General features: G+C 40.3%; 1 protein-coding gene and 2 long non-coding RNA genes across 4 annotated transcripts in view; 2 read left to right on the top strand and 1 right to left on the bottom strand.

Annotated features, from left to right (window-relative positions):
• The window catches only part of LOC123937474, a 21,555-nt gene extending 4,913 nt beyond the window's left edge, over positions 1–16,642 (bottom strand). Inside the window, exon 1 of the long non-coding RNA XR_006817484.1 lies at positions 16,504–16,642. This is a non-coding gene — a long non-coding RNA (uncharacterized LOC123937474). The remainder of the gene's footprint in view (positions 1–16,503) is intronic.
• Positions 16,643–49,114: 32,472 nt separating this feature from the next.
• STIM2 (stromal interaction molecule 2) lies at positions 49,115–210,236 on the top strand. 2 transcript variants are annotated; one of them, XM_045997239.1, is made up of 13 exons: positions 49,115–49,762; positions 113,360–113,490; positions 144,366–144,480; positions 183,091–183,202; positions 186,947–187,062; positions 189,902–190,079; positions 190,616–190,793; positions 195,583–195,750; positions 196,016–196,039; positions 196,460–196,560; positions 196,784–197,022; positions 203,754–204,027; positions 208,577–210,236. In XM_045997239.1, exons 1-13 carry the CDS (start codon positions 49,351–49,353, stop codon positions 209,052–209,054), a joined length of 2,526 nt encoding a protein of 841 aa, XP_045853195.1. In that variant the 5' UTR covers positions 49,115–49,350; the 3' UTR covers positions 209,055–210,236. The 2 variants fall into 2 exon arrangements, with proteins under 2 accessions (XP_045853195.1, XP_045853196.1); XM_045997240.1 differs by lacking the exon at positions 196,016–196,039.
• A 6,430-nt stretch (positions 210,237–216,666) lies between these two features.
• Positions 216,667–230,607, top strand: LOC123937553. Its single transcript, XR_006817491.1, has 3 exons — positions 216,667–216,761; positions 227,409–227,510; positions 230,500–230,607. It is a non-coding gene; the product is annotated as an uncharacterized LOC123937553 (long non-coding RNA).
• Positions 230,608–288,358: the final 57,751 nt, after the last annotated feature.

Below are 288,358 nucleotides of genomic sequence, written 5' to 3'. Positions count from 1 at the left end.
TGTCTGGCACCCAGTAGGCATTCAGCAAGTTTAGTTCTGTCGGCCTCCCTCTGCCTAAGTAGATTTTCCATGAAATTCCACAGTTAAAGAGAGATAATGTACCCTCCTGACTTAGACCATCTGGGCCGCCATAACAGAATACCATAGATCAGGTACAACAGAAATGTATTGTACACAGGAGGCTGGGGAGTCCGAGATCAAGGTGCCAACAGATTCCAGGTCTAGTGAGAGCCCCCTTCCTCGTTCATAGATGCCTATCTACTCCCTGTGTCCTTGCATGGTGGAAGGGAAAACTCTGGTCTCTGCAACCCCTTAGAAGGGCACTAATCCCACCCTTGAGGGCTCCATCCTCATGACCTAACCACCTCATAATAACACCACACTGGAGGTTAGGATTTCAACACATGAATTTGGTGGGTGGAGGGCACACACAGACCATCTGTAGCACCACCTAGGTCATGTCTAATTTAGGTCAGATCATTATCAAACCAAGAAATTTGATCCTAACTGGGACCTTCTGAGAAGATTGGTTACTGACTGAGTACCAGCTAAGCAATTAAAAGATGTATGGCAAGCATTCAGAGTGCGATCCTTGCTGAGCACCGACAACCTTGACTCCTGGAAGGACATAGTGTACTGGAGCGAATGCTGGACTTTGAAGCTACAGATAAGACTTGGACTCCTGGATCAATAGGGAATGAACACTAACACCTGCTCTGTCCAGCTACCTGGTGGTTTTGAGGCAAAAGAAGTATGGGGTCGGGGCACCTCGGTGGCTCAGTGGGTTAAGTCTCTGTCTTTGGCTCAGGTCATGATCTCAGGGTCCTGGGATCGAGCCCAGCATCAGGCTCTCTGCTCAGCAGGGAGCCTGCTTCCTCCTGTCTCTGCCTACCTCTCTGCCTACTTGTGATCTCTGTCTGCCAAATAAATAAAAATAAAATCTTTAAAAAAAAAAAAAAGAAGCAGTATGGGGTCAATGAAAAGCAGTTTAGATACTGTATTATATTACAAGGAGTTCACAAGTATAAGGTGAGGTCCGATAAAGCGCATTTGCCATGAAAAGAGTTCTTTGGCAGCAGAAATACTAATTGGAATAGTGCAGGTTAAAGGCTGCATCCTGGCGGGAGAGAGGAGTTGGGTCTTCTTGATTTGCCCTCCCTGCTCTGTGCCCTGGGAGATGCTTCTCTTGGGAGGCATCACATTGCTGGAGATCCCCATCCTCCAGCTGGGGTCCGGGCAAGAGAAGGAATGTGATGCTTTTGCCCTCAGCTTGTTGTCTGGCAAACTGTCCCTAGGCAGGGCTTCAGTTTTCTCCATAAGATCACACTCTGTTGGATGACCTCTTTTCCTGCATTCCATCTCTCACCACCTCCCACCGAGAAGGTTAACTGGATGGAATAGGACCAGTTAGGGGAGCGGGGAAGTGGGCCGGGAAAGCGAAAGTGGCCAATACAGGGGACATCCATGTGCTTATGGTGAACATTGGGCTCAGGCCTCTGGAAAACAATGTTGTAGAACAAGCCTCGGGGCTGTCCCGCCTGAGGGGTGAGGAGGCAGTGGTCCCCCTTCAGGCCTCGGAGTTCTGGGACTCCTGGCCACTTACCTTTCCTCGTGGCTGCCTCACCTGCCCACACCTCAAGTCTGCCTTCACCCGACAACTCTCTTCTCTTCCCCCTTGTGTGAGCCATCCTTCTCCTGCCCTGACTCCCAGACCTGCCATGCGTGTCTGGATTACTCCATCTGGATAACCAGACGTATATAGGACATAAGCCATCTACACCGGTGGCTTCCTCCTCAAGCGCCTACAGGTCCTCTCTGACTGAAGGCACCCGTGACCCCTCATGCAGGGTAGGCCACAGTGTTGGGGTGTGGAAGCCCCTGAGAACCGCCTTTGAACAAAGACTGAGGGGAGCCCCAGTGGGTAATACCTTGCCCGTCAAGTGAAATGACTCCAAAACTCATTCTACAGCTTTTTGGAGGCATGAGCAGAGACACTCACAGCGACAACGTGCTTGTCCACGGTCCCTGTGGTGGCCACCTTCCCTTCCCACTTCCCCATACCCCTAACAGTTCTTGGGATCACCTCCCAATTAACCTGCTTGCACCTGAATCTTTGTCTCAGAATCTGCTTCTGTGGGAACTCAACCTGAGATGCCAGATGATCATACCTTGATCTGTGACTTCACCGGATGCCTCATCCCTCCAGGCCACTCAGATGCCACCACGGACTAACCTGAATCCCATAGCAAGGTTGCTAAGACCTTTCAGCATCAGGCGGCTGCTCACTGTCCAGCCTCACCTCTCCTGCCTAACCTCCATATACCAGTTATGCTCGGTGACCTGCAGTTCTTGGAATATAGTTCAATCCTCAGGCCCCTGGCGCCATGCCATGCTCTCTCTGTGCCAGCAACAGCCTTCCCCTTCATTCACTGGTCTATTTCCCACCTGCCTGTGAGGCTTCAGTCTTCCTCTACTGCCCACCACAAGCAGGCACACCAGCTGGGCAGCCTGTCCCTCTTGCACGCTCCCAGACCCCTGTGTTCTCCTACTGCCCACCTTTTCCCACCGGACTGTAAGCTCTGTGATGCAGGAAACTTTTCTCACTTATCTTCAAAGACTGAAGCCAAGCACCCTAGCTACACGGAGGAGGTTTTGAATAAATGCTTGATGAATTAACGGGGAAAAAGTGTAAGTGGACAAAGCTTTTAATTTCAGAAATGGAATAAGACAATTAATTCTTCCAACACTAAGTAAAATAGGGTGAGCATCATGGGAAAAGTCGAAACCACCATGCAGGCTGCCAGAACGGAGAGAAGCGGCCATTCCTTCCCATCAAAGAGGGGAGGTTTGGCTCTGAAGGTCATGAAGGACAGTGATAGCTGGGCAATGGACCTGGGAGGATGAGGAGCAGGGAGAGGAGGCGTTCCAGAACATAATATCCTAAGGTGGGACGTGTCTGAGTCAGCCTGGGAAATGAGAAATGATCTGGGCCAGCAGAGGCCGGGTACCTAGAAGAGTGTTGGGGGGCAGCAAGGAAGGCGCAGATGGGGTTGCTTCCTCTGACCACGTAGACACAGTCCCAAGGCATGTGACTTTGCTTATTGTTTGCTATGCCGCCCCTCCCCCAGCACTGCCATCTTTCCTTCCTTCCTCAGCTTCCTCTGTTCATGGGTGAGGCTTCCTGTTAAGTCGTTCTGAGAACTGTGTCTTTCAGAGCTTCAGAGACCAGGAATGCCTGCCAAAAAAGTTACCACTAAAGATCGCCACTGAGTTCCCTGAAACCGTTCCTAGGGCTGCTAATGTGGGCATTCCAGAGCACGCCGAGTGTCCAAGGGGATAGAGTGGGGGAGATGTTCTCTTCACTGTCAGGGGCCCATCCAGGACATATTACCCAGTGCCACTCAGGAGAAGTAGTGTGTCACTCCACTTCTTGTCGACAAAGCCAAATTGTAAGGAGCAGGGTGCTTGCTATTTAAAGCTGAATTCTGCCGTGAATCATTTCCAGGCCAGAGACTCTTTCGCAAAGGGGATCACCATGTTCTTTTATTTTTAAATTAATATATTTTTAAAAGCCTATATGAGGTAAATTTGCATTTTTTTAATCCCGAAAAATACATACACATAACAAGCTAGCGAAAGAAGGACAATCAGCGTTCATAATAATGACAATAAAATGCCACAAAATCCTAGGGTGATTTCCGAACATTAAACTGCTGGCAATAATCCCTTGTCCACAATTCCAAAATTCATTTGGTAGCAAAAACTAACCTGGGCTAATGAGAAGTTATTTATACTCATTTATCTCACTTAGAGAAAATAGTCATGCCTTTTGCTGCAAGCATACAAATGTGTTTGATGACAGGCAGTGCCCTAGTTTCTGTTTGGGGGCATTATATAATATATAGTTTATGTCACTATTATCTGTCTGGAATACAAAATATTTTGAATCCCAGAATGCATCTGACCCAAGGAGCTTCAGGTAAGGGATAACGGGCCTAAGCCTATATAAATTATGTTCAACCTTATTTTAGAGTAACCGTTTTTTAGGGTATTCCTTTATGGAGTTGGAGTGCTGGCTATTCCCTTTTCATTGCGGGCCTTCCTCCTGTCCCCTCCCAAATCCATACTCCACCATCCTGCCCTCTGCCCAGGGAGGCCACTTAAGCGGATGAGCTCATTCTGGCTGACTCACTTGATGGCTGGTGCAAGGACAGGCTGGAGAACGGAAGGCTGGGGGAGGGAGGCTGGAGCTTTTCTTCCCAGTGCCTCTGGCTTTAGTGTCCATCATTGGGCCCTTCCTGCCCAGCAGCCCAGTTCACATCCACAGCTCCAACGCTGTGCACTGGGGAAGACTATGCCCTCCGCGTCTCCTTCAGCTCCCCAGTCCTGCAGCCATCTGAATGCACCCACTCCATGCTGCTCTCTGCACCTTGCCCACACCTTATAAGGAACCCCTTCATTAGAGTCTCTCCATTTCAACCATCTGGAGTGAACACTGGCTTCCTACTGACAGCGGACCAATACAGTGACAAATCAGAGTCCTCATAAATGCCCTGGGATATGCCCTGATCTGAACTCAAGAGGCCCTGGTTCATGGATTGGCTAATTTGGGACCCTCCCTTCCTTCACTTTTCTGGTCCTTGGTTTTTTCCATCTGCAAAAAAGGGCTGATAATGCCTATTTTAGGGTGTGCTGTGATAATAAAATCAGTCACTGTACGTGAAAACGTCTAGGCAACTCTAAAGAAGTACAGAGTTCCAGAACTCTTAAGAAACTAGAATATTCAGTTATCCTGAAAATTCTACATACCCCCTCCCCCAACTCTTCTGGATAAAAGAGTGTTTGCTTTGTGTCTCAGCTCAGACTGGTATAACAAAAATATCACAGACTGGTTGGCTTAAACAACATTTAATTCTCCCAGTTGTAGAGGCTGGAAAGTTCCGGAGCAAGGTGTTGGCAGATTCAGTATCTGGTGAGGCCCCACTTCTTGGTTAGCAGATGACCCTCATCTTCTCCTTGGATCCTCACATCACAGAGAGAGAGCCTGTGTCTCCTCCTCTTTGTATAAAGGCTTTTGTCCTGGGGAGCCTGGGTGGCTCCGTGGGTTAAAGCTTCTGCCTTTGGCTCAGGTCATGATCCCAGGGTACTGTGATAGAACCAACGCCATATCCGGCTCTCCGCTCAGTGGGGAGCCTGCTTCCTCCTCTCTCTGCCTGCCTCTCTGTCAACTTGTGATCTCTGTGTGTCAAATAAATAAAGTCTTTTAAAAATAAAAATTTAAAAAATAAAGGTTTTAGTCCCATCAAGAGGGCCCCACCTTCATGACCTCATCTAACCTAAGTCCCTCCCACAAAGGCCCCCTCACCTACTACCATCCCCTTGGGGTTAGGCTTTGAAAATAAGAATTTAGAGGGCAGGAACAAATATGCAATCTGTAACAATTTGTTTAGAGCAAAGGACACCTATGCTCTGTGACACCAGAAGTGGCCGCAGACGACTTGGAAAAGGAGAGCCCTCCTTCTTCCACCTCTCTCCTTCCTAGATGTCCATTTCAGGACTCAGCGGTTCTTTGCTGCCTGAGCTTAATTTCTATCATCCACTTCAGTGAGTGTCTTGGGCAGAAGTTCATGTGCTTTAGTCTTACACTAATCAACCCACTTTTCCTTTTCTATCTTCTGCCATTTTGTAATTATTTGGGGTTTCATTTTTATATTCTTCCAAGTCTTCAATATCCTATCCAGTTTTGGAGCTGCTCTGTCTGCTTTAAAGTCTCATGCTTCCCTAGAGCATAAAATAATAATCTTTAGTAAGAACTCTATTAGTCATGAAAATTCTTTTTTTTTTTTTTTTAAGATTTTATCTCTACACCTAGCATGGGGTTCAAACTCAGAACCCCGAGATCAAGAGTCACATGCCCTACCAACTGAGCCAGACAGGTGCCCCTAATACTTTCTTTGCCTACTTTGCCTACTCTCTAGATTGACTACTCTCTTTTGCAAGAATCTTCTATGGATGGTTTCTACCAATAAAAAATTGTTGCTTTGGCTTTAGAAAAATCTAGATTGATTTGTGTGTGTATGTGTGTTTAGACAAAACTCACCAGAAAGATACATAACTCTCTAATCACATAGGCTGGGCCTGATCTTTTCCTGGAGCTGGTCTTTCCAGCACTACATGGCATGGGTGTTCCCCATAATAGGGAACAATCAACAAGATTAAGTTACTTTGAGCTCTTAATTGATTTTCCAGAACTTCCTCTTCCTAGCGCAAAACAGAGCCTTCTGAGCAACACACTCAATTTAGCCTAATCTTGCCTGGAGCTCTAATAAACAAGACACATTCTGGAAATAAAAGTGACTTCACATGTAAATGACTAATTGATACTTTCAACCTCCCAATAACCTTTATTATTTATCTTTACTGAATCTAGTGCCAAAACAGATTCTGTCTTCATGCTACACACTTCTTTTTTTAAAAGATTTATTTATTTATTGAAAGAGAGAGAGAGAGAGCATGGGGTAGGGGGAGGGGCAGAGGGAGAGAAAGAATCTCGGGCAGACTCCCTGCTGAGCATGGACCCTGACTCAGGGCTCCATTTCCTGACCCTGAGATCAGGACCTGAGTGTAAATCTAGAGTCTGTCACTTAACCGACTGAACCACCCAGGGGCCACTTATGTTACACATTTTGAAAGCCGTTCAAATTCTTTTAATCCCTCGAGTTCTGTTGTACCAATGATTTGCTAGAAATAAAGAGGACATTCTTATATGATTTGGCGATACTTTGACATGCAACGATTTGGGCCAGGCTAATCATAGTAATTGTATTTAATCACTATATTTGGTGTAATTTTCTTTCTTGATAATACATAATTATACTTTAAAAGAAAAACAGAGTTAGTTTCTTTTAAGTAAGGCATGACAGGACACCTCTGTAGTATGTATGGTAACCCACATGCGGAAGCCTTATACCTTACCAGGTTCGGGGCAGGAACACCCACTGCTTGCTGTAACCCACCCCTCAGGGCTTTACAGAGCAGACGAGTGCTCCCTACCTATGAGTTAAACAGAACTGAAGTTCAATTCAGAGGAGGCTTCCCCCTTTTATTAGGTGTCAGCAAATATTTTCTATAAGGACCATGGAGTAAATACACTGGGCTTTTCAAGCCACATAGTCTCTGATACAGTCTCTCAGTTCTGCCACTGTGGTGTGAAAGTAGTCGTAGACAATAGGGAAGCAGTTGGGCATGGCTGTGTTCCAATAAAACTTTATTTACAAAATTGGTGTTGGGCTAGCTTTTACCCAGGGTCTTGTAGCTTGCCATGCCCTGCTACATTGTACTGTAATTATCTCTAAATTTTCTCCTCCATAAACCCATGTACTCTTCTACTGAAGATTCTCCACTGTTAAAATATTGAAAAATAAAGTTCAGCCGTGGGAAACCATCATAAAAATGATGCAGGCAAGAATCATCAATGGCTTTTAAAGCAAATGGGAGGGTCTGATGAGAAACGAGATACTTCCATAGTCTCCAAATGTCTCCCTACAATCTATTTATTAATTACAAAGGAGAAAATAGCAAGTTTACAGGGGAGAAACCTGGCAGAAACCCTCCTCCATCAAGTGATCAAAGTTAATATACCTGCTCCTGGGATAAATCAACACCATATGCCTCCCTTTTGTGGGATTCCTGCCAAGGACAAATAACCTGAATCTAATTGTGCGAAAACATCAGACAAACCCATGCTGAGGAACATTTTACGTAATGTTTGGCCTATCCTCTTCACAAATACTAGCCTCACAAAAGACAAAGACTGAGGAACTGGTCCAGATAAAGGAATACAAAGGAAACATGACAAGTGAAGACAATGCATGATCTGGGATTTTCTCTTTTGCAAAAGACTTGATTGGGAAGATTGGTTAAATCTGAAGACTTTGTCAACTGTAGATTGAAGAGGCTTTTGTATCAAAGTTCATTTCCAGATTTTGTTAACCATACAATAGTTAGTTATGTCCTTGTTTTTAGTACATACACGCTGAGGTATTTACAGATAAGTGGGCATCAGGGCTGTAGCTAGGGTGACCAGTTGTCTCAGTTTGCCTGGAACCAAAGGAGGCAGGACTTTCAATGTTAAAATCAGGAAGGTCCTGGGCAAAATGGGAGGAGTTGCTTGCTGCAAAAGACTCTCAAAAAGTTCAGGTAAGAAACGTGCGTGGGTGTATAAAACAAATGTGGTCGATGTTAACACTTGGGGGATATGTGTAACAAAGCTGTGTCATATTCTCGCAACTTTTCTGTGTCTGAAATTATAGCAAATAAAACGTTGAAAGGGGAAAAGCCCAACATGGTTTGAAGAAACATCCTCCAAAATAGATTCAGATGAGTTCTGTGGGTCCCGACAGTGAGTGCTGTGGCCCAGTGTGGAAGTCACACTGATCGGAGTCTCTGGCTTGTCAAGTGCTCCTCAGATGTAGCTCCCTGGGAGCCTGCTGCTGGAAGCAAGGGCAAAACAAATCCCCAACAACTAACTGGTTCCTAAAACAAGAGTAGCTGGAATTTTTTTCTTTCCTGTTTGTGAGCACCTTGCTCTGACCTTGGGCATCTGTCTCCTCTCTCAGGACAGAGGCCCATGAGGGTTCTGGGGACCAGAGATGGTGTGTGGACAGCAAGATGGCTAGGATGAAATCCCTATTATCGGGGATGACTGAAAAGTGTGCCCAGTCTTCTGGGGTCTCCTAAAGCACCTGTCCTAACTCTGTTTTGCTTCTGTGCACCCTGAAGAGAGTGGAGAATGGTGGAGTGAGGAGGGAAGCATCTACACAGACAAAAAAGGTAAGAACTGAACATCTAATCAGATCCGGCCTCTTCAATCCTCCTTATCTGCATCCCACACTCACGCTGGCCCAAGCTGCCCATGTCTCTCACCATGCTGATGGCAGTAGCCCCCGGTCATGCTATAGCGACAGCAGATGCTATGATGAACCCGCTTCTGTGCTTGTCACGTTCAGTCTGTGCCAACACGGTAGCCATGTGGTCCTGTTAATATCTAAATCAGGCCATGCCACTCTGTTGCCTCCAACGCCTCCCCATCTCACTCAAAATAAAGTCCAATCCCCTAACGATGGCTCCAGAGACCCAACCTGGTGCGGTTCTCAGACGGCTCTCCGACCTTATCCAATACTAGTCCCAGCCCCGATGACGCTTCTGTTACTGTGCTGGTCTCTTGCTCTTTCTCAGGCTACCCAAACATTTCAAGCCTCTGGGCACCTGTACTTGCCTTTCCCTCTGCCAGGAATGCTTTTCCCTCACATAGCATCTCAAATTTCATTCTCATCAGTTTCAGTGCTCTGCTCAAATGACACCTTCTCCATGAAGTCCTTTCATGCTGCTCTGTTTAAAACTGCAAACTTCATACGCGTTCTCTGCTTTACTCTTCTCCTTACCACTTACCACCACCTCACACACTATACATTTAACTTATTTGGTGATAGTCCTTGGCCCCATTAGACTGCAAGCTCCATCAGTACAGAGATTTATTTGTTTTCGTGGCTGAATTCTTGGTCTGCAGAACACCTCCTGTAATATACTAGGCACGAAAATATTTGTTGACTCGTTACTAAATGAGTGGGAATGAGTCTACTCAGGTTTGTGCATGCCCTGAGCCCCAAACTGTTGCATTTGGTGTAGGAATGCATGGGCTCTAATATGATCCACAGCCGAGAGCACTTTTGGACATAAGCACACATGTGCAAAGGCATTCAGCAGGTTCCGGATTGTTTGAAGGGCCTTGGAGTACAAACTCTCCTTTCTCTTAAAGGTCCCACCTTAGATCCTAGCAGATAGAGTTAAATGCACCTATCTTCCATTTTAAACATAATTTTGGCTGAGAATTTTTTATTGCATTTTTGCTTTTGAAATCATATGGTAACGAAGCGCTCAGCGAATTTACAATTGGCTCTGAGTTTCATCAGGTCATTGTGTCCACTCAGAAGTTCTTTCAAAGTGAAATCAAATCTAACCTTAAAATGGTTTTCCAATGCAATGACGTTTTTATGACTAATCAATTCAGCAGTTAATGAAATCCGGATAATTCTATGCTCTGTGGGCCTTTACCTGAGCACTGCTGAATTCAGATTTTGAAATGCTCTTTATAAACATTAGAGCTGGTAATTGTTTCTTTGAGGGGACTCAGCCATGATTATGGAATCTCACAGCACCCAAGTCTTGGACCCAGAAAATCCAACAGATAAAATGGTCTTGGCAAGAATCCAGGATTCGAAAGAGGAAGTTTCCTTTCACTGCCTGAGACTCAAGTCTTTGAAGAGCGGTCCACGCGCGGTGGGTGTGGCTGGGAGCCCGGAAGCCAGGGCTGGGCACCCCGTGCTTGTGTTGAAGTCTCTGTCCCCATCTGCCGTTGTGCCCCAGGCTGCGGAGGAGCCGTCCTTACGTGGGCGGGCCTCTGGGACACCCACTTCCCTTCCCTTGGTGACCCCCCCTTCCCCACTTCCATCATCTCCTGGGCCCGGGTAGCAGACATGTTTTCACTGCCATTTTATGACCCTTTAGCAGAATTCCGTTGACTCATGAGAGAGAAGATGGGGGATTTTCGTGCAGCAGCTGCCACGTGGGAAAACAGATCAGTGAGTCACATCATATGCCCAGCCCTGCTGTTGTCTGTGCAGAGCATTTTTTAATCGTGTAACCTTCAAAGCTGTCCCTCATTTGCAGTGACATTAGCCTTGGTGATTTTTTTTTTTCTCGCTCTCTCTTAAGCTGTCAGTTGCTGAGGTCTTCTTGTTGCTTTCTCTGGCAGAGGCACATTTATTTATCACAGGAGAGGTTGGTTCTGAAAGGATTCATGCAAACTTTCTTCTGGGAGATGAAAACATGTCATTCCACCCCTGTGTCATCTTCTGAAAACCCTTCAAAACCCAAAGCTAGTGACTGTCCTGGTGGACAGATGTCATCCCAAGCAGGCAGGGATCATTATGTTTGTTTTTCTCGCTAACCCTGCACGACTTTGAACCCATTCTGTAAATAAAAGAGACAGGAGCACAAAACTCTTTACACTTCCTGCCTTCCTCCCAGTGTGCTGACATTTCAAAGCCCCATATGTTTCCCTCAACAAAATTTCATGAAAATACATATCAAAAATAAAAACAATTTTTCGGTTATTTCAACCCAAGAGAAGAAAGGCTTCCCGGGGCTGTGAAGGGCAGTTTACAGGATGATATAATTTTTTCTCCCCCTTTAAATGACAGCAGGCACATCTGAAAAGCTTAAAATGGAGACATGCCTGAAGATTTGCAACCAATGTATGCTTCTTCATTTAGCCAAGTATGTTAGAAATATTCTGCATGAAGCCACAAGCAGGATATAGTTTTAATAAATATTTCCCATTCAAAAATGAACTAGGTAGAGTTTAAAACAGTTCAGACTCCTAAGGAGTTGGAGTAGACATTTGCCATCTACCTCCCCAGTGTAGATTCTTCCCTTCTTCCCCTCCCCTCCTTTGATTTTCCTTGGGGATACACCGTTCTTCCATTCTCACTGGTGGTCAAGATGGGATTGACCTGGCCCCCTCAGCTCCAGGAATGGACTATAGTTGGCTCAAGCCAATCATGCATCCCATTCTTTACGCCACACAGACTGGTCAGGAATGAGCTCGTGATCCAATTTGGGCCAATTATTCATAGCGCTGAACACTTACATTAGAAACAAAGAGAAAGCTCAAATAAATGACCTAACTTTACACCTCAAGGAACTAGAAGAACAAATGAAGCCCAAAGGTAGCAGAAGGAAGGAAATAACGAAGATCAGAATGGAAATTGTAAATGAGATAGAGTTTTAAAAGACAATAGGGGAAAAAAAATCAGTGAAACTAAGAGCTGCTTTTTTGAAAGGATAAACAAAATCGACATACATTTATCTGGATATACCAAGAAAAAAAGAAAGGACTCAAGAAATAAAATCAGAAATGAAAGAGGAGACATTACAACTAATACCACAGAAATACAAAGAATCATAAGAGACTAAACAATCGTATGCCAGCAATTGGACAATCTTGAAGAAACGGACCAACACCTAAAAGCATACAACCGACCAAGACTGAATCATGAAGAAACAGAAAATCTGAACAGATCTATTACTAGTAAAGAGATTGATTTAGTAATTAAAAACTTACAACAAAGAAAAGTCAGGACAAGGAGGCTTCACTGGTGAATTCTACCAAACATTGGAAGAATTAGTACCAAGCCTTCTTACACACCCTTCCGATTTGGACCAGTGACAGAAGTGACAATCACCTGACCTGTATAGAAAAATGCTACAGCTTCTTTGTCCCTGGATCATGCTGGGGGTGGTGTAAGTTTGTGAGGTGTGGACGGGCTGCAAAAATTTGCTCCCCTGGGGGGAGAAAGCCCAGAGTTGCCAGGAGCCTTTGTGTGGAATCTGGAAGTAAAACTGCTACCACTTTGAAAACTGGAGAGACTGTCCTCTCAGAGCCAGATCCTCAGGTGGCTTAGACTTACCTGAAGCCAGCCCTACCTCTGGACTTCTCAATTATGTAAGTCAATAAATTCTCTGTCTTCGTTAAGCCCTGTCTAATTGGATTCTCTGTCATGTGCAAACACAAGAGACCTAAATGATTCAAGGCTGCTAACGCTATTCCTACCCATGCACCGCCAGTATCTAAAGAAACGGAAATCTAGTCGTGAATGTGTTTTTGTTTCTTTGTTATTGTGGTTTCAGTTCACCAGCATCCTGCACACTCTTCCTTTTCTACGTGGAACTCCACTGTGTCTTAGAAAACCATCCTTCCCCAACTCTCACTCCCTGCCACCCAGGCTGACCCCACCTCCTGGCTCCAGCAGTGGACATGTGACCCGGGCATAACCAATCAGGGCATTCCATTCACGGTAGTGTTTGATTGGATCAAGGATAAGAAAACTGTCTCAATATGGCCAATGAAAATAAGATCAAGGACTTTTATTTTAACTCTTATGAAAAAGGCAGTTGAAGAATTTGCAAGGGGAAGAGGATAGAAACACCTTGGGCATATTTGCACCATCATATTTGCAATGTGAAAGTTTATGGAGGGAGCATTCCTGAAAATGAAGCAATTTAAAAAAGAGAGAAAGAGAGAGAAAGTTTAGGAGATCGTGAGAAAAGGACCAAGTCCTGACAACTTTTCTGGGGCCTGGATTTAGCCATGCCTGAAGCATGAAAAGCAGTAACATTCTTCTTGTCAAGGCAGTTAAGCTGGGTTTCCTGTCACTTGTAGTTTACAATTTTGTATCATATGGGCCAGAATTTTTTTTTCACACTGAAATAAATATTTATTTCCATTTATTATAAGATTCCTATTTTCCCCCAGTGTGGCAGTACAGAAGTACTTAATGCAGAGAGTCTGGAAAACATTAAAAAAAAAAAAAAAGCAAAATTCGCTTTTAGTACTACAACTCTGAAATTATGATTGTTAACCTGTAGTGTATGTTCTTTGAGTCTTTTCATATGCATATTTATGGACTTCTGTAGCATAATTTCCAAATCATGCAGGTGCTTTATGATTTATTTAATTCCTTTTTAACAGGAATAATTTTTTTTTTAAATTTACTATTTACTATCATGAACTTCTGTGTTGATAAATCTTTGCACATATCAATGGTCATTTCCTCAGGATAGATTTATAAGGTCATATGTATAATAAATTCCTTATTAGGTTGTTTCCAAATTTTTATTATAAATAATATTTAAATGAACACATTTATGCATTTCTTTATATGAAATAATTCCTAGAAGTGGAATTACTGGGCAGGAGATGTGCTTGTTTGAGGCTTTTGCTACAAGTGACCAAACTGCCCTGCAGAGGCTGTTTGAGTCTGTTCCTCTGCTATCTCACCACACGATCACACGCACTGGAAATTACTATTGTCCTAATTACAATCAAAATGAACATTTTTTTTCATGTATTGGTTGGCTATTTGTATTGGTGTCTTCTTTTTTTTTTTAATCTGATCCTATGTATTTTTATGGTTTTTTTTTTTAAATTTCAGTATATTTGACACACAGTGTTATATTAGTTTCAGGTGTACAAATTAGTAATTTGACAAGTTTATACATTATGCTATATTCACCAAGAGTGTAGCTCTCCCCATCCCATTACATCAAGATTATGGTATCATGGGCTGTATTCCTTATATTCTGCCTTTTATCCCATGACTTACTCATTCCATTACTGGAGGCCTGTATCTACCTCTCTCCTTAACCCATTTTGCACCACCACCCCCCCAGCAGCCATCAATTTGTTCTCTGTATTTATAGTTCTGATTCTTTTCTTTGTTTATTCTTCTTGTTAGGTTCCTTTTATGAGTGAAATCATATGGTATTTGTCTTTTTTATTTCTCTTAGCATAAAACCCTCTAGTTCCATCCATATTGTCTCAAATGGCATAACCTCATCCTTTTTATGGCTGTGTAATATTCTTGTGTATATGTGTGTGAGTGTGTGTACACCACACTTTCCTTATCCATTTGTCTATTGATGGACGTTTTTGTTGGCTATTGTAAACAACGCTGGATTAAACATTCCTTTCAAGTTAGTGTTTTCATTTTCTCTGGGTAAACACCCAATAGTGTAATTATTGGATCATATGGTGTTTCTATTTTTAATTTTTTGAAGAACCTCCATACTGTTTTCACAATAGCTTCACCGATTTACATTCCTACCAACAGTGCGTAAAATATCCTTTTTTTCCACATCCTTGCCAACGCTTGCTTCTTGTCTTTTCAATTTTAGCCATTCTAACAGATATGAGGTGATAGCTCATTGTGGTTTCTATTTGCATTTTCCTGATGATGAATGATGTTGAGCATCTTTTCATGTGTCTATTGGCCATCTGTATGTCCTCTTGGGAAAAATGTCTGTTCAGTTCCTCTTCCTATTTTTTAATTGGATTGTTTTTTTGTTTTTGGTATTGAGTTGTACAAGTTCTTTACATATTTTGGGGGTGCCTGGGTGGCTCAGTGGGTTAAAGCCTCTGCCTTTGGCTCAGGTCATGATCCCAGGGTCCTGGGATCAAGCCCCGCATAGGGCTCTCTGCTCAGCAGGGAGCCTGCTTCCCTCTCTCTTTCTGCCTGCCTCTCTGCCTACTTGTGATCTCTGTCTGTCAAATAAATAAATAAAATCTTTAAAAAAAAACAAGTTCTTTATATATTTTTTATATTAACCCCTTATTGGATATCATTTGCAGATATGTATCAATATATTCTATATTTTCTTGATTTACCTCTTACCATCTTAAGGTTTGGAATTGTTTTTCTTTTCTTTCAGGAGTAACTGGATAGATAAGGTAATGCCTCATTATCAGACATTCAGTTATTTTTCCAATGACATTTTCTATATGTGCAAAAAATAAAAAATAAAAAACCTCTAGGCCCTAGTGAATGCGTTTTGGTTGGAAACACCCATTGCCCATTGTTTTGAATTTTTCTGACAATTTTCTGTATCATTGAACCACCATGAATTAAGCAGAATGACTTGAGAGGTACTATTGTGTAGTTACACTACTTAATTAAAATGGTTTTACAGCCAGACTTTCTGGGGTCAAAACCCAGTCTTATCACTTAGTATTTGTATGACATTGGATAAACTGCTGAAAATCTCTTTGCATTTTTCTCATCTGTAAAATGGAGATAATAGTACCTATTTAATAGGGGTTTTACAATATCATTAAGATAAGATGAGTAAAGCACTTGTAACAGAACTTCCTCATACAAGGTAAATCCTCAATAAACATTAATGGTTAGTAACAGGATATAATAATAGCTAAGCCATATAAAATGTTTACTGAGCTATAAAGGATATAAACAACCCATTTGATCTTCATCAACTCTCTGAAGCAACTTCTTTTGTTATGCCCATTTTATAAATGAAGAAACTCAGATGCAAAGGGATTAAATAAATCAGCTACCGTGTCCTTGCTCGTATGCCGAACTGGCACTCACACCTGTCTATATTGCCTCTGAGAGAATATAGAGGACAAATTCTTGACATTTTTAAAAAGATTTTTCTTTGAAGACCATATTTCTGTCATAAAAGGAAAATGTCATTCCCATTGTTGGTAGAACTTCACATTCTAAAAGAATCAAAGAATCATTTAAAGCTTGTGCTTTAAGCTTTGATTTAAGCTTTGATTCTAAAAGAATCAAAAGAAGCACTTAAAGCTTATGTCGGAGAAATTTTGTCCAGCAACCTAAAACATAGGTAACGATGACAGCAATAATGAAAAGCAGGATGTTTAAAGCAATTTAAAGCTTATATACACTATTGCCCTTATTGTCTGCCTATAGTGCTTAAAGCTTATTTAGGAAAAAAAAAAAACAAACTATGAATGGCACTACTACTGTGTTTTAAATTCTAGATCAGAAGACTGTTAGGATAACGGGGCTGTTACAATCCTAAATACTTCTTAATGCTCTTCAATACCGCTTAAAAAACACTCACTTTGGAAGTCATCGTTACAGTGGATGTCCACATGGATTTGTCAGGTACGCTTCAGCTGGATATTCAGCCACCATGACAACAAAATCCAGTAAAGCTTGGCATACTGACGTTTCAAGGTTTATAACCCTGTTGGTAGGCAGAAAAGACATTGCTGTTTCTACTTACTGAAGATTAGTGCCCGGTGTTGGGGACATGTTTATAATGGCTCTGGGTGTGGGTGGTGACGTAGATGGAGAGGACAGAGTGGAGAAAGCAGCTCAGAGAGAAATTATATTAACAATAAAAGATAAGCCCTTTGGAGAACTACTAATAGTTATGAAATAGGAATGAACCTCCCAGTAGTGCAGTTCAGCCCCCTTCTGAGAAGGGTGGGGGGTGGTGAGGAAGTCTCGCCCTTTCAAATGGGTTACATAATATTTTTTCCCCCTAGAAGATTTCACAACCTCTTTTATAAACTGTTAATGTGCTTATTCAATTGTATCGTAGGGAACGGTAACTAATTTTTAACTTTAACCAGGATAGCTTGACCTTCCCATCGTAACTCTGGTCAATCAGGACACATAACCGCTCATAAGCACTCTCTCCCCACCACAAGTTCTGTCATAATAAATCACGAACAGAAAAACTGAAAATACCTTATTTGCATTTGATTAAAATAGCTTTATTTTTTTTAAAGATTTTATTTATTTGACACAGAATGAGAGGGAGAGCACAAGCAGGGCGAGTGGCAGGCAGAGGGAGAAGCAGGTTCCCTACTCAGCAGAGAGCCCAATGCTGGACTCCATCCCAGGACCCCAGGATCCTGACCCAAGTGGAAGGCAGACGCTTAACCGACTTAGCCACCCAGGTGCCCCTAAAATACTCAGCTTTAAATGTATTACTATTCAAAAGATCTCTCATCTTAGTGACTAGATCCACCATTTGGGTCAAAAACATGAGGCGGGACACCCACCTACTCACCAGTACCTCCAAGCACATGTTTTTGAGGATCGGACAATGCCCCGTGGACAGAGGCCACTTGACACATATCTGCGGAATTGCTAAAAGAAAGAACTTGAATACAGTTCCTCTGAGACCTGGTTTGGCAGCTAGTTTGGTATCTGCGGGTTTATGGGGTAGGATGGAAACTGCCCGGCGCTGCAAGTCAGAGTTCTTCAGTCCTGGTTCCTACCAGGTAGGTGGCGCCCAGAAGAATTACCATGCACATTCTGAGGCTCTTCCAGAAACGGGGCAAAGAAAATCAGCAGTCTATGTGCGTGAATGCAAGGAGTGCCCATTATGATCACTGCTCCCAAACTGACTTAATATACACCGACCAGGGATATTAATGTTGGCTTCCTAAGCAGTTTGATTTGTGAACTCTGGCTTGGTCTAAAGTAGACGCTTCTGGAAGTTTCTCCAGAAATGCACTATGGGATGAAAAGAAACCACAGAAACACCTGCGGCTGTTCCACACAATTTTGTGCCTGTTGCTTTTTGGCTGAAATCATTGGAATCAAATGGAAATCATTTTGTTATTCCAAATCATCACTGTATTAGCCTTTACTTAGACGCTGAAATACTTGATAGAACGACATTTTAAAAACTCCTCTTATAGAACATTGCTTCTTGAACATACAATGCCCTAGTATAAATCATTACGGTCAAGTAGTTCAAAGTGTGGCTCCTGGAGCCTGACCACCTTCAGATCCTGCTTTTGCCACTTATTAGCAGTATGACCTTGGCCAAGTTCCTTAACCTCTGTGCTTCAGTTTCCTCATTGGTAAATAAGACAAGAAAAGTGCCCACTTTACAGGATTTAGGGAGAATTTGCTTAATTAACAAATGGAAAGGACTTAGAACATTTTAAGTGTTGTGTTTAGCGTTAGCCCTTGGAATAGCTTTTGGCAATTAGGCACTGAGCAAATATTAGCTTTTACATTACTGTTTTAAAGATTTTACTTATTTGAGAGTGTGCATGAGGGAGCAAGCTGGGGAGAGGGGGATATGGAGAAGCAGAGAAACAGACTCCCCGCTGAGTGGGGGGCTTGATGCAGGGCTCAATCCAGGACCTGGAGACTGGGACCTGAGCTGAAGGGGGACGCTTCACTGACTGAGCCACCCAGGTGCCCCTACATTACCGTTTTAAATGGTAGAGGCTGTGATGCGGAAGAGTGGGAAGAAAGAACAGGACAGGGGGGGAGAATAGGACAAATCCAGGTAGTTTATATTCCCTTGGTCATTATACCTACAACTTTTATCAAACCAACTATCTTTCTGGAGAGCTCCAGACTTGGCCTGGGCATCCGTAGATGCCCAGAACTCGAGATTGGAAGGAAACACAAAACTCAAATAACAGGTAATTAGAAGGAGCTCATTTGGAAAAATATGTTTGCTTTTTAATGGAGCTTTAAATGAGCTCCTGGGAAGGTTATTATAAAGTACATGCCCGCACCAAATGCCTTAATGGGAAAAGCCTTATTGCAATTCAGTTGTTTAAACTACACAGGCCATGTCTCTCCTGGGATTCAGTTCCCACTGTGGGAGTTAAAGTTCTTTTGAATGTCCCAAGGTATTCCCAAACTTCACACAATCACATTTTAGAGCAGGAAGTTTCTTTAAAAATCATCTCCTCCTAAGTGATCTTTTTAATGGCTGAAGAAACAATCCCAAGAGGGGTTAAAGGATTTGCCTGAGGCCACTCAGCAACTGGGGAGGTAAAACCAACACCCACTTTCTTAACTCCTAGCCCAGTTCCTTTCAGGTAACACAGCTGCGGTCTCACAGAGAGAGGAAGATTGGTGGTGAGGGCTGGGGGGTTGTGCTATGCGTAGTTGGGAAATTCTCCAATTTCTTCCTCCCTTTCACAGGAAAAAGGATAAACTGATCATTTACCTGCAGAGACAATTCTCATTTAGCAGAGAAATTATCAAGGCTCAGCAGTGACTCACCAAACATTCAAGATAAAGATTTATTAGAAACAGGTATGATTTTCTGTTTATTTTTACGTCATCAGGACTCAACCCTGTTGCTGTGTTGGATCCAGGCGTCACTTGGTGATGCCTGTGGACAAAGGATGTGGCTGATTACCCGGTAGGTGGGGTTTTGCACCCGGGAATTAATCTAGGAAGCAAGGTAGTCTGACATAGGGCCAGCCCAGAGTTTTCCACTGGGACAGGATCTCAGCATGCCTATCGAGAGCTTAGCTTTTGGCGATTCCTTCTGCACTCCTTCCACACTCATCAACACTGCAGGAAGCATCCAGGAGCTGGCTTCGAGGAACAGGGCTTCCGTGATTTGGGCCATTTCATCCAGTAATGGTTTCCCATCCCCACCCTTACCCCTAGCGTAGCCATGGTCCACAAAAGAGATTTTGGTAAGAAGTTGACCCTAAGAGTAACACTTAATCTCACATTTGAATTTGGAGGGAAGATTTACATAACTGTTTATTCCACTTGGCAAGTGCTTGCGAATCCCCCTGCTCTGTTCCACCTAACGAATAAACAATACTTACATGCAAATGATAAACACCCGTGTTTGGCCAGCCCTTTTGAGCATGGTGGGTCAGCGTGCCAGCGGACACTTGGCGGGAAAGTTCTCGGCTCCCGTCTGTAACTTGGCCTGGTTATCCTGTAGTCACTTGAGTTATAGGAAGTGCACGTGACATCTGCCTCGGCAGAACAGATGTTTCTGTAAAACTAACTTCCACTCTACATTTGTCTAATGTGTAGACAAAAACTGAGAGATAAGAGAGAGGTCCTTGCAATGAAGTGTGGGGCCCTCATGGAACTCTCTAAGCTCTGCAGTGTTTGCATATTCCCAGGACGTTTATCTGCTCTGACCTCAGCAGTTGTCTTCTATTCCTGGAGATCCCCTAACCACCAGATGACAGCTTCTGCAATTCAGACATTGCCTCAAGTTTTTGTTTGTATCTGTGACCACACAGAACCAGGACACAGATCTGCATCTGTAGCCTAGACACCCTTTAAACGTTCAGTTTTGAAAAACACAGTGACTGCCTATGAGGTGAGATATTTCACAGCTGCTGAGATCACCCCGATCCCCTCCACAGTCCCCTTCTCAAAGTGGCTGGTGCCTGGAGTTCCATCTGTGGAGACTCATCCTACCATAAAGTAATTCACCTGGATGGTCCAAGGAGGCTTCAGACCCCTGTGAACTCTTGAAATTATACCCAAAGTTTGTGTATATGTGCATCTGTCCATTTCTAACTGTGAAGAAAGGATCTTTAGATGTTTGTTGGTACCCCAAAATGTCAACAACCCCACAAAAGTGTAGGAGTGATTGCTTTTTCTGATAAGATGTTGGAAGTTATTTACCATGAGAGGTGCATGAAAACACATAGACATATGAGCATAAATTTTATATTTCACAAAGAAGGCCAACTGAAAACCTATCCTAAGATGTTTTTGAGGAGAAAAAAAAAAACAAACAATAATTTCATTAACTTTTTTCCTAGTTCTCATTCAAAAAGAAAATATCTCTACTAGTGAGAGAGATTATCACAACACAGATTCTTCCTTTCCATTCTTAGCTTCAAAAATAATGTCTGAGCACAGGACAGATAACGATTCTGAAACTGGTTCTGGAAATGTTGTCTCTTAGAGTAGGAGTGGTCAAACTTTTGTACAGGGTCAAGTAGTAAATATTTTTGGCTTTTCAGGCCACGTGGTCTCTGCCAAACTACACAACTCTGCTCTTGTGTGGAAAGCAGCCATAGACAATATGTAAACAAATGGGAATGGTGGTGTTTCAATAAAACTTTATTGACAGAAACAGGTGGTGGGCCAGATTTGGCCCATGGCAGCGGGTTGCTGTTGCCTGTCTTTAAGTTTCAAGATGCTATGGAATAAAAATGATAAGACTCACATATCCCAGGTACATAATGTATACCAACTTCAAGCTACTTAGCAAAAACAAAGTGTCTGATCTTGTTATTCTGTTGGTCATTTTATTGGAATGAAAGTAATTTCAACAAGTATTTCTACATGCTGGGCAACCCACGGGTGATGTTAAACACCTAACAGTTAAAATCAAGAATTCCACGTGTCAGATTTTTCCAGGGCATAAGACAAAAATAAAACTGGATTATTTAAAATGTGATTTGTCTTTCTGTGCAACTCAAGGAAATCAGATTTTTGGCAAATGACTACGGTAAAATAATCCTTTCACCCTAGGGCCTCACTCTGGGTGGGAAATCCCTCCCTGATCCTCCAAAGGTAGCCTTCTGTTTTTTCTAGAAACCTGATATCTTTTAGAATCACAGGCTTCTGACATTGCAAACACATGCTGGCAGTCCCTGCCAGGCTTCAGGCTGCTGCTTGTCCAACTGGGGAGAATGCTCCAGAAACCTGCGATTGCCTTCATTTCTCAGGCAAAATGGTAGAAATGCTGGTCCTCTTTTTACTTCCCACATTTGAAACAATTAGTCTTTTTATCTTCTTGCTTGATACCTAGTTTCTCATGCTGCCTGGTTAGAACCTTTCGTATCTGTACAGTAGCACATAGAGAGGCTTAAACAAATGAAATAAGAGAAAAGGAAAAGGCCGGATGGGTACCGGAGAAGCCAGAGGGAAGTCAGTCCAAAGGCTATGGATGAGTCCATCAAAACTGAAATCACTTCTCTGGCTTGAAATATGCTCCCTGAACATTGGTGAGTGCTGAGTTACCTGCAGGAAAAACAATCAAAATATAATTACGGAAGTTCTGCCCATCATCCTCGAGGAGCTGAATCATCGTTGCAGACACACAGAGACAAGCAAGGAGAGATTTTCCTTGCTGGCAAACAGATTTTTTTCTCCAATTTTTTAAAAATTTAATTTTGTTTTATTTAAATTCAATTAATTTACAGTAGATTATCAGTTTCAGAGGTAAAATTCAGTGATTCATCAGTTGCATGTAACACCCGGGGTTCACCACATGCCCTCCACCCCCCACATTGCTAGAACTCATACAGGAATCCGCAGAATGGCAGGATATAAAATCAATTCACAGACATCAGTTGCATTTCTATATACTCACAATGAGACAGAAGAAAGAGGAATTAAGGAACAGATGGATTTAAATTGTCACCAGTAATCAATAAGGGTTTCTGGGTGGCTCCCTTGTTTAAGCAGATTTCGGTTCAGATCATGATTTCAGGGTCGTGAGCTTAAGCCCTCCATTGGACTCTGTGCTGGGCATAGAGCCTGTTTAGGATTCTTTCTCCCTCCCAAGAAAGAAACAAAGAAAGAAAAAATTGACGCCAGTAATCAGACTTCCCAAATGCCAACCGAGAAATCGGTGGCACAACCGAGAAATCAGGGAGCAGTGCCCATCAAGATTCAGGAGGGAGGAAAGAGACTCTCTTTTTGTTTACAGTCAGGCTTTTGAAACATAATTTATAAGCAGAAAAAATCTCCTTTGTCCGTGCCAATTTCCGTGAGTTCTGACACATCCAGTCCTATGAAACACCATTTCCATCACCACAAAAAACTCCCTCGTGCCCCTTTGTAGGCCACCTCTGTGGCCACTCCCGGCCCCTGGCAACTGCCAATTTGCTTTCTATCCTTCTAGTTTTGCCTTCTTCAGAATGGCAGATAAGTGAAATCATACAGTGGATGGCAGGGAAAAAAAATGAGATTTTAATCTCAAGTAAGAGGAGCCTTTCGGAGATCAAATGTCTCTAAAGCGCCTTGAGACGGATAGGGCAGTTGGTAAAGGGAGCTAGTGCTGTGAGAGCTGCTGTGGACCATGGGACTTCTGCTTGTAGGTTATCTCCACACAGCTCTCCTTAAAGAATACCTGATCATGTCACATCCTTATTGGAAACCTCCAGTGGTTTCCCATTGCTGCCAGGATAAAGTCCAAACCCTCTAACGTGGCTTTCCAGGCCTTGCAGGATGCGACACCCATTGCCTCCTCCAGTCCCGTCTCTCCCCATCACCCTCTATTTGTCCACCTCACAGTCTGTGCGCTGGCTGCTCTGAGCACCCTCTGGTTCTCCCCCCTGACCTGCCCTGTCTCACCACCAGGACTCTGTACATGCCTTTCCATCAAGACCATTTTCCCCTGACCCCGACCTCTTTGGCTTCCAACTTTGGCTTCCTCTGGAAGCACTCCTTGGCCCTCCCAGTTTGGTTTAAACATCCTTCTTGTGGGCTCCGACTCTCTCGTATCCTGTCTTGGTGCTTAGCAAGCTACATTGTAATTGCCTGTTTCACTGTATGACTCTCCAGCTAGAGTGTAGACTCCGTGAAGCCCCAGGGGAGTGGAAGTCAAGTCTGTGTCACTCACGGTTGTAATTTCAGCACCTAGCCTAGTGCCTGGGACACAGTGGTTCCTCAATGAATATACTTTCAACTGAGCCAAAGAGACCCATACAATTTGGATGAGGACGAGGGAGAGGTTTCTTTTAGCTGGGGTGGGGTGGGGAGCCAGGGAAGAGGCGAAAAGAGAAAAGTCAAGAACGCCTTTGGGAGACACTTGGCGTCAGAATTGGGCCCTTGTCCACCAGGTACTCACCTGTTGCCTCGAAGTCCCACCTGCCCTGCTGTATTGTGCTCTGGAGAGGCAGGGCCAGGTGTCTGAAAACAACATTTCCCAGACTCTCTTGCTGTCTGGGCGCAGAGGGAAATCCACAGGCAACTGAAGAGCCCTGCTTGGGCTCCGGGAGTGAGGAGGTGGGTTTCTGGAGTTGCAGCAGTGGGGAGTGGGAGCGGGATGGGGGTGGGTGGGATTCCAGCAGAGGGGGCCCCAGCAGAACGCCCCATCTCAGCTGCCACAGCCTGGTCCAGGCGGCAGCCCTCTGGCCCATCCAGAACAGATGAGTAGCATAAGCAGCAGGTGTGGATTCAGGGCTTTTAGTCTGAGTGTGCTTAGCTGTGGCTTCTTTTATGCTCCTTCAGCATAAAAGCCCCCTTCCTCCTCCCTTTTGCTCTTCCAACTCTTCTGGCATCTTTGAAACCTATTTCCTGCATGGAATTCCCTTTGTTTGAAACACTTAGAGTGGTCTCCCCCCCTCCTTTTTGTTAAGCTTTTATCCATTTATTTGAGAGAGAGAGAGAGAGAGAGACAGAGCACGAGTGAGAGGGAGGCAAGCAGACTCCTTGCTGAGCATGGAGTGTGACAAGGGGCTTGAACCCAGGACCCCGAGATCACGACCCAAACTGAAGCTGAAGTCAGATGCTTAACCGACCAAGCCACCCAGGTGCTCCCCTAAAGCGGCTTCTATTCTCCTGTCCAAACGCAGACCAATTTTGCCTTGAAATCAAGAAAAGGGGTAAAGACAGAAAGGCATTCTGTAAGGGAGAACTGCCATGAGGAGAAACCCAGAGGTGAGAGAGTTTGCAGGGATATTTGAGAAATCGTGCAGTTTGGCTGGGGCAGGGTGATCAAACAGGAGAGGGGTGAGAAGAAACGCCATGGAGGCATAGTAGGTGTATGTCATGGAAGAACTCAGAGACTGGGTAGAAGAGTCTGCCCTGGTTTTGATTCACAGAGGAGAGTCACTGAGGCCTGCAGCCAGGTGCTGGGACTAGAGCTGTGCTTGAGGAGGCTGTTCTGTTTAGTGGCGAGTGTGATGAGTAGGAAGGAGCGAAACGGTCCAAACCCTCATAGAAATATAGTATTTAGGGGCGCCTGGGTGGCTCAGTGGGTTAAAGCCTCTGCCTTCAGCTCGGGTCATGATCTCAGGGTCCTGGGATCGAGTCCTGCATCAGACTCTCTGCTCAGCAGGGAGCCTGTTTCCTTCTCTTTCTCTCTCTCCCTGCCTCTCTGTCTACTTGTGATCTCTCTCTCTGTCAAATAAATAAATAAAATCTTTAACAAAAAAGATATATACTATTTAGAGGGCTGTGGACTGGGTTGGATGAGATGAATGAGAGGGGAGAAATCAAAGGTTACACCGCAATTCTCCCCACCGTTTCACTGAGAGAAAGGTAGGGGTATGAGGAGAAGTGGGGGAGACAGAATTAAAGAGACTTGGAAGCTGTGGCAGGTAGGAAAGAATCAGCCTCTATCGCACTATGAATCTTCACCTGTCATCTCGTTTGATTTCAATTCCAGTTTCCTAGCTCTTTCCTCCACACTGCTCATTGGCATTGGTCTACAACTTGGCAAAGAATCTAGGTTTATATAACATGATTTGAGAGTCATCTGCATAGAAGAGAGAACCAAAAACATAATACTGGATGAGATAACTAAGGGTGAGAGTAAGGGAAGCCAGGCCCACAAGGATGCCTGTGGGCAGGTGCGTAGGAGGACAAAGTGTTGGAGGTGAGAGAGAGAGGGGGTAGAAAAGTAGCAGGCAAGTAGGTAGCAGGGGGACCAGGAGAGTTCTGAGCCTTCATGAAGACTTTGTGAAAAATGGGACTTGCCACAATAGTCACCTCCTGCAAGGTGTGAAGGAGAATAAATGTTGAAGAAAATTCCCTGGGATTTGCAGACATCAATTTCAATGATACAGTAGGGACAGAATCTAGGTTTCTAATGGCTAAAGAGTAGTTAAAGAATGAGGAAGTAAGAAAGTAAGAATGACCTATTTTTCCATCCTCTTGGCCCTGTTGGCATCCATTTCCTGTGCCTACCACAGAGCCCTTCCCTTCCCACACCCCCAGCGATGTGCCCATGAGCTCCCCACCCCTCTTCATGCAAGTCTAGGACAGACCAGTTGTTGGGGTCATGTGTGCAGAGCTGGCCTCCTGACCTGCAAGCCTGCACTTCATGTAGACCGTATCAGCCTCTTGTGCAGGCTCAAGTTATCGATCAGCGTCAGGGAGTGATGCTTACATTTGTAGATTAAGGGGGTTTACAGTTAGGCTAGGGCTTTTTCCTTAACAATGTCAGTAATTTATTAAATCAAGGCTAGTCGCCTTCCATAACTTCAGTAGAAACAGACAGAAGAATTATACAATCCCCCCTCTTGTTTGTTTGTTTTTTAAAATAAGTGTATCCTGTCTCATGTACTTGACATTCACTTAAAGTCACCAAATCACATCCACGCACACGAGGAAGTGTTGAAAGCGGCGTCTCTCACAAGCCCCCTGTGAACTTTGTAGACCACGCTCTACGTCTGGGCAAGAGTAGGCCACGGAGGGAGCAGGCAGGCTTCCTGTGCTCTGACGGGCTCGCGGAAGCCACGGTGAAAATCTGATGACTTTGCAAGGGTTCCAAACCTTGACCTAAATCGCCTCACAGAAATCCTTTAACAAATCAGAAGAGAGCACCTCTCGTAGCACCAAGCAAGAGGCGCTCAGCTTTCAAAATTCCGGTAAGTTCTGCTTTGGGGATAGGGTATACTTGACCAACTTAGACCTTTCATAAAATACGGAACCCGCTTGGTCTAAGCCTAACTATGTTCCTGATAAAATATCAGCCTTCTCAATTACATACTGTATGAACAAACACGCCTGTGAAACATCCAAACAACGGTGCAGTAGGTGGAAACAGATGTCATCATTTATTTTAAGATTAGTTTATTCAACAATTGAAAGGAGGAATGTTGCTTATTCTACACAACAGCTTAGGAGGTGAACAGTGTACTTGTTATTTAAAAAAATATGGGGCTGTCAAATAGTTTTCTCGATTTCTAAAGGAGCGCCTAAATGTGTAATTCAGTGTCGTTCTGCCATACAAACAGAACGGGTTTTTCCTGAAACTTGCTGTAAAAAATTATGTTGCCCTAAGATAGAATATTCTAAGGAAGCTTAAAAAATAAAACAAAAAAGGGGTGCCAGGGTGGCTCAGTCAGTTACGTGACTGACTTTGGGTCAGGTCGTGATCTCAAGAGCCTGGGATCGAGCCCCACCTCGGGCTTTAGCCCCACCTCGGGCTCCTTGCTCAGCAGGGAGCTGGCTTCTCCCTCTCCTTCTGCTGCTCCCCCTGCTTGTGCTCCCTTGCTCTCTCAAATAAATAAATAAATAAAATCTTTAAAAAAATAAAATAAATCCCTCTGAATTAGTCTGAAACAGCCCAGTTTTGTTTTTCCTAACCCCCAATGCCGACAGCAATAAATACTCATGATTGGGATCTTTGAGTATGATGTGCTAACAGGGACACTAAAATCCCAGTTAATTTCCACTGCTGGTCTTGAACTGTTTTTTTTTTTTTTTTTTTCTTTTTTTTCTAGAATGTAAAAATTTAAACAGAGATCTTCCTCCAAGTCATGTTGCTTTACTTCTCTCTTCAGTTATAAAGCACGTGGGCAGGAGGATGCGGGAGGAACGCGGATGGCGAGGTGGGTTTGAACTGCTTTTCCATCACCCTCCTTTAGGACAAAATAAATCTGAGAAAAACGAGCCTCTCCCCTTGCCGGCTGCACTTCATCACCTCCCATTCACGTCCCAGCCCACTGCCATCTGGCTTCCCTTCCACCGCTTCATTCAGACTGCTTGGATTCAGAGGTTACAGTGTTTCCCTACTTGCCGAAACCAGTGACCTATTTTTAGGCCCCTTGCCCTTGCCCTTTCTGCGGCATTGGACACAGCAGGGCAGATCCCGGTTTCTCGACCTGTGTGCCTACAATAATGGGTAAAACTGGGTCTGGTGCGGCCATACGGGTGGACCTCTGTCACACGGGGGGTGGGGTGGGGCATGTGCCCCTTCTAGGGGACCAGCGGCTGCTCATCTCTGGCTCCATTTTGGCCACGGAGACCTGTAGACCCAGCATGGTTGAAATCTCTCGATTTGTTTTTTTTTAAGCTTCATTTTTGTGAGAATGTTTCCAATTTTTAGATATTGCCTCAGATTTCCGAGATGCTTGTGGGACCAGTAAACGTCTCTGCAGATCTGCCTCCTTGTAGAAGATTCTCTAGTTCTGTCAGCTTCTGGGCCTACCTCTCTCTCTCTCCCACATGTTCATCTCTGCTTTGCATTTGTTCTCCACCCCCCCACCCACCTTTATCATGTTGGGGCTCCCTAGTCTTCCTCCTTGGCCTTCTTCTATCTTCTCAGCCTCTTGGGTGATGTCGTGAGCCGACGGCTGGCTCCATGGGTTTGCAAGCAGTGTGGTTGCCCAGGAGCCCACGCTCAGAAAGCCTCCGTGCTTGGGTTTTAATGCTGTGCAGCTGCTGTCTTGAAGTTCTCAAAATATCTTTGAGTGTGTGGCTTGTGGGTGAAGTCTGATGGGACAACGGAGCATATCCCAGAGGCTTGGCTTCTCAGTTCTGTACCATCTCTCCTTCCTCTGCCTTCCTGGGAAGGGTTCTTGGTCTCCTTCCCTTCGACCTTTTACACCCCTGGGTCCTGCCTTCTCCCTCCCCCACCTTCACCGTGCCTCTCCTACCCCTGCCCAGACTGCTTCTCTTCACCTGACCTGGATCCGAGCAAAGGTGTGAGGAGAGTTGAGGTTAACCCGTGGCATCTCGGGGCGAGGCCCAACAGTGGTGGCTGCCCCACCCCCACCCCCAGTGTTGCCAGCAGCACCACTCCTTCAGGGGACCAGTTGGAGAAGGCCAGCCCCTCACCACTCTTGATCCAAATACCTAGCCCATCCTGGCACAGAGGTTGCGATACTCTTGGGGTTGCCAGTCTGCTGAGGGTTAGGACAGCTGACCTGTAGAAAGGGGAGATGCCTGATTTGACTTCCTGGCTCCCGGCTGAGGTGCGGTACATTGGCTTGGGCACTGGTGCCAGGGGAACATAGCAACAGTTCGGTCCAACTGCTGGATGATTTGCCAGTCCCGGGCTGGGAGCCCTGGCACCTTCTCGGCACTGAAATCACCCTACAAGTATCCCCAAATCCTTTGGGACAACACTGTGCTGCAGGGGAAACTCTTCTTCCTCCTCCTAACTTCTCTGGATCTGGCTTGTGTTCACTTCTTCTGACCAGCTTGAGTCACCTTCCAGGGTGACTCAGTTTCAAGCCAAGAAATTACGTTGTGCAATTGTAGTGATTCCAAGTTAAATGTTCTGATGTTTACATTGAGAACTGGCATTGCACACTATAAAGATTCATGGCAAAATTCATTCCAACAAATTTAAATTTCTATTTATTTATTTATTTATTTATTTATTTTAAAGATTTTATTTATTTATTTGACACACAGAGAGAGATCACAAGTAGGCAGAGAGAGGCAGGCAGAGAGAGAGAGGAGGAACCAGGCTTCCTGCTGAGTAGAGAGCCCGATGCGGGACTCGATCCCAGGACCCTGAGATCATGACCTGAGCCGAAGGCAGCAGCTTAACCCACTGAGCCACCCAGGCGCCCCAAATTTCTATTTATTTAGAACAACATTAAACAGCAAGTAAAAACCTCCATAACATGTTGAGAGACTATAGAAGAAAGGGAAACTCTTGCATTTTAATTCCTTAAGTGTATTCCATGACTTTCATGGCATGCTTTTCCTACTGTTTGAATAACGGGCCCACATTTTAATTTTTCATCGGGCACCATAAATTGTGTGTCTGGGGATGTTTAGGCCCTCTTATGCTGATGGCTCCCACCCCTGTCGGCAGCCTGGACCTGCTCCTCCTCCTACCAGGCACATTTCTGAGGGTACGACAGGCCAGGGAGCTGGAGGCCATGTAGGACACTGGCAGGCAATGTGTTCACATCTGATCTCATCCCCCAAATCAGCTTCTCCCCTTCTGCTTTCCTTTTCACCTCATGAAATTTCATCTCGTCACTCTCTTGTCACAGAGTAGGTGCTAAACTGAATGAATGAATGAAATTTTGGAAACAGTTTCAATTCTCTCCCTTCCCTCAATTTCCCATATCCAATTGGTCACCAAATTCCACCTGTTCTACCAAGCATTCCAGGCCCTCCCCTCTCTCCATGCCTGCGTAGGGTATGTGCTGCCTGAACTACCTGTTTCCTACCTGTTCAAAACCCATATCATATATTACCCCCTCCAAGAAGCCTTTTTGTGATTGGCCAGGCAGAATTAGTCACTCTTTCTCCTGTGAGGCAACAGCCTGTTTTTACAATATTTATTATGCTGTGTTGTAATTGTTTGCTTCTATGTCTGTTTTCTCTCCCCTAGGGTGTGAGCAATTCAAAGATAGAGTATATTTATCTATCTGCACGTTTTTATGCCTAACATAGTATGTTGGAAACTCTCAGTAAATGAATAAACGGTACAGGAAAAATAAGAAAGAATTTACAGGTACCAGAAAAAGCAGATTCTTACAGAGGGGTAACCCTATTTTCTAGGGATATCCAAGGCCGGGGGTGGGGCAGAAAATGAAGGTAGACCCCCATATCTGGGTATCTAGATGTTCATTTCAATCATAGACTTGCCATAAAGAAGAAAAAGGGGATGAGAAGAAGCAGGGAAAAAATTCTTTGCCACTGGCAGACACATGATACAATAGAAATCACTGAATTGTAAAATAATTCCTGTACTAAGTGTTCACGTGACCCTTTTCATTTTAAAAAATGTTTTAACATACAAATAGCTGTCCATGATTATTAGTACATATACCTAGATGGGCTTGGAAATAAGTATATAGCCATGAAATCATCACCATCATTTACACTGTAAACTTATCTATCACTTCCAAAAGTTTGCTCCTGCCCTTTTATGACGCTGCTGCAGCTACTGCTGCTGCTGCTGATGTGATAAAAAAGCTTAACCAAAGGTCTACCTCCTTAGCAAGTCTTTAAGTATATGACACAGTATTGTAAACCACAGCTGCTATGCTGTGCAGGAGATCTCTAGGACTTACTCATCTTGCATAACTGAAACTTCATATCCTTTGACTAATACCTCCCTGCCTACCCCTCCCCCAGCCCGTGGCAACCCCCATTCTACTCTACTCTCTTCTTCTAAGAGTTTGACTATTTTATGCTCATCATGTAAGTGGTATCATGACACTATTTAAAGCTTCATGATTTTTTTTTTAAATACCAATGCCATCTCCAAGTAGATTCCTGTCTCCCCAAAAGTTTTAGTCATGCTATACATTGGGTTGAAACTCCCCTATACTCATTATATGTTTTTCCCAGTGTCTTACGAATAACCTACCCTCCACCAAGGTTTCAGATGTAGGATTAGATAACTTGAGGAGTCAGAGAAAGGAGGGAGGTGTGGTGCAGAAGCACTCTGGTGGAAAAAAACAAAAAAGGAAAAATGTTGTACTGACACCAGAGACCATTAATAACATAGATTACATTGTTATCAACATTAAATATGAAATCTGGGATAAGGTCAATTGTTAACCCAAACTTTAAATATTAGTAATGGCAGAGCAGGACTTCTTTAAGGTTAAAAATGGAATCACAAAAAATTCACTAAAGTCAGGGTAGGTATGGTCCACAACTCCCTTGAAAATGCAGGATGTTGTTTTAGATAGGTTTTCAATTTAAGAAGTGAGGCTATCTACTCTTTTTTTTTTAAGATTTTGTTTATTTATTTGACACACAGAGAGAGAAAGCACAAGCAGAGGGAGCCAAAGACAGAAGGAGAGGGAGAAGCAGCCTCCCTGCTGAGCAGGGAGCCCACAATGGGACTCCATCCCAGGACCTTGGGATCGCGACCTGAACTGAATGCAGATGCTTAACCGACTGAGCCACCCAGGAGCCTTGAGGCTATCTGCCTCTTTTTGGGCCAAGTAACAAACTTTGATATGATCTGAGCTGGAGGCTTAGTAAAATAGAGGATGTTCTAGCAGTTCCTAAATTAAGTCTTTATAGCTTGATTGCACTGTTTCAGAATGTCTGGGGTGTCTATTAAATGTCTGGGGTGTTTCAGACATCTGGGGTGTCTATTAAAAATGCCATTACTTAAGCCCCATTCCAGACCTACTAAATTAGACTCTTTGGAGGAAAGGCTGAGGAAACTACACTTTTAACAAGCCCTCCCTCCCATCCCAAGGGATCAGTAGGTACTCCAGATTTTAGGAAAACCCAATTTGCAATATAAATACAATAATTTTAGATGGTCAAATAAAACTTTTCATCTCTCTTTAACAACATTGGGAAAATGAGTTCTATCTAAGTGAGTTTTCCAGAAGAATTTCTTATCAGTATACCCATATAAGTCCTGGAGCTCTTAATATTTTAAACATTTTAATGAAAATTCTTCTAAACTGTGTTATATAATGCACCATCCTCTCAAAGAGAATACATTACACAAATAGGGCATCATTATTGGTGACTCAGGATCATTATTACAGATATCCGTTATTATAAGAATAACTTTAAAAGTTAGGAAGCCTATTATAAAACTGTCTGATCCTCCTCTAAATGCTCCAGCTGGCTGTGTTTTTATGGTACTGCAATAGGTTTTTCATGTTTTGTTTAAATACTTTTTCTGTTTTCTTCCTTGCTGTCAGGTAGCTTTTAGTAATTGTACCATTACTTTTTTTTACTTTCTGCATCTGTCTTTAATGAGCTTTGGGAAAGCATGAGGAACTCTTTATGAGTGAACTTTTTGTGTGGGTGCAAGGATCAGTTGGGATGCTTTCAGGTGTAATAAAAAGCCACAGTTCAGACTGACTTAAACAATAAGGGAATTCATTATCTCCCATAAAAAAGCATCCTTGTTTTACAAAGTTGAAATCAAACTGTATATACAAGTTTTATCCTGCGTTTTAAACTTATGATGTCAAGCCCCTTCCTATGTCATGAAACTCTTCCTAAATACTCTTACACAAAACATTCCACCACATTAATTAATGCGACTACTACCGGTGCGGTGTTTTTCTCTATAGCAAGCACAGGAAGGTGATGGAGATGAAGTGGGGAGCAGGCTGGTACACAGTGTCTGGGAGCTTCCATTCTAGCAGAAGTTTGTCGTCATTTATGTAACCATTATTCTGTTTCCAAAAAGTTGTTTTGTAATGACAAATAACATTCTGATAAACATGTTGCTTAATTTGGGGTTTATTTCCACAAGAGTAATTTCTTATTTATATATTATTTAAAGCATGAACAGGGGGAGAGGCAGAGGCAGAGGAAGAGAGAAAATCTCAGGCAGACTCCCCAGGGAGCAAGGAGCCCAGTGAAGGGCTTGATCCCATCAACCTGAGATCAGGACCTGAGCCCAAATCAAGAGTTGGATGCCCAACCGACTGAGCCACCCAGGCACCCTGCCACAAGAATAATTTCTTTCTTTTTTTTTTTAAGATTTTATTTATTTATTTGACAGAGAGAGATCACAAGTAGGCAGAGAGGCAGGCAGAGAGAGAGGAGGAAGCAGGTTCCGCACTGAGTAGGAAGACTGATGAGGGGCTTGATCCCAGAACCCTGGGATCATGACCTAATCTGAAGGCAGAGGCTTTAACCCACTGAGCCACCCAGGCACCCCACAAGAGTAATTTCTAAAAGTAAATTATTGGGTCACTGTTAGGCTCTTGTTCTATATATATATATATAGAGAGAGAATATATATATAAATATATATATACTCTCTCCCTCTCTCTCTCTCTCTCTCTATATATATATATATAGAGAGAGAGAGAGAGAGAGAGAGTTTCTTTGTGGTAAGATACACATTACTTAAATCTACCAGTTTGAACTCTTTCGAAGTTTATAATTCAGTGGTATTAGATGCATTCACAATGTTGTGCAAACATCATCACTAACCATCTCCAGAGCTCTTCGTCATCCCAGATGAAATTTTTACCTACGAAACAATAACTTCCCACTTCCCCATCTCCAGACCCTGGCGACTACCATTCTACATTCTTTCTCCATGAGTTTGATTTTTCTAGATACATCATCTAAATGGATTACCCAGTATTTGTCCTCTTGTTTCACACAGCAAAATGTTTTGCAGTTTCACCATGTTGTAGCATGTGTCAAATTTCATTCCTTTTTAAAGGTGAATAATATTCTTTTTACATACATACAGCTTTTTTTTTTTTAAATCTCTTCATCTGTTAATGGACATTTGGATTGTTTCCACCCTTTGGCTCATTGTGACTTATTCTATTTTAATTTATTTTTTATTTTACTTATCTTTCAAGATTTTATTTATTTATTTGAGAGAGAGGGGCAGCAAGCACGCAGAGAAAGAGAGAGAGAGGAAGAAGCTGACTTCACGCTGAGCAGAGTCTGACTTGGGGTTCAATCCCAGGACCCCAAGATCGTGACCTGAGCATAAGGCAGACACTTAACTGACTTAGGCACTCAGGCACTCCATATATTTTTTTAAAAAGGATTTTATATACTTATTTTAGGGAGAGAGAGTGATAGAAGGGAGGAGCAAAGGGAGAGGGTCAAATGGACTCTGCACTGAGTGCATAGCCTGATGCAGGACTCAATCTCATGACCCTGATATCATGATTTGACCAGAAATCAAAAGTTGGGGGGTGCCTGGGTGGCTCAGAGGGTTAAAGCCTTTGCCTTTGGCTCAGGTCATGATCCTGGGGTCCTGGGATCGAGCCCCGCATTGGGCTCTCTGCTCCGCAGGGAGCCTGCTTCCTCCTCTCTCTCTGCCTAGTTGTGACTTCTCTCTGTCAAATAAATAAAATGTTTAAAAAAAAAAAAAGAGTTGGTCCCTTAACCAGCTAAGCCACACAGTTACCCCTTATTCCGTTTCTAAAATGGACTATACCTGGTTAGGTCTACTGACAGTATTTAACTAATGATTTTTCACAGTTTACTTAACATCATTATATTTTTAAACCGTGTTAATAGTTGGAAAATATCTCAGCATTGTTTTAACTGGTATTTATCCATTTATTAGACATGTATACCATTTCCAACTGTTTAAATTTCCATTTTTATGAAATGTCTGTTCATATTTTCATCTTTTTATATATTAGAATCTGAAGATTTTTCTTACAGTATGAGTTTTTTTTTTTAATACAAGGTAATTTTCCTATTGTCAAATTTCCTGCACATATTTTTCCCACTTTGTTTTAGCCTCTTCATTTTGGTTTGGTTTCTTTTTGTATCTAAAGAATATTTTACATTTTAATGGAGTCAAATTTATCAGTATGTTTGTAAATTATATCATTTATTTTAGGCTTAGAAAATTCTTTCCTCTTAAGAGCAAAATTATTTCTCCACTGATGTTTTGCATTCAACACTATATTTGTCTGGAGTTAGGTATATGGTATAAGATGACTGGCAATTTATTTCTTTCTAAATAGCTAAACAATATCTATAAACACTTTTAATTGCTAGTCTTACTTCACCTTTCTGCTATGTTTGACATTGCTAATCATTCCTTTTGAAAGTTCGTCTATCTTTCTGTTGCTCACTCTCTCCTGGTTCTCGTACGTTTTTGTTATTGGTTTTCAGGCCCCTTCACTGCACCACCTCTTTCTCTACCTGTTCCTAAGACTGATTTCAACTCTATTCTCTTCATGTTGCACATTCTCTCTGAGTAATCCACCTCTTGGATCTATATGCAAATGACACCCTGCCATTTAAAAAAAAAAAAAATCTTTGGCAATAGACTCCTACCTGGATTCTAGATCCCTGTGTTCAGTCCTCGATTCATTCAATATTCACCAAATAGTAATTGCACATCTACTCCACCAGGCACTTCTCTGGGCTCAGAAGATAAAAATGCCCACTCTCATGGAATGTACATAGTTGTGGGTAAGACTGACAATATGGCAAGTACATACAATATCTATTCCTTTTTTAGGTAAGATAAGAGCAATGAGGCAAAGGAATGCAGGCAAGGAAGTTAAAAACTGTCTGTGGGCAGATGTGGGGGTTGCAGTTTTAAACTGAGTGGCCAGGGAAAGCCCCACTGAGAAAGGGACCTTTATGCCAAGAGCTGAAGGAAACAGATGGAGCAAACGTGGTTATCTGTTGGAAGAACATTTCAGAAGGAGAAGCAAATGCAAAAGCCTTAAGGCAAGGGTGTATCTGGTTTGTTCCAGGAGGGGGGAGACCCTGGGACTCCTCCAGACTAAAGAAGAAAGAGCAATAAGATATGAGGTCAGAAATGTCATTGGAGTCATTTAACACAGGACCCTGTCGCCATTTTATGGCTTTTACTCCAAGAAAGATGGGCTGTTTGAGAAATACCATAGTCTCTGGCAGATGTTTTGAGAATAGAATTTGGAGGACATGGGCAGATTAGGGAAGACAGTCAAGAGGCAACTGCAGTAACCCAGGCAACTTAACTTGCTTGGCCCACAGCAGTAGATGTAGAGGTAGTGAAAAGTGGTCAGATTATTTTTCTATTTCAAAGGTCAAGAGGATTTGCTGGGGGACTAGATGTGGGGATGAGAGGAAAGGTCTCAGTCATTGACTGAGATGGGGACTATAAAGAGAAACTGGTTTTGGAGAATATATCAGAAGGATCATTTTTGAACATGTGAATTTGAGATGTTAATTAGATATTCAAGTGGAGATGTCAATATGAGTCCAGAGTTTACAAGATAGATCTGAGCTGGGGAAATGAGTTTGGGAGTCATCAAAAGATGTGGCACTGAAAGCCGTGAGAGGCGTGCCTGAGTGGCTCAGCGGGTTTAGCCTCTGCCTGTGGCTCGGGTCATGGTCTCAGGATCCTGGGATCGAGCCCCACAACAGGCTCTGTGCTCAGGAGGGAGCCTGCTTCCCCCTCTCTTTCTGCCTGCCTCTCTGCCTACTTGTGATCTCTCTCTCTCTGTCAAATAAACGAATTAAAAGAAAAAATAAAAAATAAAAAAAGAAAGCCAGATGAAAATACCAGAGAGTCAGTGTAGGTAGAGGAGAGGTCTACATCGTGTGCTCTGGGAGCTCTGTCATACCTTGAAATTATTACTATATTTTTGCACCTGCATGTATCAAGGACCTTTCAAGCTAACTCTATCTCAAATTCAATTGTCTCTCCCCTTTCATTCTCTAGTTCTATGTAGAGAACCACATTTTGATAGAAGAGAGGAATTTGAAAAAGGAAAGGAGAGTAAGCTGTTATATAGGTATAAGTTCCCATATGATTATTAAAATCACACAGCCAATTTCACTTTGAGCTTCCTGGCAACCAAAGAATTAATAGCACTTCTCAAATTCTCAGAAGCCTTGTTGCCATTGTTACTTCTTTCTCTTACTTAAAAATAATATGCTGCTAGCTTTTCTAAAGATCCCTTGCCACCCATTTTTGCTCCTGCGTGTGTACATCACTACGTCTTTTTTCTATCCATCCAACCACATTGCTCATTAGGTAGAAATCTGCTTTTAGGTTTAAATTTTTCAAATTATAATAGGCTATAGTCAGAGCTTTTGAAGTGGTTTGATGTTAAAATGTACACACACACACACACACACACACACACACACACACACACGAGTCTGAGGCCATACAATGCCATGGTCTATTATTCAATTATTTACATGCTATTGTTGAGCAAAATATGGTTGTTCTTCAAAGACTGCTCATTTACTCTTCTTTAAGATTTTACTTTATTCATTTAGTAAAAGTTCAGATGATATTATTTTTATTATGATGACTTTCTCTTCCTCTTTGTCTAGTCTCTTTTTAAAAAGATCATTTATTTATCTATTTGAGAGAGAGCACATGAGCTGGGGGAGGGGAAGCGGGAGAAACCAACTTTCTGCTGAGCAGGGAGCCTCACAGGGAGATCAATCCCAGGACCCTGAGGTCATGACTTGAGCCAAAGGCAGAGGATTAACTGACTGAGCCACCCAGGTGCCCCTCTAGTTAGTCTTAGATTTGGGAACAGCTTCTTGTCCTTGAAATCCATCTCAATTATTATTCCTATAAGGAGTCTTCCCCAGCTCCCTGGCAGGCTGTACTTAAGGAACATTTTATTTTCACCAGTATCATCATATTTTTCTTTAAATCTTTATTCATGTATCTCCATTATTAGATGGAAAGCTGCTTGGGAGCAGGCATTCTCCGTTTTTTAACCTCTGATGCCCTGCAAGTAGCACAGTGTTCAGCATTAGTAATCAATTAATAACTGTGATTGATCAGTTGATTGATTAGTAATCACTTAGTAATTGTGTTATTCGTAACACAAAGTGTGTTACTAATTAATGTCCTTTGCAAACGAAAGAGCTTTAATTAGCACACGGAAAAATTAAGACTCTCTTTTTGTTGGGTGGACTTTTGAATCTGTATCATGTCAACTTTAAGACCTAACTCATTTTCCAGATCTTAGGATCACCTGACACACTTATATCTGCAACTTTTGGTTCGCTCTGAGGCTGACATTTTCATTATTTTTATAACCAATTCATGTCTGGTATCATGTTAACAGAGGGTTCTTTTAGGGATTATACTTAGATCACTATTGCTTTTTATGCCATATTTTCTGCTACTTTACATTTGATTGCCTATCAGGTGCCAGGACTATCTCAGATATTGTATTTACTCGTTTAAACTTCAAGAGAACCTTGAAATTTTGCTTTATTATTTTATTTTATTATTTTTTAAATATTTTGTTTATTTTTTATAAGTAGGCAGAGAGGCAGACAGAGAGAGAGAGAGAGAGAGGAGGAAGCAGGCTTCCTGCTGAGCAGAGAGCCCCATGCGGGCGCAGGACCCTGAGATCATGACCTGAGCTGAAGGCAGAGGCTTTAACCCACTGAGCCAGGCTCCGTTGCGCAATGGATAGCGCATTGGACTTCTTCTAACCCACTGAGCCACCCAGGTGCCCCTAGTTATTTTAATAGGCCTTTTTATGGGCTGAAATTGTGTCCCCCCCACCTTCATAAATTGAAGTCCTAACCCCCAGTACTCCAGAATGTGATCTTATTTGGAGATAGGGTTTTTACAGAGGTAATCAAGTCAAAGTGGGGTTGTTCAATTTGACTGGTGTCCTTTAAAAATGGTGATATTTGGAGACAGACATGCACAAGAGGGAAGACAGGGAAATGATATCCATCTATGAGCCGAGGGGAACAGAGCCTTCTTTCACAGGCCTCAAAAAAAACCAACCCTACTTGACACCTGACCTTGGACTTCTAGCTTCAGAATTGTATGACAAATTTTTGTTGTTTAAGCCACCTGGTCTGTGGTACTTCGTTATGGCAGCCCTAGCAAACCAATATAGGCATATTTGGTTTTTCAAAGGCAAAAAATGTAGACCAATACCAGGGTTGTTGGGTTTCAAAGACTTTTGTTTTTATTTTGAAGTACACTCTGACATCTCAGACTTTGGGTGAGGAGTGCAAAGTGTGTAAACCTGAACTACTGAATTCCCCTTAATAAAGTCACTTTGGATCATCTGATCATCAGTTGAACTACATTCCTTCTTTGGAATTATTTAAATATTTATTTTGTACTACTTCTATGGGTAGTGAAGTCTATAAATTTGTTCCTTGCTGTGATAAGTACTATTCCTTTTATTTGCACCTGTTTAGTGCATGAAGAACAATAGAGGAAGGATACATTTAGAGAACATGTGAATAATCCTGTGGCATTAAATTCAATCTATACATTGGTGGCTCCTAAACTGAAGTCTCCAGCGTGGGTTTTTCCTCCGGACTCCAGGATCGTATACGACACTGCTCACTGATATTTTCACCCAGATGCTTAATGGCATCTCCAGTTGAACCTACCCTAAAATGAGCTTCTAAACCTCTCCCACCACCACTACCTGCCTCCAACACAGTCTCCTCTATGGAAGGTACCCCCATTCTTCCAGTTGCTTCTGGCAAAAATTTCAGCCTTATCCTTCATTTTGCTCTCAACGTTGTACAACATTGTATTTTGTTGGCTTATGAAGCCTGTTGATTCTTCCTTTAAGATTTACCAAGAATTCGGGGTGCCTGGGTGGCTCAGTGGGTTAAGCCTTTGTCTTTGGCTCAGGTCATGATCCCAGGGTCCTGGAATCGAGCTCTGCATCTGGCTTTCTGCTCGGTGGGGAGCCTTCTTCCTCCTCTCTCTCTGCCTGCCTCTCTACCTACTTGTAATCTCTTTCTCTCTCTGTCAAATAAATAATAAAATCTTAAAAAAAAAGATTTACCAAGAATTTCAACCACTTTAAACCATCATTTCTGCCACTATTCTTACCCAAACTTCCACCTGTTGCAGGAGGCTCCTAACTCTTGTTTCTGTTCCCACTATGAAGCAACTAGAGTGATGCTATATAACAAAATATGCCCATGGATGTGGGTGGGGGATGGGCTAAATAGGTGGTGGGATTAAGGAGGGCACTGTGATGAGCACTGGATGTTGCATGGAAGTGTTGAATCACTATATTGTACACCTGAAACTAATATTACACTGTATGGGAACTACCTGGAATTTAAATAAGAAGTTAAAAAACAACAACAAAAAAAGAGCAGAAAAAGGATGTCCGAAGGCATTAACACTATCCAAAAGCTTCCACTGTTTTCTGAACTCATTCTGAAGAAAAAGCTAAAGTTCTTACCATGACCTGTAACAACCTCCATTTTCTGGTCCCCATGACTTCTCTTATAGCTTCTACTATTCTCTCCCTTGGTCTACTCTGGCAATGCTTACCTTCCTTCTATCCTGGAACGAGTCACACACACCATTTCCCTAAAACCTTTCTGCTTGCAGGGGTCCTCTCTCCCCAGATAACCATAGAACTATTTCACTTTGTTCAAGTCTTTACTCAAAAGTCACCTCCACCCTCCTTGCCTTCTTAACCCCTTTAACATTTATCAGTATTTTACACGTGACATATTTTTTTAAAGATTTATTTATTTATTTTTAAATCTTTAAATTTTTAATTTATTTCTTATTTTTCTATAAACATATAATGTATTTTTATCCCCAGGGGTACAGGTCTGTGAATCGCCAGGTTTACACACTTCACAGCACTCACCATAGCACATACCCTCCCCAATGTCCATAACCCCCTCCCCCTCTCCCAACCCCACCTCCCCCAGCAACCCCCAGTTTGTTTTGTGAGATTAAGAGTCACTTATGGTTTGTCTCCCTCCCAATCCCATCTTGTTCACGTGACATATTTTACTTATTTATCTCACATATCATCCACCAACTTCCTCAGTAAGAATGTAATGCCATGGGACATCTTTTCTTTTCTTTTTTTTAAATTGTGGCACGTAATAAAAAGTCTGTCAATTTTGGCTAAATAACACAAATTTGTCTCAGTTAGACAGACAGCTTTAAACTCTCATCATCTTCTTCCTTCTGAGAATGTGCTCCTCCATAATCTGGACCTCCACATTTCCAGGCTTTCTGCTTTTCTTCCCTTTCCATGTCAGAAGACTTGTCCCCACAAACTCTCCTGTAATTATTTCACTTCGTCACTGCAAACATATTTGGGAGCATGTTTGTGTAAATATTAAAATATTTACCAGTTCCTGGCAGGTAAATTATGGGAAGTATAAAATTATTCATAAAGTTACTTGATATTAATGTTTTGAGGCAAGAACTTTTTTTGAAGGATTTTTACATTTTTAAGTAAACACCCAGCATGGGGCTCCAACTCACAACCCTGAGATCAAGAGTCACCCATTCTACTGACTGAGCCGGCCAGGTACCCGTGGTAATAATTTCTTGAAACAAACCTGTTTTCTTAATGATTTAACCACACAGAAGTTATAGAACCCACATTTGTTGGTGACAGAACTTATTAAATAGCAAAGCATGAATAAGTGAATGAAATAAAGGACTACCTTTTTATTACTGTGGTGTGACCGTGAGCTCCTCAGGTCTTGGACGGAGGGATTATTTTGTTTATCTTTCATCATAACACCTATTACAGTATCTGACCCCTAAAATGCCTTTAGTATTTGAAAGCATGAAGGGCTTCTCTTACTTCACAGTGCCTTTTATGCCTCGGGCCTCCCATGTTTCTGCCATTATCACTCTATTGAACCCAGTTTATGTGCCTCCCTGGATTTGCTTTGCATAGTTTTCTGTTGAAAGCTACGATTACCATCTAGAACATTACTGCCCTGCAACAGAATTGTCCTAGATTGCAGAAGGAATATTTCAATCTTCACTGAAGGGAGGCTTATTGAACTCGGCAGCAGCCTTGGTCGTAGTGACCTTGATGTTGTGAGGCTGTTTGCTCCAGGTCACTCACGCTGCTTTGGGATAAGACTTAATAAAGTCTCGCTTAATGCCGTGAATCCCCAACTTTTTTTTTGTCGGGGTGGGGGGTGGTGGTAGTGCAGCGGGGAAGAGAGCTTCCGTGTAGCTCCAGAAGTGGTAGATAAAGCTGAGCTGCAGGTGCACAGTTGGGAAGTGCTACTGGCTCCCATTCACTTGCTAGCTCAGCTCATGCATGGATAATGCTAGTGCTGTTGAGGGATCTGGCTTTCCTGGCAGCTGCCTAGAGTAGCAGGAGGCAGGATTCAAAAGTATGGGGGTGGTGGGGTGGGGGTGGTTCATATCTCCTGCAATAACCTTTGACTGATGGGAAGTAGGAAACTTTGTTCTTCCTCCCTCTGTTCCAAAACACTGTGGTCCCCCAAGTCCTCTATGGAGACATCAGGTCAGATGGAACAGCCACCATTCTCCCTTGCATAGCTGTGACCAGCTCTGTGTTTCTCATCTTCTGGGTTTTTTACTATCTCCTTCCCTACTTCTTTTCCCTTCCCCCCCCCCCTCACTCTTGCTTCCCTGGGGTTATACTCTCTAACGAACTGCTGTCATATAAGACTTTACCTTGGGTCCTGCTTTTTTGGAAACCTGGATTAAAATATCATCACTGACTGCCCCTTCCCCAGAAATATAGCACTGTAAAAATTTTTATGTGCCTAGTTTTGTTGTATGTGCTTTTGTATTTTTTAAAAAGATTTTATTTATTTGACAGAGATCACAAGTAGGCAGAGAGGCAGACAGAGAGAGGAGGAAGCAGGCTCCCTGCTGAGCAGAAAGCCCATGCAGGGCTCAATCCCAGGACCCTGAGATCATGACTGGAGCCAAAAGCAGAGTCTTAACCCGCTGAGCCACTCAGGTGCCCAACTTTTGTATTTTTTTATGTGTTCTTTCCACTTTCCTCTTTTGCACAATATAACTGAAGACAAACTCTGTCCTTAACACACTCAGAGTTCAGATAATAATATCTAACTGTGTACCAGGTACTCTTACAACTGTTTTTAACCTCCCAACAGCCCTGTGTGGGTACGATTATTATTGCCTTTTTATAGAAGGGGAAACTATGGCTAAGATATTCAGTAGCTTGGCCAAAGTCACACAATTGGTAAATGGTTGTGTGTACCAGACTCTTTCTTCTTTTTGGGGGGTGGGGGACAGAGGGAGAGAGAATCCCAAGCAGGCTCCACCCTCAGCACGAAACATGATGCGGGGCTAGATCCCAAAAACCTGAGATCATGACCTGAGCTGAAATCAAGAGTTGGATGTTTAACTGACTGAGCCACCCTGATGGGCCTCCACCACACCTCACCCCCTGCTTCCCCCACAGTCTGTATTCTTTTTTTTTTTTTTTTAAGATTTTTATTTATTTATTTGACAGACAGAGATTACAAGTAGGCAGAGAGGCAGGCAGAGAGAGAGAGGAAGAAGCAGGCTCTCTGCTGAGCAGAGAGCCTGATGCGGGGCTCGATCCCAGAACCCTGAGATCATGACCTGAGCCGAAGGCAGAGGCTTTGACCCACTGAGCCACCCAGGTGCCCCCACAGTCTGTATTCTTAAAGACATCATAACTTAAATAAGCCTCCAGTAAGGACATGGCTTTCCTGGAACCAAGATACAGGAGCTCCTCCTCCCCTCACGAAGGGTTTAAATTCCAAATGGCTGTACTTATGGCCATGTTTATATACATTCAAACTTAGTAAGAGGCTTAACCCACAGTATCTGGATGAAGTTTTCACAAAAAGAGTGAGATAGGTAACCCTTGACAACTTTAAAATAAATCTATTTTTCTCTTCCTTGCTCTTGTATGTTCCATGGCATCTTTTCCAAAAATGGACATGTTTTGTACACTTTGAAGTTGAGGGTAGGTAATTCCCTCTTAGATAATCTCTTCAACTGTTTTAAGAACCCTTTAGCAACTTCATGCCTCATAATTCACATATGTTATAAATATTTGGTTGGTGCTGTGGACCCATGGAACCACACTTTGCCCGAAACACATATTTTACCATTCTAAGCTTTAGTTCTAGAACAAACACTTGGTCTTATGTGACTTAAGATTAGGTAAGTAGGCATCTGACTTAGAAGCATAGTCTCTTGCATCATACTCAGAAGTTTTTCCATTCCATCAATCACTTTTCCAGTCTCTTGCTGTCAAAAGTGTAGGCATATCATGTTTTATCTGTTGCACAATTTGCCTTCCATCTTCAGAATTAATACTATCCAAGGACTCATTTGCGTGCAAATGAGGCAGTGCTCATTTTCTCATCATTTTCCGTTATGAGTCTCTCTACCTTTGTCTTTGTCATAATTCGACTTCTCTTTTTAAGGGAGCATTTGTCACTCCCACTGCGTTAGCACTTATGAGATACTATATGATCAATAGTATTCATGTAACACCTCAAACTAAGCAGTAACAGAGCAAACATCCTTTTAAATAATATAAATGACTTCAGAAGCCTACTGATTAGTTGTGGTGGGCAAAACTGATTTGCTCTGTTGGATGGCTTTTAAAGAACTATGTTAATATTATGTTAATTGGTTTTGTACCCTGGATGCAGGATAGCCTTTAAAAGACTTCCTTCTTCCAAGCAAGAATGCAATGACAAAGCTTACCACCTTCTCCAAACTAGCTGAGGAATATTCCCTGCCTTATTGGCTTTAAGGAGAAAGAATCTTGCTAATGAGTTATTTCCACTGTGTCACTTTTTCTTCTTAGCGCTTCAATCAACAATTTGAGGACCATATTAATTTGAAGAGGCTTCACAGTTCGAATCCTAGGGCCATCATCACATAGTATCACTTTAGAGATGTTTCTAAAGTTCTCAGGACCTCACTTCCCTTGCGAGCCTGGGTGGGGAGTTAGTGGGAAAACATAAGGTGCTCCGCAACAGGACTTCCACCAACGGGACCTCTTTGCATTTCTCGAAGGGGCTTCACCGTAATTAGCAGAAGCGGAGTTACCAATGACTCCCCGTCAGGCGCCGAGATTCTGTGTCTTGGTTCCAGGAAAGCCATGTCCTTACTGGAGGCTTATTTGAGGTATGGTGTCTTTAACTCTTTGTTATGTTACTCTTTTATGGTAATTTGACTCTTTTCAGACTCAAAGCCATGAAAACTGGCACATCTCTCTGTAGGCGAAACGCGGGCCAGAGAAGCTCGTTGGCGGGCGGGACACAGGAGGAAGGCCCCCCTCTCAGTTAACCGCGGACCGGAATTCCCCACTCCCGAACCTCCACCTCAGCTCCGGCTCCACGCCCACCCAAAGCCTGCCGCGCCCGCCCGCGCGGTGACGTCATCCCGCGGCAGCCGGCCGCCCGGACGCACCGCCCACAGAGTGGGAGCCGGAAGCCAAGCTAGCTGCAGCGCGCGGCGTCCCGGAACCGCGGGAGCCTGAGAGCTCGCGCACCTGGGGAAAAGGCGGTGGGAGACAACGGGCATGCGCGAGGTTGCCTGGTGGCGCAGGCGCGCTATTGGCTTCGTTCCCGGGACGAGATCCGGTTCTCCGGGTTGCGGCGGGTGGGGAGCTGTGGGCTGTCTTGGCTCCCCGGGAGAAAGGGGAGAAGAAGATGCGTACCGAGCCCGACGCTTGGGAAGGGCTGGTTTGCTTCTGGGATGGGAGGGGCCGGGTGGACGGATCTTGCGTCTGTGCTGGGCGCGCCCTACGGAGTTAGGGAATTTTTTGTTGGAAGATGAACTGAAGCGACCACGCAGGCAAAGAGTGATGAGCTATCCCTAAATTAGGAACACGCTCAGAACACACACCGGAGCCTGGGGCCAGTTTTCCCTGAGGGATGAAAACGTACCTGTGTGCCAGGCAGCGTGCAAAGGCAGACTTGTTATATTACTCTCTTGCAGCCACCAACAACGCTGTGGGGCGGGCATTGTTACGTGGTCCCTCATTTTCCCCTCCGGAAACCCAGGACAGAGTCCTTTTTTTACGGGTTACACAGCTGAAAAATGGTGGAGTTGCAGTTTCCACCAGGTTTTTCTCATTCTAAAGCTCAGTGGTCCCCATCGGATGCTTGAAGTAGCGAAAGGGTGAAAAGCAGACAATAAGGACATTCTGTAAATTAATGGATAAGGTTTGGACGTTAAGAACTAGGCTGTAGGAAGGCAGGCGGCAAGGAAAGGGGCTTAACGTAGATTTTAAGGGAATTTGGCAAGAGGAAAGAAGAAAGTTTTTTGGAAGCTAGGAAAGGGAAGGCAAAAGCTTGGAGGTGGGACGGGAAGTCAAAAGAAAGGAAGGCGATTACTCTAACGGGAACCTGATGTTTCTTTTCGGCTTGTAAATGGAAGCATCTGTGGTTCTACAGAACCTCTTGCCTTCCAAAGCATTGGACTTTCTCTTTTCTGGACTTAGGTTTATGCTAGATGCACAGTGATGCTATACCTCTCTACAACAAGAGGATGCATTCTGGCCACTGTAATACAAACTTTGGCACTCATGACAGAGATGATATGAGATGGATTTAGGGCTGAACTCTGACCTGCTTGAGACAGGTCTCTTCAATGTTCCCAGGTACCTCCCTATCTCCTTTTGGCTCCAGCAGTGAGAGGCATAAACAGTTAATCATAACCTCAAGTCCAGTGCGCTCTTATTGCCAATATCCTTCTCTTTCAAATAGGGGTGCCTTGCTGGCTCAGTCAGTGGAGCATGGTACTCTTCATCTCAGGTAATGAGTTCAAGTCTCAGATGGGGTGTGGGGCCTATTTAAACGAAAGGGGGGGGGAACCCCATATAATCTTTGTCTAAAGAAGTTTGGCCTCAGTGATTTGATAATTTGTTTGTGGTTTTTATACTGCAATTATTGCTATAATACAGCCTGCTGTACCCAATTTAGCAACTAATTAACTACTACCTTGTTTTTGTCAATTATTTAATGAGTGTAAATTTTATCTCCTAAGCAAGATCCTCATTTCCCAGGCAGGGACTGTGTAGTCTCTCATATCCCTGAGTACTGACTTGACTTTTTTTGTCTCTCTTATTCCTCCCGAATTCCCACTACTCATTACCCTCCCAGGCACACACTAGGCACTCAGTAAATATTGAGTGTATGATATGTTGGAGAGCAGAAAACAAGCCTGTTATTTATATTTTCCTGGTCTTCTAGCAAAGTTCTCTCCTTTTGGTAGATGCTCAGCAAATGTGTGACTTGACTGCTGTGCCTTTCAGCAGGGGAAATATAATCTCCCTGTCGTCCTATTAAGAATTGCCACCTAGAGGCGCCTGGGTGGCTCAGTGGGTCATGATCTTCAGCTCAGGTCATGATCCCAGAGTCCTGGGATAGAGACCCGCATAGGGCTCTCTGCTCAGCAGGGAGCCTGCTTTCTCCTCTCTCTCTCTCTCTCTCTCTGCCCACCTCTCTGGCTACTTATGATCTCTACCTGTCAAATAAATAAATAAAATCTTAAAATTGTTGATAGATTGATTATCTTCAAAGAAATTCTCAATTCTTTCCTGGGTGTGCATCCACTCTTCCACAGTAAATGAGTCATGGTTATGTTGGCCAGATGGACTAAGAAATTCTTTGGGAGACTGTGTAATTTGAGTATCTTCTTGACTTGAGAAAACCCGCCAATACAAACTAAAATCAAACCCCTGACCCAACAACAAAAAACTAATACCAAACAGGATCTTTATGCTCAGGAACCCTATCTGCAAATCTTTTTTTTTTTTTTTTCCCCACCCTATCTGCAAATCTTAAATAACTTTGTGCTCCTGGAAGAGAGAATGCCTCTGCGTGTGCATGGCGCTGGTGCATTGTGCTTCATTCCCTGTAGGTAAAGCCAAATCTGAACCACCATTCTGTAAACTTAAAAAACTGACAGCGAAGAATTCTTTTGCTGGGGTGGTAGCGAGGTGATGAGTTCAGGTAATGTTTGAATATAGGAAAGTTAGGTGGCAGAGCAAATCCATTTCAAATATTTGCATTCAATGTTCCTAAATTTGTCCCTCTCATTTATTAGCTGTGGGACCTGGGGGCAAGTTACTTACCATCTCTGCGCCTTAATTTGCTTATTTGTAAAGTGGGGTTGAATATAGGAAAGTTAGGTGGCAGAGCAAATCCATTTCAAATATTTGCATTCAATGTTCCTAAATTTGTCCCTCTCATTTATTAGCTGTGGGACCTGGGGGCAAGTTACTTACCATCTCTGCGCCTTAATTTGCTTATTTGTAAAGTGGGGATGATAAGCGATACCAATACCTAACATTTAGAATTACAATGTGTAAATTTGTAAAGGCTTTAGAGCAGTGCCTGACACGTGGGCTTGTACCAAGCACTTTAAGTAAATAAAACACTGCTCTCTGCTAACCTCCACTTCCACTTTGCAGGCTTCTTGTAAGCCCCACCTATATTGAAATTCTAGAGACGCCGCTGTTTTTGATTACAAGGTTTTCCTGACCCATGCAATTATTTTTGTTATCGTCTACATGCCTATAACTTGCCCAAACAATTTGGGAAGTCTGTACTCCTTTGTCCCGCCTCTTTGGTCCCCCCACGCTCCAGCTGTCTGGGCGGGTCGTGAATGGGGGAGGGGGACATGTCCGTCTTCCTCCCCGCCTTTCAACTCCGTCGCTGCAGGAGAGCGTTAGCAGCCACCCTACCGGCCTCCAGTCTTCCCGGGAACGCCCTCGGGGGCGGGGTTATGGGGCCACGCAGGCGCAGTGCAGCAAAGGCGCGCTTGCGCCGTGGAGAGGCTGAAGGAGGCGGGGGATTGGTATGCTGCATGCGAGTGTGCGAGGGGAGGAGGCATCGGGGCAGAGCGTGGTACTACGACGGGCGCGGGCCGAAGGGGGCGGGGGGATGCGCCGCGGCGGCGGTGGCGCGGGCGCTGGGGCTGGTGTTCAGAGGCTCCAGAGCAGCGGATCCCGGTCTCGCCGCCGCAGGAGCGCGGGTGTCGCGCGCGGCCTGAAGACGCCGTACCTTTCTGCCCCTCACCTTTTTTTTTTTTTTTAAATAACCGGAACCAATGAACGCAGCCGGGACCCGAGCTCCAGAGGCCGCCGGTGCGGAGAGGACCAGGCTGGCGCCCAGCAGGAGCTCGAGTCCGAGGCGGCGGGGGCCGCCCGAGAAGTCGCCCGCAGCGGCAACGGCTGCAGCGCCTGGCGGAGCGGACGAGTGGCCGGCGGCCGGGTCGCCGCCGCGCTTTCCCTTCGCTCCTCCTCCGCGCCCTCATCCCGCCGCGGCGTCCGGCCCGGCCTCGGGCTGGCTGCGGCGGTGGTGCTGGGCTGCGCTGCTGGTGTTCGGACTGCTGGTGGCCGGAGCGGCGGACGGATGCGAGCTGGTGTCCCGGCCCCTCCGCGGGCGGCGGGCCTCAGGCTCTGCCGCGGCAGCCGTCTCTCCCGCTGCGGCGGCGGGCGACAGTCCGGCGCTCATGACAGGTGAGGGCCCAGGGGGCGGCGGGCGGGGCAAGGCCGGCTTCTGCGGGACTCCCATCCCTGGGAGGGGCCCGTACCCTTGCTGGGTGCCCGCTAGACGACTGCCACGGGCAGTGCGCGATGCGGAGCGGGGCGCCCAGACGCCAGCGCCTTGGCCGCTGCTTGGTCGCGGTCCCCTACAGTCCCGACGCCTTTCTCCTCCCACCCCCACCCCCGACACCCCGCCCTCGACAGAGCCTCTCGACGGCACTCGCTTCTCCGCCCTACAGTCGGGCTCCCCGGTGTTCCTCGCTGAGCAATGCGGTGGTTTCTCTTCCGTGCTGCAGAAGAGGCAGCAGGGTCTGCAGGGTACTGGCTGATTTTTTTTTTTTTTTTTTTTTTTTAAAGCTGCTACAAAAAGTCAGCGCAGCACTGCGGTATTTAGTCTGCCTGTGGTGCTCCTTTTGCAAAGGCAGCTGGCAGCGAGTCTCACAGGTTCAAAGCCTCGCTGAGCACAATTTCCCAGGGGAGGCTGCTAAAGTGGATTCTTTGAGAGCCGTAATACCTAATGGTATTAGTGGTTCCGTATTAGTATGCGGAAACCTCTAAACCTAATGTGTATTTTTGGAGGGTTGGAAGGAAGGTTTTAAAGGATGGGAAGTATTTGCTGCTGGGAGCATCACTGGGGGATAAAGGGTGCAGAAAGCTCTTCAGGTAACCGGAAATGTACCTAAAATTTGTCTGGCGCAGGATATTCGTTTCGGGGCTTGTATTTGAGCAGCACAGTTCTGCTAGAGCGCACCAGCACCTTTGTAGTATAGAACGTTCTCGAAATTATTTAAAACTTGCGAACATGTTTAGTAAGTTTAGGAAGAAAATTGAATCCCTTTAAAGCCTTCCAGTGTCACCACAACTGATATGTGTGGTTTAAGTAATGATGTAGGGATCTTGAAACGATTTCTCTTGGAAAAGTAGTGGAGCCAAAGCTTGTTTTTTTAAATTTTTGTACTGTATCTTTAAAGGTCAGCAGTAGGTTTTCTACACGATTGCAAGACTAAAAAGAAAAAGCAAAGTGGAACAAGATGACCCATCATTGATTTAACCAAAGTGGTAGTCCAGCAGGCCCCTGAAAGTTACTAACAGCTGCTCTGAGAAGTGCCCAGGAGCTAGCTGTGCTCTTTGGAGCAGAGCAGCTTTTCTCTGGGTTCTGTGACAGGGTGCTTACTAGTTTAGAGAGGAGGGTGTTGGTAAAATTTGTCAGGCTCTTTCAAAATTGTGTAGAACATAATGATCACAATCTTTAACTTTACCCTGAAATATATCAAGCTCTTTTAAATGGAACATGAAACATCAAACCTATCACTGGTTAATTTGGATAAAATGATTACAGAATGATGAGTATTAGGAGCATAGTATAATTTGAAAGGTTAGGTGGAATAACTTTAAGCTTGAATAGTCTTTATTCTCCAAATACAACTGTGGCAGATAAAATGAAGAGCAGTGATTATTAGGAAAGTAGTAAGATAAAACTAATTGCAAAGGTTAAGGAAAGTAGCAAGATAAAACTGATTCTGAAGGTTTAATGCCTCATGCAGGAAGTGAGGGAACAAATATTTGGGCTTCTAGAAGATATAGGAGCATGACTCTTGGTTTCTTGAGCAGAAGAGGTCGATTAACAAATAATTGGCTAATGTTTTATCAGTATGTAATTGGTAGGAGGGCATGCGATTTAGAAAATTAAGTACTTTCTAACTGATAACAATACAATGTATAGTATATAGATTATAGCAAGGAAATTACTTCAGGTGGAATTTTATTTTAACTAGCTGTTTATAATCCTTTTTGAAGGTTTAAATTTCTCTTATTTATGGCATCATGAAAAAGGAAAGGTGATTGTTATTAGATAAGAAGTGTGATCACACAAAGTAAGTTTGTACTATAGTGCTTTAAAATATCTTTACAAAAATAATATTAACTCTGGAATTTATTTTGAATGTTCTTATTCTTTCCCTTTGTTGGAATACTAATTTATAACAAGTTAAACATTTCCATTTCAAATTTAAGATAATCTGACTATACAATGTACAAGTTAAATTGTCATTTTACTAAGTTTATGTAAATACAGTCAATAGCACTGATACCTGGGAAGTGGTAAATTGAAGTCTATAATAAAGTTGGAGCATATTGAAAATTTCTTTGAGCTCTCTATATATCTCCACTATATATATCTTTCCCATTCTTCTGATTGTGTGAATAGCGCTTTCTTTAATGGTTTTGACTTGTAAATGTTATACTAAACCCCAAACATAATAAATTATTGCCATTGTACACTTCAGGAAGTAGAACCATAGACTGTACTTAAAAAATACTGCTTTATCATATTCTGGGAAGTGTTAATGGAGAGAAGTGGGGTAGAGAGCATTAGTAATAAAACTAAAATACATGTGAATTTTGAAAGTGGAGAATTCTTCAAAGAATTCTGAGAGAAGAATTGTATTCTGGCTCTGTATTAAAGTTGTCATTTAACTGTGAGTATTCTTTTTTTTTTTTTTAAAGATTTTATTTTATTTATTTGACAGTGAGAGAGAGAGATCATAAGTAGGCAGAGAGGCAGGCAGAGAGAGAGGAGGAAGCAGGCTCCCTGCGGAGCAGAGAGCCCGATGTGGGGCTCGATCCCAGGACCCTGAGATCATGACCTGAGCCGAAGGCAGCGGCTTAATCCACTGAGCCACCCAGGCGCCCCTATTCTTAATAGCTCTGAAATTGATAGCCAAAATCAAATCTTCTCTACTCCTCTATAGAGTGGTATTTTTAATACTTCAGCAACATCGTAAAGAGTTTGCCTCTTACAAATAAAATGTTGAAAGCATTCTTTTCCACTGAATTTTGCCTTCCAAGAGTTTTACTTTTGAGGTTTAGTGTATTTTAAGACTAAATTGCTTTTAAGTCATCTGCCTCATGCTTAGGTTTTTTTTTTTTTTAATTTTATTTATTTATTTGACAGAGGGAGAGAGAGATCACAAGTAGGCAGAGAGGGGGAAGCAGGCTCCCTGCTGAGCAGGGAGCCCGATGCGGGGCTCAATCCCAGGACCCTGAGATCATGACCTGAGCCGAAGGCAGAGGCTTAATCCACTGAGCCACCCAGGCGCCCTACATGCTTAGTTTTTAAGTAAGCAAGTGTTCTTATAAAGAGAGACTGAGAAATCATCAAAAGAAACAGACTTACCATCATATTGAATATTGGTTTATATTTTCCTTTTTTATATTACGTTTCCAGGATTGAGTGTGCAAATGTTTTGATAAAGTGAAACCAGTATTTATAATACTGTGTAGTAAAGGCTTAAATTACATATACATGTATATATCTTTAGGGCTCTTGCTTTGAAAGTGATTGAAATTTAAAGCAATTAGGGCTTGGTGATGAAGTTTGTTGATTACAATCTAAGACAGTGTTTTAATAAGTCAAAACATTATTATTATTATTATTAGTTGCCTGACGGATTTAGAATCAGTGAATTGATCCCAATGAAGAGTGATTGATCTCATCCAGATATGGTCTGGAGAAATAGTTTATGAGAGAGCAAGGGAAGAGCAAAGAATACACATATGCAAATATGTCATGTGTGTATATGTATATATCATAGTTCTTTATTCTGGCAAAGTGTGCACAAAACGGTTGATCATTGAACAATGGGTTTGGGAGTGCTGACCTGTGCAGTTAAAAATCTGAGTATAACTTTGACTCCTCCAAACTTAACTATGAATAGCCTACTAGTGACCAGAAGCCTAAACAGTTAATTGACATATATTTCATATTTGTATTATATACTGTATTCTTAAAGTAAGTTAGAGTAAACAAAGTGTTATTAATAAAGTCATAAGGGAGAGAAAATATATTTATAGTACTGTACTGTATGGAAAAAAATACGTATATAAGTGAACCCACGAAGTTTTAATCCACAGAGTTCAAACAAAGTTCAAGGGTCAACTGTAACTGAAGCATTTAAAACATGTTTTCTTGTAGAAGTTGTTTCAGAATTTTTTTTTTTTTTTAGATTTTATTTATTTATTTGACAGGGAGAGATCACAAGTAGGCAGAGAGGCAGGCAGAGAGAGTGAGAGGGAAGCAGGCTCCCTGCCGAGCAGAGAGCACGATGTGGGACTCGATCCCAGGACCCTGAGATCATGACCTGAGCCGAAGGCAGCGGCTTAACTCACTGAGCCACCCAGGTGCCTTGTTTCAGAATTTTTTTTTTTTAAAGATTTTATTTATTTATTTGACAGATAGAGATCACAAGTAGGGAGAGAGGCAGGCAGAGAGAGAGAGAGAGGAGGAAGCAGGCTCCCTGCCAAGCAGAGAGCCCGATGCGGGACTCGATCCCAGGACCCTGAGATCATGACCTGAGCTGAAGGCAGCAGCTTAAACCACTGAGCCACCCAGGCGCCCCTTGTTTCAGAATTTTTTAAACAAATTTTAGCTTCAGAAATATTTGGTTCTATCTTTTCTTAATAATGAATTAATGCAGCCTTCTTTAGTGCCTCTGTTAAGGTTTACTATAATACTTATCATTAGTATGCTATTAGGAATATAAAACTTTTTTTTAAAAAGATTTTATTTATTTATTTGACAGACAGAGATCACAAGTAGGCAGAAAGGCAGGCAGAGAGAGGAGGAAGCAGGCTCCCTGCTGAGCAGAGAGCCAGATGCAGGGCTCCATCCCAGGACCCTGGAATCATGACCTGAGCCAAAGGCAGAGGCTTTAACCCACTGAGCCACCCAGGCGCCCCTGGAATATAAAACATTTTAAGATGTCTTTTGAAAGTATTAAAATTTCAGTGAAAACTTAAAATATTCTTAATGTGAAGGTATACCATTTAGAAATAGCCACTCATTAGTATTAAACACATGTATGTGGTGGGGGTTTTGTTAATTTAGATGAAAATACTTCACATGAACATGATTATCACTGTAAAAAACCTCAAGGTTCATTTTTAAGCATTTCACCTTGCATACCTAACATTTACCTAGCAAATGTTGTCACTTTTTAAAAAAATTAGTATTGGCTTGAGTGTAGTTACATTTATGTTGCTTTGATGAGTATTTTACAGTGAATTTATAGTGTTGGTGTTTACATTGTGATGATAGGTAAACTTATAGTGTAGTTCACATAGTATTAGAAACCATTGTTTCTCTTTTTGTGAAATTGCTCTTTCTGAGTTTAGCTTCTGATTTCCTGAAGTCACCTTTTGATGGATAGGTCTTGTGCTGTGTTCTCTTTTGGCTTCCCAGGTTAACTAGTACTGGTCCTTTTCTTCATCATTCTTTGGCCATTGTGATAGGGGTTTTTCTTTTTCTTTCCTCTTTCTTTTTTTTGTTTGTTTTGTCTTGTTTTCTTGCTAACTACAGGATTAAGTATCTACTTATATCTGTTTTGATCTAGTCTGTATTGAACATTTTAGAATTATCTTATTGGTCTGGAAACATTGCTTTTCTTGAGAATACCATGATAGAACTGATTGGTGTCTCTTGGGAATCCCCTTGCACAGGAAAACTTAGAGGGCCAGTTGGAAAAATGGGTTACAAATTTGGTTTGACTTTAGCAATAGGAGGATCCATACAAGAATTCTTTACTTAGGGCTTGCTTTTTGGTTGGATACATGCTTATGTTTTCAGATAATTTCAACTTCTGAGTAACTGTGTGTGTTTTGGATATTGGCTTACTCATTGATAATAATGCAGTGTAGAATACTCTTAAGATGATGCTTGAGATCTGTATCTATGTATATGGTAGCCAAAGTATGAACTGGTTGAGCTAATGTTAAGATACGCAGTTAGTAATAAGAGTAATAAGCCATTATTGATATTCACTAGAATTATGACCTTATCTTATTAAGAACTATCAGATTTTATTAGCCAAATCATTATTATTTTTTTAAAAGATTTATTTATTTGAGAGAGAAGGAGAGTGGTAAGACTCCCCGCTTAGTGTGAAGCCCCGCATGGGACTCAGTTTTATGAGCCTGAGATCATGACCTGAGCCGAAATCAAGAGTTGGACCCTTAAGTGACTGAGCCACCCAGGTTCCCCTCAGCCAAACAATTATGAAACATATGCAGAATACTATATGTATAGTAGGAATTGGAAAGAATACAAAAAGGAGTAAGACAATGAGTGTGCCTACTGGGAATAGTATGTATATTTATTAAACTATTACTAGCTGTCAGTATTGTGCTAAGTGCCGTATATACATCACTGTTTTTGATTCTGAGATTAATACTGTTGGCGATAACCCTACTGTAATCTGCATATAAAAGATGAGGAAAGCCATAGAGAATGATCTTAAGTAACTCGCCCAAGGTTATACTTAGTAATTATAGTCAGAGATTGACTTGAGTTTCTCCGCTTACAAAGCTTTGATTCTTAACTGGTATGTTGTATGCATCTTAGACACAACTAAACATAATGAGACAGAGTGATTAGTACCAATAAAATATTGGGGAAGGGAAGACTATTAGGGAATAGGAGGAGGTTAGGGTTTGAGTGGGAGCTTGATGTATAAATAGGGACTTCTTGTGGAGATGAGTGAAAGAGCTTTCTGGGAGAAGGCATAATATGCAAGAATAAGCGGTAAATTAATAATTCTTTTTAGAGTTAAGTATAGGGTGTATATAGAGTAGTGGGAAATGCAAGGAGAAAGAAGGTTCGATCCAAATTATCTAGAACTTTAATATTCCTTAGTTTATATACTTTGTTTTGAAATGTCAACACATCTAACACTGGGGTATCCAGCCATGTGCATGGGAGTATGGGAATTATGATAATTTTCTTGGCATATCCATTTTACTAACTGGGAAACAAACAAGTATTTAATCCATAGTAGTTTAAAACATTTAACGGTACTGAACTTGCATGTGTTATGGAGAATGCAAATTTACTTTTATTGTTAAAGTAAAACAAAAGGCTTAAGGGGGTATTTTGATCTTTAGTAAATCTGTTTTCCTGCTGGGTTGGGAAGCACTGTGGTTTTTGAACATTGAAGTGACATGAGCTCTTTGTTTAAGAAAGTACAGTCTGGGTGGATGGAAATGAGGAGATGATAGAGATACATGAAGAGGCCAGTTAGAAAGCTGTATAGAAGTAAAGGCCTTGACAATTTCAATCATGAAATTCTGGCCATGAAAATGTTTAGAGGAAATTTTATAAAATTTGCTTTATTGTTAGAAAGGAATCTAGAGGAAGTCTAAGAAGCAAAAATTATTGTTTAATTTTAAACACATAACCTTTGTGACTTAGATTGGTGAAAGTCCTTGAAAATATCAAGAGGAAATGTATTTTTAGTATTCCTTATTTTGATTTAATTTTTAAAAAGATTTTATCCATTTATTTAGAGAGAGCGTGCGTGTGTGAGCGAGAGCGAGAATGCAAGTGGGGGGAGAGGCAGAGGGAGAGAGAAGGAGAGAGAGAGAGAGAGAGAGAGAGAGACTCAAGCAGACTTAGCAGAGAGTGCTAAGCTGGACACAAGGCTGGATCCCAGGACCCTGCGACCTTGACTTGAGCTGCAGTCAAGAGCGGGGTGTTCAACCACCTAAGCCACCCAGGTGCCCCCTAGTATTCCGTATTTTAAAGTGCAAATTTATTCCTTAACAAAGGATAACTTTCCAGGTTGATTTAATACTGTATTGCATCAAAGTTGAAGTTTCCCCACTCCCACCCATTCCTTGACCGGCAATGTCTTAGAATACTGGCATATTATTTGTTTCAAAATTAACTTTTGAATTTCACATATGAATTTCAAGCTTGATTCTTAGGTGATAATTTCAAATGACAAATCTAAATGATTTGTTCATTTCCTTATCCTTCCAGAACTTTATATTAGTAGGTATTAGATATTTAGTTCTTCTTGAAGTATCTAATCCTGTCTTCAGTGACTGTTTTCCTTGACTGGTTTTATTTTTGCTAATTTTCAGGTTGGTTTTCTCCTCTGTCCTGAGTCTTGTGTTCCTCTAGCCTAGCTGAACATTTCCTCCTCAGAGAACTTCATTACTAGGAAAGTTCTAAATTGGAGATAGGGAACCCCAAGCCAATGATTGATTTGACTTTTGGCTTTATTTCATTTGGCCCTTGAGGTGATACTGCACAACTATGATGGCTGCGGACCTGAGAGTAATTTCCTTTCTGCTAGGCTGCCTCAGTCATGCAGTGTAAAGTGAAACATCTTTAGGGTAAAGACTAAAATTAGTTGTAGAATGTTAAATAGTGGCTATTCAGTGTTTTCTTTAGATGGTGGTAATTCGCTTTACCCCCAGAACCACAGAATAATACCAGAACAGTTATTTGGACTAATATTCATCTCAGACCCCACGTACCTCTATCTTGTCCCAGTGTTTCTTGCAAAATAAATTTGTCTTTGTGCTTATGGATCTTGGCCTCTGTTTAACTAACCTCTACTTGTTCTCTCTTTCTCTACCTCTCTTTTTGACCTTCCTAAACTTGCCAGTATACAGAACTTTCACACTTCAAAAATGATCTTACTGAGTTAAGTAAAGTAGGTTTTTGACTTAAAAAATAATTGAAGTGAATCTAATTATGTGATTTAAAAACACTAAACAATCTTATCACAAACCCCTAGAGTAACAAAAATGATTTGTAGTTGTTTGTTAAATGATTCTCAGTAAGTAAAAAAGGTTTTTTTAAAAACCCTAACTTGCAATTTTTTATCTGCTATTTAACATATTGGACATTTCACAGGTCTGTGTTATTGTGCTTATGTTTTTTTTTTCCTTTTTAAAAATATCTGATGTTGAGTAAATAGATAATTTTAATCCTTCTTCTCTATTCCTATTCTCCAGCAATAAACCTCTAACTTTTCCATTAATGATAAGTATATAATTTCTCCTATTTCCTTACTTTCATCTTTAGCAATTCTTTCTACTTTGTTACACACATTCAAACTGTGTTAATTCTTGATATTTCTTCTGTGTTTCTGGATACCAAAATTAACAAAAAAACTACTTTAAATCTTTGTTCAACTGGGGGTATAGATACGCTGCTATGTTTTGAGTTTGCTTTTTAAAATAGACCCCTGTGATATCCATCCAGTGTTTGGTTCTAGGTCTGTTGAAATCGATCCTAAAAAGAAGGGTGGAGGGTAAAAGTCAGAAAGTCAGACTTGGTGAGTTTGTGTGTGTCTGTACATAAAGCTTTAAACATTATTAAGGGATTGTTTTGTGCCAGATATGATGCAAGGAACTGGGGATATAAAGATGCTGAAATTGCATTCTTGCAAGAACAATATAAACTTGAAAATTGCCCGAGAGTGGATTGCATAATCCAAAAAAAAGTAATAATATTGTATTTGTTTTTTAAAAGGAATCTACTGTGGGAGCTTATTTCATAGCATTTCTGCATTTACTAAAAATACCTATTAGAATATTTATTAGAAGTTTCTGGTTATATATTTGCAATATTGAAAATGAACCCCCTTCCCCTTCTTTGGAACAAGTGTGGTATTAATAAATATAGTACTTTTTTGTTTACTTTTTGGTATTACTTTTAGTCTTTATTAACAAGCAGACAGGCAAATAAACAAAACACTTAAGTGACTGTATGTGCCAGTCACCAAGTTAGATGTTTGGAATTTTAAGATTAATAAGATACTGATCTTGCTTTGTATTCTAGGAGGAGATACTGCCTTTTAAAGGGTGATGATACATTGTGACAAGAGTGTAAGGGCATAAGGGCTGTATTTAGTAGAATTGCATTTTGATGTGGGGAGGTGGGGTATTTAAAACACGTTTTTTTAAAATTTCATTTTAACTAATTTCTCCACCCAACGTGGGGCTCTAACTCACAACTCTAAGGTCAAGAGTTGCATGCTCCACCAAGTGAGCCAGCCAGGTGCCCAACGTGGGCTTTTTTTTTCCACAGAAGTACTCACTGAGAATGCATAGGAGTTTGTCACATGGAGGGTTGCCTAGGTGGCTTAGTCTGTTAAGCGTCTGACTCTTGGTTTTGGCTCAGATCATGATCTCAGGACATAGCAGAGGGAGAGGGACAAGCAGACTCCAGGCTGGGCGCTCAGCCTGGAGTCTGCTTGTCCCTCTCCCTCTGCTATGTCCCCGCCATGCCTGTCCATGCTCACTCTGTCTTTCTCTCTCACAAATAAATAAACTCTTTAAAAAAATGTTATAAAGAGTTTGTCACATGGGGAAAGGTATAGCAGTGTGAGAGGAAGCTGAGTGGGGAATGACATCATAGTCATTGCCATTTGAGAATGCCAGTGAAGGTTGTGAATTACCGGTATGGCAGAGTCAGTGGTCAACCTGTTTGTAGTGTACCAACATCCGTGTCTGCATGTGGGATTCAAAGTTATGCTAGGCATTTGTATGTTTTATCTTATTTAATCCTTTAGAGTCCTGATGGGTTATTAGCGTATCTGTAGATTACTGTGTATGATGGAGATTTAGGATTGGTCTCAAATAGTTTATAACCTTAAAAGTTTATAACCTTAAAAGTCCTCCTGGGGGGAATGCCTGTGTGGCTCAGTCAGTTAAATGCTTTCAGCTCTGGTCATGATCCCAGGACCCTGGGATTGAGGCCTGCATCAGGCTCCTGCTAAGCAGGGATCTGCTTCTCCCTCTCCCTCTGTGCTAGTGTGTTCTTTCTCTCTCAAGTAAATAAATAAAATCTTAAAAAAAAAAAAAATCCACCAATGCAGAAAATTTTATGATAAATTAAAATTTAAAAAATTAAATTGGTAACCTCAGTAAGTGGGTTATTCCTGTTTGTGATTTGTTTATATGAATATTCCTTAAGAATGGAATGTCAATTTTAAGAAGCAAAGCATTTTATGTCTTGAACTTTTTTCTGGGCCGTAAGTCTGGTCCCACTTTTTGTACAGTGTGATCAGAAGCATAGCCTCTAGATTAGAGTGGAATTTCTTGAGCTTGAGCCCCAGTCTGATAGTGGTTCTGTAATCAGGGGTAGGTGATTTAATTTAATCATGCCTAAAAAGTGTTTCTGGCCCCAATTCCAGTCTGTGTGGGGGAGACTTGCCCATACCAGCAAGCAGTTCTACGACTCCAGCAAAGAGTCTGAGAATTCAGCCCGATTGTGACGTTTTCTACCTGAGATAGAATCAGATCCCACATGTAGAGTGCTCAGTCCCACAAGACGACCCTCCATTTCAGAAGCCATTCACAAACCCTGGTTGTTACCTGTGCTTCTGACTGATCCTTTGTAAATCATAGGTTCCCATGGATCCCCCACCTTGGGTTTGATTAATTTGCTAGAGTGGCTCACAGAACTAAGGAAAACCCATTTACTACCCGTTTATTACGAAGGATGTTAAAAGATACAGATCAGCAGCCAGATGAAAAGTTATATCAGGCAAAATCCCGAACAAAGGAACTTCTGTCCTCCTGGAGTTTGGGGCTCTGCATAATGGCACATGGAAGCTTTCTGGTTCCCCAAGATGGAAGCTCTCTGAATGCCCTCTTTTTGTTTTTTTATGGAGACATTGGGTTTTCATTATATAGGCATGACCGATGAACTCATTGGCCTTGGTGAATAATTCAACCTCTAGCCCCTCTATCCTCCCCAGAAGTTAGGGTGAGACTGAAAGTTTCAGCCCTAGAGTCAAGGTTGGTTCTCCTGGCAACCAGCCCCTATCCCTTAGGTGCTTTGCCCAAGTCACCTTCCTTAACATAAGCCCAGTTGTAGTAGAAAGGGTTTGTTATGAATAATAAGACACTCATTTCACTTTTTTGGCTCTGAAGCTTTTTCAGGAATTGAGTATTAGAGCTCAAATACAACAAAGATGCTCCCTTTGCTCTTACCTCTCAGGAAATTCCGTGGATTTTGGGAGTTGTGAGCCAGGAACTGTGGGTAAAGACCAACCATATATGAGGTTTTTATTTTGCTCATTTCCGTGACCAAATTCATGCATTTCTTATAAATTACAATATTGTAGTGCCTTAATTTCCTTAACTCCAAACTGAGTTTGAAGAATATATGACTTAATCTGTGTAAAGTGCTGAGTATGGAGTCTGGCAAATAGAAGTATTCAGTTGTCGACTTTTTTTTTAATCTGGAGATAAAGATGTAGAATAGTTGTAGAAATGTGCTGTGATGTATTGAGTATCATTGTTAAGATGTTTTACGTTGCATTTAAAAAAAGTGTGAAGACGTAGTTTGAGTCACTTCCATGATCCGAATAATCATTAATGGTCTAAGATTAGTAAAAATTTTGTAGAAATATGAAATTAAGTGAGAAGATTGAGATTGAAGAGTGTTACTGTATTTTTAAAAAGTTGTGTCATTAGCTTAAGTGATTTTGTACCTTTATTATTTTATATGATTAAAAGATTTAAAACATTTTGTAGTTGAGATCCCAGACTTTAAGTTCCCCATGGAGCTTGCATTTCAGTTGCGAGAATAGAAAAAATAAATTGTTTTTAACTTGTGAGAAATACTATCAAGGAACAAAAGAGAGAAAGAAGATAGAAAATAATATGGGGACACCTAATTTAGGTAGCTGGTTAGGAAAGGTTTCTGAGAATGTGACATTTAGCGGGAAATCTAAAGGATCAGGAGCCAAATCTCTGACGAGTTGGGTAATAACATTCCATGTCATGGTAGCAGCATGGGCTAAAGACCATAAGGCAAGAGAGAATTTGAATTATTTGAAGAAGTGAAAGTATCATTTTGACTGAGCATCTTGAGGAAGAGGGAGAGCAACGTTTGATCTGGCTGTGCAAGAGGGAAGGGTCAGACAGTACATAGCCTCATAGACCGTTTTTGGGGTTATTCAGTGGGTGATAGGAAGCAGTTGAAGCATTTTAAGGAGGGTAGTTATATGATTCTTTTTTGGGGGTTGGGGTTTGGTCGAGTGCTTTGGCTTTTTTTTCCCCCCTAAATTACTATGGAAAGAACATGTAACACAAAATTTACCATCTTAACCATTTTTAAGTGTACTATTCAGCAGTGTTAATTATATTCATGTTGTTGTGAAACAGATTTCCAGAATGTTTTCATGTCACAAAACTGAAACTCCAATTTCCAATCAGGTAAAGAAAGGAGGCAAACTGAACAAGAAACAAAGGCCTTTTATTTGGGGTCTCAGAATTGGCAATTCAGGGAATGCTGGTATGAGTAGCAACCAGGAAGGTGTTCCACTAATGTGGGGAAAGCAAGAGGTTTTTATGAGTGAGAAGAGGGTAATCACATGACTTAGATAAGAGAAGAGGGGGAAGAATGTCCATTGGTGCTAACTTGTTGAGCTCCTTTTGATTATTTTCTAATCAACTACTTTATTGGTGCTACCAAACAAAACAGTTCTTGGTATGCATTAGTTAATTGTTCTGTCTTCATAAACTTCATACCGCAGTTTTATGATCCGAATATTAGTTGTTTTTTGAGTTTTACTAGCACCTGCTTGTCAAACAGTTGCCCATTCTGGGTCAGCTTAAGAGTTCATTACTTAGAAAGGAAAATGCAGCTTCAAAATGGAGCCTCTCACTTCAAGCCATTAAACAGCAGCTCCCTGCAACCCCTGGGGACCTCTGCTTTCTGTTTCCATGGATTTAACTACTTTAGATATCTCACTGGAAGTGTACTCATACAGTATTTGTTTTACTGTGGCTAGCTTCTTTGACTTAGCATAATGTCCTCGATGTTCGTTCCTCTGTGTTGTAGCATATGATAGGATTTCCTTCCTTCTTAAGACTGAGTAATATTCCATTGCAGGTATATATCACATTTTTTATATCCTGTTATCTGCCAGTGGAGACTTGGGGTTGGTTCTACCTTTTGGCTATTGTGAATAGTGCTACTATAAAAATGGGTGTGCAAATATCTTTGAGACTCTGCTTTCAGTTCTTTTGTATTTATATATTCGGTGGGAGTGCTGGATCATATGGTAGTTCTATTTTTAATTTTTTGAAGAACCTCATATTGTTTTCCGTGGTGGTTGCCCCCTTTAATTGCCCCACCATCAGAACACAAGGGTTTCAACTGCTCCATGATTTACATTCAAAAAATATCTTTGGCTGCTGTTTGGGGGATGAATTGTTGAGTGCAAGAGTCACCACAGGGAGATTGCACTGGAAAGTAGTTGTTAGTAGTCTCATTTAAAATTAATGGCTTGGACTAGGATGATAGGAGGAGGAAGGGTTAACAAGATACTTTGGAATTAGAATTGATTTGGTTTGGGGATGGATTGGGAAATAGCAGTGAAAGAAACGGAAGAGTCAAGGACAGCTCTTACTTAGATTGTTAACTTCAAGGTCCCTGATCACAATGCTAATGCAGGTAGGAAGGTCTTTCCCTGAAGCCCTTAACATATTTCTTCTCATCTCATGGGTCAGGTCTGGGTTGTTGAACAATGATTTCTGTTTTTAGAACAATTGTGTTTCATTCTAATGGGACTGGGAGAGTGGCCCACCTTCCTGAGCACATTGCTACCCTGTTTGAACAAAATGGAGGTTCTTTTAGGAAAGAAGAGGTGGAATGACAGATTAATTAGCTTTGTCAGCTTTGGGGAAGTATCTTGACTTCTTTTGCCTCATTTGTAAAGTGGGAACTTACGCATTTGAAGTGCTTAGCAAGGAATAAATGCTCAATAAATATCATTTTCTTTATCTGATTCCCTCTCCTCTTTCTTTGATTCTGTATTTCTTTTAGTGGCATCATTGTTTTTCAAATCAATCAAACACAAATCTTGAAGTTACATTTGAGTTTTTTGCCATTCTTTCTGTTTTTACTGCTACCACAATGGTTCCGAACTAAATTATTTGTGCTAGGGGAGGCAATAATCTGGTAACTCACGTTGTACTCTGTTATATACTGCTTTCATTAATAAAGCTGTTACTGTTTTTTATTAATACCAAATTAAATTTCAACTTGTTTTGAAGTTCATAGTGGACTCTCAAACTCCTGATGGTCTTCTGTGTATCATAAATATATTCTAGCAAAATCAGGATACTCCTTGTTCTTTGAACACACTTTATTTTCTCCTTTATTCTATTGCTTGCATATTTCCCTCATACTAGCATGTCCTCTCTGTCTCTAAAGGTCCATTTCAAATATTTGTTCAGTCAGTAAATATTTATTGAGACTATTCTATTTCAGTGCACAGTTGTATGAGTTGAAGATACAGCGGCGGGAAGAAATTGTCATGGGTCCTGCTCTCCGTGTTTCTTTTGTCATAAAGTCTTTACAAAGTTATCTTAGTAAGACATGATTTCTTCCACCTTGGGACCTGCTTAGGAAATTGTTAATACTACCCTTCTTATTACAATTCTTACTGGCAGTAGCTATCTACTTATGTTGTATCACAGTGGTTGTTCTTTCTTTTTGTCCATTTGAGGTATCTGTTATGGTATCTTTCTCAAAAAGGTTGTACCGTTAGCCTTGTAAATACTTTTCAACATGAAGGTTTGTTTTTGATTGTAATCTGTTGTAGTTGATGATACTTATATTTGTGTAGCGATTAATGGTTGACAAGTAGAACTTTGTGTCCACTGTGTCCAGCACCTTAAAATATGTGGGTCATCTGTAATAATATAGTATGATTTAACTGTTGGTGTCTGTTCTTACCTAAGATGTTTTTGTTGCTGTTGAAAAATTTTATGAGTTAAATATTTTTGGAAAAAACTGGAGCACATCTTTATTTGTGACTGTTAATAATTTCTAGTGGAAAAATGTTACAGGATAACTTTCAGTTTTTCACTTATATAAACTGAATAATTATGATGAATGCATTACTCAGTTGGTTTGAGTCATGAACTCCTTAGTTGATTATTTCATATCCTTTTGAAAGAGTTTAGAGAAATTAAAATGATTGTGATTTTTAAAGTGATTATTAAAAAGCCTAGAATTTTATTCAGTTTGTAATCTTATGGACATTACAAAAATTTAAAAAGTGCTGGTTCATGTGAAATTAGGAGTAGTAAAGTCAGTAGTAGTCATAGTCTGTGAGATTGCATTGTGCTTCTTAGTTGGGGAGTACATTTATTTAACAAATGTTTGAGTGCCTACTGCTAGACACTTTTTAGGTGCTGGAGAAGTAGTAGAAACTAAACAAATGAAGTCTCTGCTCTTACAATTTCACTTTTAATGTTCCAGTTATTTGTCCTGCAATAATAATTTTGGTATATATAGTATGTGGTATTTGAACAAATTGGCAGCTTTTTACTCACTCATAAATGAGTAAAAAAACCTTTTTACTCATTAGTTCTACAAGTCATGATAAATCTCTGTAAGTCTTATACAAATCATACTTAAATATGTGTATTTTAAAATGAACTTTAATGTAGTGTGATAGGCCTAGAACTAGAACCCAGATCTATTAACTCATAGTCCTGGGTTGTTTTTGTCATAGGCTCTATAATATTTCTTTATGGGATTTATTTTAAAATGTTACAGAAACATGCAAATGTGTTGGTGCTCTGAATGTAGTCAAATCCAAGAAAATTTATAGTGAGTTGTTTAAACTTGTTTATAAAATTACCATTTACCTTTTATAATGTACTAAAAATTTAGTTTGATGTTTTGAAATCTTAAACTTTTCTCACATAGTTGGCTGGTAGTCATGATACATTTATAAATATATAAACCTTGAGTATTGAACCGTTAATAGTTAGGACTTTTTTTTTCATATTGAGGTTAGTAAAAGAGTAAAAAATGGTTATATTCTAGGGCCTCTGATTTAAAATGAAATAACAAATAAAATCTTAAAAAAAAGGGGGGCACCTGGGTGGCTCAGTGGTTAAAGCCTCTGCCTTCGGCTCAGGTCATGATCTCAGGGTCCTGGGAGCGAGCCCCGCATCGGGCTCCCTGCTCGGTAGGGAGCCTGCTTCCCCCACTCTTCTCTGCCTGCCTCTCTGCCTACTTGTGATCTTTGTCTGTCAAATAAATAAATAAAATCTTAAAAAAAAATGGAATAACATAAGAATAGACTCTTCTTTGAAATTAGAAGATAATAAGTCAGTTTTTTTGTTTTTTGTCTTTGGTCAGTTTTTTAAGATTAGATAAACAGCAGCTGTTTTTAGTTAAGTACAAATCCAAAGCAATGGTATGTTTATAGATAATTTCTTTCTAATCATGATGAAGATGTTTCTGAAAAGTCTTACCGTAGTAGAATTCAAAGTTGAAGAACTAAGATCTTATGGGGAAAATAGGTTTTCCACTGAGGGATCAGTACGGGCGCCTGGTTGGCTCAGTCAGTTAAGTGTCTGACTCTTGATTTTGGCTCAGTCATGATCTCACAGTTGTGAGACTGAGCCTGTGTCAGGCTCCATGCCGAGTGGAACCTGTCTAAGAGTCTTTCCCTTGCTCCCTTGCCCCCATAAGAACACACCTGTGTGCATGCTTTTGTGTGCTTGCACATGTGCACTCTCTCTGTCTCTTCCAAAGGAAAAAAAAGGGATCAATAGCTGTATGACAGTCTTTATTAATATTTATATTTGCTAAAAGAAAATGCCATAGTAAAGGATCATTTGCATGTTGTGAATTAGTAATTTAGAAAAATTAATTTCTATTTATCATCTTTTTATTATAATGAAGCATTCAGAATTTCCACTTGTAGTTTGTGAGATGCTTGAAAACCCATTTCAGGTTTAGTAGACAGTATGTGCACTAAGGAGCGTTATTCATATGCTACTCAGTGTTTAGTCCGTTGGCAAGTTAGATATCCTTTTGCTGTTCCTTGGAATTGTTGATTCATATCTCTTTGTGTCCACTGTGGTTCCAGACATGCTGATTAGCTTTGATGAAAAATGGGAAAAACTTTGGGTAAATTTATTTAAGGATTCTTTGAATATTCTTGCTGCTATGGCTCAGACATCTTCAGTAATTCATTAGGGTATTAGTAAAATTTGAATTCTTCCTGTAGGAACCTTTTATCAGGAGACATGAGTATATTCTGACTTGCCTCTGTTTCCCCACCATTTAAGTGTGTCTTTGGAACTCAGCCCTTTCCTGGCTTTGAGATAACAGAAGGATACTCTAGAGGTAAGGTCGCTTTACCTAGGTCTCCTTAACTCAAGATTGCATTTTAAAAGTCTCAACTCTGGCTCTTCTCTGCTTTATGCTTATCAATCTCTAGATCCCTCCCCCCACCCCAGTCATCTGTAATAAAGATTCTCACAGTAGTGAACATGATAAACCATAATTAAATTTGTAAAAGAGGGATGCCTGGCTGACTCAGATGGTGGCATGCAAACTCTTGTTCTGGAGCCCCACAAGGTTCGGTGTAGAGATTATTTAAAATTCTTTATTATAAAGAATTTAATAAATAAAATTATTTATTTAAATAAATTTATAAAAGAATTCTCACAAAGTAAAATTATCATCCCAGAGGATTTACTAAATTCATACACAATAACTGTTTTTATAGCTCATAACTGAATGCTTTTATTTAATGTAATTGTTGAAAATTAAGGTTTTTTTTTTCAGTCAAAGTGATATATTCTAAATACCTGTATTTGGTGGCTGTTGGAAGGAAACTATAATATATGTTTATTTGATTATACTTTATAATTTAGGTCTTTTTGCCCTTTACCACCTTTTCTTCTGTTTGATCTGTTCCTCTAGTTCTTTTAATGTGGAGATGGAAATAATATGTTACTGTATTTTTATAGATGATAGAGAGTATTTTACAGTATCTGCTAAATACATACTTTCAGTAGTTAATTATTCCAGGCTTTATCTTTTGTTTGAACCCTTTGCTTTAACTTGTTTGATTTAAGGTAATGATAACTTCATAATTTTAAGAGTTTTCTGAGCTTCTTGGATCTGTAGTCTGTTGTCTTCCAGTAATTTTGGATAATCTCAACCATTACTTTTTTGGATGATTCTTTTGTCCTTTTTATTTCAGCTTGGATAAGCCATTGGTCTATTGGTCTGTTTTAAGTGCACTGATAATCCTGTCAAAGGAATTTTCCAACTTCGAAATTGTGGTTTTTTTTTTTAAATTTTAGTGTTACTATTTGGTTCTCTTTTAGAATTTTCATATCTGTTGAGATTCCCCAGCTGTTTATACATATTGTCCAGATCCTTTAACATATTAATTCTTTTCTCTAGATCTTTTAACATTAATCATAATTATTTTAGCCACTTTGGTAGTTCTAACATCTGGGTTATCCTTGTGTTTGGTTCTGTTGTTTGCTCTATCTATTGACTATGAAGATTTTTTTCTTTTTTTCCTTTTCAAAATGTGACTTAATTTTTTTTTAATGGCTCATTATTTCTGATTAAATGATAGCACAGTTGAGACTGAGGTAAATATTGCCTGTGTCCTATAATGGATGTGCTGCTTCTGTCACACTATTACTGTGGTGGGTTGAGTCAGTTTTGTTAATGGTTGAGGTGGGTATGCTTTTGCTGTTACTGTCATCACTTTTAGAGCACCATAGACCAGAAATTTCCCCAGCAGTGGTTTGCTGTTACTTAGTGTTTTGTGTGGCAAGTTAGATATCCTTTTGCTGTTCCTTGGAATTGGTAGTGGTAGAGGTAGTGTTCCTTTTGCATTAGCAGCTATCGGCAGCATGCCTATACTGTGGAGAGACTCTTTCTGTATACTAGGTTTGTGATGGGAGTGGAGGAGTTCCTGGTTTTGATCTACTCTAAGTCTTAGGTAGGGCTTGTGAGCGTGGGCTTTGGGAGTTGAGCTTTTTCATTCTTCTTCCTCTTTCCCCAGCAGCAGGCAAATTCTTTTTAGTATTGCGGGGGGGGGGGGGGGGGGTGTCGGGGGTGGTGGTGAGGGGGTGGGAGAAGTACTTAAGGCGAGAGTTTCCTGTTCTTTGCCCAGTGGTAGCCTGTTTTGTTTGGTGTGGCATCCTGGACCAAGAGGGCTTCTTGTCCCTCTCCTGAAGTGGTGGGCTCTTACTTCTACCTCTTCCCTTGGAGCACTGGATCTTTGCCTGGGCCCTGGGGCTATGAGAGTTTCCTGATGCTCTCCTTGTTTCTCTTGGTCTGTGCTTGTCCCTCAAATTGACTGATCATAGTTTTTAGTATATGTCTCTTTGCCAGTGCTTTCCTTCCAGGCTGTGGATTATGTTCTCTTATGCTTTTACTTGTATTCCCTATCTAGCTCTTGTGTTCCTGTTGATAATTCTTTGCTCCCAGACTTCTACGGTCTAACCAAATTCCTAGTTTTGAGCTCCCTTTGCATTGCTAGGAGGTTGAGTCATCAATCTTATTTATCAAGGTAATTACTGAAAGATCAATACGCTTTTTGATTATTTTGTGATTCAGAAGTTACCAATTATCTAATTTATCTACATGACTATGTATAATACTGAACCCTCTAGATTTTGGGTTGTTGTGTAATTTATGTCAAAAAGTTCAAGGATTTCATAGTTCTTCTTAGTTGATTTCACAATCTTAACGGTTCTTAGGTTTTAAGTCTTTATTGCTCACCTGTGGTGAAGAGTGTATGCTTTTATAAAGATTGAGTCAGATGACCTGGGTATAAATTCCTGCTTCATCATTTCTTTTATCTGCCTATTTATCCGTAAAACATTTGTTGATTGCCTTTTCTATTCTGGTATTAGAGTCATTACTATGACTTCTGGCAGCTTTCATATATTGAGCACAAAGTGTTTTTCATAGGTTCACATTTAATCCCCCCTGCAACTCTGTGAGCGTTGTAGTTATTATTTATAGTAATTATTTGAGGGATTATTGAGTAATTATTTTAGGACACTGGAGGCCTGGATACTTAATATCATATCCATTACCCCATAGATGGTAAGAGATGCAAACCTTTAATAAACATTAGTGATGTTCCATCTGATGGATACTTCGTAATATATTTAACTGTGCCTTAGTATTAGAAACACACTTTAAGTTTTGGTTTTGTAAGTAATGATTCATTTGGATTTCTAGGAGCTATACTTGATTGTTCTGGGTCCTTATCTCCCACATCCTGACCATCTGTCATAAATGCTGTGGGTTCTAACCACCCACATATATTTTAAGTTTCTCTACTTTTCTGTTTTCATTGCCATTATTATAGTACAGGCCAGTGTTACCCCTCACTGGGATTCCTGCAGTGGCTTCCTAACTTCTTGTTAATTGCGCTTAACCTTCTACAGTCTGTTTTCTCAGAAGCCCCGTAAAAATACACATAAGATCATTTCCTTCCCCCTTCAGTGGCTTCCCTTTTTAATTACAATAAAATAGACGTTTCTCCTGGCCTGCAAATCCCTCCATGGTCCGGCCCCTGCTTACCTCTCCAGATTTACCTCTTTTACCATTTTCCCTTACACTGATTTCTTTGCTGCTGCTAGAATATGCCAAACTTTTTCCTTGTTTCTGAATTCTGGCACTTAATGTTTCTTATGTTTTAACTGTTCCTCTGTTTCTTTTTGCCTGGCTGACTTTGGTTTTGTATCTTTCTCAGAAAGACTTATTTTGGTGACCACCTATAGGAGCAATCTCCTTCCTGTCTCTTCCCAAGAAACAGATAAAACACTTCTAACACCTGTATATACTTAAAACTAGAAGTTATATTTTAGTAGATCTATTAACTTGCTACCTGCACTTACCCATAGAAATCTAAGCTCCATAAGAATTGGACCCTGTCTTTCTTGCTCGTATATTAACTAAGATAGTGTCCAGTATGTTATAAAATTAAGGTAAGCCATAAAACTTTTTGGATAGTAAATGTCTTGATTTATGCTTTTTGTGCATAAACCTTTTTCCGTATTTTGGTGTTTTTTTCCCCCCTGAGAGTAAAAAGTCAAAGAATTAAGCTAAGGGAAATGTCTAATGTATTTTTTTAACCATTTATGCTAATTCGAACATTTCAGAAATGATTCCGTTGCTCCCCCCATTTTTTAGATCTTGTGATACTTAAAATGGATGTTGTGCCTTCTTAATTTTCATTCTTCTTTTATGTAAATGGTTCTTATTATGAACTTTGAATATACAGACACATGTAGCAAAGAGAATAAAGCAAATTTCACTCCTCAGCACTACTTTGGTATTGTTCTTCTTTATATCCAGTAAGAATTATTTTATTTAGTTTCAGTCCTCTTTGACGCAGTTTTCATCTTGCTTTTTAAAATCTACATATTCCGAGCTTTTTCTTAACTAGTAAATGAAATAGAAGATAGAAAATGAAATAGAAGATAGTAAATGAAATAGTAGAAATTATTTACTTGTTCTTACTGTTGGAAAGATTCCCATTGTTGAACAGATGTTTGCAGTTTTTGTGTTAAAAATATTGTTACAAACATTTATGCACATTCTGGATTTTAAGGGTACATTCCCAAGAGCATAGTATTAGAGTAAAAGGTATGAGTATTTTAAGGTTAAAAAATAATATATTAGTGACAATATTAATAATTGCATCCTGTAAGGATTATGTTTTTGAATGCCCATTGGTGTTTTAATTGTAAAAGAATCTTTGCTATTTGGGGTGAAATACCATGTTTCATTTCTTTAATTATTAGAGTTTAGTGTATTCAGCATATTGTCCTTGTGATCAAAGGTTGGAATGTTCCTGATGACAGATCTCTTCTCTCAAACTAATGAGAGGATCAAGACTGATTTTTTCTTGATATTCCATTGTGGTGAGTGTTATAAGAATGTGGTATCATTAAAAGGGTTGAGCTTTCCAGTAGGTAAATAATGATTCCTTTTTAATTTTTTTCCCTTTTTTTTTTTTAAGATTTTATTTATTTATTTGATAGACAGAGATCACAAGTAGGCAGAGAGGCAGGCAGAGAGAGAAGAGGGGGGAAGCAGGCTCCCTGCTCAGTAGAGAGCCCGATGTGGGGCTCGATTCCAGGAACCTGAGATCATGACCTGAGCTGAAGGCAGAGGCTTTAACCCACTGAGCCACCCAGGCGCCCCTTCTCAATTTTCTTAATTCTGGTTTAGTTCAGAAGCCTCGTTTCTCAAATTTGTTAATTTGACAACTCAGGTTTCTGAGGAGTAAGTTACCGTGACTATTAAAGATGTTGGTTGCCTTTATTTTCTGTTGCAAGATTTTCTGGAATATTGAGCCTTTTCTGTAAATGGTGAGGTCTGTGAGAGATCCCTGATTGCATAGTGGATCTGAAGTGTGTGTCATTTGTCACTTTAAGGCTAGGACTGTATATCCATGTGTCTCTTCCACTATGGGGACTGGTGACCAGAGAAAACTACAGAGTAAGAAAGAGGTAGTTTCAGAAGGAGAAGAGAGCATGGAATAGAGGAAAACTAGGCAAGATAACGTAAACCTCCATTTTAATTGTATACCATTTACTAACTCCCAAGTTTCTGTGGCTCAGTTTCTCCCTTGGGGGAAAAGGAGCTAAGCTCTCTTAGGTCATAGTAAGGATTAAATTATACACGCCTACACACACGCACACACACACATACCCCTATGGTAGATAGTATATTATTTGGTGTTCAATAAATTAAGAAATTAGGAAATTGTGTTTTTTCTCTAGGGAAATAAAAAAAAAAGATTGTTGCAGTGTCTGGGAATACCATATCGTTAAACACAGGTGTGCGTTGTAATAGTATAAGCTGGGACATTGTCTGAGGTACTGAATGTGTATAAGTTCCATTGTGGTGAGCAAAGCAGTTCAACAGATTCATTCCTTGTGACCAAGCTGTAGTGGAAGTAGTATTGTTTAATTAATATGAAGTATGAAAAGACTCTTTGAAGATTAATTTAAAATGAAAACTTCCTATTACATTTACTAATTTCTTTGAAGTAGACTTAATGATATATCAAATGGTGCTCCTTTTGTAATGGAAGACAAAAGCAGCAAGTTAAGATATTGAAGTGTTATTGTTAGTTCTGAGTGAGGCATGCAGATCTGCAAGATTGTGTCTTTTGATAGGACATTGTTAAGTTAATTTCCTGTTAGATGCCCATTAAAGGGATTCTCAGCATTTATCTTATTCTTGGAAAAATTACTGTTAACAACAGGATTATCAGATTATCACTGGATTAACACCTGGCAAATAGATGAATTTCAGCAAACCAAGAAAATTATCTCAAGTGGGACTGAAATAATGGAATTAGATGCTTGAGTTCTTTATGTTCTTCTGAAGAGAAGGTACTTTCTCTCCAACTCACTCAAATCATTTGGGCTTAAGATTTATTAATTCCCATCTTCATAATGAATTAGTCCATGGCAACCATTCCTGAGTCCCTTCTGTGTGCCAGCTCTGGGAATGGGGAGTTGAAGCATGTATAATCTAATGAGGAAGAGCAGCTATAACTACAAAACATTACAATAAGAATATATAAATAGTTGTGAGAGAATAAGGTAAAGGAAATAAGTGAAATAAAATGAGCTTGGAAGTAAGACGGACATAGGCTGTTTTAGTTAGAGTGAACCCTATTAAATAGGGTTGTTGTGAACAGTAATGGTGAATATAGGAAAATGTTTAGTACAATGTTTGCCACATAATAACTTTTACAAAGGGTTGGCTGTTAGTATTTTACATTCCTATAGTTTTTCTATGGTGATGAGTGCTCTAAATGGTTATTTATTTACTCTTTAAAACATTCAGCACAAAGAATTGAGAAAGAACCAGAGTAGGACTGAAGTGTGATTTATTTTTTTAATTTATTTTTTCAAAAGGTTTCTTTCTTTCTTTCCTTCCTTCCTTCACTCATTCAGAGTGTGTGCTGAGCAGAGGGGAGGCACAGAGGGAGAGGGAGAAAGAATCTGAAGCAGACTCCACATGGAGTGTGGAGCCTGACATGGGGCTTGATCTCACAACCCAGAGATCATGACCTGAGCCGAAATCAAGAGTCAGCCACTTAACTGACTGAGTGACTCAGGCGTCCTTGGAGTGTGATTTATTGCTACTTCAGCAACTACTTTGGGAAATTAAAATTGAAGAAAGCTAATGGTTTGTGATCCTGCTTTGTAGAAAAAGTACAATACAGTGCCCATCTGTCAGTTGGTTATGGTTATTTATTTAGCATCACTGGGAGATTAAATATCCCACGTGAATGAAGAGCCAACATTTGTTGAGCTCTTACTATGTGTCAGGTGCTGTTCTAAATGCTTTACATAAGATAACTCACTTTGTCCTCACAACAGGCTTATGAGGTAGATCTTCATTTTAGATGTGGGGTCGCAGAGGGCCAAAGTTAAGTTCACAGACCTGGCAAGTGATAGACACAGGATGCTATGGACAGGAGTGTTTTTTGGACTCTTGAGTGATTTCAGCTTAATCCTTTGTATTGTGAACTTGTTTTATTTCAAACTTGTTGGAAGCACATTTTTTTTTTAACAGTTTGTACTTCCCTGCTGGTACTGAGTGCAGTTTAACAGGCACAGTGGTTCTATTAGTGTGCAGGTGTGCTTCAGGGCTATTGGTTTGTGTAGAGCTCTTTGTCCTTATCATTCATGGCCTTGAACTGCTGTAATATTTATTTCTTTATCAACTTTTTAAATATGATAGTACAGAGAAGGGCACCAAGTCAGTAGATGGCATATCTTTTTCACAAAGCGAATCCTTACATATTACCAGCACCCAAATCAAGAAACATAACATTATCTTTACCCCTGAGGTTCCTCATGCCCTCTTATAATCACTGCCTGTTTCTGCCAGGCTTAACCACTGTCCTTATGTCCTTATGTTCCAATGTCATAGAATAGATTTCCTGTTTTTATTTTTATTTTTTTAAATAAGGATTTTATTTATTTATTTGACAGAGAGTACACAAGCAGGTGGAGCAGCAGGCAGAGGGAGAAGGAGAAGCAGGCTCCCCGTTAAGCTGAGAGCCCCATGTGGGGCTCAATCCCAGGACCCTGAGATCATGACCTGAGCCAAAGCAGACACTTAACCGACTGAGCCACCCAGGCACCCCTAGCTTTCCTGTTTTTGAATGTAATGTAAATGTGGAGTCATCAACATATATAATTATATCACAGTTTATTTGTTGGCCATCTGTAGTTTAAAAATATTTTTTTTTTTGGTATTGGGGCACCTGTGTGGCTCATTCGGTTGGGCATTTGCCTTCAGCTCAGGTCATGATCCCTGCATCCTGGGGCTGAGCCCCACATTGGGCTTCCTGCTCAGTGGGGAGTCTGCTTCTCCCTCTCACCCCTCACCCTACATGTGCTGTCTCTCTCTCACTCTGTCTCTCTCTCAAAATAAAAAAATGAAATGTTAGGGGCACCTGGGTGGCTCAGTGGGTTAAGCCGCTGCCTTTGGCTCAGGTCATGATCCCAGGGTCCTGGGATGGAGTCCCGCATCGGGCTCTCTGCTCAGCAGGGAGCCTGCTTCCCTCTCTCTCTCTCTCTCTGCCTGCCTCTCTATCTACTTGTGATCTCTCTCTGTCAAATAAATAAATAAAAGAAAATCTTTAAAAAAAAAATGAAATGTTAAAAAAATTTTTTTTTGCTATCTGATACGGCTGGAAAATGGTACCAAAGCTTGAGTTGTTCTAACTCTTGGTAGTGTGAAGGATCCTCCTTTGAGTAAAGCGTGTAGTGTTTTAGTGTGTGATATTTGGGTATCTTTTTCATTTCTGAGGGTTTATTTTTTATTTTTATTTTTTTTAAGGTTTATTGTGTTTTGCTTAGGTCAAGTTAGAAGGAGCATTCAGATAAACTGTTCCCTGTGCTTAGGAGGTTAAAAGAGTTTAGGGGCAGAGAAACTTAAAATGTAAGGTCTAGTGTTACTTGCATTAGGAGAATGAAGCTAAACTTAGCCCCTTAGGCTCTACATGCATGTAATTTATATATGTGTATACATTGTTGATTTATCCTGAGTTTTGAGAAACCTCTTCAGTAAACCTATGGCTTATTGAAAAATTTATACTAAACTTTGCTTCAAATCTGATTTTTAAATCCTAGATTTTTAGAAGCTGATTACCATGGGCTAGTTCCTTTTATTTGACAAATAAAGGAAGTAGGGACTGGAGACTCATAATTTGTGTTTAAGTGGAAAAGAAGAAAAATAGGACAGTTAAAACATTCACTTTTATGTTTATTGTAAAATTAAATCAGGAAGAAGAATAGAAGAACTAGGAAAGTTGATCAGTTTTCCTACTTAAAGCTTTTGCTGTTTAATAGCATATTCACATAATTGAGAGGATTGAAATTTGAACTTAAGGCTAACTATTTACTGTATATATTTATGTATATTATGTATGTATTTACTGAATACTTACAGTGCTCTAGGCACTGGGGTAGTGAATAAAACAATGCAGAACAACAAGCCTACATTTAAATGAGTAAGACAGTAAACAGACAAGGGGCACCTGGATGGCTCAGATGGTTAAGTATCCAACTCTTTTTTTTTTTTTTTTAAGATTTTTTATTTATTTATTTGACAGAGATCACAAGTAGACAGAGAGGCAGGCAGAGAGAGAGGAGGAAGCAGGCTCCCTGCTGAGCAGAGAGTCTGATGTGGGGCTCGATCCCAGGACCCTGGGATCATGACCTGAGCTGAAGGCAGAGGCTTTAACCCACTGAGCCACCCAGGCACCCCAAGTGTCCAACTCTTGATTTCAGCTCAGGGCCTCAGGTCATGATCTCATGAGATCGAGCCCCATGTGGGGCTCTGCACTGAGTGCGGAGCCTGCTTAAGAGTCTCTTCCTCGGGGCACCTGGGTGGCTCAGTGGGATAAGCCACTGCCTTCGGCTCAGGTCATGATCTCAGGGTCCTGGGATTGAGCCCCACATCAGGTTCTCCACTCAGCGGGGAGCCTGCTTCCCCATCTCTCTCTGCCTGCCTTTCTGTCTACTTGTGATCTCTCTCTCTGTGTCAAATAAATAAATAAAAAAAACCTTTAAAAAAAAGTCTCTTTTTCTCCCTTTGCCCCTCCCCCCACCAAGCTCATCTGTGTGCATGAACTCTCTCTGTATGTCTCTCTCTCCTCCCCAAAACAAAACCCCCAAACAAGTAGACAAATGTGTAATACGTCAGGAGGTAATTAGTACTATGGAAGAAAATTATATAGCTGAGGGCAATAGAGAATGTCAGGGCAGAGTGTGTATGCATATTTGCTATTTTGTATACAGTGGTCAGAGAAAGGATAGGTGACATATGAGAAGAGGGAGGAAGGTGACAAAATGATGTGGTATCCATTAGATGGAGGGAACCTGGCCTGGGGCATCATGTACAGCATCATGATAGGGAGCATGCTTGGATTTTGGAGAAACTTAAGGAGACTGCTGGGTTGGTATGGAGTAAGCAGTAGAGAGGGGGAATAGTGGATTAAGTCAGAGAGGTAGCCGCGGCCAGAATGTCCAGGGTCTCATAGACTGATATAAGGACATTGACATTTCTCTGAGTGAGATGTGGAGCCACTGCAGGGTTTTGAGAAAGTTGTGACATCATCTGACTTGCATTTTCAAAGGTCAAGTTAGTTATTTCATTAAGATTGGATTTTGGAAGGGCTGGTCTCAGAGAGGGGATACAAGTTAGGAGGCTTTGTCCATGGGTGGGAGAGTGATAGGGGCTCTGGTGTTCTCTGTGGAGATGGTGGGAGGGGGCATAGGTGATTCTATGCACAGATACCAAACACAGTGAAAGGCTTTCTGTTCTGTTGTCCTGAAAGTTAGGTTTATTGTGATATAAACTTCCCTGTGATGTAAAAACACAAGAGCTTATGCTATATTATGTAATTTAAGGAGTTAAAACATTGGAACAAATTTATTGTAGTTTTCAAATGCTGGGTGTTACAGGTGGCATAAATATCATAACAAATAGTTTGCTTCTCTCCATGTCCCCAGTCCCTTTTAAAACATAGAGTTTATTTTAATTTTTTCTTTTTTCTTACTTTTGGTCGATATTGCCTTCATTTTTCTTAACTTTCTCTGGTTTTTGTTTTTGATTTTGATTTTTAGCCTTCCTCTTATGTGCTGATGTAATCACAAATACCTGATCTGGTTTCTGGCCATACTTTTAATTAATTTTCCTTTAGTATTTTATTAGGTTTTTTTACCTTTTTTCCTGATTTTGTATAATCTGTTGTATAATTCTCAAAGTTACATCATTGTCACTTCAAGGCATTTTGCTTTATTACACAATAAGAGCTTATTTCATTTTGCAGAGTCAGTAGAGAGAGTGAATTATTATCAGTGTCTAGCAGATACTTATCAAATGCTTAATTTTTTTTGCTTTATCCACTTGTATTATTTTCTTGTTACTGTATTCACTTATCTGTTGCAAATTATATTTATTATGTCATATATGCATTAAAAAAATCATACATACGCATATCTCAAGTATTATAGTCTGGTACGTATCCCAGCTTTGCAATCAGACCCATGTGAGTTATCATCTTGGTTCTGCTGCTTATTAGATTAGTAGGGCATTCTAGGGCTCTGTTAGCTTCCTCTAAAGTGGAAAACACAGTGCCTGGCTTTCCAGGTTGTGAAGTGCCTAGTGCATTGTCTGGCAGTAGTAGTACTTGTCCCTCATATGGTGTTTTTCCTTTTTCCCTTACAAGTGATTTCTGAAGGGTTTGGACTGTTAGTAGTCCTGCCTGATTTAGGTTGTTGTAGTTTTTCTGTTGACTTTAATTACAAGACATAGTAGTACTGAGAGTCACTGTAAGAGGTCTCCTGTATTTCAGACTTATCTTTCTTTACTGCCATTGTGTAATGGCATTTCAGTCTCTTGATAATTGGTCCAGTCACATGAGTAAGTAAAGTAGCTCCCTTTGTTTCCCATTGGTGCAGAGGGAGGAAGAGTACAGAGTGGCCGGATGGCAGATTGAACTTGCAGTTCGATGGAAATATTGTGTCTCCCAGTGGAAGCATTCCTTTCTTTGGAAGTAAGACCTCTAGACCACCAGGGTATAATGTCATGGGGGTAGGAAGCAAGCATTTTGCTCTTGGGTTACCAGGGGAATTTCCACCCTTTGATTTCAAGATTTGTGAATTCTAACTAGGGAAGAGACAACACTATTTCTTGGATGCTGCTTTTGAATATATACAGTCTCCTGGAGAACATTGCCTTAGCCCTGCAAGGTTTTGCCATCTTAACTAGCACTGTAAGTGAGTCTTCAAAAGGCCATCCCACTAATCTGTGGGCCTATCCTTTCAGGATGATGGGGAACATAGTAAGACCACTGAATTCCGTGAGCATGCATCCGTGGCCACACCTCCTGTGCCGTGAAGTGAGTTCCTTGATTAGAGGCAGTGCTGTGTAGAATATCATGATGATAGATGAGCATTCTGTAAGTTAACAGATGGAGATTTGGCAGGAATATTGGATGCAGTGAAGGATTCTGGATACTAATCTATATCTAGAAAGTCTGTCCATTAAGAACAAAACTTTTTTCCCCCTTTGATGGAAGTGTTCCAGTGTAATCAGCTTGCTGCCACATGGCTAGCTGATCACCCTGAGTAATGGTGCCATATTGGGACCCCAGTGTTGATTTCCACTGCTGGCATATTAGGCACTCAGCAGTGTCTATAGCCAGGTCAGCCAGAATGGGTAGAAATCCATGGTGCTGAGCCCATGCATAACCTTCCTCCCTCCAATGACCACTTCGTTCAGGAGCCTATTGGGCAGTGGTAGGAGTGGCTGGGGAAAGAGACTGGCATATACAGAACCAGTCATCCTGTCCACTTGTTTATTAAAATTCTCTACTGAGGTGACCCTTTGGTGACCATTGACATGGGACACTGTTTTCACATTTTTTGTCCACTCAGGTATTTCCACATTTTTTTATCTCCCCCCCCCCCCCTTTTTTTGGTCTGTCTGCGTATCCTTGTAACCAGTTTCTCAGTTATGTCCTTCCAAGTTCCTGACCACCTAGAATAAACCACTGGCTACATCCTAATGCAGTGGCACCTCTGGCCATCTCTTCTTCCATGCAAAATCAACAACCAGGTGCACTGCTCAAAGTTCTGTCCTCTGGAAGGATTTCCTTTACTCTATGCTGCCACCACCCACTTATGGGTGGAACCTGCATATGCAGAGAATCATTTGTAAATGAGGCCCAGCATTTCTCATTTGCATTCAGCTGGTGGTAGGGAACTTCCCATGTGGTTGTGAGTGTGGGATGGGAGAGCGAAGATAATGTAACAGGAATGGAGGCCGTGGGCATTTGGGCACTTCTTCATGTATCTTGTGCCTTTAGGGTTTGTGCCATCTCCGTCTGGTATGTACATCTTCCATTTTATGATAGAGTACTGGTGTGCACGTCCGCATTTATGACTTAGTGGGTCGGACAACCGAGGTCATGACAGGCAGCTCAGTTCACATGGTAGCTTGGTAGTCCATCATTAAGCGTCGGTCTCTACTAAGTCCCAGTAGCAAGCCAAAATCTATTCCTTAAGAAGAGAGTATTCACTGCAGAGGATGACTGGCTTTGCTTCAAAATTCTAAGGGTCTGTACTGTGATTAACCAACTTGGGCATACCATAGGCCCCAAGCAGCATCTTTCTCTCTGCTGACACTTCAAGTACCATTGAATGTGCTGCGTTGTATGGCCCAAGTGGCAGAGTAACGTGCTTGGCAGCCTGACTTGATGTAGAGCTTGCTTTTTTTCTGGGTCATCCTAAAGACTAGTAGTTTTTTTTGGATCATTTGGTGTGATAGATAAGTTCTGTGTGTCATTTTGGCTAGGGTGTACTGCCCAGTGGTTTGGTCAAACACTAGTGTGATGCAAAGTTCAGTTCACCTTAGTTAGGTGTAGAAGGTCTGATTATAGTAGCAGAGAAGACCCTGCAGAATTTAGAGGTCCAGTGTCCTCTGCATCATTGAGATCTGCCCACATGTTTCCATTCCGATTTTCAGGATCTCATTTCTTCCTAGCCAGTACCCTTTCTTTAATGGACAGTATTGCATGAAGTTGGGAATTCAGTTTGTGTTGTAATTTGGTCACGCACAGGATGACACTTTGGGTTTGATTTTCAGAAATCTCAGCCCTGAGGGTTTAGTAGATAAAGATTTCAGGGCAGAAAGAGACAGAAGTTTCAGGTCATTTATGTGGAAATTTGAAGCTCTGAGCTTATCTTTTTATTTCCCAATTTATCTAACACAGTAGTGACTACTAATGTCATTTTTTGGTAAATGTTCCAAAGTATCAGTTGCATCTTCATCCAGAACCTTGCTTTTTATAAGTATTTGCTTAGGAGTTACCCAGTGGTTATATTTTATGTATCTCTATTGCTATATCCTCCCATGTACCACCAGTGTTTTCTTTACCTTGTTACTGGAAATGGAGTCGTTAGTGCCTTTTAATCTAATCAGAGTAGAGACCCAATTGCAGAAACCCCAGAACCAATTCAGAAAACTAATCAAGATTCTGATCCTCTAGAACTATTCTTGGTTTTTAAATCATTGTTAGGGTTTTTAAGAGAAACAGAACAAGTATGTATGTGTACACACACACACACACACACACAATTTCTTTTAAGAAATTGCATTATGAGATTGTAGGAACTAGCAAGTCTAAAATTTGTAGGGCAGGCTGAAAGGTCACCTTGATCCACCATCAGGTCAAGAAATAGAATTCCACCAATATTCATAGAGACTTCGTTCTCCCATATCTATTCTAAATTACCACCTCTCCTCCTGCCAAAGATAACATTAAATCTTCTTTGGTAAAGATTTTCTTCCCTTTTGCTTTTACCATTTGTGTATGTATGCTTAAACACTATCATTTATTTTTGTGTCGAACTATATATTAGGTTCATTGTACTTTTTGTCTCTTGCTTTCACTCAGGAAAAGTGGGAGTTTTGTTCATTTTGTTGTATGTAGCTGCAGTTCATTCATTTTACAATAATATTCAAGTTTTAAATACTCCACAGTTTAATCAGTTTTTCTGATGAACGTTTTGTTTCCAGTTTTGGCCTTTTATGAACAATGCTTCTGTGAATGTCCCAGCATTACACATCTGTGTGAGTTTCTCAAGGGTATATAACCAAGAAGGTTGCTGGGTCAGATGGTATCACCTTTACTTAGCAATGCCTAATTATTTGCCAAAGGAGATGTATCAGTTTACTTTCCCCGTATCACCAGCATTGGTATTTGTACACTTAAAAAAAAAATTCTACAGTAGGTATATAGTGGTATCTTCTTGTGAGTTTAATTTGCTCATTACTATTGAAATTGAGCATTGTTTCATATTATTGATCATTTGGATTTCTTCTTTTGGAGATTGTTTATTAAAGTCTTCTGTCCATTTTTGTATGGGGTTGGTTCTTTTTTTTTCTTACAGTGTTATAGAATTCTTTATATTTCTATCCTTTGGTTACAAAATATTTTTGGAATTCTTTGTTTTGCTCCTGTGGTTATAATTGCAACATCTCACCTCAGTTTGACTTGTGTTTTTATTTACTTTATAGTGTATTAACAGAAGTTCTTTTTTTTTTTTTTTAAAGATTTTATTTATTTATTTGGCAGAGAGAGATCACAAGTAGGCAGAGAGGCAGGCAGAGAGAGAGAGAGAGAGAGAGAGAGAGAGAGAGAAGCAGGTTCCCTGCTGAGCAGAGAGCCCGATGCAGGACTCGATCCCAGGACCCTGAGATCATGACCTGAGCCGAAGGCAGTGTCTTAACCCACTGAGCCACCCAGGCGCCCCTTAACAGAAGTTCTTAATGCTAGTATCAAATTAATGAGGCTTTTCCTTTATAATTAAATGCTTTTTATATCTTAGTTAAGAAATTTTTCCCCGCCCTCATGATCTTATCCTTCATTATTTTCTCAAAGCCGTATGGTTTGTATTTCAAATTTAAGTTTTTCATTTGATAGGAACTGAATTTTGTGTGTTTTGTAAGAATCGAGTCTGATTTCCATTTTTTCCCTTAAATGTAGATACTCAGCCAATTCCAGAACCATTTATTTTAACAAGTTACAATTTTCCCACCAATTTGCATTGCTAATTATGTTGTATAGCAAATGTGTGTATATGTTTGGATCTGTTACTGGGCTCTTTATTTCTTCTACTTATTTGTCTGTTGCTTTGACAATACTCACAAAGTTTTTAAGTTACAGATGTCTTCTAAGTCTTGGTATTTGGTATAGTAGATTTTCTTACTATCTTCTTTCTCAAAACTGTCTATTCTTTCCCCTTTGTGTATTCATATACATTTTGCAGTCAACTTGTCCAGCTCTAGGTGAAAAAGCCTATTGGGAATTTGACTGGAATTGCATAGGTTCTTTCATACTGAGTTGGAGACAGTTGACATCTTTATAACATAATCTTCCAATCTAAAAACTTGATAAATCTCTATTTGTTTAAACGTCTTTCAGTGGCTCTAAAAGTTTTATAATTTTTTCCCTAGAATTCATATATACCATTGTATTTATTTCTAGGCACTTTATGTTTTGATCCCCTCTTTAAAAAACTTCAATCATATTTTTAAAAATGGCATTGTGTTCTCACTCTTTAGGATAGCAAGTATTATCATAGATTCATAACTGTCTGAGTTTTTTTGTACCTCAGGAAGCGTGAACTTGTAAAAATTCCCTTCCTTTTCCTGCAGATTTTTAAGGCAAGTGTTTTGAAAACCCAGTGGTAATGAGAAATGTAAAAAAACAGAATTTGACTCTAACCAAATTTCATTAATTTTGTCTTTATCTTGCCCTGTTATTAATGAGTGCCAAACGATCCCCAAACCATGGCACTCTTTAGATAGTTTGTTCTTATGAAACTTTTAGCCAGAATATGAGGTACTAAGGTTTAGACAAATTTTGAATAAGTAGTGGAATCTATTTTTAGTTTTATTTATTACCGCAGAGTCCTTCTCTTTGTAAACATATTTAAGAAATAATCATTAAACTCAGTGCATTAGATATCTGTATTACTACATAGTAAATTATTACAGACTCAGCTGCTTAAAATAATGTATACTTATTATCTTAAGGTTATTGTTGGTCAGGTGTCTTGAGATGACCTAACTGGGTTTTCTGCGCAATCTCATAAGGCTGAAATCAAGGTGTTCGTTGGGCTGCATTCTCATTTGGAGCTTGGAGTGTTCTTCCAAGCTCATTCAGATTATATGACTGTCTGATTTTCATTTAGCATAATGACCTTAACATCCATTCAGATTGTTGAGTGTATCAGTAGTTCCTTTTTTACTGTTGAGTAGTATTCCATTGTATGGATGCACCACAGTTTGTTTAGACATTCACCCATGGAAGGACATTTGGGTGGTTTTCATTGGGCCAACTACAGATACAATTCTTTTTTTTTTTTTTTTTTAAAGATTTTATTTATTTATTTGACAGACAGATATCACAAGTAGACAGAGAGGCAGGCAGAGAGAGATAGAGGGAAGCAGGCTCCCCGCTGAGCAGAGAGCCCGATGCGGGACTCGATCCTAGGACCCTGAGATCATGACCCGAGCCGAAGGCAGTGGCTTAACCCACTGAGCCACCCAGGCACCCTACAGATACAATTCTTACAAACATTCATATTCAGGATTTTGTTTGAACATTTTAACAGTTTCTGTAGAATTAATGCGATGGAACACAATTGATGGACCATATAGTAAGTTAGGGTACATTTAACTTTCTAAGAAACTGCCAGCCTCACTTCCAGAGGGACTGTACCATTTTACATTCTCACCAGCAAAGTATGAGATACGGTTTCTCTTCATCCTTGCCAGTGTTTGGCTGTGTTGGTATTTTTTTCTTTTGCCCATTTTAATAGATAATGTGGTGGTATCTCGTTATTTTAATTTGCATTTTCCTAATGGCTAGCAATGTTGAACATCTTTTTATATATTTATCTGTCTTCTCACGTCCTTGCCCATTCTTGAATTGAATTTTGATTGGTTTTTATGTGGATGTTTGCAAATAAATATAAAAGCTTAGACGGTAGCCTAATGAACCCCTATTATGGAACTTCAGCTGCATATTTAGCCCTTTTTTTCTTTTGAATATTTCAAAGCAAATTAGATACCTAGGTTTCATGACATTTTACTTGTAAGTACTTAATTTGTATAAGAGATGCATTTCTCTTACAAGGATTTTTAAAAACAATAACCCCCAGGACATTATTATACTTAATTTAACAATAATTCCTTAATATCTAATATTAATAACTGGTAGTATTAGCATGTACTTAATATATATCAATAATGATACATATTAGTAACTAGTGCATACTAAATATGTATTAGTAATGGATAATAGATATCTAATGTCTAATAGTGCATATTTGCATTTTTTGTTTCAAAAATGTATTTTTAAAAATGGTATGTTGGAATTAGAATTCAAATAAGATCATTTATATACTCTTTTTTGACAATATCTGCTCCTTTTTTTCCCTCAACAGTTGATTTGTTGGAGAAATTGGGTCTTCTTCTGGAGTAATTTGGATTTGGCTGATTCCTTTTTCTTTGTATCATTTAACTTGTTTTTTCTTTTCTTTCTTTTTTTTTTTAAACATTTTATTTATTTATTTGACATAGAGAGACACAGTGAGAGAGGGAACATAGGCAGGGGGAGTGGAAGAGGGAGAAGCAAGGAGTCCAATGCGGGACTCGATCCCAGGACCTAAGCCAAAGGCAGACGCTTAATGACTGAGCCACCCAGGTGCCCCCATTTAACTTGTTCTACCCCCTTGTTTTATTTCCTAAATTGATAGGTTTAGTGTCTTGGTTAGATTAGGGTTCGGATTTTTAGAACAGAATCTTCACAGGGGTTCCATGTACTCTTTTTTTACATTGCATAAAACATGTAATGTTTGATTGATCCACTTTTCAGACTTCAAGTGAGATCAGTTATTTCAGATATTGTCAGTCCTATCCCTACATTAAAAATTCTCCACTCATTTTTTTACCTAACGGTTATGGCTTCTATTGATGTTTGTTGCCTAGATTCAGATTTTATTTGGGGTTGTAGAATGGTGATTTCTTAGTTATTTACTCTTGCATTTATTTGCTGGACTTTCTTTCTTTTTTTTTTTTTTCCATTTTATTTATTTTTTCAGCGTAACAGTATTCATTCTTTTTGCACAACAACCAGTGCTCCATGCAAAACGTGCCCTCCCCATTACCCACCACCTGTTCCCCCAACCTCCCACCCCTGACCCTTCAAAACCCTCAGGTTGTTTTTCAGAGTCCATAGTCTCTTATGGTTCGCCTCCCCTCCCCACGTCCATAGCCCGCTCCCCCTCTCCCAATCCCACCTCCCCCCAGCAACCCCCAGTTTGTTTTGTGAGATTAAGAGTCATTTATGGTTTGTCTCCCTCCCAATCCCATCTTGTTTCATTTATTCTCCTATCCCCCTACCCCCCATGTTGCTTCTCCATGTTCTCATATCAGGGAGATCATATGATAGTTGTCTTTCTCCGATTGACTTATTTCACTAAGCATGATACGCTCTAGTTCCATCCACGTCGTCACAAATGGCAAGATTTCATTTCTTTTGATGGCTGCATAGTATTCCATTGTGTATATATACCACATCTTCTTTATCCATTCATCTGTTGATGGACATCTAGGTTCTTTCCATAGTTTGGCTATTGTAGACATTGCTGCTATAAACATTCGGGTACACGTGCCTCTTCGGATCACTATGTTTGTATCTTTAGGGTAAATACCCAGTAGTGCGATTGCTGGGTCATAGGGTAGTTCTATTTTCAACATTTTGAGGAACCTCCATGCTGTTTTCCAGAGTGGTTGCACCAGCTTGCATTCCCACCAACAGTGGAGGAGGTTCCCCTTTCTCCGCATCCTCACCAGCATCTGTCATTTCCTGACTTGTTAATTTTAGCCATTCTGACTGGTGTGAGGTGATATCTCATTGTGGTTTTGATTTGTATTTCCCTGATGCCGAGTGACGTGGAGCACTTTTTCATGTGTCTGTTGGCCATCTGGATGTCTTCTTTACAGAAATGTCTGTTCATGTCCTCTGCCCATTTCTTGATTGGATTGTTTGTTCTTTGGGTGTTGAGTTTGCTAAGTTCCTTATAGATTTTGGATACTAGCCCTTTATCTGATATGTCGTTTGCAAATATCTTCTCCCATTCTGTCAGTTCTCTTTTGGTTTTGTTAACTGTTTCCTTTGCTGTGCAAAAGCTTTTGATCTTGATGAAATCCCAATAGTTCATTTTTGCCCTTGCTTCCCTTGCCTTTGCCGTTGTTCCTAGGAAGATGTTGCTACGGCTGAGGTCGAAGAGGTTGCTGCCTGCATTCTCCTCAAGGATTTTGATGGATTCCTTTCTCACATTGAGGTCCTTCATCCATTTGGAGTCTATTTTCATGTGTGGTGTAAGGAAGTGGTCCAATTTCATTTTTCTGCATGTGGCTGTCCAATTTTCCCAGCACCATTTATTGAAGAGGCTGTCTTTTTTCCATTGGACATTCTTTCCTGCTTTGTCGAAGATTAGTTGACCATAGAGTTGAGGGTCGATTTCTGGGCTCTCTATTCTGTTCCACTGATCTATGTGTCTGTTTTTGTGCCAGTACCATGCTGTCTTGATGATGACAGCTTTGTAATAGAGCTTGAAGTCCGGAATTGTGATGCCACCAACTTTGCCTTTCTTTTTCAATATTCCTTTGGCTATTCGAGGTCTTTTCTGGTTCCATATAAATTTTAGGATTATTTGTTCCATTTCTTTGAAAAAAATGGACGGTATTTTGATAGGGATTGCATTAAATGTGTAGATTGCTTTAGGTAGCATGGACATTTTCACAATATTCTTCCAATCCAGGAGCATGGAACATTTTTCCATTTCTTTGTGTCTTCCTCAATTTCTTTCATGAGTACTTTATAATTTTCTGTGTATGGGTTCTTAGCCTCTTTGGTTAGGTTTATTCCTAGGTATCTTATAGTTTTGGGTGCAATTGTAAATGGGATTGACTCCTTAATTTCTCTTTCTTCAGTCTTGTTGTTGGTGTACAGAAATGCAACTGATTTCTGTGCATTGATTTTATATCCTGACACTTTACTGAATTCCTGTACAAGTTCTAGCAGTTTTGGAGTGGAGTCTTTTGGGTTTTCCACATATAGTATCATATCATCTGCGAAGAGTGATAGTTTGACTTCTTCTTTACCAATTTGGATGCCTTTAATTTCTTTTTGTTGTCTGATTGCTGAGGCTAGGACTTCTAGTACTATGTTGAATAGCTGTGGTGATAATGGACATCCCTGCCGTGTTCCTGACCTTAACGGAAAAGCTTTCAGTTTTTCTCCATTGAGAATGATATTTGCAGTGGGTTTTTCATAGATGGCTTTGATAATATTGAGGTATGTGCCCTCTATCCCTACACTTTGAAGAGTTTTGATCAGGAAGGGATGCTGTACTTTGTCATGCTTTTTCAGCATCTATTGAGAGTATCATATGGTTCTTGTTCTTTCTTTTCTTAATGTGTTCTATCACATTGATTGATTTGCAGATGTTGAACCAACCCTGCAGCCCTGGAATAAATCTCACTTGATCGTGGTGGATAATCCTTTTAATGTACTGTTGAATCCTATTGGCTAGTATTTTGGCGAGAATTTTTGCGTCTGTGTTCATCAAGGATATTGGTCGGTAGTTCTCTTTTTTGGTGGGATCCTTGTCTGGTTTTGGGATCAAGGTGATGCTGGCCTCATAAAATGAGTTTGGAAGTTTTCCTTCCATTTCTATTTTTTGGAACAGTTTCAGGAGAATAGGAATGAGTTCTTCTTTAAATGTTTGGTAGAATTCCCCTGGGAAGCCGTCTGGCCCTGGGCTTTTGTTTGTTTGGAGATTTTTGATGACTGTTTCAATCTCCTTACTGGTTATGGGCCTGTTCAGGTTTTCTATTTCTTCCTGGTTCAGTTGTGGTAGTTTATATGTCTCTAGGAATGCATCCATTTCTTCCAGATTGTCCAATTTGTTGGCGTAGAGTTGCTCATAGTATGTTCTTATAATTGTCTGTATTTCTTTGGTGTTAGTTGTGATCTCTCCTCTTTCATTCATGATTTTATTTATTTGGGTCCTTTCTCTTTTCTTTTTGATGAGTCTGGCCAGGGGTTTATCAATCTTATTGATTCTTTCAAAGAACCAGCTCCTAGTTTCATTGATTTTTTTCTGTTGTTTTTTTGGTTTCTATTTCATTGATTTCTGCTCTGATCTTTATGATTTCTCTTCTCCTGCTGGGTTTAGGGTTTCTTTCTTGTTCTTTCTCCAGCTCCTTTACGCGTAGGGTTAGGTTGTGTACTTGAGACCTTTCTTGTTTCTTGAGAAAGGCTTGTACCGCTATATATTTTCCTCTCAGGACTGCCTTTGCTGTGTCCCAGAGATTTTGAACTGTTGTGTTTTCATTATCATTTGTTTCCATGAATTTTTTCAATTCTTCTTTAATTTCCTGGTTAACCCATTCATTCTTTAGAAGGATGCTGTTTAGTCTCCATGTATTTGGGTTCTTTCCAGCTTTCCTCTTGTGATTGAGTTCTAGCTTCAGAGCATTGTGGTCTGAAAATATGCAGGGAATAATCCTAATCTTTTGATACCGGTTGAGACCTGATTTGTGACCCAGGATGTGATCTATTCTGGAGAAGGTTCCATGTGCACTAGAGAAGAATGTGTATTCTGTTGCTTTGGGATGAAATGTTCTGAATATATCTGTGATGTCCATCTGGTCCAGTGTGTCATTTAAGGCCTTTATTTCCTTGTTGATCTTTTGCTTGGATGATCTGTCCATTTCAGTGAGGGGAGTGTTAAAGTCCCCTACTATTATTGTATTATTATTGATGTGTTTCTTTGATTTTGTTATTAATTGGTTGATATAGTTGGCTGCTCCCACGTTAGGGGCATAGATATTTAAAATTGTTAGATCTTCTTGTTGGACAGACCCTTTGAGTAGGATATAGTGTCCTTCCTCATCTCTTATTATAGTCTTTGGCTTAAAATCTAATTGATCTGATATAAGGATTGCCACCCCAGCTTTCTTCCGATGCCCATTAGCATGGTAAATTGTTTTCCACCCCCTCACTTTAAATCTGCAGGTGTCTTCGCGTCTAAAATGAGTTTCTTGTAGGCAACATACTGATGGGTTTTGTTTTTTTATCCATTCTGATACCCTGTGTCTTTTGATTGGGGCATTTAGCCCATTAACATTCAGGGTGACTATTGAGAGATATGAATTTAGTGCCATTATTAGCCTGTAAGGTGACTGTTCCTGTATCTTGTCTCTGTACCTTTCTGATCTACTACTTTTAGGCTCTCTCTTTGCTTAGAGGACCCCTTTCAATATTTCCTGTAGAGCTGGTTTGGTATTTGCAAATTCTTTCAGTTTTTGTTTGTCCTTGAAGCTTTTTATCTCTCCTTCTATTTTCAATGATAGCCTAGCTGGATAGAGTATTCTTGGCTGCATGTTTTTCTCGTTGAGTGCTCTGAATATATCATGCCAGCTCTTTCTGGCCTGCCAGGTCTCTGTGGATAAGTCTGCCGCCAATCTAATATTTTTACCATTTTATGTTACAGACTTCTTTTCTCGGGCTGCTTTCAGGATTTTCTCTTTGTCACTAAGACTTGTCAATTTTACTATTAGGTGACGGGGTGTGGACCTATTCTTGTTGACTTTGAGGGGGGTTCTCTGCATCTCCTGGATTTTAATGCTTGTTCCCTTTGCCATATTAGGGAAATTCTCTCCAATGATTCTCTCCAATAGACCTTCTGCTCCCCTCTCTGTTTCTTCTTCTTCTGGAATCCCAATTATTCTAATGTTGTTTCGTCTTATGGTGTCACTTATCTCTCGAATCCTCCCCTCATGGTCCAGTAGCTGTTTGTCCCTCTTTTGCTCGGCTTCCTTATTCTCTGTCATTTGGTCCTCTATATCACTAATTCTTTCTTCTGCCTCATTTATCCTAGCAGTGAGAGCCTCCATTTTTGATTGCACCTCATTAATAGCTTTTTTGATTTCAACTTGGTTAGATTTTAGTTCTTTAATTTCTCCAGAAAGGGCTTTAATATCTCCAGAGAGGGTTTCTCTAATATCTTCCATGCCTTTTTCGAGCCCGGCTAGAATGTTCAGAATCGTCATTCTGAACTCTTGATCTGACATATTACCAATGTCTGTGTTGATTAGGTCCCTAGCCTTCGGTACTGTCTCTTGTTCTTTTGTTTGTGGTGATTTTTTCCGCCTTGTCATTTTGTCCAGATAAGAGGATATGAAGGAGCAAATAAACTATTAAAAGGGTGGCAAAGACCCCAGAAAAATGCGCTGTAACCAAATCAGAAGAGACCCCAAATTGTGGGGTGGAGAAAGGGGATAAAAACAGGTTCTGAAAAAAAAAAAGAAAAAAAAAAAAAAGAAAAAAATTTAAAAAATAAAATAATTAAAAAATATAAAAAAGAAAGAAAAATATATATATTTAGATGAACTAGTCAAAAAACGTTAAAAAAGAAAAGGGTAAAAGTTTTAAAAAATTTAGCAGAAGAAGAAAAAAGAAAAAAGAAAAAAAAATTGAAAAAAGAAAAAAAATTGAAAAAAGAAAAAAAAATTGAAGTAGCCGCAAGACTAAAGAATCATGGGGAGAAAGCCATGAGTTCCGTGCTTTGCTTTCTCCTCCTCTGGAATTGCTCTGCTGGCTTAGGAATTGAACCTGCTTTCTCCTTGATAGATGAACTTCGTCCTGGCTGGATATTTTGTTGATCTTCTGGGGAGGGGCCTGTTGTAGTGAATCTCAAGTGTCTTTGCCCGAAGTGTGATTGCACCGCCCTTACCGGCGGCCGGACTAAGTAATCGGCTCGGGTTCGCTTTTGGGAGCTTCTGTTCCCTGAACGCTTTCCGTAGAGTTCCGGAGGACGGGAATGAAAATGGCGGCCTCCCAGTCTCCGGCCCGGAGGAGCTGAGAGCCCGGGGCCCCACTCCTCAGTGCGCCCCCAGAGGACAGCACCCAATCACTCCCGCATCCCCAGCCTCTAGCCGCGCTCCGAGCTCACCCAGCCCGCGACCAGTTCAAGGTAACCCCGAGCTGAGAGTTCAGTCCTCGGCTCTGTCTCTGCAGCCGGCTTCTCCGTTCTAATACCTGCGAGCTCTCCGACACTCTGACACCCCCGATCCTTCTGTGACCCTGCGGGGCCTGGGGCCACGCTGACCCCGCATGGGCTTCACCCTGGTTTAGCCTCTGGAGCAATGTCCCTCAGTGGAACAGACTTTTAAAAGTCCTGATTTTGTGCTCCGTTGCTCCGCCGCTTGCCGGGAGCCGGCCCCTCCCCCCGCGGTGTATCTTCCCGTCGTTTTAGATTCACTTCTCCGCCAGTCCTACCTTTCAGAAAGTGGTTGATTTTCTGTTTCTAGAGTTGCTGTTCTTCTTCTCTTCGCTCTCCCGTTGGATTTGTAGGTGTTTGCAATGTTTAGATAAGCTATGGAGCTGATCTCCTACTACCTGATGTAGTCTCAGGCTGCTACTTTTCCAACTTTCTTTCTTTTTATTTGCTGAACTTTTAAGAACATTTATCACCGTTTTGGTTTTCATGAAATGCACTCATACAGGAAAAGCAGGAAAAATGCCCAACTCAGCACTACCCCTCACCTCTTTATCAGTTCTCAGAGCAGTGACTTGGTGCCCAAGCAATCTACTGAAAACACCAGTGAGATGTTTTGTCCTCCATCATTTTCTCTTTGTGTATCATTTTGAATTTGTGGATTTTTAAAAAAGGTATTTGATGCTTCTCAATAACATTTTCTTTAAAACTTCACTTTCTGTTTGTAGGTGTTTAGAAATACAACTGAATTTTGTACATTGATCTTTTAATCCAGCAACCATGCTAAATTCTTGTTCATTTAAATTTATTTTTAGATTTTATCATTTGCAGATGGCAGTTTTTTTACTCTGCTTTTTAAATCTTTATACCTTTTGTTTCTTTTTCTTTCCTTACTCTAATAGTATAGTTCTCCAGTACAATTTTATTAGAAGTGGGATAATGCAACCTGCCTCTTGCCCATTACCTTAGAGGCAACAACACTTCAGTATCTCACTATTAAGACTGTAGTTTGCTACATTCTTATGTAGGTTCTTTATCAGATTAAAGATGGTTCCTTATATGACTATACATTTTATCATGCATTAATGCTAATTTTATGCACAGCTTTTCTGCATCTCTTCCCATGATGATGTGAGTTTTCTACCTTTAATCTGTTAATATGAATTATATTTTTTTTTAAATTTTTTTTTTCCAAAATTTATTTATTTGACAGAGAAAGAAGTCACAAGTAGGCAGAGCAGTAAGCAGAGAGAGAGGGGAAAGCAGGCTCCCTGCTGAGCAAAGAGCCCAATGCGGGGCTCAATCCCAGGACCCTGAGATCATGACCTGAGCCGAAGGCAGAGGCTTTAACCCACTGAGCCACCCAGGCGCCCCTAATATGAATTATATTAATTGATTTTTTTAATGTTAAACCAGTCTTCCATTCCTGGAATAAACTCATCTTTATCATGATGTATTATTATCCTTTTTGTAGGTTATGGAATTTAATTTGCTAATATTTGTGATTTTTACATTTATGTTCACAAGTGAGGCTGGCTTTATAATTTTCTTTCTTTTTTTTTTTTTTAAAGATTTTATTTATTTATTTGACAGAGATCACAAGTAGGCAGAAATGCAGGCAGAGAGAGAGGGAGAAGCAGACTCCCTGCTGAGCAGAGAGCCTGATGCTGGGCTCGATCCCAGGACCCTGGGATCATGACCTGAGCCGAAGGTAGAGGCTTTAACCCACTGAGCCACCCAGGCACCCCGGCTTTATAATTTTCATTTCTGGTACAGTTTTCTTGGTTTTGGTTCTAGTGTTAAACTGTCCTAATAAAACAAGTTTCAGAGACAGGTTTCTTTCTGTTCTCTGTTAAGAGTTTAAGAGTGGAATTCTTTAAAAAAAAAAAAAAAGTGGAATTCTTTTCCCTTGATTATTTCTAGAACTTACTCATAAACCATCTGGGCTGGGAATTTTCTTTGGGGGGAAATTCCCAGGTGGTTTAGTTTTTAGTTCTTTGGAGAATGGTGAGGTAGAAATAATATATTCCTGTGGTAACAGCCTAGTAGTTAAAAGTGAAAAATTCATTACCTGATTAATATTTTTTACTATTTGAGTTAAACTGTTTTGTCTTCAGTTTTTGAGGTATAGCCTATATACTTTTTGTTTGTAAATAATTACATTTATTTTGAATATTATTACATTTTGAAAAATATGTTATATCCTCTATTTCCTTAATACAGTTTAGATTTGTGTTTTAAACTTCTTAAGTTTGTAAGAATTCTGAATAATGAATCTTTGAGGACTCTTTATAGGACTTTCAGCCAGATATCTAAGTTCAGCTTCTGGCTCTGCCAGTTACTATCTTGAGTATATCTCTTACTTTCTGGACCTCAGATCTCTCATTTGTAAAACAAATAGATACTTCACATAGTTTTCATGAGGGTAAACTGAGAAGTGCTTTTATAAACCATAAGCTGTATAAATGAAAGGTTTTGAAGATAGTGAATATAGGTGAAGTGTTCAAACAAAGTTAGAAAGTTGGAGGAACCTTTGAGATCTCTTTAAGTCCCTCCATTTTATAGGAAGTAGAAGTGACAAGTGTATGTCAGAGCTGAGTGCAGAGTTCAGACTTCCTGTTTCCCAGATCACTGAGCTTTTTCTATTTTGTCTTCCTGCAAACTGAAGTAGGTACTTGAGAGAAACTTTGACTTCTTTAGGTACACAGTTGAGTGTATCATTCCTAAGAGGCTGGAGGGAAAAGTACATGTGACATTAGGGAGAAAAAGGAATTTTAAGACTTTAGTTTCTTAAGTTATCCGTAATTAAAAGTGCTGTCAAAGTAGTTATTGATCCCCCCCCCCCCCCCAGAATTTAGACAAAGAGAGCCTTGTTATACTTCTTAGGGATTAAAATTCATCGAATACAGTAAGAAGTAAGGCCCTGTGTGGTTGCCACATAACTTTGTACTTGTAATTCAGTTGAAATTTTACTTTAAAAACTGTTTCTTCAGTGTAATTTTAGTAAAATTTTACCTTACATTTAATGTGAAAACTTTCAAACTAATTGTGTTTGCAAAAGGTGGTTCCTTGAAGTTTAACTTGTCTCTTTGTTTCCTTATTCTCTCTATAGGCTTAAAAAAATAGTTTACTTCAAATTCTTAAGTTGATACTAATAATGAGGAGGTTTGTTATTATTTGAGTTTTGAAAATTCAATATATTATGTAGTATTTGTAGTGTTTAATACCCAGGAGGGGCCTTCTTTCTTCCCTTCTCACTGTGGCAGTGTATTGGAGATACCAGGCTGTACCACACACCTCCCCTCCCCCAGCCCCCCATAAGGTGCAGCACACCTTTCACTTGGTGACCCTTACCTCTATTTCTGCTGTCTGCTCTCATTGAAGAATTTTCTCTTTTCTTCCCTTCTTACTGTTCCTCTTCCAGAAAGTCACTTCCCTGGGAACTAGAGAGACACTAGGGACATATTGAAGGGAGGATCCCAGGTTTGATGAGGGACTTCTACAATCCGAAACATCTTTGTAGAAAATATGTGTCCCATACTTTTGCTGAGTTTTAAAATATTTTATGTAAGTCATTTTGATCACATTTGTATTTTTTTTTTTTTTAGAGGTAATACCATCAAATACTAGATTTGTCAGTAGTTATTTGGAATATTTGAATATTTGAATTGAGGCTGTGTTCTTTTTTTTTTTTTTTTAAAGATTTTATGTATTTATTTGACAGACAGATCACAAGTAGGCAGAGAGACAGGCAAAGAGAGAGGAGGAAGCAGGCTCCCTGATGAGCAGAGAGCCTGATGTAGGGCTCTGTCCCAGGACCCTGAGATCATGACCTGAGCCAAAGGCAGAGGCTTTAACCCATAGAACGACCCAAGAGCCCTGGCTGTGTTCTTTTTGTTTAAATACTAATTTCTATGAGATTCACTATGCATTTATGTAAAACTGATTATAATTTTGTTGTCTTAAAGTTGGAGGTCAGATTTAATGTTAGGTTAGTTGTTACAGGCTTGTGACTTTTTTTCCCCTGAAAAACAGGACATTTTCTTTAAATAAAGCTCCTTACCTATATCCTTATCACAAAGGTAGAACTTAAACCTGACGTTGAGGAGGTTTAGTTCCTTTATGTAATGAATTTCTTTTTTAGGTTTAATAGATGTTAGCTGCACTATGATTCTACAGGTTTTTAGGACTGTGTATCATTCTTTATATTTTTTCATTGCTAGTGATTTAGGGTGAATATTTTATGCTAATTTTGCAGCTGAGGTAGAGAATTGAAGATGTTAGGGGTTTACTAAAGATTATATAGTTAATAAATAGTGGAATCGCGATTTGAGCTTAGGTCTGACTAGAGTTGGTGGTGGTGTGATTAGGGAGAATGCTGGTTGATAGGTAGAGTTACTTGCTGCTGTAATAGTTACACATAAACTACTGTAGGAGTGGAGAATTGGAAATATTGTTAGGAAGGTCAGAAAGGCTTTACAGAGAGGGAGAATCCCTGGTGAAGTGATTCTTCAGAGATCAGATTGTGTCTTGTGTTTCATGCTGTGGAGACTGGGCTTTATTCTTTGGAGGACTGGGAGGTCCTGAAGGATTTCTGCAGGAGGGGTGATATGACCAGTGCACATTCTAAAAAGATATGGTGGCTGTAAAACAGGGCACGTCTGTAGTGTGGTGGTCCTGGAAGTAGAGACACCATTAGAAGAAGGCTGTGGGGAGTGATGACGTTATCTCCGATGGCAGTGGCGTAGAGATGGACAATGGATTGGACAGGGCGACCAGGATTTGAGCTTTTAATAGCCAGACAGTATACAGATGTTGTTCTCACTCATTTCTCTTCCCTGTCAAAAATAATGAGTGAAAAGTCTGTGTTTAGAAGATCAACCCAATACTGGTTTGCAAAGAACTTTGCTCTTGTTAAGATTATAGCCACATTTAGGATAGAAATCATATCTCTTAGTGATAAAATTGTTTCCTTAGATGGAATTTAAATTTATGCCTGGGTTATGGTAATAATGTAAGACTTTGCAGTATAGGATCTACACTGTGACATCATTTCAGGAAGCAAAGCTAGTATTACTTAAAATGATCAGCACCATTTTATGAATGACTTCTTTCATTGCATTCTAGATCATTCTAAATCATTTCTTAGAAATATCTGATTGAGTTCTGTATGCAGAAAGAATGCAGTGATTGTCTATCTTTTTGACAACATGTCCTTATTGGCCAATTTCTACCTATTTGATGCCACCCTGCCTCATGTTTTTTCCTCATATCCTGAGGTGGAAGGGAGCTGTTGCAGTGTTCTAGTCTGTCATGTGGTAGGTGGAGTTTTCTTGGATTATCTATAAGAACAGTCTTCCTGTTGTTAATGAGGCCAATAAATAAATAAACTAAAAGAGCTTATAACAATATGAGTTTAGTTTTCAGTATCTAATCATTTAGAAGTGTATGTATCTGGATGTCTCTCTAAAATTACAAAATACAAAGAAAAAGATCATAGCTACCTTTATGCTTGATAATGAATAAGATCTTTTCCTGTTGATGACATTTCTATTGAATGGAGGCTGCATATTGTGGTGGAGACAGTGGAGAGTTCTAGAAATTAGTAAAATTTACTTTGTAATATTTATGCAATCTGCCGCATTCTCTCTCACCTTATTAGTACAGCCTTACAGTTTAGACCTCATTGCTTGAGATAAAATTACTTGATTCCCTGCCTCTGATCTGCTCTCCTTAAAACCTACTGCAGCTACTGCATATTCTGTACAAAACACAAATCTGACACTGCCCAGCCATGTCTCCCAGAGTCTCTTATTGCTAATGAGTTCTGCTAAATGAGTTGTTACACAAATATAGTGGCTCCTTGAGTATTTACTTTCCACGAGCTTTTGCTAGCTCAGTATTTTACACAGATACACCCCTCACCCCAACACATATGTGTTTGATTTTTGTAAAATATTGCAACGAGTTTATTTCTTAATATGCCTCAAGTACCATTTTACTTTAATTACTTCTAATTAGTATTTATTAAAATACCTGATATAGATAGATGTTAATTGAGACAGGGATATAAAATTATGAAAAGATAGGACATAAGGCATATAAGTGATAATAAATGAGAGTGGTACAGATCTCTGTCAACTGTGTTCATAATTTTGAGGGCCAGATTTCGTTGAGGCTTGTAGAGAGTGCTAGGAAATAATAAAAGGCATTTTGGAATGTTATGTTCAGAGAAAAAAACAAGGCAGCGATTATTTCTGATCCTATAATGGTAACAGTAGAAAGTCTAACTTTTTTTTTTTTTAATATTTTTTATTTATTTGACAGAGAGAAATCACAACTAGGCAGAGAGGCAGGCAGAGAGAGAGGAGGAAGCAGGCTCCCTGCAGAGCAGAGAGCCTGATGTGGGGCTCGATCCCAGGACTCTGGGATCATGACCTGAGCCGAAGGCAGAGGCTTTAACCCACTGAGCCACCCAGGCGCCCCGAAAGTCTAACTTTTCACTACCTATTGGATTCTCTCTTTTGTTAGGAAAATAATTGATTGAAAATGTTAGATATAAGTTATTAACAGAGAATAGAATAAGAGAGGAACTAATTGTTCTCAGTGGCCAGGATATTTTCATTCTAAGGGTTAAAAACAACTAATTATCTTATTTTCATGATCTCTGAGCTGTCATGGAGAATAGGAATGGTATGTGAAAAGTGACAGTTTTTTTTAAACATTTTTTTTGAGCTATAATTGGCATATCATAAATGGTCACCATTTAAAGTGTATACTTTGGTAAGTGTTACCATATATGTATATACCCGTACAACTGTCACCACAGTCTAAGTAACCATATAACCATAATCCCCCACAGTTTCCTCATACCCTTTGAAAGAGAAAGCTGAGAGGCAGCAGTGAATGAGGAGGAAAACAAGAATATTATGTTGTCCTAGAAACTGAATAAAGAAGAGAATGATCCACTGTGGCAGATGACCACAGGAGCAATGAATTGACCATTGGATTTAGTAAGGTAGAGATTACTGGTGATTTTGACCAGGGGATAGTTGTGGAGTGGTGAGTGCTCAAGCCTGATGGGAGTGTATTTTAAGACAGAAAGGGAGGAGAGAGATTGGAGATGGTAAGTTAGCCATATTTTCAGGGAGTTTTTCTGCAAAAGGGATCAAAGAAATGGAGTAGTAATGCAGTGGAGTTGAGAATGTTTTGCCCCCCACCTTTTTTTTAAAGAATGGGGGAGGAAAAAAAAACCTGTTTATATTCTGATGGTAGTGATTCATTGAGAGCAAAATATTAAGTGTGAATTTCTGGAGTAGTGCTCATGAGGGGCCAAATGGGATGAGATTTAGTACATAAATGTAGGGATTGGCATTATGTAGAAACTTGGATAATTCATCTGTGGCTATAGGCAAGAGACCCAGTTTGAGGTATAGGTATTGGGAGGTTGTCCAGTGTGTAATGTGAGTTTACAGAAGTTCTCTTCTGAATGATTTTTCTTTTTCCTTTTCCTTTTCTTTTTCCTTTTTCGTTTTCAGAGTCTTTGCTCTGAATGAGGGTGAGGGGAATTCATTGAGGGTGAGGATCAAGAAGGTGTGAAATAGAGCAGGAGTGTGAATTGACCTGGAAGTTAGAGTGTGATTGTCTGGTCAAGTTAGCGGTGCAGTTGAGACCTGTGATTATGGACTTAAGGCATCAGGCTCAGTCATGTTTAGATGCATGGGTGTAGGGACAGAGTAGGTGGAGAACTAGATTTTTACCATGGTTATGGCGTTGCTAACCAAGTGTAATATAGGAGAAATGGGCCAGGGACTTGCGTGTGTTTGCAGGGGAGTAATTATAATAAGTGACCATGGATTTCACTGTGAAAGGAGGGGAGAGAAGACATTAAAGGATGAGAAACAGTGGTTTCCACAAGAGATGATGGTGTCTCTGAATGGGGCAGAGTCCGGATAATGTTTCCAAGGTAGAACCAACAGATTTTCTGTGGTTGGATATTATGTGTGTGAAGGTTGTATAACTTTAGGGATGTCTGAGTGACTCAGTTGGTTAAACGTTGACCCTTGATTTTGGCTCAAGTCATGATCTCCTGGTGGTGAGATTGAGCCCTGCATTAGGCTGGGCGCTCAGCAGGGAGTCTGCTTGAGATTCTTTCCCTCTGCCCTACCTATACTTGTGCTCTCTGGCACGCAAGTGAACACACACACACACACTCTCCCTCTCTCAAATAAATAGATAAATCTTAAAAAAAAAAAAAAAAAGACCTTAGAGTTTTTGTCTTGAGCGGTTATAAGAATGTCATTATTGCCAGCTGAAGTGCTTGGTACTTTGTCACATTCAGTGGTTTGGTTATTTTTTATTGATTTGATTATTCTATGTAAAAAGGAAAATTTTTAGTTAATTAAGCTAAATATAATAAATATAAATAAATATAAAAAAACTTAATCCATGATCACACATTCAGTTTCTATGTTGATTTACTCATTCAGTAAATACTTGAGTATTTGCTGTTGTTCCCAGGTGGTATTCTAAGTGATGGGAATATGAACAATAAATCAATTGCTTATATTGGTTTTTAGTTAAAATTGAGAAATGAAAATTTGGAAACTTTATGAAATAAAAGGAATGACCATATCTTAATAAATGAAAATTTATATTATCTTTGTACTGAATTGCTAAATATCTCAGTTGACTATATTTAGGCCAGTTTTTTAAATCTTTTAATACTCTTCCTCCAGGAACTTACATTGTCATGCAATTATTTTTTAGGTCACAATTATTTAAGATAATTTAAGGTATTAATGACGTATTCCAAAAAATATAAAGTAGAAGTAAGTTTGAGGGTTAATGAATTGAAATTTGACCATATGAAAAAATCTTTTTCTTTATTGGCACCTGATACATTGGAGCAGAAATGACATTCTTCCACTTGACTGAACAGTTTCCAAAGTTTAAATCTACACTAACTGGAAGAAAGTATCCCATTTTAAAAAATATGCAGAAAACTCTGCACATTCTGTGGGGCTAATTCTTTTAGTTGAGTCATGAGTGCCTTGAATTTTGAACAGTGGCAGCATTGTTGGAAAAAGTGTATATACTTTCCTAAGGGAGAAATCTCAGAATAGGAAGGTCAGTATTAATTTGTGTGCATATATTTTGATATATTGATTAAATAATTTAATTACTTTCAGTGTTATCTTCAATAAACTCTGGTGTTTAGAGAGAACCCCTGAAAGTTGATTTGTTGATGACAACACATCATTACTACTAAAGAGCTGAAGTAAACACTTATAGAGAACAGAGGTTCGTTCCTCTGGGAGTTATTTATGTCTGCCATACTGGTTAGGAACAGTGTTGGGGTACATGTGAGGAATCTCCAGTAACTTCTGTAATTCTGAACTCACTACTTTCTATTTAACATGTTTCTTCTCTTTTCTTTTTTAAGATTTTATTTATTTATTTGAGAGTGAGAAAGAGAGTATGAGAAGGGGGGAGGGCCAGAGGGAGAAGCCGACTTCTTGAGCTAGAGAAGGTACTAGATCGTGGGACTTCAGGATCATGCCCTGAGCCAAAGATAGTCGCTTAACCAACTGAGCCACACAGGCTCCCCTACTTACATATTTCAAAGAAGAAATAGATGTTAGAATTATATGGTAGGAAAAAGCATGTGTAAAGACAGATAGAAAAGACTGTATTGGAGGCCGACATTAATTAATGATCTTTAGAATTAGCTGCCAGTTTGCTCATAAACTAATAAACAGATGCTTTGCCTGATTCTGTTTTTTTGCATGAGGCCCTTTACAAGCTCCTTAACAAATGCTGACATCTCCAGTTTCTCTCTGCTGCTTTTGGATGTCTTTGTGGGAGGGAGGAAGCTTTGGATGTCTTAAAGAGGCTCTTTTGCCTGTGAATATCTTAGCATTAGAAAATAATCAGTGGAGGGGCGCCTGGGTGGCTCAGTGGATTAAGCCGCTGCCTTCGGCTCAGGTCATGATCTCAGGGTCCTGGGATCGAGCCCCGCGTTGGGCTCTCTGCTCTGCAGGGAGCCTGCTTCCTCCTCTCTCTCTGCCTGCCTCTCTGCCTACTTGTGATCTCTCTCTGTCAAATAAAGAAAATAAAATCTTAAAAAAAAAAAAAAAAAGAAAATAATCAGTGGAATTCTTAGGGTATACAAAAGCAGCGAGTGAAATGAAAGGTAAGGGTATGGGCATCTGACCTGAAGGAGGAACAAAAGAAACAAACGTGGAAAGAAACAAGAACAATTTTTCTGATAAAATTGATATCCCTTGGGGCGCCTGGGTGGCTCAGTGGTTTAAGCTGCTGCCTTCGGCTCAGGTCATGATCTCAGGGTCCTGGGATCGAGTCCCACATCGGGCTCTCTGCTCAGCGGTGAGCCTGCTTCCCTCTCACTCTCTCTGTCTGCCTCTCTGCCTACTTATGATCTCTCTCTGTCAAATAAATAAATAAAATCTTTAAAAAAAAAAAATTGATATCCCTTGATGTTGGCCTTTTATTTATTTTTATCTTTTAAAAGATTTTTATTTATTTGGGATAGAGTGAGAGCAGGTGAGAAAGGGACATGAGTGAGGATAGGGGAGGGCCAGAAGAAGAGGGAGAAGCAGGCTCTCCACTGAGCAGGGAGCCCCAGGTGGGGCTCCATCTCAGGCCCCGGGGTTCACAATCTGAGCTGAAGGCAGACACATAACCAACTGAGCCACCCAGGAACCCTAATGTTGGCCTTTTTAATTGAATTATTCATAAGTTAGCTATACGTGTAGATTAGATGATACAGATGTAGATCTCTCTCTCTCTTGGGCTTCAGTGGTGAACCAGGAGAGCTGTTACCTTTGGTCTTACAACTTTCTTGATACCAGGTTTACTTTCTTTTTGAGTTCATACTTAAGATGTTATTATGTACTCAATTATTGTAGAATATCTTTTCACCAATGGGCTTAATCTCCATTTCCATAGTTCATCCATGTAGAACCGACAGTTCTCAGGAATATTACCTGTAACTCTAAGTAGATATGCAGTGTAGGAAAACAGTGGATCTGATCACATGAGTATAAATTTAAAATGCAGACTGTCTTTTGGTGACTATCTCAGTCTCAGTTTGCTTACATTAAAGATATAGATAGTAATAAATATATTTCATTATTAATGCAAAAATTGGAATTAATATGTTAAGAAAAATGATAGAATCTGGTATATGTAGGTGGTCATTATTATTATTTTTTATTTTTTTAAAAATTTTAAAAGATTTTATTTATTTATTTGACAGAGGGAGGAATCACAAGTAGGCAGAACAGTAGTCAGAGAGAGGGGGACGCAGGCTCCCTGCTGAGCAGAGAGCCCGATGTGGGGCTGGATCCCAGAACCCGGAGATCATGACCTGAGCCGAAGGCAGAGGCTTAACCCACTGAGCCACCCAGGAGCCCCAGGTGGTCATTATTTATTAGCAAATAATAATTCACAAAACCTCAGGGAAAAAAAGAGGCTTTAAATAAATTGAGAAGATATTTTCTTCAAAATTCAGAAATACCTTTATAATACTTTCTGCTTTGATGTTTTAATTACCAATAAGGATTTTAATAAGCTCTGTAACTATATGTTTTTACTTTGGAGCGCTGTGTGTTGGAAGCTGAATTTGTAAATCTTTAATGTGTAGAGGATTTTATGAGACTTTGCCTTCCCAAAACAAAACAAAACCAGTGGCTCTCTGTTTTTGGAGGTGATTGAAGGGGTTGGTTGGTGGTTTCTTTCTACATTGTATAGGCATTTCTCAACTTAGAAATATTTATTTACAAATATCCTTGTTAACAAGTCTCTGGTTGTGACCTCATTTATCTCCTGTGACTGCCATCGCAAGTGCACTTCTGCCTGGCGCTCACCTCTTTCATTGAGTGAAATATAACTTTGTAAGTCTTTCTTCCATTATTATGGAACGGTACATGGAAGGGGAATTACCCATTTTTGTTGCTGAGACCGAATTGGTGGGACAGTGAATTCTGCTTCCCAGTTGGAAATGTGAATGTGTTTTCACTTAGAAACAGTAAGAACTTTCAAAAATAATTGTTGGAACAAACTAATCCTGTAAGTACAGAGTAAAACTTGTACCCAAATGAGTGTTTTTCTTTTTCAATATAGTAATCTTCAGAGATTTTATACTTAGAGTAAGTACTGCTTTTAATGAACCTGATTTTAGAATTCTTATTGTGGAATTTACTTTCAGAATACGCTTTTGGGATATTTTTAGAAATAGGAAGTCTTTTTCTTTTGACATATTATGGGAGATGGGGAGAAATAAAGTTCTTTTGAATTTCAACAAAATAGTTAACCCAGCTCTTTGACTTTGGGCACATTGCTTTGCGTATGAGAATTTGGTTTGTTCATCATGGAAAGCAGCATGATCCCAGCATGGCAGGGTTGTTGAGAGAAGTTGAATTAGATAACCACGTAAAGGACCTGGCATATGTTACCCAGTAAATGCTCTATTCCCTCTTTATCTTTTCTACTTGTCTTTTAGGGTCTATTTGATTTTAGAATCAACCAAAAGACATTTAGAGTTAAGTGTAATTTAGAAAAAATGATGTTTTTGATATATGTTACGATAATAGTAATGTAGAAAGACTAGACTTAGATTGCAGGAGACTTGGTGTTGTGCTGTTGATTAGCAAAGGCCCTCACCTTTCTGGATAATAGTACTGGGTATCTACTGAGTGTTGTCTGCTGAGTTCCATGTGTGCCACACTCTGTGTTAGTTTTATCTATAGATGTCTCCTTTAATTCTAACGTCAGCTTGGCAAAAGTTGCTATCTATTATTCCCATTCTGTAGATCAAGGAGTTAAGGCAAATAAGTTAAGTGACTTTGCTAAGGTTGTGCAGTAATTGGCAGGATTCGGATGAATTTCCTGGGATCTGGTTGGTGCACTTGGTTGAAAGCTTCTGATTCTAGGTTTCTCCTCAGGTCGAATCTCAGTTTCCTGGGTTCCAGCCTTGTGTTGGGTTCTGTGAGCGCCGAGTCTGCTTGAGTTCCTCACCAACTCCCTTTTCTGTCTCTCTCAAATAGATCTCTAAAAAATAAAAGTTCTTTTCCTTCTACAGACTCCTCAACCTTTCTTTCTGTAAATTTGGGATAGTTATTTTTTTGTGGTTATTTTTAAGTTCTTCCTCTGTGAGAGAAGTGAAACAGTGTAAGACAGTATTAATGATCTTTGCTCTCTATACCTTGTGCTTGGCTTTACCTTTCACCTTTTTTTCTTTATTGTGTAAAATATACATATGACATAATGTGTAACCATTTTAAGTACACAATTCAGTGTCATTAGGTACATTCACAGTGTTCTGGTTGTCACATTGAATTACCACATTCCGTCCAAAACAACACAAAATAAATAAAAGTAAGCAAAGTTATTGCACTGTTCTGTTCACATAATGCTGCTAATTCAGATGTTAGTGTTTGTGGTATCCTGGGAGTAAATCAGGGCACTTGTTTACTCTTTTTCCTTTTTTGTGCCTAGTCAAGATATTTTCCCACATATGATAGATGTAGCTAATGTTATAAACAGATACATTATACATTACTGCTTTCTAGGAACTTACAGAACACAGTGGAAATAGGCAGCTGTCAATGAATGCAGAGAGATATACAGCTGCGTAAATACTGCTTACTTATTTAAATACATTGAAGGAACATATTATTTAACCATGAATATAAATACAGATTTTTTTCTGGACGAGGGATGTGTTGGTAAGTGAATTTCGTATTAAGATAGTTTCAAGGCAGAGGCATTCTCTTTTGTCTTCTACTTTTAGAGAGGCTCTTTGAGATTAGCAGGGACTGTTTGAGGTGGCAAGGACAAGATGCTTTTTGTGGGTGGGGGAGTAAGTGGAAGTGAAGTAGTTAGAAGATGGTAAATTGAAAAATGTTCCTAGAAAGTGCAAAGGGACCTAAGTGAGTGAGTTTGTATGGGATGGTCTATTTAAAACATTTGGAGGGTGTAGTTGAATAAGGTACTTTTTTTTTTTTTTAAAGATTTTATTTATTTATTTGACAGAGAGAGAGATCACAAGTAGGCAGAGAGGCAGGCAGAGAGAGAGGAGGAAGCAGGCTCCCTGCGGAGCAGAGAGCCCGATGTGGGGCTCGATCCCAGGACCCTGAGATCATGACCTGAGCCGAAGGCAGCGGCTTAATCCACTGAGCCACCCAGGCGCCCCGAATAAGGTACTTTTTTAAGGGAAATTTTTAGCTAACAATCAGGGGAAACTTCTTTCTTTTTAAAGAGTAAAGACAAAATAATAGATACTTTTTATACAAAGTCAGTGATTAGAGAGATTCAGAGCTCCAAGAGGCAGTCATCAGTCAGGAGGGATTTAAAGTAAAGACCCTTTATTTTCTGTTCAGTTTAACACTTACGGCATAATTAGGTACATCTGCAGTGGTTTCTCAACCCTCTGTTGGTAAGGTTTGTTTCCTTTAACTGGTGAACTTTAATTGTAGGAGTAAGTATCAGAGATTCTAGAGTCTTCCACCTGCATTTTTATAGTGTCCTGGTATAGCATTGTGTAACCAGTTACAACTTTTTCTCTCATTTGTTTTTCTGGCATGTAATATGCTTTTAATAAAGAGCATATTTTGAATATCTACTTTGAATATCTAGCATATTTTGAATATCTACTATGTATAAAATAATATAGTAGATAATGGGTTCCAACTAACTTCTTTCTAAAAATGTATTCAGTGACCTTTATTATTAGATTTTTTGAGAAACATCCATTAATCCTTCTATATGCTAGGTGTTGGTGGTACATTAGACACTGGAAATAGAAGGGGCATGAGAGACTCACCCTAAAGAGGATATCAGAAGAGAGAACACATTATTTTTATTTTGAGTTTGAATCATGTCTTTAGTTTATTGAAAAATGATACCAAGGAATTATCTCTGAAGATCTTAGAGAACATTTATTCTCAAAATATTTAGATTGGAGTATTTAATTTGATAAATGCTTGAACTATTAATGGAAGTACTAAATACAGACAATATTTATTTAAAGAATTTCTCTCAGTGGTGGTAATTAAGAAAATCCTAATCACGAGATGCATAAATAGTTGCCCGTATGGTAAGCCAAGTTCTTGGCAGTATATGATATTGCACTTTGTTAATAGGCTACAGTCATTGGATTGTGATTAAGAGTCGGTTGGCTCCCTTTCTTAGTTCTTTTCTGCATGAAATTTGCTAACCTTAAGGGCATTGTGGCAGGAAAGCTAGCTCTAAAGACTGGATTTACTTTTTCAGCTTCAGTTATTTCTGAAGCTCTTGCTTTCTGGGGTTTCCAAACCGTATTCCCTGCATCTATTGATTGAATGAGATGTCTCCTTTGACTGCATTCAGTTCTTACTTCAGTATGACCTTTTCTTTCTTTCTTCACCGCCATGACTTATATTCTGGTTTATATTCTGTTACTTCCTGCCTGGACTGTTAGAACAGACACTCATTGGTAACAAGCATGTAAACTATAGCTACAGTTTCTTCTCTGTATTAAAATAAAATCGATTATATGGGAAAGCATATTTTGAACTTGAAAGCACTACACAAAATATAAGTTGTAATTTTTCTCTGCTACATTTGTCATTATGTCACAGTCCTACTTAAAAATCATTGGTTGCTTCTTTTAGATGCCTCTTTCAGAGATTCATTGTCTTTCGGTGCTGACAGCTCCAGGCTCTCTTTCCAGATTATATCCTTCATATCCTGCTGCTCCTCCTTCCAGCAGTTGCTAGTGTTTTCTTCCTCTCTTTGGGGAACTGTTGGCATAGCTGAGGACAAGGCTGTTCTCTGTCATGTGGGACTGGACTGAGCTTTCTAGTTGCTTGATTCTTGGGCTCCACACCCTTCCCCTGCATGTCCGTAGCAGCAATGTGGAGACAGGTGAGTGTGAGGGGGATGGGCAGAACGCTGAATGGCACTCTCATGGAGAACCAGTCAGTTAGCCAAACTCCTTTGTCGGTCCCAGAGCTCATGTTCTGTTTGAGTTCTTGCTTTTTTTTTTTTTTTTTCCTAACCCCACTTATTAAAATCCAATTTCTCTTTCCTAATGCCACCAAAAATGTAATTGCTTGCATGTAAAATTCAGGCATCATTTGTATAGCAGTAATATTTATATAATATATATATATATATTGGTAGTAGTATATAGTAATGAAACTGGCTTAATCTTTGGTTTTGAGTAGAGGAAAACAAGTTGGAATTTAACAGTGGTGTTGGTTGCTGGCTTTGGTTAAGTTTTATTCTGTTTCAGCTGATTTCTTCTCAGTAGAAAGTTCTGTTCTTGATTTAGGAAAAAGAAAGGAATGCTCAGTGTATAATGCTAAAAAGACTTACCACATCATATTGCATTTAGTACAAAGTGAGGGCACCAAGCGGAGGAAATTTGCCTTGTTATGTGGATGTCCAGCACCAAGCACAGGGTCTGGCACATTACAGGCACTCCATATCATATTTACTTGAACAAATGAATTCTGTTTAGATATCTGAGAAACATGTTTCTGGCTATGGAAACATGGTATGTGCTGGTGCATTTTGGATAGCTAAAGTAGATGTCAATGAGATGTTGGCAAAGGAGAACCATTTTGTCATTTTAGCAGTTGTATTTGAAACCCTTACACCAGATTCATTATATGCACAGATCTTTTCTAACAGTTTGTGTATTTGAAAAGAAATTTAGGTCCGCTGTTGTGAGTTAAAATGATCATTTGAGCTGAATTAACCTGGAAGGGAAACAGTTGAGAAAGAAATGAAAAAGACTATAGAACAGGTAATGGGGTTCAGAATTCTCAATTATTCTGAGATTTCTAGTCCTTAAGTCACTGTACCAAAGATAAAATTTTATGTGGAGAAATGGATCACTCTTGCCATATCCTCAACTTCTGTTTTTCCTTTTCTTCTGCTGCTCCAGCTTGGCAAAACACCAAATCCTAGAGCAATGTTCATCATTTCCCTCCTCCATTCCTTGGACGCATGGAGTATTGCAAGCCTCTAGGATTACAGTAGCACTTCCTGACAGCTGTGCCTCTCAACCTTGCCTCCATTCTGTTTTCCTCTGTCACCAGACTGATCTTTCTGTAATGGATCTGATTGTGTTGGGCTTCTCCTTGAAAATCCCATATTGTTTTCAGGATAAAAGTCCAAATTCCTTAGTTTGGAAAAATGACTCTTAGAGATCTGGCCCCTTCTTTCCAGTTTCTTACCTGATCTCTCTTCTTTTTTCCATTTATTCTCTGTATTCCAGACATATTAACTAGTGGCATTTCTCTGAATGTTCGTTTTCTTTTCATGCCACTGAACTTATGATGTTTCTTTTTTTTTTTTTTTAAGATTTTATTTATTTATTTGACAGACCGAGATCACAAGTAGGCAGAGAGTCAGGCACAGAGAGGGGGGAAGCAGGCCCCCCTGCTGAACAGAAAGCCCGACAACTCAAGGCTCCATCCCAGAACCCTGGGATCGTGACCTGAGACCAAGGCAGAGGCTTTAACCCACTGAGCCACCCAGACACCCCATTATGATGTTTTTTTGCAGGCATGCGTTTCTCTCCCTCCCTGTAGTCATCAACTATAGGTCATTTAAAACTTCCCAAGGTTACCTCTAGAAAATGTCTGACTTTTCCTTCCCAGTCTGTATTGGTGCCCTTCCTCCATGCTCTCCTCGTACCCGACAAGTAGTGTTTTCAGTAGTCCCTAACCTAATGTAGTAGTCCACATGCTTCCCTTCTCACTAGACTGTGAACTTTTTTCAAGTACAAGATACTCTTATAAGCCCTTTAATTCCTCATCCTTGTCACTGGTTTGCACAGTATAGAAGCCTAGAAGTTTATGGTTTAGTTAGTATATGAAGTTATAGAATTTATCAGAGACACAAAATTGCCTGGCTAAGTCCTGGGTATTATGATTGTGAGAAGCAGAACATGGTTCTTTCCTTGTACATAAACTCATTTGTGTGGGCACAATGACCCATGAAACAGAGATTAATAAAGTACAACATCAAATGAGGACTTAGATTGAATGATTTGAGAAGAAAATATAATCAGATTTCAGATTCTTTGGCATTTCATATCTGTTCTTTATTTTTCTACTTGATAGTTACCACTGCTAACGTGCTCTGCCTTTTACTTATTTATCATGTTACACTTGCCTTCCCCACTATGCTGCAAGTTTCATGAGAAATTTTTAAAATAATTTTTTTATTTTTTAATTAACACATGATGTATTATTAGCCCCAGGGGTACCGGTCTATGAATCGCCAGGTTTACACACTTCAAGCACTCATGAGGAATTTTTATTTCTTTTTTCACTATGGTATTTCCAGTGCCTGACACATGGTAGATACTCAGTTATTTGTTGAATGGACAGAATAGTGTTCAGGAAAGAAACCGATTCCTAAAAGATAGTACGATACAATACAGAAACACTTCCTGGAAATGTTACAACCTGAACCAGACCTTGAAAGGTAGTGTTTTATTAAATTAATTTAATTGAAAAAAATACCAATTTTGCTTTTACATGAATTTTTTTCAGATCATATGTTCCTCCTAATTTTCTTTTAAGGCTTTGAGGTTTATAGATCCCTCATCATTCACTTCTTTTAGAGTTTGACTGTATTGACAACAAAGCCTATTTAATCAGCGACTGATGGTAACTAACCCTTGTGTACTCATTGCAATAACACTTTCACTCCATATATTTATTAGCAAAATAAAATACGTAAAAAAACAGGTTTGCTAGAGGCAATAACATGTATTTGGATCCTCTATATTCCATATGTTAGGATACCTGTTTGCTTATCTTTTACTTCACCTCCATTCAGAATAAGTACAAATGAGTTTGAACTTGTAGGCATGTCAGGGTTCTGGTTGTTTAGTGATGTAGAATCATAATTGATCATTGTGCCTGCAAGTTCTTCGATTTTAGCAAATCTCGATCAGAGTTTTAAATACACACACATGTGTCGCATAACTTAGGATTGCATTGCCCATTGTTACAGTTTTAAACTTTTCTGTTTGCTTCTCTTCCAAGACTAAAGAAATTAAAATTAGATTTTGACTTCAAACTATTAAAAGTGTTAACTCCTCCAAACGAGTTACAACTGGAACATGCATGTATTCCAGATTTGAATTGTTCTGTTACCAAAAGAAAAAAAAATATTATTTGGTTTCCAGAAGTGGCTTCTTGACATTTTTTTTCCTAAGCACAGAATTAGATTATTTCTTAGGCCATTGTAGCTGCAGTAGATCTTAGTAAGTATCTAGACTACTTTATTTTACAGGTGTGGTAACTAAGACACAAGGACAAGTGATTTGTACAAAATCAGACAGTTTATAACAGGGGAAGAATGATAAACTAGATTTTTAACTGTTGTTGAGAAGACCAAAACTGTGGCTAACCCTTCTAACCCTAACCCTTCTATTATGCTAGTAACCACTTTAAACTTTTAAATTCTATTCCATTTCTATTCCATTCTATTCCATTTCTAATTCTAGAAATACATGTGGAACTGACGGTGTTTTAAAAGGGTATTTTAGTGACCTGGCACAATAGTAGAAGTAAGGACTTAAGAGTTTGTCAGTCTGCCAGTCAGCTGGATTGGGTGTAATTGAAGTTTTGGCAGTACAATTTCATTTTAGTGTATAGGCTGTTTACTGTTTGAGTCAACAAGTAACTTTTACTAGTCTGATTTTAAGCTTTGAAAAGCCTTAAATTGTCTCTAAATTGTTAGATTAAATTTACACATTTTCCATCGGAAGAGGTTTAACCAATAAATGTATATTAAAGAAAACATTATATTTTATTATATTATTATTTTAATTATATATATAATATAATTATATTATATATATAATTATATATAAATATATATATTATATATAAATATATATATTATATATATAATATAATATATAATATAATTATATTATATATAACATATATATAATTATATATAATTATAATTATATTATATATAATATAAATTATATTATATATTATATATATAATTATATATAATATAATTAATATATAATTAATATAATTATATTATATTTTATTATATTATATTATGAGGAATAAGATTTTTAAAAGTTCAGGTTTTTTTTTTTTTGTTTCCAGTGTTTCCTTGTTAAATTTAAGAAGTGATGTATTTTAAAAGGTATTAATATGGGTGGGCTTTGATTGTTAAGTAGAAAAGTGAAAAAACCTTTCTAAGTATCGTGTAACTCTTCTATATATCCTTTTCTTGTATTCTCTGCTGTATTTATTTGGATTCACATTTTAATTAAACTGGATTCTTCAAAAATAGCACCTGTGTTCTATGATTTTTAGGTTATTTTTTCTTTTTTTAAAGAAGGAGTTCTATTTTTGTGGGGGGGGAATGATTAGTAAATATAATAGGTTGGATAAGAAAAAAGTAGCTCAAGATGTGGAAGAATATAGACAACCTGAAGTCAGTACTAGAGTTACTCCTGGTGGTAGGTGCCCAAGATCTATTAAATTGACTTATTTATTTTAATGAGTTGTGTTCATATATTACACTTTTGATGACTCTGCTAGACTTTTAAAAACCCATTGGTTTGACTTAGTCTGAAATTTAATGTTTTTAAACATTAAATTAAACATTAAACGTTTTAAAATTTAATGTTTTTCTTTTACATTGTATTCTCTTAACTATTATAGCCTATGTTTTGCTGTGGCAATTTAATGATTGCCCTTCATTCTCTTTCAGATCCCTGCCTATCACTGAGTCCACCATGCTTCACAGAAGAAGATAGATACAGTCTGGAAGCTCTTCAAACAATACATAAACAAATGGATGATGACAAAGATGGTGGAATTGAAGTAGATGAAAGTGATGAAGTAGGTGGAAAGCTTTTCCTGTTATTCTCTTAAATATTCCCATTATTCATCATATATGACTCAGGTTCATCTTCAGTATCTTTAGTTTTTCTCTTTGCATTCTAATTTTACCCTTTGTATTTGCACACTTTTCCTTTTTTCTTTTTCCTCATGCATATACAAGTCTTCCTAGTTTTATAAGAATCCTCAGTCTCATGTTCTTGCATTTCTCAAACATAACGTCCTCTTCTGACTATATCAGTTATTATCTATTGCTGCTTTATAAATCACCACAAAGCTTAGTGGCTTAGGACAGCAGTTTATCATTTCTCCTGATCCTGTGGGTTGACCGGGCTCAGCTGTGTACGTTTTCTCTTCCCTTTGGTATGATCTGAGGTCACTGTGATGCTGTGTGGTTGCATTCTGCTGGGAGCTCTACTGGGCTGAAATGATGACTTCTTAGTCTTCGCAGTCTCTCTTCATGTGGTCTCTCATCATTCATAATCTAGCTCAGGCTTCCTTACACCATGGCAGTTGGCTTCCAGGGAACAGTGTTCCAAGAAAACAAGTTTTCAAGTGAAAGTACTTATCATCCCTTGCTTGCCTTGCCAGTGCCTGTTAATAACAAATTGGCTTAGCGCCTGGGTGGCTCAGTGGGTTAAAGCCTCTGCCTTTGGCTCGGGTCGTGATCCCAGGGTCCTGGGATCGAGCCCTGCATCCGGCTCTCTGCTCAGCGGAGAGCCTGCTTCCACCTCTCTCTTTCTGCCTGCCTCTCTGCCTACTTGTGATCTCTGTCTGTCAAATAAAAAAAATTATAAAAAAAAAAAATCAAATTGGCTTAAAGCAAGTGATCTGGTTCAGCTCACAGTCTGTGTGGGAGAGGATTATACGAGGGCTTGAATACCAGGAGATGTGGTTTATTGGGGTCATTGATGTAATGATCTACTGTACCCACTGTACAAATAAATCATGTTTTATTTCTTGAGCATTATCATCTTCTCCCTGGCATCCCTCCAGCGTCCCTCTTAGTTTCTCCATAGAAGTTGTTTTCTTCAGTTGGAGTCTTACTCTAGCCAAGTCCCCTCGTTGTTTTTCAGGCCTCTTCAATCTCTTAACATTTGTCATGGTTGAGATGCTTCTCTTTTAGTCTATATGATACTAAATTGTGTTTTTTCTACATTATAATCTAATGTTATATAACAGTCACATTCTCTAATGACATTGTTACCTAATAGTTACAGTCTCTAAAGATTAATTCTTGACTTGCTCTGTAACACTTTTACCTTGGGAATGCTCATCCTTTTGTAGGCTACACTTGGTTCCTCCATCTTTCTAAGCCAGTGTAGATTCCTGACCTACATATGTTGCTTTCTGCCTGACATCTTTTGAGGGCTCTTCCTTTTTCTTTCAAGTTAGTTTGTCTAAAACAATATCTCATCTCTCCTCTTTGAAATCTGTGACTATTCAGTGGCCCTTCTGGACCTACTTAGTTTAAAATTTTCCAAATCAGGTGTTGGCAGACTTTTTTTTTGGTAAAGGCCCAAGTTATGGATTGAAATGTGTCCCCACAAAAAAATACATTTTGAACTCTTAAATTCCAGTACCTAAGGATGTGACCTTATTTGGAAGTAGGGTAATTTCAGATGTAATTAGTTATGGTAGGGTATATTGGAGTAGTGTGGGCCCTTAGTCCAGAATGACTGGTATCTGTATAAGAGAGGAGAACAAGTGGTGACACAGTCACTGGGGAAAAGCTGACCCTGACAATGGAAGCAGAGATTGAAGTTATGGAGCCATAAGTCAGGGAATGACAGGATTGCTGGTGACTCTAGAAGCTAAGAGAAAGGCATGGAACAAATTTCTCTGTTTTTATAGAGCTCAGTTTCCTCAATGGTCAGAACTGAAAGTCCTATTGCTCTAATCGCCCAATCTTTCTGCTGACCAGCCCCATCCCAGGGTGATCTAGAGGCACCATTCTAAGTACTCTCTTAGCATGAACTCAGGTTGATCAAAAGGGGCAAAATACACTCTTCTGACTCAGGAAATTCCAAGGGTTTTAAGAGCTCTGAGCCAGGAACCAAGGATAAAGACCAAATATATTTCTTATATCACAATTACAGAAACATTTAAATCTGAAAAGAACAGCAAAAATTCACATGTTTTCAATCATTAAAAGTACCCTCCAAGGAAAGTGCTGTTAAACTTGCATGTAATATATAGACGGGAGGGATTAAGTAAGCTTATGCAGGTATTTGACAGCCTATTTAAATGTATCTGATTGCATAATAGTTCCTCGAATTACAAGTTATTTTAATCTTTTTAACCTCATCATCAGTTATTAAATGCTCAAATGTGTGAAGTGTTATCATTTATCACTGTGCCAAACAAAGTAAGCAGGCATGGCTGTATAATTTATACTTAGGTGGAATTCATCTTGAGTCTTAAATTTCAGTGAAATTCCAAATATTTTGTAATAGAGGTTAGAAGTAAAAACTTTATGTTAAAATGTGAAGCTTATGTTAAAAGAATTTAGAACTCTGTGAGTATGATAGGTGAGCTTTAATGTTTAAAAACAGGAGAGTTATTCTTGGTATTTCTTCTAATATTAATATTCAAAAGCAAATAAGGTATGCCTCTATATTTTATTAGTACCTTACAGAATCTAGAAATCTACTGTCCAGTATGGTAGCTACTAAGCTATGTTTGGCTATTGGGCATTTAAAATCAAGATGTGTTATAAGCGTAAAATGCACTTCAACTTTTGAATATGAGAAAAATAATGTAAAATACTTAAACTTTAAAATATTCATTACCTGTTGGAAATGATAATATTATGGGCATACCAGATTACATAAAATGCGATATGAAACTAATCCCACATGTTTCTTTTTACTTTTTATTGTGACTTCTAGAAAACTTAACATCACATATATAGATCAAATTAATTTGTATTGGAAGCACTGACCTAGAGACTGTGGTGTGTTGTAGGCTTTAAGGAAGTTGTTAATTCTGTGGTTCTTGGACTATTTTGGTGCCTTCTGATCTGCATAACTACATCTTGATTTATATTTCTTGGTGAAGTGTCTCTTTTTTAAAGAAGTGAATGGTAATGTCATTCTGGGTTTCTAGCAGTCATCATTAGGAAACCTCATGAGTTTAATAAACCTTAGTCAAAAAAATTAAAGTACTTAATTTCTTGTGATTTTGGTTTAAAATGTTAACTTTTAAAATTTAGAAAAATATTTAGCATATGAAATGCTACTTGAAAACTTAATTTTTTTCTCTTTAGTGCTTCTGCTTTTTTTTTTTGGTCATATGAGAAAGCATTTGCTCTTTTAATTTGTTCATGCATTTAATATTGAGCTAATATTTGAAGGTCTGTTTACGCCACAAATTCAGATCTTGGAATATATCCTGGACAGAACAGAATCTCACATTAATCTTCAAACCCTTAAGTGGACATTTTGTTGGATGCTTGTAAAAAGGTAGACTAAACAAAAAACAAAATAAGCAGAAAAAAGGGGGATGAGAGCAGGTAGATGGTGGGTAGCTATAATTTTAAATAGGGTGCTCTCGGCAGGCCTCACTGGGAAGGTAACATTTAAAGGGTGGACTGTATGGAATACTGGGACAAGTAAGAGAATAAGTATCTGGCAGTTTTTCAGAGCTATTCTCAAATTGAAAATACAGGACAAGAGTGTTTTAGATTAGGAATGGGTTATAAAGCTTTTGCTTTCCAGGTCATTGTCTTCTGACCCAAGATCAAAAAGATTAAATGTCAGTGTATGCTCAATCTGTGACCTGTTTAGATTGAGGTTTTGATTACAGTCGAGTTTGTCTATTCTGCCAATATTGAAGATAATTTGGAAAGTGTAGGTACTTGATTAAGAAATACTTTTTTTTTTAAATAAGAGAAATGAATGGTTTTGTTGATTTGAACACAGTGTAGGAAGCAATGACAATTGACATTGTTATTGCCTGCTTTGTGGACAAAAACTTTAGTATAGTTTCTAGTGTGCATTAACTTTGTTTTTACTTTTCCTCTTTTTAAAAAAAATTTAAAAATCCTTTTTTCCCTAATTTTTCTTCCTTTATATATCCATGCTTACCTTTTACTGATATCATTTGGAATAAATAATTTTAGAGTTTATGTTATCAGTTCTTGATATTTATAATTAACTTTAAAACCAATTTATGTAAAAAACTGGTTGTACCTGATATTTCAGTTTTTCTTAGATTTAGTAATCTACCTGAATAGCACCTCTGTCATCTTTTATCTGTATACTTCTTAGAAAACTTAGTTAATAGCACAGATGTATGTGTGTCTGAAACAAGGAGTCACTATGAAAGTATGCAAAAGTAGGGTTAGAAAAACCTACTAGAAAATACATTTTAAATAGGATCAGTGAGTTTTGAATTACGTGGAGTACTGTTTCCAAAAAAATAAGTGCATGTGTATTTTTAGTGAAAATTCATGTTAAAATTTTAACTTATGTACTATCTTTTGCTATGTAACAAATTACACCTCCCCGGCTCCCAAATTTGGCAGCTTACAACAGTGTATATTCATCATCTCACAGTTTCTTTGGGTCTGAAATCTAGGTGTAGCTTAGCTGGGTCTTCTGATTGTGGGTCTTTCAATAAGCTGCTATTAAAATGTCAGCTGGTATTGTGGTCCTCTCAAGGCCTGATACATGGTAGATCCACTTCAAGGCCTAATCCTGTGGCTTTTGGCCCCACAGGTCTTCACTGGTTGTTGGTTGGAGATAACAGTCAACTGCCACATGGCTCTCTCCATAGGGCAGCTCATAACATGGCAGTGATCTTCCCTTAGAGAGCGTGGGAGGGAGCTCAGAGAGAGAGCAAGAGAAGGGCAACAATCTGGGAGTTAAAGTCTTTTTGTAAGCTAATCTTGGAATTGGAATCCCTTTACTCTTGCCAAATTTTGTTTGTTAGAAGGGAGTCACTAGGTCCAGCTGAGACTCAAGGGGAGGCTATTTGACAAGGTATGGGTGTGAGAATGTTGGTCATTGGGAGCCATTTTAGAGACTGATTAGCACAGTTTGTTTCTATACTCTGCTCAACTACAGATATTTGATGGGAAATTCTCAAGCCATGGAATTATAAAATATAAAAACGATAAAGTTACACAACTTCCTTCAGAAGGCTTTGTGTTGGAGGGGACCCACAATAAGACTTTTCATGTTGATCTTAGTAATAGAATATTCTAGAATTTTAAAGCATTGATACACCTGATTAAAATTATCTATTAAGTACTATTTTGCTATTAGTAATTATGTGTAACTATATGCATAAATGGACCAGTAAAACTTATTTGATCAAAGGATTACTTGGCATTCAACTGAAAGGAGAAACAGTAAAGGTAAGGTGAGGAGAGATTAGGTGCTAAAGAGTCCTTGCTGTCTGTTAAGTTATAATTATTGAGCCATTTCACTGCATATTGGAATTTTTATAGTTTCATAGTTTAGTTAATGTGTTAGCATAAAAACAGGCTTTAAATCTTTCTGGAAAATAGTAGCAATAAGCATATAAAGAGTAGCAGAGACTGTTACTAGGTATTCAGTTAAAAAAAAAGGGTTAAATGGCCAAAATTGGGAAAAATTGGGAAGTGATCTTTTAATTTTGTTACTATAGGAATTATCGAACTTACGTTTATGGATTTATATGCTAAAGTAATAGAAAATATTGAGTGTTTACTATTTGTTTCACTCTATAAGCACTTCATGTGGACTGTGGTATGGACTCCTCATAGAAGCCCTATGAGCTATGAGTATACTCTCCATCTTATTTGCAGATGGGGAAATAGGCTTAGGGAAGTGAAATAGTCTGCATTTTGTCAGCAGCTTATGAGTGGTATGGGTGGAGTTTGAGTCCAGACTGAATACATGTTCTTTTTTTTTTTTTTTTTTTTTTTTACGATTTTATTTATTTATTTGAGAGAGAGAGCATGAGAGTAAAAAGGTCAGCAGGAGAAGCAGACTCCCTGCTGAGCAGGGAGCCTGATGTGGGACTATATCCAGGGATTCCAGGATCATGACCTGAGGCGGAGGCGGTTGCTTAACCAACTGAGCCACCCAGGTGCCCTGAATCTGTGTTCTTGATTTCCAGCATGTGTTGCTTTCCCATGTTAATGTTTTTCATCAATCTCCATTGTTATGCCCTTCCTAATCTAATTTATAAATAAATAGCTATGTGTACGTGGTATATAGGTATAGTAGATATACCTGTATCTATATACACACACTATTATATTAGACATTTGATATATACATACTATTATACTGTTACGCTTTTTTTTTTAAGATTTTATTTATTTATTTGACAGAGATCACAAGTAGGCAGAGGGGCAGGCAGAGAGAGAGGGGGGAGGAAGCAGGCTCCCTGCTGAGCAGACAGCCCGATGCAGGGCTCGATCCCATGAACCTGGGACCGTGACCTGAGCTGAAGGCAGAGGCTTTAACCCACTGAGCCACCCAGGTGCCCCTATACTGTTATGCTTTTTAAAAAGTATTCACAAATATAAATGAAAGCTGATATAAAATTAAATATAATAGAAGTTCTCGTATTTTCTTGCTCATGAGTGGATTAGATTGTATATCTCTGTGGGGTCTGGGCAACTGAAATTGGAGATGACTACACTAATGAATTATAAAGCAAGATCTGTTGTAAGTCACATAGACTTCATTCCAGTTTTATAAGAACAGGTAACTGAGAAGTTTTTAAAATTCAAGTTCCAGAGGCAGCTGGGTGGCTCATTCAGTTAGACATCTACCTTTGGCTCAGGCCAGGGTTCTAGGGTCCTAGGATCAAGCCCGGCATTGGGCTCTCTACTCAGTGGGGAGCCTGCTGTTCCCCGTTTGTGTTCTCTCTCTCTGTCAAATAAATAAAATATTTTTTAAAAAGGCAAGTTCCAGAGACATTGCTAATGTTACTATTTATTCTTCTTTAATTTTCACTGTTCACTGTATATGGGTCTCTTAACTATATAGCACATCAGTTCCTGATATAGTTACGCTGACCACTCTCCTTTTCAAGATTGAAATTAGCTCTCCTGCCTCTGATACCTGGAAGAAATGGTACTGTAAGAATGAAGCAAAACTTACACATTTATACTAATAAAGAAAAAAAGGCAGGGGATGATTGAGGCAGAACATTTAGATATCATTTTGATAAGGGAAGACATGGTTAAAATCTACATTTTATTTCCTTTGTTTCAAAAATACTTCTATAAATTTGTCAACTCTAACCATTGTAACTACAAATTTTATTTTGAATTTTTATTTGTAGTGTATCTATTGATATGTAGAGATGCTAGAAGAGAAGTAGTGATTATGAACCACCTATAAATAGGAGTCTATGGAAGAAATATTCTTCTGTTATCTGCAAAGAAGTCATCTCTTAGAATATGTGTACAGTTTTTTTATATTCTTCAATGCACCAAAATCTTTTAAGCATCAAATTTTGTTTTGTTGTTTCGCTTACCTCTTCTCTTTAAACATTTTTTTTTTCAATTGCAGTTTTGGCAATTCAAAATAATATGGAGGCTTTCTGTGTGTTTGGAAGCAAGGTAGAAAAAAGGTTGAGACCCTCTTTGCATAAAGCTTAGAACGAAGAAGGAAAGGCAATAAATCCTGAAGACAAAGTGGGTCAGTGCACCCAAATCTTTGGCCTTTAAGGGAAAGTAGTAAATGAAAAGGAGTTGACATATTTCCTAAAGGTTGCTCTAAAAACCAATCATAGTATGTTCCCTGGACAAAGCAGCAACATGTGGAAATGCAAATTTTCAGGACCCATCCCAGACCTACTGAATCAGAAATGTGGAGGGGGGCCAAAAATCTGTATTTTAACAAGTTCTTTGGTAATTCTGATGCCCATGTTATCTTTTAATAAATCTTATGGTTGTTTTTGCAATATATACTTTTGTAACAGTTTTTATAATCTTGGGTACAGTATTTATATTTGGCTACTGTGATGGTCTTGCAAAAGATATTGTTTCCTGAACCTGTACTTTGTGATTTCACTTTTCCCAAGTTCTACCTTAAAATTTTCTTAATATTCTACTGGAAGTCGTAAACATGTGTAACACAGTAATTATTATAGTAATGTATTAATTGTTACTGGAAAGCAGGGTGTGCTTGTATATTGCTGGGGAGAGGATTCTTTGCTTTTGTTAAAGTAAGATGGTTCTGTAACCTAGAATGGTTAAGAACCATTGTATAAATTATTGAGACAGGTCTTAAGAAAGTGTCTTTATTATTTTATAGTTGTATTGAGGGTATTTAAGTTCTAAGTTTGCTATCTTACCTCAGCAATTTTTAGTTGAGTACCCAGGCTTTTTATGTCTTGTCATGACAATTGTAGTACCTCTTTACTGGGCTTCCTTCTCTTTCTCTTGCTTTTCCAGTTAATTTACCAGTTGCTGTTATCTTTCTGTTTATGATATTTGATAAGAACGGATTCTTCCATACTATTTATTTTTATTTTTTATTTTCAAATTTTTTTTAAGTTGACTGCACGCTCTGTGTGGAGCGCAGCGTGGGGCCTGAGCTCACAACCCTGAGATCAAGACCTGAGCTGAGATCAGACCAACTGGGCCATCCAGACACCCCTCTCCTAGACTATTTCTATTCATGTGTCTTCTTATCCCTCAGAGCAACTGCCATAGAAATCAGAAGACTTTTTCTTACCCTACCATTGCTTGCCATCCAGAGAGTCTTGCCTCTCCCCCCTCCGACTCTGATATAGTGTAATGGTTGCCCTCTTTTTTGTGTCCTTAGCTGCCTGTCATTTGAGAAACACCATTGGTACTATCTAGTTAATACATACAGATTAAGTGGGCTTTTGTGCTGCAGTTGGTAGGTAAGTACCAAATATCGTAATAGTTTTTGTGGAAACATGTTTTTCTTTTTCTTTTCTTTTATTTATTTATTTGACAGAGAGATCACAGGTAGGGAGAGAGACAGGCAGGAAGCAGGTTCCCTGCTGAGCAGAGAGTCCGATGTGGGGCTCGATCCCAGGATGCTGAGACCATGACCCAAGCTGAAGGCAGAGGCTTTAACCCACTGAGCCACCCAGGCGCCCCAAGGAAAGATGTTTTTCAAATGACAGATACACTCTTAAATACAACCATTTTGTAAACTGGGAATGAATGGTCTATGGTATGAGATCTGTCTATAAGAGCCAAAAATTTCTGAAATCATTTTATGACCTTGAGACGTTCAATCCACTACCTTTGGCCTCTTTCTAGGATGTTACCACAACCCCTGCTTCAACTAGTAAATCTTTTAGCCCCCTTTCTCCAAATGATTTCCATTTTCTTTAGACAGAATATCTGGCAATTACCTGTTTTCATTAAAGAAATCTTCCCTGGGGCACCTGGGTGGCTCAGTCAGTTAAGCAGCTGCCTTTGGCTCAGGTCATGATCCCAGTGTCTGGAATCGAGCCCCACGTTGGGCTCCTTGCTCACTGGGGAGCCTGCTTCTCCCTCTCCCTCTGCTGCCACTCTGCCTACTTGTGATCTCCTCTCTGGCAAATAAATAAAATCTTTAAAGAAAAAAAAATAAATCTTCCCCATTCCTGTTCCATTAGTCTTTCATTTCCCTTAACAGGACTTTCGTATTAAATACTGTTATACACTAGAAGAGGGCAGAGCAGCAGGGGTGTGAATCAGGATCTGTGTCTGTACTGCTTTAGTTCAGCCTGACTGTATAGCCAGTCCTGCTCTTCTCCCTCCTCCCCCAGGCATTTTCAGGATCATGGCATGGCAATGCATTTATGTAATATATTTTTTTTTTGCGAGTTTAGCACACTTCACATATCTTGTTTTCTAAAACATCTGAGTTTCAGTGTACAAAACCTATTCCTGTTTCACAAGTGAATATTGTACCTCTATGGTAACATTAACTATCGACCTTATAATTTTTGTTGTTATGGATATGGTGACATATAATTCATCATCCAAACTGGAATACTTTTGAGAGTAAAAAATGATACTATTAATAATCACAGCAGGGCGACAGGTGCACATGAGGATTGTCCTAGGCAAATGGGGCCATATAATTAACTCACTATATGTCTTTCCACAGTCTGCTTTCCACTGTAATTACCTTTGTCTGCGTCTTGCTCACTTTACTTAGTTGTTATTAAATTGATCCAAGTATTGTGCCAAGTTTTGTGCTGTTAGTAGAGGTTGGATCTGTTTCAATTCAGTTTATCATACTGTCTTCATGCATGGGCCCCTTGTTTTCTAGTAACATGACAGAGACTTTGACACAATTCTAGTTTTTCCTAGAGCTAAGTGATTTTTTTTTTTTCTTTTTATTCTCTGGAAATAAAGCAATTTAACAGTATTTTCTATATTAACTTAAAAGTCATTGACCCTTTCTTTGATTTCTAGAATTTATTTATTTTTAAAATTTATTTATTTATTTATTTAGAGAGAGACAGGAGTCGGGAGAGAGCAGAGAGGGAGGGAGTGAGAGAATCTCAAGTGGACTCCACGCTGAGCACAGAGCCTGATATGGGGCTCGATCCCACAACCCTGAGATCATGGCCTGAACAGAAATCAAGAGTTGGAGGTTAACTGACTGAGCCACCCAGATCCTGCTATTTTTTTTTTTTCCTTTTGTTGTAAATTTCTGGCTTTCCCGATTATTCATCTGGAGAATTGTATATAATAGTCTAAATTTTCCTATTCACACACCCAGTGTTTGGCCTCCAGAATTTCTCCCAGAAGTAAGTGCTGCAATCACTAACCCCATGGTCTTCAGAAGATTGTTTTGCTCTAGAAAGCTGTTCGTGTGGCCTTAAGGTGATAAGGTGCTATGCTACATCAGGAAGCTATAAGGTAAATTGTTCTTATCCTCCTGATAACCCCACCATATATTGATTATAACATCATGGTTCATAAAGCATTTATGGTGTCTCAGGTTATCTTCAGCAGTGTTGTTTTGGGATAGGCAAGACAGGTGGTATCCCTGTTTTATGGCTGAGACTGCGTCTCTGATTATGTTACTTAGGTCACAGTGCATAGGGGACTGGGCTAGAGCCCAACCATCTCAAGTCCTGTTCACTCTTGAACATGTTTAGGCACAATGCCAATTGTTATTTCTTGAACTTGTGTTCAATTTTGAGCCCTGGACTCTGAAAGAACATCCCTTGCTTACATTCCTGAACTGTCTTTCTATTAATGACTTGAGTTTTAGTTGCAACCTTAGACATTGATGTCAACTCTTTCACTAGGACCTTATACCTGCTTGTTCCCTGTATTTGGTCTAAATCATATTGACTTGTGTCTTGAGTGTTACCTTAAGCATGGCTGAAGAATCTCCTTATGTCACCCTAAAAACTACTTTTCATCCCTGTATTTCCTTTAGGCTTTCTATCTTGGCCTTGCTGGGTCTGGGTTTGGCCTGGCTTGACTTTGCTCACGGCATTGACGAAGACTGGTATTACCAAATGTTGATGACTTGCTTTTTATTACACATAACCCCCCCCCCCCCCCCCGCTGACCTTTTTATAGGGTTATTAGGCCCAGAAAGCTAAAACTATAAGGCTATTGAACTCAGTTGAGAAAGAGAACCTTTTTAAGGTGAAGGAGTATTTTGCCTTGATCCTGAAAATGTTTCAAAAATTTGATAAAAAATATTTGAGAGCCTTTCACTTTAATTGCTAATCCTTGCCCACTGACTCTTATTTTTTGTATCTCCTAAGTTCCTAAAATTTCTGTGAAGTCTTTATTAGGGAAGTATAGGAATTTTTATGGAATTTAAAAGCCTGTTTTTGTAAATTAACTAGTTGCTTTTTTTGTTTTTATTTTTCTTTTATTTTCTTTTACTTTGTTCCTTTAAGGGCTTGGGAAATATGCCTAGGCTCCCGACTAAGGGCATTGTTGAGCATTCACTTAAAAACAGAATGTTTTAAAGTTCCTATTTATATATACAATACTGTACTGAATATGGAGCAGAATGAAAAAACAAGCATAGACTTCCATATGCTTACCATCTGGTAGGGCATATGAGGCTCTATCTGTCTAATTCAAGGCATGTCATGGCATATTATATACTAGGAAATACACATGAATCATGGAAGTGCTCTTGTGTCTCAGAAGAGTATACATTCATTTGAGGAGCATCTAGAAAAGTGTGAAGTAGGAGTCCTTGAGATGGGCCTTTGGAAGTTGGCATGGTGTTTACAGTTGTAGATGATTAGGTGGATCACTCCAAGAGGAAGGGTCAGGGGAGAGAAAAAAAAAAGCAAGAATATAAGGTACTAATTTATGCAGTAGCTGGTAATTCAGTCTGACTGGAGTATGGTAGCAGGGGAGATAGCACTGCAAAGAACTTGCTGGGTATTTTCTCTTTCTGCTTCTGGTTACTTCTCCTCTGATTCTTCATTGTTCTTACTTTTCTTGCACCCTAAAGTGTATGTATTGTATAAGATTAAAAAAAGGTTTTTTTTTTTAAAAGCAGTTTGGTTTACAAGATTGAGAAGGCACAGAGATTTCCTATATACCCCTTACCCCCACACATGATGTATATTCTCTCTTATTGTTAGCATCACCTACCAGACTGGTACATTTTTTACCTACTAAAGACTAACCTACACTGACATGTCATAATCACTCAAAGTCCATAGTTGTCATTAGGATTTGGTCTTGCTGTTGTACATTCCCTGGGTTTGGATGAATGTATAATGACATACACTCAACATTATAATATCACAGGGTATCTTCATTGCCCTAGGCTTTCTCAGTTTTTATTGTGTCAGGCATTTCTTTTGTTCCTTTCTCTGTTTCTTCTCCTGGTACTCCCATTACATGTATGTTATACCTTTTGGGGTTGTCTCACAGTCCTTGGATACTCTGTTCTGGTTGTTTTTCCAGTCCTCTCCTTGATTTTTGGTTTTCCAGATTTCTACTGATAAATCTGTCCTGTTGGGTAGAGAGTTTTTCTCAGCTGTGCACAGTCTACTAAGAGGCCCATCAAAGGAGTTCTTAAAGCGCTAGAACTAGTGCTCTTGATCTGTAGCATCTCTTTCTGGTTCTTTCTTAGGATATCCATCTCTTCTTACATTGCTTATAAGAGCTCTGTTTCTGGTTCTTTCTTTGGATATCCATCTCTTCTTATTGCTTATCTGTTCTTCTGATCTACTTTATCCACTAAAATCCTTAAGGTATGCTTTTGATTTTTTTAAATCCCTCATCAGATCAGTCCCTACTATGTCTGGTTCTGATGCTTGTTCTGTCTCTTCAGATGTTGTTTTTTTGCCTTCTGGTATGCCTTGTTATTTTTTCTGGAGAGCTAGACATGGTGTATGGGATAAAAGAAATGGATGCAAATAGACCCGTAGTAATATGGTGGTGAGATGTGGGGAGAGGGGAGGTGGTCTGTAGACCCATGATTAGGTCCCAGTCTTTTCATGAACCAGTGATTCTGGATGGCGGCCTTCACAAATGTTTCTCAGTTTTAGTTTTTTCTTTTCCCTTTGATGGGATAAGATGGCTAGAGTGAGTTGGAGTAGGGTATTTCTCTTCTGGAAAGCTAGAGCCTGGTAGTGTTGAATTGGTCCTGGTCAGTTAGGCTCTGATAATACCCCTGCAGGATAGGCTCCAGTTAACTAGTTGCCCCTGAGGGTAGGCTGTTTGAGACAAACAGAGTGCTCTGGAGTACACATCTTTTTCTCAATTTATTACAGGATTATATTCCAATAAACCCATCATAAACTGAAAATACCGTTAAGTCAAACACACATTTAACAGACATTAATTAATTAATCTACTTTAAATGTGTTCAGAACACTGACATTAGAGTTGATCACACTTGAGAACCACCACTGTAGTCTACCATGTATAGCCTAGACTTCTTAATTTGGCATTTAAAACATTTTATTGTCTGGTCATAATCTGTCCTTCTAGCCATTATCATTTACTCTGCAACTTCTTGATGCACTCTTTATTCTCCCCAAAGTGAACTGCTGAAAGACTGCTCTTTGGACATATCTGTATTCTCATGCCTGGAGAGGCCTTTCACTCATGATTTCTCTCATTCTTTTCCTGTTCTGTTTTGAACATTTTTAATTACTTCTGTTTCTGTGTTTCTTTTGGTAAATTGTTTCCTCAAGAAAACCATTCCTTGACCTTGGCTCTCCCTGTCAGAATTTTGTACGCTCTGTTATATCTTTAGTTGTAGTTGTCCAGTTTTCCTAGTAACTTTGTTAATGTGTTATGACAGATTAAAATTTGAATATGTAGTGTATATGATACTAGATTGTGAATTAGTGGGAATTAATTGTGTAACATTGTACAACATTTGACAATGATAGTACTTGATATCCTGTTAAGGAAAATTTATCCCAGATTTTAAGCTGGAAAGTCACTGGAATAACTGCTTAGAAAAGAGTCACAAGTACATGATTTTTTAGGTTTTCGGTTACATACGTGAAGAGTTGTGTACAAATTGAAATGTCTTTGTGCTAACCCTAGAACAACCAATAAAATCTCAATTATGACAAAACAACAAAAACCCACAAAGAAATGGGTTATAGTTACAACCCCGAGTCTCACTGATGGAAGTACTTTAAACTCTTTTACCCTGAAAACCCAAAATATAATAAAAAGACATTCACAAAGTTAATGTAATCTCTTGGAGGTTGGCTTAATGATTATGAGAGATGAGTAGTACATTTAGAATAAATAACATCTTTTTTAATGAATGAAATTGTGCCCATAAAAGATAATGAGTTTCTTGAAATTTTTGATGATTTAAATATTTGGGGTATATCTTACATTCAATTCAGTGCAGAATTTTAGCTATACAGTTTCATGAATTTTGACAAATGTATATAACCATGTATCTACCACCCCCATTGTGATATAGAACATTTTGATCCTCAGATTTTGAAACTGTTACATTCTTTTGTGGAAGACAGTGAAGAGAAATCTTTGTGTTGCTATAAAATCTATTATGTATAATTGGTCAGTAATGTTCCTTTACCTTTCTATTGCCTGTTTATTTCCCATACTTTGTGGTGTGTTTAAAGTCTTATCCCAGGGTTGCCTGGGTAGCTCAGTAGGTTAAAGCCTCAGCCTTCGGCTCAGGTCATGATCTCAGGGTCCTGGGATTGAGCCCGGCATCGGGCTCTCTGCTCAGCAGGGAGCCTGCTTCCTCCCTCTCTCTCTGCCTGCCTCTCTGCCTACTTGTGACCTCTTTCTGTCAAATAAATAAATAAAATCTTAAAAAAAAAAATCTTATCCCAATGATGATCTTAGGATTGGGATAGGGAAGTTTTTCCTCTCTCCTTTTCAGAGGCCATATAAGGCCACTGGGGTTCCTCATCCACCTTCATTTATGGCTATAAACCATATATTCTCTCCTATTACTGTCAATTCACTGTTTGTGCCCCTTGCAAAAGTGAATTCTTCCACCTGAGCACTCCATCTCATCTCTTGTCTTCCCTTGGCAACTCTAGGACAATGCTTCAACAGTTTTCCATTTTCTACTGGATCTTTCCCATCTGATGCAAACCTGCTTTTGTTTTCTCACAACAGCATAAAAACTTCTCCTGACTCTTTCTCCCTTTGGTTATTGCCCAATTCCTTTGTCCTTCTCTTCGAACGAGTTCCCTCAAAAGGATTTGTGTACTATTTTTCTCATCTCGTTCTTTCTTGAACTCACTTAAGCTTTTGTCTCTATTATTCCTTAAAAACTATTCTTACTATGCTCAGATTTCCATCTGGTATTAGTTTCCTTCTGCTTACAGGGCTTTTAAAAACATTTCTGGCAGTACAGGACTTCTTGTGATAAACTCTTACTGTTTGTATGTACGAAAAAATTTTTATTTTGCCTTCATTTTTAGAAGATGCTTTTGCTGGGTAAGAATTGTAGGTTAAAAGTTTTTTCTTTCATACTTTAAATATGCTTCCTAAATGGTCTCTGGATTGTTTTGTTTGTTTGTTTGTTTGTTTTTGGTCTGACAAAAATTGTGCTATCCTCCTTATCTCTGTTCCTCTGTACCTATTATATCTTTTATCTCCCTTCCCCTACCCAGTTGCTTTTACATTACCCTCTTTATCCCTGGTTTTAAGCTATTTGATTATGATGTATATTGGTGTAGTTTTCTTCTGGAATCTCTGGGTTTATAGTTTTAATAAAATTTGGAAAAAATTTTGGCCATTATTTTTTCAAGTGTATTTTTTTGTCACTCCCTCTTGGCTCTTTATGGACTCCAATTACACTTATGTTAGGCTGCTTGAAGTTGTCCCACAGCTCAGTCTCTGGTTTGGATAGTTTCTCATGCTTACTGTATTTAAGTTTGCTGATATTTTAGTCTGTCATGTTTATTATTAATTTCATTTAGTGTATTTTTTAAAAAGATTTTATTTATTTATTTGACAGAGATCACAGGTGGGCAGAGAAGCAGGCAGAGAGAGAGGAGGAAGCAAACTCCATGCTGAGCAGAGAGCCTGATATGGGGCTTGATCCCAGGATCCTGGGATCATGACCCGAGCCGAAGGCAGAGGCTTTAACCCACTGAGCCACCCAGGCACCCCTCATTTAGTGTATTTTTCATCTTAGTCTTTGCGGTTTTAATTTTTGGAATTTTGATTTGGGTCTTAAAAAACACTTCAGTCTTATATGTCTCCATTAACATGTTCAGTATTTACTTTGGCTTTTTGAATAGAATATAGCTATAATAACTATTTTAATGTCTTTTTTTTATAGTTCTCTCATCTTTGCCTTTTTTGGGTGGTTTGATTGATTTTTCTCCTAGTTCTGGGTTGTTTTTCTATGTCTTGGAGTACTTGGTAGTTTTTCATTGGATGTCAGACATTGTGGATTTTACCTTGTTGGATACTGAGTATTTTGTATACATAGAAGTATTCTTCAGCTTTATTCTAGGGCAGGGTTAAGTCATGGAAATAGTTTAATCCCCTTGGCTTGTATTTATAAGCTTTTTGGGGGGCAGAATCAATGTAGAGTTTAGTTGGGGGTTAGTATTCCTCAGTACTAGGGCAAAACCTTTCTTAGTCTTCCACCTGATGACCTACAAATTAGGAGATTTTCCATTCTGTCTTGTGGGAACAAGCACTATTCCCTGTCTTATGTAATCTTCAAAGACTATTTCTTCCAAATTTTTGGTGTGCCTTTTTTCCTTGGCTTGCATGCATGGGGTGATCGGTAGTCACGAAAGACTCAAGGTACTCTTTTTTTTTTTAAATTTTTAAAAAAGATTTTATTTATTTATTTAACAGAGAGATCACAGGTAGGCAGAGAGGCAGGCAGAGAGAGAGAGGGAGAAGCAGGCTCCCTGCTGAACAGAGAGCCCGATGCGAGACTCAGTCCCAGGACCCTGAGATCATGACCTGAGTCGAAGGCAGAGGCTTAACCCACTGAGCCACCCACGCGCCCCAAGGTACTCTTTCTAGGTAATCCAGGCTTCTCTCTCTCTCTGTGGCTCACTCTTCACTGGTACTTAGTACTTTAATCTGTACCCTCTTTAGTTCTCCGCCAGTTCTGTCTTTTCAACTCAGAGGACTGTCCTCTCTGCCTGGGTTCCCTCTTCCTGTGCTTTGTCCTGGAGTTCTCTTCAGGAATTAATTTAGGGCAGTCACAGGGCTTTCTTTGTTTTTGGTCTCCAGGGATCACTGTACTTTGTTGTCTTGATGTTCAGTGTCTTGAAAACCATCATTCCGTATATTTTATCCAGTTTCTTATTTGTTTTTGGGAGAGGGTGGTAAATCTTGTGTCTGTAACCTCTTCTTAGCTGGAAATACAAGTTCTGACTTAACTAGTTTTAGCCAGTAGAAAACAGGAGATTTTTTGTTACATCTTGGAAGTTTACTTCTACTTAAAGTAAAATTCACATATTGATGTTAAATCTGAATGGCTCACCTTATATGTTACTGTTGTTATGCTTGATGGATATTTTTTGACTTATGTGATCTCATGAGTATTGATCACACCAAGTTCATGGATGGCAGAAGACATTTAAGTAGATACGTGTGTGTTCAGGGTTCTGGAAATTGAAACCAAAGCCTAATGGTAGATTTTGGCCAGAAACTAGAGCCAAAACTAGACTTTGGTATGTCTCTACTTGCTACAATACCTACTTATTTTTAATGATAATAATAAATAATAATAATAAATAAAAGCAACAAATTTTCCCCATATATTTGTAAATCTGTCCTCTTTTTTTATATTTATAATTTTAAAAATATTTTTTACCTTTTATTTTCCAAATGAGAACACAGAAGATGAGTCATTTGCCTCTGCCTTTGGACTTGTATTTTGGTGTTCTTAAGGACAGTATAGTACTTTATTTATTTATTTATTTATTTATTTATCTTTTTTTATTTACTATTGGATAGACTGATGGAATCATCAGTAATTTTGTTAGAGATTTTTGGATTATAATCAACAGTAATCTTGAAGACTAGTCATGATATAGGTCATGTATTGGTTCATGTAAAACAAATGACTGGTATACTTCTGCTCATAAATATGTTGTGTTTTACAGGTCTTTGTAAACTTGTTGTTTGACTGTCATTTATCATCTCTATTAACTGATCATTTAGTTGAATTAGTGTAATAAATAATGGTTAAGGTCTCCACGTAGCTCATAAAAGGCTATAGTCTAGCTTAGATGGTGTTGACAGTCATTGTGAGGCCAGTTGAACTCTGAGCTGTTCTGAGAACAGAACAGAATCCTAAGGAGGTCATTGGTGCATTTACTGTGGGTAAACTGGGGATTGACTGATGGGTTTTTGATGTTGGAAGTTTAGGGAGTGGAATTAAGGGCTGATAACATACTGTAACAGTTGGGCAAAAGTGTCAAGTTATGCTTGTGTTAAGGTGTAGAAACTGTCCAAATCAGCTTGAAGTTTTCTTTAGTATAGAATTTTAATGTTTGAAAAAAATACTTGATTTTAGGATCTCAAAAATTTTTTCTCAGATGTTAAGTGATTTACCTTTTTCATTCTTAATTCCATGAAAACATATTCAAAAACAGTTTGCCTGGGTTCTCTTGTGTTTTTGTGTAGGTGTCATCATCCATCTTAGATGATAAGATCAAAGTTACTAAGACAAATCTTAGCACTAGCCTGGATCTCTGCATTGTGAACAGCATTTTGTGTGGCGGGTATCAACCAAGATTTGATATTACTACACTTACATCAGTGCTTATATAACAGTAGTGTTTTTTAGTACCTCAGAGTTATCTTCTGCCACTTCAAGAAATTATACAGAGTGTGCCTATCAAGGCAAAGTTTTAACTCGTTATTTTAAAAAATAAATGATTTACATGAAATACTGACATTGTTGAGTGTTTACTTTATACTAAACAGTTTTTTATATTTCATGTGAAATAAGTCACTTTTGATATATGACTATAATTACCATTTTGCTGCTGAGAAAACTGAAGCGAAGGGAGGAAAGTATCTCACTAATGTCATAAAGCAAATAGTACATTTGAGATATTTAAGGTGTGAAGATTGAGTCTGCTTTCCACCACTATGCTTGGTTTTGAGATGAGGAAACATGGGCCATTCATGCTTTATTAGTATGGTATCATTTCTAAAAATTGAGAATCAGTGAATTTTTCAGAACATCCAGGTTAGGGGCCACCTGGGTGGCTCGTTGGGTTAAGGCCTCTGCCTTCAGCTCAGGTCATGATCCCAGAGTTCTGGGATCGAGCCCTGCGTCGGTCTCTCTGCTCAGCGGGGAGCCTGCTTCCCTTCCTCTTTCTCTCTCTGCCTGCCTCTCTGCCTGCTTGTGATCTCTGTCTGTCAAATAAATAAATAAAAATATTAAAAAAAAAAAAAAAATCCAGGTTAGGATAGTGGTGTGAGTAGTGGTGAAGGACTTAAACTTTGGAATTCTTTAAAATTTACTTCCAGTATTTGGTTTTCTTAAATAACTCTATCAAGTCAAATAAATTGTCAACCCTCCCTGCTCTGCCTTTTTCCATCTGTACAAGCGCGGATAATAGTAGTCCTTTCTGGTTATGCATTCTTTCCCCTGAGACATTATACTGAACTATTTTAGTATTATTTTCAAGACAGGAAGAACTTGCAGTTTTTTTCCAGGAACCCATTTGCTTTAACTGACTCACATATCAGACCTTGGACACTGTTGTTTTGATGACAGTTGTCCTTTGGGAAAACCTCTCCTTACATTGTCAATGAAAAGTTTGTGGTTTTCCTGTTCATTTCTGTGTTATGTATTTTGTTTCAGAATGTCTGAAATAGTAGTTTTAAGAGTATTTGGAAATTGTAGCTTTATAAATGTATGATATTTTCTAAGATGTATATTAAGTTACCAGTGTAGTCAAGGTGAAACTAATTTATTCAGGTTTTAAAGTTCATCAGCAATAACAACTCAAATTATTTTTATTGTCTAACACTTTCATATTCTAAGTATGAATTTTTAATTTAATCTTTTCATAACCATATGTGGTGGGTAATTTAATTTCCTCACTGTACAAAGGAGAAATATGAGGCTAAAAAGAATGCAAGCAGTGGAGTCAGATTTTGAGTATAGTCTGTCACCCTAGAGTCTGAATGCTTAACTATGATGATAAATCACCTCATTGAGATCTTAAAATTGTATATTTAAAAATAAAAGGGGAAGTACCTAGGTACCATTGTTATGTCATGGAAATCAGGACAAGAATTATATACCCCAGGCCTCCTGGGGAACTAAAACAGGAAGTCCTCAAGAGATTAAGGCAGTTCCTGGTGCCATTTGTTTCTCTCTCTGCTCTCTTTCATTAGTTTCTGTCTATATTTTGGCTTCCTCTGTACATGGTTCATGTGTCCATTCATACAATGGTACCTTCAACACCAGTTCCCTTATCACTTTAAAAATCCAGAACCATCACCAAATAACCTCGCCTTTTATGCTCTGAATTGCATTTAGTTGTGAAATAGAATCCTTTCATCCTGGTCATATCCTGGATTGTTTTCTTCTGGGTCAAGTGTCTATCCTTTAGTCACACAGCTGTGGCAATGAGTGATAGGTTGAGGAGGGATGACTGAACACATTCAGAGATATACACTTACATTGGTAGGGAAGGAGGTATATATTGGCTGAAAAGAGCCCTCAATTGGGTCTGTACTAGCGTGTATCAGATTTTATTAAGCACTGTCATAGAAATAACACAAATATAAAACACAAATATAAGTGCAGTTGGAATAAAAAAAATAGCATCAAAAATATGAAGTATAAATACAAAATACAAATAATATATATGTTAGAGATACAAGGAACTGATACCAGTTTATCATCTAGAAGCTAGATGAAACTGGCTATGTAAATTCCATAATGGTTTAGAAGAATGTATTTTAAAGAATCATCTGCATAAATATTTTTGAGAAGAAATTTGAGTACTTCTGTATTTGTGTTATCAATTCAGCCTTTCTTATAGTAGGTATAATTAGGTACATAATTGGACATGTTTACCAAGCTTTATTTGCAGTACATTATTTAAAGATTTACCTCATAGAATTTCAGATTCTATTTTCTGATTTAATTCCCAGATTTCAACGATAAAAATTTGTCATTTTCTCATGTATTTTCAATTATCGGTGACTGCTTTTAAAATTTCTCTAATTAGCCTGCCTCTCAGTTCTATAATTTGCAGTTTTCTGTGAAGTTTTAGAAAAGTCTGAACAGTCAGAATGATCCTCTAGGAAACATATTGGAGAGGGTTAATGGAAACTGATGAGTTTTAGTGTATTTGGTTTAGTTAAAATTTTTCCACCTTAGTTTCAACACAAAGTAATTCTAGTGCTTTCTACTCTACTCTAGTGCTTTCTACTCATATTTGTGATCAAAATGTTGAAGATGTATGAGATATAAAATACACTTCAATATGGTTTGTTATGAATTGTGTTATCTTGGGATCATGTTTTAAAAGGGAAGTATATATTAATTTTTAAATGATAATTTCAGGGAAAATACAATTCTGTGCATTTATTCAGTTTTGACCCAACATTTTTGGGAGCCAAATAATTCTTTTACATTAAGTGCACTACAGATAATCTTCCTGAGCTTTTTTTTTAACTGCCTTTTTTTGATATCTAATTCTTTTATTTTGTTAATCATATATTTTGGCAGGTATCTATACACTCATCCTAGGCTTACTAAAATAGTTCAGTGGCTAGAATGCCTCATCTTGTCTGTATATGGAGATTAGCTTTATTTTCTGAAATACATTGATCCTAAAGCCACAGAACTCTACTTTTAGGTTCTTTGTGTTCATGTGGTAAAGAGAATTTCTTAGGACTTTTTTTTCCCCCTCATGTATCACAAATATGAAACAGTTGCCATTTATTCCAACTGACTGGAATTTCCAAGGCAGCCTTCCTCCCTGCTTTTTTCATCACCATACTTTTCTTTCTAGAATTTCTCTCTAGCTCTTGAACCTTTCCCAAGCTAGGTGCAGTTTCTGAACATCTCAGTGACAGTGATTTTTCCAGGTATATCTACTGGATTCTGAAAATATCAGGAAGAACAAAGAGGAATGGGCAGAAAATAGGAAATTAGAAAAAATATGAAATAGGAGGTGGAGCAATGAGGCAGTCCCCTTTAATTTTTTATTTATTTTTTATAAACATATAATGTATTTTTATCCCCAGGGGTGCTGGTCTGTGAATCGCCAGGTTAACACACTTCACAGCACTCACCATAGCACATACCCTCCCATATGTCCACAACCTCACTCCCCCTCTCCCAACCCTCCCTCCCAATCCCATCTTGTTTCATTTATTCTTCTCCTACACCCCTAACCCCACATGTTTCATCTCTACTTCCTCATATCAGGGAGATCATATGATAGTTGTCTTTCTCCGATTGACTTATTTCACCAAGCATGATACCCTCTAGTTCCATCCACGTCGTCACAAATGGCAGGATTTCATTTCTTTTGAGGGCTGCATAGTATTCCATTGTGTATATATACCACATCTTCTTTATCCATTCATCTGTTGATGGACATCTAGGTTCTTTCCATAGTTTGGCTATTGTAGACACTGCTGCTATAAACATTCGGGTGCACGTGCCCCTTCAGATCACTACGTTTGTATCTTTAGGGTAAATACCCAGTAGTGCGATTGCTGGGTCATAGGGTAGTTCAATTTTCAGCATTTTGAGGAACCTCCATGCTGTTTTCCAGAGTGGTTGCACCAGCTTGCATTCCCACCAACAGTGTAGGAGGGTTCCCCTTTCTCCACATCCTCGCCAGCATCTGTCATTTCCTGACTTGTTAATTTTAGCCATTCTGACTGGTGTGAGGTGATATCTTATTGTGGTTTTGATTTGTATTTCCCTGATGCCGAGTGATGTGGAGCACTTTTTCATGTGTCTGTTCGCCATCTGGATGTCTTTGCAGAAATGCCTGTTCATGTCCTCTGCCCATTTCTTTTTTTTTTTTTTTTAAGATTTTATTTATTTATTTGACAGAGATCACAAGCAGGCAGAGAGGCAGGCAGAGACAGAGAGGAGGAAGCAGGCTCACCACTGAGCAGAGAGCCTGATGCGGGGCTCGATCCCAGAACCCTGGGACCATGACCTGAGCTGAAGGCAGACTCTGCCCATTTCTTGATTGGATTATTTGTTCTTTGGGTGTTGAGTTTGCTAAGTTCTTTGTAGATTTTGGACACTAGCCCTTTATCTGATATGTTGTTTGCAAATATCTTCTCCCGTTCTGTCAGTTGTCTTTTTGTTTTGTTAACTGTTTCCTTTGCTGTGCAAAACCTTTTGATCTTGATGAAATCCCAGTAGTTCATTTTTGCCCTTGCTTCCCTTGCCTTTACCGATGTTCCTAGGAAGATGTTGCTGCGGCTGTGGTCGAAGAGGTTGCTGCCTGTGTTCTCCTCAAGGATTTTGATGGATTCCTTTCTCACATTGAGGTCCTTCATCCATTTTGAGTCTATTTTCGTGTGTGGTGTAAGGAAGTGGTCCAATTTCATTTTTCTGCATGTGGCTGTCCAATTTTCCCAGCACCATTTATTGAAGAGGCTGTCTTTTTTCCATTGGACGTTCTTTCCTGCTTTGTCGAAGATTATTTGACCATAGAGTTGAGGGTCTATTTCTGGGCTCTCCATTCGGTTCCATTGATTTATGTGTCTGTTTTTGTGCCAGTACCATGCTGTCTTGATGATGACAGCTTTGTAATAGAGCTTGAAGTCCAGAATTGTGATGCCACCAACTTTGGCTTTCTTTTTCAATATTCCTTTGGCTATTTGAGGTCTTTTCTGGTTCCATATAAATTTTAGGATTATTTGTTCCATTTCTTTGAAAAAAATGGATGGTATTTTGATAGGGATTACATTAAATGTGTAGATTGCTTTAGGTAGCATAGACATTTTCACAATATTTATTCTTCCAATTCAGGAGCATGGAACATTTTTCCATTTCTTTGTGTCTTCCTCAATTTCTTTCATGAGTACTTTATAGTTTTCTGTATATTCTTAGTCTCTTTGGTTAGGTTTATTCCTAAGTATCTTATAGTTTTGGGTGCAATTGTAAATGGGATTGACTCCTTAGTTTCTCTTTCTTCTGCTTTTGTTGGTGTAGAGAAATGGAACTGATTTCTGTGCATTGATTTTATATCCTGACATTTTACTGAATTCCTGTACAAGTTCTAGCAGATTTGGAGTGGAGTCTTTTGGGTTTTCCACATATAGTATCATATCTTCTGCGAAGAGTGATAGTTTGACTTCTTTGCTGATTTGGATGCCTTTAATTTCCTTTTGTTGTCTGATTGCTGAGGCTAGGACTTCTAGTACTATGTTGAATAGCAGTGATGATAATGGACATCCCTGCAGTGTTTCTGACCTTAGCGGAAAAGCTTTCAGTTTTTCTCCATTGAGAATGATATTTGCAGTGGGTTTTTCATAGATGGCTTTGATAATATTGAGGTATGTGCCCTCTATCCCTACACTTTGAAGAGTTTTGATCAGGAAAGGATGCTGTACTTTGTCAAATGCTTTTTCAGCATCTATTGAGAGTATCATATGGTTCTTGTTCTTTCTTTTCTTAATGTGTTGTATCACATTGATTGATTTGCGGATGTTGAACCAACCTTGCAGCCCTGGAATAAATCCCACTTGGTCGTGGTGAATAATCCTTTTAATGTACTGTTGAATCCTATTGGCTAGTATTTTGGTGAGAATTTTTGCATCTGTGTTCATCAAGGATATTGGTCGGTAGTTCTCTTTTTTGGTGGGATCCTTGTCTGGTTTTGGGATCAAGGTGATGCTGGCCTCATAAAATGAGTTTGGAAGTTTTCCTTCCATTTCTATTTTTTGGAACAGTTTCAGGAGAATAGGAATTAGTTCTTCTTTAAATGTTTGGTAGAATTCCCCTGGGAAGCCCTCTGGCCCTGGGCTTTTGTTTGTTTGGAGATTTTTGATGACTGTTTCAATCTCCTTACTGGTTATGGTTCTGTTCAGGTTTTTTATTTCTTCCTGGTTCAGTTGTGGTAGTTTATATGTCTCTAGGAATGCATCTATTTCTTCCAGATTGTCCAATTTGTTGGCGTAGAGTTGCTCATAGTATGTTCTTATAATGGTCTGTATTTCTTTGGTGTTAGTTGTGATCTCTTTCATTCATGATTTTATTTATTTGGGTCCTTTCTCTTTTCTTTTTGATGAGTCTGGCCAGGGGTTTATCAGTCTTATTAATTCTTTCAAAGAACCAGCTCCTAGTTTCATTGATTTGTTCTATTGTTTTTTTGGTTTCTATTTTATTGATTTCTGTTCTGATCTTTATGATTTCTCTTCTTCTGCTGGGTTTAGGGTTTTGTTTTTGTTCTTGTTCTTTCTCCAGCTCCTTTACGTGTAGGTTTAGGTTGTGTACTTGAGACCTTTCTTGTTTCTTGAGAAAGGCTTGTACCACTATATTTTCCTCTCAGGACTGCCTTTGCTGTGTCCCACAGATTTTGAACCGTTGTGTTTTCATTATCATTTATTTCCATGAATTTTTTCAATTCTTTAATTTCCTGGTTAACCCATTCATTCTTTAGAAGGATGCTGTTTAGTCTCCATGTATTTGGGTTCTTTCCAGCTTTCCTCTTGTGATTGAGTTCTAGCTTCAGAGCATTGTGGTCTGAAAATATGCAGGAAAAGATCCCAATCTTTTGATACCGTTTGAGACCTGATTTGTGACCCAGGATGTGATCTATTCTGGAGAATGTTCCATATGCACTTAGAGAAGAATGTGTATTTTGTTGCTTTGGGATGAAATGTTCTGAATATATCCGTGATGTCCATCTGGTCCAGTGTGTCATTTCAGGCCTTTATTTCCTTGTTGATCTTTTGCTTGGATGATCTGTCCATTTCAGTGAGGGGAGTGTTAAAAGTCCCCTACCGTTATTGTATTATTATTGATTTGATTTTGTTATTGGTTTATATAGTTGGCTGCTCCCACGTTAGGGGCATAGATATTGAAAATTGTTAGATCTTCTTGTTGGACAGACCTTTTGAGTATGATATAGTGTCCTTCGTCATCTCTTATTATAGTCTTTGGCTTAAAATCTAATTGATCTGATATAAGGATTGCCACCCCAGCTTTCTTCTGATGCCCATTAGCATGGTAAATTGTTTTCCACCGTTTTCCACTCACTTTAAATGTGGAGGTGTCTTCGGGTTTAAAATGAGTTTCTTGTAGGCAGTATATAGATGGGTTTTGTTTTTTTATCCATTCTGATTCCCTATGTCTTTTGATTGGGGCATTTAGCCCATTAACATTCAGGATAACTATTGAGAGATATGAATTTAGTGCCATTGTATTGCCTGTAAGGTGACTGTTAGTGTGTATTGTCTCTGTTCCTCTCTGATCTACTACTTTTAGGGTCTCTCTTTGCTTAGGGGACCCCTTTCAGTATTTCCTGTAGAGCTGGTTTGGTGTTTGCAAATTCTTTCAGTTTTTGTTTGTCCTGAAAGCTTTTTATCTCTCCTTCTATTTTCAGTGATAGCCTAGCTGGATATAGTATTCTTGGCTGCATGTTTTTCTCATTTAGTGCTCTGAATATATCATGCCAGCTCTTTCTGGCCTGCCAGGTCTCTGTGGGTAAGTCTGCTGCCAATCTAATATTTTTACTATTGTATGTTACAGACTTCTTTTCCCGGGCTGCTTTCAGGATTTTCTCTTTGTCACTAAAACTTGTAAATTTTACTATTAGGTGATGGGGTGTGGACCTATTCTTGTTGATTTTGAGGGGGGTTCTCTGCACCTGCTGGATTTTGATGCTTGTTCCCTTTGCCATATTAGGGAAATTCTCTCCAATAATTCTCTCCAATATACCTTGTGCTCCTCTCTCTCTTTCTTCTTCTTCTGGAATCCCAATTATTCTAATGTTGTTTCGTCTTATGGTGTCACTTATCTCTTGAATTTTCCTCTCGTGGTCCAGTAACTGTTTGTCCCTCTTTTGCTCAGCTTCTTTTTTTTTTTTTTTTTTTTTTTTTTTTTTTTTAAAGATTTTATTTATTTATTTGACAGAGAGAAATCACAAGAGAGGCAGGCAGAGAGAGAGGAAGGGAAGCAGGCACTCCGCTGAGCAGAGAGCCCGATGTGGGACTCGATCCCAGGACCCTGAGATCATGACCTGAGCTGAAGGCAGCAGCTTAACCCACTGAGCCACCCAGGCGCCCGCTCAGCTTCTTTATTCTCTGTCATTTGGTCTTCTATATCACTAATTCTTTCTTCTGCCTCATTTATCCTAGCAGTGAGAGCCTCCATTTTTGATTTCACCTCATTAATAGCTTTTTTAATTTCAACTTGATTAGATTTTAGTTCTTTAATTTCTCCAGAAAGGGCTTTTATATATCCAGAGAGGGTTTCTCTAGTACCTTCCATGCCTTTTTTGAGCCTGGCTAGAACCTTCAGAATTGTCATTCTGAACTGTAGATCTGACATATTACCAATGTCTGTATTGATTAGGTCCCTATCCTTCGGTACTGCCTCCTTGTTCTTTTTTTTCTGGTGAATTTTTCTGCCTTGTCATTTTGTCCAGATAAGAGTATATGAATGAGCAAGTAAAATACTAAAAGGGTGGCAAAGACCCCAGAAAAAATTCGCTTTAACCAAATCAGAAGAGACCCCAAATCGTGGGGGGCGGGGGGGGGGATAAAAATAGGTCCAGAAAAATAAAGAAGAAATTAAAAAAGGAAAACAAATAAAGAAGAAATATAAAAAAGAAAGAAAAAAATATATATTAGATAAACTAATTAAAAAACATTAAAAAATGAAAGGGTAGAAGTTAAAAAAAATTTAGCAGAAGAAGAAAAAAAAAATTGAGAAAAAGAAATTAAATTAACCGCAAGACTAAAGAATCATGGGGAGAAAGCCATGAGTTCCGTGATATGCTTTCTCCTCCTCTGGAATTCCACTGCTGTCCTTGGTATTGAACCTCATCTCCTTGGTAGGTGAACTTGGTCCTGGCTGGATTTTTTTGTTAATCTTCTGGGAGAGGGGCCTGTTGTAGTGACTCTCAAGTGTCTTTGCCCGAGGTGGAATTGTACCGCCCTTATCAGGGGCCGGGCTAAGTAATCTGCTCAGGTTCGCTTTGGGGAGCTTTTGTCCCCTGAACGCTTTGCGTAGAGTTCCGGAGGACGGGAATGGAAATGGCGGCCTCCCAGTCTCCGGCCCGGAGGAGTCGAGAGCCCGGGGCCCCACTCCTCAGTGTGTCCCCAGAGAACAGCGCCCAATCACTCCTGTATGCCCAGCCTCTGGCTGCGCTCCGAGCTCACCCAGCCTGCGACCAGTTCAAGGTAACCCTCAGCTGAGAGTTCAGTCCTCGGCTCTGTCTCTGTAGCCGGCTTCCCTGTTCTAATGCCTGCAAGCTCTGAGACACTTCGACACCCCCGATCCTTCTGTGACCCTGCGGGACCTGGTGCCATGCTGACCCCACGTGGGCTTCACCCTGGTTTAGCCTCTGGAGCAATGTCCCTCAGTGGAACAGACTTTTAAAAGTCCTGATTTTGTGCTCTGCTGCTCTGCCGCTTGCCGGCGGCCGGCCCCTCCCCCCACGGTCTATCTTCCCGTCGCCTTAGATTCACTTTCCCGCCAGTCCTACCTTTTAGAACGTGGTTGATTTTCTGTTTCTAGAATTGCTGTTCTTCTTCTCTTCGATCTCCCGTTGGATTTGTAGGTGTTTACAATGTTTAGATAAGCTTTCGAGGTGATCTCCTGCTACCAGATGTAGTCTCAGCGTGCTACTTCTCTGCCATCTTGACTCCTCTGAGGCAGTCCCCTTTAAAAATAACTTTTTAAAAGGGTTTTCAGAAAACAAAGTGAGGCACTAGTTAGAACAGCAAAATATAATAAGCACTAGAATGGACCTAGGTTATTGCTTTTCAAAGTATCTATGGTGAAGAACCAGATTTTTCATTTCCAGTTCATTATAGATGGGGCCTACATGGTAAGTACATTTACCACATGCTTGGGTCAGAGTGTTTGAAAATGTCTGTTACTGTATGGGTTTCTAAATGGCTTCTCTCTGTTTCTGTACATACTGTAGACAGGTATCACTTTCCTGACCAAAATCAGTCTCATGACATGTTGAGTAGTCTTGATCCTAAAATGTTGTTTCTTCATTTTGTAGCTGAGGTTACTAAATCTCAGGAAAGTGAAATGGTTTCTCAATATTATACAGCTATTAAAAATTTCTTTTTTTAGTTTTAGCGGAAGATGACATAAAAGCAAAATTTGGCCTTTGTCTGAAAATGATGTTCATTGTCAGTATATAAATGTCAGAAAAATATGCCTCTGGGGTTGGGAGCTATTCACATGGGGATACTGGTTAGTGATATTCACTTTCTGCATTATGGGTTTCTTAAATATTCTTTTGTGTGATCTTATATTTTTGAAATCAGAAAAAAATCAATAAAGATACCAAGTAAAATAATACCAAAACAGGAAAAATGAGAAATGAGAGAAAAAGCTTAATTTAAAACATTTCTTTTATATAATTAGAGTAATGAGTTTATATGAGGATAGTGTCAAGAGATCAGGCTGAAAAGATTGTTGGGAATAGGATTGGAAAATGGTATGTAAGCCATAAAATGTGTTTGCTTCTCTTTTTCCGAAATAAAAAGCAGACTTTTTAACTACAGTGGGGAGCCACTGAAGGATTTTCTATAACGAATACAGAGCAGGGTGGTTTTTAGCAAAGAAAATTTTGGTGCATTTTCTTTATATATTTTAAAGTAAGATTAATAGAGATCTATTTCAGCTTTATAAAATATAGTTCTGAACACTGCAGTCAAATGCCTCTCAACTATAAGTAATTGCTTCACAGGTAGGAGAACACAAAAATATGAGGTAGTAATTGAGATTAGCACTTACGGCATTTTGAAACACCCTTGTCACTAAGTATCTGGTAAAAATGCATATATAAATGCATATATATACACATACATACACACACATACTGGCCATAATATAGAATATATTATGCTGTTGAGCACAATTTACTTAGCTCTGCTATTTGTTATTTTTTCAATCTTGGACAAATTATTTTATTTCTTTGGTCTTGGTTTTCTCATCTATAAAATGAGGATATATAATATAGAATTATTATGAAGTTAAATGAGTGTGTGTGTGTGTGTGTGTGTATGTAGAGACACAATGTAAGAACATTGTGTAGCTGGGAAATAATGAGCATTAAATAAGTACTTTTATTGTTATGAATCGTAGAAGACATTTTATTAAATAAATTTTATAAACATATAAGAATAATGTGACTATAAAATACCAAAAATGCCCCAGTTGTTATCTGAAAATTGCCACCTACTGGATTTTAAAATTTTGTTTGAGTCTACAGAGATTATAAAATAGTGAATTTAAGGTTACTTAGTGTTTTCTCTCTTATAGTTTATTAGAGAAGATATGAAATATAAAGATGCTACTAATAAACACAGCCATCTGCACAGAGAAGATAAGCATATAACTGTTGAGGATTTATGGAAACGGTGGAAAACTTCAGAAGGTAAGACTGTTTTAGTGAACGGAATCCTTCATCTGCTCTTCTGCCCTGCTTAGCCATTGTTAACTCACTAATTGCAAATGATTTTGTGAAAAAAATCAAAATAACATTTCTGTGAGGGTATTTATATTTTAGTAAATAATTTTTCCATTTTTAATTTTGAAAAATGCTCTTTTATCTTATGATTCATTAAGGGTCAGCCCCTTTTCAGATAATTTGATACCTTATGCTAGAATAAATAAAATAATGCATGTTTGAGAGCTTAAAGTTGTGGAGTATTGCTTCACTTGTTAAGTGACATTATTATAAAAGGTTTATCTAATAAATATGGGTCCCAAAGTTTTTTGTTATTGCAAACAGTTCCTGAAGTCTTCAGAAGGCACAGAACTTTTAAGCTTTTACTGAAATAAATTTTTTATGAAGTCTTCTAAGACTTGCATGATAAAGTTCTGTGATTTATATTTTACTACTTTTCTGCTCTTAGATCCTCCAGCCATCTCATGGACAGCCTTAATTGTTTAAGGCAGGAAAGGTGTATGACCTAAAACCTCAACTTGATTTCCTAATACTAGAAAGTTCCAAAAATTATTTAAAAAAAAAAAAAAAAAAGATGTCCATTAAACTTAACTCTTCTTCTTATGTTTATTTTATTTGAGTGGCAGTCAACCAAAATGTTGTTTTCCTAATGTTTTTATGTTTCTATTCCTTTACCAAACATTTATGTTATATATATTTTCCTCTCTAAGTTTGAATAATGAAAGGATAGGAGGAGAAAGGTGGGACAGACTACTGCACAGCAGGATAAAGACACTTTATTATAAATTTACTAGACTGGTTGTGGTAACATTTGGAAATGGAAAAATTTTCATAGAAAACTATCCCATCAATGCTCAGTATTTTTATTAAGGTACAAGAAGGTTTATTACATTTTTGTTTTCACTTTTTAAAGGAGGCATTTGTTAAAATACACTGCGAAGAAGAAAAGGCAGGAAAAAAAATCTCACTGACTTGAATGAAAGATACATACACTTAAAAATCTGTCTCTCCATTTCCCTGCCCCATACCATTTTTAAGTAATAGGAATTTGGGTAGTATTGCGAATGAGTGTACATTTCATGGGGGAGAAAGTGCTACTAGAATGGTGGAAAACTCAGAAAAACTTACTCTGCTTACAGGTATGCCTTAGAGATACTGTACACACCACCATAATAAACCAAATATTGTAGTAAAGCCAGTCAAATGAGTTTTTTGGTTTCCCAGTGTGTATAAAAGTTACGTTTATGTTATACTGTATTCTGTGATGTATGCGATAACATTATGTATAAAAAATGTATATATCTTATTTATAAAATATTGCTAAAAAGTGCTAATCATCCTCTGAGCTTTCAGCAAGTTGTAATTTTTCTACTGGTGGAGGTTTTGCCTCAGTGTTGGTGGCTTCAGGCTGAACAGTATGCTGCTTGCTGAAGGTTGGGGTGGCTCTGGCAAGTTCTTAACATAGGTCAACAATGAGGTTTGCCATATTAATTGACTCTTCATTTCATGAACAGTTTCTCTGTAGCATGCAGTACTGTTTGGTAGCATTTTACACAAAGGAGAACTTTTTTCATAAACCTGCTCTTGCTTTTTTAACCAGGTTTATGTAATAGTCTAAATCCTTTGTTGTCATTTCAGCAATCTTTGCAGCATTTTTACCAGGAGTATATTCCATCTCAGGAAACCTCTTTCTTTTGGTCATCTGTAAGAGGTGACTCCTCATCTGTACAAATTTTATCGTAAGATTGAAGCAATTCAGTCCCATCCTCATGCTCCTCATCTCATTCTAGTTCTCTTGCTGTTTCCACCCCATCTGCAGTCACTTCCTCCACTGAAGCCTCAATGTCATCTATGAGGGTTGGAATCACCTTCTTCCACATTCCTGTTAATGTTGATATCTTGCCCTCTTCCCATGAATCATGAGTATTCTTTTTTTTTTTTTTAAGATTTCATTTATTTATTTGACACAAAGAGAGAGATCACAAGTAGGCAGAGAGGCAGGCAGAGAGAGAGGGGGAAGCAGGCTCCCCGCTGAGCAGAGAGCCCGATGCGGGGCTCGATCCCAGGACCCTGAGATCATGACCTGAACCAAAGGCAGAGGCTCAACCCACTGAGCCACCCCAGCGCCTGAATCATGAATATTCTTAATGGCAGTTAGATTAGTGAATTGTTTCCATCCATTAGAGGAATCACTATCTATGGCAGCTATAGCCTTATAAAATATATTTCTTAAATAATAAAACTTGAAAGTAGAATTACTCTTGATTCATGGGCTGTTGAATGGATGTTGTGTTAGCAGGCATGAAAACAGTTATCTCGTTGTATGTCTCCATCAGAGCTCTTGGGTGACCAGGTAAATCGCTAGTAAGCAGTAATATTTTGAAAGGAATCTTTCTTTTTTCTGAGCATCAGGCCTCAACAGTGGGCTTAAAATATTCAGTAAACTATGTTGTAAACAGACGTGTTGTCATTAAGGCTTTGTTTTTCCCTTTATAGAGCACAGGCAGAGTAGATATAGCATCATTCTTCAGGGCCCTAGGATTTTCATAATGGTAAGTGAACATTGCCTTCAACTTAAAGTCACAAGCTTCTTTAGCCCCCAACAAAAGAGTTAGCCAGTTCTTTGGAGCTTTGAAGGCAGACATTGATTTCTCTTTAGTTGCAGAAGTCCCAGATGGCATCTTCCAGTATAAGGCTGTTTCGTCTGCACTGAATATCTGTTGTTTAGTTGTAGCTACCTTTGTTACTGATCTTCTGGAGAATCAGCTTCTACATCAGCACTTGCTGCTTCCCCTTGCACTTTTCTTATGGAGATGGCTTCTTTTCTTAAACCTCATGAACCAACCTCTGGTTGCACCTCTGTTAGCTTCATGTTCCTTGGGCAGCTTCCTCACCTCTCAGTCTTCACAGTATTGAAGAGAGTTAGGGTCTTAATTCTAGATTAGGCTTCGGCTTAAGGAACATGGTAGCTGGTTTGTTTTTCTATCCAGACCACTGAAACTTTCTTTGTATCAATAGTAAGACTATTTTACTTTCTTACTATTTGTGTGTTAACTGGAGTAGCACTTTTAATTTCTTTCAAGAACTTTTCCTTTCCATAGACAACTTGGTTAACTAGCACAAGAAACTTAGATTTCAGCCTGTCTTGGCTTTGACATGTCTTCCTCTCTAGGCTCAGTCATTTCTAGCTTTTGATTTAAAGTGAGAGACATGTGATTCTTCCTTTCACTTGAACACTTAGAGGCTATATTGTAGGGTTATTAATTGGCCTAATTTCAGTAATGTTGCATCTCAGAGAATCGGCCCCGGGGCGCGGGTAGAGCGGGGATAGCCAGTTGATGGAGCCATCAGAAAACACACAATTATCAATTAAGTTTGCTACCTTAAAAAAATTAGCAGTTTCCAGGGCCTAGGGTAGAGAGAAGGATGAATAGACAGAGCACAGAGGATTTTTAGGGCAGTGAAACTATTCTATATGAAACTATTATGGTGGATCCATGTCATTATAAATTTGTCTAAACCATAGAATATACAATACCAAGTGAACCCTAATATAAACTCTGGGCTTTGGATGATAATGATGTGTCAGCATAGGTCCATCATCTATAAATAATGTACCACTCTGGTGTGGGATGTTGATAATTAAGGAGGTCATATATGTGTGGGGTAGGGGGTGGGTGGGAAATCTCTGTACTTTCCATTCAGTTTTGCTGTGCACTTAAAACTGCTCTCAAAAACAAAATCTAATAAAAAATATTTTAAAATCATAAATTAAAAGTAAAAAAATTAAGTTTGCCGTCTTATACGGGTGCTGTTTGTGGAACCCCAAAATAGTGACAATAATAACATAAAGATCACTGATCACAGATCATCATAACAAATATAATAATAATGAAAAAGTTTGAAACATTGTGAGAAGTACGCAAATGTGACACAGAGACATGAAGTGAACAAATGCTATTGGAAATATGGCGCTGATCGACTTACTTGGTGCAGGGCTGCCACAAACCTTCGATTTTGTGGGCAGTGTCTGTGCAATATCTGTAAAGTCCAGTAAATAGAAGTGTAGTCAAACAAGGCATGCCCGTGTATGAAATCTCTCTGCAGTATGGAGGCCTCATTCAATTCTAATAAGGAATTAGAGACCCATTATAGCATCTGTTGCTGTGCGTATAGTTTAGATTTTGGATATGCGAAAAGTTAAGTGGAACCCACTTAAATGTGTTTGAATGAGGGGAAAAAGGACTTGACCACTTGTTACCACCCACAGTGCTTTCCCCCTGGTTCAGCTCCCATCTCTTGCCTGGGTAACTGCAGCAGTTGCCATAGGGTCTCCTGGAGTGTCCTTGTGCTCTGCTGCATTCTGGACTTCACTTAGCAGAGTAATCTGTTTAAAACATAAATCAGATTTGCTCAGAGGAAAAGCTAAAGTCTTTAAAAAGACCTGTATGCCTCTCCATGATCTGTCCTCCCCTCTTGCTTCTTCTGTTCCCTGTTGTGTGTAGCTGGCCTGCCTCACTCCTGGTGCTCTATCCCAGGACTGGAGATGTCCTCATGGACCGTCAGGGAGGCCCACCCTCACTATTTTGTTTAAGATCACAGATCACACTCCTCTCTCCCCACTTTTACCTTTTTTTTTTTTTTTTCACTCCTCTTTCTTAGCTTCACATTTTCTTTTTCCCATATCATGTGTCATCTTCTAAGACCTCATGTAATTGACTTATTCATTATGTTGGTGTCCTTTCTTTCTCCTGCCTCTGAGAATGTCTGTCTCAGAGAGCAGGGGTTGTTTATTTTGTTTATTAAATGTATCCCAAATCTGTTGGGACTCTATACTTAAACCTGGTTTTGGTTTCTGAACCTAGGGAGTTTGATGAGATCTTTTGTGATCTGTGAGCATGTTTTGTTTTTGTTTTGTCTTAGGGCCTTTCCAAGTTGGGTAGCCTCTTAAATGTCTTTTTTCCCTGGGCTTTCACCTTAATTTCCACCCGCTAAGATTTTGCCATTATGATGGTAAGATTTCCCCAAGTCACCAAAGAGGTGGCCTAAATTATAAACTGTATGGTTCTCACATCACCTCCTAGGGGAGTATTATGTTGGAGGAGTAGTCTTAAGGCTCCTATTAACACAGCTGCATGGGAGGAGAGAGAATGAGCCTTGAGCCTCGAGTTAAACCTCCCCTAGATGCTTTAGAGTGACCTAATTGATTTTCTCAATACATGTGAGACATTTATTTTTTTATTTTTTTAAAGATTTGATTTATTTGACAGACAGAGATCACAAGTAGGCAGAGAGGCAGGCAGAGAGAGGAGGAAGCAGGCTGTCCGTAGAGCAGAGAGCCCGATGCGGGGCTCGATCCCAGAACCCTGGGATCATGACCTGAGCCGAAGGCAGAGGCTTTAACCCACTGAGCCACCCAGGTACCCCATGTGAGACATTTATTAACGGTCATGTAAAGACAGGGTATTGTTGCTAGATGGCGTTTACATCACAGCTTGACAAACCCCAGGTATCCTGGAAATCGCTCAGGGACAGGACATGTTGAATGTGCAGGATTCTGCTTTTATCTGGGTGTTGTGTTTCTGTTTAAGATTTTTCTTAGGAAACAAAAGGTGAGTCCTCTGAAAAGGTTTGGAAACTGCTGGTATAAAGATGAGTATGTACCTCTAGGGATTACATGTAATTCATGGTTGTTAGGTGAATATAATACACACACATACTGGCGTCCATGCATGCCTGCATACACATACAAACGCAGTCATGCTGTGCCCATTGTCATTGTGTCTCCAATGCCTAGAGCAGTGTCTTATTTACTTTGATATTCAGTAAATATTTGTTGAATAAATGAATGTATCATACCTGATGAGCACTGGCTACTCAATAACTCAGTTCATCCAGTACTTTTGAGTATGGGCATTTCTGTTACAATGAGCTATATGCATTCTTGAAAAGGTTATGTTTTGTAAACTTGTGAACTGAAAAATTCCAGAGTTTATGAGAAAAATGGGGTTGGAGCAGGCTACTCAAAACCTATGCAACTTTGTAACCAGTGCACTAATAGTACTAATAAAAATACTAGCACAAGTTCAAAAGATATGTTAAATTCCTAATCAGTTAATACAGTAGTGAGTATGGGCCTTTACCTTAAACAGGTAGGTCAAGATAACTTCATGGAAGGAGTTGTTAGGATTGAGGTTGCTAAATTATGCAGACAAAGGCAGAGCTCATGAATTTGAGAAGTGAGCTACAAGCCTTGCTGAGACAGGCAGTGGACAGATGGGGCTGAGAGGAAGGAGTGTGAGCAGAGGGTATGTGCACAGCCTGCTGTTTTGCCATTTTGGATATTTTGTATCCATTTGTTGTTGCTTGGCAGTATAAAATGCTAACATGTGAGGAAAAGTCACACTTGAAATGATAGACTTTTATATTTTATTGACATGATCCTTGTTTACCAGTTGCACGTAAGCTAACTCATGACGCAGAAGCACCTGGAGCAGAACAGGTTGTGTCTGTGATGTGCTCACTAGGCATTGGATGCCAGGTATTCATGATGAAGGAAATGTATCTCTGGGCTATGAGGCAAAAGTAGCTGAGTAGGAAAGACAAATAATTGCAATAAATGGGGATGTGTATCATAATAGGAGTAAGTGTAGGATATGGAGGTAGCTCCCTGGAAGAAGTAATTCACTCTCTGGTAGGTATAGAAGATGGTGTTTGCGATAGGCTATGAGGGTTGACCAAGAGTTCTGGGAAGGGATGAGGAGGTGGACCATAAATGGTAACCCTCCATGGCTCTTGCAGATACCTGAAATTTGCTGGAAGTGGAAGTGGCAAGGTGTAGGAAGTATGTGGGCTTTTGAGCTATACAGATTTAAATCCTAGTCCTCCTACTTAATGAGCATTAAGACATAGGGTACATTTTAAACTTCTCTTATAAAATAGAGTTTTTATGTGATTTAAATGAGTACTGTAGCAAAAGTGCTTGGCATAATTTCTGGCGTCATCTTGTAGGTACTTAGAAAATGTTGACTTGTTCTGGTAATGCTGAGTAAACTAAAATGTTACACTGTACTGAAAGTTTTAGAAGGTTTTTGATTGACTCATAATATTCATAAATGAAATAAAAAGATATACTAGGCTAAATACTTACCATTGTAGTATACAGTTCTCTAGAGGGTGAAACAGATCTAAGGTCTTTATGGAGATGTCAACTGGGGAAAAGTCAAATTGTGTTATGCAGAAATTGATCCTGATCTCACATAGAAAAATTTCAGTGTCATGTGAATGTACTTTTTTTGCTTGTGCGGTGAATGCTTGGCCAGTTTGCACATGCCAGCAGTGCACTGCAAACGAAAGCCATTTTAAAAACTAGTGTTAGATTTCAAATAGATTTTGATAAATTGGATAAGTTGCTAGAATTACCGAAGGCGGTTAAAAAGTAGCCAGATACCTGATGAAGGGAAATGTAGGTAGAAAATTATTAGTTGTATATAAGTTTTAAGCACCATAATAGATACAAACTGATTAAGTAATGTACTGTTTTTAAAAATGGTAGTTCATTGGGTTAAATAGTTATTATAACATGTGACAACCATGAGGTAATCTTTCCATTCTGTTTGTTTAGCATGGGTCTTATCTTACCTAAGGTCACTGTGTAATTTGGGGCTTTACAAATTGAATAGACATTTGGAAATTTGGCAGGAGGTTTAATTTAATTTAATTTTTTTATTAGAAATTTAAAGGAACTGAAATTGAGAGAAGAGAGATGTAGGCATTTAAATAATGGTTGTTTTCAAGTGTATTTAAATCCTAGCTAGAGAGAGATGATCAAGAGTATTTTCTGTTTAGGAAAGCAGAAATGTAAATATGACACAAAAGGACTTATTTATTTATTAAAAATATTTTATTTATTTATTTGGCAGAGAGAGAGACAGCGAGAGAGGGAATACAAGCAGGGGAAGTGGGAGAGAGAGAAGCAGGCTTCCCGCTAAGCAGAGAGCCCAATGCCCATGCCAGGCCTGGGATCATGACCTGAGCCAAAGGCCGATGCTTAACAACTGAGCCAGCCAGGCGCCCCCATAAAAAGATTTATAAAGGAAAAAATTCCTTTTCTTGGATGTTAAAGTTCTAAAAGTAAAGAGGACTATAAATATTTCCTTTATATAGAAACTTGACATTTATAAGGGTATTCTCAGTATGGAAGTAAAAGTGGATCTCTACATGCTGATAAAAATCAACCAGTTTTTTAGGTGTATGCTGTTGGTTACAGTGAGATTGGAATGAAAAACAAAATATAAAGGTAACTGTGCATAATTGTTAAACATTACCAGGAGAGTAACTAAGGATGTCGACCTTGCACATAAGAAAGTGTCATTATCTTTGTGGCATCCATTTACACAATATTTATTTGTATATTTACAGTAAGCATAGGAATCACTGTGGTAGAGCACCAAGTGTAAGAGAAGGCTTTTCTCCTCAAGGGGCTTTCGGTATTGTTACATGTGCACACATGAAATATTAAATAACAATTTAAGAAGTTGTGATTAAATACTAGGTAAGTGGTACTATTATAAGAGTTTAAGGAAATGGACAGATTTGTTATGAGAAGTCTTCATTAGGGAGATGACTCTTGAGCAGGATTTCAAAAGGCATAAAATGTTCTTAGAAATGGTAGAGATAGCAGTATACAAATTAGCACATTAAAATGAGTAAATGAATATGTATAATTCCAGACTTAAATTCTAAATCCTTCAAATAAACACAATTTATAAATTAGAAATACAATAATTTTTTAGTCTATGAGAGATAATAATCACTGTTCTAATATTTGTCTTTTGCTCTTACATGTAATACTTAACTTTTTGTGTCTTAGTTTTGTCATCTGCTAAGTGGGGATAAAAATCGTGTATCACATCAGATTGTTGAGGATGAAATGAATTTGTACATCGAAAGTGTTTAGAACAGTGCCTAGCACATAGCAAGTGCTTAATGACCATCCCTTGTTACCACTAATTTTATAAGATGGATGTGAACATGATGGATGTGAACATGGTGCATGTGGGGATTTGGGGCCTGATACAGTTGGAACAGGCATCTGAGTTGGGAATAGTAGAAAATAGGTCAGTCAGAGGGATACCAGACTGGTGAGCCTTGATGTTTAAGCCTGATGAGCTGCTCCAGGAATGGTAAGTAAGATTCCACTCATAAACCAGTGCTTACCAGTTGGTGGTGGTGCCTTTAGCAGTGTTTAAGGAAGCTTGATTTGTGGTTGGTCTCAGTAGCAAAGAAGGATGTTATTATAGAAATTGGTGGTTAGCAACATTAACTGTGTCTGTGGGAGGTGGTAGTGTATTTTAGCATTTTTATCATTATCACACTAAATATTAGGAGCTGTTACAGTGTCTTGTTTTGGAAAGCTTTATAATATAGAGCAGTTAAGGAAGATGAATTCACTTAGGAAGACTAGCTTTGATTTCAATATAATGTGTAATTCTGAGACATGTTTTTAAGGAACACTTGAATCAACTTTTTCCTTTTGTTCAGAATGAATTCTATTTTCTTTTTCTTCCATGTCATTTTAAACCCATTGGGTTTGAGCAGAATCATATAATGGGTTTGTACAGTGCACATATTTTAGTAAATGTGTTTATTATGAGCAAGGCATTGTCCTAGTTATGGAAGATACAGAGATGAAGCATATGTTTTCTTTCCTCCACCTGTCTATAGTGTGTTTTTGGAGAAAGGTCTATTAACACATAATTAAGGGATGTGATATGATCTAGCATCAAGGTATGTAGTAGGCAGTGTGGGATAAGAGAATAAGAAGTATGTTCTACCAGAGGGCCGGTGAGGCCAGAGAAGTTAGTTGCATGAAGGGACATTTATTTACCTTTCATCTCTCGCCACCCCTTCACTGGGAGGCACTCTGCTGGAGTAATTGCTTTCAAGATATTTGTGGTTAATACAGTACATTTTAAAAACACAGGGCTCTTAATATGCCTCAGATGCTTGTGATATTTTATTAATTCAGGTTTTTAACACTTTACAACTTTTATAACGATACTTTTGGTTTCAGAAGAAGCTGTTGTTAGCCGTCTATAGGGGTACTTAGGGTTTTCATTGTCTATGGAAAGCAGTTTATACAAGGGAAGGCCTGTTCTTGAGGTAGAGTCTAGTTTCAAAATGACAAATGTCATTATTTGTACTACTAACAAAGGTCTTTTGTAGTCATAGTTTCTTGTATGTGGCGAATAGGCAACACGAACATATTGTCCATTTACTCTGTCAGCCAAATTTTAAGTGTGCTTAACGTGAATTTTTCTTAGAGGAGTAACATGAATATTATTTGATCAGTTTGCAAAACACTGTTCTGTGTTAGTCAGAATTTATTTTTGTACTTTGCATGAACTGTATTCTTTTAAAAATAATCAAGTCTTTTTTTGATAAAATTATCTATGTGAATTCGGAGCACTCACAATAAGTTTCTGATCTTATTTAATCATTATTTTATGTCAGCATTTCAGTTTCCCTCTTTCCTTCATTTCATATCTATTTATTGGGGCTGCTTTGGTTTTTATTATTTTCATTTTCTTCTTTCCTGTTTCTCTTTTATTCTTGACCCTTTTCCTCTTTTACTTCAGAATATTTGACTTTTAGAGATTTAGAATCATTGTGTATACAAATTTGCTAGGATTAGTTATGCCTTTTAATCTGTGGAAGATTGTTCACTTTAAGACAGCTGTGTCTTTTATACTTTTTTAAAATTTTATTCTGAAATAGAGACCACTTTTCAGTACAGGATGCAGAGACCAATTGCCTGTCATATCTCTCTGTACTTTGGGTTCTAGAAATTTGACATTTTCTGTTCTTTGGGAACTCATGAAATAGATAGGTTGTGGGCCTCATTTTTTCCTCGAATAACAAATTTTCCAGTAGGTAATTCATCATATGATGAAAGTTTTCTTACAATTTAAGGAAGTACAGTTCTAAAATTGTTTGTAAATTTGCCTTATTATGGTTTTCTGTGCACCTGAATTATTCTACATTTCTCCTCTGCTATGTTCACAGACTCAAGGGATACCTCAAGTTTGGAGTACAGTAACAGAACCTTCTGCAGAAGGTAAAAATGAGGGCTGTCCACTTTTCACTATGATGGACTATTTAGAAAATAGTAGCTTTTCTTAAACATCTTACTGTTCTTTCTTCCTTTTCCCCAGCAGTTGGGAATCGATTTTATATATATAGATTTGTGTTAAGTTTTGCTTACCATTCATTGTTTTGGGAAGTGGGTGGGTAGGATGGTCTCTGGTTGGAGTTCTGTGTGTTAAGATATATATTATTGTAGGAGATTCACTGTATTAAATTTTACTTTAGGTGGAACACAATTTTATTCTCATCCTTTTGGATAAGGGATTTGTTTGTTGATAGTAGTATTCTCTTCAAAGATGGTCAGTTGTACAAACATCTTTTTTCTTTTTGAACAAGTCTTTATTTACTTGGGTTTTTTTTTTTTTTGCTTTTCCACTGAATGTTACTTAGCAGGTTAGAAGTAATTATAATAGAAATAATGCAAATTACAAATACAATGAAAATAAAATTTTCAGAGATAGTAAAGAACCGTTTCAGTAGCAATATGAACGTGGCTTGTTTCTGAAAACTAAACATCTTTGCAATCCTGGATCACATATGTATATATATGTTATATTACATATATAAATATATGGCTTAGAATGAATGGTAAAAAAAAAATAGGGTAAATCACATAGTATGTGTGTCATACTTAAATACTTTTCACTCTCTGGATGGTTATTCTATCTAAATTGAGTACTGAGTACAAATAAAGCTTACTTTATAACTTTTTCTCATCTGGTTAAGGTGTTCTTCAATATGAGAACCTTAATAAGCATTCTTCTAACATTTGGCCAGTCTTCTGTTTCTCTTTCTCTTTCTGTCAGTGTGAATTCTTCCATATGTTGAAAATGGTGGGCCATTTAGATACATTTGATTTAAAGGGTTTAAAGTTAACTGCTTACTTAAGTTATTAGTTTAAAAGTAAGAGTCTAAATCACTCTGACAAAATGAAATAGCAAATGTCAGTTCCAATGAAGTAAATTAAGTTTTTACTTCCATTATCAATTCTTTTTCTTAGCATGTAATCAGGTAAAAAGAAAATATTAAACAAGTGTTTATCACTAGGAGCTTGTGGTTGCTTAAGGGCTGTGTTCTTGAACAAAATTAACAACAGAGAGTTGTTACTCACTCACATAAAGGTATAATAAAGTCATATGAGTTGAGAGTTCCATAAGAATAGGGGAAAAAATTGGCCGCTTGAGAATACTGTTAATAAGGCAAAAGCAGAGAATTAGCTAATGAAATAAGTAATGGCCATTAGAAACATGGGAGATGAATCAGGAAGGTACATTGTCTTGAAAGTCTAGAGAGGAAAGTTTTCAGGAGATAATGGATGGCTATATAATTGAGGGCATGGTCTATCTACCATATTGCAAGATATCTGTTGAAAGCCTTCACAAGTAATTTTTTTTTTTTTTTTTTAGGTCTCTTTAGTAGGAACAGATAAATTCCTGATAAGATGATTTATGCTTTTTTGCGAACCCTGTGACTGATCTTGTTTCCTTTGTCTACTTTTTGTAGCTGTTTTTAAGGATCTCATGTGTATTTTGTGCACGTTCTTAGTTTCATTTTATTTCCCTGTTCCATTGCCATCTTTTATGTTATTCTCTTTACATTATGTGAATCTTTGCAAATAATTTCTATTTCTTCTCCCTCCCTCCCTTCCTTAGTGGGGGATAGAGAGAGAAGAGATGAAAAGTGGCTAGTAGTTCTGATACAGAGAAATTTGGTGTATTGGGAAAAACTATTAGTCTTGGCAAGAAGAAAATCATTAACCCTCAAGGATCAGTTTAAACACTGGTATGGGGAATTGAGTCCCATACACACACAGAATAAGTCTTAAAAAAGATTTAAGTGGAAGCCACCTGAATGTACATCGGTGGGTAAATGAATAAAGAGTACGTGGCACATACATACAATGGAATATTCTTCAGCCTTAAAAAGAAGGAAATTCTGACACATATTAGAATATGAATGAACCGTGAGAACGTTATGCTAAGTGAAATAACGTGAATGGACAGTGAGGACATTATGCTGAGTGAAATAAGCCAGTCACAAAAGGACAAATACTGTATGATTCCATTTATATGAGGTTCCTAGGAGTCGTCAAGATCATAAGGACAGAAAGTAGAATGGTGGTTTCCTGGAGCTGGGGAGAGGTGAATGGGGAGTTACTGGTCAGTGGGTACAGATTTTCAGTTTTATAAGATGAAAAGAATTCTGGAGTTAGATGGGATGATGGTCGCATGATAATATGAACACTTACGACTATTGGACTGTACACTTAAAAATGGGTAAAGATGGAGGAGTTAAGATGGCGGAGAAGTAGCAGCCTGAGACTACATCAGGTAACAGGAGATCAGCTCGATAGCTTATCTAAACATTGCAAACACCTACAAATCCAACGGGAGAGCGAAGAGAAGAAGAACAGCAACTCTAGAAACAGAAAATCAACCACTTTCTGAAAGGTAGGACTGGCGGAGAAGTGAATCTAAAACGACGGGAAGATAGACCGCGGGGGGAGGGGCCGGCTCCCGGCAAGTGGCGGAGGAACGGAGCACTAAATCAGGACTTTTAAAAGTCTGTTCCACTGAGGGACATTGCTCCAGAGGCTAAACCAGGGTGAAGCCCACGTGGGGCCAGCGTGGCCCCAGGTCCCTCAGGGTCACAGAAGGATCGGGGGTGTCGGAGTGTCGGAGAGCTCGCAGGTATTAGAACGGAGAAGCCGGCTTCAGAGACAGAGCCGAGGACTGAACTCTCAGCTCGGGGTTACCTTGAACTGGTCCCGGGCTGGGTGAGCTCGGAGCGCGGCTAGAGGCTGGGGATGCGGGAGTGATTGGGTGCTGTCCTCTGGGGGCGCACTGAGGAGTGGGGCCCCAGGCTCTCGGCTCCTCTGGGCCGGAGACTAGGAGGCCGCCACTTTCATTCCCGTTCTCCGGAACTCTACGGAAAGCGTTCAGGGAACAGAAGCTCCCAAAAGCGAACCCGAGCCGATTACTTAGTCCAGCCGCCGGTAAGGGCGGTGCAATCCCGCCTCGGGCAAAGACACTTGAGAGTCACTACAACAGGCCCCTCCCCCAGAAGATCAACAAAATATCCAGCCAGGACGAAGTTCATCTATCAAGGAGAAAGCAGATTCAATTCCTAAGACAGCAGAGCAATTCCAGAGGAGGAGAAAGCAAAGCACGGAACTCATGGCTTTCTCCCCATGATTCTTTAGTCTTGCGGCTACTTCAATTTTTTTTTTCTTTTTTCAATTTTTTTTTCTTTTTTCAATTTTTTTTTTCTTTTTTCTTTTTTCTTCTTCTGCTAAATTTTTTAAAACTTTTACCCTTTTCTTTTTTAACGTTTTTTGACTAGTTTATCTAAATATATATATTTTTTCTTTCTTTTTTATAATTTTTTCTTTATTTGTTTTATTTTTTAATTTTTTTTCTTTTTTTTTTCTGAACCTCTTTTTATCCCCTTTCTCCCCCCCACAATTTGGGGTCCCTTCTCATTTGGTTACAGCACACTTTTCTGGGGTCTTTGCCACCCTTTTAGTATTTTATTTGATCCTTCATATCCTCTTATCTGGACAAAATGACAAGACGGAAAAAATCACCACAAACAAAAGAACAAGAGGCAGTACCGAAGGCTAGGGACCTAATCAACACAGACATTGGTAATATGTCAGGTCAAGAGTTCAGAATGACGATTCTGAACATTCTAGCCGGGCTCGAAAAAGGCATGGAAGATATTAGAGAAACCCTCTCTGGAGATATTAAAGCCCTTTCTGGAGAAATTAAAGAACTAAAATCTAACCAAGTTGAAATCAAAAAAGCTATTAATGAGGTGCAATCAAAAATGGAGGCTCTCACTGCTAGGATAAATGAGGCAGAAGAAAGAATTAGTGATATCGAAGACCAAATGACAGAGAATAAAGAAGCCGAGCAAAAGAGGGACAAACAGCTACTGGACCATGAGGGGAGAATTCGAGAGATAAGTGACACCATAAGATGAAACAACATTAGAATAATTGGGATTCCAGAAGAAGAAGAAACAGAGAGGGGAGCAGAAGGTCTATTGGAGAGAATCATTGGAGAGAATTTCCCTAATATGGCAAAGGGAACAAGCATTAAAATCCAGGAGATGCAGAGAACCCCCCTCAAAGTCAACAAGAATAGGTCCACACCCCGTCACCTAATAGTAAAATTTACAAGTTTTAGTGACAAAGAGAAAATCCTGAAAGCAGCCCGAGAAAAGAAGTCTGTAACATACAATGGTAAAAATATTAGATTGGTGGCAGACTTATCCACAGAGACCTGGCAGGCCAGAAAGAGCTGGCATGATATATTCAGAGCACTCAACGAGAAAAACATGCAGCCAAGAATACTCTATCCAGCTAGGTTATCTTTGAAAATAGAAGGAGAGATCAAAAACTTCAAGGACAAACAAAAACTGAAAGAATTTGCAAATACCAAACCAGCTCTACAGGAAATATTGAAAGGGGTCCTCTAAGCAAAGAGAGAGCCTAAAAGTAGTAGATCAGAAAGGTACAGAGACAAGATACAGGAACAGTCACCTTACAGGCTAATAATGGCACTAAATTCATATCTCTCAATAGTCACCCTGAATGTTAATGGGCTAAATGCCCCAATCAAAAGACACAGGGTATCAGAATGGATAAAAAAACAAAACCCATCAGTATGTTGCCTACAAGAAACTCATTTTAGACGCGAAGACACCTGCAGATTTAAAGTGAGGGGGTGGAAAACAATTTACCATGCTAATGGGCATCAGAAGAAAGCTGGGGTGGCAATCCTTATATCAGATCAATTAGATTTTAAGCCAAAGACTATAATAAGAGATGAGGAAGGACACTATATCCTACTCAAAGGGTCTGTCCAACAAGAAGATCTAACAATTTTAAATATCTATGCCCCTAACGTGGGAGCAGCCAACTATATCAACCAATTAATAACAAAATCAAAGAAACACATCAATAATAATACAATAATAGTAGGGGACTTTAACACTCCCCTCACTGAAATGGACAGATCATCCAAGCAAAAGATCAACAAGGAAATAAAGGCCTTAAATGACACACTGGACCAGATGGACATCACAGATATATTCAGAACATTTCATCCCAAAGCAACAGAATACACATTCTTCTCTAGTGCACATGGAACCTTCTCCAGAATAGATCACATCCTGGGTCACAAATCAGGTCTCAACCGGTATCAAAAGATTAGGATTATTCCCTGCATATTTTCAGACCACAATGCTCTGAAGCTAGAACTCAGTCACAAGAGGAAAGCTGGAAAGAACCCAAATACATGGAGACTAAACAGCATCCTTCTAAAGAATGAATGGGTTAACCAGGAAATTAAAGAAGAATTGAAAAAATTCATGGAAACAAATGATAATGAAAACACAACAGTTCAAAATCTCTGGGACACAGCAAAGGCAGTCCTGAGAGGAAAATATATAGCGGTACAAGCCTTTCTCAAGAAACAAGAAAGGTCCCAAGTACACAACCTAACCCTACGCGTAAAGGAGCTGGAGAAAGAACAAGAAAGAAACCCTAAACCCAGCAGGAGAAGAGAAATCATAAAGATCAGAGCAGAAATCAATGAAATAGAAACCAAAAAAAAATAGAAAAAATCAATGAAACTAGGAGCTGGTTCTTTGAAAGAATCAATAAGATTGATAAACCCCTGGCCAGACTCATCAAAAAGAAAAGAGAAAGGACCCAAATAAATAAAATCATGAATGAAAGAGGAGAGATCACAACTAACACCAAAGAAATACAGACAATTATAAGAACATACTATGAGCAACTCTACGCCAACAAATTGGACAATCTGGAAGAAATGGATGCATTCCTAGAGACATATAAACTACCACAACTGAACCAGGAAGAAATAGAAAACCTGAACAGGCCCATAACCAGTAAGGAGATTGAAACAGTCATCAAAAATCTCCAAACAAACGAAAGCCCAGGGCCAGACGGCTTCCCAGGGGAATTCTACCAAACATTTAAAGAAGAACTCATTCCTATTCTCCTGAAACTGTTCCAAAAAATAGAAATGGAAGGAAAACTTCCAAACTCATTTTATGAGGCCAGCATCACCTTGATCCCCAAACCAGACAAGGATCCCACCAAAAAAGAGAACTACAGACCAATATCCTTGATGAACACAGACGCAAAAATTCTCGCCAAAATACTAGCCAATAGGATTCAACAGTACATTAAAAGGATTATTCACCACGATCAAGTGGGATTTATTCCTGGGCTGCAGGGTTGGTTCAACATCTGCAAATCAATCAATGTGATAGAACACATTAATAAAAGAAAGAACAAGAACCATATGATACTCTCAATAGATGCTGAAAAAGCATTTGACAAAGTACAGCATCCCTTCCTGATCAAAACTCGTCAAAATGTGGGGATAGAGGGCACATACCTCAATATTATCAAAGCCATCTATGAAAAACCCACCGCAAATATCATTCTCAATGGAGAAAAACTGAAAGCTTTTCCGTTAAGGTCAGGAACACGGCAGGGATGTCCATTATCACCACTGCTATTCAACATAGTATTAGAAGTCCTAGCCTCAGCAATCAGACAACAAAAAGAAATTAAAGGCAGCCAAATTGGTAAAGAAGAAGTCAAACTATCACTCTTCGCAGATGATATGATACTATATGTGGAAAACCCAAAAGACTCCACTCCAAAACTGCTAGAACTTGTACAGGAATTCAGTAAAGTGTCAGGATATAAAATCAATGCACAGAAATCAGTTGCATTTCTGTACACCAACAACAAGACTGAAGAAAGAGAAATTAAGGAGTCAATCCCATTTACAATTGTACCCAAAACTATAAGATACCTAGGAATAAACCTAACCAAAGAGACTAAGAATCTATACACAGAAAATTATAAAGTACTCATGAAAGAAATTGAGGAAGACACAAAAAAATGGAAAAATATTCCATGCTCCTGGATTGGAAGAATAAATATTGTGAAAATGTCTATGCTACCTAAAGCAATCTACACATTTAATGCAATCCCTTTCAAAATACCATCCATTTTTTTCAAAGAAATGGAACAAATAATCCTAAAATTTATATGGAACCAGAAAAGACCTCGAATAGCCAAAGGAATATTGAAGAACAAAGCCAAAGTTGGTGGCATCACAATTCCGGACTTCAAGCTCTATTACAAAGCTGTCATCATCAAGACAGCATGGTACTGGCACAAAAACAGACACATAGATCAGTGGAACAGAATAGAGAGCCCCGAAATCGACCCTCAACTCTATGGTCAACTAATCTTCGACAAAGCAGGAAAGAATGTCCAATGGAAAAAAGACAGCCTCTTCAATAAATGGTGCTGGGAAAATTGGACAGCCACATGCAGAAAAATGAAATTGGACCACTTCCTTACACCACACACGAAAATAGATTCCAAATGGATGAAGGACCTCAATGTGAGAAAGGAATCCATCAAAATCCTTGAGGAGAATGCAGGCAGCAACCTCTTCGACCTCAGCCGTAGCAACATCTTCCTAGGAACAACGGCAAAGGCAAGGTAAGCAAGGGCAAAAATGAACTATTGGGATTTCATCAAGATCAAAAGGTTTTGCACAGCAAAGGAAACAGTTAACAAAACCAAAAGACAACTGACAGAATGGGAGAAGATATTTGCAAACGACATATCAGATAAAGGGCTAGTATCCCAAATCTATAAGGAACTTAGCAAACTCAACACCCAAAGAACAAACAATCCAATCAAGAAATGGGCAGAGGACATGAACAGACATTTCTGCAAAGAAGACATCCAGATGGCCAACAGACACATGAAAAAGTGCTCCACGTCACTCGGCATCAGGGAAATACAAATCAAAACCACAATGAGATATCACCTCATACCAGTCAGAATGGCTAAAATTAACAAGTCAGGAAATGACAGATGCTGGATGTGGAGAAAGGGGAACCCTCCTCCACTGTTGGTGGGAATGCAAGCTGGTGCAACCACTCTGGAAAACAGCATGGAGGTTCCTCAAAATGTTGAAAATAGAACTACCCTATGACCCAGCAATTGCACTACTGGGTATTTACCCTAAAGATACAAACATAGTGATCCGAAGGGGCACGTGTACCCGAATGTTTATAGCAGCAATGTCTACAATAGCCAGACTATGGAAAGAACCTAGATGTCCATCAACAGATGAATGGATAAAGAAGATGTGGTATATATACACAATGGAATACTATGCAGCCATCAAAAGAAATGAAATCTTGCCATTTGCGACGACGTGGATGGAACTAGAGCGTATCATGCTTAGTGAAATAAGTCAATCGGAGAAAGACAACTATCATATGATCTCCCTGATATGAGGACATGGAGAAGCAACATGGGGGGGTAGGGGGATAGGAGAAGAATCAATGAAACAAGATGGGATTGGGAGGGAGACAAACCATAAATGACTCTTAATCTCACAAAACAAACTGGGGGTTCCTGGGGGGAGGTGGGATTGGGAGCGGGGGAGCGGGCTGTGGACATTGGGGAGGGGAGGCGAACCATAAGAGACTATGGACTCTGAAAAACAACCTGAGGGTTTTGAAGGGTCAGGGGTGGGAGGTTGGGGCAACCTGAGGGTTTTGAAGGGTCAAGGGTGGGAGGTTGGGGGAACAGGTGGTGGGTAATGGGGAGGGCACGTTTTGCATGGAGCACTGGTTGTTGTGCAAAAAGAATGAATACTGTTACGCTGAAAAAATAAATAAAATGAGAAAAAAAATGGGTAAAGATGGTAGCTTTTATGTTACATGTGTTTTAATCTCAAATAAAAAATGATCTTAGAGAGTGAGTAGATGAGAAGTAGAGAAATGGTGGGCAAACCCTCTGCTTAAGGTACAGGCAAGAAAATGGAGGGAAATTGAATGGCAGTTACAAATGGCTAGTATGATCAAAAGAAGGGTTTTCTTAAGAACTGGTAGGTGTGACTGTGCTTAAAGAAACAGGGAAGCACCCAACTGACATTTTTAAAAGTTAAACATTTAAAAGAAGTTTCAATTCAGGAAGTACTTTGTTCAAAAGGTACTATGTATAAGGTTTGGTAATTGGGATTATACCTTATTACATCATTTAATGTCAGCATTTGTTTTCTTCATGAATACTTGTGTTGGTTTATGGATTGAAAAGATATCATTAGCCAATAAAAGATGAATTTGAGATAAGACAGGCTTGTTGACAGAATTGCTGGCTAGCACTCAATCACAGACATGTCACTAAATGTTTTCAAATCCGTCATAGAATTTATTTCCTATGAAGAATTTGAATGACATTTTAAAAACAATGTCTTGAATTTTTGGGAGGGGGTTGGGGTGGGATGGGAAAAGGGGAATTGGGAAGTTGACTACTTAGAGAGGGGAGGCCCCAAGAAAGACCTTACCTTTTAAATTTGCTTATGCATGTATTTGGTTTCTGAATTATATGTTGTAAGAATATAGAATTCTAATGTTGTTTTCCATGTTTTGACCAGTATCAAATGTTTTCTGGCAGAATTTTAATGATAGTGCTACAGCTCTACTACTACAATGAATAATAATAGGTTTCTGTGTACTAGCTGCATACCCACTGATCCAGAGCCTGTGACCTTAGCAAAGGTAAGCATGTCCCAGATTGCAGTGTGAGATAGTTGAAGATTGATCTGCTTTGGTAGTTGTCTAAATTTTTCTCATCTCTTTTTAATAAGCATGCTTAGTTGCATGAATCTGACCTTGACATTAGACTGCATTCCCTTTTAGAGGTGTAACTGGAAGCTTTTGGATGTGTAATTGAAAAAAGGGGAGGCCGAGTTTTAAGTTAGTGGATATATGTTTTAGGGCTATGTCCGGATTCTTTGAATGGTTTTCAGGAATGCCCAAAAAAGTAATCTATCTAGTTTCCAATGGAACCTGCACTATATTAAGTAATGGAGGCTGAATTTATCATAAAACTAAATGCTTAATAAATTCCTGTGCATAACTGATTGTTCGAAATGCTTTGTTGAGTGGCTTGAAATTATAGTATATTGTGTCTTCTTTTTTACTATAGGGCTTTATTTTGAAGTTTGATCAGTTTATGTGTTTCAGTAAGTCTTACTTTAGTGGCAGGAGATAATTGGGAAATTTGTTGTAAGGATACTTTATCATCAATGATTTTATTAATCACAAGTGATAAAAATCACATACATCTCCATTCATTAAGTCATCAAACATATATTTAGTGCTTCCTGTGAGATGGCATTATTCCAGGTTTGGGGGATGGAGCATTGAGCAAGTTAAATATCCTACCCTCAGGAAGTTAATACTCTTTTAGGGAGAAAGATAGTAAATAAGTTTGCATGTGTGCATGTAGGTATATGCACTCATAAAAGTGCTGGAACAGATAAGTGATAGGATAAAAGTAAAGCCGGGAAACACATAGTCAGTGACCAAGTAGGGTGAGGGCTTTTTAAGTACTGTCATTTAGGAAGAACTCTCCAGAGAAGTGATATTTGGTTATAGGTGGGAGTGTTGAGAGTGAGCCAAAAGTTGGGGGGGGGGTGGCGTCTAGGTGAAGTATATTTCAGATTTAAGGATCAACTAGGCTAACTTGAGGCTGGTGTGACCTCAAAGTATTGAGAGGATTACGAGGCAGTACAGCTAGAAGGTCCTGAAGGGATGGGAGAGTAGTAGGAGACTTAAGATCTTTGAGATGATAAGGGCCAGATCTCATAGGACCTTTAGCACCTAATAAAGAATTCGGGATTTGTTTTAAGTATAATGTAGTCTGTTGTGCATCTAGCTTCATTTTGGAGTTTTGAGCAAAGAAGTGACATGATTTCTTTTTTGAAAAGTTTACCATAGTAACCGTGTGGGTCTTAGACTCTTGAAGAAAAGGGGTAGGAGTAGAAATGGAAGGCTGTGAGGCCTTGCTCTTGAAGTGACCTGGTAAGAGGGAGGTAGTAGAGAGGTCTGACTGATAATGTAGTTTGAAGGAATAGCTGACAGGATTTGCCATTAGATTGGATTCAGGAAGTTGATGGGGGGGTGACACAGGAATTAAGTTTGGCTCCTAGGTGTTATGTACCTGTGGTATGAAAATTTCTCTGAGATGGAGGCAATTAGGAGAAAAAAGTTTGAAGAGGTCCAATTAGGGGACCAATAACGGAAAAAGAAAGTTGATAAAACACTGAGGTCAAGATGCAGGGAGGTGAAGGACTGAGTGCCAGGAGGCCAAGAAGCAGAGGGAGGAGCCTGGAAGAGCAGTAAGATGCGATATGAGGGGAACCAGGAGAATGTTTTAAAAAGCGGGGCACAGTCCATGTCAGATGCTCCAGAATTTCAAATGAGAAGGTGACAGAGCTTGGATTGGCAAAGTAGTAGTTGGTAATCTTGACAAAAGCAGTTGCCTGTAGTGGTGGAACCGAAAGTCTGATTGGAATGAGTAAAAGAGGAAGTGAAGAGGGTAAATACTGTTGACTTTCAAACTAGACTTCGAGAAGAGAAGGTAACAGAAAAGCTTAACAGGGGTGGGTGGGTAGGGTCTGGGAGCATGTGTCCCGTGAAAAAAATATAGTTACCCCTTTCAGAAATATCTGGTATGTTCTTGATATTTGCAGTCTAAAACTTGGACTATAAATGGATTTTCTTATGAGCCTTTTTTGGTTATTCTGATTCTTAAGATAATTAAGTGTATCATTTCTCAAATACCAGATGCTTTATTAAATCCCATTTTGGTGTTTTAATGAAATGAGCCAATGTAACTCTTAACATTGAGAGTTATATCAGTAAATTTTACTCCACCTCTCCCCTTTCTAGAATCTTACCAGCTATTTCTGATTTTCTTTGAGAAAATCAGAACACAACACTTACCTAGATTCGTGACCTGGGGCAACTACCTTAATCTCCATTTTTCCTAACTTTCCCCATTTGTAAATGTAGTTTATTATAGTACTACTACCTTAGAGGATTGTATTGAGGATTAAATGAGTTATTGAGTATACAGCGTTTAGGATAATACTTGATTTTCTGTACTTCACAGCACTTCTTACTTTGACAAGGTGAAATCCTTGTCACTTAGTTTACTTAGGATCACTTAGATGTGTCTGTACCGTATAAGAGGAAATATAGGTGTTTTTAAAAGCATCATTGGTGGAGCAAAAAAGTGAACTTTATATGGCAGAAATCAGGTCTTGTCCATTCTGAGTTATAGTGAAAATCTTGAGAAAGGGATGCTCTCCAAATACCTGTAAATTCAGGAAATAGATGATTCTTGGTACAAGACCTGAACACCCCAAAAGGCAAATAGTATTCATCAACTTAAGAAATATATGAGAATATCAACTACTATTCACAACTACTGTTATAAATATACAGAGTAAGACTGTGGAAGGTTTTTGCAGTGTTGTGTCTTCATGAGGTCCTGGAGTTCTTATTTGAGTTACTCATTAATTTTTGCCAAATGAGGCCTTCTCAATAGGTAAAAAGAACAAATGTAACATCAGACAGCCACTGAGTATAAAGTTTATTAAAGTAACCAGAGAATTGATTGTCTTGTAGGATATGCCTTTATGAAATTACAAAAAGAGCTTTATTAAATTATAAGTAGTTATAGGTAATATCTTATTATCAATTCTAGGAAAAGCAATACTTCTTTGTGACTTAGGCTACTATAAGAAATGGTAGTTTTGTAGCTTACAGTGCTGTCTTCATTTTCCATATTTTCAAAAATTTAATTTTATTTAAATTCAATTAATTAACCTATAGTGTATTATTAGTTTCAGAGGTAGAGTCCAGTGATGATTCATCAGTTGCATATCATTGCTCATCACAATGTTTTTTTTTTAAAGATTTTTTTTTTTTTTAAGATTTTAGTTATTTATTTGAGATAGAGTGAGGGAAAAAAAAGAGCACAAACAGGGCAGAGGAGCAGAGGGAAAGGGAGAAGCAGCCTCCCCGCTGAGCAGGAAGTCTGATGTGGTGCTCTATCCTGGGACCCTGAGATCATGACCTAAGCTGAAGGCAGATGTTTAACTGACTGAGCCACCTAAGTGCCCCAACAAGTGCCCTTCTTAATGCCCATCACCCAGGTACCCCCCACCCCCGACCTCAGCAGCCCTCAATGTTTCCTGTAGTTAAGAGTCTCTTATAGCTTGCCTCCCTCTCTGATTTCTTCTGACTTTATTTTTCCCTTCCTCCCCTTATGATCCATATTTTTTAATGAAAAATTGGTGATATTTTTTCAGAAATGAATTTCATATCATTGTGTCTTTGCTTTTTTGTATATTAATAGGAAACAAGGCACAGAGTTCTCTGAAATATCAAATGTGTAAAATATTTTTATTAGTAGTATTTGTAGATTGAAAGCATGTAGAAACCTACAAATAGCTATGGAGTTTGTCTTCTAGAATATAAGGATTTGTTTATTTTGCAAGTAAATAGGTGGGGATCTAGAGGTGATCATTTCTTGTTTGTCAACATTTTCATTAAAATAAAAATTATTGGGGCACCTGGGTGGCTCAGTGGGTTAAAGCCTCTGCCTTCGGCTCAGGTCATGATCCCAGGGTCCTGGAATCGAGCCCCACATCGGGCTCTCTGATCAACAGGGAGTCTGCTTCACCCCTCTCTCTCTGCCTGCCTCTCTGCCTACTTGTGATCTCTGTCAAATAAATAAAATCTTTAAAAAAATAAAAAAAATAAAAATTATTACTTAATAAAGTATATTGTTTTCATGTAATAACAAGTATAAGAAAAGACAATTTATAATTTAAGAACTTTGAATTTAATTATGTGGTAATAGCTTGTTGGTTTGTCACCCAACAGTTTCACCAAAATAAGCAGAATTATTTTCTTCCCCTTTGGCACAGCTGGGGCCCAGGAGGAAAAAAAAGTTAAAATAGGAATGTACTTTGGGATCTGCAAAATAAGTCGATTACAAGAGAACAAGGAAATACAACTGGGAATTATTGAATAGACGATAGAAAAGGCAAAAAAACTCTGAAACAGGTTATTTCAATTCCAGACCATAAAAGTGGAGAAATAGTAAAGTTTACATGTATTAGTAATTTAAACAATGTAATTATTCCTAAAAAAAAAAAACCCAAAAACAAAAAAACTAAAATTTCAAATAATTCCTGAATGTAACGTAAGTCAAGGGACTTGGTTTTCCTTTAAAGTCTTGGTTTTCAAAAAGTATCATAAATGTTTTTGTAATAGTTTATTAGTTTTTTGCAGAATAAACATCCTAAATCCATATTAGAAGCTTTCTAATAGTGTGAATTTAGTATCTTATATCTTTTCAATCTGGTACTAAGTGAACAATGAACAACAAACTTTATGGGTTCTGAGGCTTCATAATTCCTGGGGCCTTTCATCTTTTAGATACTAATTTCTTGAGAAACCTTGAAGTACAGCTATCCTTTTCCTTGAGAAACAGTATCCCAAAGTAATGTGGAGCTTGACTGCCTGTATTCAGTTCTTTACATAACACTTACCTAGATTCGTGACCTGGGGCAAGTACCTTAATCTCCATTTTTCCTAACTTTCCCCATTTGTAAATGTAGTTTATTATAGTACTACTACCTTAGAGGATTGTATTGAGGATTAAATGAGTTATTGAGTATACAGCGTTTAGGATAATACTTGATAGCTAATAAGGGCCTAGTGTTTGCAGTTATCATTGTTAGTTAAAGATTACTGTACTTTATTGAAGAAAAACAGAAGCTACGAAGTACTAGAAAAGTCAGCAATTATTAGAACTCTACCTTCATAACTGAGAAAGAATTAGAAATATTTCTTTTTAAAATTGTAATGTCTTAACTGAAAACAGTTTTAAATTTCATGAAATTTGCTGTACCAGAACAAAGAGCTCTCACATCTACTTTATCCAGAGACCCTCATTCCAGTTTTGCCGTTTGTCCTGATAATGATCTTTATAGCCAAAGGATACAAGAGTATGTATTATACCCAGTTGTCCTGTCTTCTTTAATTTGAAACAGTTCCATAGTATTTCCTGGACTTTCCTGTCTTTGGCTTGAAACTTAACAAGAGTGACCTTTCACAGATTGTGTCTAAATTAGAATTTGTTTTGAGGGTTTCATATGGTTAGATCCAGGTATTGCATTGTTGGACTGTTACAGAAATGATCCTTCTCATTACATTTTTTTTAAGTGGCATATGGCATCAATTTATTTGGTTACCGATGGTATTATCTTTGATCACTTCATTAAGATAATGTCTGTTTATTTTTAACTGTAAAGTTACTTTCTTTTCCTTTGTAATTAATAAAATTTTTTTGTGGAGAGAAACTTGGAGACTTTGTAAAAGCATATTCCTCATATCCTTTGCACCCACTAGTTTTAGCATCTGTTAAATTCATTCTTGCCTGAATTGATTAACTCTCATGATTGTATTTTTTTTTGATTACATAATTCCTTCTATTTATTAGTTGTATTCTACTGTAAGAAGAGATTTAAACAGTATATTACCAACATCTTGTCCTGTGGGGATGTTAGGGAGGAAGACAGATGTATCTTGAGAGTAGAAATTGGAGAAATAGTGAATCTCAGAATCTTATGATCTGAAGATTGATCTTCTGCACTTATTCATTTATATCCTTGTGGACTCTTGGATTTCTGTTGTATTCAGTGGGTTGTAGTTTGTTGCTGTCATTATTTTGATGCTCAAATTATATCATATTTGGCTAGTGGAAAGCCTTTCAAGCTGGCTGACTTCTATATTATTTTGTTTATGTCTCTATCATTTTTTTGAGCTCCTCTTTACTTTCTGGCACAAAAAAGATGTTCCAGGCTCATGTTGTTATTTCTCAACCCTAGGCCTGGAAACAGCCATTTCCTCAAGGACTCCTCCTGGTTATATATAGTTGAAATTGTATCTCAAAACTGATTTGTGCACTAGGTATGTTCATTGCTACTGAGGTGTTTTTGCTAGACCTTCTCAGTGAACAGGTCAGAAATATATACCTTTATATTTATTTCTCTCTGTATATTAAAAAGTCTTGAGTATCACTGATATCTGGTACCAATTCATACTGCTACCAGTATAACATTACTGGGTCAATTCTAGCTTAATCCCTTTCCCTACTTGTACCTGCTTTTACTCATCATGAAAAGCCTAGCTGTTATGTTCAGTATATTTCCTTATTTGCCAGAGCGCTCCCCCCCCACCGCCTCCCTACATAGCCACTTTCTTGACTCTGTTGGGCTGCTGACTCATTCAGGAGTCTGCCATGTATAGACCTCCACCCTCACAGAGCTACCACGCCATTCCATGTCCCAGTTATGTATACTCTGATCACCATTTGCCTGTCTTCTCATCCTCTTACGGAATCTAGCCACTGCTGGGTAATTGAAAGATTTTGAAATAAACTTGAAAATTTGAAAAAACTTTGGAGAGGAGTCTGAGTGCTCTCCAGTGACACTCTGTCAATGAGTCTGTTTTTATTTTTATTACTGAAGTACATTATTCACATTTTCCTTTTTCCTAGAACTCTAGCTGTTGACAAGGGTCCCTGTGAATGGGGAAGTTATTTAGTATTTTAATGTTTTAACCATTGTGTCAGTACTCCCAAAATGAGGACTTTTCTTAAAAGTCATGTTGTTAGTAATAACTAGTTAAACCACTACTCTATATAGTAAATGAAACCTAAGTTGGGAAATGTTATTTACCAAGTAAATGCAACTAATAGTATTTGGGATCTGTTAAATTTCTAAACACTGAATGTACTAGAAAAAGGCATATGCAGTTGCATACTAAAATAGAAACTGCCTGAATCTTGAAAATGCTTCTGTCATTGAAATTAGTGAATTTTTCTATCTAGAAGGAATTAGGATGAAAAAGTTTTGAATGTAGTGCCTTTTCCTACCTGGAGATTGTGTGACAAGCTGTGAAAACTCAATTTTTAATCCCTTTAGAAAGAAAGTATTTATTAACTGGACTTTTGTGTTCATTTTTTGTTGCGCTCCCTCTTAAAGTCAGTACTTTTTTTTTTTTAGTTTCCTAATAGTGTTGGTGATAATATCTTGATTCTGATGTTTTATTTTTATTTTATCCAGTGCCCAGTAGTAATTACTGTGAACTCAGTAAATATTTGCTGAATAATGGGGCACCTGGGTGGCTCAGTGGGTTAAAGCCTCTGCCTTCTGCTCAGGTCATGATCCCAGGGTCCTGGGATCAGCCCCGCATCAGGCTCTCTGTTCTGCAGGGAATCTGCTTCTCCCTCTCTCTGCCTACTTGTGATCTCTCTGTCAAATAAATAAATAAAATCTTAAAAAAAAATTTGCTGAATAAAAGAATCTCAAGTTGCATGTAGAAAAAATTCTTTTGAAGAAACTTTCAAATTCCAAGAGAAAAAAAATTGATCATTTTTAATAATTTTAATAGCAGAAAATTAAAGCAAACATTTGTAAAGCTGTTATTTAAAAGTAGAATTTCTGTTAATATATTCTTTGAAAAGCATCATCTACTCCATTTTATGAAACTTAGTAATACTTCTGAAAATGTTTGCTGCTTTATCTAGAAGCGCCACTAAAAGGAGTGAACGAAGGTGACATTTTCCTGGCAGCCTTGGTTGATAGAATCACTTTGTCATCTATTCACTCATCTAACAAACATTAATTGAGTTCCTAAGACATATCTGCCATTCCACATTTATGTAGTGGTAGCTATATTTTTGACATTGTACAACATGTTGGGAATGAATATAAAAATGAATGAGAAGTATTGTCTGCCCTTAAAGAACTTACCTTCATTTGATGTGAAATGCTCTTTTTATTCTCAGTTCAGTGTTCAAAAGTAAATAAAAGAGGGCAAGAAGGGCAGCTGAGGGACTGAGTGTGACACGAAAGAATGCATAACCAGAGATGCGACCACCCTGTCCTTAAGGTGATGTCTTTAATAATGTCTTTAATATAATAATGAGGTATTTAGGAAAACTTGATTAAACATTTAGTTTTCTTTATGGCCTCTAAGTCCACTGGTTTGTTGACTCAAGAAAGTGCATTCTTTGTGTTTCTTTAATTACAAATAATTTCTGATCCATTGTTGCTATTTTATTGTGATGCTTCTTTACATTTGTAGTTTCACACCATTGCCTAGAGGCATTTCCACATGCATTTTGTTAAACTTCAGAACAGTCATAAAATTTTAAGACTCAGTGTTTCTCCAGGTTTTATTTTATAGGTATGTCTTTGTTATTCCTCACCATCTTCATGAAATTAGAGGTTGATACTATACCCTGTTTAAATTATAAGATGGCAGTTTACAAGACAAAAAGTAATAAAGTCTTCCTTTGGGGTCCATTTTACCACTCTTGAGAAGAAAACATCCTGGTAACTTTTATGTTGTAAATGTTCAGACATTTGCTAGCATTTATGACGTGTGCCTAAAAATTACATGTAATTCTTGGATGGTGAATGTTAAGGAGCTCATGGGGGAAAGTATGTGTATTTATTTGTCTTTAGTACAACTACTAATATCTGGACTTCCCAAGTTCAGGGTGTGGCTTTTAGGTATCCAAATATAGCATGTTGCAGGAATGTAGTCCATGCTGCAGAGACATGCCCCACCAAGCAGTGTGCAAATGAGGAGCTCACATTCTGGCACTGTTCTAAAGATAAGCCTGTCTGGACCATGCAGAGCAGCTGATCATTTAGCCTCACTCAGAAGTCATACCACAAAATCTATAAACCGGCTGAGATAAGATGAAATGTGGAAGGCTTTAAACCTTTTCATCTTTTATATTCTAAAAAGTAATTTTTAAATGTTTCTGTTGCATTTAGTTGAAGTTGCTTTTCATCAAAGCTCTGCTGTATTGTACCTTAGATTAATTGCATTTTCTTGTGACAAGTTATGTCACTGTAAAGAGACTTTTCTGAGGCTTTAGTTACTTGAAATTTCATAGTGAAATTGAATTTAGAGAAGTGGTTAATACTGGTGTGCACATATATTTTAGAATTCAGTACTTCATATAAATATACCAATAATTCAGGTATTTTTGTAGCCACAAATAGTTTTTATTTATCTGTTAGTTTATTTTTTAAAAGATATTTATTTATTTATTTATTTATTTATTTATTTATTTGCCAGAGAGAGAGAGAGTGCACAAGTAGGCAGAACAGCAGGCAGAGGCAGAGGAAGAGGGAGATGCAGGCTCTCCACTGAGCAGGGAGTCTGATGCAGGGCTTGATCCAGGATCCTGGGATCATGACCTAAGCTGAAGGCAGCTGCTTAACCAACTGAGCCACCCAGGTGTCCCCACAAATAGTTTTTAGCTTGTTTATCAAGAAGCTGCAAAATCTAGAACTTCTTTCAATAACCATTTTATATGGCCAACTTTAAATGTAGTTGCTTTTGTTAACAATGTTTTAATTATGTTAATATTTTGTTAATTGCGTTTATTCTTTCTCCTCCCTTTTACCAAAGCTTTTGGTACTTATAAAGATGATTTCATGCTTTAATAGAAGATAGTGAGTGTGTATTAAACTGTGCTGTATTTAATTCGGTAGTACTATTTTATGGTATCAGAAGTTGATTTTTCTAAAATACATTAGTTTGCCAAAAGAAACTGTTATGCAGTTGCTTTCTTAGCATTAATATGTTGCAAGTGTGTGTGCATGTGTTTTGTTTTTAGAGAGGGAGGAAAGGGTAGGGGGAGTTGGAGAAAGAATCTTAGGCAGGCTCCATGCTGGCCGTGGAACCTGATGGGCCTCCATCTCATGACCCTGAGATCATGACCTGAGCTGAAATCGAGAGTCAGACGCTCAAACAGCTGAGCCACCCAGACACCCCAACTCGTGTGTGTGTGTGTGTTTGAGAGAGAGTGAGTGAGCAAGCACGGAGAGGGAGAAGCAGACTGACTCCTTGCTGAGCAGGGAGCCCTGGGATCATGATCCAGAAGCTTAACTGGCAGAGCCTGTGAGGTGCCCCTTAATTAGTGTTTTTTTTTCTTTCTACCATAAATTTAGGATATTGCAGGTTTTAAAAAATAGTAGGAAAGCTATTAAGACATGAAGTACAGAATAAATGTAATGCGTGTATTATATCCAAGTTTTGACGTGGCTAGTGGTGACTTTGGCTGTATTTTGAAATGTTTTCATCATGCAGAGGAACGGGGGAGGGGGCGTATAATGTTAGAAGTTGGGGCTTTGAAGTCAACAGGGGTAGTTTTGAATCCTATCTCTGCTACTTCCTTGTGTGAATTTAGGCAAGTACTCATACTCTCTGAGCCTCAGCTTCCTGATCTGTGGACCAGGATTATAATATTACTTGTAAAATCTATTTCATAGGGTTGTTGAAAGAATTTCATGAAATAATTCACGTAAAGCCTTTAGCCTAGTTCCTGGAAATTGCCAAGTGCTCACACAATATTAGTTACTGCTGTTATTAACATGTTCTATGTGCACACTAATGCCTTATAGTTAGAAATCAGTTTTTTCTCATAGTATTTAGGTGATTTTACAAATCATCTTTGAAAGTTTTTAGGACAGCATGTACTTATATTAAATATAACAGATGAAAACTTATATGGTGGTACTTCACTAAGCTGTTTTGTATTTTTAGGCTTGTAACTTAATACAGGTATATGGCTAAGTACACTGGGTGCATTGGTTTTATAAGATTGCCTTTTATAGATGAAAGGAGCAAGTAAATATGTATAGCTTAATCTTCTGAAGTGTATCTTTCATACTGGTTTGTGTATATCATACTTGCTTAAGGCAGGGGTGGACTGGAAGTAAATAAGTTCTCATCACATCCTGCTGTCAAACACCCAGCTGTAAAGTGGCACCTTCTAACTTCCAGGATGTTGTAGGTCTCTGTGATTCTGATTTGGTGTCAAGGATTCTCCAGTGCTGCTTTGAAATATGATATGAAAACAGTATTTTTTGTCTTTTACACAACTGTAGACATGGTATAGCCAGTAGACCCAATTAAATACAGCAGGTTTGGTTTTCGCCTTTAGGGAAGAAAAATATCAGTTACACATACAGCTGATACTTAAATGGCAACATTATGCTGGGCTGCATAGCTCTTGCCTTATGAAGGCTTACAGTATAGTAGAGGCATAAGATGTAGTTAGAAAATAAGGCATCACGTATAATGTATTATTTGATGCAAATACTAAGTATCGGGGTGGGGGGGGAGAGCACTTTCAGTTGCAGTGTTTCTTCTGCTTATAACCAGTTTGTACATGAGGATGTACCTATGCATGATTCATGTGTTTCTTTTAGAAGGCTTCTTCAGCTGGGTGGGTACAGGAGCGTTAGCTTCTCTCTCTGTTGCTGGCTATTTCTAGCCCTTTCTTTCTTGTCATTCTCCCATTACTATAAATCTTCTTACTGTCTAAAAGCTGCTCTCCCCTTAGGTCCAGTTATCATTTTCCCTCTTTTTCAAGGCCTGAGCAGAATAATTACATGGTGGTACTGAGACTTGCCAGGAGGAAGGGGAAGAGAGGGAAGCTGTTTTGGTACAGAATCGGGAACTTCATTCCCTATTACAGAAATAGCGTTATTGAGAGCATCAAGGGGGAGGGATAATGAAAAGGAGAATCCTTATCTTGCCTCTGTTCCTGTGAAAATCCATAAACGTGTGCTCCCACACATCCTACACCTTCACACCCACTCATCTCCTGAAGATTTGGTTCTACTCACCATCCTGTCCCTGCTCTTTCCTGTTCCTCATCACCTCCTTTGTGCCAGAGCCCTGCCCCAGCTCGGAGTCCCCTGGCTCTTAGAAAATCTTATCATTTAGGCTTTTCTGAGTCCCAGGAGTCACCTCATGATGAACTGGCATAGCTCTATCGAGCTATTGGGTTACTACTTCCAGGCCCTCAGGAGGCCACAATGTGTTCTTGATGTCTCTAATGGAATCCCAAATCCATTACTGTGATTACCTACAGCAGATTACTCATATATAATGTTTAACTCTTGTATTACTATTAGTACTATGCGTCTAGAAGGTTTGTTTCTAAGAGAAAATGTGTTTTAAGTTTTAAACAGTGAGGTATTCAAATTAGGAGACACCTGTATTGGCAGTAAACTTGGATTCTGAAAATGAGACTTCAAATTCTAGCTCTTCCAGTTCATAGATGTGTGTGACCATTTGTGTACTTATTGGCCTCTTTTGGCTAAGGTTCTCTGTATTGACTGTAGAGGGAACAGCTGTCTCTCAAATTGTGGTTATGGAGGTTTAATATAAGTGAAAATATAAGAGAATATAAGTGAAAGGGTATAATAAAATATAAAATCCTATGTCAAAGGAATGTGACTTTTTGGTGTTAACAGTCACTATATTGCATTTAAAAAAAAAAAAAGTTCTTGCTTTCTAGGAACTCCTCACCCAGGGTTAGATAAGACAGAAATGGGCAATTCCATGAGAGTATGTGATACATTCTGTGGCAAATATATGTACCTATGATGAGGGGCACAGAGGAGAGCAACTGTAATCTGAAAATGGATGTTTAGGGGAAACTTCCTGGACATGGGACTTCCTGATCTGAGTCTTAAAGGCCAGGGAAGAAACATGCCTGGCAGAGAAAGAGGAAGAAGGGAAAGCCATGCTAGGTTGAAGGAGTGGCAGGGGGGAATGTGGTACATTCAGAAAGCTGCAGATCCGGCTTCAGGAATGACTGGAGCATAAGCTGTCTACTTGTATTGCTTAGTTTGATTATTGGGACTCCTTACCTAAATCTAAAAAGGCAATTTACTGCACAGTGGTTAACAACTCTAGAAATAAACTCAAGTCTGAAACCTGGTTTGATCATTTGCTTATCTGTTATGTCTAATTAAGAACTTCATCTTCATAGACTTTTAAATTCAGTGTGGTGATCAAGGTATCTACTTCAGTGGGTTGTTGCGATTAGTATTTGAAATAATGTTTGCAAATCTCCTGGTGTTTAACACACACATAATAAACATTAGCAGCAGTTTTTGTGTCTGTCTTGAAAGTTTTTAGAGTTACTTTTCCCCTGTCAGTATTTTATAATCTTTCTAGGCTAGCTATTTAGCAATATTTTAAACACCAACTTTTGTTTGTTATAATGGAATCAGAATTTGAACGAATTTTTAAAGGTGGTCTAGATCAATTTTATCATTCTCTGTGTTAAGAAACTGACTCATAGTTAATCACCTGGCTGTCGTGTCCTAGTGAATCTGTGACACAGCTGGGACAAGAATCAGGTCTCTGTATTCCAGAGTTCTTTATTTAGCCTTGGAATAAATGTCAAAAATCACTTGGAGACACAATATCTAGCAGAAAGAATATAAGTTAGCCGTATAGAAATTGGCATTTCTATAGCTTTGCAGATGGGAAATCTAGGTTTTGAAGAAATGCAGTCTCCTTCTCCGGCTGCCCTCTGGTGGAAGTTCTGTTTAGCAACAGCACGTGTGAAAGAGCCCTGAAAGGTGTTGAGGAACCAGGTAATTCTTAAATGAATGAGTGCTTTGCCATCAAGGATTTCTCGTACAAAGTCCTATTTCTGATTATTTGAGTCTCCTCACTAAAATAGATTTTCACAATACCTGCTAATTAAACATGTTCTACTTCATTTATTCAAGAGGATCGAACAGATAATTTCTGTTGAGCATCTTTTGTGTACCAAATGCTAGGAATAGAAGCAAGAAGCAGTGCGTTAGTGAAGTAAATCATCATCACTAGCCATCAGGGAGATTCAAATTAAAACAACATTGAGATACCACCTGACACCAGTTAGAATGGCCAAAATTAGCAAGACAGGAAACAACGTGTGTTGGAGAGGATGTGGAGAAAGGGGAACCCTCTTACACTGTTGGTGGGAATGCAAGTTAGTGCAGCCACTTTGGAGAACAGTGTGGAGATTCCTGAAGAAATTAAGAATAGAGCTTCCCTATGACCCTGCAATAGCACTGCTGGGTATTTACCCCAAAGATACAGATGTAGTGAAAAGAAGAGCCATCTGTACCCCAATGCTTATTGCAGCAATGGCCACGGTCGCCAAACTGTGGAAAGAACCAAGATGCCCTTCAACGGATGAATGGATAAGGAAGATGTGGTCCATATACACGATGGAGTATTATGCCTCCATCAGAAAGGATGAATACCCAACTTTTGTAGCAACATGGACGGGACTGGAAGAGATTATGCTGAGCGAAATAAGTCAAGCAGAGAGAGTCAAGTATCATATGGTCTCACTTATTTGTGGAGCATAACAAATAACATGGAGGACATGGGGAGATGGAGAGGAGAGGGAGTTGAGGGAAACTGGAAGGGGAGATGAACCATGAGAGACTATGGACTCTGAAAAACAACCAGAGGGTTTTGAAGGGGCGGGGCAGGGGGTGGGAGGTTGAGGAACCAGGTGGTGGGTAATAGGGAGGGCACGTACTGCATGGAGCACTGGGTGTGATGCCAAAACAATGAACACTGTTATGCTGTAAATAAACAAAAAAAAATTAAAAAAAAAAACAAAAAACATATGTTGAAATGATCATACAAATAAATCATACAAATAAATAGCTATAATTAGTTAAATGCTGTGCCTAAAGAGTACAGAGTGATTTATGACCATTAGCAATGTTTGGAAAGCCTCCCTTGAGGGATTGAAGTTTTAACTGAGATAGGGAGTCTCAGTAAAGAGACAAAGATGAGTCAGAGCAATGGAGAAAAGAATCTCATACTGAGGACATAGCATGTGCAAAGGCCCTGAGGAAGGACACAGTATGATCTCTCCTAAGAACCGAAAGATGAGTATATTTGGATCAGATAAAGCTCATATAAGATTCATGCCATGGTCGTGAGAAGTAAAGGTATTTACTAGGTAACACGAAGAAACCAAAAGGCAAAGGAAGAAGTGAACCTCCTCCCAAAGTAAACTGTGTTAGAATTTTGTTGTTTTAAAGATTCATTATAAAGAAAATTACTTTAGAGCCACTGTAATACTCTGTATACAGAGTAGAGTAATGCTAGGATTTGGGCACTTTAAATATTTATTTTTTTTTCATTTGATTTTTCTCCCTTTCTATGCTGGCTTATTAGGAATTTGGGGGACTATTTTGATGTGCTGGAGTGTTGAGATCAGGGACTTTTGTCGATCAGTTGAACAGCCATAGAAATGACAGAATCTTATCCTTTTTTCTTGGCTGAGATTTTTGTGTGGGTGTGTGAGGTGCAGCTGCACTGTTGGTTTCTTGGCAATCAAGACAAGCAATTCTCAGTGCAGTTCATGCTGAATGGGAAGAAACTTAAAAGAAAAAAGGCTACTTTGAATATATTAAATTCAGTGGAAAGCACCAGAGCTTGAACCTTTGGCTGGTATTCTAAGTTATTTGACTAAATGGATACAGCAGCCTTGGGCATGTGTCCAAGCTTATGGCAGAAACACATGAAGGAGAGATTTTTAAAATAGTCAAAGCTTTGTCTCAATAGAAAATTATCAATTACCATGTGTAATTCTTAAATGAATTTTTGCTAGTTAATTTTTCATTTGTGATTTAAGCTCTCTGTCGAGCACTTAATGAAAAAGCAGATTGTGAAGAATTAGCTTTGCTTGCAAAAGTGAACTCATAATTTTCTGTAGTTTATCAGAAAGATATTTGTCAAATTTATATATACACAGATGGATTCCTAGGTCTGCTTTTACTGCTCACTTGTTTTCATCACTCTCCTTTGACTTTTTTTGTGGCCTCTAATAAGCACTTTGTGTTCCCAAACCCTCAAATTAAATGCAGACAGTATGGAGCTCTTAATTTTTTAAGGACACTTGGATCCTTCCCTTTGGATAATGTTGTTATTGTCCTCCATATGCTTCAAGCAGGAATGTCTAAGTCCCTCCCAATCTTTAACTGTTTGTTTATCTCTCTACTGCTATTTAGTATTAGTGTTTTCAGAGTAGCATAGTCAGGTCCTGCAGTCAGTTGGCCTGGGTTCCTATCCAGTTCTGCTACTGACTATCTTGGTCCCTTAACTTTTTCGTTTCTCATCTCCCAAAATGGAGATAATCATATTAGTGCTTCATGAGGTTTGTTTGTTTTTAAGTATGAAGGCTTAGAGGAAAAAAATGAATATAACGAACTTAATTCAAAATAAGTGTCCAAGAGAAGAGATGCTATAACTGGTCATTTTCTTGATGATTTTGGGCCATTCCCTCAATCCACTGTACTGGGTGATCTCATTCAGCATAAAGATCATCTGAATGCTGATGACTCTCAATTTTTATAGCTTTGTTTCTAACCTCATTCTTCCTGGATCTCCAGACTTATATAACTGAATGCTACTATAGATCTACACTTAAATATCTGATAATACTTCCAATAAAACTCGTCTAAAAGCAACTTTTGATCTCTGTCACGCACTCCTACTTGCCTCCCCAGTCTGTTCCTAGTCTTTCCTATCACAGTTAATGGCATCACCCTCTGTACTTTTTTTTTTTTAAACTTTCCTGTAGCTAGCTAACAACCTTCATCCATTTTGTGAGCACATCTAGCAGCATTATCGCCAGAATATATCCTAAATCTGATCACTTGTCTGTCGCAATATTCTCTGCTAACACCATAGTCCCAGGCAATAACCTCTCATTTGGACAGCTATATAAATGAATGTCTTGCTTACTGCTCTTTGTTTTCCTTCTTGTCTCCTATAATCCTTTCTACACATTGAGGGTAAACATAGATTTGAAAACATTGGTTATTTACCGCCTCCTTCTCTCAAACATGGCTAGTTCAGTACAATCATAAGGCCTTTACACTAGCTTTTCCTTCTGTTAGGGATATTTTTATCCCTGATCATCACAGTGTTAGCTTCTTGCAAGTTTTGGTTCTCAAATCAGATAACAGCTCCTCAGAGGCTATCCTGACAGCTTTCCTTTCTTTCTTAATAGCTGATCCCTGTCTGGAATTTCCCCCACTTTTCTTCCATGTCTTGTGAATTGCCCCTCCCCTCTCCCGTGAGGCCAAGGACTTTATGCATCTTGTTTACTACCATATTCCCAGGGCTTAGAATGGAACCTGATATGATATTCAGAAGGTTTACAGGATTATATGGATGGATGACAAAATGAAAGAATAATTAGATATATGTTTTATAAGTGTTTCTACAACCAGAGAAATGATGGATTGTTTCATCCTGAGTGATTTTACATAGCTGCCTATTTTAGAATTAACCATGCTAATTTTTTTTCTTTTTATTTCATGTTTTCTCTATCATAGATTATAAGCTCTTAAGTGTAGGGGGTATGTCTCCATTGTTTTCAGCTTCTGATAGAATGCCAAATATCATGTTAGTACTTATTGTCAATTGAATTGAAAATTCAATTAACATCCTCCAAAATTATAGTAATTTTATATATGTGTGAATGTATATACATATAAATATATATGTAAATTACACAAATTTTGAAAGCAGATGTGTTTAAAATATGCCTTCCCCTTTTATCTCTTGCAGTTCATAATTGGACCCTTGAGGATACGCTTCAGTGGTTGATAGAATTTGTTGAACTACCCCAATATGAGAAGAATTTTAGAGACAATAATGTTAAAGGAACAACGCTTCCCAGGTTAGTCTTTATTATCCAAATGTATTTTTTTTTACTCAAGGAGAACTATATACTAGATGTTATTTTTAGTGCCAAATTTATAAGTTGACTCTGTGGCTAAGGGCTGAAAGGAAATACTGTAAATATATCCATTCTTTAATTTTTTTTAAGATGTGAATTTGCAATTTTAATCAGTTTTTCTTATGTAAATAATCAAGCTCTTTTTAAAATTTATGACCAAAGATAGTAATTTTGGGAATTAGAAGATAGGCCAGATAACATCAGAGGGCCAACCTCTGACCATGTGGTAGATATGACAAAAATATATTCATTTGATATTAATCTACCTTTATGAAAAACCTATTTGAATGGGTTAATGTACAGGTCCTTCTTAATTATATTCTTTTAATAACAACAATAACTGCTCAATATTAGTGGCTATAAGTTAAACCTCAAAAAAAAATGAGGTTTAATAAAAACCATTTTAAAATGTATATTGCATAGAGGTACTGTGTATTATCTCATTTAAACTTCATGGTTAAAGTTAAGTATGTATTATTGCATTTTACAAATTAAAAAGAAAAAATCGTAGAGAAGTTAAATGTTTTGCCCAATTCAGCATTTGAACCCAGATAGCTCTTATACCAAAGTCTAGGATGCCAGTTTAATCCCTTAGGTGTCTGGAATTATTTGTTACTAGTCTTCTAAATTTTATTTTCTAAATCTCCATTAGTTAAATTAATAATTTTTAAAGTTTTTTTTTTTTATGATTTTATTTGACAGAGAGGGAGAAGGAGTCAGAGGGAGGGGCAATGGAAAGGGAGAAGTAGACTTCACACTGAGTAGGTGGCCAACAAGTGTTTCCTGGCTCTATCCCAGGAACCTGGGATCACAACCTGAGCAGAAGGCAGATGCTTATTAGCTCACTGAGCCACCCAGGTGCCCTATTAATTTTTAAAGATTTAAATGTTGAAATTGGTAATGGTTCTACCAGAACCTGGCTGTTGGAAGATTGCTTATTTTACATTCTCTCAAATGTTTCTTATATCAAAAAAGATTAATCCCTTATTATTGTCTTACTATTATATGTGATGAGATGTGCATATTGGATTTCTAATCAATTTACTTACATACTGTATTTAAGTAAGTGGCTTTTGTTGCTTTGGACTTTGGATTTTGGATTGAGTTGAAAATTTTCATATCTCCTGTACATATTTTCTGAACATCAACATCAGTATTTCTGAATTTACTGTGTACATGCTATAATGATGAAATTATGGGAATAAGAGTCAATTCAACAAGTATGTATTGAGTATCATTTATGTTGTACATGGTGTAACTAGATGCTGGAAAGAAGACAAAGATCAGATAGATTTTTGGTTTGTTTGCTTGCTTGCTTATTCATGAGAGAAAAGGGGTGGGAGTGTGGGGAGAGGTCCAGAAAGAGAATCTTAAGCAGGCTCTACACTCAGCACGGAGCCCGACGTGGGGTTCGATCCCACGGCCCTGAGATCATGACCTGAGCCCAAATCAAAAGTTGGATGCTTAACTGACTGAGCCGCACAGGCACCCCAGTTTTTGCTTTTAAATATGAGAAGTTTCTAAGTCAAAACAGGATAGTAGAGCACTAAAATGGGTTTGGGGTTTTTGAGTTCTGTTATCCTGGTATGAGGAGCTCATAATATTTTTCTTATGTTGTCTTTTGGGAAGTTTCTTTGTGTGACAACAACATGAAATAGAATAGGTTGATTGGTGTTCTGGCAATAAATGTTATGGTCACTTTTTTCTTTTGGTTAAGTAAAGGTTATCAGTGATAACTCAAATCCTAGAATTGTTGAAATAACATCACACTTAATCAAGATCAATTTTTTAAAATAGTCAACATGTTACTAAGAAAGACAAGTTATAAATACAGAAGTTCAGCTTTCAGGTAAGCCCATTGCAGCCTTTTGGAGTGGAGGAGAAAGGAAAACTGGAATGCCCTTCATCCAACCCCTTTTCTATGGTAATGGCACTTATATGAGTAACAATTAACTTAAGGATGTGAGTTACAGAACTTTTTGTAGGGTAACTGTAGATACAAGAGCTGTTTATAATAATGTATAAGAAAATGTATACACATCATAGATGTACACGTGCCTACAACAATTCATTGTTTCCTTTCTGTGACATTAAAATACTGTCACATATGCAGTAGGTAGCCAAAATTATATTAGTTTTATGTTAGTTATCATGGTTATCATGAGCTTTTTACTGATTTTCTATACTCTGAAATTCTTATTACCAGAGCTTATACTAAGGCTCTCTTCGCCTGACACATGCCTCCTCATTCCTTTCAGACCTGTGTGAACTTCCCTGACATCCTCACCCACTCAGGTAGAATCACTTCCACCTCTGGGTTCATACTGAACTTTGTATAAAACTGTTATTTGGTATCCTTTTTACTACATCTCATTGTCTTTCTTAAATTTAGTCTATTGATATTGTTGCTATTAATTCATTCATGCATCCATCCATGCATTCATTCATGTATTATACAAGCATTTATCAAGCATCTACTTTTGCCAAGCATAATGCTAGGTGTGGGGATACTGAGACAAGACCTAGCTTTGGCTTCAAGCAGTTTGTCACGTTAAGGTGTAATAGCAGCGTACACAGAAGGGACCTGCAGAGGTGAAGGAAGGCATTTTGTAAAGGGAAAGTTAGAGTTCATTACTCTGTAAAGTTTTATAGAAGCCTGCAGCAGTTATAGGAGGCTTTATAACTTCTCCATACTTAAAGGTTTTGATACCTTCCAAAATAAAGTGTAGTGGTTCAGAGTACAGTCGTTGGAATCACACATATTTGGATTTGAATCCCTGCCCTACCTCTTGCTAATTATGCAACCTTGGGCAAGTTATTCAATCTTTCCCTACCTTAGTTTCCTCATTTATAAAATGGGAATTTTATATATATTCGAGGTTTTCTTGAATTTTAACTAAGCCCTTGATACAGGACCCGGCATATAGTACATGCTTGTTTTTATTGTCATTGTTTTAGCAATTTTATTATTATTAGACTTTGTGTTATAAGATCTTTATTGACATCATATTTGGTTGTTAAGACATCTTAGTTGATGACTGGGCTACTTGGATTTGAAATTCAAAACGAAGTAATTTTATTTACTTATTTCACGTGTGCCTTTTCCTGCTCCCTCCCCCCAACGTGGTTTCTTCATTGCTGGTGAAATGGTTCAGTACTTTTTATTACCTAAATCCCTCCCTCTTCTCCATGAGGACTTCTTACTTTCACTTATGACTTCAGTGGACTTTGTTTAGTTTTAGGTTTTTTAGATACTTTTAAAGAAAAGTGATACGACCTAAATTGAGAACTATATTTTAAAGTCTGCTAGTGATGTTAAGTAAATCATGTACAATTTTCTTATTCTCTATGAAATGATAGTAAAATGCCAGAGGTAATCAATTGTTGTAAAATACTTTTGCATTTGATGAATTTCAATATCCTAGTAAATTATAGCATAAAGTAACCTTAGAAAACAAAAACATCAACATAATAAATAAATAATTGACATACATGGGTGTTTGTACAGCTGAGTTTACACTGGAAGGTTTTTGATATGTTTTGATATGTTAGTAAAGTATTAAATCACATGAATGAGTTCTTAACAGCAGTCATCACTGAGTATTAAATGTATTGTTAAAGTATTTAAGTTTACATACTAGAAATATTTTCATTTAATATGTGTGTGTTTTTTTAAATAAACAGGATAGCAGTGCATGAACCTTCATTTATGAGTTCCCAGTTGAAAATCAGCGATCGAAGTCACAGGCAAAAACTTCAGCTCAAGGCACTGGATGTGGTTTTGTTTGGACCTCTGACACGTTAGTATTCTCTCTGAGTCTGATGCAAAAGAATCATCAGATCATATATTTGTTATTTAAAGAAGGAAAAAGTAAGAAAGAACACTAAGAAAAACATTTATTAGTTATAAAGGAAATGTCATATATGTTAAGGTTTATAGGATGAGATTTTCTGTCATTGAAATGTGGCATGTGAAATTTCCAAGCTGGTTACTGATGTAAAAAGTTGTAAAAACTATGTTAGTTGATAATTTAGAATTGAATTTCTAGATTTGGAACTTTAAATCTTTGTAAGATTTAATGTTGATATCATTATAGCTGGATATTCACTGAAGGATGCCTTTCAAAAATGGTACAATGTAACCATCTCCATGGCATGGAGTAATACATCCTAACTTGATTTCATTTATCACCAGGAAAAGGATTTTCTAGCTATAGATCAAAAGCAGAGATCTACTTGAAATTTTACATGGTAAAATCCTGGCAGAAGCACAAAGTGGAGAATGTTATTTGATTGTGTTGAAGAAGAACATCTAACAAATTTTTATGTCATATTTGTAAGGAAAATAAGCCTTGTATTTCTTTATTTTTGACAGGAATACTTTTTCCAGAAAGGAAATTTAATATATTTAATTTCAAATTCTAAAAAGCTTTGGGGGAAAGCGTTTGAAGAGTACACATGTTAAAGGAATTATGTTCTATTTTTCAGAAGCCAAAAAGAAATAACAAAATACAAGAAAAATGGTGTCTTCAGATGATAAATTAGGAAACTAATATTTATTTTACCTCAATTTTGGAGTTAGGAGACTTGCAGGTTTTGGTACTTTGGTTTTGGGGGTGGCCCTGCTGAAAAAGGGTTCCTGGAGCTGTTGGATGGATTCCATGACTGTACTGGTGGTTCTTTTTTGGCTCAGGCTGAGAGCAGCTGGTGAAACAGCTGTAACTCCGCTTTGTGAGAGGTGGTGGAAATGCACTGTTGTTGGAAATTACAAACCCTAGGAAGCAGAATGCTCCTGAAATGCCGGGCATTCCACACAGATGACACCCTGAATTTCTTACTACATCTCTTGGAGGTTGTCTTCCATGAGATTCTAATTTTTTCAGCGGAGTAATTGGTGAAAATAGAATTAAGCTCTAAAACTTGCCTCTCTGTACAACTTGGTTAGGGATATTTATGTTTTATTAATCTGGGAACAAATCACCCTCTATGCCAAAACAGTATTATATTATCATTTGAAAAGAAATCAAACTAGTCTCAAAGAATGTTGAAAGCAAATGTTTTAATAAACAAACCAGTGAAGAAGTTAATGATGCATTACCTTTTAATGTGTTTGTCTTAGAGTTATTATTTGAGTGAATGAGCCCTGCAGTTGGAATACGGGCATTAGATTTATAACAAACTAACATTATAAAATGAACAAAGATATATTTTAAGGGAGTTTTTACTGAAATCTTTTTCAGTTTGTGGTAATTATTATAGAGTTTGGGACTTACCTATTTATTGTTATTTCTGGTGATTCTATTTTGGCCTGAACAGAGCTCATATTTGAACTAGAACTCGAGCTGAACTTCTCAGTCTGAGGCAGAAATAAAAATAAATCCTTGTGAGATTTTAGCCTTCTGCAGTGCATCTGTTTCACTGTAGGTGTGCGCTCTGGAAATATGCAGCCCCGAGGGTCTCTGGCCTGGAGCATGCTGTTCATCATACCGTGTAAACATACACGGACCGAGGAAGCACAGGAACTTGTCCGTCTATAGAGCTCCTTATTTCATCACCCATGCAACAGATCTTCCTGCTGGAGGCCTGGGCAGTTAGGTCGTTTTCCACTATAAACTATATCTCTTTGGAGCAACGAATACATTATATTGTATTAGTTATCTTTGTGTATCCTTCCAGAGAGCCCTCTGAAAATTAGTGTGTATTAAGAGTCAGGGATAAATTAGGAAATTATTTGACTAGTGATTTCTATGTTTGGTATCATTGAAGATAGTAGGCCCTGGCTTCTTACTCCTTAGTTTAGAAACAGTGCTAGAAATTACTGACATACCTAATGGAAAAAGGAAGGTGATCTGTTCTTTCTGTCTGGTAACCCAGATACCTCTGTCAAATAGCCACCTAAAGCATGACTTGTTATAATTTAACTCCTGCTTTCTCAACCTTGGTGCTTCACATTTTGGGCTGGATAATTCCTGGATGATTCTCTATTACTGGCAGAAGTGGGGCTGGAAAGTGATTGTCTTGTGCGTTATTGGATATGTAGCGACATCCCTGGCCTCTCCCCACTAGACACGGGTAACAACTTCCCCATCCACTTTACACCCGCTGATTGTGACAAGCAAAAATTTTCAAATGTCCACCGTGGGGGGGATATCACCCTTAGTTGAGAATCATTGACTAATCTTAGTTATATGACTACTTGCTTGGGGAAAATGCTCCTTTGGGGAATGATTAGGCTCCCAGTGTATGTATCAAAGCAAGACAGCTCTCTAACTGGATTGAAGAAAAGTTGTTGGGATGATAGTGGTGGTACTCTTTATGCCTCCTTTCACCCCACAGAGGACATGATTGGAGGTGCTTCATGGCTCCCCAGGACTTTTATTACCAACTCCTTTTGTTACCAACAGGGGTGGGGTACATGCTTGTGGGTTTATCTGTGCCCTTTGGTAGTTCTAGTGTATCAGACTGTTATAATAAGCACTTTGATTATTAGAAGAAAGAATTTTTAAAAGGCTACAGGTGGTTTATAGGAGGGATAGTTTCACATTTGTTTGTTTTTAGATACCTATTACTTTAAAAAAATTGCTTCTATGTATTGAGCTTCTGTTATCAAAGATTAATCATCTCTAATTTTCTTTATAGGCCCACCTCATAACTGGATGAAGGATTTTATTCTCACAGTTTCTATAGTAATTGGTGTCGGAGGGTGCTGGTTTGCTTACACACAGAATAAGACATCAAAAGAACATGTTGCAAAAATGATGAAGGACTTAGAGAGTCTACAAACTGCAGAGCAAAGCCTAATGGACTTACAGGAGAGGTGAGTAAGTTTAAAAAGCTACGTGAGTCTTACTATTTATGTAGGCAAATACAGTTTGTGGAAATGTAATATAGGCATTGGCTCACACCTTTATTTAGTTGTTACACACATCAGTAATGTCTGTTCACTTCATTTCTTATTTTTAGAAAAATTACATTGTTCTAATTAGAGTTTTATTTTAAAGGTATGCACTAGAGAATAAATGAGCAGGTCAGTGGAAATAAATCAAGTATAGGTGGAATGATATGTATAGTGAAGTTTTATTTTTAACATGATTCAGGTAATAATTTCTTAAAAGTCTCTTTGCCTAAGAGTGATTCCCTCCTATCACTGTATTTTGATAGCTCAGTATTACCCATATAGCTGTATAGGGGGCTACCTGCTAGTTTTGGTATTCACATGTAAGACTAATAGAAAATACTCTGATTTTGGATGGAAACATGTATTCTCCTGCTTGATACGTATTTATTCTTTGTGGAACAAAATGAAACTTTGGAAATTTTGGTGAGGAATTTTCATTTTTATCATTCTGTAAGGCTTGAAAAAGCACAGGAAGAAAACAGAAATGTTGCTGTAGAAAAGCAAAATCTAGAACGCAAAATGATGGATGAAATCAATTATGCAAAGGAAGAGGCCTGTCGGCTGAGAGAGCTAAGGGAAGGAGCCGAATGTGAACTGAGCAGACGGCAATACGCTGAGCAGGAATTGGAGCAGGTATTTACATCCCACAAACGTATTTGTTAGGGCAGTGGTAGCGCCCCTCTGAGGAGTTGTTTTGTTTTTGTTTAGTCTTCTACATTTAGTGGCATTGTATATTCTCCCTTAGTTAATAAAAGAATTATTTGTTCACATTGGTAGCATTGGTCAAAGCCCATTTAACAAAATAACAAAGTAATAATTTAAAAATAAAGTTCACTCACTCACTCATGAAGTCTTATCCCATGCCGTGTTAATTATCTCCAGTGAATTTAAGATGTTTATTTAACATCTGTGATGTGTTTCAGCCTCCAGCTGTAACCTAGTAAAGTTTATCTAATGTTAAACCTCTCTGCAAAGGTAAAGAATCTCTATTATACATTTGAATCCTGTTAAATGGCTTTAGAACATAATCTGCTAAAAATTCTGAAGTTGTCTACAGATGGCTTTTCAGTATCTCCTGATACCATGAAGTTACTCAAGATGGAATGAAAACCTTCAGGAAAGGTGGGGGTGGGGGGGGGTTCAGAATTTAATTGTAGGCAGATCTTTTGGTTTTCTATTCTTGCTATAAAAAAATTACCACTAACTTCGTGGCTTAAAACAACACACATTTATTATCTTACAGTTCTTAAGACAGAGTTTAAAATAGGTTCACAGGGCTGCATTCCTGTGGAGGCTCTAGGGAGGATCTGTTTCCTTGCCTTTTCCAGCTTCCAGAGGCTGCCTGCATTTCTTGGCTCATGGCCCCTTCCTTCATCTTCAAAACACGTCACTCCAACCTCTGTTTCTGTGATCTCATCTCCTTCTTCTAACTTGGACCCTTTCTTTACTGATAAACTGTGGGTGAGAAAGCGTGCCCAAGATCAGAGTGTCTCAGTTGTAAAGCAGGGCCGAGAACCTTGGTGTTCTGTCTCCCGCTTTGCTTTGTGTACTGTTGTCTTCTCAGCCAGGTGCTAAATAAGGAATAAGAATTATGTGATGAATGAGTTTCAGTTTTAACTCTTGAGAAAATGTTCGGTGTATGTTACTGTTTCCTTCAGGATTGTCATTTTTGGTAGGATTTGTCAGCCTGAACACAGCCATCTCTTCCATTCATGGCTAGCTATTGCTTCCCTCATACCCCTGGCATCTTTTTTGTTGGATCTTTTCCCTGTAAGGAGTTTGTTCTCTAAAGTTAACTCCTACATCCCTACATGTACTTTGGGGTCAGGTCCTGTTTACCTGACAAACCTTATCTGTACAGAATGTAGTAAAGAATCCAGGAGTTATAGGAAAAAAAAAAAAAGAAAGAAAGAAAGAAAAAGGCTTAGCTAAAATTGTAGTGTGCAGGAATTAGATATTATGCTTTTTATTTCTGTGAGAACTCACTGCCTTTTCCCACCAAGACTTCTAACTCTTGGTTTGTTCCCAGTACTAAACTAAACAGCTTATTAGCTATTTTTCTGCACTTTATGGGTAAGAAAGAACAAATCAGAAAGCAGTAGTGGTAATTTGTCTACAGAGACATAAACTGATAGCAGAATTTTACAAGTAAGTGACTGCCCCACAGCAAGGGAGAAGACACCCTACAAAAAGGATTCACAAATCACAAACATTCTAATACGAAGTTTTTGCAAAAGCCGTTGCACACTTCAGTAGACCTTACGATCTCCATGATATGTCCCAGTACAAATGTAATAATCCTAGTGAGATCCCAAGTCAGTAAGAGGTGGTTTAAAGGGGTTAAGTGGGTATTTAAAAGAACTTTGTCCAACATGATTATAGTAATAAGAAACACAGTTTTAACGGTTGCGTACTGTGTGTCAAGTTTATGCTATGCACATTACAGGTGGTTTGGTCATAAATTTTAATCCTCACGATAGATATTATGCTCATTTATAGATGAGACGTGCAGAGGGGTTAAATAAGTTACCTGAATTCACATAGCTCTTAGGTGGCAGAGCCAAGATTTTTGTGTGTCTTATTCCAAAGTCCACGTTTCCCATGCTGCTATTAAAAGTTTTGTTTCTAAAAGTAAATTTCACTGGGAAGTTAATTTATGTATGTTATATAGTCTACAATTCCACATAGTTTCAAGTATTACTATAGCTAATCTGGAAGGTAGTCAACTTCTCAGAACTACAGGTCAAGAGTATCTGGTACATGTATTGCATAATGGCGCTATTTTTCCCTAAAACAAAAACTTTCGGGTGAATAGTTGTACTACTTCATATTTTGTATGGTTTAAATACTTTTTCACGTAAATTATTTTGTTCTTTTTTAAATTTTATTTATTTTATTTTTTTTAAATTTTTTTTTTTTAAGATTTTATTTATTTTTTTGACAGACAGAGATCACAAGTAGGCAGAGAGGCAGGCAGAGAGAGAGGAGAAAACAGGCTCCCCGCAGAGCAGAGAGCCTGATGCGGGGCTCGATCCCAGGACCCTGGGATCATGACCTGAGCCGAAGGCAGAGGCTTTAACCCACTGAGCCACCCAGGCGCCCCAGTTATTTTGTTCTTAAAGTTTCAAGACCAAAGTCAGGACAAGTCATAGTATTTGCCTATTCTACATGAGACACACCTCAGGTTAGAAAGTGAAGAACTTGTGAAGGTCACAAGGGTAATAATTATAAAGTTGGGTCTAGAGCCATGTTTCCAGATATTTAGGGTGTTTCTTTGTGTGATACCATGTTTTTACTTATTGCTGTTTTATTCCTGAGACACAAACATTGTGTAAATAATTATATTTGTAAACAATTTAATAATTCATTTGCAAAAGCTTATAATTACTTGTTTTTTTCCGTATCCATTCCTCTGTAAATAACAGTGTAATTCAAACTGAAGGATTAGAATTTAGGTCAAATGATAAATTTATGAATAATAACAGTGAAAATAGTTAAAATAGTTGCTCTTGTTGGAAGGTCAGGATTTCCAAAATTTTGAATCATTATTTGACACTCAGTGAAAACATTGTTCAGCTTTAACTGTGAAATAAACCAATTTTCCAAGCCTCAGCTAGCTCTATACCAATTCTGTGTTGATTGTGTTCATTAAGTTCTTTTAGGGGAAATAAATGTATAGACATAATAAGGAAAATCTTTATGAGTAAAGAGAAAAACTTGAGTGAAATTTGAAACAGATTTTCTGTTTAATTCCTTGGCAATGGAAATTGTATGGAAATTTTTGCTTTAAGATCTTATGAGAAAGAGAGCCTGCTGACCTGCCCTTTTTGTATGGAGCTCCATGTCACAGGACCTGACCTCAGATCCTCTCTTCCTGAAAGATCAGCTGGGACGCCACACAGCTTAGCCAGCTGTTTTATTAAACACAGTATTGTCCCAAGCGCTTTGCACAGTTTAATGTGTCAGGCGCATGCTGCTTAGGATTTGTTTTTGATGAGTAAGTGGAGTATGTTCTATCTTACCCTTACTTTTAATGTCTGTACTTAGTGTCCCATTGTGATTTTTTTTTCTTCTGATTTTGGAGTTTTAAAAGATACTTCTCAAACATAATTTTCTTTCTGCAGTATCTGACAGCTGTTGTATTTCTTTATCAGAAGAAATTTGTGTACAGTACTCTTAGTTTATTCTGGCACACAATAAAGTTTATTTAAATAAATTGTGCTTGTTCAGATCAAACATTCTTCTGCACATGAGTTGAAGAGTGGAGTTTTTAGTTACTTACTTAGCTTTGGGGGAAATAATTTACAGCTATGGTGCTCCAGAAGTGGGATGCTCTGCGGTGCATTTGTGACTTTGAAGATCTTGAATGTGTGTTCATGATTCCTTATATTCCACCACGCATCCTTACACATCTTTAGCTTGAGTTCTTGCTAGTTTTTTAAGTGAATCTTCCCTAGAATGGATTGTCTCTTCTCTCTTTGTTCTTTTCTTAGGCTTTCTTTAAGAGTTTTTCCCTTAGCATTTTATTCCGACTAATGCAGTAGGCATTTTAGTTTTGTAACTGTTTATTGTCCGGCTCCCCTAAAGGGCAGCTCGAAGGAAGACTTTGACATCCTGACAGTGAAACCTATGTATAGTTTCTCATGGAAAAATCAAGTAGAGTCTCACTCAGAATCTGTTTTCTTGAAATTTACACATGGTCTGCAAATGCCGATTTATCTACCTTCTGGTATGTTAGAAGCAGCGAATTAAGTGGGTGAAACAGACTGTAACAGACAGATGTGCTTATGATAACAGTGAGAAATAACAACCATAAAGAAGATGTCATGAAAACTGTCAAAAAACGGTATCATTACTTTAAGAAGTGAACGTATAGTGAAATGGCTTTCGGTAGTGTCGCCTGGGAACAGTAGTAGGGCAGGTATCCACTGTATTTTGGATACTTGTTATATTCTATACCCTAAAAAAATGCACTATACGAAGAATGTAATCCATTTTAGTTTGGTATGTGTCTGAAATTTTCTTCTGCCTCTTGAGTCTGGCTATTATAAAATATAAAAACTAAATAATGCAACTTGAGATATATGTAAGCCCTTTCTACCCTTTGGCTTCACAACTTTGGTTAGTGGGTTAAGATGCACTTACAAATTTCAGCTCTAGTTTTTATGTTAGGAATATATTTTTATACTTTGTGATTTTAAAAAGATGTTTACAAAGAGCATAATTAAAATTGCATTTTCTCTTAATTTTGGTGAAATCTTAATTTCTTAAGATGTATCTTAATTTAAATATCTTCTTAAAAAAATAAATTTCTTTCTCTTTCTCTCTTCATCTCCATCTTCCCTCCAACCTTCTCTTCCTTTTTCTCTCCTCATCCCTTCCATTTCTTCCCCCTCCTCTTTTCCTTCTCCCTCCTTTCCAGGTTCGAATGGCTCTAAAAAAGGCTGAAAAAGAATTTGAACTCCGAAGCAGCTGGTCTGTTCCAGATGCACTTCAGAAATGGCTTCAGTTAACACATGAAGTAGAAGTACAGTACTATAATATTAAAAGACAAAATGCTGAGATGCAATTAGCTATTGCTAAGGATGAGGTACTCTATTATATTTCATAATTTAATAAATTTTTAAAGAGATTAACCAATTGGGATACAAAGATCTGAATAAAAATTTTATTGTTGTAGCTTCTTTTTGTGAATTGGAACTTACTGCATAAATTGACTCTTGTAGTCATAGGCTGTAGAGTAAAATTACCTTATTTAGAGCAGTATATAACTTTTAGAATGGCCTTAGTGTCATTTAAAAATCATCCCTATTATCATTATCATAAATGTTTTATACAGAGCTTTTCTCCTCTAGGTTGCTGCTTCATATCTGATTCAGGTTAGTAGTTACTAGAAATTAATGTCTGACTCTTATTAAATTGTGTGAAATGACATTAAGTTTTAATCTGATTTCTAGCAAAAAAAAAAAAAAAAAGCTCAGTTCACTCTCTAACACCTCATTGCGGTAGGATATGATTAATGTTATTTTGTTAGTTTTAATAGAAGATTAGGATTTTCTGAACCATCAGAATAAGAGAAAAGTTCTTCAGAACAAAGTTTTGAATTATATTGATTGGCTAAGAAAGCATGCTTTCTCCTTCATCTGTTTTTTTTTTTTTTTTGGAAATTAGGGCTTTATTTTGGCTAATATAATTCTCCACTGATTTTATGATTATTAATATATTCAAAACAAACGTCATTAATATGTGTGTGTTTTTTCCAAACCTACCCTTATTTTTTTCTCTCCTTGGGTTTCTAGGCAGAGAAAATTAAAAAGAAAAGAAGCACAGTCTTTGGGACTCTGCATGTTGCACATAGCTCCTCCCTAGATGAGGTAGATCACAAAATTCTGGAAGCAAAGTAAGAATGTTATTTTAGCCATCACCTTACCTGTATTATGTTGAAATATCTAGCTTATAAACAGTTACATATATTAATTTGTCATTTAAGCATGTGTAATTACATAACCTATACTAATTTTAAGAATGGGTAATTGCCACTGTCTGTTCATGTAGTTGCTCTGTTTAGTGCCATATTAAAGATGCTTTGATGCAACAAGTAATTACTACATTGGCTTTTTCAGGAAAGCGCTCTCTGAGTTGACAACTTGTTTACGAGAACGACTTTTTCGCTGGCAGCAGATTGAGAAGATCTGTGGCTTTCAGATAGCCCATAACTCGGGACTCCCCAGCTTGACCTCTTCCCTGTATTCTGATCACAGCTGGGTGGTGATGCCCAGAGTCTCCATTCCACCCTATCCAATTGCTGGAGGAGTTGATGATTTAGATGAAGATACACCCCCAATAGTGTCACAGTTTCCTGGTAAGTGATGAGTGCAAAAAAGAGAGTTTGTACAGTTTTTCAAGTAACTTTCTGGCATGCGTTTTATGAATCATTGACTTTGAAACCTATGATGAAAAATTTGTTCATTCATCATTTTCTCTTTTTTCCTTTTCTGGTTAATAATTTCTCTTTACTATGTGAGAATAATCAGGTGTGTGTCTATATACATATACATAGAGTAGTACATCATACGTGCTAAATATTGTATGAATGAAGTGCTGAGTTTTGAGGGTAAGTATTCTTTCGAATGACAGCTTAATCTATAGTAGAAAGTAAAAATTAGGGGAAGATCTTGGTACCACTGACTAACCAACGTGTGACTTTGGGCTGGTCTGTGATTTATTTGAAATTGCATTACCATTCCCAGTGGGCATGGGGTTTTTTGTTTCACTTTTCCAGTTCTCTATCCTTTTATTTAAAGAGTTTATCCTGCTATATTTTTAACTCATGATGCACTGGCTCAGTTTACTTTTAAGCAGAATTAAACTGTGCTTGTGTTTAGAAGAACATTTTTTTGTTGTTGCTAGAAAATGGAATTCCTCTCAAAGGTGGTTTTAAAATGTACAGTTTTCGTATGTTGCCTTGTTTATGCTATAAACATAAAACAAACATAAATGTAAAATATGTAAAAACAGTATGTAAAAATAAAACAAACAAATAAATGTAAAACATAAATATAAAATATGTAAAAATAATATGTAAAAATTAAACATAAATATTCTTTGAATTTTTACACTGTAAGGAATATGTTTCAGTAGGAAGGTTAAATTCAGTTATTTTAGATTTTGTTAATCATTTTTAGAATTTATTAATATATGGAGTTTTTGCAAAGTTATAGAGAGTTGAATTTAAAATGGTATGTTCTTGGGGCGCCTGGGTGGCTCAGTGGGTTAAAGCCTCTGCCTTCGGCTCAGGTCGTGTTCCCAGGGTCCTGGGATCGAGCCCCACATTGGGCTCTCTGCTCAGCAGGGAGCCTGCTTCCTCCTCTCTCTCTGCCTGCTTCTCAGTCTACTTGTGATCTCTGTCAAATAAATAAATAAATAAATAAATGGTATGTTCTTCTTATATTAGAAATCATTTGAAAAACTTTTCATCCTTGTTATTGCCTGGCTGAATAACTTTCCCAATCTTTGTGACCTTTTGGAAACTGTAGATAAAACAGGATTCCAAAGAATAGAAAGCAGAATTTAATCGCTAATTGGTTGAAAACTTAAATAGAAATTTTAGTTTTAAGACAAATCAGTCATGATATATAAACATTTTCCAGTTTGAATTCTTTTTATCCAATTGTTACATTTTTCCTGATGTTATGATTTACAAAGTGTTCTAATTTTTAGAACAATTTTAGGAAATAAAGCCCTAAATTTACAAATAAATAGTGAATGACTATGCATTTGTGTTCATTTCTGTGGCTCTCTCTTGTTTAATGATAGAGAGATAACGCAAGTCAGTTGGGGAGGCACTAAACTCTTAACACAATAAAGAACATAGGACAGATAATAAATGCCGTGAACCCTGGAATATGTGACCTTGTTCATCTCACTTGTCCTGTGCCACAAAGTAGTTCTGGTGCAAAGTTATACCTATATCTGGGCCAGCTCTGCTCTTTGAATATTGTCTTGTGTTTATATGAATTATATGCCCTTAAGCTTGCCAAATGCTACACTGATTCATAAGTGTATGATTTTGTTTGAAAACTATAGCTTTTAAAAATCACAGTTCCTTCTTAGAATCCATAATTATTCAGTATTAGTATACGTGAAGATGTATTCCCTAAGTTAACTAGTTTTTTTTTTCTTTCCTTTTTTAAAAGTTCTTTTCGATGGATCAAAACATCTATATGTGAATAGTTGTCTTAGGTTTTCAGTGATTGTGATATACAAAGAAATTTAAAATATGAAAAAAGTATGAGTTGATTTTTAGTTTGATGATTTAGAAGTTCTGTGACCAAATTTATTATCTGTGAAAAAAACTCTTGCCTAAGATCACACTTTGAGAGCTCTGCCTCCACCCAGTGGCACAGCAGTGATACTCCACTTTGCCTAGTTATGAAAGCATAATTTCTAGAGCTGATAAATGGGAAACTCCTGGCAGTCAGACTAGAGTCTAGAGTAGGATGAAGGCCTCTTTATTTTGTACCCTCTGAGAAGTTTTAAATTTGTACCATAGGTATGTGTAAATTGTCTAAGTGTGAAATAGTGGCAAGGAAACATACCTGTGGTATGTTAAGAGCAAAGTAAAAGATTGTGAAACTATACACAAAATAATATTGTCTATGTTTAATTATGTGTGAAGAAAAAAGGGAAAATATTATCAAAGTTTAGCTCTTTGTGGGTGGGAGAAGAGATCATAGTTTTTTCTTGTTACTTTTATAGTATCTGCTAAATATTCATAGTGGGGAATGTGGTACCAATTTACTTAAAATTTCTTATTATAAAGTCATTCAGATGTACTTAAAAGTACTGAAAATTAAATGCCCACCTACTACAAAGATAAATGATTTTAACATTTTGCTCTCTTCATCCCTTTTTCTGAAAACAAACTGCTGTACATATAGCTAAACCATATGGCCTTCCCTTCCCACTCTTCTAAGTTGTATACTGTTCTAAAGCCTATTGTACTTTTATTACTTGCAGATGTACCTACAAATAATAGATACAGTTGTTTAAAAATTTATGTAAATTATCAAACTCTCGGTAATGTTTTGCAGCTCTTTTTGCTCACACGTATGTTGTAAATTTTCCGTGTTCATATACAGCTTTATTAAAATTCACTGTAACTGTTTAATATGAGTTAATGACAGTGTATCTATTTATTCATTATAATCACAAACCACAGTTTATTAACCCATTTTTCTACTAAGGTAGGATCTTTGTACTTTTTTGCCTTTACAGACAGTACTGCAGTGAGCATCCTTACCTTACCTTTATCTTTTTGTGCATAATTTTGAGAGTTTCTCTGAGTAGACACCTAGAAAATGGATCACTTTTAGTCCTTGGGAGGGCTGCTGTTCCTAGTCATTGCAAGGTTGCTCTCAAAATGATTGTTGATTTATACACCCACCTTTAGAAGAGTGCTTGTCTGCCCATATCCTCATCAATACTTAGAATGATCTGATTTATTTGTTTTGTAACTTGAATGGCTGTGGTATACCATAAAGTGATTAAAATTTTTATTTCCTTGATGACTACTGAGATTGATTTCCAGTTCATTTAATGGTAGTTGTATTCAGATTTCTTCCTCTCTGAGTTGCTTGTTCCTACCGTGGAATCTCTCCCAAGATTCCTTACTGATCCGGGAGAATTTGTCTTAATATTTTCCAGCTCTTTGATGGTTGTAGATAGCTTTCAGGCTTTGGCTTTTCTTTGTTACTCAGCTGTGTTATTTATTTCTTTTTTGATCATAGGGGTTTTAAAAATACATTTCCAATGACAAATTTATGAAATTGATTTGTGCTTTTTATGTCTTTTTCAGAAGATAACAGATTTGCTCTCGTAAAAGTTTCAGACTTGCTTTAATCCTTTAGTCTTTTAATCTACCTGGAAGTTATTTTTGTTTGTATTGTGAGATAGGAATCTAAATATATCTCCTGATGTATGGACAAACAGTTGTCGCAGCCTCATTCCTGGTCTGTCCCTACCGGTTTGTAATCCTACTTCTCTCCATTGGTGCATACATGCGTCCAGGCTCTCTGTTCTGTTCCACTGGTTCCATTCTGCTTTAGTTGCTATTTTATAGTTTATAGTAAGTGTTGAGGCTTGATAGGTCTGCATTTTCCTTTATTATTCAAATTCACAATTGCTGTTTTGGCCAATATGAATTTTAGGATTCATAAGTGAATCCTAAATTTATGGATTGAGATTTTATTGGAATTTCTTTGAATTTATTGATCTATTTGGGGAAAGTTATTATTCATAAGTTTCATTTATTGGGATCTGCTTTTACATCTTTAAAATTTAAATTTTTCTCTGCACTCTTCTTGCACATCTTTTTAAAAAAGATTAATTTCTGGATACCTCATAGTGTTTTTTGTTATTGTTGTTGTTTGTAGTTACATGTTACCTCTCTTTAAAAAATTTTTTTTTTCAGGGGCGCCTGGGTGGCTCAGTGGGTTAAAGCCTCTTGCCTTCGGCTCAGGTCATGATCCCAGGGTCCTGGGATCGAGCCCCGCATCGGGCTCTCTGCTTCGCGGGGAGCCTGCTTCCTCCTCTCTTTCTGCCTGCCTCTCTGCCTAGTTGTAATTTCTCTCTGTCAAATAAATAAAATATTAAAAAAAAATTTTTTTTTTGCTTGTTGCCAATGTAAAGGGAACTGCTATTGACTTTGCTAAGCTGATGTTACATACAGAAATGCTAAATTCTCTTAGGAGTCGTTTGGATTTTTGTTTAGGCAATAATAATAATAAGTTGTTTTTTCCCTTTTCAGCCCTAATGCCTTCTTCCCTCCCTTTTTCCCCCCGTCTAAGACCTTCAGTAAAATGTTGGATGGGGCGCCTGGGTGGCTCAGTGGGTTAAGCCTCTGTCTTCGGCCCAGGTCATGATCCCAGGGTTCCGGGATCAAGCCCCGCATTGGGCACTCTGCTCAGCGGGGAGCCTCCTTCCCTGTCTCTCTGCCTGCCTCTCTGCCTACTTGTGATCTCTTTCTGTCAACAAATAAATAAAAATCTTTTTTTAAAAAAATGTTGAATGGAAGCGGTGATTTTAGGCAATAATGATTGCCATTTCTGACTTCAAGGAGAATACTCCCAGTATTTCATCATGAAATATGATTTTTATTTATTTATTAAATTATTGTTTGCTCTGTGTTTTTGGTAGGTTGCTTTTAAGTTAAGGAAATTTTATTCCTATTTTGCTAAGAATGATCTTTCTTTTAAATCAGTGGCTGTTAAATTTTACCAAATTTTTTCCTGCCTAATTTGAGGAGATCACTTATATTATTTTTCTTTATTCTGTTGTATAAAAACAGCACAGTGTGTGAATGTGCTTTGAGAAGTCAAGGGAAGGACAAAATAATAATCAGTGTCAGGTGCTGGTCAAATGTCAGGAAAGGGTTGAGTTATCTGTTGAATTTAGCAACAAGGAAGTAGATTGTGACTTTGTTGAGAACAGTTGCAGCCAAACTGTATGTGAGCACTTCATACTTTCTTTGATGAATGAGTTAAGGTGAAGTAGTGGAGAAAGGAACAGATAAAATTCTTCATAAAAGGGGAGAGAGGTTATGTCAGTTGAAAAACAGAGTGAAGACAGAGGAGGATTTTTTGTTGCTGCTGCTGTTTATCGGTTTGTTTTTTAGGTTTATTGTTCAGCATTGATTTTTAAATGCTATTGGGAAATAGAAAGAAGTTGAATATAAAGCTAACAAAAGGCCTAATCAGTAGAGTAAGGTGCTTGAACTTGGGGTCGAGAATAGGACAGACAAAGTGGAAGGAGCAGAATGTGTGAACTAGAAAGGTAGAAACATGGTCAGAATCTCAATTGTCTGTCTTAACTTGTAATATCAAAAATGGAGCAGTGATCTCAAGACAGCAAGACAAAGTTGGAGAGTGAGTGACGGCATAGATGTCTTGAGAAGAGGGGAAACCATGATGAATTAAGGTGTCGGAAGGTCTTATTTATAAATGAGATTGCCCAAGTTTGATGATAGGTTGGGTTGATTGGTAAGGGAATGACTGGGAAGTAATGACTGGAGTAGAGGTGGTAGATTCATACAGCTTAATAGTGTGAGTTTCAAAAGGAGCACATTTTTGTAAAAAGATGTAGGAATGAGGGTTTACAGAATGTTGGGGTGTGAGAAGGCCACCAGTGTGATGTTCTGGTGCTGCAGCCGAAGTTTTCTACCTGCATCGGTCTAGACTGAGACTGGTAGCAGAAACAAGAGTATCTAAGACTTCTAGTTAGTTCCGTAGTAATCAGTGTTCAGGAAACAACTTTTGGTCAGATCTTTGCCTTACTGGCTAGGAGACAGTATTTCAATGACTTGATTTAAAATTTCTTAGAGGCAGGCAAACCATAAAAGACTCTTAATGATAGAGAACAAACTGAAGACTGATGGAGGGAGATGGGTAAGGAATGGGCTAAATGGATGACGGCCATTCAGGAGTGCACTTGTGATGAGTACTGGGTATTGTATATAAGTGATGAATCACTAAATTCTGTTATAATATGAAACCATATTACACTATATGTTAACTAACTAGAATTTAAATTGAAACTTGAAACATGAAAACAATAAAACTTCAAGTTCAGACAAGTCACACTATCTCAAGAGATAATCTCAAGCTATTTTTTTTTTTTTACTGATAGTTTTCTTCTTTTAATGGTAAAATTCACACAAAGTTTTGCTACGAAGTATACATGTACACATTCTCTATTGATTTTTAAATGTAAGGATTTATCATCTTGGGCAAATTTTCAAGCCTTTGTAGTTAGTAATGTCAGATGTAATATTAGAGCCTCATGGGTTTATGTTCTCTTCTGTTTATTTTCTAGACTGTTTTCATTTTTATTCTATTGTTTTTGTATTTCTTCACCTTCCTGGGAAGCAGTCCAGGTGGTAGAGGTGGCGACCATAGTGCAGCTACTCTAGTGAGTGCTGGCTCCATGGTGACGTGACCTGTTAGTGGAGGCAGGACCAGGACATGTGTGTCTGTGCTGTGCCTAGAAGCAACACTGGTCTCATGAGCCCGTTTGTGTGTTTCTGCTTGTTTTCAGGGACCATGGCCAAGCCTGCGGGGTCGCTCGCCCGAAGCAGCAGCCTGTGCCGCTCCCGTCGCAGCATTGTGCCAGCCTCACCGCAGTGTCCTCGTGCCCAGCTCCCTCCTCACACGCCGCACCAGGCCCACACCCGGCACCCCCACCACCCCCAGCACCCGCAGCACTCCTTGCCTTCCCCTGACCCCGATATCCTGTCAGTGTCAAGTTGTCCTGTCCTTTATCGAAATGAGGAGGAGGAGGAGGCCATTTACTTCTCTGCTGAAAAGCAATGGTATTGGCAGTGAACCAACTGCAGTACATATTGGGTGGGGTGGATGGGAGGTGGGCCTGAGGAGGGGGAGGAGCAGACACTTTGGATTCAGTTTCTGTTGCTGCATCACGAATTACCATAAACTTAGTGGCTTCAAGCAATATCCCTTTATTAGCTCTTAGTTCTGCATGTCAAAGTCCAGGCTTGGTGTGGCTGGGTTTTCTGCACAGGGTCTCACAAGGCTAACATCAAGGTGTTTGCCAGGCCTTGTTCTTCTCTGGAGCCTGAGGGCCACTTCAGAGCTCATTTGCTTGTGACAGAATTCAGTTCCTGTGATTATAGCCCTGAGGTCCTGTTCCCACGCTTGCTGTTAGCTGGGGGCCCCTCCCAGTTCCTAGTGGCCACAGTACTCCTTGCTGTATGGGCCTCCATCTTCAAAGCACACAACAGAAACTGTCCCTTCTGTCAAGTCCTCTCTTTCCTTGGTATTTCTGACTTGCCCCATCTCTAATCTCTGGACCCAATTTAAAAGGCTCACTTGGGTAATAGTTTCTGCATATTAAGATAGATTAGTTTGGGGCCCCAATTACATCTGCAGAATCCCTTCATAGCAGCACCTCTGTTAGTGTTTGATGGAATAACCGGAAGAATACATGTGTTTACACCAAGACTAGCGATTTAGGGACCATCTTAGCGTTCTGGCCACCACAGACAGTATAGATATTTGGACATACAACTGCTTAGAGACCACTGCACAACTGACTCAAGTCTCAGAACACAGATTTGTCTTATGAATAGTTTTATTGTAAAACACAAAGGCATAAACTTAAATATACACAAAGAAATATTAAATATGACTGAATTTTTAAAATATTTATTGCCACTCATTGATTTTTTTTCTGTTATGTGCTAGTACTTACTAGCAAACAGGAAATATCAAATGCCAAAGATGAAAGAAAATGTAAGAATTTGTATTGAATGGGTATAGCAGCAGTGTGTTCTAGTCCAGCTTGAGGACCATCATGCTCCAAGAGACCCGTTGCAACTAAGGATGTCTCCTTCCAAACCACATCTCTCTTTAGGAGCGGTGGGATATTGAGTGACAGAAACCGATGCCAGTTTCTGACTTTGCTCACACATTGTCGCTATGCAGCTCTGAAGTCTTCCTGTCCCTACGTGAGAAACAAAACTAAAGGGAGTGGGCTCGATGCTCTCAGTGATCTTTTGTGGCTTCTATCATGTGATTCTTTAGTTGGCATCATCATCGAATAATAATTTTCATACATGATTGTTTTTATCTACTAGTGAAAGTAGATTTTATGAGAGAATATTCCCGAGGAGAAGGTCTAAGGTTTGTGTCCTTGTTAGAGTTGGAGAATTTGTGCAGCTTTGCTTGGGTAGCACTTTCTGATTAGCTTTTTGTATAACCTTTGCAGTATAACTATCGTCACCCACAGGATGGCAATAGGGACAGAACTAATTTTGTGTGGCTTATGGAAATTAATAGGAAGACTCTAGAGTGCTGCTGTCCAATAGAATCTCTGCATTTGTGGAAATGTTTCGTTTTCATTTCAACTAATAGTGTCGGAAATTCACAGGTAGCTCATAAATAGAGAATTTAGCTGCAGAAAACTTTTCCTAATTTAGTCTCTTACATGTTTACATGATGAACCACTAGAATCCTTACAAAATAGTAATAGTAATGACATTTACTATTTACTGATCTTTTATGTTCTATGCATTATGTGCATATATACACTCATTTAAACCTTACCTTGAGTTGAGTCTTGTTATATAGGCATTAAACTGACATGAATTCACCTATACCTCACAGTGAGAAAAAAAGAAATAGAAAAATAAAATAAATAGTACACATCAGGTTCAACATTCCAAAGAATATATGCTCTAGAAAAAATGGGACACTTTAAGAGTCAGAGATTATACTATACCTTACACCCCAAATCTCACTAGTTCTGTGGAAGTAGCAACACTTCAGATTATTATTTGTTTTGGAATAAGGATGTTAGAATGAGGAATAATTTTAGAGATTAATCAAATACTCTGACAGGAAAATTGAGACCTGGTTAATTTAAGTGATTTGCCCAAGGTTGTGTGGCTGATAAATGGCAGGACCAGTACTGGAATCTAGGAGTCCTACCTCAGATCAGTATTCTTTTCACATACTATTTAGATTTTAGAGACCGTTTTTGAAATATTTTTAACCTAGCTCAGAACTTCACACACAAAGCAGCCAAACCACCTAGCAGAGTAGAAAGTAAATTTATAAAATTGTAACTAAATCAGCTTCTGGCTCTGGGACCTGGACAGCTTCAGGAATAGTGATATATGCTATACAATTAATGGATGCCCAACTCCAAAAGAAGCTAATAGAAAAGTCCCTACCAGTGACCAACTACTGAGTCATTTCTTCTTATCTGAACTTCCTCTCGCCCTCTGTTAGCACCCCCATTATCATATTGTAAAAGCACTTAAAAATGATGCAGCACATGTAACTGTATTACATGAAATCATCGTTTAAGTCTGTTTGCCCAGGGGATTTGGTACCTTCTGAGAGCTTGGAGTGTAATAGAAACAATCTGCACATACATGTGTGAGTGAAGTACAGAGAAGTGATTAAATACTTTGAGTAAGATACAGATCTAAAATGCGGTATTAACATGAAATGCACATCAGAGGTAATATCACTGCGTGAATAATGATAGTAATAACAGGTCATCCAAGGTGAGAGATCATTCAGTTCATTTATTCTATAAATATGAACTTAGGTCCTCGATGTATGTTGTGCACTTGCTGATAACTTGAGCTGCTAGGACAAGTGAGACAAGGTTCTGGCCTCGTTCTAGCTGGTGGATTATGATCATATGTGTCCTTGTCTTTCTCTTCTGTCTTTAGCTCTCTTCCTTCTCCTACTGTATTTCTTCTGCCAGTTACTTTTTATCTTAACTCTACTTTTTATTTCTTAATCATTTCTTTTATAGAGTGAACAGTATTTGTATCCCGTGTGGTACATACAAAAATAAGTAAGACATGATCTCTATTATCTAAGGTCTTTTCTCTTTTTCTTTGCTTTCATCTGTTTCTCATTCATTTGTTCGTTCATCACATATTTATTGAATACCCTGTGAACTTGCTTCTCACCATTCCAGTGCAGAGAATACAGAAGTTAGTAAGATTCCCTGTCCTCATTTTCTTTCTTCTGGAGAAAGTGACTATAAAAAGTTAATATAAAATATGTTTTGAGGTGGTGGGATGTTCTGGGATGCTAACTAAAGTCAGATAAAAGAATACTGTTATCTTTTGTGTGCCAAGGAGTTTATCTCTGGAGAGAGAGCAGCTGAGCAGTGACCTGAATGACCTGGGGCATTAAGCCCTGTAGAGATGGAGGGAAGGAAAATAGGAGGCAGAGGGATCAGGAAGTGCACAGCCCCGAGGGAGTCATGGGATTGGCATCTTGGGGAGAACAAAGAGGGAGGCATAGTGTAGTAAGACAAAGTTCTGAGGCCTGCAGCTGGAGCCATAGCCATGGTTCTGATTGTACTGGGCTCTGTGGACTTTGGCAAGGTCTTTGGGTTTTTAACCTGACTAGGGGAGGAAGCATTGGAAAGTTTTGAGCAAGTAAGTGAATGATGCACTCGATTTTTAAAAACCCCTTTGCATCTGTATAGAGCAGTAGCTAGGAGGGAGGAACAAGAAGGGAAGCAGGGAGATCAGTTAGGAAGTTCTTGCAATCACTGAGGTGACTTCACTGTAGTTCAGGAATAGGGATGGTAGCAGCGGGGGAGTGACAGGTGTTGGATTTGAGGGATATTTTGCAGGAATGGCTAATAGCATCTACTGTTTTTTGGCCTCGAGGTTGTGAACTTTTTCTTATCTTTCTTATTTCTCTTCTCTCTTTACGTGGAGAAGGAATAAACTGTGAGAATTTATTGACTGTCTGCTTCTTAAAAAATCAGGTGACATCACTGACTTTTGCCTCCCTTCACTCCCACTCCCCTCCCCCCAGTTGTATGTCAGCTTCCTTCTCCTGTTTCTAAACTTGGGAGAACTTACATTTTAGCTTAACTATATTCCTTTTTTCCTTCCTCAGGAAGCTAAATTTCATCCGTTTAATAACTAAGAAGGAAAAGGAGAGACCGTGACTAAAGTTCATCTTTTAAAATATGTAATGTCAGCTATGTGATTTAGGAAGAAAAATACTCAGTGTTGAAACAAAACACCAAAGTAGCTGAGATTTAAAAAAAAAAAATCTGTAAACTTTAAACATTTTCTTGTCTCTGACAATTGAAAGATATAGCATGAGTTATGTTTCTTAATTGGAAGATTTCATTATTATAGTGTATGTTACATACTAAACATTGAGTTTTACTAAGTTATATTATTTAAAATAATCTAATTTTGTCAGAATGTGTATAGACTTTTAGTATTTCTCCCTTTTACATTTTGATGGATTAGAAATAGAAGTTGTTTTAGTTAGAATTAGTTAGCATGTCTGCTGGTAGTGTTAGAAAATACTGATTTAAAATGTTACCTTTGTCTCTGTCTCATCCAGGGAAGTGCCAGACACGGCCTCAGAATGTGACTCCTTAAATTCTTCCATTGGAAGGAAACAGTCTCCTCCTTCAAGCCTTGAGATATACCAAACATTGTCTCCTCGAAAGATATCAAGAGATGAGCTCTCTCTAGAGGATTCATCCCGAGGAGATTCACCCATAACTGCAGATATCTCTCGGGGTTCTCCAGATTGTGTAGGTCTGACAGAAACAAAGAGTATGATCTTCAGTCCTGCCAGCAAAGTGTACAATGGCATCTTGGAGAAGTCCTGTAGCATGAACCAGCTTTCTAGTGGCATCCCGGTGCCTAAACCTCGCCACACGTCCTGTTCCTCTGCTGGCAACGACAGTAAACCAGTTCAGGAAGCCCCACATGTTGCCAGGATAAGCAGCATCCCGCACGATCTTTGTCATAATGGAGAGAAAAGCAAAAAGCCATCAAAAATTAAAAGCCTTTTTAAGAAGAAATCTAAGTGAACTGGCTGACTTGATGGAATTTATTCAAGTGGCATCTTTAAACTCTTTATCTCCCGTCCTCCACTCCCCCTTTTTTGTTTTAATTTTAGGAATGTAACTCCATTGGGGCTTTCCAGACTGGATGTCATAGTGGACTGTCCCAGGGGCAACTGTCTACTGTCTGCCTATTTAAATGACTATATAATCAGTTCGTCAAGCCAGTTATACTGAAAAATCATTAAGAATGAGACAGTTTACAGTCATTTTTGCCTATTTATTTCTGCTTTGTTATTAGTGATGTATATATAACATTTTGTTGAAAGCCACTATGGACTTACAAGCTTTAATGGACTAGTAAGCCAGCATGGGCTTGCAAAAATTTCTTGTTTACCACACCATCTTCTTATCTTTCCACAGAGCTATTTACATCCTGGACTAAATGACTTAAACAAAGTAAAACTAATTGCACTACCGTTTTCCAGACTGGAAAAAAAAAAATCTCTGCAAGTGAAACTGTATAGAGTTTATAAAATGACTATGGATAGGGGACTGTTTTCACTTTTAGATCAAAATGGATTTTTAAGTAGAACCTAGGGTTTCTAATTGACTTGATTTCTGGAAATGAAAACCCACGCTTTTATTATGGGAAGCTTCTATAAATGCATTTAATATTATAAAGTTTCAAGTCCTGCTGTAAAGATCATGTTGTTTTGTTTTTCCCAGGGCTTTCACTGTGATTTACTGCATTGCAGGCTGATAAAATATAAATAATTTAAGGAGAGAAGACTCTTGATTTCCTTACGCACGTGGAAGAGTTAAAACTTGATTGAAGGACTTACATTCACAAGCTTAAACTGAGGTTGGGGACGTGGGGATTCGGGCACTTGTTTACAGACTTTGAATACCACAAAGAAGTTTGGTTTGTGAAGAATTTGTACTGTGGAAAAGATAATAAATTGGAGACATTATTGTGTGGGACTGTGTTGATTTTTGTTGATATCACTCCACTAAAAACACTATACTTTTTCTGGAGAGCTAAGTGAGCTGTTGTGTTGCTTAATTGCACTATAAGAAATAGTGACGTTTTGGAAGTTGTCAACAAATTTCTTTCCATTTTATATTGTTTGTCATATTTTTATGTAGTTTGAAATGTTTAAATGTTCTAATATCAAAATTAACAAATATAAATTTATGGTGCATTTAGATTGTGTTGTATTAATTTATAAAGTTTGGGGTTTGATAAATCTCTAGGTTATTTAAGGGTAGCTTTTACTGTGAAGATCATCACATAGAGCGGCAAAAAAAAAAATACCGATAACGTCTGGGAGTTTTTGCCTAAACTACTTCTAAAAATTCAGACATAAATGATTGGTTAATGCAGTATAGATGGACATTGGGATGAACAATGGATACGTATTAGCTAGAATGGCTTTTCAGCAGTATGGATAAAACACGTAGTGTTCAACCCAGTCCTGCCTAGAGGAAAATGCCAGCCGATCGGAAGTTTATGTGAGATGTGCTACTAAGAAATACTTGTATCAAGAATATGAACGGTTTCCTGAAGTGTCTGAAAGTTGTGGTTTATTCTCTTTAGTACTGTTGTTAAAAACTGTTAAGGTGTTGAATGATATATATATTCACATATATTCAATATATGATATATTCAATATATATATTATACACACACATATACACACACACATTTATATATTTAAGAGACAGTGCTGTAAAGGCAAAAAATTCATTAACTGAAATAAACACAGTGTTTTGGTCTAATCAGAAGGTAAGAGCCCCTGAAAGGTCAAGAGTGGAGGAACAATGGCACTAAAGCTGTTTGAGAAGTGGGGGTGATGTGCATAAAGCATTGAAAAGCATTCTCGAAAGTTTCTTCCAAGTGAAGAGAATATCTTTATCTTCTTTCTCCTTCTTACAACCAGACAGGAGTTCTTTCCTCTGAAAATTGCACAAGGTATGAGAACTTTATAGTTTGATAGAAAAGGTAAAAGACGGATGGGACAGGGAGTTGGGTGGGAGGAGGAAAGAAGGGCTCCAAGGGGCTCCCAGCAAGGCCCGCTGCCTGTCGAGTGTTAGAAGGGAATTCTGGATCAGAACCACTAGACACCAGCACATGGGGGCTGGGGTGGAAGAGGCCGGCCTAAGTACAGTGTGGGCAGTCTAAGGGCATGCGTGGTTTGTATGAAATTTCATGTTCTTGTGTATAAACAAATTCAACCAAGGGATTTTTACTGCTTTATGTTGGTAGTACTTACTTGGCGTTAGTACAGTGTTCTATATTTGTAAATTCAACAGAGAATAATTTAGCTGTGGAAAGCCACAATAATTTCTGTGTTGCTTCATTTCCATGTGTAGAGTTGGGCATGAATATAAGTTTTTTTAAATTACCCATTCATTACCTTACTAATCTTATAAAACTGGTGTTTTCTGATTTTAAAATTAATACCCTCCTTATTAAATAAAATGACTCATGATAGAAAAGTATAAAGAAGAAAGAGAACAGCAAGCAGGTTAAATTCTACTGCCCCATATAACTATTTTTAATGTTTTAGTTCATTTTCTGTCCGATTATTTTCTCTATATTGGTATATATTTACATAATTGAAAACATACCATATATGTATTTAATTTTACATCGTGATTTTCTCTTAACATAAGCATTTCTCCAACATCATTAAAAACTTCATGAACATTTAGTAACTATAATGTGCCATTGAATGGATTTACCATAATCTTTTAAATTATTCTTTTAAATTATTCTTTTATTAATCATTAGACTGTTCCTGATTTCTGATATGCGAAATACTAGGATTCGATATTTATTGAGCACTCAATGTACTAGGTGCAGTTCTAAACTCAAATATATATTCTCATATATTACACCCACCTTGGGTGGTGTGTACTGGCATTTGTTTTTGTTTTTTTTTTTAATAATCATTTTACTGATGAGGAAACCGAGCCCAGAAAATTAATAATGTGCTGAATAAGTAGTAGTAGTGTCAACTTCTGAGTCATACCACATAAATTCTAATCAACATTTTGATTTCTTAGAATATATATTTTGAGAAGTATATAGGAAAGCCTAAAGAAAATATATATGTATGTATATCTAAACATCCATAGTTTTACATATAAAACTATACCTTGTTTATACCTCGAGTAGAACTTTTTAAGGTTTCTTATCCATATAGCTGTGTTTATAACTCCCCCAATACCAGAGTGTTTCACACTGTCACTTCTGAATTACCACTTGGTTAAAACTGCTAATTTAATTGGTAAATAATGTCTAGTATTGTTGGAAAGTTTCTTCATGTTATGTATTTTTCATTTCAGTGAATTGTCTATTCATGTCTTTTGCCCATTATGTTTCTGGGGTCCTAGTGTTTTTTGTCTTTCAAATGTAGCTATTCTTGTATTCTTCATTTACCAACTAAAACAGTGATTTTTTAAAAATTAATTCGTATTTCCATGTTTATTTTTAAAAGTAAGGAAAAGAAAACCTACATATGTTTTACCCTTAATGATCTCCTATTTATAGGTCTTAAATGGTTTTTCCCAAAAAACTTACAGATAAGAGACAATATTAGAATCTTATTCAACAAATATTTAATAGCCTATCACCTACCAAGCATCACAATCATCAGCTCTGTGGGTATAGAGACTAGTGTGACCAGTCCTAAAGGAACTCCTCAGTATCTAATAGGGGAGACAGATCCAACAAAAATTCTTATAATAAGGACAGTGAAAGAAATATAAACCAAATGTTGGGGAGATGGGAGCTAATAGAGGATTTCTCTGCAGCTCAAAACTAATAAATCAAGGACAATTAAATGGTGCTAATTTGCTGAGGACGTGGAGAAATTTGCTAGAGCTGTAACAGGCCCCAGGGCAAGTTAGTTTTAGGGTTTCTACCAACCAGTAGTCTAGTTCCAGCAAATGAGCTTGCAGTTACTGAGGTCCCGCAGAACAGCCTGTAATACCTGGGAGGGTGTACATAGTGGTTACGTTATCAGACGGAAATAGCATTTGAGTAATCTCCTCAAAGCTCTGATAGTACAGATAAGACTTCTCTCTGCACATCCCAGGCCTAAAACAGGGTAGTCTCTGTTGAAAAGATTACCTACCTCAGACTTAACCTGGGTAGGCCTGATCCTATCTTGAATTTCTTGGCTTCATGCTAGCCGTCAGGATTCTACCCCAGTCCCATGACTGAGCTTTCGGGAGTTTATCTGCAGTGGCCCTTACAGGAACCTGTCTTCGGCAATGTGTGTGGTAGGCCCTGATGGGACATTGCAGGGAGGCCTCAGTCCAGATCTTGATTTCTTACCATGTGAAGGGAGTGAGACAATGCCCAAGATCCTTGCCTGAGTTAAAGAATTTAATCTACCAGATTCTCCATTGTTCCCATGGTCCAGTTTTTACTGGATGTGCTGCGATGTCTTCATCAGCCTCCAAAAGTGACAGCAACAGGTTCAAGGTATGGCAGACCGTTTGCAGTTGTGTCCCAGGGAAACATAGTCACTCAGCCATTCCAGATCTTCAGTTCTTAAAACAGCAGCAAAGTGACTGCTTCTGTTCCCACACTCCTCCGGCTTTGACCTGCTAGATTCTAGTTCCTTGTAAGTCGGACTCTCGCAAGTTTCTTAACTGAGTCAAAATGGTTCCTTGTCTCTAGCTTCAGATTGTAACATTTTAGACTCTTTTTTTTTTAAATGAAGTATTATTGGCATACAATATCCCGTTAGTTTCAGGTTTATGTGATAGTGACTCAGTATTTTTGCACATTACAAGTCCCATGATCAATATAGTTGCCTTCTGTCATAGAAGTTATTACGGTATTATTGACTATTTTCTCTATGCTATCTATTACATCCCATGACTTAGTTTATAACTAGAATTTTTTACCTCTAATCCTCTTCACCAATTTGGCCTACCTCCTAAATCCTCTTTGCTATGCTAACAGTTTGTTTCCCGGATCTGTGAGTCCGTTTCTGTTTTGTTTGTTCATTTGCTTTGTTTTTTAGATTCCGCATATAAATCATATGTTACTTGCCTTTCTGGCTTATTTCACTTAAAATAATACCCTGTAGGTTCACCCATGTTGCAAATGGAGAGATTTCATTCTTTTTTTTTTTTTATGGCTGAGTAATATTTCACTGTATATATATGTTTACCACATCTTCTTTATTCATCTTTCGATGGACACTGGGGTTGCTTCCATATCTTGACTGTTGTAAATAATGCTGCAGTGAGCATGGGGTGCATATGTCTTTTTGAATTAGGGGTTTTCTTTGGAAATACCCAGAAGTGGAATTGCTGGATTGAACGATCTAATTTTAATTTTTTGGAGGAATTTTCACCAATTTCCATTCCCATTAATAGTGTTATGGGGGTTCCCCTTTTTCCACATCCCTGCCAACACATGTTATGTCTTGTCTTTCTGATAATACTTAGTCTGACAGGTATGAGGTGATAGCTCTTTGCAGTTTTAATTTGCATTTCTCTGATGATTTAGTGGAGCATCTTTTTATATAACTGTTGGCCCTCTGTGTGTCTTCTTTAGGCAAAATACCTATCCAGCCTATTTTTTAATCAGGTTATTTGTTTAATATTGTGTAAATTCCTGACATAGGTTGGATATTAACCCCTTATGGGATATATGATTTGCAAATATCTTCTCCCACTTAGTAGGTTGCCTTTCCGTTTTGCTCATGGTTTCCTTTGCTGTGCTAAAGCTTTCACATTTTGCTTTCAAGTAGTTTTGTGACATAGCAGCCGTCCTAGTGTTGTAGTTCTGTTAAGATTATCATGTGTTTATTTTTAAAGTACAGCTTCTTTAACTGAAGCGTCGTGGTTCTAAAATTTCCATGTGAGCCAATTCCCCACGTGTGAGAATGTTATCTGCTGAAATACCCTTAAGACCTCTGGTCCCTGAGATGCGGTCACGTCGGATTCTGTGGAGATTGAAGGGCACCACCCCTTAGGAACTGGAAGAGGTTTCTAGGGGAAGAATGTGGCTTGTTTTGTTTTGTTTCTGAAATACCAGCTGTTTAAGTTTGATTCTCCTTGAAAAGGCTTTCTATTAACTCTCAAGATGTGTATCTGTAACCAAAAAGTAGAATGATAAGAAATTACAAGAAAGGGGGATTGGATTGGAAGGGATAAAATAAGCCTGAGTGCAACCAGAGATTACATTTGAACTTTAAAATTCAGAAAATGAACCTGGAAATAGGACTGAGCATAGGACCTTGGGAAAGGAGGGGACATAGGGAGGGAAAGGATGCCTGTATTGTCAAATCACCAAATCTTGTTCATTTAATCCCTGAATATCTCTGCTAATGCCCCTGTCTACTCCCCTGGGGCCTTGCCTTTCTTCATTTTTAATTTTGTTAACTTCCACAAGCTAACTGAACCAGCCTCACCCTCTTTCGTCTTCCTGTTGGTGAGCTAAGCCACATGATGGATTTTCTATGATTAAAATCTTTCTATGCCTTTCCATTGCCTGTAGGAGAAAATACAAACTTAACAGAAACTAGTGAAAGACCTTGATGTTCTGGACCCTGCTAATTCTGCCAGCCTCAGGGCTCACCATCGTGGACATAACCTAACCAGTTAAGCAGAACTTCTTACAGCTTCCCTGCCTGCCTCCCTGACCATGCAGCGGCTGGTGCTTTTGCCTAAATGTCCTCTCCTTGGGCCATTAACTCTGAGCCTTTAACTCAGCTCGTGCATCTCTGGGAAGTCTCCCCTACACGTCCTCAGTGTGGATGAGATCCCACTTCTTTGAAGGTCCAGAGCTTTACTATGGCACTTGTCACATCATATTGCCACCACCTCCTAACTGGTTTGCCCAATAAGCAAACTGCTTAAGTGCAGGGAGTTGGCTTTCTCCAGCTTTGAATTCCCACGGACTGGCCCTGTAGGTGCTAAATACATTCTACACCCACTGAATGAATAAATGACGAACATTATTGCTGCTTTCAAGCTTCAGACTGCTAAGGGTATTCATACATTTAGTGATGAGAAAAACAGTTCCAGACCATTTCCCAACACGATTCAGCAACGTGTGCTGTATTTCCATTGTCTTCTATGGAGATTCCAAGGAAGGAAGAGATCAGAAATGGCACGGAGTAACTAGCACGTTCTCTTTGCAAAACATGTTTATCCAGCTGGACCCTGAATGATGAGTGAGGTCTGAAGAAGCCTAATAGGAGAAACAGATGCTTTTCCTTCCAGGCTCTGCTTAGGTGTGTGCTTTGTGTAGTTAGCCGGTCCTATATGGAGCTCGGCCCCTCTCCTGACCTCAGCATGTAATGGCTGTGCTGCCTAGCTGGTAATTAACATGATTTCTGGTACTGTTAGGTCTTACTCTTTCAGTAATTGTAGAGTGAGCGTCCATCATGTGCTGAGTGCTGGGCGTACGGCAATAAGTAAGATAAACATAGTCCTTACCTTGTTGAACAAACCCATAAATGTTTACATTGCTATGTTTGTTATTAGTGCTATGACGGAACAGGTCATGGGGCTATGTAATTATTTAATGAGGGTCAGGAAGGTCAGTGCTGAGGAAATGACATTTGCACTTTCCCCTGCAGATTCTGTAGGAAACAGACGAGGAGGAGAACATGTTTCTGAGTGGTGGTGGTGGCGGTACCAGCATGTGTAGAAGGACTTCAGGAGGGAGAGAATCGGGTGTGTTCTGGAAGCAGAAAGGTTAGTATGGCTGGACTGTAGCAAGGGAGCAAGAGAACAAATAATACAGCATATGTTAATTTAAAAATTAATAAAAAAGAAAAGGGCAAGATCCTGCAGGGCCTTGCAGGTTGTATTTAAGATTTTAGACTTACTTCTGGGATTAGTGGGAAGTCATTGAAAGGGTTAAGCCTGGGGGAAAATCCATCTCTTGTATTTATTTTATCTCAGGTGCTTCCAGATAGTTTGAAGGGTAAACACACTGGTTGATACAGCCTTCAATTCCCTCTGAGCACCTGCTGCTAAATTAGATCCTCAGTAAATATTTAGCAATTTGGTTTCCAAATGGAGGGAGACAATTTTAAGGGTGAGAGTGAGTAGAGTATTTCAGGGGACGAGGAAGGACTCTTGACAGAACATGGGGAGCAGTGGGAAGTGAAGTTAGCATGGTGGTCACCCCCTTCAGGTAGAGGCTCTACAGGAGCCAGCTACGGGGCCTGAAACAGCAGCTGCTTATTTTCTCAGTTTTGGAGGCTAGAAGTCCAAGATCAAGGTGCCAGAAAGGCGGGTTCTGATAAGTGTCCTCTTCTTAGTCTGAGGACAGCTGCCTCCTTGCCGTATCATCACATGGGGCACACGTGCACATACGTACCCACACACACCCAGAAAACATGCCTGTCCTATCGGATTAGGATCCTGCCCTTATGATCTAACTTCTGTTTATTTACCTCCTTGTTAGTTCTATCTCCAAATATAGTGATATTAGGAGTCAGACCTTCAACATATGAATGGGGGGGCATAATTAAATGTGCAACGGATTTTGTAATGTGAGACCACTGAAGCAGGGGTTGTCAGCCAGGGTGTAAGTCAGTAGAACTGGAGCTTTCTCAAACTTGAGATATTTAAGGGACCAGTGTTGGGAGTTTCTGTTTTCTTTAGTACGAAGTTAGAGACTCAGAGTCTACATTTTTTGAAAATCTCTCTGAGACGATTCCGATTGTATAAGGGAACACTTACTATATCTTTCATTTTATTCCTTGCCTATAAACCAAGGGACTTCTCTCATTTCCTCCAAATTTAGGAAATATCCCATTCCCTCTTTCCACTTTCTCTGAGACTTCCCCACCCCCAATTAGAGAAACTAGAGAACCCAACATTTCCAGGCCTGCACAGGAAAAAAAACCTTTTCATTTTCTTGTACTCCATACTATTTGTCCTGCCGTGACGGGCGGGGCTGCTAAAGTAGCCACCATCTTCCATGTGCTTGGCTGCCAAGCCCATTTCCCTTTCCCACAAGTGGATCACAGGGCCTCGATTTGAAGAAAGGAAAGTGGGAAGCACAGTTTTAATCTCAGAAGTCTGAAGAGGATTGCATTCAGTTCCAAGGGACAGAAAACCCAACTAACAAACAGTGGCTCATAAAATTAGGGGTTTAGTTTTCCTCATACAACTGGATGTCCGGGGGTAGCCCACTGGATCAGAGACTGGGCTCCTCCACTCCCCGTGCGCTCCTGGAGTCACTTCATGGCCCAAGATGACCATGTTGCCTCTGGTGTCACCTTCACGTGCCAGGCAGGAAGAAGGGCAACAGCAACCTGGGGGTGCCCGTTGACACTACCCACCTTGTGAAGAGCTTTTCAGGAAGCCTCCCCCAGCAATTACCTTTTTTTAGCTCTTTGGCCAGAGCTATGCCATTTGGACATCCTCAGCCAGAAAAACTGGGAAATAGTTGTGATTCTGCATTTATATATGCATATGTGCCGCCCTAAAACACAGTTGGCATTCCACTGATAAGAAAGAAGGATGAAGTGGATTTTGAGCAGGGCAGGGACTTGGCAAATTCTCATGTCTAACTCTTCTCCAGGTGGAGGTGTGTGGGGAGGCAGGGGGTGTCACTGATTACTTGCCTGACCCTGAGAGAAATATTATAATATTTGAGTCTCTACCATGTGCTAGAAGCCATTCTGGGTGCTGGGAATACAGCCGGAAACAAAACAGGCAAAAAGACCCGCCCTGGGGCTTATGCTTTAGTGAGGGGTATAGCCACCAGATGAAATGTGTACCACATTGGAGGGAGGTAATGAGGAATGTCTAGGCGGTGGTGGTTGAGGGGGTGGGTCGCCGTGTTCAGGTGAGTGTTCAGGGGAGATCACCCACCGCAAGCAAGCTGGGATCCCAGTAATGACATGGACAAGCTGAGGGATGGCGTCGGACAAGCACCCCGAAACCCGCATCTGAAACAGAGCAGCCGGGCGCAGCAGTTACAAAGGCTCTGGGTTCTTTGTTGTACTTCTAAGGTTTGTTTTATGGATTCTAATATTTGTATCTTAATTTCTTCAATACGGACATCAGTATGTGTGGTTTTGCTGCCTGTGAAAGGGCAACTCTGTAGGGGTGCCAGGGGCTTTCCTCCCTCTTTGGGAAAAAAGTGCCCGAATGTCCATCTGGAGAAATTAAGTGCCTTTCCCCTCATCTCTCCAGCTCCTGAGTCCTGTTTTCTTACTTCTTTACTCTGGGAGACTATAAGCTGCTGTACTTTAGAAAAAGGACTTCGGAGTCTTGATAGCTCTGAGTATGAGCCCTGAGGTTTCCTCTCTCTGATATTGGGTAAATAACTTATCCCCAGAGCCTGTTTGGCAGTGAAGTTGGGACGCAAATGCCTCCATCCTGTTGTGAGAATTAGACGATGTGTGTGGAGGGCACCTCTCCGTGTCTCTGCCCCTCTCCCCTTCCTTGTGATCTTCAGCCCCTAGGCACATGGCGCATCTGGGGAAGGTCAAGGCTGTCCCTATGAGAAAGGACTTACTCTCCTAGCATGTGAGAGCCTAGTGTCACATTTATCTTCCTTCAGGAAGTCGCACTTACCAGCCTGTCCCTGAGCCCCACCCCAAAGTCTTTTGAGAGGTAGAAATGAGACCCCTAATTACCTGAATGCCAGATAGCGGTGCTGCAGGCACTGTGAAATCTTGTCATCATCAGGGGCTGTCCACTTGGGGACTCCATCCCTGCCCTCTCCCTGTGTCTCTCTGGTGCTGGCTCCTTGTCACAGAGCCTCATCTCTGGTACCATGCCCTTTCTCTATGGTCATCAACCACATCCTGGCTTTCTTGTGTTCTCCTCCCAGAATGTCACAACATATCTCGGCAATCGCATGGGACTTGTTCCCACATGTCCCTGATTTCCCCACCAGAAGTCCCACATAGAGATTAGCAGAGCTGCCTAACTCCCTTTTCAGCTCTGACTTCCAGGTTCTTGCAAACAGGCCCCCTTTCCCACTTCTACCTGTTCTCCTACCACTTCTCAAGTCCTGATGCTGCCTTCACCCCACCCACCATGCCACCAAGCCCTCAGGTAACCCACAGCTTAGTTGGTATGAACATCTTCAACGGCTTGTCCCCGAGCCTATAAGATTATATATGCATACAACTCTCCCTTCCTCCTTTCTCCCCCATCAGAGGGAACATTTGTTATTTTTCTATCCAAGAGTCATCCAGCCATTCCTGTTTCTGAATTTTGTGCTTACCTGTCTTTCTTGGGATTGACTCATTGCCTCCTCTTTACTGTATCTTTACTATCTCTCTTGCCATGGCATTTTTAAATTTTTAAACAGGCTCAAATCTTTGTTATCTTAAGAGGAAAAAAAACCCATAACTCTTTCTAGCTTTCACATGTACCTTACCCAAGCATCTAGGAAGGCAGTCAATGATTATATGCCTAATTTTAAAAATGGATCTATGTCAAAGATTTATTAAGCGAATTAATGAAGGATTCAGGAGAATGGTAAAGCTAGTTCAAAGAAAATTTAAAAGACTAGGTATATAAAGTAATGAAAAGCATGCTAAAAGGAGATTGCTAAATTACATATAAAATAAACTATAACTTCTGGGTTATAATATTTTCATTTGTATCTCTTTCATTTTCTTTCACATTGAACAAAAATAATGCACATGCCTTTCCATGTTTCATGAGTTAGCATCTATCCTTACAGAGTTAAAAAAGGTCCTAAATAGTAAATAAAGGTGCACAGTCCTAGAGAATCAGAATAAGTCTGGACAGGCCTGCTAGACACTGTTCAACACAACACTGAAATGACAGGCAGAAATCTCTTTGCCCACTTCCAGGTTTTGGACACTTTTTCTAACAACCGTTCCTTGTGATCATAAATAACCCCTGAGGGTTATTCTGGATCACTAAAGCTAGTCTCATTTTACTTTGTTCTGATTCATTAACTCATTAACATTGGTGCAGCAAGGCGTGTTAACATAGACATAAATTTCCATGAAGTATGGTCAAATCCAGTGCCCTGTGGTATTAAACAACCACTGTGGCCAGGAAAATCACCTTCTCTTTGATGCCATGGAATCCAGTATCGTAATTTAAATTAGTTCTATCATTCCAGAGAAGTTTTTATTGCTCTTATTTGCACTCATGTTCTGTGGCTAGAAAATTAAACCCAAGGGATTTGTGTCTACCAGTTTTGCCTGGAGTGAGTACCTGAGGTCTGCTTTTACCAAGTTGATGCTTCTGGACTTAGAGTCCTGGAAATCATGACTCTGGCCCCTGCCATATTTGGCAGTTGTCCAGGCAGTGTCCACTTAGAAATCTCTATCTATCCCAATGTTCATAGCAGTAATAGCCACAAGTCACTAAACTGTGGAAAGAGCCAAGACACCCTTCAACAGACGAATGGATAAAGAAGATATGGTCCATATATTCAATGGAGTATCAGAAAGGATGAATCAGAAAGGATGAATACCCAAATTTGTATCAACATGGATGGGACTGGAAGAGATTATGCTGAGTGAAATGAGTCAAGCAGAGAGAGTCAATTATCACACGGTTTTACTTACTTGTGGAGCATAAGGAATAACATGAAGGACATTGGGAGATGGAGAGGAGAAGTGAGTTGGGGGAAATTGGAAGGGGAGACAAACCATGAGAGACTGTGGACTCTGAGAAACAAGCTAAGGGTTTTGGAGGGGAGGAGGGTGAGGGGATGGGTGACACTAGTGGTGTGTATTAAGGAGGGCATGTATTGCATGGAGCACTGGGTGTGGTGCATAAACAATTTTGGAACACTGAAAAAATAAAAAAAAAAGATGGTACCTATGAATCCATTATCAAGAGGTGAGAGTAACTTGTCCTTGAGGCTCTGAGGATGTGTGTCTTTGTTAAACACCTACTTTTAGCCTGTAGCTTATAACAAAGTCTTCAGGGAGCATGACAGGAAAGCCAGAAGTTGACAAGATTGTGTGGTGGTGGTTTTATTTATTTGTTTATTTATTCAATAGGCATGAACAGTATGAGAATGGAGGAGACAAAAACCATCTGTAAGGGTGAGGTTGTGAATAACTATTTTATAAGATTTGGATCAATGTTTCCCAACTGAGGATAAGAACATATTCTAGGCAGTGAAGTGAAGTGTACAGTCTTGGAGGCAAAAATTAGCTTCCAGAAGGCTGAGTGTCTCCTTTCACTTGACAGATCTTTCCATTTTAGCTCTCAGGTAGCTCTTACCTTTATTTTTTCCCCTTGACTCAATCCTTTGCCCTTTTAACCACTGTATGTTTTCTCTGAGAAATGTCCTCTCTCTTGGTTTGGTATCAAATTAACAAATTGTATTTTGGCAAATCTTGCCCATTCCCATCATCTGCCCCTGGACATCTCCTCTTGTATGTCTCAGAATTATTGAACAGGGAATTCAATCTGTTTAAATTGCAATTTATCAGAACTTCCATTCTGACCCTGATGGAGTAATTTATCTTCCATAAACAATGTAAAGCAAGTCAATATATATGAGGAAGTTAGTTTCAGGTATTAAAAAACAAATAATGTCACACTGTTCTTTGAGAGAAGGGGAGCATATCAAGTGAAACACACAGCCAGCCAGCTCTCTTCCTGGGCTACTTTTTGGACTATAGTGTGGAGTAATGGTGCATAGGGGCTTCTTGTAGGTTCTTAGGTGAGAGTTGGGTTGTACATACACAGGGTGAAGCTTCATTAAGGCTTAGGAAAGTGTGGCTACTGATGGACCAGCAGTTGTGCAGTGCTGTGAGACATTGAATGTTGGCCAGTCCAGAATGGAATGTGTTCAGTGAACACTGGGCATTCAGTTGAGATCTCATAAAGGCCACATCTGGGAGTAGGAAACGTGCCCTAGATCAGGGGTTGGGAAGTTATGGCCAAATTTGGCCTGGAGCCTGTTTTTGTGTAGCCCATGAACTGAGAATGTTTTGTTTTTTACATTTTTAAAAGGTTGTTAATAAGCAGCAGCAGGAGGAGAATAAAATAGAAGAAGAGGAGAAGGAGAAAGAAAAGAAAGAGAAGTAAAAGGAGATAGAGACCATAAATTGCTCATGAGGCTAAATATTTATTACCTGGTCTTTTACAGACACGCCTCCCCCCAATAAAGACCTCATCCTGTGATGAAGAATTAATTTGATGAAACAAGATGGGATTGGGAGGGAGACAAACCATAAATGACTCTTAATCTCACAAAACAAACTGGGGGTTGCTGGGGGGAGGTGGGATTGGGAGAGGGGGAGCGGGCTATGGACATTGGGGAGGGGAGGCGAACCATAAGAGACTATGGACTCTGAAAAACAACCTGAGGGTTTTGAAGGGTCAGGGGTGGGAGGTTGGGGGAACAGGTGGTGGGTAATGGGGAGGGCACGTTTTGCATGGAGCACTGGGTGTTGTGCAAAAAGAATGAATACTGTTACGCTGAAAAAATAAATAAAATGGAAAAAAAAAAAAAAGAATTAATTTGAAATAGAACCCCCCCCAACAAGAAGAAAAAAGCAAGCCAGAGTAAGGAGATTTGCCAATAATTAGCTGCTTTGCAGAACAAAACTAAGCTTTTTTTTTTTTTTAAAGAAAACAACATAATCCAGACTCCTTATATCACTCACGATGTTTAGCATACAATGAGACATTGCCAGACACATGAGAAATTACAATAACTAGTCAATAGAAGCAGACTTTGATAGTATCCAGACATTGTACTTAGTAGATAGGGCCTTAAAACTGCCATTGTATATATGTTCAGAAACTAAAAGGAAAAGATGTACACAATAAGTCCACAGATGGGAGACCTCAGGGAAGAAATGGGCACTATAAAAAGGAACCAAATGGAAATTCTAAAACTAAGTTATGATATTAGAAATGAAAAGTTTACTGGATGAGTTTAACAGTAAACTGGAGACTCAAAAGAATAGGATAAGGAGCTTGAAGAGAAAGCAATAGAATTGCTCTGAGGAAGAAAAGAAAAAAGACAAAAACAAGGAACAGACACCTCAGTGACCTATGGGAGATTGTTAGACTGTCTGTGAAGAGTCCAAAAAAGAGAAGGAATAGGGTAGAAAAATATTTGAGAAATAATATCTGACAAATTCCTAAGTTTGGTAGAAAAATAACTACTCATCTAAGAGCTCAGTAATCCTAAGCAAGTACAAAGAAAACCACACTTAGACACATCATGGTTATCCTTCTAAAAACCAAAGATAAAGAGAAAAATCTTAAAGACAGCCAGGAGGAAAAGACCCAGTATTTACAGAGGAATAGTGCTTTATCTGACAGATAATTCTCACAGGAAACAATGAAGGCCAGAAGACAATGGAGCAACAGTTTAACATTTGGGAAGAAGGGGAAAAAAACCTGTCAACCAAAAATTCTCTATCTAGCATGAGTATCTTTCAAAAATTAGGATGAAATAAAGAGATTTTCACATAAATAAAACCAGAAAATTTATGGCAAGCAGACCACTACAAGAAATGCTAAAGGATTTTTTTTAGCCTAATGAATAATGATGTGGGTGGAAACTCAACATACACAAAGTAATGAAAACACTAGAAATGGTTAATAAATGGGGAAATATAAAATACTTTCTTATCTCTAAAAAGCACATGACACTTTAAAGAAAAGGTAACGTTATGTTTTGGGATTGATAACATGTGAAATAAAATACATGACACTAGTAGAACAGAAGACAAGAATGGAATTAGACTGAAAACACCTTACATGTCACGTGAAGTGGCTGGTTATTAACTCTACGTGGTATGTGATAAGTAAGGATGAATATTGTAATCCCTAGAGCAACCATTACAAGGAATAAGATATCGCTAAAACCTCAATGGAAGTGATAAATATTATACATGGAGTTTGATTAATTTAAAATAAAATAAAGAGAAATGGAGGAATAATGAAAACAAGAAAGACGGGAGAAGTAGAAAACAAATACTAAGATAACAGAATTAAACACAATCGTGTTAATTACTTAATGTGAATTGACTAATCTCTTCATTTAAGAGGCACAGATCATCTGGATAAAAATGTACAGCCCAACAATAAGCTATTTATAAATGATGCAATTTAAGTGCATGTAAATATAAGTATACATGTATTTTGAATGAAAGGAAGGAAAATAAAATACAGTGAAATAGTAAGCATAAGAAAGCTTCTGTGCCTCTATCAATTTCACACAAAGTAGACATTAAGACGAAGGTGGTTAGTACATATAAAAAGGGACATTTCATAATGATAAGTTAATTCACCAAGAAACTTCAGAAACCCCAATTATGTATGAACGCACATGATAATAGAGCTTTAAAGTACATGAAACAGGGACAGCTGACTGGCTCAGTCATAGGAGCATCTGACTCCTGGTTTCAGTGTCATGAGTTCAAGTCCCATGTTGGGTGTAGACTTATGAAAAAAAGTAATTTTATTTGTAACATTATTTTTATTCAAAAGAATTCTATTATATGTGCTGCCGAAGCGAGCACTCAAAAGAATTCTAAAAAAAAACAAAAATATATATCTATGCATACCTGCAGTACATGAAACAAAACCTCACACAACTAAGAACTAAAAAATCCACAATTACAATTGGTTTTAATGTCTTATTTTCATAAGTTGGTGGAACAAAAAGACAAAAACAGATCAGTAAAAAAAGAGAAGTTGGAGAAGAGTATACCCTTTCACCTACACTCATCACTTAAGCTCCTGGTCTCTTGTACACACATTTGAGATGTCCATCCTTTACTTCTCTGTTTATCAAAAGTATGTGAAATCATCTAAACACATTTTGGAACGTATGTCATGGTTCTCTTTGTTCTGGGATAGTGTAGGTCTGTGATGATTTCATCAAGAGGGGAGGCACAGCACAGTCAGTACCTCGGTCCAAGTCAGCTGAAGAGTGCAAATCACAGCAGTTTCCCAACCCACCGGTATTGTGCTCCCTACCTGCAAACCGGTGTTTGCTTAATAAAGACACACCCAGAGCTCGCCATCACTTTGGGGTTTTTCCGTTTGCTGGTTTTACTCTTCTGTGATGTGACGTTGCGGCCCTACGGCTTGTTTTTAACTTGCTTATTGCAATTATTTGAAAACAATACCAGAACAAAAGCTCCTGTTTTCTTTGGCAGTTTCTACCTTTGGCACTTTTTCCCTAAGCGTTCTGCTCCTTCTTTTCTTTCCCATCGTGTCTTCCGTTCCCTGGTTCACAGTTCCTGGGGATTTCTCAGCTGTACCACAGGCTAGGAGAAAGGAGTGGCCCAATGCACTCATGAGTCAGCATTATGGACACTTTTATCTGTGTGAGGAGGTGGGAAAGTAGCTAACTACATTTGTACATGAAGACTGTGAATACGTCATTAAGTTCTATATCACAGAAGTCTATGAATTACAGAACTGGAAATCTAAAGCTAGTGTTATGTTAGAATCCTGGTTTCCCCCATGACCTGCGTTTCCAGGTATGGAGCAAAACCTTACTTGATACATTTCCAAGCTTGTAACAACCCTGCAGGCTCTCTCTTCCTTTCTTATTGGGTCAATAGTCACCAACAGCATTTTTTCTTCCGTTCCAAGTGCTACACACTGGCTGCCCTTGGAGCCAGAGTTGACTCTCAGACGTGTTTTATTCAGACTGCACAGATAATTTTCTAAAATTTCCCAAATAAAGTATCTGGAGGCCTCACAAACAAATACAGATTTTCAGCTTTCCTTAAACTAACGAGAACAAAAAAGGAAGACCAGGCATGACTGAGCCTGGGCCTGCTCACTCCCTCCGGCAGCCCTCTGAGCACATGACTCCTCTTCCTGGTCAGCAGTCCCACAACCCTCCTCAACCTCCCCAATATCCTAGGGTTTGAAGAAGTAAAAACAAGTTTGGAGAGCTCTGATTTAAGGCATGGATGTGAAGTTCGGAGCAAGTCTCCCCATGATGTGTCATTTTGCATGTGGACTATTTTGAACTGAAGGCAATTGAGATCTGGTGAACTAAAAGAAACTTTCGCCCCTCCTTTATCTACCTAGAAGAATCTAAACTGGGGTCCTTTCCAGAGTTAGCGTTATTAGCAGAGATGAATTTTATCTGAGCGGCCCATCTGTATTGCAAGGCAAATATGTAATTATGATGCATCTTCTCTTATTGTCCCGTGAATTATCCTCATCCACTTTGAAGCTCCAGAACCCCATCCCATTCTTTAGCTCCGGATGGCATACAGACATCAGTTTACCTTTCTGCTTTGAAACTCTCATGTATGTGGGGTTCCTGCACATACAAAATATATTTGATTTTCTTCTGCTCATCTGTCTCATGCCAACTTAATTCTTAGGCCAGACAGAAGAACCTTTGAAGGGTAAATAAAAATTTCTCCTCCCCAACAGTTTGGCAAACCAGCCAAGGAGACCGCACTTGGATGCGTACTGCTCACCACAAAGCTGCTGCAGTAGAACAATCCTGGGACCTCTGATAAGAGCTGGCCAGAGGTAAGAACTCTTACCACGTTAGATTCTAGAATCCCTATCTGCAGATTACAGCGGCAGCAGATAGTGAAAATCCCTCTTTTCATTTTTGAAGTTTTGCAAAATCAGTGAGCACAGGTTGAGAGATATTAGTTTGGCTCTGAGAGACTCAAGGCTCAGCCAAAGCTCTTACATACATATTAGAAAATCAAAGGAGTTTTTCTTTCATCTTGTTCTGTGACCTGAGAGCTTGGTTTTGTGATCAGTGAAAATATTCTCTGTGTTCTCTACCATCCAAAAGGTGTACTTACCATCCAAAAGGTGTACTTACAGCTTGGTGGCCAGATTACAATGGAGTTCCAAGCAGCATTGTCTTTGGCCATGCCTGTCCTCTGGGGAGTTTGTCATGAGGGGTCCCAGTCCATAAGGGGCCCTTGTTGTTTCAACCTTCCTTGCTTTCTTAGTGCTGGAAAACTCCCATTCCTGCAGCTCTTACTTGATGTCTCAGATTCGTGGGCTTATGACTGGAGACATCTCTTACTGTCATGGGAAACTATACTACACCATCCTTACCATCTGTACAACGAAGGCCTTGGTTTTCTTAGACTGTCCTTGAAAGTGAACTTTCTGGATCTAGGGAGGGCTGCGTATTTTGCAGTCTGTTATGGGATGTCCCTTGTGTTTTTGGTTAAGCCATAAAAGGGCCTACTGTTTTGAGTCACTGTTGAGAGATCTTACTTGTCACTGGCTGCAGGCCCAATCCTTTGAATTGGCTATATTTGAGAAGAAAATAAATTTAGAGAATTCTCATCCTCAATGACTTATTTGTACCTATGGAGAGACCAAATTAAAAAGAGGACACAAAGAAATATAATGACTAGCCCGAGGGACGTCCATAAGATGAAACAAACAAACAAACAAACAAACAAAACAAAACCCAGAAATTAGAATAAAAATTAAATCTGAAGGAAATTCCTCTTCTCAAATCTGGCCCCATTAGCCAATTTTAGCTTCCATTTTTTCCCATAAGATTTACAGAGAACACTCTAGCCTAATCTCTTAGGCATAGGGTATACAGGTTGCCCCTATAAAAACTTTTCTGAAAGTCAGAAAGTGAATTTTGCAGAGAAACCTGGGACAGGCAGTGGAGCTTGCCTTCCTGGGCTCTGTAATCAGGCTCTGCCAGCTGCAAGCCTTCCTATGCAATGTCCTTTGCAGACATATCCTAGATCCGCTCTAAAGGAATTCATGTCCCCTGGACAGCAGCAGAACTTTTCAGAAGATTCTACCAAATTTAGAGAAGAATTAGATTAGTGGCCATTCATAAATCAGACACCATCCACCCACTCCACAGAGGAAACAGATGACCAGAATTTCTGCTAGGCCCTCCTATAAATGATGAGCTGAAAGTTGTTGTTCAGGGACTGATAGAAAAGGAAAATAAAATTTCGTGATGCCCTTTCCTTTCCAAATCCAGACCCATTGGTTACTGATCTGTTCTGTCCTGGGATAGATATGGCCTTCCTGCTAGTCCCACTTTGCCTACCTGGGACATGAAGGCTCTCCATTCTTTCTTTGATCTATCTTTGGGAGTGACTGGATCTTGGAAATGTAGTATCCTTTATGCCCTCAGTGAGGACCCCTCTTAAAAGGAGGGGTATTTAATATTGCCAGAAATATTTAATGTTTGTGCTGGCTGAAAATGGAGAAGAAATTTAAAAGAAAAAAAAATTTTTTGAGTAAGTCTATAATCAAAAGTTGGCCATATTGGAAGCTAATATTTAGAGCACAATAGAAATACTTAATTTTTAAAGAAGATTTTACTTACTTATTAGATCATGAGTGGGGGGAGCAGAGGGACAGGGAGAGAGAATCTCAAGCAGACTCCATGCCGAGTGGAGCCTGACACAGGGCTTGATCCAATGACCCTGAGATTATGACCTGAGTTGAAATTGAGAGCCAGACACTTAACCAACTGAGCTAATCAGGCACCCTGAGCATAACAGAAGTTTTAAAAGACTTATTCCCCTAAGTTAGAATAAAACTATGTACCCAGAGGGAAAGAAACACATCCCCAATTCCTTGAGAGATTAAAAATAACTGTCCTTATTTTACAAATCTTTGGAGAACTAGAAATATGGTCCTCAAAAATTCAATGTCAATCCCAAAACCTCCCCTTTTTATCTTAAAAGGCTTACTAGTATTGTCCTTAGAAACAGTCTTTCTCAGAGAAACTGCATACTCTCTCTGGGACTTTGTGATAAAGATTTTCTATCCCCATCTTCTCTGGGACCTAAGAGCCATTTTTTTGAAATGCAAACCATAGGAAGACGTTTCTTATCAGAAGGGAAAAAACAGGAGAGTGGAAGTATTTGGAATTTGGACAAAAGAAAAACCTTCTCCACAAATATTAGGAACTGTAAGACCTCTGCATCTGCTCATGGGTGTCTATATATGTATGTTGTAGATGTGTGATATTTTTCTACCTCCAGATGGTATTGCCAAAATTAATTTGTAAAGACTTCTATTTAGTTGGTTGGAAAAAGCAAGTACTTATAAGGATCGGCTATTCGAAAACTCTCAGAAATATGAAAACTAACTGAAACAATTTTCAGGTTCATGTAATCTAGGATTAATCTTTGATAAATAAAAGCTAATTGAAGTTTGTTGGTTTCATTAAAATAGTCATGTCTTTAGAGTTATCAGCATTAAATCTAATACCTTGATTCTGCCTATGTTTACTAAAAGTCAAATAAGCTCCTGTTATCTCTGTTACAGACTTTGCCAGCAAGAAAGAGAACCTAAAGATGATGGCTAGCTGTTATTAAATTTTTGTGACTAATCCAAGCATAATTATTAAAAACAAATGAACTTAGGATATGTAAGATAAATGTTTGTAAGTGAACTTATGGGCAGTATATTTATGTTTTATGGATGGTATGTCTACTTAATAATTCCTCAAATCTCTTTGGTAACTTCTATCCTAAATGATTAAAATTCTTTGTATGTCTAGGTCATTCCCAAATAAGAAAAAATATTGAAACATTAATTGCTAAGGACATCTAAGTTTGCCAAATTTTTGTCTTCTTTTATGGAGAAGCTGAAGATAAATTTGGGTCTATTGGTAAGTATGTTTTGAGCTTTATTGAAAGTTCTGTGAGAAAGCGCACATTTCTAGAAATTATGAAATGTATTCATAAATTTGCCAGTCTAAAGAATGTTGGTGTAACAGTTCACAATTACTTGTTGGTTTCCACTAGAAATAAAGGTTTTCAGAAGTTAAGAATTCTTTTTTTTTTTTTAAAGATTTAATTAATTTATTTGACAGACAGAGATCACAAGCAGTCTCCCCGCTGAGCAGAGAGCCTGATGTGGGGCTGGATCCCAGGACCCCGAGACCATGACCCTAGCCAAAGGCAGAGGCTTTAACCTACTGAGTCATCCAGGCGCCCCAGAAGCTAAGAATTCTAATTAATGTTTGTTATTAAAGCTACTAGAAGTAATAAGGGAAACAACACTGTAAGGTGGAAAAGTAAGGTCCAGTTTTTTTGTTTTTGTTTTTGTTTTGTTTTTTTTTACAAAACAAGGTAAGGAATGGAGATACATTTTTGTTAGGGAAACAAAAGTAATTTTGTCTTAAAGTTGATGGTTTCAAAATGACAAAGAGAAGCAGGGATGAACCAGAGTTGTAGAAGGCTTATGAAAAAGGAGTCTTGGGAAAGGAATTTGATGATGGGTGATCAAACTGGGAAAGAATGAATGAGTCTGTTACAAGGGTTTTAAAAATAAGCTTTAATATCAGTAGTGTTCTTATGTAAAACCAGGAATTAATTTTCTTTCTTTTTAAGATTTTATTTATTGGTCAGAGAGAGAGAGAGACAGAGCACAAGCAGGGGGAGCAGCAGGCAGAGGGAGAAGCAGGCTCCCCAGTGAGCAAGGAGTCTGATGAAGGGCTGGATCCCAGGACCCTGGGATTATGGGTGGAGCCAAAGGCAGATGCTTAACCTACTGAGCCACCCAGGTGCCCCCAGGAGTTAATTTTCTTTCACCTGTTAAAAAGACAAGGTTCTCTAGAACTATTGGTCTTCTCTTGATATGATTGTAAAAGACTTTTTGCCTTCTAAAGTTATCCACCTAAAAAACAAAGATTCTGTGTTTTGCTAGAATAGTTTCCTGTGTTTATCAGGTTTTTGTTTACTTGAGAAAACTGAATCCTCTCAATATTAAAAGAGCTAAATTTTACTAACAACTATGTAACCTTATTTGCTTTTAAAATCTTTTAGGATCACTTTGGTTAAATAGATAACTAAGTATTAACCAGGACTTGTAATCCTATTTGATCAAGTGTTTAAAAATCTTTAAAAAGAAAATTTTTTTTGACAAACTTCCCAAAATCTAATTCTAAATAAAGTCTTTTGACCTATAAGAAACATTTTAGATTTTCCCAGAAAGGTACCTGAAATGTTCCTAAGGTTTTGTTAAACTAATTAGATTTATTTGAGATGTTAAATTACATGGGGTACATTGTCAAGTAAGAAATAATACTAAGCCTTCTTTATGTTGTATTTGTGTAAGTATAAGTGTTCTAGAAATTGTATAAAATTCTTGAACTTCTGATATGTCCTGGTATTTTGTCTATCACTTGTAATTTGAATTGTTAAAATGTGTGTGTCACAGACATAACCAAATGTCCCGGTCAGTTCCATTACAATGGCTTCTCATCATATGAATATGATGGACATATCTCTAATGATGGACATTTTAAAAAATATTTTGTTTATTTATTTATTTGAGAGAGTGAGAGAGAGAGCAGGAGAGTGGGGTAAGAGGCAGAGGGAGAAGCAGACTCCCCACTGAGCTGGGAGTCTCATGTGGGGTTTGATCCTGGGTCTCCAGGATCATGACCTGAGCTGAAGGCAGACACTTAACCGACTGAACCACCCAGGTGTCCCTAATGGTGGACATTTCTTTAAAGGTCTTTGTCATGTACAGTTATTGTTTTAACTGAGGTGCTTTTACACAAGCGTCATTGTATACATTCTTCATTTTCAGAGAGTTTCATAGAAAGGACTTTTGACAAACACAGCTTTCTGTTAACCTTAAGATCACAAAACTGAACTGGGTAAGTATTTCTGAATTAGTAAGAAAACTGGATTTAAACAGAACAAGAATTAATAATATGGGACTGAATGAATTGAGGAGGGTAATTATAATTTTTATGACTCTTGTATGAAACATTTCTGGTTCTCTAATGTCTATGCTTCAGATTTAAGGAAACTTCTCTGCAGCTGTCTATGACTTAGACAATTGGTGAAATATACCTTTGTAAGCAAATATGAAGCATTTGTCTTTTTCTTCCTACCCTATCCCTCCAGAATTCAAAAACTCTCAGTGAGTATTCTTATTTTCATGGTGGTATAGTTATTTCAGTAAGTTCAATAGTTCAATAAGAATCTGTTTTTCTTGTAAAAGGCATAATTAGAAACATTGTTTATATTACCAAGGCTTTGACTGGAATGTCATATTTCATATTTGAGAGACATGTAGACTTTTTGCCAGTCCAGAGTCTGGCAGACCAGAGAACTTTATTTGTTGTTAAATATTTTATTTATGTATTTGAGAAAAGAGCCAGAGAAGCAGACAGAGCACAGAGAGAGGAGAAGCAGACTCCCCACTGAGCAGGGAGCCCCTTGCAGGACTCTATCCCAAGATCCCGAGATCATGGCCTGAGTCGAAGGCAGATGCTTAACCGACTGAGGGCCCGGAGCCCCAAGACCAGGGAGCTTTAAAGAACTAAGGTCAACTCTATGGAGCCAATAGATCTCCTTAGAAAAGCAGCCTGGGGGATGCCTGCGTGGCTCAGTGGGTTAAAGCCTCTGCCTTCGGCTCAGGTCATGATCCCAGGGTCCTGGGATCGAGCCCCGCATCGGGCTCTCTGCTCAGCAGGGAGCCTGCTTCCTCCTCTCTTTCTGTCTGCCTCTCTGCCTACTTGTGATCTGTCTGTCAAATAAATAAATAAAATCTTTAAAAAAAAAAAAAAGAAAGAAAAGTAGCCTGGTACCTTCTTAATAGTGTTTCCGGCAGCCTACGTAAGGAAGGGGCAGGAATCTCAGGATATTTTGGGTCTTTCAGGAGAGGAATTCACCCAAAATATAGGTTATTGCTGGTGAAATCTGATGGCAACTCCTCGGCTTGGCTTTCCTGGCCTCAAAAGGCCTTTAAAAGTTCAATCTCAAATTCCTTATGAGAAATGGTAACAAATCGGATTCAAAGGAGCGTGTAGGGTTTAATCACTCTTACTGTGGCACCTCTATACTTAGGCCAAGTTTGTTGAAACACAGCTTATTTTACAAACAAAGTAGTCTTCCCTTGGCTATCTTTGGTGGAGACGAGAGTGATCTTGGAGAGAAAAATTATGTTTTAGTCACACTTTTGTGGGTTCTAGTTCTTATGAACTTTCCTCGAGAATTTGTCATCTACCTGCAACCAGGACTGGATCCTGAATTCTGGTTGCTTCAAATACCTTGACTACATGACTCTCCAAGCTAATGTTTCTCATTTTCTCCCACATTTCTGACTGGGAATCACTGAGAACAAGGCTGTCTTTTTTCCTGAAGCTGTGTAAGCTAAATCTGGACAACTCGATAGAAACTTCAGAGAAGTCACCCCGACAGTCCGTCTCTTTACACAGTCTTTGTGCCTATTGCTGTCTCGGCCCCTCTAAAGGTTCACCAGATACTCAAACTGCAAACCATGACTCACTACTGTCTACCCTCACTCTGTCTGAAGGCACTTCAAGCCTCGTGTCTAGAAATCTTCTTGTCAGCAGCATCCAGAACTTAGACACTGGGTTTAGAATTTGTTCCAACTATTGACCTTTGTTTTTCATTAGTTTCCCTAAAAATGCCACTTATTAATGACCTGGTTGCCATCATGACATAGACATAACTTTGGGAGCCTATCTGCAAGACCCCCTCCTGAAATGAGACAGCTCTTTATCTGAACTGACCTCTACTTGGGACCAGATCATTGAGAAACAGAGCAACCCACCACCGTAGTTTCTGGATCGTGAAACCTCTTTCAGACTTCAAAGGCAGGGCAGAAGGGGTTCAGAGTACGTGTTCCCAAAATGTGCCACCTTGGCAAGTGACAATGCATGAGCTGAAGGCGATTAAGACCCCACAGTGTCAAAGAGCAGTTGTACCCCTCCCTTAACTACCTACCCAGAAGAGTCTCAGTTGGGTGTCTTTTCCAGAATGAAAGTTATTAGCAGAGATAAATTGTATTTGAGCGACCCATCTATATGGCAGGACAAATATGGAATTATGAAGCATCTTCTCTTCTTATTGTCCCATGAATTATTCTCTTCCACTTTGAAGCCCCAGACCCCGATCCCATGGCATATATCTGTCATTTTACCTTTCTGTCATTGAAGATCTCCTGTGTGTAGGGTTCTGGTACATGCAATATTAAATTTGATTTTCTCCCGTTACTCTGTCTCATGTCAATTTAATTCTTAGACCAGTTGGAAGAACTTACGAAGGACAAACATTTTCTTCCCCCACGTAAGAATAGTAGGGATCTCATTATTTAGCAAGCCGAGTCTTCTTTTCCTGTCATTATCAGATAGACCAGCAAACCCCTTTATTTTGTTTGGGGGGGGGAAATCAATCAGAAAAATAAAAAGGCTGCAGCTTCTCATAGTTTCCTCTAGAGGGCAGTATTGTACCGGTATTACCGCAGCTCATTCTCACAGCCATCAAAATGTTAGTTATATAATTTTTCAGTGGGAATAATTCCTTCTTCTAAATTTATTACAGTATTTTTCAATAATGTGAAATTTATCAGGAAGCAGGTAGAGTCCAGAAGCTGCATTATTTTAAAAGAACAAAACGAACATCCTTTTTTTTCCCTCCCCCCTTTCCAGAGCTTTCTGACTTAATTATTTGAAACAGAACATATTGCAACGGATAATTGTCACGATTATGTGGGCTGTTCATTTCGAGTGTGCGTGTGCACACACATTCAGCGGCCACATCTGCAGTGCGTGCCAGAAAAATAGCCCCGTCCCTGTACACTTTCAAACAGCAAATGTTTCCCATTTGGAGCAATTTCTTTATTTTGTTTTGTGGATAATGAGTGTTACCCACAAATACGGGAGGCAAGGAAGCAGAAAATGGTCTGTACTATAAGAGCAGAAGATGCTCTTAGAGATACACATACACATAAGCAGACAAATGTGAGCTGTGCGCTGGCCTCATACATAAACAAGGCAAGTGCTGTGAAGGAGAAGTTGTGTGTGTTAATTAGATTAATGGTTGGAGAACAAATCCATTTCCAAGCAGCTAATTAAATATTTCATTTTGAGTTATTTTGTATAATTTGCTTTGGTATGTGGCAGACCAGTATGAAGCATTCAGTTTTACCTTCAGGCACAACCCACTAATATTTCACTGACTTAATTCCTTGGTTTGGGTGCTTCGGGTTTTGAAAGTGCTGCCTTTTTAGTCCTGGTTAATCCACTTGACAGCCAAGTCTGAGACAAGGACTCTGCCTTTCCCTCTCCTACAATCTGGGTCTGGCATCTTGGACCCAGGTAAGTAGGATGGAAGCTTCCTTGTTATCACCTTGATTAGGTCCTAAAATGTTAGGTTTGGAGCAACTCCATGAGGACCCCTGTCGCCCGGGGTTCAAGGGGTACAATTTCCTTTACAGATTGCTCCTCCAGTCCCTGTCTGAGCGCCTTGGGGCCGGAATGTCAGGGGTGGCATTGCCTCAGTAGTGGCTCCTGTAAGGGACTGAGCTGACCATACATATCTCCTCTCACCAAGCCAAGAGGAGAGCTGGGGCTAGGAGGAAAAGTACAGGCAGACAGGTGAGAGGATTCCTGCCTGGAGAGAAACCTGTCTGCCTTTCCAGGCTTATCCAAACTGCAGAAGGGAGCATCCTCTGTGACCCAGCCCTGTTCTGATGAAAGAGACAGCCTGACTTCTATGGTCCAGATATTTCCCCACCCCTGAACCAAATGCCTTCAATCTTAGATCAAAGTGATGGGTTTTACAATGGTTTTTACCATTGTTCTGCTACTGGCACGCCCCTTTTCTACATCCTGCTTGGAGTCTGGCCTTTGGGTCCAGCTTTGCTGCACCAAGTAAGATGTCTAGAAAAATGTCATCATTAGCCTTTGCTCTCAGGCATCTCTCCTGTTCGCACGAGGTGGGTGGTACCCTGTAAAATCAGAGCATCAGCCCAAACACCTCTCATGCAGCTCTTACCCCTGCCTGACCAGGGATCCGTCCTGATCGATGCCATTCCATGTCCTCCTTCCATGTCCTCGATGCCATTCCATGCCCTCCCTGCCTCCTCTCCACCCATTCCTTCTGTGTGGGTCAGGACCTACGTGAGGACCACACATCCCTTGTCTTCCTGGACTCACCTCTGTCTGTACACCAGAATCTTCCCTCTCTACATGCCTCCAGATCCTCAATCTTTCCACTCTGAGGTAGTTGGAAAGATTCCCCCAGACAGGTTGGGGCCTGGCAATCTCTACATCCTGGTTTTCAGCAGCTCTAACCCCCCAGTAAATGAAATCTGGATGAGGGAGAATAAACAGCCACCTTCTCTGGAGCGTCTGAAATTCTAACAACCTTCCTAGTTTCAGGAAAACTTTCAAGACAAGTCACCTTTCATGCACAGCATGCATTTTCAACGTGATAGCCTTCGGCTAATGAGACCTTGTTATAGGAAGCGTGAGGTCTGCATTGCCACCTTGGGACTGGCTCGTCCCGCCTCGGGTCTGGAAGTCCTGTGTGACACCCAGCTCTCCTGTCAAAATGCTCACGGTGTACTTGACAACATCGGCAGAGGCTGAAGAGCTTGAAGGAGCAGGATGTGAAGGGCTGGGCCGAGGGGCAGCTCTGGCGGGCAGGTTCCCCGACTCCTGACTTAGAGAGTCTTAAAGGAAGAACAGGTGTTTTCTGAGTGGGTGATGTGAAGAGCGGCATTCCGGGTAGAGAGGTGCGGGTCTACAGGGGCCCAGAGACCTGAAAGAGCTCTCGTATACCCTTCGCTCTGAGGTTCGGCTAACTTGCTGCCTTCTTCAGAAAGGATGACTTCAGGCCACAGTGCTGGTCGCTGTCGTTGCCTTTCTCATCCTTACAGAATGAGACTGGGAACCCCAGGTGTCTGATTCCATCCTTTTCTACACCTGCCCAGTCCCCAGGACTGTGCTCCGTCACTGCCCGGGGACCTACATCATGCCAGGGGAGTCCAGGCTGGACGAAGTAAGAATTTTCAGGTTGCCAGCCTCTCACTGATCCCACAACCAACGAGGAGATCCTCCTGTAGGGAATGTGAAAGGTGCATGGAACACGGGGGTTTCTCTTGGTGGAAACCGCACGGCGGTGTGGAGATGAGACTCTCTCTGCCTTGACAGCATGTAAAGTGTAGTTTCTCTGCAAAGTGAAGTTTTTAACATCTGGTAAGTTTTTGAGAACCCCGCCCAGTAGCAACTCCAGATTTGGGGCTGAATTCAAAGGTTTGTAGAAATATTTCTAAGAGAGAGCCCTGTGAAAACACCCTATTTCCCAATTGGAACGTTTCCACGATTTCCACCTCATTCTTCAGAAGGGCTCCTCTTCTCTCTCCACATTCTTCCTGGCCCTCATGCTGGCCTTTGACACACCAGAAATCGGGCCAGTTTGTATTCCTCCAGGAGCAACAACTGTAAAGCCACCCTCGCTCCTGAATAAAACCTGAAACTGTCTCCCCACCGTGCAGCTGCTGCCGCTGCATGTCTTACTCCATCGTGATCAGTGGTGGATAGCAAGGCGGGTGGTGGGGGACCCTGTCTGGGGATGTCAAGCCCGGACGTGCTAAGGAGGGCTGCGACCATGCCACCGCCTGTCGTTTTGGGAACTGTGAGGGTCCACCAACCTGGCCGCTGCTTAACAGGACAAGGTTGGCTCAGGCGTATCTCATGATGCCTTCAGTGCAGAAGGCTGGAGAGGTCTGAACTTGCTGAGAAAAATCACAGTTTTTCATTTGTGGACAATTCTTTTTTTTTTTTTTTTAGATTTTATTTATTTATTTAAGCCTTACATGGAGAGAGCGCACAAGCAGAGGGAGCAACAGGCAGATGGAGAAGCAGGCTTCCCCCTGAGCAGAGAGCCCCATGTGGGGCCCCATCCCAGGACCCTGGGATCATGACCTGAGCCGAAAGCAGACACTTAACCCACTGAACCACCCAGGCACCTCCTGTGGATAATTCTTTAAAGAAAATATTTCTTTTTTTTTTTTTTAGTGAAAAAAAAATTTTATTAACATATAATGTATTATTTGCCCCAGGGCTACAGGTCTGTGAATCACCAGGCTTACGTATTTCATGGCACTCACCATAGCACATACCCTCCCCAATGTCCATAACCTATCCACCCTGTCCCTATCCCCCCACGCCCCAGCAACCCTCAGTTTGTTTTGTGACATTAAGAATCTCTTATGGTTTGTCTCCCTCCTGATCCCATCTTGTTGTGAAAAATTATTTTTAACCAAAGACTTTGAACACTTGAAAAGGGGAGGAGAGGATCACTATAATTTTTTTATTAAGGATTTTTTTTTTATTTATTAGAGAGAAGGAGCTCACATACAAGCAAGGGGAGCAGGGAAGTGGGGAGCAAGCTCCTTGTTGAGCAGGCAGGACTCGATCCCAGTACCTTGAGAGCGTCACCTGAGCTGAAGGCAGATGCTTAACTGACTGGGCCACCCAGGTGCCCCTAGGGTCATTATAATTTTTGAATGTAATTTATTGCATATGAACTTTCATTTTTAAATTTGGTGTCTTTTATTGTGTATTTTTTACGTGTAGATCATTATGTGTCAGCTAATGACATTTCTTGTCCAGTCCAGTTTTCTTATTTTACTAACTGCTGATGTAATTGTTCACACATCTTTCATCTTATCCTGTATTTTCTACTTGAAAACTAACAGTGTAAAGATGCAGGTTTCTTCTTCTGTGCTTAAACTTTGTATACCTATCTTCTAAGTTGTCCCTTTAAAACAGCTATGAAAAGGTCTCTTTTTTTGTTGTTCCTGAGACATTTGCAACTAAAAGAAAATATTTCTGATGTGTGTGTGTGTGTGTGTGTGTGTGTGTGAAGCCCTTTCTGTCGCCTTACCACCATGGGTGCCCTCATTGTGGCTCACACTGTTCCCATGCGTGTCGCTCGCGGGAGCACATCTTCAGTCTGTTTAGCTCTGTCTCCCTGGTCAAATGTGAGCAGAGCTCTGCAGATGGACAGCTGCTGCTTCCTGCTCTTCCCCCCTCTCTTTCTTACACTGGAGAGGAGTCACCTTCCTCTGGCGTGATGACCTTCCGGCTGGTCTTGCTCCCCCCACCTTCCCTGCCACCCCCCCCCTCCCGCCCCCGCCACCCCCCCACCCCCCGCCCCCCCTCGCCCCAACTCCTGCTTGGTGAGGAAACGTGCGAGGTGAGGGCTGGCTCAGAATTCTAACATGCTTTCCATCCCCAGAGTCAGGACTGTCTTTAATTAAGCCATACCACATGGGTGAGGGAGGGGAGACAGTGAATAATGATCTTTGATTTGCCCAAAGTGTACTTGACTCACAATAAAATGTGGTTGAAGGGGCATTATCTTTCTCCAAGAGCATGGAATTATGGAAATATTCTGCTGAGCAGGACTCACAACAGGGACATGTTTGAAAACTTGCTTCTGGTGTTGCTCCAGCCGGTCACAGCGATGGGGTGATGGATGATTTAGTTGCCCGGCTCGTCCTTCCCGTGGCACGTCTGTGGATGAGGTGCGTGGTGGTGACACAGACCTGGTAATAGACTATTTTGGTAAAGAGCTAGAATTTCTCTTTGCTTCTTGTAGAATCTTCTCTTTTATCCATTGTTTCCAAATAGGTCAGGAGAAATGGGGCTGTCCCCGGTGTACGTGTTAACTCGTTATCTGCCTGTTGCAATTTCTTTTTTTTTTTTTTTTTTTTTTTTTATTTATTTTTTTTCAGCGTAACAGTATTCATTCTTTTTGCACAACACCCAGTGCTCCATGCAAAACGTGCCCTCCCCATCACCCACCACCTGTTCCCCCAACCTCCCACCCCTGACCCTTCAAAACCCTCAGGTTGTTTTTCAGAGTCCATAGTCTCTTATGGTTCGCCTCCCCTCCCCAATGTCCATAGCCCCCTCCCCCTCTCCCAATCCCACTTCCCCCCAGCAACCCCCAGTTTGTTTTGTGAGATTAAGAGTCATTTATGGTTTGTCTCCAATTTCTCAGCGGTCTGCCAAACTTGGCACTTTACGTGGCATGGATTTTATTAACTTAACATGCAGACTGATGTTGGCAGTCACTCAGCAATCTACCCAAAGCAGGCAAATCCTTCACCAACATCACATGCTTATTCTCTCTGAGGTACTTATCGTATTTATATTCCCTTTGGTAGGGGCTCGTTTCATTGCCATTTATCATCCTCTGATCTTTTTAAACATGGAGTGGGCTTCTTGTGTGGTAAACCTCTGGAAGACTGCCCTCTAAAATACGGTTGTGCTGATTTGATAAATGATTTGTAAATATTTGAAATGATAGGATTTGATAACAAACCACTGGTCTCTGACTCCCTGGTGAGTGTGCATATGCAAATAAATTATGATTCCTGTCTTATCGCCCACTTCTCTGGTCCCCCAAGGCTGTTGCTCTTATTTCTATCTTTGTTACCTTTGTCAGTCAATATAGAGTCCCCTTCTCTGTTTTTTAAAAAACTGGTCATCGTCAATTTAAAGGGCTCGTTGTCCCTAATTTTTAGACAAAGCAGCCTATCACCTACGTCAGATGTGTTTGTCTGAGCAAGATGGGAACACGGGAGAGAACGTTGGACAGGGGTTAAAAGAGTTAACATGTAACGTAGTGATCCGAAGGGGCACGTGCACCCGAATGTTTATAGCAGCAATGTCCACAATAGCCAAACTATGGAAAGAACCCAGATGTCCATCAACAGATGAATGGATGAAGAAGAGGTGGTATAGTCTACGGCCATACCACCCTGAACGCGCCCGATCTCGTCTGATCTCGGAAGCTAAGCAGGGTCGGGCCTGGTTAGTACTTGGATGGGAGAAGAGGTGGTATATATACACAATGGAATACTATGCAGCCATCAAAAGAAATGAAATCTTGCCATTTGCAACGACGTGGATGGAACTAGAGGGTATTATGGTTAGTGAAATAAGTCAATCGGAGAAAGACAACTATCATATGATCTCCCTGATATGAGGAAGTGGAGATGCAATGTGGGGGGGTTAAGGGGGTAGGAAAAGAATAAATGAAACAAGATGGGATCAGGAGGGAGACAAATCGAAAGAGACTCTTAATCTCACAAAACAAACTGAGGGTGGCCGGGGGGAGGGGGTCGGGAGAGGGTGGTGGGGTTATGGACATTGGGGAGGGTATGTGCTATGGTGAGTGCTGTGAAGTGTGTAAACCTGGCGATTCAGGCCTGTACCCCTGGGGCTAATAATACATTCTATGTTTATAAAAAAAAAAAAAGAAAAACCAAACAAAAAGAGTTAACATGTACTGACAGTGACTGCTGTGCTGCGTGTGTCACGGAGGTCATTTCATTTCTTTCTCATGATAACCCTGTAACACAGATAGCAGAGGCCAGCAATGGCACTCAGAAGTGAAATTTCTCAGTCGGGGCCACGCGGGAGTAGAGAGGAGATGTGAACCAGCCCAATAGGGCTTTGGAATGTAATGAAGAGGATTTAGTAGGTGAGGACAGATGGGAGGGAGAAGGATGGGTGGACGATGATAAATTCCACTCAGTCATGAGCAGTTAGTTAAAACCCATGTACGGAAATACATTCACCTGTCACACACAGACATGCAAGATCAATCCCAGGGGGACCCTGGAACAAAAAAGGAAGTACTGTAGCCCGCGATGGGAGAAGGTATGAAGGTATGCTGGTGTGCTTCCCCAGGAACCTCTTGGTTGGAGCCAGTAGCCTGCAGTCCCCAAGCACGATTCCACACTCTCTCCCAGGCGGCCGAGGCACTCCCCCAGCGTGCCATGATCTGGACACGTGGGCGAGGCCACTTCTGTCCCCCAAAAGGCAACTCCACCACCATGGCCTGATTTCTTGGAGACCTGGGGTATCTGAGTCTACGGGGAAGCCTTCTTAGATTGTTCCCTAGGACAGAGTTCTGCTTTGCAGCTTTCTCTGTCAGCAAGAGGACTAATACCATACCAGACAGAGCCAACATGGTGCACAGGCCTGAAGGGAGAGGAGAGGGTCCAGGAAAATTAATTCTTTGGATGTTCTGTTGGAGGCTTCCTGCTCTGGGTACCTCCCTCCAGAGCATCAGAATGGGGACTTCGGTTGAAGTAAGTGATTAATAAACATTTGATGAAAGAGAGAAGGAAGGATGGAAGGAAGGAAGGAAAGAAGGAAAGAAAGAAAGAAAAGGAAAGGAAAGGAAGGAAGCAAAGGAGGGAAGGAAGAGAGGAAGGGAGGAAGGGGTAGAGAGAAAGGGAGGGAAGGAAGAAAGGAAGGAAGGGAGGGAAGGGAGAAGAAGTCTATCAGTTAGTATAACGTTCACTGTATGATACCCAAAGAGTATTTCTCAAAGTTCCAAAGAAGACAAAGCTTTCTTCCACTACAGTGAGCTTGAAAGTGACCACACTTCAGCACCCCTTACTGGCTCCTAGTTTTTATGTCTTCCAAAGTGTCTGTTCTCACTCACCAGCAGCGCCTGCAGCTGGGTGGTCTGGCTTCGAAGGCTGGCCTTGGCTCTTGCTGCCTCAGCACTGGGATATTTATTTTACAGTTTCCGGGAGTTTTGAATGTACAATGTAGCTCTTCTTTTGATTTGTTAGGTTGTGGCTTCCCCATACAAAGCCTAACCTACTCTGCTGGGGTGAGCTGGATATGTGCAAACACACGTACTTAGGGAAGACACCCTTTAGACAGTAAACTGGAAAGAATGCCTGAAAGGAATCGCAAAGACTCTCCCGTCGTTGTAAGTTTTTCCGAGAATTTGCTCGGCTGCTAAGGAAAGTGGACTCCGGTTTACTGAGTGTTGCTGTAAGTGCCTTCTGTTTAGAAAAGCGAATCAGCATTTATCTCCTAATTGGATTTTGCTGGGAAAATACAAGTGCTGGGAGAGGCAGCGGCCGTTCTCCTCCCCCTGCCCCAGCCCTGGCACCATTCACACTGCGGGAGCCGATCTGGCATCCTCTTTGGGTTGGGGGAGCACATACCGTCCCAGAGTCAGCCCCGTGTCTGAATTGAGTGCAAAAATCATGCACTTAGAACCACCTGTTCTGGGACACCTACATCCCAGATGCTAAAACAGTGCCTCTCCACATCCAGACCGAAAACAGGACAGTAAGAATGGAAACCCCCATGACATGCAACAGAACAGCAAGATCCTCACATTTGATCTGAAAAACTCAGCCCTTTCTGAAATGGCCAGATCCCCGGCTGGAGGAGCCCCCAAAGGGCTGTGGGAGAGGTAGGCACACTGGACCGGGAGAACAGAGGAGCTGGGAATGTGTCCAGTGAGTTTGACAACGTGGTGACCTTGGGCGGAAGCTGAATGTCACTTTGTCTCCCTTCGCCCACTTCACACATCTGTCAAAGACACGTAATAACCCTCATCTCATGTGGGGGCTGAGGATTAATTAATAAGCGATTGTAAATTACTTGGCACTCCTCTGAGGAAAGGCATTGGGAAGCGCCAAGCACTGTAATTATCAAGCAATCCGCAAGCTCCAGAACCCGAATGGCCTCAGGGAGGCTGCTGGATTGCCTGCAGCGGCCCCTCCGGGTGGGAAACCAAGGGTGGAGGGGGGCTGTGGAGCACTTTGTTTCCCCTGTCAGCCCCCCTCCAACACAGGGCCCTCTCCCCCACCATGATGAATACCCATTGGTGGCATTTCGTGCCCTACATGATGAAAGCACCCATTTCCCTTGATCCTGGCTGGGAAATCACAATGAGGCAGAGAGGTGTTTCCCAAGGATGATTCCCAGAGCACCTGCCCAGCATGTTGCACGAATCCCGAAGGGCTTTGTGGGGGAACACTGCATGTTATGCTCTGCCTGGAGATGGACAATCCACTTGAATATATCAAAGTCCTGCAAGGGGATTGCAAGAGCATGTTTCAATTATATTTGCCTCCCTCCTTCCCCAAATTACTTGATGTCTTGTGATGTTTGTAGGAATTGCACATTGTGCTCTGTGGATGGACCCCTGTCCCCCACTGGAATGTGATTTCATTTGCTCCTCTCCTCACAGATGGGTCTCTTTCTTGACACATTAAATCTGGACAGGCCTTGTGACTTGCCTTGGCCAACAGAAAGTGGCTGGGATGACCTTGTACCAGTTCTGAGCCTGGGCATCAAAAAGTTTGCAGCTTCTCCTCACCCTCTGGGAGCCCAGCCAGCCTCTGTAGGAGCACGCCTGGGCTAATCTGCTGGAGGCTGAGACAACATGGCTCTAGGTTCCCCACTCCCTAGCCAACAATCAGCCAACTTTTCGCTCCCCAGCATCGCCACCTGACTTGGAAGGAAGTCGACCACAGACACATGCAAGAGACCAGACATGTGTGTACCCCACATTGTTGACCCGGACAATTATGAGCCACCTAAGTGGTTATTGTTTTAAACTGCTAAGTCTTGGGTGGTTTGTTATGCAGCAATAGATGAATAGTGCAATGATGACATTAATTTAAACAATTCTTTTTAATAGTCACAGGTATATAAATTGGGCTTAGAAATTTGGCCATGCACCGACTCTTCAGCATTTTGGCTGAACTGGCTGTGGTCAGCTCAGCCTCTCTGCTGTGTCTTGGTGCATTCTCTTCCGCACCGCAGGAAGAAGCAGGAACAAATTTACATGTCCCACAGTTCCTGTTCTCATACGGTTCTGGCTTCTCTTCAGCTAGAGGCATGGGAGTAAGATTTGGAAGGTAGACGAGAAGGCGAAACCACCATCCTTCAAGGTAACTGTGGGTGGAAGCGTGGACAGACGCGGGCATGAGGTCTGCAGCAGCTTCTGGGCAAACTCTTAGAAATCACCCTCCGTGGGGCTGCCCGTAGCTTCACCACAGCCTTGGTGCCTCCTGGCTTTCTGAAACTTTGCCTTCCTAGGCCTTCCAAGGGCGTGCAAACCTCTGGTGAGATTTCCAATTACATCAGAAACCAGACCGTGATGCCTGATAATAAGAGAATTTGGCTGCTGGCTCTCAGCGCCAGACTCCAGTTGGGAACTTCACTTTGCTACATTTTTTTGGAATGTTTTCTGATGCATTGTAGGGGCTACTCTCTAGCACCAGCCAAACGCGGGGAGAGATGCGTAAGGACAGGTATGGGAGCAGGTGCCGGGCTTCTGCCTTCCTTGAGTGGAGCGGCCTCTCAGCACCTGGATGTGCCCAGCCACCTGCAAGCCCCGCCTGACTACCTTTTAGCTCCGAGACTTAGGGAGGTTCCTTGCCTCAGTTTGCTCGTGTGTAAAATGGGAATAACAATTCTCACCCCAACCGGTTGTTGGGAGGAATGGGTGAGCGCCATAAGTACTGAGTTTGTCCTGCATTGTCCCTGTATATGACATCTAGTAGTTCAGGCTGTGTGCAAATTTCCAGAGACTGGCATCTGGATGATTGGGTTGCACTCTCTCAAATGGCTGCGCTTTGCTCCCTTCGCTTTCTTTCAAATTTGACGCATTAGCGTATCTCCAGAAATGATCAGTAGCTTTCAGAGCTTCCCTGTTTGGTTCCTCTCTTCCTGGATCTCCACATCTTGTACGCACCTTTGCTCCCGTTGCAAAGGCTGCTTTCTAATAAGCAAAAACATTTTACTCAGGCGAATGTGAACACAATTTCAGTGGTATTTCCCAGGGACTGCCTTGGAAATCAACAAACAATCAAAACGTCTCATTGCCCTGTAAGGATCTCAGTAGGATTATATCAGAATTCAAAGGTAGGGGGAGGGAAAGACAGGGATGAAAAAACCCAATCATCTACCTTCATCTCCACAGTAGTTGCGGTGTTGAGAGAGTCCCACAAGGAATCAAGAGTGTATTAAAAACAAAAAATCAAAAACGCTTTATCTAATGTCTCGCTGTTCTTAGCTTGTTTGCGTATTTGTGGGGAGGCAGCAGGTGGGTGTTGGGCTTCTCCAGGTACTATTATGGGGGAATCTTCCACTGTCCCCAAGAGGAAACCATCTTCCCAGACCAGAAGTATGGCCTTCACTTGATCATAACAATGTATATTCATTTTTCCTATCCTTCTTCATGTTTATTTTAATATGGAAATGATAGTTCCCTCTGGCTCTTTCTAGATTACAGGTGCTCTAAGAGGATGGGTGCACAGCTTTATTCCTTGAAGGTAATATTAGAAAGAGAAGGGGTTCAGGAGTCGAATTCTGACTCTCCCATTTGGTAGCTGTGTGACCTTGAGACATGACTTAATTTCTCTGAGCCCGTTATCTCATTTGGAAAAAAAAAAAAAAAGATAATATTTTTCCGGCAGGGTTGTTGTGAAGGTGATAATTCTGTGAGATAATGTATGTGACGTGCTTAGCAGAGTGGTAATGTGTTCCCAGAAAACAGTCTCGGTGACTTATATTGTCCCTTATTCTGAGAAGGAGGAAGGTGAAGGGATGTTTTTGACCTTGATGCTGGAAGACTACTCCTCTTTATTCGGTCCTCACCCACGCTGAGACCTCCAGGTGGCCCCTGTGAGACTTGTGCTGATGTGGGATTGAGTGAGGAGCCTGAAATAGCCAGAAAGAGAAGACATATGTGTACAAAGAATGGGCTCCAGGCAAGCAGACCCTTTGGTTTTCTTCAGCCAGGGTCTTCGAGTGAGCTGTTCCCAAAGGACTTGCTCCCTAATACGTTTATTGGGTCCAAATGTTTGCTCAGATGGTCCTGTGCTTAGAGCTGAGGTGTGTGGAGGGCACAGAGCTCTGGCTCTCCTCATTTATCTGCCTCATCTTGTCTGCTTGATTCCTTTGCCTGAACAGGTGGATTTCAGATATCCAAAATGCTTTGTTGAGTACATATGGTAGGATAAAATTAGAAGGTAATAACCAAGGTTTTTCTTTCTGCTTCTTCTGTTTGTTTGTTTCTGTTCTGTTTTTTGCCCCAGAGCAGTCATGGCCTCCCAGGGAGGAGACAGATGAAGGGGAGCATTGAAGGCATAACTGAACAGTTTTCAAACCATTTTTGGAACGGAATTTGAAAGAGTAGACACTCTTGTCTCAAGAGCCCAGGCTTTTTCCTGCGAAAGCTTTGTGTTTTGTTTTTTGTTTTTGACAAAAGGTATTTTGAGGACAGAATTTGCCTTAGAGGGACGTGGTGGTTTTAAGACCACATCCTTAAATGGGAATATGGCAAATTAGAGACAGAATAGAATCGGGCAGAAATGATGACACGTCACTCTGAGAATAGAGAATAGAAACAGTGGTTTTCCTCGTGGGAGCCATCTCTCACTCTCTCTTGGACTGTGGGCTCTGGAGATGCAGCTGCCCTGCCATGAGGCGGCCCTGTGGAGAGGCCCAGGCACTGGAGTTGGGAAGCTGGTCTGCCACATCCACGTGGGGGAGCTTGGAAGCGGATCTGCCCCTGTCCAGCCTTGAGGTGACTGCAGACTGGGCGTCACTTGGTGGCCTGAATCTCAGGAGAGGCCTCGAGGCAGAGCCACCCAGCTAGTCACAGCCGGTTCCTGCCCCGCCAAAACCGAGATAATAAACGCTTGGTTTGCTGAGCTGCTGGGGGTTGGGGTGATCTGTTATTCACCAGGAGATAACTAAGGTACGTGGCTGGGGCATGATGATATCAAATCAGTTTGAGGAGGTGATAAGGGTCTGATGGCCTGTTGGATGTGGAGGACAAGCAGAGAGAAGGTCACCAGGGCCAGGACAGTGACGCATCTCCATCTTGGGACATGGACAAATGCCCCACCTTCCTAGAGGGGATGGACACCCCGGGTAAGTCTGGGGGCTTCTGCAAAGTCGTGATGACTTCCATCCTGAGGAGGAAGCAAACTTCCTGTCGAAGAGACTATTGACTGCACTAAAATCACAGGAAGTAGAGGTAGCAGCCAACTCATGTAGGCCAGAGGCTGGCAACCTTCTGTGAAGAGTCAGATAAGACGTACTCTTGCTTGTGGGCCCTACAGTGTCTGTCACAGCTACTAACTCTGCCATGTGGGGTGAAAACAACCACGGACAACATGTAGATGAAAGGGCATGAACATGTTCCAACAAAACTGAATTTATAAAAACAGGCAGCGTCCCAGATTCCTGGGAGGTCATCTGTCCATCCCTGGTGTAGGCCCAGAGGATTCAAGTCAAACCCTTGGGTCTCCAGCAGTTCCAGGAGAGCTGAAGAGGCTGAGGCCGGCTTCTGGACCTGGAAGGCCTTCCTGGTGGCCATGAAGAAGTTGCAGAAGGAGCTATGTGGACTGGAACATTTCAGCTCCATCTGTCTGGGCTTAAGGGCAGAAGACTGAAGAATGTAGGAGATTTTGTGTGTCAAGGAGTTGGCTTTGCTTCCTGGATTTTAATGCCTCCTAGGGGAAGTGTGTGTGTGTGTGTGTGTGTGTGTGTGTGTGTGTGTGACTGTGGTTGCGGGGCCGGGGTGGGGAAGGGTGTTAGCAGGGACAGTATCCTGAATTAACTGAGTTCAAAAGCAAAGTCACAGGGTTTTCTTGAATTGGCAATTTTTTTTTTTTGAATTGGCAAATTTTTATCCTCCATCAGTGGTAAATGGACTGTTGAGAACTAAGTTTGTATCAGTTCTGGAGTAATGAAGAAGGTGACATTTTTGTAGACCTGGGCACTGTGATTATGTAATATTTGTGTTTGCTATATCCATATAAATAAAAAATAATATCAGGGAGATCCAGATTTTGGAGCTGGGAAAAAGCCAAAAATTCAGAGCACGTGAGTAGAAATATCATTTCCTGCAGCTCTTGGCTGATTCTAGAACTGGGCCAACGACATGATTTGCAAGGCCCAGTGCAAAATGCAAATGCCGATCTTTCCTTTTGAAAGAGCAGGAAAAAAAGTGCTGTTAAAGGTAGTACAGTACAAGGTTTTTTCCTTTTTTCCATAGTCTCTTTTTTGACTGGTCATGGAGTTTCCTCTTTGCTCTCTAATGTTGCTTTAGGTACGGAAAAATTAAAAATTTAATTATTAATATGAATTTTATTGTTCATCTTTATATAAATATATACATGTATATTAAAGATTTTATTTATTTATTTGACAGAGAGAGACACAGCAATTAGAGGGAACACAAGCAGGGGGAGTGGGAGAGGGAGCTGAGCAGGGAGTCCCATCGGGGACCTGATACCAGGACCTGAAGGCAGACGTTTAAGGACTGAGCCGCCCAGGTGCCCCTGTTCATCTCTATATTGTGCAAGCCTCTTTTGAATGCAAATATAAAAGCATTTAACTCATGCAATCCGCAGAATCACCTCACTCCTGTTTTGTAGCTTGTACACACGTGTACACTTTGCTCCTAGCGGAACTGCAGGAGGCGGCATGAAAACTAACCGAACTGTTTTAAATTTCACCTCCCAAGGTGTGCGCATCCTACGGACATGTCTCTTTGGCTTCCGCTGAGGGCAGAAGGACAGAAAGGAAAAGGGAGTATGAGTTGCATTATCTTTCCGTTCCCTCCTCTGTCCTCATTCTGCATGCACTGTTGAGCAGCAAAGGGAAGCAGATGGGGGCCCGAGGGGGGCCCTGGATTGACTTGCTGGGGGCTCTGGGACACAGCACTGCCTGCCCAGGGGCTGAAACAGCAGAAAGGGATCGCCTTACAGTTGTGGAAGGAGAAGTCTGAGATCATGGTGTTGGCAGGACTACTGGGGCTCTGATGAAGGCTCTGCGGCAAGATCTTCCAGGCCTTACACCTGGGTTCCCGGCCTCCTGTGGCTCGAGGGAGCCGGCCGGTAGTTTCCACCTGCTGTTTCCTGTGTGCAAATACATAGTGTCCAAATTTCCCCTGTTCATAAAGATACCAGTTCTATTGGATGAGGGGCCCATCCTACTCCAGCAGGACCTCATTTTAACTCATTACAACTGCGAAAGCCCTATTTCCTTTTTTTTTTTTTAATTTTTTTTTTTTAAAGATTTTATTTATTTATTTGACAGAGAGAGAGATCACAAGTAGGCAGAGAGGCAGGCAGAGAGAGAGGAGGAAGCAGGCTCCCTGCAGAGCAGAGAGCCCGATGCGGGGCTCGATCCCAGGACCCTGAGACCATGACCTGAGCCGAAGGCAGCGGCCCAACCCACTGAGCCACCCAGGCGCCCCGAAAGCCCTATTTCCAAAGAAGGTCACAGTCAGAGATGCTGGGAGTGAATTGGGGGCAGAGGGAGCACAACTGAACCCAAACCAGATTCCTTGATCGTGTTGCTTAGAGCCCATTGCTTTCTTTCTATAGTTGAAACAGGTTCTGGTTTGAACAGAAAGCATGAACCCTTGGGGATGTCAGTGTCTACACAGTTGTGGATCTGGGGACCCACATCGTGGGTCCACCGGCATTGTGTGCTCATGGGGAACCAGGAGCACTATATGTGAACATGGCAGCCAGGAACAGAGGGAACAGAGGTGTCCTGTATATCTCCTCTGCTCACATGTGTGCGCATTGTCCCATTGGACTTCACTTACAAAACCCAGGTTCAAGGATAAAATTATTAGGGCACCTGGGTGGTTCAGTTGGTTGAGTGTCCGACTCTATTTCAGCTCAGGTCGTGATCTCCGGGTCGTGGGATCGAGCCCCAAGTCAGGCTCCTCAGTCAGTGGGGAGTCTGCTTGGGATTCTCTCTCCCACTCTCCTTCTGCCCCTCATGCCTGTGCTCTCTCTAAAAATAAATAAATCTTAAAAAAAAAAGATAAAATTACGAAGAATGTCAAGATGGCAATAGCTGAGCATTAGAGCACACGTGGGACTCTTCTGAGCCTGGAGCCCTGTGCAGTGGCCTGGGTCACCCACCCACAAGGTGGGGTCTCTCCAGAACCGCAGCCCACCTCTCGCACCTGAGCTTTGTACTCTGTGCTACAGATCCCTAGGGACCTACTGGTGATCCAGTCCAACCACTGTAGTCCAGGGGTCCAGGGAGACAAAATGCCTATCCCAAGATTCCCAGGGGGAAGAGACAGAACAGGAGGCCTGGTGGCCAGAGCCCTGGTCCAGCCACGGCTTACTGTATCCCATCATCTTGCCACTGGCTCCCTCAGCTGCCCCATCTGCTAAGAGTTGGCTCAGTGTGAATGCCCGCTGCACAGACACTTCTTTATGATCAGTTATCACGAGGTGTTGGCGGACACTCCTTAGATGTGTGTGTGTGTAGGGGACGGACCTGCCTTGCCTTCTCAGCGGCACCTGAGGCAAGCGGTTTCCCTTCTCAGCTGAATCTTAGGATTAAGTTCAGGGTGATGGGACAGGGAGCAGGGCTGTGATGTTCAAAGGATCAGAGCTTTCTTGTTCTCAGCTCTGTGAAAAGATGAGGATGGGGGCAGGAAAAGGGTTGGAAAAACCAGAGGGAGCCTTATCACACAGCAGGGCCACGATACCTAGATCTGACCTGAGGCCAAGTGTTCCAAGCGTGGGTTGACTTTCAGGGTTCTCCTGACATTTCTGGCCTCCTTCCTGTCTCAGCTAACTTTTGCTACATAACAATCCCCCCTAAACATAGTGGTTTCAAATAATAGTCATCCTCTGCCCTCGCTTCACCCCCCCTCCAATGTAGCTCATGATTCTGTGGGTAATGAGGAGTGGGCTCAGCGTGACCGTTCTGCTCCGGCCCATCTTTTTCAGCCATGAAAAAAGCTGCAGCTGGCTGGCTGAGGGAGGATTCGAGTAGCTCTCGACTGGGGCTTCTTCCTGTGGTCCCTCATCTGCCAGCAGGCTAGCTGGACTCCTTCTCAGGGTGACAGCAGGGTTCCAAGAACAGCAAAAAGGGAAGCTGTCAGGCCTGTGGAGACCTACGATTAGAACTTGCACACTGTCTCTTTGACTACAGTCTACGGATCACCACAGGTCACAGACCAGCTCAGCTTCAAGAGGTAGGCAAAGATATGCCACTCCGTAGCTCCTGCTACGGAGCAGTGTGGCCATTCTGCAATCTATGACATCACCTCTGGGCACAGCTCAGCCTCTCATGCTTTCCATCCAGTGCTCCTGAAACTTTCCTGTCCTGGTGTCAGAGCTTTTCTGTCTTTCCCCTTGTTATTCCAGGGCTGTCTATTCAGGATCCCTTATGAGAAGGAGCCAGCTTATTTTAGGATAATCTGTGCCAGATGACAGATGACAGAACGTGGGGAGACATCGTAACAATAGGCAGTACTCATGGGTCACTCTGGGAGCTTCCGGGTGGTAGAAGTTCTGGGTTTTGGGAAAAAGCCGTGCCTTAAATCAGGTCTGTGTAAACTTTCATGACAGCAGGATTATCAGGGGAGTTTGTTGAAACTCCAGATTCCTGAATCCGTGATGGAGGTACTAGTTCTGTGTTTTCTGGGAGGAACCTGGGTGTCTGCGTATCGTCAAGCTTCCCGGCTGGTCCTTCTGATTAACTGGATGTGGACGCCACAACCCTATCTTAAAAGCATAAGAAGCATTTTGGCGGGGGATGCAGGGAAGGCAGGGGGAGGCAGGAAAGGTGTTTGACTCTTGGGCTCCTGGAGGGATAGACTGTGTCTTCTTTCTTTCCCTGTGCCCACTGTGACTGGTGCCCACGGTATTTGAGATTCCTGCCATGTTTAATGGAGTTGAGTGGGGCCATGTTTCTCTTGTGTGGTTGGTATTCTACCAGCGTCTCTTTCTTGGATCACGTGAGGAATGCAAATTCCTGGGTCCCATTCCAAGCCCACCTGAACCAGACTCTGGGGTGGGGGTCCACAGTCTACTTTAATGAGCCTTCCAGGTGAGTCTGATGACTGCTCATGTGTGAGAACCACTGGGTCAGGGCTAGGCACACCTGGGAGGAGGAGCTCCTGAGCAGCAACCCTTGTGAGTGAGGTGGGACCACCAGGGGCCCCGGGGGCGTGACTGTGTCCCAATCAGCCTCAAACCCCATACCCTCTGGCAGGGTCCTCCTGGGGCTCCTAGCTCTCTGAGCACTCTCCTCTGTGGTCTCTCCTTGCCAGGACCAACACACTTGTCATTTGCTCATTTGCTGCAATTCTTTCTTCTGCATTTTGGACTGGCAAGGTTTCTGGGTTGATAACAAAACGATGGTTCCTGCTGGGTGAATCAAGCTTTTAAATTGGTGTCAAGATCTTTCCCCCTTTCCTGAGTGGCTTTTAAAACCCTGTGCCTGAGGTGGAGAACTGAGGATTTAAGAATTAAACAGGAACTGGTGTGAGGGGGGTCCACCATTCCTGCAGAGTTTCAGCTGCACACTTAATGATTAAAGTGGGTATACCCAGCGCATGCGTGGATACACACAGACACACACACACACACACACACACACACACACGGCGGCCAGGGACTAAGTACCTAGAAGTCATGTTGTGTTTTTGCTGTGGTTGCCTGGACAGCGCTGGGCAAGAAGGCGTGTGTAAGTCCTCCTCAGCCACACTGGCCCCAGGTGATTAAGTCCCCTGGGCTAGAGGTCTCCTGAGCAAAGAAGGGACTTAAAAAGCGAGAGGACATTGGCCTGAGTGTCACAAGGCCGGCATTCTAACTTCGGGAACACCACAAATTCTTGGACCCATTGTTTCGTCTCCCTGAGGCTCAGCTCCTTATGTGCAAATGGCACATGTCTTGAGATGCTTTCCCTTCCCCTAAAACATTCTTGAAGGTACTTATGAATGCATGCAAAACAGTAGTTAGTAAGACATAAACAGAAATTAGGAATTCCGTAGGAGGATTGAAGAGATTAGTGGAAGCTAGAATTTGAGAATCTGAATATTAAATTAGATTCTGAGGGCTTGGCAAGCCAGGGGAGCCATGGAAGAGGTAGGGTCGAAACTTTTTCTTGACTTAACAAGTAAGAGAAGGAAGTGGATAGGCGCGGTGGGGGGTGGGGCATGGGGTGGGCAGGCAGGGCTTGGGGTTGCCTGTGAGACAAGGAAGCAGGAGCCAAGTGAAACTCCTCCTCTCCAGTCCCCATCCTGGCTGGCCTTTCACCTGACATCTGAGGTTGCCTGGAGTCACCGGCTCTGTGGCTTTCCTTGGCTTTGTGCAGCTTATGTTTATTGGGGGCACCCAGCAGTTACGAAACCATTCCTCCCTTTCACACCCTTGTGCTCACTAATGTGGTCAGGCGATGTTTAATGACAACAACGCAATTGTCCTGGGAAGGCAATTCTGCTAATAGGTGTCTGATTTCAGATGAGGCTTCCAAGCAGAAGCAAATCTTTCAGCCCGACGAAGTACCAAACATCCCACCCTTTGCTGAATATGCAAACAAAAAGGTGAAGGACGGTCTTAGTGGGTTAGAATAAAACAAGCAGCCAGTGTTGTGTGGACTGGGTGAAAGGAACCACGTGGGAGGGGTGTCTCCACTTGCTGATAGACAGCTCGGAAGAGGAAAAACAAGGCTGGGGACACTCCCTACCAGCTCCCAAGACTGTGAAGCTCTAGGAAAGACAATAAGGTACTGACACAGGCAAATAGATTCCTGGAAAAGGATCGAGAAATTGGGCCACTCCATCCGTTTTGTTTAGGTTGTGGAATAATGGGATTTTTTTTATCCAGTGAGGTTGGAAATTAAAAAAAGGCACAACCACTTAGGAGAAAAATTTGGTACCTTCCAATAAGATGAAGATACATACTCACTATTACTCAGAATTATACTTCTAGATATATCTCCTAGATGAATTCATATATACATACATATGCATCCAAATGTATATACACATTTGCAGCTCTATATGCACACATGTGTATGTTAGGAACTATGAACAATAGCCAACACAGAAGTATCATTTGTACGTAAAATATTGGAAACATTCCAAACTCCATTTGGAGGAGAAATGAATTGTTGTATCTGTAATGGAATTCCACATAGCAGTGAAAAGAAATCAACTAGAAATACATGAATCAATATGGATTAATTCTGCAAATATAATATTGATCAAAAGAAAGCAATTTGCTAATGAATATTTGCAGTATGGTATCTACATGCAACAGTTCTATAAATTGAATAGGGATATAGATGTGGAGAGGAAAAAGAAATGCAAATAAAGGGATAAACCTCTAAAATCAGGACAGAGGTTCTGCCTGGATTGATAGAAGGAACAAGGAGGTCCTATACGGGGAATTTCACTATGTTGAAAGTGAATTATTTTTAGAGCTGGTGAGAGTCGCCGTTCTTCACGCTGTTTTACGTGTCTCAAATGTTAATAAAAAGAAGTTGCAGCACTTTTAGTTACAGACCCAACCATGTGTCTTTCCTCAGGGGATGGATCAAGATTGATCCAATCCAGGAATGGAGGTCCCATTTCCCTTTGCCATATGATCACTTTGGGTATATAATCTATTTTTCTAAGACCTAAGAGGAAGTCAGCTGGTGGTGGTGGGGAGTGTATGGTTCTGGAAAACTTTTATTTTCTGATAAAGAATCCCATTGACCCCTGACTCTTTTCCTTCTTGAGTCTGTAGATGGCTATATGATGTCTGTATCCTTGGCAGCCACCATCACCAGCTGACAAGGAGCGGAGTAGAAGGCCAAAACTCCAAGGATGGTAGAGAAGGGATATGGTCAGATGTGGACATAACTGAGCTACAGAATGAACTCTGGAACCATCGAGAGCCCACAGTTTGTTTATTTTATTAAATAAACAGTAATTATCTTAATGGCTTAAGATACAGGTGGTCTACCTTTCTGTTACTTGTGGGAAAACCTTCTTGATACAGAACTCAACAAGTCATTTTCCTTTTAACCTTATAGTTGGGCTTGTCATTCCATGAAAACACTAAGCACTTTCTCTCCTTTAAATCTCTACTCTTTCCTCCATGTACAGGGCCCCTTCCTTCTTGGTGAACACCTCAGCTATAAAAACTCTTCTGAAATAGGTCCTCTGTAACACTTTCCCAGAGATCCCAAGTTACCAGAACTCTTCTTTATCTGGGGTTCCCAATACCCTCTCTCTCTCCATTACAGCCCTTTCCACGTTAACAGCACATTCTACCATAAGTCCCTTTGAGTCAGGACCATGGCGTCTTCATTTCTGTGTCTCCTGTGGTTGATACAGCTCCAGGCACATCATAGGGGCCCGAGAGAAACCAGGTAGAATGAAAGATGTCTGCCTCAGACAGAAAGCAAGTCAAGTACCAAACTGTCTAACTGAGGAGGAGAGGTGTGGAGGAGGAGAAATTTGGACGATATAAAGGCACACTGCAAAGTCAACCCTTTTCTTAACAGCTCCTGCTGCAATATTCCATCAGTCACTTCACATTGGCTAATGATTTTGTGTTTTGGACAGAATCATGTTTAACCTCACTGGCCTATTTAAATCCTGGTTTCCTTTCATTTCCACATCATAATCAGGTTTAAGTGATGATTGCTTAAGCTCTTATTTTCTAGGAGATAAATGAATGCACAGGTGATGCTGGGCACTTACAAAGTGATTACTTTTCCCCGAACTTGAACTACGAAAAGCGTGGGCAACCTTTATTATTAGACAGAGAGCCCTGTGTGCTTGGGAATACAGAGACATGAGTAGTGTGTTATTTAATTTTAATGGGCTTGAACGTTTGCTCTTGTGCACTTCTCTGTATCAGTAATCATGAGAATAGAACAGGGTTTATATTAAATATTTCTTATGTCGTGTGTGTGTGTGTGTGTGTGTGTGTGTGTGTGTGTGTGAGAATGTGGAGGGGAGTCAGAGATAAATGAAAGGAACATCAATATGTAGATTAACATTGAGACAGAAATTCACTGAAATATTACCAGCAGGTTTATGTAGTTAGGGTGCTGGACCATGAATTGGTGCATATGTAGAGGAGAACAGGCTTTAGTTGAGAGAAGATTCCAGCTGCAACAGGAGTAGACTGAGACAGGGAGTTTGAAGCAGATCTTCATTTAGCAGAAGGTCCTTTGAAAAACCTTGTTTATGCAAATGTAGGTGACCAATATTTTACATGTGTTATCTCATATATATTCACAAAGTCCTCTGAGGTCATACTATTGCTATTTTTATTTTGCAGAAAACAGACTTAGAAAACTTGTCTAGGGATCACAGAACCTGTAAGGCAAAGAAGTTCCCATTTTCCTGGGAATAGAGTATAGCTGTTGTTTTGTGGGTTTGGCAAATGTTGTCTCTGCCTTCGAGTTCTTGGAGGGTAGGGACCTATCTGGATTAGGAACCCAGGAGCATTTAGGGAATAAAAGACCCTACACCTCAACTTATGAAGAACAAAAGTTGACATCAGGGCAGGGTGATTCCAGTAAATGCCCGGGGCAATGAGTCCCTGGAAGATTTACCATCAGACTGGAGTTATGGGACAAATGGACTGACCTGGTACATGGTCAGAAAGGAAGACGTTTGTGTCATGGTGCTGGACTGTGGCTCTTGGAACATGGCCTAGAATTTTTATGGCACTTGCAAGCATCTTCTATTTTCTCACTGGGATGGCAAGAGAGTAAATTTTCCCCCTCTGAAAACAGAAACTTGGTCACATATAATCAAGGAGATTGCAAACTATAAAGCTCTTCTGACACCATCTTCTTTCTCTAGAGTGGGGGCAGCGCTAGCCCCACTCACTGGATTTCAGGGAGCGCCGAATGAGGAGATGTGCAAAATCAGCAAGCAATGCCAGCTACTGCCATGTTTCCTTGTGACACAGATGCTGTGCAGATCCCATAGGTTAAGGGCTCAGTCCAACAGGACTGCCTCCCCTCCCCCACTCCCCCCCAGATTCAGATGCCAGTCTCAAGTCCAGGTTGTCACCCCTGCTTCTGGCCCATCAGCTGGAGAGTGGAGGTGCCAAGACCCCTCCTAGGGTTCAATTAATTTGTTAGAGTGACTCACAGAATTTAGAAAAACAGTGTGCTTAGCAGATTCCCAGGTCATCAGATCATTATAAAAGGGTGTAACTCAGGAATAGCCGATGGAAGAGCTGCACAGGATCGATATGGGGAAGGGTGTGGAGATTCCGTGCCCGCTCCAGGCATGCTACTCTCCCCAATCTCCACGTGTTCACTTCCCCAGAAGCTTTTTGAACTCCATCTTTTTGTGTTTTTATGGAGACTTTAGTACCTATGCATGATTGATGAAATCATTGGTTATTGGCAAATGATTCAACTTTTCACCTCCTGTCTCCTTACTGGAGGTCAGGAGTGGGACTGAAAATTCCAACCGTCTAATCACATGGTTGGTTCTCCTGGCAACCAGCCCCCCACTGCTGTTCTTTCTAAAGTTACCTCATGATCATAACAAAAACACCTTCATGGTTCTCAGCACTCCTGTTGCCAGGAGTTTTAGGTACTCTGTACCAGGAATGAGCCAAAGGCCAAATAAATATCTCTTATAAATCACAATATTGCAGTCACCAAGACTCAAGATTCAGGATCCCAGGAGGAGGATCATCTTCTCCACTACCGTCAGGACTGGAAGACTGGAGATATTGGCAAAGAGATCATAAACTTCCCAAAGCAGTTTTGCTAACTCACTGGGCATCCAGAACTGTATGGGGATCAGGATTAGAAGTCTCATCCTGTTCCCTCTGAAGGGTTTGTTCATCTTTGTCTTTATACACAAAAGAACACAACTGTTCTGTGAAAGAAGTAATGAGAAAATAGTCTCATGAAATATTCTTTTAACTGGCTTTTGTTCTGTCAAAAGATACATTACCATTTGTAAATAATGAGTCTTACTTTACACCATCAATTAGCAATTGTTGAAATGCTATTCCCTGAGCATTCACTATATCCCAGGCTGGTTTCAGAGGGAATGACTATGTGATTTTTCCACCACTACATTCTGGTTTGTTTGGATGAGTTTGTTTGCCTTTCCCTGGACCTCTGCCTTGACTCTCTGTAATTGCCCCCTCTCTTGGTTTTACTAACTGGTGGGTGAGGAGAGGGGGCAAATAAGAGCACTGAAGGAGAGCAGAATTTGCCACCTAACACATGCCTCTTTGACATATGGATTATTTTACGCTGATTATTTTTAAGAAATAGCAGACATAGAAAAAAAACTCTGAAAACTGAGTTTAAGTTATCCTTTTGTAAGAGATCTTTCCACATATAAGGGAAACCTCCACTGGTAAGAATGTTTCCCTGCTTTTATCAGGAAGACAAAGGTAATTACAAATCCCTTAGAGACTCTTATCAATGGAGAAAGCAAGGACTTAAATCTGCATAAGCACCACAAGCTTGTTTACTGTGCTTTCCCCTGTAACCTCCCATAATTGTCCTCTCCATTCCCCCAACATCTTTTGTCTTTAGCTGGAGTTGTTATTTAAGGTGGTAGTTTAGATCATTTTGGAGAGTTATTCAGTTTTTTTTCTGTTTTTTCCCCCATGTATACAGGAGGTATACATGTTATTAAACTTCTGTTTGTTGTTCTCCTGTCAATCTGTCTTTTATTACAAGGGGATCTCAGACATGAATCTAGAAAGATGGAGGGAAATTTATTTTTTTCCCCCACAACACTACCGGGACTTGGGAGAGCTAACTTCCTACCTGGATTTTTTTCCTGGCTGATAGTGAGGTGGGGCATTCCCCTGGAGGCTTGGATTACCATCAGTCCAGTGAGCCCATTGACTTAGATTATTGTTACTGTTGGGGAGGAAAAATTTTTAGTCTACACTTTGAGATTCTTCTAGCTGCCCTAAGAATTAGATTGACATGAGACAGATTAAAGGGGAAAAACCCCAAGTTTAATTTTATGCACATAGAGGCCTTAAAATAAAATTGAAACCTGAAGAAATGACCAAGTCATGCATCTTTTATATGTTTTACACAAAGAGACATAAATATGTGAGGAATTGACAGAACAAGAAAACTTATGTTCAGGAGCTTTAATTAGTAAGGAATTCTAAATAGAATTTGAGCTGGTGTAGTACATTAGTCAAAGTAACAAGGTTTGTTCTATAGCCTCCTCAGCTCTTAATTCCCTGTCTCCTGTGATAAGGATGTCTCTTCCCCTCCTGGATTTGTCCAGGCAAAAGCAGGAAAAACACCACAGGAGAGAAGGAAGAAGCAGCTGTGGGAGCAGCTGCATGTGTGTCCTGAGATGAGAGGTGGAGCAGTGATGCTGATGACTTCCCACTTCCTCTTCCTGAACCTTCTGAAGCCTGGTCATATTCCTGTCCTCCAGACACTGTCCCAAAGCTCTGGTAAGTTTGCATCACATTCAAACAAAAGGGCCATTTCCAGGAGACTACTTAGGTACAGGCTGAAGGCCTGTGCTGAAAAATAATATTTCTTCCTACGTTATTGTGCACTTCACCACTTGTCTGTTCATTCGTTTACTCATCCATTCAGGCATTCATTCATTCGTTTGCTCATTCATTCATTCAATAAGCATATATTGAACTTTGCCATGTGCTGGGCACTGTGGTCCACTCTCTGGTAAGACTGGGGAGTAATACAGACGCAGTGCCTGGTCTCATGGAGCTTACAGTCTGTTCCTGTGGCTGCCATAACAAATTACCGTAAACTTCCTGGCTTAAAACAACAGAAATTTATTCTTTCACAATTCTGGAGGCTTTGCATTTGAAATCAAGGTGTCAGCAGGTTGTACTCTCTCCAAAGGCTCTAGGGGAAATCCTTTCTTGCTTCTTTCAGCTTGTGGAGGCTTTAGATGTTCCTTGACTTATGGCTGTGTCACTCAGATCTCTGCCTCTGACTTTACCATGGCTTTTTCTTCTTCTTCTGTGTCTCTTCTCTGGATGTCTCTTATTAGGACACTTGTCATAGAGTTTAGGGTCCACTTGGGTGATCCAGGACCTCATCTCAAGTTCCTTAAGTTAATTATATCTGCAAGGATCCTGCTTCCAAATAAGATCACATTCATAGATTCTGGAGGTTGGGACATGGTCATATCTTTTTAGGGACCACCATTCAACCTGTCACAGATGGTGAGCAATTATAAGAATTGTGGAGAGGGATTACAAAGGGGACAGGTTGGGTGCTTAAGGAAATGGCACGACAACCTTTTTTGGGAGTTAGGGAAGGCTTGTTGGAGGAAGTCACATTATCTGAAACCAGAAGGAAGAACATTATAGAGGTGGGGATATTATAAAGGAAAGAAGACCAAGATTTAAGAGAGAAGGCACCCACCAGGAAAAGAAGAGGCAAGCAGGGCTGGGACAGTCAGTGTGTGGAAGCAAGGGGAGGGGCAGAGCATGGAGCAATGGTCTGGTGAGACAGGTGGGTTCCCCAGGCACATCCATGCTGCCTTCTGCTTTTAGGTGGCCTACAGTGATCTGATTTGCATTTTGAAAAGATCTCTTTAGCTGTCCTTTCCTCCCCTCAAGCCTACAACTCTATAATTTTCTGATGCTTGCCAACAATATTGTCAGTGGGAAATCCCTGACAATCCTTGGAGGCTTAGGTGAGGGAGGGTACTTAGGGTGGAACGTGTCAAAAGCCCCCTTATTAGCATCTAATTCACACTTGCCCCAGCCCCACACTCCATCCACATCTGCCTTCATTTTGCTTTTGCAAAATGTAAATCAGTAAAATAGTACCTTAAGGCCTTAAGATACCAAAGGCAATTTAATATTGTGAAAAATAAGAGGCGTCTTTGCTGTTCTGACATTTATTCTTGCCGGGCTCGTTACTTTTCCTAATGAACGTTTCTTTCTCTCCTTCCGCTTATCGGTTTTAACACATGCCATTTACCACCTCTGACCTGCTGATTAGGGGGCCGGGCACAGGCTTACATCACTGTCAGAGAAGGAGAGGAAAAATTGCAAAGTAAATGGCAAGATGTGGCTGTGAGAGCAAGCGGGGAAATCTGCAGTGTTTAGGAGAATGCGGGGACCCAAATGAAGTCCCCCAGCTCTGGGGGTGCGGGTGCCACTGGCTGAGCCACTGGCGGGCGCTGGGCACCACGTGACTGATTATTCAAATGGGCCAGTGATTAACCCCGTTTATATTATTGATGGAAATAATCCTGCCGGAGCCAGCAACGGCTAATGCATTTTGGAACTGTGGTTTTCCATTGATAGCACAAAGTAGTGTAGAGGAAAGCCATTTTCATAATATTAATAATGGAACTACAAAATCAGGTCACTTAAAGGAAAGGACGCTGAGTCAGCGAAAGCAGCGTCAACTTGAATGTGAAGATTAATACTGAGAACGCGAAGGAAACACAAAACTTCTGCAGCGATCTCATGGCATAAAACACACACCCCTTGCCGTTTTCTTTTCAAAAGAGAAAGTGCTTTAGAAATGGCTCGAGATTCTAGATGAATTTATGGCAGAGGAAAACACTGTCCCGCCTGCCAAGAGAGTCCCTGCTCAGGTATCTCTCCTCTTTTTCTTTGATTAAATATCAGGTTTACCTTCCTTACCCACGGCCTGGTTTCATGTCCAAGTTCTGGAACAGTGTCTGTAAATGCCTCTGAGCCAATGATTAAAATTACAAGTGAAGATCAAAGAGGAATGAATGCATTGGCCATTGCAGGCAAGCGGGTGTGGAGATCCACCCGTCTTGTGACCCCCAAGACAAGCTCATAGGTAACTTCCCTTGCTCCTTACACCTGCCACCTACCACTCTGGGGTGGTCTGCTTCTTTCTTTGGTCTCTTCCCCACATCCCCCATGTACAGGGCCAGTTTCAGATTTCATCCCAAAGTTTCAGACCAACATGGAGTGGGCTGCTTTCTCCTCTCTATGAATGGGGCCATGCTCTGCACCTTTCTTCGCTCAGTCAACACATCTTCTCCCAGAGGCCAGGCTTTGTGCTAGGGGCGTTACTCCTGAACATGAATGTGGAGAGGAAGTTGTATTCACGCCAGGCTGGAATTCTCTTGTAAGGACGTTCCTTCCAGCAGAGGAAGTGGAGAATCCTATAACCTCCCAGACTGTCTGATAGGCAGAGGGAATGGAGTAGGTGAGGGAATCATCGGAAGGTTAAAAGAGGAGAATCAACCTCCTGGAAATATTCCTTTTGGTGTCCTATCCAGAGGGACAGTTTGACACGAGGAATGCTTTTATTTTTTGATAAAACTATTGGTGTCTTTCTTCCTCCTTCATTTTCAGGATCTGTGGTTGCTTTGCCCTTGTTAAGGTGCTTTTGGGGGGGCCCCGAAGACACTTCTCCTGGGGGCGCTCCTGGAGATACCCTTGGATGGGATTCGGTTCCCGAGTAGCTTTGCCAACACAAGCCTAACCACCTTCTAGATAATGGGAACACTGGAATCCTTATTTTTAACAACCAGAGCGGAATGCAGTAAGCAAAGGGTGATGAATCTCCTTTTATACCAATGTTTCACAATAATGAAAAAGCAACCTCTGTCTTAAAATGGCCATTGTTTTCACTGTAATTTTTCTCCCCCAGGCAGACAAATTGGCGAAGCTGGGGTGGGCAGACATAGCTTTCATCAGCCCTGGATAGATTTCACGGGAGCTCGCCCAATGGGGCGTGCACAATCTCTGGCTGTGGTCTTCTGGTCACATTTATTAGGAAGCAGGCATGGGGAATGTGGCTGGAGGAAAGCAGCTCAGGAGAAGGCATTCACTTTCGTGAGGAAACAATTCCCAGCCCGGGAACAGGTGGGATGTAATACCAAAGTCCCCTCCAGTGATCTCCACGGCTGCTTTACTTACACTGGAGTATGGGCGTTTGGGGGGAATAGCACCTCTCATTATGATGAACGAGAGGCCCCAGGTTAGGGTCTCAGGTGGCGCTGTGCTGGAGATTTTGCAGGCTGGGCTGGTAGCCTGGCTGTTGGCCGTCATGCTAGGGCCTGGGAGGGCTTGGGGAGGCATGTGTGCGCGTGCGCGCGCACGTGCGTGTGTGTGTGTGTGTGTGTGTGTGTGTGTGTGTGTGTGTGTTTGCTTGGGGAGGCTTTTTATTCTTCTGTGCAGGGATGATTGTATTTGCCTGCCTGACATTTTAACTGATTCTTATTCTAATGGGTAAAGCCACTGTTTTCATTCCAAGGGAATTTCAGGGTAAGTGCCTTTTTTTTTTTTTTTAATTAATAGACTTATTTCTCAGAGTAGTGTTAGGTTTATAGAAAAATTGCAAAGAAAGTACAGAGAGTTCTCATAGGCTTACCACACCCCCCCAACATTTCCCCTATGATTAACATCTCGCATTAGAGTGGTACATTTGTTGATAAACCGATATTGGTATGTTGTTAATAACTAAAGTTCATGGTCTACTTTGGGGTTCACTGTGTTGTCCGTTCTGTAGGTTTGGTCAAAGGCATCATGCCCTTTATCCACCATCAGCGTATCATAGGGGTGGGAGCCCCTTTTTTCAGTGTGGTTGTGCCCTCCTGGGGTGCCCAGCACCTCCTCCAAGCAGTGCCCGGGCTCTAGCAGGAGCCCTTGTGGGCTGGGCGAAGGGGACAGAGTGCCAAGCTGTCTGAGAACAGTGTCATTGGTGCCTGTCCAACAGAGAAAGAAGAGCTGGTCTTAGAAAGAGAGGTGTCACTAAGACATTAAGTGACCTGAGACAGATCACTCAGAGAGGTGTCAGGTTCCTTCTGAAGTAGGGGAGGAGGCTTTCTGCACCCCCGCTCTCAGGTAGATGTCACTGCCCTCAGCCTTTGGGCTCACGTTTTCTTGGGCTACTGGGAGTGGTGTATGTATTCACATGGGGCAGGTGGAGGATGTCAGACATCCCGGGGCGAGGCTAGGTGTCATGCTGGCTGGGCAGTCGGTGGCAGAGTCACGGGTCCTCTCCTGCACAGGTCCTGTAGACACAGTAGTCATTGTGAGTGGTGAGGATGGACATTTCATGTGGCCCCTGGGCCTTTGACACTGAGCCTTCCTCTGCTGTGGTCTGCTGAGCCTTTCTCTGGGTCCCTTTACTCAGTCGGAGGCCCCTTTGTTCTTGGGCAACGTTCTCGGCATCAGCTGCCAAGGTGTGCTGTCGGCTGGCTCATTGCCGCATCTCCTAGAGCTCTCGGGGAGACTGTCCCTGCAACCTCCTTGTCCCTTTGTCCTTCAGGAAGCTCTATCCCCTTTCTTTGCTATCTCAGCAGAGACCCCAAGAAGGCCAGTGGACTTTGGGAGTGAAAACATTTGATAGTCCTATTTGAAGCCGTCCTTCTTAATACTGAGACTTCTTGATGTTTAGTTCAGGCCTTCAGTCAAGACTCACCAGACCCCGTGGCCTGAATGTTACCTGTGCCTGGTGGAAAAGTAGGAAGGGTTGATTCCCCTGCTCGGAGCACTGCAGAAAGAACAGAGGAAAGTGGTTTGAAGAAAGTTCCAACAGGACAGCAAGAGGCGAGCAGAAGAGATGCAGACCCAGAGGTCAGGAGTGCCAACAGGCAGCACTTGGAAAGCTCCAAACAGCTCTTGGAAACATGAAGAAGTGAGAAGCCCATAAAACCCCAGCTTAGGGGCTCTGACTGCTTTAGATGCGAATCAAAGTGTGATCCCTGGGGGCGCCTGGGTGGCTCAGTGGGTTAAGCTGCTGCCTTCAGCTCAGGTCATGATCTCAGGGTCCTGGGATCGAGTCCCGCATCTGGCTCTCTGCTCAGCGGAGATCCTGCTTCCCTTCCTCTCTCTCTGCCTGCCTCTCTTGTGATTTCTCTCTGTCAAATAAATAAATAAAATCTTAAAAAACAAACAAACAAACAAACCAAAGTGTGATCCCTGAAGCCTGCAGAGCACATAAGTGCCCATTTCCCTGATGGGAAAACTGGGCTTCAGAGATTCTAAGAAAACAAGTAAAGATACATACTGCTCACATCAGGGACTGGGATCTGAACCCAGGTCTGTGGACTCCCAAGTCTCCGATGATTCCACGGCATTGTGACAGTTTTCTTGTAGCTAGCTGACAGAGGAGGCTGGATGCTCCTCAGGTTTTAAAAAAGGGGTTAATCAAATGAGCCAAGATACCCAGGCTGGACATAGTTGAAGAGCCAGTATTGGCTAGCATGTATTATGTGCTAGGAGAGATTCAGGAGATGCACTCTCCCTGGATTGACTTACTTATTTATTAAAGATTTTATTTATTTATTTGCGAGAGAGATACAGAGAACACAAGCAGGGGGAGCAGCAGGCCCCCCACCGAGGAGGGAGCTGGATGCGGGAACTCCATCCCAGGACCCTGGGATCATGGCCTGAGCTGAAGGCAGTTGCTTGACCAACTGAGCCACACAGGCATCCCGAATTGACTCACTGAATCCTCAGAAATGACTATACTGTTTCTTATGATTATCATCCCTATTGTAAGATGAAATAACTGAGCTCCAGGGAAGTTAAGTAGCTTGAGAGCCCGACGCTGAGCTCCTGGAAGTCTGGTCTGCGCTGAAGTTTTACAACACAAGTTAATGTTGATCGGGCCCTGGTGAACACGGGGCTCTGTGGCAGACCCCTGCAAACACTCTGAAAGGTGAGCCTCTCCCCACCTGTGGGAGGGAAGGCAGATGAAGAACGGGAGGCTCAGGAGGTCAGACAGCTACTGCGTGGGCTGCAGCTAAGGATGGCAGAGCTGGGGCGGGAGCCCAGATCGGTCTGAGTGGACAGCATGAACTCCTCCTCATGTGCCGGGGGCTTTCCTACCTGAAGGCACATCTGAATAACCCGGAGGAGCATTCCGATTCCTGAGCCCCACTCCTGGAGACAGATTCAGAAGCTTGGGGAAGGCCTGGGAATGTGCATTTTATACAGGCCTCAGGATGCATTGCAACCCACCCCTCCGCCCCCCTCTGGCTGACCCTGGCCATGACTCAGGTGGTCAAGTGCTATCCTCTGGTGGTGGTGGAGGGTGGACGTCAGTAGCATTGTGATCTGGGCTGGGGCACGGGCCACTCTGTACTATTGCTTTGTGGTTCATTTCAGATTACGAGATTACCCCGATAATGCAAGGTGACCTGGAGGTCTGAATCCCTTGGTGAATCACTTACAGGGGAAGCCAATCCAGAATCAGAAGCCATTTAGTGACTTACCAAAGGGGTCCCGGGGACAGGACCTCCTTGACACCTGTACTCTCATCCCTTCTGGATGGCCAACATCTGCTGTTCGCCTGCCTGGAGGACCCCAAGGGAACCTGTCACCAGGCAGAGGGGGCCTCGTCGGAGCTTGAGTCTGGGCAAGGACAGCTCTCTCGGTCAGTGTTCCTCAATGGGGGCTGCACATTAGGTTGTTTCGGGGTGACTTGTGAAGGAAGACTAATGCCTGCTCCATTCCAAATCAATCAGTCGGGGGCCTAGGGAGGCAGATGGGAAATGGCCACTAAAGACAAGCTCCGTAGGAGGGGATTCTGATGAAGGGGTTGCTGGGTGGCAAAGTGCATGATGCTGAGGTTTACTTGCCTCTCCTGCTATTTATATTTCCTTTGGGTTTGCTTTGATTTACCAGATTAATTAATACAAATAATTAAATTAACAAATTAATTAATAAAAATGATTTTATTAATAAACCTCATGGTTTGGCACAGAGAGCTCCCCCTTCCTCCACACATTTACAGCATCCCCCATCAAATGCTGTTTTCATACCAATTTGCGTGACTTGAAATGACCAAAGGAGGACTCTCAGATTTCCTCTCCTGGAAAGATTCTCCGTAAAGTTGCTCATACACAGACCTAGTGCTGGCAGGTTTCCCGGCACCTCGTGAGTGGCTGGCTGAACCCTAGCTTCTCTGTGGCCCAGGTCCTGGCCGTTCTGGCCGCTCCTTGGGCCTGGCTGCGAGCAGGCTGGCAGGATTTCCCTGTGGGTAAAACCTTCCCGCCTTGGGGAGTAGTCTGCAAGCACTCGTGTGAGTGAGCATAGAGAGAAGGGTTTACAAATAGATTTGAAAAGAATCAAGTTCAAATCCCCTCGAAACCAAGGACCAATCCACTCCACCCCTAATTTTGTCCCCATTTCTTTCTAAAAATCTCTCCAGCTCTCAATATTGTTTTCTGCTCTTCTCAGCTTCAATACAAAAACATGTCACTAGGGGGCACTTGAAGACTGAGTAAGAAAAAAAAACCCAGCAATTTGGTAACAATAGGCTGCACTTCATCATTAACTAGGTAAACAGTTCTGCACAAAACAAAATATAAAAAATACATAAGGAATTAAATATGTATTTAGCTGAAACTGTGATTCAATTTCTGAGGGTGGTTTTCTTGAAACTGGACATGGGAGGAAAGTCGCATCCTTGGATTTACTGGCAATTTTGACTTGAGATTTAATAATAATGATGATAATGGTAATAATAGCTGTCTTTTCATCTGATTTAAGATGGACACTTTGCTTACTTCAGTGCTTTATTGCAAGTGGGTGTTTGAAGCTTTTACTAAAATTTATGTTGCAGAAGCGTCTTTTTTCTCAACCCCGATGATAGCATTAATGTGATTGTTAGCAAGTCCCAGCTGCATGATTAATGGAGGATTTTCTAGGGAGGCGAGGAGAGGCTCTGCGGGTGCATTCGGGACCCGAGTTCTAGATCTGGTCTCTTTTTATCTAGTCGCATGACCATGGGCAAGTCACTGTCTCTCTTTGGACCTCAGTATTCTCACTTGTAAAATGATAGTATGGACTAGGAGACATTTATGACCTTCTTCCAACCTAACAGGTGATAAGAATTTCTCCAGCTGTCTCCTTGTGGTTGAATTGTTCACATCGCATCTCTCTGGGACTTTGGCATGAAGAGTTACACCAAAGGCTACTGTGGGGAGAAAGACAGAGGATGTGAGTGTGAGTGCTGGTTCTGCACTTGCTGGCCACCTTTGGGAGGAGAATGGGTTAAACAGCATTTCTCCAAAAGAGGTTGTTGAAGTCCTCACCCCCAGCATCTGGGAATGTGACCCTATTTGGAAATAGGGTCTATGCAGGGGATCAAGTAAAGATGGGGCCTTTAGATTGGGTTTTAATCCAGCATGACTGTTGTCTTTATGAAAAGGGGAAGTCTGAACACGTCGCAGACACAGACAGGAGAATGCCATGTGAAGACGCAGGCAGCGAAGGGGTGACACTTTCCAGACAGGGAGCATCAGAGAATCCTAGCAAGCTGGGGGAGAGGCCTCCCTCACAGCCTCAGAAGGAACTGACCCAGCCACCACCTTGATCTCCGACCTCTCCCCTGCAGAACTGTATTTAATTGTGATACTGTTAAAGTTTACTTTAACAGTAAATACATTTCTACTGAAGCCAACCAGTCTGTGACCCTTTGTTATGGCAGCAGCCCTAGCGAATTAATACAGAAGGACAGTTAGTCAGTAAGGATGAGATGAAATGAGACGATGTGGGGGAAAGGCTCTAGCATACAGGGCCTCATATCTCCTGGGAGTTCCTCAGACACTAGTTATTATAAAGAAGGCATAAAGGAGGGAGGAAGGGAAGGATGACAGGAGGAAGAAGGAAAGTCCTGGTGTAAAGCACGTGTTAGGTGCTGGGAACTTTACATATTTCTCTTCAGTTCTTGCTAACAACTATCCTGCTGCTGAGGGAATGGGGGCTCCTAGAGGTGAAGTCATTTGCTGACGGCTGCATGCTAGAAGTGGTAGACAGCACAACCCGTGTTCTTGATGCCCTGTTGTGCTTGTTGTTAGGACCAGGTGTTACTGATGCTGGCATGGTCAACCCCATTCATTTGTTCGTTCATTCATTCATTCGCTCTTCTGCTTAGGAGACAGAAAGAGGCAGAGCTGGGTCCATTCCAATGAGCCGATGCAAGACTCCGCTCCATGAAGGCATGTATTTTCTGGAATGATTGATGTTCATTGCCCAGAAGATTATTCCCTGCAGCAGGCCAGAGTGAGGCTGTTTGGTGGGAAAAGCAAATCTCAGGAGCTGAACCATGAATCCCTGGGAGTAAAGTACTCATATTCACATTTCTCCAGCTTCTTCCCTAAATAAAGTTGCCCATGCTGTTCTAAAGGGCATCGACAGATGACTCAGAACCAGACTCACTCCAGACAAAATCCCTGACGAGCCCAAATCCATCCTGATTTCATAGTTCCTCTGTGTCCTGCACATTCCAATCCTTATCCTTCTCTCCTTGCCCAACCCATTCCATCCCTACCCCTCTTCAGTTAGACATTGACCTGGGATTTATCTTCTGCCAGGCCCTGGGCACATAAAAATGGCTGGAGAGGGGGGCTCACAGCTATGCTAATCATTGCGATGTTGGGAATAGGCCCAAGATGACAAAGGGTGTGAAACAAGACACTTGGATGGAGGCTGTTCAGGAAAGCTTCCTAGAGGAGATGACAGGCAGCGTTCTTGGAGAGTAATGAAAGGGCAGGTGGCTCAGGCTCAGGGAAATCATGTGCAGAAGTTTGGAGTCCTGAATTAGCAAGGCAAGTGGAGACAACTGGAAATGATTTGGGATGATTGGTCATATGTGTGGAGAGGGGGGAGTGAGAAGAGGCTGGAGGGCTGGCAGGGGCCAGGTCACCAAGTCCTCCTGGCGTTTCAGAGCTATCCTAAGAGGTGCTCATTCAGCTCATCATTTCTAGAAGGCCAATTCCAGAAGTTTCCTCAATCATGCTCCCCATCGCCCCCCGACTCCCCTCAGGTTCACTCTTTGGGGTCCAGGTGGGCTCCTCTCTTCCCTCTGCTGCTACTGAAGCATGCACTGTCTTGGTTTTTCAGTCCATCAACAAATATCTAGGGCTTTCCTACTCTCTACTGGGTCCCACTCCAGCTGCCAGGATCCAGTTGTAAACAATCAGGCCAGCAATGGGGAGTGCTTTATGTCTTCCTTCTTCTTAGGTGAGGCACTGAAAAAATAAGCCAAGGATTTTGGTAGGTCAGAGGGGGACGGGTTGGGGACAGTGAGCCATCCTTCCCCTTGGAGCCAACGATGTAATATGGCTTTCTGAGCACCTAGTAGTTCTGCTCCCTCCACGGACAGTGACTCCCTCTTGTCTTAGTCTCTCTGTTGCCTTGATGATGCTCTTGCATGTGCCTTGTTATAGGTGACACTGCCCAGACATTTCAGAGGGACAGGTGTGCCCTGGCCACATCCTGTCCAGGTGGGATTTTGCTCACTTCAGTGCTTCCATGTCTGGAAGCCTCTTTGGGACCACCTGTGAATATCTCTGTTCTTGCAATGGGGCCGTTACCATGGGATTTCTCTCTCTCATTCCTGAGCTACCCCCTTGTATCCTTGGGTGTATTCGTTTCCAGGGGCTGCTGTGGAAATTGCATGAAGTAGGTGAATTAAAACAACAGAAATATATTTTCTCTTAGTTCTGGAGGCTAGAAGTCTGGCATCAAAATGTGGGCAGGACCTTGATTTCTCTAAGGCTCCAGGGGAAAATCCTTCCTTGTCTCTTCAGCTTCTGGTAGCTCCACCATCCTGGCGTTCTTTGGCTGGGGGGCAGCGTAATGCCAACTCTGCTTCGCTCTTCACATGGCCTCTTCCCCCATGTGTCCACGCAGCAACAAATCTTTCTGTCCTTATAAGGACACGGATCATTGGATTAAACCCTACGCCACCCAGGATGGCTATGTTAACCAGCAGATGACATCTGCAGAGATTCTACTTGCACATTAGGTCCCATTCACAAGTACCAGGGGTTAAGATTCCAACGTGTTTTTGGAGGACCCAAGTCAACCCCTAAGCCTGGGTGTGAGGGTCAGCGAGAGCACGAGAGAGAGCATAAGCAGAACTTGAGACCTCAGGTGTCTCCAGGCTTTGATCAGTAGGGAGTCCTCTCAGAGGGCAAGAGTCTAGGCAGGGACGGAGACAGAGAAGCCTGCAGAACCCCAGGAGATGGCTAGTGGGGGAGGAAGGGTCTGTCTCTTAATGCAGCTCATGCTCCTTGTGTACAGCGTTCTGCAGGGTTTGCTGGCAGCTAGTGGGTGAGGTGGGCTGCCGGGTGCTGGGTTTAAGTACGCCGTTGCATTAGTTCCTGAGAGTGCAGCTCTGCTTGCTGCACCTACCCCTTCTCCCCCATCTCCCCCCACTTTGTTTTCAAGTGACTCCGCAGGATGAAAAGTGAGCAAGAGGCCTAGGGTAAGGTGGTAATGTCTGCTCTGCCAAAGGAAAGCCCAGAGTTCTCTGCACTGGCTTGCGACCCAAAGCAAACCTAACAGCTTAACAGGGCAGCCTCTCCGACTCACCGCCCGCTGCCTGAGGCCTAGGAAAGCCCTGACTCACATTGATGGGTGCGCTCCTTCTAGAAAGGTCTAGGAGAAGGCTGGGGGTGTATAAGAGGTCTGGAGAAAAAAAAAAAAGAAAGAAAAGTACTTTTGCTTCTCTGAGTGTTTTATCAGATCACCCCTCCCCAAGTCGTTCTGCGTTCTGTTCTGCAAACATCAGCGGCTCCTCCAGGCTGGGCTCCTGAGCACGGAGAGCCCCTGCAAGGTGAAGGCGGAGGCGGTGGGTGGGAAAACTTTGACTCTCACTGGCCCCAGGTGCCCGCGAGCCCCGCCCCTCCTAGGGAAGCGCCTCTGAGCGCCCCTCGGGGCGGGGGGGGGGGGGGGGAAGCCCTCCTTCCCCGCGGCCCGCGGGTCCCCTCCCTGCACGCTCAGGCTGCGCGCTGAGATGTTAAGTACTGAGGGTTCCGGGATATTTTTGCTGCTGTGCGCGGCAAAGTCGACCGCTTTTTACAAACACATTAAACATTAATATCTACAGAATGGGCAGTTTTATAGTGCACAGGCCCGAGCTTCCTGGACACGGATTTATTTATTTTTTATTAATGTAACCTTAGCATGTCACGTATTTCTTGCGGAGCTCCTGATCTGAAAGGCCTTGGCTGGGCGCAATGAATACTTTATGATTCCATTTAAGACCAAGGGAGCCAATAAACTCACCCCAATTTACATTTCAGTGGAGTCTTATAAGTAATGCATGCCGCTCGCCTCTCCGCAGGCTCCCCGACTGCCTGGCACATCTCATCACAGACGTGGCCTTTTCACGAGGCAGAGAGCAAAGACGTTTTCTCTTCGAACTGTTTTCTTTTCCTTTCTGCGGCTACCTGATCTCCTCTCCGCGAGGGGCTGGCCGCCGGACTCTCCTGGGGTCTCAGGGAGAGACCTCCCCGCCTAGGTGTGTGCCGCTGAGCCGGCCTTCCAGAAGGGCGCGCAGACACCCGCGCGCCGCCAGCTCTGGCCCTGACTTTCCCACGGCTTGGATTCAAGGGCGCAGGACGGTTGTCCTTCTAGACCTGACTTTCCTGACCCTGGGAGCTGCTCACTCAGGGCAACACTTCTTCTTCGGTGTCCTCACTCCCGCAGCGGCTAGTGCGGTCTTCACATGGCCCAGGTCAGATCAAGTCACCCTGCTCAGAATCTTCCAGAGGCTTCCAGGCTTTATAACTCCTGGGAGCTTCCAGCTCCGGCTGCCCTGTGGATTTCAGACTTGCCACCTCCCCCAATGGCACATGCCAATCCTTGAAAGAAATATCCTTTTACGTATATGTGTGTGTCCACATGTATGTGCAGGTGCTATAAATGTAGATATGAATATGTAATATCTTGGTTCTGTTTCTCTGGAGGACTCTGGTTTTGGCGTGCCCTCTACTAACCATCAGGGATAAAATGCTGTCCTCCCACGTTACTCCCTGCGATATTTACACATCCTCTGACATTCCTCTCATAGGAAGGTGAAGACTAATCCCCGCCCCCCATATGGGCAGCCCTTAGTGGCTCACTTCACTGAATGAAACGCAGTAGAAATGCTGGTTGACCTCTCTCAAGGCTGGATTAAGAAAGGCGGAATCTTTTCTAATGTGTCAGCCTGAATCTCTCTGCCACCCTCTCTCTTCCTCTCTTGCTCCTTTTCTCTTTCTTTGTACCACTTGCTCTCTGAACTCTCTCATCTTATTGTGAGGAAACCCATGTCACAGGGCGAGGCCGCACAAACCTGTCGAACCTGTCATAGCCAATTGCCCCAGCGAGGGTCCCACCTGCCAGCCAGCACCAACTTCAGATAGATCACAGGTGGAGTCTCCAGATGATTCCAGTTTCCCAGGGACACTGAGCTGCCCAGGGACTCTGAGTGGAACAGATATAGGCTGTCTCCATTGTGCCTGGCTGGAACTGGAGAGTCAGGAGCAGAACCAAATTATTATTTAAAGCCGCTATTTGGGGGTTGGTTGTTTATAGCAAAATAACTAGAATGTGTTATCCTGCTTGCTTTTAAATTATTTTTTAAAAGATTTTATTTATCCATTTGAGAGAAAGAAAGAGAGCATGAGCAGGGGGGAGGGGCAGGTGGAGGGGGGAAGTAGTCTCCCCACTGAGCAGGGAGCACAATGTGGGGCTCAATCCCAGGACCCTGGGATCATGACCTGAGTGGAAGGCGGATGCTTAACCAAATGAGCCATCCAGGCGTCCTTAAATTTTCTTTTTCATTATCACTATTTGAAATATAATTAACTTGTTTATTTTCTGTCTTTTCCATCAAATATGAGTTCCATGAGGAAAGGAACTTTTTTAATCTGACCTTTTTTTTTAAAATCTTAGTGCCTATAAGAGCACCTAGTAGGCACCCAATAAGTATTTCTTAAATTCTTCTGAATCTACTAAATTCTATTCTTTCTTACTTGCTTCCTTCCCTCTCTTCCTCTGACCCTTTCTACCTTGATACTTTAATTTCTCTCATTTTTATTCTTTTTTCTCTTTCTCTCTTGCTTCTTCCTTCTTTCCTTCCCATCACATAATTTCATTACTTTCTAATCACTCAAGAACCACATAAATACATTTCCTTGTGAGAAATGAAAACATTTCAGCAAAGCTTAGTTCCTTTGTTCATCCTCCAGCCCAAAGACTGGCCCACGTCATCCTCACTTCATCTTTGCTTTGCTTTGTCTCCATGTCCCCAGTCATAGGGGGAGAGGGGAGACCCTTCTCCCCCACTCCAAATGTTGCACCTTCCTCGCTTCTCTGCCTTCAGTTTCCCCCTTCCAGAACATTCCATCACATTATCAGGGTATTTGTCCCCAATCTCTGCTTTGAGAGGAACTTGCCTTAAAGCTTTCAGAGAGTTCCTGTTACCCACCGGCCAGAGTTCAAACTTCCTAGCCTGGAGCTTAAACTTTCACAGTCTGAGCCCTTCCTAGGACTTTTATTCTTCTTTCTTCATGAATCTCTTCTCCAGCAACAAGGATCTCCTTCCTGCCTCCAACAGTCCCTGGCTTTCTCACTTCCTGCCTTTTTGCTGACTCTGTTCTTTATGTCTTCAACTCCTTCCTAATTCTATTCGTCTGCTCAGATGCTACCTATCTTCTAGGTCCTCAGGGGGATTGTCCCTGCTCCTGCCTCTGAAGAATCTTCTCTCCTGTGGGCTTCAAGCTCTCACTGCCTCCTCTCTGCTGTTGTCTTGTAGGGCTGACCCTGGGCATTTTGTGGTATCTGGTCTCCTCAGCTGGAGTTCAAACTCATGGAGAATAAGGACTGTGCTGCATTCCATTCCATGTAATCGGAGAGCCAGGATATCTGAGGGTCTTCTAGAAGGCCCTGCTGCTGCCTCTGTGGTCCTCAACTGCCCTAGGGATGGGCACATTTGATGTCCATGTGTATGTTCCTGGGACATGGTAACAGTGGCCAGGTGGACAGTGGGAGTCAGCAAATTGGTGGATTTTTTTCTCAGGAGTCCTCTTCTCCCAGCCTCAGTTGCCTGAGGTCGAGATTTTTGACCTCTTTGGGCAGCTGTTCTGCTACCTGGAGTCCACCAACAGGGTGCATCGTTAAGAGTTAATTTTTGCTGGCAGAACCATGGGGGAGGCTCTACCTGCCTCTGATGGAAAGATGAGGGAGGGCGTGGGACTGAGGAGAGAGAGAGGGGACCCATCCGGAGTCATAGACTGGTAAGGAATAGGTTTTGAGTGGTTTTCACAGAGTCTTATTCATTCAATCCTTTATTCAACATATTCAACAAATATTTCTTGGGCACCTGCTATGGGATGGGCACTGTACATGGTGTTAGGGATGCAGGGGTGAAAGAAACAGATGCAGCCTTATCGTGAGTGTATAATCTAGTGGGAGAGACAGGCAGAGAAGTGGCAAGTATACAATCTGAATTCAACATGATTAGGGAAATCAGCCGGGAAATCATGATCACATAAAGGGGACAAGAGTCACACCTTGAGAGGCTCCCCAGAAAATGGAACATGAAAGGTGACAACTAATAGGTAGAGAGGAGCTTGCCAGGTGAGGAGGGGAGGTGGGTAAGAAGGAAGAAGGAGGGAGGCCTTGCACAACAGAGGACAGGACCTCGGGCCAGAAAAACCAGCAGAGTAACAGGAAATAGGGATCTGTTCACAAGGGCTAGACTTAACAGATGGAATTGTTGTCAGAACTTTGGCTTGTTCCCCCAGGGGGCAGGGAGGGTAGGCTAGCTGTCTTCACCTTGGCTCCCAGCAGGTATGGACTCAGGCATGACCCAGGGGTAATTTTCACATTTGCACCGTGGGAACCTAACCCTGGTATTTCGCCTTTGCTCATTTGGTCAGAACCTTCCACTCTGATTTTGACCAAAATCTCTACCCTCCTCAGGCTTCTCCAAAAAGGCCACCCCTGTGAGTGAATGGGTATGGCTATTGTTTTATGATGGGGAGGGCTCACACAGCCAGTTCAGAGCACTTCACCCTATAAACACGGGTCTGTTCTCCTCCCAGGCTTCTTTGGGTGTCTCAGTGACTTGGAGTCTTTTCTGTCTGCTCTTTCAGGTCCCTCCTCCCTACCCTCTTCCCATCTCCCCTCCCCTTCCCACTCCTTTTCCCTCCTCCCCTCCCTCTTGTTCCCGGTCCTCCCTGCCCTCCTCTTCTTCTTTCTCTCCTTCTCCTTCTTTTCCTTCCCCTTTCCCTTCTCCTTCCTCCTCTTCCTCCTCCTCCTCCCCTCCTTCTTCTTCTTGTTCTTGTTCTTGTTCTTCTTCCTCCCCCTCACTTCCTACTTCCCTCTCTCACTTCCTGTCTTCTCTCCTCCTTCCTCCCTTCTCTACCACCCCCCCGCCCCGTCTCAGGAGCAGTCAGTTTTCTTTCTTTCTTTTATTTATTTATTTATTTATTTATTTTTATTTGTTTATTTACAGCATAACAGTGTTCATTGTTTTGGCATCACACCCAGTGCTCCATGCAGTATGTGCCCTCCCTATTACCCACCACCTGGTTCCTCAACCTCCCCCCCCCCGCCGCCCCTTCATAACCCTCTGGTTGTTTTTCAGAGTCCATAGTCTCTCATGGTTCATCTCCCCTTCCAGTTTCCCTCAACTCCCTCTCCTCTCCATCTCCCCATGTCCTCCATGTTATTTGTTATGCTCCAGAGCAGCCCTACCTGCTTCTCTAATCTCAGCCCAGCTGCCCTGAGACCCTGAGTGGGTTTATCAAGGCCTTTGAAAGTGGGTCTCTCTTAGGAGGAGGGACTTCCATTTCAGCTGTTAAAGGGGGAAAAATATATATACACACACACACACACACACACACGTATATATTTATAAAATATATATAGAAAGATAGATATTATATATGTAAAATACATGTTTTCTGTATATATAAAAATATCTATAAAATATGTATATATATTTTACCCTATATATATTTTTACAGTGAAAGTGTCCTTACTTCTAAACAACACAGGAGTGACTCTCCCTTGGGCTCCCAAAAATCCCTTTTGGATGGGGAGCTCACCTGCAGGGAAGAGATAACACTCTGGACCCAGGCGTCATGGCCACCTTCATCTATTGTACTCACTTCCCTGTCTTTTACTTCCCTTTTTATATCGGTGACATTCAATAACTATTTACTGAAGGCCTGCTATGTGCTAGGAATTAAACTAGGCATTTGCTAAGGAAATATTTTCTAGATGGGTGTAGAAAACTTTAAAGGGACTGCTGCCCGTTGTCCCCTCTCTCCCAGAGGCTGCTCACCTTCCGTGTCTGTGGCTGCTACTGGCATGCAGTGTCCACCATGAACTGACTTCTCATTGGGATTTTTGATCTTAAGAAACATTGGTTAGCCCCTCTTCTGAACTAGAAGCTATACAACGTCAAGGTCCAGTGCTTCAGGGAGAGTCATGCTCCCCCCACCTCCACAAGTGTGGAGAAAAGCAGGTTGTGTTGAAGAAGAGTGCACCACCTGGAGAAAAATAGAGATACGTTTCAGGAAGGTCATTCTGAAGATATTCAACCTCCGGTCTCTGGTTGTTGTAAAACTGAGCTGCCTCCCTGCCCTTCATACCCTCTGGCTTCTCAGTTTCTCTTTGGAGTTGAGATAATAAATCTCGGATTTTGCCCAAACTGGTTTGAATTGAGATTCCGTCACTTGCATGCAAACTAATAAAAGAGTAATTAAAATTGGATACATAAGGTACTTGGCAGTGAATGGGCTGCTCTGAAAATAAAGAAGGCAAGAGGCTTGATGATTTCAAATCGTTATGACCTAGATTGAACAAGCAGTTTTGCGAAGTGCCCGGTACAGCGTCTGACACACAGCAGACCCCCACTGATGTTAATTTTCTCCTTCCGTCCCATCCCCTTATCTTCTCTTCCTGGAAGCCTATTTTAAGTTAGATGCTGGAAAGCAAAAGACATTTTAAAGCAGGTTTTGTGTGCCTTTTTAGATTACTAATCTTCTAAGTGGTAGGAAGAAGCCGGGGTGATCTAATGCTTCTCTGATGGCCTACTTTTCCATGGGCTCAAGCTGAATGTGTACTTAATCTATAGCCAAAAATATGTTAAGAAAATCTGAATCACAGAGGCATAGAAATGAGGAGCTCCATTACCGGGGAATCAAAGCTTTGTAAAAGAATAGCTTTTATGGAGGATCCCGGTTCTGGGGTATGTAGTGTCTTATTTGATTGCTCAATCAGCAACTGTTGGATTTAACAGGCATGAACTTCACGGTACCTTATTCAAAGTCCCATTCCCTGGCCAGTTTCCAAGATATCTTAGCCTCCAACCTTTTAAAAAGGCTTTCTTTGTTCCTATTTGGTTTGCTATCTGTTGCTTCCTGACTCCTACTAATGCTGCATGTTTTGAATAAGTCTTTACATATGACCAAGCTTTGTCTTTGAGCTAGAACTCCATCTTGCTTGATAGTTGCTAAGTTACGGACTTCATCATGTAATTGTTTACAATGGGAATATCAAAATTTATAACAGAAGGGTTAATCGGTAGAGGAGTCTAAAATACTTGATTGTGCAGTAAGAAATAACATGAAAGAATATACATGCATGTGTCTTTCTCTCTATATATACACAAGATGCAAAATCTAGTCCCTTGGTGTTGATTCTGAGTGACAACTGTCATCAGATTCAAGAACTCTGATGTCTGCATTGAAATCCCAACAAATACCCCGGGTTAAACTGCGTAGCAGATCCACTCTGCATGGCTTGCACATAACATAAATAGTTGTCACCTTTCTGCAAAGTGCCAAGTCAGGAAAAGTTAATCCATAGGGAAGCCATGCCTAGGCCTTGACTCCAACCAGGTCGGTAATTCCTGTTCTTGTTCTCTAATTTAAAAAAAAAAGAGAGAGAGAGAGAGAGAGAGAGAGAGATTCTTGTCTCTACAGTAGCCCAGCCTCTATTATGCTGTGTGTGCATTAGTAAAATTGATCTCCATAAGAGTTCTTCAGGCTGAATTACTTAACAGCATCGTTTAGGGCTGCTGCCAAGGGAGAAAAGTCAGCAGGGCGAGGACTTAAGAAAGTTGCTAACACCGAGGCTGATTAAGGCTTCCACACTTTGCAAAACATGCCTGGCCATGGCTTAGTGGAAGGCTGCTGCACTTTACACCTGGAAAACAGACCCTTTGAGCACAAGCTCTTGGCAAAAATTGCATTAAGACTACTCATTTGGCGCTGATGTGAATTTTATGTATTCGCTTTAATTCACTCCTCTGGTTCCTCAGGGTAATGACACAATTCAGGCTGATTTTCTCATGGAGAGCTCTTAGCTGTCCAATTCTGAAGTTTTTAAAAAATTCTTTTATTTTATAAAATTCGTCATAGGGCAGGCAGAAAGGAAAAGGAAAAAAAAAGAAAGACAGACTGAGGGAAGCACATATAACCAATCCAGAAGTCATTTGCTTTGGTTGGGGGGGGGGGGGCGTCTCATGGGCTCTCTGCTCAGGTGAGGGCATCCTGGAAAGAAAGACCTGAAAGTTAAAGGTCAGAGTCCTGCTGAAGTGCAGATCAGCACACAGGGAGGAGTGTGGGGAGGGGATAGGATGGCAGGAATGAAGCATTTGCCTTCGGCACCAAATTTAAGGAGGTGCTCAAAAGCTCAGGAATCAAGATACATAATACATAAATGAAATGATCTATAAAGAACTTATCAAATTCAACACCCCCAAAGCGGAAGTTCAGTAAGAAACGAGAAGAAGACATGAACAGACATTTCTCCAAAGAAGACATACAGATGGCCAACAGACACATGAAAAAATTCTCAACATCACTTGGCATCCGGGAAATACAAATCAAAACCACAATGAGATACCACCTCACGCTGGTCAGAATGGCGAAAACTAACAACTCAGGAAACAACAGGTGTTGGAGGGGATGTGGTGAGAGGGAAACCCTCTTACAGTGTTGGTGGGAATGCAAACTGGTGCAGCCATTCTGGAGAACGGTATGGAGGTTCCTCAAAAAAGTTAAAAGTAGAACCACCCTATGACCCAGCAATTGCACTATGAGGCATTTATCCAAAGGATACAAAAATACGGATTCAAATTGATATATGCACCCTGATGTTTATAGCAGCACAATAACAATAGCCAAATGTGGAAAGAGCCCAGATGTCCTTGGACAGATGAAGGGATAAGGCAGAGCTGGTATAGATATACAATGAACTATTACTCAGCCTTCAAAAAGGATGAGATCTTGCCATTTGCAATGAAATGGATGAAACTAGAGGATATTATTTTAAGTGAAATAAGTCAGAAAAAGATAAACACCATATGATTTCACTCATATGCAGAATTTAAGAAATGAAAGAATTAACAGCTTACAGACAAGGAAGAGCCAAAGTTCCAGCCCCTTCTTAAGTGATTCCAAGGCCTTACTCTTCACACTGATCCACACTCCATCTCCCGTGTGAGCTGAGCTTGAGTTAGGAACACCTTAGGGACTTCCAAGGAGTATAGCTGGAATTCACCATGACTGTTCTCTTGTTGATGCAGGATTGTCTGCATTCTGCTCAGACCTTTCTAGCAATGGAGAACTCCTTGCTTTCAGGGGCAGTGTTTTATTTTGGGACATTTATACTTTTATTGAGCCAAATATGCCATCTCATTATGTCCATGTGGAGTTACATATTTGTCTTTTGGAAAAACGATTTTTTTTTTTTTTGCCTGCAATACCTTTTCTTGCCATTGTCTCCTGTATGAACTCCTAATCACCCTTCAAAACCCAGACTGAATATCCCTATATTTATGTGTCTTTGTCAGATTCTCTAGATCAATTCTTACTCCTCTGTTTTTGACTTTATGGCATCTTATACTTGCTTATGTTCTCACTCTTATTACATTTTTTTGGGTATAGTTATTTGTTTATTTATAGTTATTCGTTTATTCCCCTACTAGACTGTGGACTCCTCAAGAGTGAGAAATATGTCTTGTTTATTCTTAGTTCCCAAACATCTGGCTCATTTTCTGGCACACACTAAAGGATATTAAAAATGTTCCGGGACAATCAATATAGCTTAAACAGATCAACTGGCAACTCTCCCTACAAGAATGCTCTTCTGTTTTGGGGAGCCCCCTATGACATCTTTCCAAGTCGACTGTAAAGGAAGGAATTTGGATTTGCAGCCAAATAGAACCAGCTTTGACTCTAAGTCCTGTCTCTCCTGCTTACTAGATGAGTGACCACAGACCAGTCATTTAAAGCTTCATCTTATTTGCATCTCTCTTCTCCATCTTTGCCTCCCCCACATCCCTTCTTGCTTCCTCTTCCTCTTTGCCTCTTGCCCATGAGCAGGGCTGTCACCAAACCCAGCACATGGCTGTCTCACAGACATCTCTCTGGTCATCTGTGTCCTGTGCTATTCCTGAAGGCTGAGGGTGACTCGGCAAAAAGGAAACCAGATTATAAGGTGTTACTGCTCAGTTTATCAGAGACACAGAAGCGGAGCTGCAAACCCCTCCTAGAACCCAGTCTTGATCTTTGATTTTAATGATGCAAATTGCAGAAGACAGAAATCCTGCAATGGAGGGAGGAGCTTCCGCATGGGTGGGGAATATCTTCACGGATGATGGGGAGAGCCAGCAGCAAGCAGCAACCTCTGGGTGCCCAGAACTTTGGGGGCCATGCTTGTTTGGTGCTGCCACCCGCAGGAACGTGGGACCTGGAAACAAAAAGATTTTCATGCACCAGCCCTTCCTCAGCTAGAGGATATCCATTCTAGCAGGACATTTGCCTCCTTCGATAAGAGGAAGGTTGAATGTGAAATTTTCTCCCCCCAGATTCTATCACCTTGAGAAAAAGTACTTTAAACACTGGCTATATTTAAAGATTTTGTCAGCTAATACTTGATTGCGTTTGTGATATGAAGCCTGAGGCAAAGCACTGAATTAGATGCCCAAGAAACAAATACGTGAAAAACTTGCATGGATCTTTGGAATAGGTGCACCCACACGTCTGCAGGCTTTAACTGTGCTGAAAAAAAAAAACAACAAAAAACAAAACAAAACAAAAAACCAGACACCCAAATCTTTGGGGGAAAACACAGAGCAGCCCAGATCCTTTAGAAAATTCTGAGCTTGAGTCCTGTTATTTCCAAGGTCAGCATTTTAGGAATTCTTCATTTTCAAAACTTGCAGCCCAGGTGATGGAGGGCATGAAATTCAAATCTCTTGTTCTACCGGCTCCTGCTGCTTTTGAGCTCAGTGAGAATTTCAGAATACCATTCTTTTTATGCCTCCAGTTTATTCTGCACCACAACCCGAGGCAGTACCGACATGTAACGGATGATTCTACAGATTGTAGCCACCACGCTGTTTCCCATGTCTGACAAGCCAAGGGCAGCAAGAAGCTGGGGTGGGGGCATCCGGAAGAAAGAGGAGGCAAGGCTCCAAAGGGGCCAGAGGGAGTTATAGGGAAATGAGACTCCCTTCTGTGTCAGTCTGTATGTACAGCGGAAACTGGTTGCTTTTGTTTGTCAAGTGTCCCTTTGGTAAATCACTCCTTCTCTGCTGCTGTGTGGTTTTGATGGTGGGGATGAAAACAGGACGTGGGGTAACTTCGCTCTCTGCCGCCCTCCCTGCCTGGGAGGCTGAGCCGTAGGACACTCATCACCTGGACTCCCTTCCCTATAGATTCTGGTTGGAATCAACCAGAAGATGCACCGAGAGGGGAGGAGAGCTGGGAGAGTGAGGTTATTCCCTGGGGTCCTTCCCTCCCTGATTCCTGCAGGTTGGATTCATTCCTCACTAAAGCTCCAGGCTCTCAACTGCCTCCGGGGCTCTGGTAACTGTCTCCCTATGCTCTTTGTGCCTGGGGAAGTAGCAGCTGCTGGCTGTTCTTGCCCTGGGGGCACTGTGACTACAACATCCCCATCCCTGGACCTACCTTTGTAAACAGCACTTTTACTGAACTCTCTTCAGTCATCCCATCGAGTGTGCTGTCTCTTGTCATCTTGACCCACATACACTATATCCTATTCTCCTTCAGCATCCCTCCAAAATTAAAACCAGGGGGCCTGGGAGGCTCAGCCAGTTAGACGTCTGGCTCTTGATTTTGGCTCAGGTCATGATCTCAGGGTCATGAGATGAAGCCCCACATTGGGCTCTGTGCTCAGCAGGGAGCCTGCTTGAAATTCTTTCTCCCTCTCCCCCTTCCCATCCCTACCCTCCACTCAATTAAATAAATGTATCTCCAAAACTAAAACCGAATTCCCTGGATAGGCAGATAATCCAGGCTGGCCCCTTCATTCATTCAGAGGTGTTTGCTGAATATTTTTATAAGCCAGTGTTGCCCTGGGAATTAGGAATACCGAATGGCGCAGTGAATGGCACACTCCGCGCCCTTATCCTTAAAGTGTTCCTACATTCATGGGAGAGAGTAAAGAGAGACAAGTCAAGCATACACACCTGAGAATCTCACACTTCTAAAAGAGAGAGAGAGAGAAGAAGAAGAAGAAAGGAATAAAGCAGACAGCTGGGTGGGTACAGGTGGGCAGGCAGTACAAGCTTGTGTGGTTGGGGAAAGCGTTTCTGGGGAGATGACAGGTCACAGCAGCCCTGGATGACAAGACAAATGGTGAAAAGGGCACGTTACGTGTGAGGACAGCAAAGGCAAGAGTCTGGGAGCACGAATGAGCGTGGTCTGGATAAAGCGAGAATGAGGCCAGTGTAGCTAAGATCAGGGAGCTAGGGGTAGGCGCCGGGGTCAGAGAGCTGTGATGCTGGTTTTGTGGGTAAAGGAATCAGGCCTTAAATCATTTTTGGAGTGGGATAAGGGCTGCCATCGGATTGTAAGAGGAGGATGATGTCACCTTTTTCATGTATTAAAAAATCCCGCTGGCAGACATCTCACTAGGGGTGTGGGGCATACTCTTGGCTCCTAAGTATGCCATTGGCTGTCATCCTTCCAATCTGGCTGCCCTGGATGGGGAGAGACGTCCTGTCCACCGTGTGACTGGGTGGAAACCTGACCGTCCCACCTCATGTATCTTCATCTATTTCGCTGCCCCGTGCACTGTCTCTACCCTTTCTGTAATTTCCCCTTGGCTCTCATCGCCTCCATCCCTCCATAGCGTGAGAGCCTTGTCTCGTCTCATTGTGCACCAGCTTCCCTGCTTCCATCCTCGGGCCCCGCTGATCCACTTCCCACTCCACTCTGAGGGGGCTGTTACCAAAGGGCACTCCCAGTTTTGTGTCTGTCTGCGAGACCTCACTGCACCCAGGCCAGCCAGTGCTCAGCCCTTCCTTAGCCTCTGTGCACCTTTCCAGCCTCCTTGCCCAGAACTCTAGCAAATGCCCTGTGATCTTGCTTTTTCTCGGCAGGATGCCCCTTCCTGCTGATGTCCTGCCCGGGATGCTGTTTCTCTGCTGGTCCCTGTCACGCCTGGTCTCAGCCATCACCTTTTTGGTAAAGCTGGCTTTAACGTCCTGTGCACGAGGTGGAGTGGTCCCCGTGCACCTCATTTCTCTGAGTACTGTTATGTCAGTTCTTGTCACACTGCTTGACAACTCACTGTTAACTCGTAACTTCCCCACTAGACCATGGAGGTGCGCACAGGCGTGTTTTCCAAACATTAACAACACCAGGGCAAAAGGTACCAGTCCTTCAGAACGGGAGCCCTGGAGTGGGTCCTGCGGCCCGGGAGACCCCTGCTCTGCCAGATGAAGCCCCTTTAGTGGCCAGATGGGGGTGGAGATGTGCCGGGTTTCCTTGGAAGCCCCAGAGCAGGGGTGGCAGGGAGGCTTGGCTGGGTTCCTGGGAAGCAGTTGCTTACTAGGTGCTCTCTAGCTCGTTAAATGTTCAATATCCAGCTCTGTGGCAGCTGTTGGTTGAATCTTTGTTGAACGACTCCATGAATGCATAATATTCCGCCCCCTCCATGGACTCTTCTCCAGTCAGGATGCGAGGCTTCCTGAGAACAGCTTCAGATTCCCCTGTATTCTCACGCCACTTTGCGCTCTGGCCGGTGGGAAGGACAGTGTAGCAGCTGCTACTTGCCGAGCATTTGCTGTGCCCATAAGGGACAAGGCTGAATGCGTTTTCTCACGTAAATGTCGTAACACTTTAACGAGGTAATAATAGCAACATTGAACACTTGCCATATACCAGACCCTGTTTTAAACATATTCTGACTTACCTGTTCCTGACATCAGCTCTAACATGTAGGGATTGTTATTGTTGTCCACTGACAGATGTTAAAATGGAGACACAGAGAGATTAAGTGGGTTGATTAAAGTCACACAGCAGGTTGATGGTAACACTGGGGTTTAAGCTCACATCTGATCGTGAAGCGCACACCCCTGATCTATTCTGTTCTACTTGATGTTGGTGATGGATGGATTAGGTAAAATGTGGTCTCCTGTGGCTTGAGAATTCTAGACTTCCTGGGTGGCTCAGTTGGGTAAGCATCTGACTCTTGGTTTTGGCTCAGGTCATGATCTCAGGGTCGTGAGACCAAGCCCCATGTCAGGCTCTGCACTCATTTGGGGAATCTGCTTGAGATTCTCTCCCTCTCCCTCTGTCTCTTCTCTGGCTCATGTGTGTGCTTTCTTTCTCTCTCCCTAAAATAAATAAATAATGTCTTAAATAAAAAAGAACAGTATATGTTTTTGTAGAGTTGTAGGGGTGAAATGAGTTAATTCAGGCTAAAAGCTCCTCCTTTTCTTTTTTTATTTTATTTCCTCAGGGAGGTTTTCCTTAAACCCCATGTCCCATCAAGTCTCCGTGATAAGCATTTTCTTCATGTGATCCCTCCTGTTTCTGTGTCTCTCCACAGTTGTGTGTGTGTATTTAAAAACTATCTTTTAAGTTACTCTGCTAATGCAAGTTCTGGGGCTGCCTTGTTCCTGCCTGTACCCTAGCGCCCTTCCCAGGGCTCAGCACTGAGCAGACACGCAGTAAGTATTTTGAGAATGAACGCTGTGTCACCCTCAAATCCCTTCTAGTTCTCTTTGTGCTACAGCCCAGCACAACACCGCTGCAGTCCACCTACCAGACACTCCCAGAGGAATCTGGAGAGATGGCATGTGTCTTGGGCAAGGCTCTGGGCCTGGGCCTTCCCCAGACAGCTTCCTCCCAAGACTTGGGGTCTATCCCTTCAGGCTGGCCTCCTCAGCTTGTTTAATTTTATGATCTTGCCTTGTTCTCTGTGCCTGACTTTCTAGTTTTATCTATCACTTCATCTTTTTTAAAAATGATTTTATTTATTTATTTGACAGAAAGAGAGAAAGAGATTGAGCACCAGCAGGGGGAGTAGCAGGCAGAGGGAGAGGGAGAAGCAGGGTCCCTGCTGAGCAAGGAGCCCAATGCTGGTTCAATCCCAGGCACCTGGGATCATGACCTGAGCCGCAGGTAGACAGTTAATTGACTGAGTCACCCAGGAACCCCTCACTTCTTCACTTTTAACTTTTTCTTTCTACTTTTCTTCTCAGGCACATTTTTCAGGTGAGTTCCTGGCTTTTTTATTGTTGCAGGGGCTGAAGATAAAACACCTTTCTACATGCTTTGCAATTGGAAATGGAACTTTGGTTCTCATCCGTGAGTCTCCTTCAGTCGCTCTGTCCCTCTTCCCGTGTCTTCAGCGTGTGCTAGACCAGCAGGTGCATCTAACAGTAACTGCAGTTGGCACCTCAGAGCCCCAGGCAGTGACCAGCGAGTCTATGGATGCTCCCTGAAGGCAGCACCAGAGCAAGGGGACTTAAGAGTTCGCAAGCTGGGGCTCCTGGGTGGCTCAGTGGATTAAGCCGCTGCCTTAGGCTTGGGTTATGATCTCAGGGTCCTGGGATCAAGCCCCGCATCGGGCTCTCTGCTCCGCGGGGAGCCTGCTTCCTCCTCTCTCTCTGCCTGCCTCTCTGCCTACTTGTGATCTCTCTCTCTGTCACATAAATAAATAAATAAAATCTTAAAAAGAAAAAAAGTTCGCAAGTTCCCAGTTCCTTCATCTCCCCTTGATTCACGAGCTTTCTATGTTCACAGTACATACTTGGTCAGAAACAATACACGACCATATCTACTTTCAAGTTTTGATACATTGCTTTGAAAACCTCCAGCATTCCCACAACCTTCCCTTCTCAAGGTTGTCCCAAAGTTTAGGGTTTACCTCCTTAACAGAAAGCGATGTGCTCAGGTCCTCATGAGCCCTCAAGGGACAGGACAGCAGGTGGATTTATGCAGTAGTAAGAGGGAGGA

Source organism: Meles meles, chromosome 2 (genome assembly GCF_922984935.1).
Source record: "Meles meles chromosome 2, mMelMel3.1 paternal haplotype, whole genome shotgun sequence".
Lineage (NCBI taxonomy): Eukaryota > Metazoa > Chordata > Mammalia > Carnivora > Mustelidae > Meles > Meles meles.
This window is presented reverse-complemented; position numbering and strand designations above follow the sequence as displayed.

Excerpts from the sequence above, each read along its gene's own strand:
- STIM2 (XM_045997239.1), top strand. The coding sequence starts at position 49,351 with ATGAACGCAGCCGGGACCCGAGCTCCAGAGGCCGCCGGTGCGGAGAGG. Across the intron at positions 49,763-113,359 it reads CAGTCCGGCGCTCATGACAG|ATCCCTGCCTATCACTGAGT; the intron begins GTGAGGGCCCAG and ends ATTCTCTTTCAG. Across the intron at positions 144,481-183,090 it reads ACGGTGGAAAACTTCAGAAG|TTCATAATTGGACCCTTGAG; the intron begins GTAAGACTGTTT and ends TATCTCTTGCAG.